The sequence below is a fragment of the Crinia signifera genome, chromosome 5 (genome assembly GCF_055691185.1).
Source record: "Crinia signifera chromosome 5, ASM5569118v1, whole genome shotgun sequence".
Taxonomy (NCBI): Eukaryota; Metazoa; Chordata; class Amphibia; order Anura; family Myobatrachidae; genus Crinia; species Crinia signifera.
The window spans coordinates 130,142,913-130,428,242 of record NC_139221.1 but is presented as its reverse complement, the minus strand read 5'-3'; the positions used below and the strand labels follow the sequence as shown (position 1 = coordinate 130,428,242).

At 45.0% G+C, this 285,330-nt stretch overlaps 2 protein-coding genes and 1 long non-coding RNA gene across 4 annotated transcripts; 2 read left to right on the top strand and 1 right to left on the bottom strand.

The window, feature by feature from the left end:
• Positions 1–23,056: 23,056 nt before the first annotated feature.
• Positions 23,057–24,278, bottom strand: LOC146079548 (uncharacterized). The gene is made up of 6 exons (XR_014474600.1): positions 24,111–24,278; positions 23,954–24,019; positions 23,765–23,869; positions 23,607–23,674; positions 23,449–23,520; positions 23,057–23,210 (listed from the first exon to the last, which is right to left on the bottom strand). It is a non-coding gene; the product is annotated as an uncharacterized LOC146079548 (long non-coding RNA).
• Positions 24,279–75,032: 50,754 nt separating this feature from the next.
• LOC146080589 (protein-glutamine gamma-glutamyltransferase 5-like) lies at positions 75,033–200,764 on the top strand. 2 transcript variants are annotated; one of them, XM_083188040.1, is made up of 13 exons: positions 75,033–75,149; positions 103,300–103,467; positions 104,105–104,347; positions 108,767–108,885; positions 156,246–156,374; positions 157,538–157,715; positions 162,950–163,088; positions 180,849–180,952; positions 181,386–181,631; positions 183,841–184,158; positions 193,798–193,958; positions 195,877–196,010; positions 197,184–200,764. In XM_083188040.1, exons 1-13 carry the CDS (start codon positions 75,134–75,136, stop codon positions 197,341–197,343), a joined length of 2,115 nt encoding a protein of 704 aa, XP_083044166.1. In that variant the 5' UTR covers positions 75,033–75,133; the 3' UTR covers positions 197,344–200,764. The 2 variants fall into 2 exon arrangements, with proteins under 2 accessions (XP_083044166.1, XP_083044167.1); XM_083188041.1 differs by lacking the exon at positions 75,033–75,149 and adding an exon at positions 98,079–98,133.
• Positions 200,765–234,360: 33,596 nt separating this feature from the next.
• On the top strand, positions 234,361–282,639 carry LOC146079547 (serpin B5-like). Its single transcript, XM_083186281.1, has 7 exons — positions 234,361–234,517; positions 242,574–242,744; positions 250,918–251,055; positions 256,549–256,666; positions 260,656–260,798; positions 274,720–274,887; positions 282,125–282,639. The coding sequence occupies exons 2-7, from the start codon at positions 242,577–242,579 to the stop codon at positions 282,515–282,517; spliced, it is 1,128 nt and encodes a 375-aa protein (XP_083042407.1). The 5' UTR covers positions 234,361–234,517; positions 242,574–242,576; the 3' UTR covers positions 282,518–282,639.
• Positions 282,640–285,330: the final 2,691 nt, after the last annotated feature.

Genomic DNA, 285,330 nt, shown 5'->3' with positions numbered 1-285,330 from the left:
CTACTGTCGGCAACTGGTACGGTTGTTATGCAGCGTTACTAGAGTCGGCATCTGGTGAGAGTGTTACGCAGCGCTACTACTGTCAGCAAATGGTGAGTGTGTTACGCGGTGCTACTATTGTCAGCAACTGGTATGGGCGATACGCAGCGCTACTATTGTCGACAACTGGTTCGGGAGTTATGCAGCACTGCTGCTGTGTACTATTGTGGCCAACAGTGGACATGATGTGTAAACCGCGCCGCTACTGTGGACATTATGTATGTGTGTAAGAGTTCTACTACTGTGGGCATTATGGCCCTTATTAAGATCTGATTGCAGTACAAATTTGGAAAATGGGCAAAACCTTGTGCACTGCAGGTGGGGCAGATGTAACATGTGCAGAGAGAGTTAAATTTGGGTGGGGTGTGTTGAAACTGAAATCTAAATTGCAGTGTAAAAATAATGCAGCCACTATTTACCCTGCACAGAAACTAAATAACTTACACAAATCTAACTCTCTCTGCACGTTACATCTGCCCCACCTGCAGTGCACATGGTTTTGCCCATTTTCCAAACAAATTTGTGCTGCAATCAGATCTGAATAAAGGCCTATATGTAGTATAAGCAGTGCTGCTACTGTGGATATTATGTGTGTTGAAGGGTTCTACTGTGAGCATTATATGTATAAGCAGCGCTACTACTGTGGATATTATATGTAAGGGGCACTACTGTGCAGCGTAATGTAAATATAGGGGCACTAGGTGATGTGCAGGACCGTAACTAGGTGTGTGCTAGTGGTGTCTTGCCCATTTGCACTGTGGGTATACCAGTTACATGACCACTTACTGCTGATTGTCAGCCACCACTGCTCTCAGAGCTTGTGGTCCAGCAGCTGCAGTTATTGATTGGCTGTCAGATCTCGAGCTTCAATTGGCTCACAAGCTGGCATCATATTTAAAAATAAATTCAAGACCACTGCAGGCTGTGCTCTCCTCCAACTGGTGAGGGCATTATGCAGTGTCACTACTGTCACCAACTGGTGCGGGTGTTAAGCAGCGCTACTATACAGCCCCGTCTTCAGTAGCAGCTGCAGCAGCGGTGGTGGCGGGATGCCAGATGCTGGGCTCTGGGCTGGACTCGACTAGATTACACAGTTTACAGTAATGGGGGCATTGTGTAAGGGGCACTACTGTTGTCATTATGTGTAATAGGCATTAATGGGTGTAATATCCAAATTGAGCTGCATGCACAGTTGACGAACAATTTTGATGAACTGGCGAGTATGCGCATCATCATTCGCCGCTCGTCGCTTGCAGACTAAAAGATATTTTGACCATTTCCGTTCAGAAGGTCCAAAATGAAAAAATTGGTCAAAAGATTGGTCAAAAAAGTTGTACAGTGTGTATGAACCAATTGCACTAATGGGGCATTGTGTAAAGGGCACTACTGGTGGCATTATGTGTATAAGTAGTACCTGGGGCATTATGCATAGCATAATGTGTGGCATAATGTCATATGGGCATTAAAGTGTACAGCATGTTGTGTAATGGGCTCCCTTAATGAGTGGAGGAGCAGCATGCGGTATGTAATGTAATGGTGGTGCTGGGCGCACTGCTCACCTTTAATACAAAGTACAGCGGGAAGCACTGAAGCTGCCTACCCCATATGGTCTGCCCACGCCTCGTCTCCTGCAGGAATGTGCTGCTGGACCCAGTGGTGCAGGGATTTATTTATTTATTAACTGTTTCTTATATTCCGCATCGCTTTTACAGATAATATTTGAACACTCACATCAGTCCCTGCCCCAGTGGAGCTTACTATCTATATTCCCTACCGCATGTACACAGACATTCTAGGGTTAATTTTTATTGGAGCCAATTAGCCTACCAGTATATTTTTGGAATGTGGGAGGAAACCGGAGTACCTGGAGGAAATCCACGCAAGTACGGGGAGAATATACAAACTCTGCACAGTTAGGGCCATGGTGGGTATTGAACCCATGACCTCGGTGCTGTGAGGCAGTAATGCTAACCATGAGGTGCCATCAAGTCGGCAGCATCTAGATGTTTGAAGTAATTAGAAAAAAAATCTGTTTATTTTAAGAAGTAAAATATATATATATAAAATCCACGAACTGCGGCACTCCGGACTGATTGAAGTCTACAATCTGTCTTTTCTCCGGTCTGATTGAACCAAATCATGGTTTTGATGCACCATGATTTGAGTCTTTCTTTGCACACTTAAATCACCGCAGTTCATAGATTATATATGTGTGATCCGTTGTGATTTTATGTAGATAGATAAATATATATATAATGTAAAATGTGATTGCTCTTTTCTATTTTTGGCACCTCTCAATGATTTTTTTGCTGTTGTGGAGCCCAGTGTGTTTTTATGTTATTCCTGTGGGGGCTAGCTAGTTTAATGGTTTGTTTTTTTTGGTCTGGTGTCATGTGTTTTTCTCCCGTTGGGGCCACCAATGTGTATTGTTTTCTGTTTGGGCCAATGTTTGTTTTTTCTTTGGGGGCATATGTTTTTATTTTCTTTAGGTTTCCACTGTGCACAGTCTAATGCCGGGCAGTGTCTGTGCACCCGCTTAGACGCTGCCAGGCTGTTCCTGAATCAAGCCCCCGGCGTGCGACAGTAGAGGTCACGCTGCGCAGGCCACACAGTCATCACTTGCCGCCCACTCTTCTCTTCCACCCGCCTCTTCTCCTCCGTCCATCCGCCCGCCCGCCTCCGTCTGCTGTCTGCTGAGGAGGTGCACTTGCCGGGAGGCACCGTGCACCTCCAAACCCACTCCCGGCCGCCCGCCCGCTCGCTAATGTAAGAAATTGTGCGGGTCGGCCGGTGTGGGGATGTCTATGGGATTATGATCCCAGGTAGGGATGCCAATCCCGGGATTGAGCATTTTTCAATCCCGGGATTGAAAAAATGCCCCGGAATTGGCATCCCTAGTAGCAGCATTAGCATAAAGTCGCATATGCAACTGCATCAAAAAATACAAGGAAGGCCGCAACTGCATGCAACTCTGAATTATACCCCATTCTCACTGCCGCAATAACCCGGGTTTTAGCCAGGGCAAGCATTAATTTTACCGTGTCCTGTCTCAGTGTGAACGGGCCTTTGTGAAATTCCCGGGTGTTATGCCCTGGGAATTACACGCAGGTTTTTTGCAGGGTTTTTCCTGGGTAATACACGGGTGTATGGCATTGTGAACAGGTTAGACACGGTTTTTTTTCACAAAATGCAAAAAAGCAAGTTCATTGCATTGCTCAAAGCTGCTTTTTAAACAGCCAATCAAAGCTGCTCTTAGATGCCAAACACTTGATGGCAGGCATACCAGGGGAAGCAGTGTGAACGGGGCAGACACGGGAATTTCCCGGGTCTAAGGTGCAGTATGAATGTGGTCTGTAGAGCTGAGATGCTCTATGCCCCGCCAAAAACACGGGAACAAAAACTTGGGATTTTTCAGGGGCGGCAATGAGAACAGATTCTATTAGTAGGGATCCGCCCCCTCTTGACAGACTCCACCCCCTCAGCAGACTCCACCCCCAGGGCTGCTTCCATAAGTTTCCCGGGCTGGTTTTACATCCCAATCCGCCCCTGGCGGTGGTCACCGGGCTGATTAAGTGTAAAATAAAGATTTAACTATTGTTTAATACTGTGGAGCAAGCCTCCCCCGCAAGCTGGGATTTGGAGAATCACCTGTCTCAGCATGCGGGTCATTAAAGGGCCCGCTGGCACTTGTAGTTCCACAGCATGAAAAATAGTAAAATAAACACACTGACACACAAGAAAAATAAAACTTCAATACATCCATATAAAATATACATTTCCAATTTTTTTATTCACATGTAAATTGTTACATTTCTTATCGCTTATCATTTCCATAATCTTAATAAGACATTTTCATGTTGTCTTAACAATCAGTACACAATGTTACTAAAAATATTATCAATAGCGTTTTAGGGTTAGTTATTTCCCTACATCTTCCCCCGTATTTTTCTCTGTCTCTTTCTATTTGGATTAGTTTGTTTTATTTTCATCCTCAAAATGGATCTTTTCCATTAGTAAGACACTCTAACTTATACCATGATGTCAATGCCACTGACTTATTTTTGATGGTTTTTAGCCTGAGTGGGCAGGGTTTTAACATGTGGTAGCTATATATCAAAAAAACTTTAACTTTTTATTCTTTAACTCTTATCATTTCCATCCAATCCATCTGGAATAAATGTGTTATTCTTAATAGGGATATTGTTAGTGTATTTGAAAGTGTCCACTGTGATAATATTGTCTTTCTTGTAGCTGCGGCTATTTTAGCTATTAATATGCGTTGCCCTTGCGTGAGTCTGATTTGCAGGGGGTTTACATGAATATCCCACAGAGCCCATTCAGGTGTAGGAATTACTATAATGTCATATGTATCTTTTATGTATTTACGTACTATTTCCCAATATCCTTTTACTTCCCCACATGCAGTGGAGTAGATCCGCCCCTGGTTCTGAGCATTTAAAACAGTGTGCATCTGTAGATGTTCCCATACGGAATGTCACGACCACCATGGCTGCTACCCGGTTCCCCTGTGCTGTGCCTAGCCCTAAGACCTATATCAGCGTGTCTCCTGCCCTGGTGCTCACCTCTGCTGCTGTTCCCCATGCTGGTAGTGTGCATGCTCTTGCGCTGTCACCGCCAGGTGACAGTGGTGGTGTGTACTCCTGTGCCATGTGGGGTCCGGGTGGCGTGACACATGACCCGCCATGATGGGTCTGTGTCTGGTCAGGCCTCTGGCTGGAAACGCCGGCAGCATCCGTGCACTATCACCGCCGGCTGGTTTCTGTCGCCTCCTCTGACGGCGGCGGCCATTTTTTGGGATCCATCAGCCTATTTAATTCTTCATTCAACAATCCAATTATTCTTACAATCATCCAATCTTCATCCAACCATTTAATTCTTCATTCAACCATCCAATTATTCTTACAATCATTCAATTCTTATCCAATTCTTCATCCAATCATCCAATTCTTCAACCAATCATCCAATACTTCTTTCAACTACCCAATTACCGAGCATCTTCAATAAAGTATTGTATATTATTGACTTTTATCATATCAGAAACTACAGTTTTAATATTGTGCCATTATTCATATCCTGTATCGCAGTATATGAATTAAGTTTTTGTTTATGCGAATCAACGCTGTTCGCACAGATTGAAGGGTTATTTCTGGTAAGTCTTCTTTCCATCTTGCCAGTCCTGTCTGTATATTATCTACCTGAATTTGCCATTTAATCTGTGCATACAGTAGGGAGGTTGTACATTTTTTTATTTTTAGCCCGACATGTTGTTACTTCCAGGTCTTCTGTTATATCCTTGATTGTTTTATCATATCATCATTATTTACGTAGCTTCTCAACTGCAAATAGTGGAATCTAGAAATACTTACTGGATTTTTCAGTTATATGTTGGAATGTAAGTATTACTATATCCTTTTCCTTTATAACATCTGCTATTGACCTGATGCCTCCTCTCATCTAGGCCCTTATTCTAATTCGGACGGTACGGCCCGCGTGCGGCCGTACCGCCGATGTTTTTCTTCTGCACATGCGCAGAGGTCAATCTGCGCATGTGCAGCCCCCTTCGCCGCAGACGTATTTCGTCCGCCGCAAAGGGGGCGTATAGGGGCGTGAGAGGCTTCATGCCCTCATTTCCCTATGTGTACGCCCCGCGTTTCATGGGCGTTCCCATGCAAACGCGGGGCGTATGCATGGTAATGAGGGCATGACGCAACTCATGGGGGCGGAAAGCTGACGTCGCCGGATGTCAGCTTTCAGCCCCCATACAAGCTACCACACGGACGATTGTCCGTGTGGTCTCAGCTTGCGGGAGCTGCCGGGGCGTGCGGACCTGCCTTCGATGGTCGACGACCATCGAATGCAGGGGGCAGCTCCCACCATGGTGGAGGCGTACGCCTCCACCATTTTTATGCGGATCGCCAGCCGTCCGTGTACGGACGGCCGTGGCGATCCGTAGGGTGGGCGGGGATTGGTTTGTGCGGCCGGAGCCCCGTGTGCGGCTCTGGCCGCACCAACCAGAATAAGGGCCCTAGTTTTGTGATATTTTCTTGTTCTGTATTAACGGTGCTTGAGTTATTATATTATGGTGAACTGATAGAAAAATTGATTTATATGGTGATAGTCCCTACCTGGCCCGTGCCACTCTCCAACCCATACTGTTCATAGTGGATTATCTATTACCTTGGCTGGAAACTTAGTGGGTCTCATGTAATAGGCTATTTAACAGTATATCATGGTAAAATGCTTGTTCTAGGGATACATTTGCATAGTTATCAGTATTGTTTATCCAGTCTATTGCGTATCTATAATTTGCTGCCGAGACATAGCTATGTATACATGGTAGATTTATTCCTCCAAGGTTAGCTATTTGACTTGGCTTAAACATCGATATTCTGGTTTTTTTTTTCTGCCCATATAAAGGTACTTATTGCTGTATTTACTGTTCTTAGATCTGTCTCCTTGAAGATGTATGGTAGCATTTGTATATAGTATAGAAGTCGTGGAAACGCCACCATTTTTACCAGATCACCTCTACCAATATATGATAATGGAATGCACCTCCGCCATGATTTAAAATCTTTCAAGATATGTGTTATTATAGGTAGAATATTGTTATTAAATAGATCTGTCATATTTTTTCATCATTTAATACCTAATTATGGGCCTTATTCTGGTCGGTGCGTACTTTCCTGGATTCTTACAGATGGCGTTTTTTAGCCGTCTGCGCATGCGTGGGCAACGCTATGCGCATGTGCCACGCATGGTCTCCGTACTTGTTCTCACTAATACCGTACAGAAATGTGCACCACAATCACTCGGGAGATATGGGCGTATTATGGGCGTCATTCGGAACTACACAGGGGCGTAGTTTCAAAGTGGGCTAAACTGGGCGTAAACATGGGCGGACACGAGGGAGTGCACTCATTCTGGTAGGCATGCATTCGGACAGCACACCGAATGCACAAGAACCAAAAGGCTAGAAATATGCGGTGTCCATAAGCAAGTATTTCTTTGCGGACACCACTCGGTCATGCGCTAGGCAATCGGAACGCCCAATGTCAGCTGAACACAATACAATCCACTCCTTACTCATTAATTACACACTTCTCATTGCTTCAATTGGAACCATTGCAGCTTAAATGGACCATTACTAAACACACACATATATGCTGCAGTTTGGACACACATTTACACTGCAACCAATGGACAGAACTTACTATCACTAATATAAATATACATGTCACTTCTACATGTAACAATTAAACCACACATTTGGGGATCAAATTATAAATTTATTACAATAACTAAATAAAATGGAAAGCATGTTATTTCACACATGCAACAAATTAAAAGGTACCATGGCAGGAATGTACAAAAAATAAAAATAAATAGTGGATTATCTATTACCTTGGCTGGAAACTTAGTGGGTCTCATGTAATAGGCTATTTAACAGTATATCATGGTAAAATGCTTGTTCTAGGGATACATTTGCATAGTTATCAGTATTGTTTATCCAGTCTATTGCGTATCTATAATTTGCTGCCGAGACATAGCTATGTATACATGGTAGATTTATTCCTCCAAGGTTAGCTATTTGACTTGGCTTAAACATCGATATTCTGGTTTTTTTTTTCTGCCCATATAAAGGTACTTATTGCTGTATTTACTGTTCTTAGATCTGTCTCCTTGAAGATGTATGGTAGCATTTGTATATAGTATAGAAGTCGTGGAAACGCCACCATTTTTACCAGATCACCTCTACCAATATATGATAATGGAATGCACCTCCGCCATGATTTAAAATCTTTCAAGATATGTGTTATTATAGGTAGAATATTGTTATTAAATAGATCTGTCATATTTTTTCATCATTTAATACCTAATTATGGGCCTTATTCTGGTCGGTGCGTACTTTCCTGGATTCTTACAGATGGCGTTTTTTAGCCGTCTGCGCATGCGTGGGCAACGCTATGCGCATGTGCCACGCATGGTCTCCGTACTTGTTCTCACTAATACCGTACAGAAATGTGCACCACAATCACTCGGGAGATATGGGCGTATTATGGGCGTCATTCGGAACTACACAGGGGCGTAGTTTCAAAGTGGGCTAAACTGGGCGTAAACATGGGCGGACACGAGGGAGTGCACTCATTCTGGTAGGCATGCATTCGGACAGCACACCGAATGCACAAGAACCAAAAGGCTAGAAATATGCGGTGTCCATAAGCAAGTATTTCTTTGCGGACACCACTCGGTCATGCGCTAGGCAATCGGAACGCCCAATGTCAGCTGAACACAATACAATCCACTCCTTACTCATTAATTACACACTTCTCATTGCTTCAATTGGAACCATTGCAGCTTAAATGGACCATTACTAAACACACACATATATGCTGCAGTTTGGACACACATTTACACTGCAACCAATGGACAGAACTTACTATCACTAATATAAATATACATGTCACTTCTACATGTAACAATTAAACCACACATTTGGGGATCAAATTATAAATTTATTACAATAACTAAATAAAATGGAAAGCATGTTATTTCACACATGCAACAAATTAAAAGGTACCATGGCAGGAATGTACAAAAAATAAAAATAAATAAATGTATTTGTGACATACATAGCCATAGCAGAATCATTAGGAACACATCAGGTGGCTTCACAACAAAAGTATAGCACCAACTACAGCAGACAGTAATGGTAGCCGAAAGAGGGCAACAGGGGAACCAAAACCGTATTCAAAACGAGGGCAAATGAGGGTACCCTCTGCACGGGATTGGACACAGGAAGCTGACACACACAGCTAAATGAAAGATTTGGGAAGACATAAGGGTGGAGATTAATGCGGACACAAGTTCATTTGCGGGCACGTTTGGCCCTGGTAGGCTCCTTGCCACGTGCAGCAGCTCTTCGGGCACGTTGGGATGGTGGCCCAGGTGGAGCAGATGCTGGTGAGGGGGGGGGGATGGTGTACCCCCTCTGCCAGCAGGGAGTGCTGCTGGTGGAAATGCACCAGAAACGGATGACAATAGGGCCCTATTGCTGGAAACTAGCTCCACCATAAGCTCATTATGGTGGAGTAGGAGGTCATTTTGGCGCAGGGCTTGATCTGCCAGCACCTGCAGGCTTGCAGCTATTGAGTGCTGGGTGCCAGCCATGGCTTGCTGGGCCTCAGCCATAGCCTGCAGGCTCCCAGCTATTGTCTGCTGGGTGCTGACCAAACCCTGTATGACCTCCTCGGTCCTACGCATCCGCTCTGATGCTAAGTCTCCCTGCTGGTGAATCTGCCCAAGCACCTGCACCCACCTGTCGTAATCCGGTTTGGCCGGTGGCTGCTGCTGCTGCACATGCCTGCCACTGGTGGCAGGTGGCACAGACTCCTCCACCTCCTCAAGAGATTCTTGACCAAGCGGTGGGGATGCTGGTGAAAGAGAAAATTACAACACATTCCAAGCAAATTAGTACCAACTACTTATGCCATGGCAAATAATTACCTTCAGCAAAGACTTCCGCTGGGGCCTCGCTATCCATGTTGCTCACCCCCCGGACCTCCTCTACTGCAATGCAGCACTCGACCATCTCCTCCAGGGGGGTGAGCTTCAGGCGGCCTGGCATGGGGCCAGCCCCAGAGGTGTGGCTGTGTTCCCACCGTTTGGTCAGTTTCTTCTTGAGGTTGGTTTTGAAGTTGTGCCACCTGCAAAAAAAGTTTACATATTACTACATGTCACTCCTGATGTTTGCTGTAGCAACCATTGCAATCTGCAACAGATTACAACATGTGCTTCATTACACAAAACTTACATTCTATTAAAATATAAAAACAACCTTTAGAATATAGATTCACACTCACCCTACAATAACTATCGATTAAATGACATGGCAATCATGTCTGTGGCTCCAAGCAACGTGACCGCCCATTTACCAACTCCATCTAAAATCTAATTTAAACATTACTGGTCTTGTACTGCTCAAATGTAACACACATGAACTTGCCTCTTCTTAACATGCTCCGCCTCACGAACTTGTGGAGCTACCGCATTAATCTCCGCAGTTATGTCCTCCCAAATCTTCCATCTCCTTGTGTGTGTCAACCTGTCCTGTGGACACTCGATCCAATCCTGTGCGTGGGGTACCAGTGTGGCAAGCTCCTGCGCTTCGAATGCCATGTTCCTGCTGCTTGGTTCCTCTGTTGGCCTATTTCGGCCACGGCCACCTGTCGCTGTACTTGAAGTGCTGGCCAGGCTACTCTGTTGGGTAGCCACCTGTTGTGTTCCCAATGATTCTGCTGAGGCAGAAGATGGGCCAGCTGCAGATTGGGCTGATGTGGATGGCCCAGCTGCCTGCTCTTCTCCCACTGGGTGGGCTGTGGTGAGGGGCACAAAGGAGGTGCTGGAGTCCAGGCGTTCAAAGAGTTCCAGGCACTCCTGGTCTCCCTCAGATTGAGATCCAGCCATGTTTGCAACAACTTTTTGCCTTTCTAGCACACCTTTTATATACTATTTCTGTAATTGGCGTACATCAGCGACACCCTGCGTTCCGTACGGCAGCGTAGACCGTGCGGCGCATAGGCCACGCCCATACCAGCGGAAACCTTTTTGTACAAAACCAGGCATACTTGCTAAGTCTGATTTAGTAGTTAATGGCAGATTTGAACACCAATAAACACCTAAAACTGTGGCCACACATGAAATGTATATGTGAATGTACATTTGTACTGTGCACTTGTTTGGTATGTACTACAAATGACACTAACCCATTCCATATGTTAATCCAGTCCACCACTCAGGCAATAGTAATCAGTGCTTGCATCCAAATCACATGTGAAAGGTCTCAATACTGGCTTGATGCTAGGTACATTTCATTCCACATCTCTAGTGTGGGCCGGTAGAAGGTAAGTGTTCACATGGCACCATGGCCTAATATTGGAAAAAGGTCTTGCACTATTTGCTTATATGTTTCTGGTGTATAGCTTTCACTATAATAAAGCTGTCTAGTTTAGTACCTTGTAGAGTTAGGTGTAACTGGCAAGTGATGCACACTATTTCACCTGTTGTTTTCACCCATGTTTGGTGAATATAATATATTATATATAATGGATTGCAAACTTCTTTCACCCTGTCTGTTTTGGAGATACTAAGTAATGGCATGGCATGCTCAGCTATGCAAAGCTACAGCAAGTGTTGTTTGGCGATGCAATGGTTTAGCCGTCTGTTGTGGCACATACACGCTGTTAATGACAAAATGAACAATAAAGTTAATACCAAATATCACTCTGAACAACCAATTACAGGACATGATTGCTTTAATTGTGCCATTGCTAAGATGGCGGCCTATGGGAGAGCAGCCCCATTCTCGCCCGCGGAGCTCAGGGTACTGGTCTCCGTTATGGAGACCAGGCTGGGGCGTGCGGGCCCTTTTATCACAAATAGGCAGAAGCGCCATGCCTATGCCGCGGCCCGCAGTCGCATATTCGCGCGCACCCAGGTGCGCCGGACCATCGCTCAGCTGGAGCGGCGATGGTCAGATCTGAGGCGGAGACAACCGGATTTGCTCCAGCAAATCAGGGCCAGCATTGCACGATGTGAGTGTTTACACATTAAATGGCCAATTGTACATTATTGCTTCCATGACCTTTTTTTTTCCAAAAAGGTCACCTGGCTGATCACGAGTTAAGCATGGCATACACTATATGTGTGGTACTTCCTGTTTGACATGCTGTAATGTGGGTCTAATATGTCATTGTTTTTGGTGAATGCTGAATGAACAAATCATGTGCCTTATTTAACACTCTGCATTTTGATTTTTCTTACAGCACGTGAACGTGCAAGACAGGCCTGTGAGCTGGGCCCAGGGGGAGCAGGGCCAGGGGGAGCAGGGCCAGGGGGAGCAGGGCCAGGGGGAGCTGGCCGAGGAGGAGCTGGCCGAGGAGGAGGCCTGCGAGGTGGTGGAGATTGAAGAAAGTGGTAGGTAAACATAAGGCATCCTTAATAATTGGTGGTGCTACTATTTTTTATGTACCACTGCTGAATCTAGTGTGTTTTACTGTATTATTAATTAATAAACAAAAGTGGGTTACAACAGACACACTTAGGGGTTATAGGCCCAAGCTGCAAACGTGGAATCTGGAGGCTCACATAGGTGATGAGTGTTTATTTATGGAGGGTCTTTCTAAACAAGCACAAATAAAACATCAATGGAGTATGGTCAGGCCTGATTTATAATGGAGTCACAAGTGGCCAGTTCCCCTGGGCCCCCCTCTAGCCAGTTGGCCCGTGTTGTTGCCATGTATTTTTGAAAGCTATTATGTAGGATGGATTGAGCTTAGAAATTGTTTGGTGTATGTGTGGTGGCCGGTACACGGAGGGAACGGTCTTTCCCTTACCTTGGTGCTTCAGTGACGACTCAGGTTCGCCCGCTTTGCTGTTCTCCGGTGGACGGGAAAGGGACGCCTCAATGAAAGGGGAACAACGGGGTGTGATGCAACTCAAGATTTATTGCGACAGAATGGCAACTTATGCCCACTGACCCTTGCTGCACAGTAGTACTTGGGGATTAAGGCACGTTAAGTAAGTAGTAATAGTGACAGACATTGTCCCTAACAATTAGCATCTATCACAGGAACAATAGGTCCCAATAACAGTTGAAGGGTTCGTTTCAATACGTATCAAAAATAGACAACTTAACCAGCGTACACCTGTACTCACTAGGACCCTACAGACTCCAGGTGCTCCTGGTACCGTGGCGGTGCTCGGGGTAAAACACCCCCGCTTTAAGGCTACTATCAGGTTGGCGAGTCGACACGGTACCGTCAACACTGAAGGCTACCTTTTGCATATATCCAAATCAAATCGTACATAAACAAATCACAACAGCGATACTTTTGAAATACTGAATTGGTTAACCGGTGCACCGTGTAATTAATTGAGGTGACGTCACCCTTAGAGTAGTCCGGTCTCGATCTACCTGTGCACAGGGGAAGGCGTGAAGTCCGCACAAGTGTCGGTATAACAACAGAGGTGAAATCCTTTAGGTAGAAGGGAACATTACATACAGTCGGCTGCATGAAGCCCTGGACAAGGGATTTCCTTGCTGGCAAAGGTAGATGCTCCGAATTTGGCCACAAGGTGGTGCTGTCCGCCCACCAAACTGAGGTGGGCTATGGGGACCAGTATATGAAGTCCTTTCCAACTGGGGTACGGGTAGCAAGGGTGTCCCTGGTGGTGACCCACCGGTGTCTCTGGCTACTGTGGGCCCCAACCTGCTGGGAGCAGTTACTGATATGGGGAAAACTGATATAGGGGTCCCCTTTGCTTTAGGGTGCCTGAGGCCGGGTATTTAAAGTGCCAGGGGGGTAGCTGCGGGTGAGGCCAGGGCGTCAGACGTGCTCCGGCACTGAAGGGGTGTACATTGGTGGCCAGGGGAATGGCTGCGTGTGGGGCTGAGGCGTGCGGAGACAGTACCTTACAACTGGTCACTGGTGCAGGCTCCCGCCCGTCACGCTCTGCTCTCCTGGCTCCGGTCCCTTGAAGCGTGGGTCACCGCTGTCTCTTCTCTTCTGACCGGGGACACACCAGTGGGGGCGCCGCAGACGCGGCGTTGCCGCACTCCGTGTCTCCTCCGGTCCCTTGGACTGCGCCAGCTGGCTGGGCTCCTCTCCCGGGTCCTTGACGTCGCGTCACTCCAGGCGCCGGGCGTGAGGGATGATCACGCGGCGCACTCTTCCTCCCGGTGCTGCGGCGCTGTGGGCGGCTCTGTGATCACCGCTGGTTCTGTCTCCTCGACCACCGGCTGCTTCTCCCAGCGTCTGCCTCTTCGTCTCAGGCTGGCCTCTGCTCCTGCTGCGGTGTGGGGTTCCAGGGCCCTCTTCCTCTCCCACGTGAGTCTCCTCTCCTCCGCGCACCCGCTGGATCACACCCTCTCTCCTCTCCTGAACCTCCCCTTCCTCTAGGTTCCTTGCCTCCCCCAGCCAATCTCCTCCTGGCTTAGGCTGCCACTCATCCCTGGGGCGCGAAACTCCGGGGGAAAATGTTAACCCCTCGTGTCCTGCACTCTGAGAGCGCGGGTTTTATGTAAAGTCCTGGGGCACCACATTCACCCCTGCTTTTTCAGATGCGTGTCCTCGCGCATCGCAGCATAGCGAATTGTCCCTTTTCACTCAAATTTCAATCGCAACAGTACAACTACAATGCTCTATAGTTACAATATATGTACAACAGATTACAGGCAGCTATCTAATCCTGGTACCGCCGGGGAAGTTTACCCCGAGTACTCCTTTCGGAGCGCCTTAGCTCAGACTCGGAGGCCACCTCCACGGCCGCGCAAGGCGTGTGTAATTCAACTGGCGGCCTAGGCTGGGCTTGCCGTGGCATAGTGGACCAGCCCACCGCCATCAATAGCTCGAGAGGGTCAGTGGGCAGTGGAGGCGAGAGGACCGCTTCCTTTAGCTTCTGGTCCTGTCTTAGGCGGAGCCTACGCTGATTCCTATGGGCCAATGCTGGAGAGGCGCCGTTGAACTTCGAGGTCTGGCCACCCGCCACTATCAACATGGACTCGACTGCGCGCGAGCTCAGCCCCCGCTTCGGGTTCACTTCGGTGTGTGACCGCTTCTTCCTCCTTGGCTCACTCTGTGCTCGAACCTGAGAACTCTGTTGGCCACATCCGTACGCTTTCCCGTCACTTCTGCCTACCCCATCTTCTGTTTCTTTGGGGTACACACCACTCCATTGGGGCGGATCTTTCGGGGGGTAGTACCGTGGATGACTTCTGTGGCTTGGGTAATTCCAATGGCGCTCTCTTCTTGCGGCATATCGGGTGCCTCTGACTGGCACGCCACCAGGGCCAGTGACGTTGACTGCCCGGAGGCCCTTTCTTCCCCTGATGATGCCGAAGTCCACCGGCTCCCCGGCTTCAAGACTCCGATAATAATCTTTTGCATTTTTCTTCTGGATAGCTGTGAAGTGAACGAAGATGTCCCTTTCTGCTTCAGCACAATTAATGAAACCGTATCCCCGTTGCACATGAAACCAGACCACTCTTCCCTGGTTCTTTATGCGGGCTGAAGGGTCACGATCTGATGGGGCAGATACTTCGCTTGCACCTACAGATGGGGCCGGGCTCATCTTTCCAGGGGATGGCGATGGCGACGCCATTCGCCATTCCCTGCTCCGGCGCCATCTGTGTGTCGGAAGGGGACGCGCGCGCACGAGGTGCGCGCGCGTCCCCTTCCGACGGTGCTGCCGTCCCCTTCCGACGGGCGCCCGGTGCCCACACCGGGCGCCCGCACCCCCCCCACAGCCGCCTCGGGTCCCCCCAGCCCCCCTCGAGCGGGAGGCGGACAGTATTGCGTCCGCCTCGCCCGCCGGCCGCCCGGATACTGAGACGCACGTGCGTGGGGGACGCACGCGCGTCTCAGTCAGATGGCGCGCCGTGTTGCTGGCGGATCGCCAGCGGCATGCTGCTGGCGATTCGCCAGCAAGCATAAGGCTTGCCCCATCTGTATGTAGCATTGTCTGCCATAGCAAGCCTGCCGATCTTCTGGAGTCGGACCTACGCTTCCTGTCCACCCCGAGGCTCGGCCCTGGACCTCGGGGCGTTGGGGTTTAAATCTTCGTCCTGGTTGCAATCTCTCTCTGTGTGTCCGGCCTCCTGGCCTCGGTGGTACATCGGACGTCCCTGCCCATCGAACTGGTCGGGAGGCTGCCGTCCATACTCCCGGGGCGGTTCCCACCTACTTCGGGCCGGTCTTTGTCTTTCGGCTCTCCATTTTGGTTCTGCATAGCTCGGTGCTGGTGAGCTTGCCATTCGGCGCATTTCTCTCTGCATCTCCGCCATCCCGACGGCCAGTTCCTTCATTTGTTTCTGGAGCGTTTGCATCGCGTCTCTGTCGGGCTGTTGGCCACCTTGCACCGCCAAGTCTTGGGTTCGTTTTGCTCTGTCGGTGCTACTGGCTGTGTCTCCGGTTGAGTTTGCTCCTTCTTTGAAGCCGATCAGTTCTGGATACTCCTCTTCCCTATTTTTAGGGTTACCAATGATAGCGAGGGCAGCCGTCTTGAAGTCCCGGAAGGTCTTGCCAGGTATCTGCGACCTCAGCAGCCGTAACTGGACCTTAACATTTTCTTGGGCCACCCCTTCGACAAATTGAACTGTTAAGGCCTCGTCAGCGTTTCGCACCTCCTCTGGGTCCACTGCTTGAATAGCCTTTAACGTCTCCTGTAGGCTCAGTGCGTAGTCCCGTAGGGACTCATTTGGCCGTTGTTTGCGAGCATACAATTTCATCTTCAGCTCAGGGATGGTCTTCGTTTCAAATGTCATGAAGATTTTCTTTAGCATGTCTGTCGCACTTTTTCTATCTTCCGTTGACCATGAGGCCACTTCTCTGCGCGCCGATCCAGTCAGCTGCCCCATCAGCATTTCCACCTTCTGCCGTTCGCTAGGCTTATACATCCGGAACGTGGATTCTATGTTGTTCCTGAAGTCCGCAAATGGGGTTTTCTGTAGCTGGTCATCGTCTCCGCTATAGGTCAGGAGCCACGGGGCTCCGAAATAGTACGGCAGGGTGATGGCCGCGGCCGGTGTTGCATCTTCTGCGTCTTGAGCGTCCTGTTCTTGATTCTGTGGGTTTGGCGGCTGTGCCACCCCTCCGCCTTGTTGCTGTTCCATTTTTCACTGGGTTGTCACTCTCCTTGTAAACACGGATCCTGTTCGTGACGCCAAGTTTGATGTGGTGGCCGGTACACGGAGGGAACGGTCTTTCCCTTACCTTGGTGCTTCAGTGACGACTCAGGTTCGCCCGCTCTGCTGTTCTCCGGTGGACGGGAAAGGGACGCCTCAATGAAAGGGGAACAACGGGGTGTGATGCAACTCAAGATTTATTGCGACAGAATGGCAACTTATGCCCACTGACCCTTGCTGCACAGTAGTACTTGGGGATTAAGGCACGTTAAGTAAGTAGTAATAGTGACAGACATTGTCCCTAACAATTAGCATCTATCACAGGAACAATAGGTCCCAATAACAGTTGAAGGGTTCGTTTCAATACGTATCAAAAATAGACAACTTAACCAGCGTACACCTGTACTCACTAGGACCCTACAGACTCCAGGTGCTCCTGGTACCGTGGCGGTGCTCGGGGTAAAACACCCCCGCTTTAAGGCTACTATCAGGTTGGCGAGTCGACACGGTACCGTCAACACTGAAGGCTACCTTTTGCATATATCCAAATCAAATCGTACATAAACAAATCACAACAGCGATACTTTTGAAATACTGAATTGGTTAACCGGTGCACCGTGTAATTAATTGAGGTGACGTCACCCTTAGAGTAGTCCAGTCTCGATCTACCTGTGCACAGGGGAAGGCGTGAAGTCCGCACAAGTGTCGGTATAACAACAGAGGTGAAATCCTTTAGGTAGAAGGGAACATTAGCGAACAGTCGGCTGCATGAAGCCCTGGACAAGGGATTTCCTTGCTGGCAAAGGTAGATGCTCCGAATTTGGCCACAAGGTGGTGCTGTCCGCCCACCAAACTGAGGTGGGCTATGGGGACCAGTATATGAAGTCCTTTCCAACTGGGGTACGGGTAGCAAGGGTGTCCCTGGTGGTGACCCACCGGTGTCTCTGGCTACTGTGGGCCCCAACCTGCTGGGAGCAGTTACTGATATGGGGAAAACTGATATAGGGGTCCCCTTTGCTTTAGGGTGCCTGTGGCACTACACTCCTGAGGCCGGGTATTTAAAGTGCCAGGGGGGTAGCTGCGGGTGAGGCCAGGGCGTCAGACGTGCTCCGGCACTGAAGGGGTGTACATTGGTGGCCAGGGGAATGGCTGCGTGTGGGGCTGAGGCGTGCGGAGACAGTACCTTACAACTGGTCACTGGTGCAGGCTCCCGCCCGTCACGCTCTGCTCTCCTGGCTCCGGTCCCTTGAAGCGTGGGTCACCGCTGTCTCTTCTCTTCTGACCGGGGACACACCAGTGGGGGCGCCGCAGACGCGGCGTTGCCGCACTCCGTGTCTCCTCCGGTCCCTTGGACTGCGCCAGCTGGCTGGGCTCCTCTCCCGGGTCCTTGACGTCGCGTCACCCCAGGCGCCGGGCGTGAGGGATGATCACGCGGCGCACTCTTCCTCCCGGTGCTGCGGCGCTGTGGGCGGCTCTGTGATCACCGCTGGTTCTGTCTCCTCGACCACCGGCTGCTTCTCCCAGCGTCTGCCTCTTCGTCTCAGGCTGGCCTCTGCTCCTGCTGCGGTGTGGGGTTCCAGGGCCCTCTTCCTCTCCCACGTGAGTCTCCTCTCCTCCGCGCACCCGCCGGATCACACCCTCTCTCCTCTCCTGAACCTCCCCTTCCTCCTGGTTCCTTGCCTCCCCCAGCCAATCTCCTCCTGGCTTAGGCTGCCACTCATCCCTGGGGCGCGAAACTCCGGGGGAAAATGTTAACCCCTCGTGTCCTGCACTCTGAGAGCGCGGGTTTTATGTAAAGTCCTGGGGCACCACATTTGGAAGCGGATTAGTGCTGCACTTTCACCTATCTGGCAATGTGACAATGATTCAGGAAGTAAGGGGTAGAGGGACTAGGCTAGCCTTTTAATGTGGTATCCATCTACAGTATGTATCCATCTATCATGCAGTTTAGCTATTAAGCAGTGACATGCAGGTATATATGTATGGCAAAATGTGGCATGTTGTAGTGGATGTAGCTTTCTAGTAGATTGGTGAGTGTTTTGGCAGAAGTGTGAGTGAGGCTCAAGTGTTGTTGTGATTTTGATACATACATTGGCAATTTTATCCCTCACATATTCTGTAGTGTAACCCACTGTGTGTGTGTGGCACCATCTTTTTTTTTTTTTTTTCCATTAGAAACAGTATTGCCTATGTCACATGTCTTCAACCTGTGGCCCTCCAGATGTTGTAAAACTACATGTCCCAGCATGCCCTGACAGTTTTGGCATGCTCTCATAGGAAAAAATGTGGCAATGCATGTTGGAACATGCAGTTTCACAACATCTGGAGGGCCACAGGTTGGAGACCCATGGCCTACAGTATGTCATTGTTTGTATGTATGATTTATCATGCTGTAGGTACTTAGGATTGACTGTACAAGGTCTACCTGAATAGCATAATTAATGTTGAACCCCCTTTAACATGCCCACAGATGACCAGAGGGAACAAGGCGAGGGTGTGAGAGGGGCCCTCCTCTGTCTGTGCCAGCACCTTGTCAGCATGGCTGCTGTGGTGCAGGACCTGTGCGACCTCCTGCTGTGAAGGATTTTTTTTTAAGTTTATGTTGTATGTTAAATAAATTGTTGTATGTTAAATAAATTTTTGTGATAAAAGTTAGAAGTGGTCTGTGTGTTATTGTAGTATTTTACAGTATAAATATAAGTATAAATACAGTAGTGCTGTTTATTTATGTAAGGTGCAAAAGGTATATACAGTATATAGATGGGTTTATTGCATCCAAGTGGTTGAAAGTGAAGGATAATGTAAAGATGTACATAGTGTGTTGATGTGTATGTGTGTGTTTGCATGTGATGAATAATTGATGATGTATGATATGCATACATAACACATGGGCGTAAAGGGGCAAGAAAGAATGTTGTGAACTTAGCATGATGTAAGGGTTAATCTTAAGTGGTAGTAAAGTGTTTAATTATCAATTAGATAAATAATAGATGACCATTAAAAACAATCCCTTTTTAATGAGGTTGCCTAATTGCATAAGTGGGTCATGTTACAGATTTGGGTGTGGTGATTTGTGCGTAAATACACCGCATCGGTGCGTACGGCCAGGTTCCCGTCCGTTCTGACGTGGTAACACCGTGCAGGCGCTGTAAGACCGTGCAGAATCTGTGTGTGTCCACCGCACACGCAAAGGTTTGGATGTCGTCCGTAAACACGCCCTCTTCTTAAAGAGTGAGTCCGTCCGAATGCGGAGGCCTCGTGGGCGTTTCTTCGGACGATGTCCGCACAGCGTGGCGTGCGGCCCGCTCCGAAAGATTTCGGGAAAGTACGCACCGACCAGAATAAGGCCCTATGTCAGGGATGAATTTGCCCATGTAAATGGAAAATGATCTTCCCATCCGCCTTTTGCTTTGGCATGTAATGCCAGTGCCTTAGTCTTTGTTTTATTTATCTTAAATCCTGACACCTGTTAGAAATCTAGTAATATTTGTATTATTCCTGGGATTTCTTCCTGTGGGTATGTGAAATATAGTTGAAGGTCATCAGCATATGCTGATACCTTCAATGTCTCTTGTCCTAATCGGATGCCCTGCCATGTGCTATTTAGATAGAGATGTCTTATCAGGGAGTCTATCGCGAGATTGAACAACTGGGGTAGATAATGTGAAACCTTGTCTAGTACCTCGGGACAAGGAAAACTCTGCTGTATTCATGCCATTGATTGTTATAAACGCTGTAGGGGAGGCAGATCTTACGAAAAAACATGATGGACCCTCTTCCCAGATATTGTGCATGTACCCTGAGGAGGTTTGTCCATGACACACGGTCAAAGGTCTTGTCTGCAAGGGCGTAACTACCATAGGTGCAAGGGGTGCAGCTGCTATGGGGCCCAGAGCTGAATGGGGCCCATTTTTGCTCTGTAAGTTCTATGGGCACTATACATTTATCACCATTAGTTGGTACATAGGGGCCCTTACAAACTTTTGCTATGGGGCCTCTGGCTATTTAGTTACGCCTCTGCTTGTCTGCATAGCAACTGACCATTACTGAGCCACCCTCTTTGTTGGATTCTGAATGAATTATGGCTGCTATTGCTTGACGTACATTATGTACTGACGATCTGCCACGTATAAACCCTGACCGAGCAGGGTGCAGCAACTTCTGCCATAATGGCTGTTAATATTTTAAGATCTTGGTTTAGTAGAGATCTAGGGCGATATGATGAAATTTGCATGGGATCTTTACCCACCTTAGGCAGGATAATAATTCTTGCTTTATTAAAATCTCTATCTGGTGTCTTTCCCTCTAGTATGGAGTTAAATATGGACTGGAGGTGTGGTGTCAAATGGTGTGTCAGAATTTTGTAATACTCAGCGCTCAGTCCATGCGGACCGGGGATTTTGCCCCGGCTAATTTCCCAATGCGATCCCTGATTTCCAGTTCTGAAATGGGTCTTGCCAGATCAATATTTTTGGCATTTGACAGTTTCGGGGCATTGGCTCTTTTTATAAAGTCCATACCGAGGGATGGATTGTCTATTGGCGCTTCGTATAATTGGGAATAATATTTGCAATGCAATGCGATATGATTTTCCTATGTAATTTATTCACTGCTCTTAGCCTCGGGGCATCGCATCGCATCGCATTGCATCGCACCTGTACAATGCCATTAGGTATACAATAATGACATCCAGATGGAGCCAGCCTCCCTCTAGCTGGTGAATTGCCAGATTGTCTCCTCTGGCGATCCGCTCCATCTGACTGAGACGTGCGTGCGTCTCACACGCACGTGCGTCTCAGTTTCCAGGTGGCGGGAGCCCTGTCCGTCTCCACTTCAGGGAGATGGACAGGGTTAGGTGGGAGAGCGGGGAGGTGGTGGCGACCCGGGGGAAGCGCCGTCGGAAGGGGACGCGCGCGTCCCCTTTCGCAGATCAGATGGCGGCTGGCGGGGGATGGGGGCTGGCAATTCTTCCGCCATCCCCTGCAAAGACCACAGCCGCTCCATCTGTACAATGAGGTTTTAGGCACCCCCCCCCACAATCGACGCCACCCTGAAGCATGGCGAGCCCTGCGAGTGACATCGGAACGCGTCCTCCGACCTTTTCTTACACATACTATCCACGTCGATGTGGAGTTTATTTTTATATAGTGTGGCGAGCCACTGAGCCCGAAGCGTGGTGAGCGGACGCGGATTACTTTACATGTATTCCGCGTCCCCTCGCGGGGCTCGCTACGCTCACCACGTTTCGGGCTTGGTGGCGCGCTACACTATATAAAATCAACTCCACGTCGACGTGGATAGTAGGGGTATGAAAAGGTCGTAGGATGCGTTCCGCCGTGGATAATGGGGAGGGGGGGTGCCTAAAACCTCATTGTATGTCATTATTGTACACCTAATGGCATTGTACACCCTATACAATATAAATAAAAGAGCACTGAATAAATTGCATAGGAAAATCGCATCGGCACTTACAATGGCCCATGAGATGCGATGCTATTTTCCTATGCAGAATAGCCCACTAAGCAAATAGCTTAGTGGGCACCGTGATAATACACATGTACCTATTATCTTGAATATATGTGTCATTGGGCGTTTGCTTTTTTACCAGGGAGGCCAGCAGTTTCCCTGCTTTATTCCAACCCCTAAAATAAATAAATAATAAAATATATATATATATATATATATATATATATATATATATATATATATATATATATATATATATATATATATATATATATATAGGGGGTGGGGGGCGGCGGCACTCGCAAATAATGAAACCACACCAAAATAGGTGACCAACGTTTCGAGGCGGGTTGCCTCTTTATCAAGGTGCTCAAAAAAAAAAATATATATATATATATATATATATATATATATATATATATATATATATATATAAATATATATATATATATTTTTGAGCACCTTGATAAAGAGGCAACCCGCCTCGAAACGTTGGTCACCTATTTTGGTGTGGTTTCATTATTTGCGAGTGCTGCCGCCCCCCACCCCCCTTGCAGATTTACAGCAGATTTACAGCCCAGTGCTGTACAGTGGACGGGCACCGCTTTATCAGCTTTGCAAACACCTAAACCTGGATTGCTTGGAGTGCCACCATCCCCCCTTGCATATATATAGAGATATAGAGATATAGGAAAGGATAGTGGCCCCAATAATGCGCTGAAAGGAGCAGCACCTCTATAGTACCCTGCTGTCAGTGAAGGTACAGTGAGCGAAGAGATAGAAAAGAGAATAGGGGTGCGCTGCATATACCACTTTGTGGCTCAACATACAATGAATAAACAATAGTTGTAAAAACAGATAAACATTTATTGGTGGTTCATCCAGCAGTAAAAAGATTTCATGTGTTCAGGTTTTTTTCAGAAATATGCCACATAAATTGTAGATCCGCGGCCCAACGCGTTTCGTCCCCTAGGACTTCATCAGGGGCAAATGTATCAATCTATATGAGTGGTAAAACATGCCGTTACAAATTGATATTTAAAACATATTAAAAAGTTTTCTTTTTTTATACAAATATAAAGAAAATTCATACATACAAAAAAATACTAAAGGCATTCCAGAAAGATGATGAGGAGGAAAAAAGGTAGGTCCGAGGAGGAGGAGATAAAAATGGAGAAAAATGGGATGGTAAAGAGAATGGCAAAAAGAAGGAGAAATTACCAAGGAGTTCTACCTACCAAATGAGGAGAAATCTCCTACACCTTTTGATGGTGGGACTGTATGGTTTAATAGACTTTAATAAAGGTTGCCTATAGGGGCAAAAAGGATGAATATATTTTAACATAGTATAGTTTTTACATAAGGGGTATTGACCCTATAAGTGATGTGTACATACCAATAGTGGTGAGAAAAGTCTCTCAGGTAAGTGTAGTGTAGTCCGCCGTGAAAAGGCTTGAACTGCCTCTATAGCAGACAGAAAAGTCTTACATTCAGTCTCAATTAGCTCTGGGTGGAATTAATGTTGAAAAATGCAACCGAAGGCTTTTTACATACCAGAATGGGTGTGGTCATTTAAGACAACGAGATGGACTGGAGAGATCTCCTATACAATTTGTGAGTGGAGCTGTATAGTTTAATGGAAGTTTTATTTGTAGTTGCCTATTAGGGCAAAAGAATGAATACATTTAATATGCTATAATTTTTATAAGTGGGATACCAATCCTGTAGGCAATAGGTACATACCAGTAATGGTAAAAAAGTTTCTCAAATTAGAGTAGTGCTGTCCACTATGGAAGGTTTGAACCGTCTCTATAGGACACAAAAAGGCCTTACGTTAAATCTTAGTTTAACAGAGGGTGGAATTAACGTTGAAGAATATAACAGAAAATGGTTTACATACCGGGATAGGTGTGGTCTTTTAAGGCAAAAAGATGGGTTTGCATAAAATCAAGTGTGGTATTCTTCAGGTTCAGTAACTTTGTACAACCTTTAAGGTGAGATCAAATTGAGATCTTAATGGTAATCCTCGTATTAAAAGGTTTATTCCCATAATAACAAAAATAACATACCCTTGGGGTGGGAAGTAGATCTCCAATACCAATGGTGAATTCACAGAAAACATGAAGTATCTCTCAATACAATTAAAACAGTTGTTGTAGTCTGTTCACAACAAATGAAGTTTCTGTGATGTAATCAGAATACAAAATTACAATGATAAACAGAGTCTCTCAAATATGGAGTCTTAGGGAGTGCAACCTTACCTCAATAGCATGTAAGCCCAGTATCACGGGGTCTCCAGGAGCCAGTGTACTGATGGTTAGAAGTGGCACCTTAATATACCATTATACCAGTGACCTCACTTCCTGTGGGAGGGGAAAGAGTCTGAATCCATAATTAGCCTAAAATAGGACTGATAAAGGCCAAATATACCAGTGGTGTCAATATGTGTCAGTGGGTGTGACGGCGCTGGGTATATATAGTGGATTATATATCCAAAACCTCATAAACGGCCGTGTTAGATAGGAAAAATAGATAGATATGATAGGCACTTCCGGGACGCCAGTGCGTTCCAATGACCACTTCCGGTCAACGTTAATAGAACCATATGTATCTAGGTGAAAAATAGGTAAAAATGGGTAAGGGGTGGGCTTGTATGACTAAATAAACACCCCTCAGAATATAGAAGTAAAAGATCGTGGAAGTGCAAGTGCGAGTTTTATTTTTCGCTACACACGTCCGCTTCCGGTGACAACTGACGTACATCCGGTTAAGCGGAATTGTGAGAGTGCAAGCTAGAGGGCGTAGTGCACCCTAAAGGCGTCCCCTGGGAACAGAGTAACCACTATAGGGTTCCTCATGTGATATCCGTCACTCGTGTCACCGGAAGTATCGGTGCCGGGTGTCTGTTTGGAAAAAGCGATGTGTAAATAAATAACAAAGTGTGGTGTGTAGATAAAGATCTTAGCGCCCCCGGACCCTACCAGAGGGTTCTAATAAGGGGGTATGGAGTAGTTACAGGAGTGTCATTGGGCGTTTGCTTTTTTACCAGGGAGGCCAGCAGTTTGCCTGCTTTATTCCAACCCCTAAAATAAATAAAAAAAAAAAAAAAATATATATATATATATATATATATATATATATATATTTTGGTAGTCTAAGCTATGTTGTGCCTTCTCTTTTACAAAGAGCATCGTACAACGCTTTTTGTCTAAATAAGCTTTATGGGCTTCTGAAGTGTTACCCAATATGGTAGAGTATGTACTAGAAACCTCCCTACTAAGTTCCTCTAATTTTTTTGCTTAGTTGTTTACATTTTGTTGGCACGTATGCTATTATGTAACCTCGGAAGACTGGCTTAGATGTGGCCCAAAAAAAGGTTTAGATCCCCTATATTTTTATTGTCTTCCACATACTGTAGTTTTAAAAATTAGCATTGAAAATATTTCTTAAATTCTGGGGATTCCATTAAATATGTTGGGAATCTCCAGTTAAATGAATAAGACCTTGGAGAGCAGAGTGCCAAAGTAAACCATGAAGGGGCATGATCAGTGACTGATATAGTCTCAATTTTTGTATTCCTTACCCTATTTAATAACACATTTGGTACCAACCAAAAATCAATTCTAGACTATGTATGATGTGGATGAGAATAAAATATAAAATGTAAATTCCCTATCCACTGGATGTTGGAATCTACACGTGTCGGTGAGGTTTAAAGCCTCCATTATTAGGGATATTGCCGGGGTGGGGGTGGGGGGATTTTTATTCCTGATGTTATCGGATTTATCCAATCTATGGTTTAGAGTTGCGTTAAAATCCCCTCCCACTAGTATATGTCCTTCGGCCCATTCCTGTAAATGCACATATAATTTAGTAAAAAATATTGTATTGGGACCTGTAGTGGAATATACTGTGGCTATTGTATATAGTTTGCCTTCTAATTTAATTTTCACAAGCAGAAATCTTCCCTCTGGGTCCTTTTAATGTATCTAAAATATTGTAATGATAATCATTACCCCTCTCTGTTTAGTGGTGTATGTCGGGTGGGCCTTCCTAACCCTGGACGTCCAGGCACTCTATTCCAACATTCCACACGAACACGGTATAAAAGCAATTAATCACTATCTTATGTAGTCAGTCCTGACTTTTATGCGGGTGCCCGTCCTAGTGTGATCCGGGAGGCTGTTGTTTTCTTAGCCGTCCCCCACTCCTGTGTGTGCACGTTTCTGGAGGACTGCAGCCGCAGCGTCCTATGCACGCTCCTTCACTCCGTACGGCTCCACTGACACTGTCTGGAATGTGACTTCCGGATGTCAGGTCTTGCGAGACCAGCGCTGTTGCCCGGGGTCACGTAACTGCAGTGTCTGTGCGCTCAACTCCTCACGGAGGAGACTTGGCCAGATGATTTTCGCCAGATGCTGGTTCCTGTGTGTGTGGGCATGCGTGTAACCAACGCCTTATGGCATATGATGCCTTTTTCAAGGTTACTGTCTGTTTGTTAGGTCGGTATTCTTGTACCCGTTGCTGGTTGGTGATAGGTTGCTGTGATGCTGTCCTTATTGGTCTGTGGGTCTCTATGGGAGGTTGACTTTCTAATCCCCCTCCCCTTATTCTAATTGGCTGGTATTCCGTGGGAATTGGTGTCTGTGAGCCAGGAATAGTTCATCTTGCGATAGTTGACATAGTCTTGTTGATGAAGTCGACATTTGTGTCGATTGCTGTGTAGTCCTTGCTGATGTTTGAGGGACATATTTCATACTGATATGTAAATTCCATTGCCAGGGGGTTGTCAGTGGAATGGAATGCATATTATCCTTTGTGTGTAGGGTTGGGAGAGCTAAAGTAAGTTGTTGTATTCGTCATTATTGCACCTTTTTATTAATTTTTAGTAGTAGGTGTAGTGCGAGGTGATTGGTGTTAATGCTATTTGATACTGACGGCTTTAATCGCTGTTCTGGGAGAAATGAAGTGGCTATGTGTCCATTACAATGCTAATTGATGGGATTTAGTTATCATGGGTATTGGTGATGTGTGGTTAGTCTGTCTTGTCCTTTCTATAGGTGTGTATAAGCCACCTTAGTGGGTGACAGACCTCTATGGTGATAATGTGAGAGAGGTAAATTCTGTGTGATGAACATCTTTGTTGTTATGTGTGTGCGGCTAATGTGATGCTTGTCTCATGATGAGGATCTGGAAGTGTGTCATATTTTTGTCACGTTATGGTCACTATGTTAAAATCAATATTCAGTCCTGACGGTTCTAGCGTTTTGAGGGTGTAAATCCATTTGAGTTCTTCACGGTCAAGTCTCTTGCCGTGGTTCCCCCCCCCCCTCTCCAGTTTGCTACTATTTGTGTAATTATGGTAAAGTTTAAGGTGCGTGGGTCTTGTCCGTGTGTTTTGTAGTGCGATGAGAGGCTGTGTTGTTCATAACCCTTCTTTATGTTTCTGATGTGCTCCGCAAGTCTTATTTTAAAAGGTCTGATTGTGCGGCCCACGTAATGTAGGCCGCACGGGCATGTTAGAAGGTATATAACCCCCTTTGTGTTGCAGGTCAGTTCTGTTTTGATGTTGACAGTCTGGTTAATCCTTGTGGCAGTAAATGTATTAGTATTTTTGTTGGTTGTGGTGCTGCATGTTCTGCACGTTCTCCTATACACGTTCCACAGCGGTGGAATCCGCGTGTGTCTGTCTTGTTGTTTATCTTGCTTTGTTTGAGTCCCTTGGGTGGTATGTGTTTTTTTTTTTTTTTTTTACTAAGTTCTGTTTGATGTCTGGTGCTTTTTTGTAAACAATTTTGGGATGTTTTGGTAGTATGTTGCCTAATGTTTCATCCCTTAGTAGACTTTTCGAGTTTTTATTGATCAGTGTTTTTACTTTGTTTGCTGATGTGCTGAATTGTGTGATGAAGTAAATGTTGTTGTTCTTGTCTGCGGTATCTGTGTTTTTTGTTGTGTGTCGGAGTTGTATGAGTTCATTTCGGTCTCTCTCTTCAGCTTTTTTGTATGCATCTTCTATCACTGTGTCACTGTATTTCTTCTCTGAATTGGAGTTTGAGTTTCTCACTTTGTGACCTAAATGTTTGTATGTCTGAACAGTTCCGTCTCAGCCTAGTGAATTGCCCGAGTTGTATACTTCTAAGCCAATTGTCATGGTGTCCACTGTCTGAAAGTATAAAGCTGTTTACGTCTACTTTTTTGTAGAATGTCCGGGTTTCAATTTTTTGTCCTTTTATTTGTATTTCTAGATCTAGGAATTCCACTTTGGTTTTGCTATATGTGGAGGAGAAGACTAGGTTTTTTTATTTATTTAGTTTTTTAGTTTTTTTTATAGCTATGCTCCATGTCCCGGCACTTTGACAAAAAAAAGCAAACCTCATTTTTGCTCCATTGAATATTTAGAATAATTGATGGACGATGTCCATTCCTAATTGAAATATTACCTTTGTATTAGGGATGAACATTGGTGCAGATGCCATTGATGGTTGCTATAAATTGGAATTCTGCACCTAGCCATCGATAGTGGCAAACTATTTAATGAATACCGCATCATGAATCATTTTGAATGGTGTAGTGACCCCTGCAACCTCCAAAAATATCGTTTGATAGAATTTGGGAAAATTGGATAGCAGATTAGGAAAGATAGCGATATAGATATTGCAATTAGTTGAGTGTTCTCTTTTGTATTTTATTTTTACTATGACAGTGCCGGGGGAGGGGGGGGGGGGGGAGGAAATGGCAGGGGGGTTAGGATAAGGACTAGGCAAATGTTGGATTTGGAGGTAAGGGGGAGGTAAGAATTACGGCCTGATAGCCTGCGATGTAAGCATAAGGCACCCTTATAGGGATTAAACTAAAGAGGGTTTAAATGTGGGTGGGAAATAGTCCCTTAAAAATAATAGGGGGAAAGACAATTATGTACAATATATGAAGCTTTCATAATATAATCTACTAATATGTTTCACTTTCCGCTTTCCCCTTTATATTGTCTACACTGTGTACTACACTGAAGGTTAAATAATTATTTTATGATGCAATCGAGATTCTTATTGTTTAAAAAAGCACTTTAAATTAAAGGGATTAGAAAATATTTTGATAGGCACGGCACTAATATTTGATGTCCTGATATTTCTTAATAGATAGTTTAGAATTGGTATCAATAAGTTATCACTAGATAGTAATTAGTAATATGCACCTGGATCAATGTAAACTGAAGATAATTTGTTTATTTTCTTCTCGTAAGTTAGTATCTTGCTCTTAAAGAAATGCCACTAGTTATAAGAGGTGGGGGTAGCCACGTGATATGTTGGATGTCCGGGGACTTTTTCTGTAAAGAGTTTAGTAACCACCCTGATATAACCAATTAACTCGAATGTGTTCACTAGGTACTTACTAGAAATACCTTCCCTTATGTCTGCAATTGTGTTATTGTTTTCTTTAATCTATATGCCTTGTCCTTGTTTTTTTATATATGAATTTAAAATTAAATAAAGTGGAAATTTAAAAAAAATTGGAATTCTGCACCTAGCCATCGATAGTGGCAAACTATTTAATGAATACCGCATCATGAATCATTTTGAATGGTGTAGTGACCCCTGCAACCTCCAAAAATATCAGGACTTACTTCCCCAATAACCTGCTAACTCACCTTTGAAATGCCCATTTTTGGGGGGCCAGAAATGTGCGTCTTTAAAAGGTGATTTCTAAGATACCCCACTTTTGCGCGTCTGACCTCAACTTTTCCCGTAAACGCAGAATAACCGCAATTTTCAGGAGAAACGAGACAGACATCCCCTCCCTCTGCCACCCACCCGCCCAACTGACAGCCAGCCATTAGACATGCACAGATAGTTCTGAGGGTCTGTCTGTGATGTCATAAAGGGCCTGCTGATCAATTGGCAGCTTCCTGATTGGCTGCTGTATTTGATTGACAGATGGAAGCTGGCAGCTGATTGGCTGTCTAGCCTAAAGTGCTTTACACACCTCCCTGATGGTACCACTGGCTAAGACTCCACCTAAGCTTATTGGGTAATGAAAGATTTAGAACAATTGATGGATGAAAGCAGGCAGGCAGGCCGGCCATTTTGGGACGCTCATTGGACTTGGTTAATGCAATGCACCTTTGTATATTCACATGCATTCGCTTCATGCTGTAACCATTGTGCATAAAAATTTGGAAACCTGGCATACAGTGTATCATTTGGTGTCTAAGTCATGTTTCCCATATTTTCCCTTCCCAGATACAAGCCTGTTTAAGTGTTTGGGGCACTTTTTAGCTAAAATCATCCTACGGGGCCTAACTGCATATGCTAAAGCCTGCCTATTTTGAATGGTGTAATGGCCCCAGCAACCTCCAAAAATATCAGGACTTACTTCCCCAATAACCTGCTAACTCACCATTGAAATACATACTAATTCACCCTATTTTGTTCATTGGACTCATTTCTCATTTGAAATGCCCATTTTTGGGGGGCCAGAAATGTGCTTCTTTAATAGGTGATTTCTACGATACCCCACTTTGCGCGTTGGACCTCGACTTTTTCCGCAATTGCCGAAAAACCCCAATTTGCAGGAGAAACAAGACACACATTAACTCCCACGGATACCATTTTGCTTGTGTTACTATCACCATTGATGGTCATCTCTAGTTTATCATGCTGTGCTTGTATAAGCTTCAGCAGTGCAGGGGAAAGGGGTGGGCAGTGCTCTGATTGGTTATCACGGTCTCATTGAGCTGATCAGTTAGTAATATGTCTGGTTGCCAAGCAGCAATAGCCTAGATAGGGGAGGGATCAGAGCAGTTATTTCTGAGGCAGACCAATTCACAGAGACACAGTCTCCAATGAATATATGCACACACAGGAGCCCTGAAGGAGCCGGAGCCAGCAACAGGGCAATTATCAGAACACCATCAAATCATTTCCATTCAATAGTGACAAACATTGAAACGGCACCATCAATTGCTAAAATCACTAAGGCGCCTATTGAATTATCATGATTGACATTTACCTTAACTTAGCTTCTAAATTACCCCTAGAAATGAATCACACGGACAACAACTGCATAAGTTAAAAGGTCGACAATATTTATTAAGTAGTATGACCCTATTGAAAGGGATGGCCAGGAAAGTGCTTGGAGACCAGCTCAGGTCAAAAAATGTTAGTAATGGCGGCGACTACAACGCCCCAACTTATAACCAGGGCGATGAACTGCCCCCATTGAATTTAAGGCACAGCCCGCACTGTGATAGTCTTACCGGTTAGCATCGTAAACTTTAACTGTAAAATAGACACAACTTAAAGTTAGGACGGTGTCAATACACATCTTGAATTAGTACACCAAGGACCCAAGTGAAGGTGAAAACCTTAAAAAACCTCCGGTGGACTTGAGGGGTAAGCCAATTGTGAATCAGCCCACTAGTGGAGGAAAAAGTAAAAGATTCCCTTCACAATCTCGATTCCGGAACCCTGGCCATTCCAAAACCGAGTGTAAAAAAAAACAAAGTTTTTTGGGTCCGCGCCAAAGACGCTTGCTAAACCTTATCTAAATGTGTATATATAACTTATATGCGGAGGACCTCCAGCGCCCCGGCTCTGGAATGGCTGCCCGGAAGATGCATCAGCAGGCGCCAAAAACTGTATTACCCCTACCGGCCTCTGGGGCCTCTATAGTCCCGCAGCCCCCGCGGTAGCAGGGAGGCGCTAGCCAGGTGTGGGCGCCTGGGGGGTTTTCGGGACTAAAGTTACCACCTGGTCCCGGCTCCCGACTCCTGCCCCCCCTCCTTACCCCATTGCCGCCGGCGCCGCTGCCTCTAACCCGACACGCAGATCTGTGTTGGGTGACGGGCGGTCCCCGGCTCCGGCAGCAGTGCTAATATAATAAGAGACACTCGGAAAATGGCTGCCCCCATAAGGCTGCAAAAAAAGTAGTTACGCCTCTGCCAACGGCCCTTGCCTAACTGATCCCGTCCTGGAAGACCATGTCTTCGAACCGCAGACCTGAATCAGTGGCCCTCTTACTGGCTGCCACCAGCTCGCCAACGCGAAAGGCCTCAAAGGCTGCAAAAGAATGCCACCTGAAATAGCAATGCTACATTTTCGCTCTCTGCTACCCCGGGCACTCAGTCTATCAATTTCGCAACCTCTGCAGATCAATAGGCTTGTGAGAGTCCGCCGCAACCGGCTGCTCCCTCGCCCAACCCCTCATAGCCTTTGCTAGCACAAAGGATTTGGTAGGGTCCTTTTCCCCACGTAGCTGGGCGTGGAACGAAATCCCGGCCAAGGCAGCCGCCATGGCCGACTTTGACCGGCCCGCATTATAGTGACCCCACATGAAAGCCAGCAAACGGTCATTGACCGACTTACCGCTGCTCTCCGGGGACGTCTGAAAAGCCACCCAAATCTGTTGTGCTGCTGCATATGCTACGGGTAAGAGGGGCCAAGGATCTCAAGGCCAACTCCATCATGTCTGCTCTACGATCTGCCATACAGAACATGGACAAGTGAGCCCCAGGGGCGCTGCACCCAGTGCCAACTCACGAAACCATGACCGGGCATCGGGGATGCCATTGTCCACCCCAGGAATGTGCCGTGAAATGTATGTTGTGGCGCAAACAATGCAAGCTAGGTGCCTAAGCAAACACAAAGCTTGAGGGGATGAGGTGCGCTGGTTGTTGATGGCTTGCACCACGCCCAGGTTATCGCACCAGAACACTTTTGTCTGGTTCACTAGCCTGTGTGACCACAACTCCGCAGCCACAATTATGGGGGGAAAAGCTCCAACCGCAGTAGGTTGGCCGTGAAACCTGCCAACCCAAGACCGTGGCCATGGGGCCATGCACCATTTGCCCTGGAAGAACACCCCGAAACCCGTGGATCCCGTGGCATCCGTAAAGAGCTGAAGCCTAGCATTAGGGGATGGCTCTGAGGGCCACAGCAGCTAGCGGTTAAAGTATACCAAAAAGATGGACCAGACGACCAGGTCATCACGTATCTCATGGGGCAGTCTAACAGTGTGATGGCGGTCCCTGACGCCAGCGGTAGCCCGCTCTAATTTGCAACAAAAACCCTACCCATGGGGATGACCCAGCATGCGAAATTGAGGGAACCTATCAAAGACTGGACATGACTCAATCTAGCCCTCTTCCTGCGTAAGCAGTCCTGAATGATATCCAACAGCTTCTGAAACTTGTTGGCTGGGAGGCGGCAGCATCCGACGGCCGTATAAATTTCTATATAGAAAGAAATTCAAAAACCCAAAAGCGCTACCTCTATTAGTGAATATATACCAACACCAAGAAATTCAATATGGAATGATATACATAACTTTTTAACAATGATTGAATGGCTGTCTTAGTCCATAAATGTCCTCCAATTCTCTGAAAAACAATCCCAAAAAGACTCCAAGTTTGGAGTATTTTTTGGAAATAATACAAACAAAAATTGGTGCAATACTTCTTTAAAAGCTTAGAGAATAATTTATTCAACTGAATGCACTCACAAACAAGTGAAAGGAATAGCGCATAATGGATAACTCCTACGGCAAATACAGCTGGGCTCCTTATTCAGTACTTGCATCACCACTTTTAAATACGGCAGTGTTCTGAAATCAGAGGTGAACTCTCAGGCATCCAAACAGTGTATTTTTAATTGGGATGTCAGGGAGATCACATAGATGGGAACAGACAATTGGTGCAATACGTCTTTTGTTACTGTAGAGAATTTATTAAAAAAGTGCACTCACATGTCACAAGAAATTTAAAAGCATAAACACAAAGTCCCAAAGGCAATACTGCTGGGCAACTTCACAAGAACCTGGCTTCTCACCACCGATGGAATAGGGGAGATCACTGGAGTCCACGTGCCGGCTCGAGGGTCCAGATATCCAGGCAAAAGGGAATCGCCAACCAGAAGTGTCCTGCGGGACCGTAACACACTTTACGCGTTTCGGACCGTCTTGTCCTTCTTCAGAAGTGTGTTGAAGAGTCCACTCTTACACTAATTTATACCACCACAATGGGCGGTGTTACTCTCCATTCCAATCACGTCCGCCCGGCTGCCCGCGGTGGTCCGCTCCATTACCATATCCGGAAGTGGAAATGCATCATGGCATATCCGGAACCAACGTCTGCGTGTCACTTGCGTGTCAGCAGCGGTATCCGGTTTCATTCATTTGCGTTCCACCACCGGACAACTGTTCATTCTTCAATTTGGTGGAGTTTCTCTAAAAAAATGTGCAAATAAGCAAAAGATGTGGACATCGGTATATAGAATAAATGCAATATAAAACAGATAAAAATACAATGCAGATAAAATAACGGTTAAGAGCAGTAAATGAATAATTTAAGTTAAAAAGCATTTCAACTCGAAATCTGTATTAAGGCCATTGGGAATGAGTGATTTCAATTCATATATCCATTTCATCTCTGCCTGGGATAATCTCTTTTCAAGATCTCTACTTCTAGTTTTAGATAAAATTTGTTGGATCCCGGCAAAGTTTATTATGGAGCATTCCCTTTTATTGTGGATTGCCTTAAAATGTGCCGACACAGAGTGTGTGTCGACACCTTTTCTGATATTATATATGTGTTCAGCCCATCGAGTTTTAGCATTTCTACTGGTTTTTCCTACATAGAAAAAATGGCATGAACATTCAATAAAATAAATAATGTTGAGACTTCCGGTGGGCGGAGCATCTGGAATGGCCGCTTTTTACCAGCTCTCCTGACTGAAAGATATCTAATCTAAATACATCTACCTGATCAACTAAATACCTGAAGATACTGTCCGCCTCATTTGACAGCTAAAACAATAAGGAATCTGTGGGTACCTTTCTTGGTCCTGGAGACATAGATTTTCACCGGAGTCAATCCACAACGAGTGGAACCTGGCATATACGCCACATTGTTGGTGCGAAACCTAGCGTGGCATTCCTACTATCAGCCGCTACTTGGGACAGCATAAAACCTTTAACCCCACAAACATCCAGGGGACTCGCATACTTGCCAGGGCTGTCCCCCCACCGGGCGCTAACACACGCTAATTGAACAAAACGGCGGCGGGGGCCGCGGCCGGCTGATCTGCCTTGCTGCCCACCCGATCTCCTTCCTCACCTGCTGCTCCGGAGGTCGACGTAGACTCCCGGTTAAGGCGAGACCCATCTGACATCCAGCGCCATCTCCTCCTCTGACTGCGGAGCCGCCGATCCAGACGAAGGAGCCGGCGGCACAGCTGGATCGGACGGCGGCGGTGAGAGCGCGTCCGCTTACCTCTGCGTAGAGGCGCAGGCGGCCGTGAGGGATCGCCTGCCTGCTCGCCAGAACGCGGGACTGGCTGTTGTGCGGATCGCCTCCACAGCGGGTCTGCAGTGGGAGATTGCATCCCTGCGGCTTTTGTGAGGCGCCGGGTACTGGCCAGCTCCCGGTGCGGTCCCCCTGCACAGAGCGTCGGTGACAAGACGGTTGGACCCGAGGTGGAGGGAAAAAGAGGAGCCTTGACGCGGGGAGGAGAAAGAAGGCCTGTTTGAAGTGGTGGGGATAGAGCGACGAGACGCCCTTGTATCTCTGTGTAACGCTGTCTTCTGCACTGAGTATGTGTAGGTGCTATCAAGTGCCTCCACCCCAAGATTTGGTGTTATAGGGTACGACTATCTGAATATTTAGATGATGATATTAGGGCGAACTTGGGGAATCACCCTCAGACAGATTAAGTAACCCCTAAAGTTACAACTCTTTTACATAACAATAATATCATTGACATAAATAATACACACATCAGACATAGCTGAGACAAGGGCATCAACCTCCACCAATGTTTTATTTGGCTGGAACGTTTGCAGAGTATTCTGGCTTAGTATATTTCAGAGATGCCTCCTTGTAATAAAAATATTATATATTCCTAAGGTAGTATGCTAAAACATATAACACATTTCACTTCAGACACAATGGAAATAGAACAGTTTCCAACTCCAATAAATAAATACATATTAATTAACCTTGAATTATTATTGCGCAATAATATAAGTATTTGCAAGTGTACACTAGTTCAAAAAATATAAGTGCTTGGATTATTTTGTAGCATTCCACATGTTTGTTGCTGGATTTCCTAAGTCACTACTGTGCCCACCTGAGTCCTGTAAGGTGAGTATGGGAATAATAGGTGTATAACTTCTAGGAAGTATTTGTAATCCACCACAGGGTCTCTAATACCAAAGGCAATATTCTCCTCTTTGCAATATTGTATCCTACATGTAGGCTTGTACTGTCATTGACGCTGTCACTCTCTCCTGGGATCAGAATAGTAGCTAGAAAGAACTACTTAGTGCTTTCCCTCAGTACTGTTATAGATGTGAAGAAATAATGTCACTATCTCAGTGCAATAAGCATACTTTTCTGAGGTAACTTGTGTTCAAAATTGAGCCAAATCCACTTTCTTCCTTGAGTACAATCAGTACAATATAATACTTTACTGCTTAAATCTGGCTCTCCCATTGTGACTGTAGTTATCCTCCCTTAGTTAAGTGTCCCATGCAGATAGCTGGTAACAAATGTATTCTCCCAAATGCGCTGTAGACAGATTAGCCCTGAGGTCTGTCAACCAAGAGTCTCTACTGCTGCAGTGTAATGCTGCTTTCCCACTGCAGACCCGTTTAAGTTTACAGGTAATCTTAAATGGTATTTAGCATTCCCACTGCAGCAGATTACAGTTTCAAATGCCATTTAAGTACCATTCCCATTGCAGGTAAAACGTTTTAGCTCTTCAAAACGTTTTTACAGCACAAATGACACTACACAGGCAACAACCAATCAGTGGAATTGTTGCCTGTTAACAGTAAGGATGCATTCCCATAGCATCATTGGTGCCCAGTGGTGCTAAATAGATTGCTGGCATGTGCCAGCAATCTATATATTTCTGGCTTATGATTCTCATTGGTGCCCAGTGGTTCCAGAAATATATAGATTGCTGGCATGTGCCAGCAATCTATATATTACTGGCTTACGATTCTCATTGGTGCCCAGTGGATCCAGAAATATATAGATTGCTGGCATGTGCCAGCAATCTATATATTACTGGCTTAGGATTTTCATTGGTGCCCAGTGGATCCAGAAATATATAGATTGCTGGCATGTGCCAGCAATCTATATATTTCTGGCTTATGATTCTCATTGGTGCCCAGTGGTTCCAGAAATATATAGATTGCTGGCATGTGCCAGCAATCTATATATTACTGGCTTACGATTCTCATTGGTGCCCAGTGGATCCAGAAATATATAGATTGCTGGCATGTGCCAGCAATCTATATATTACTGGCTTAGGATTTTCATTGGTGCCCAGTGGATCCAGAAATATATAGATTGCTGGCATGTGCCAGCAATCTATATATTACTGGCTTAGGATTTTCATTGGTGCCCAGTGGTTCCAGAAATATATAGATTGCTGGCATGTGCCAGCAATCTATATATTACTGGCTTACGATTCTCATTGGTGCCCAGTGGATCCAGAAATATATAGATTGCTGGCATGTGCCAGCAATCTATATATTACTGGCTTAGGATTTTCATTGGTGCCCAGTGGATCCAGAAATATATAGATTGCTGGCATGTGCCAGCAATCTATATATTACTGGCTTAGGATTTTCATTGGTGCCCAGTGGATCCAGAAATATATAGATTGCTGGCATGTGCCAGCAATCTATATATTACTGGCTTAGGATTTTCATTGGTGCCCAGTGGATCCAGAAATATATAGATTGCTGGCATGTGCCAGCAATCTATATATTACTGGCTTAGGATTTTCATTGGTGCCCAGTGGATCCAGAAATATATAGATTGCTGGCATGTGCCAGCAATCTATATATTACTGGCTTAGGATTTTCATTGGTGCCCAGTGGTTCCAGAAATATATAGATTGCTGGCATGTGCCAGCAATCTATATATTACTGGCTTACAAAATCAGACATTGGTGGCCAGTGCTGCTCCGTGTGGAGCAGGACGGAGGGAGGCGGGGCATGTGGCTGGACCCGGCCAGCGTCGCTAACGGCATCCAGCCGCAGCAGCAGCCAGCCGGACACAGCGGGGCAGCGCGCCGTGGACAAGTGAGTATGACAGGAGAGGGGAGGGGGGGGCGGGGGGTGGCAGCGGGGCGTACCGCCGGGCTGAAAGTGGTTAATCTTTCAGCCCGGCAGCGTACACACACGGAGATGATTGCTGAAAAAAATCAGCAATCATCTCTACCGTTTAAAGATGCATTCCCATTGCATCTTAAACGGTAGATTACCGTGCAAAACCCTGCTCTGAAAACGGGTTGAAATACCGTTTAACTTTAAACGGTATTTCAACTCTGGCGCTTTCCCACTGCAGCCTTAAACGGTATTTTGCCCTCAAAAATCGGCAAAATACCGTTTTAAGGCTGCAGTGGGAAAGGGGCATAAGTTACTTCTCTCTCTGTGCGCAGCTATAACGTCTCTGTCAGTGTTTCACGGTCACTGTAAATTAGCTTTCTGTAGTTGTGCACCACTTGGTGCATGAATAACCATCTTTATCTCTGGCAAAGTCTTGGGACACATTACTGTAGGAGGCTGTCACTCCCCTTGTACTATCCCCTTCTGCAATGTATCTCCTATGTGACTCCAGGTGTCACTTGTCACTAAACGTCAAGCTGCACTTTTTCGGCCTAATATGGGACTCTGAGGGTGGTCTAACTCACCACTCTCCCTCCTCTGTCCCTCTGTCCAGCATCCTCCAATGAGTTCTCATGTTAAGGGCTGGCTACTTTATCCTGGCGCCTCCATCTTCTACTCTGAGAAAACTGACTAGCCAGATTTAGCTCCATCTGCAGGCACACCGGAATGCCTCACCTTTCTCCTAGTGAGAGTACAGGCCTCTGTCTCTCAATTACAGGTACCTCACAGCTCTCCCTCTTAAACTCAGGACAGTCTTTTCATAGAGTCCTCCCAGGTACCTCATCCTGTACTCCTCTCTTTTCTTTCCCTCTGCCCCTTCTCCTCTGACAGGGCAAATCACTCCCTGCTGTATATCACTACGCCCTCTCTTCAACTGTCAGCAACATCTGTGAACTATGTATATAGCATCCAACAATTAAGTCCACTGCCATCGATGAAATCTGACATATACAGTGTCACCAACACACCAAAATATATATAAACAATTTTAAAAAACATAGCCATACAGAACACTACATTTAGTTAGTTCATATATTTACTGGTATTTAACATAGGGTATGAGTTTTGAATACAGGCATTTTAACCAGGGGTTACATCTGGCCTGCAGTCCTGAGGACAAAAAAACCCAGTACCGTGGTGGAGCCAAGCCAATCGGACCCCTTTACCCTGTGGCATGACAATTGGAGACAGTTGAGAGACCAAGACAACCTGGCACTACTGCTCCCAGCATCAACTCCCGGTACTAACTTTGTTTGTAATACTGTCCCGCCTTACTAACACCTACTTATTCTCCACACACTTTTCTTCCCTACCTCCCTGCCGTGTTACCCTCCCCCCTTCTTTTTCTCCATACTCTCCTACCCACATTGCTTTACCTGCTGCACTCCCCTCATACTTATTCACCCAACTACACCACTCTGCCTCAACTATTATCAAGCTACCTGCATAATAATTGCAGTCTATTGTGTTCCACCTAAGTTGGTATCTTTAGCCGAAGCACAGACATTTCTTGTATAGCAGGATCTCTTTTGGATTCTCTAAAAACTCATCTGCCTCACAGATTACCTGTAAGAGACTCTAATGCTGCTTTCCCACTGCCTACACGGGTAATGACCCGTTTTTTTTAAACGGGTCTTTAAACGGGTAAGAGCCATAAAGACTCTTTCCCACTGCAGCTTTTAAACGGTAAATTACCGTTTAAAAGCTGTTTTTGTCACATTCCCACTTACCCGTTTAAAAACCCGTTTAAGCAGTGTAAAGATAGGGGGGGGGGGGGGAGAATTAAAAAAAAAAAAAAAACGGCGTGGGGTCCCCCCCACTGCCGTAACCAGCACCAGGCTGAAAGAGCCGGGGCTGGTAATAAAAAATCAGGAAACCCGACAAATAGGGGTTCCCTGATTTTTTACAACCAGCCCCAGGCTCCAGGTCCGGGGCTGGTTCCCAAAATACGGGGGACAAAATGACTAGGGGTCCCCCGTATTTTAAGAACCAGCCCCAGGCACAAAGACCTTACCTGGACTACGTCGCGCTGGGACAGGTGAGTATGGTTTCCTTCCACAGCTTCCCAAATGGATTTCTTCGGACTCCGGACCGCCGACGCCGTCGCCGACAGGGATGCCGACATGGATACAGACGCCGACACGGACCAGGACATCAGGACCAGGGCTACCTACGGGCTCAAGATAGGTAAGTATCAGTATGTATGTGTTATGTATGTATTAAACTTTTATTTTTCACGTGTGTCAGTGTGTTTATTTAACTCTTTCTTTTACTGTGGAACTACAAGACCCAGCGGGCCCTTTAATGCCCCGCAGGCTGGGACTTGTGGTTCTCCAAGTCCCAGCTTGCGGGGGAGGCTTGCTGGGACTCATAGTTCACCAGTAAAAGACAATGGTTTTTATTCTATTTTTTACACCATACCATCAGCTCGATGCCCACCGCCCAGGGGCATCGAGGACAGCACCAGGCTTCAGCCTGGTCAGGTAAGTCCTGGAGGGGGGGGACCCCTTTATTGGGGGGGTCCCCACTCCCCCAGGGCCCCTGGCCAGGCTGACTGGTCGGTAGGGTTAATGCTTTGGCCGCGGGAACTTATATCATAAGTGTCCCCCGGCTGTGGCATTACCCTGCTGGCTGGTTGTGCCTGGGGCTGGTTCTTAAAATACGGGGGACCCCTAGTCATTTTGTCCCCCGTATTTTGGGAACCAGCCCCGGACCTGGAGCCTGGGGCTGGTTTTAAAAAATCAGGGAACCCCTATTTGTCGGGTTTCCTGATTTTTTTAATACCAGCCCCGGCTCCTTCAGCCTGGTGCTGGTTACGGCAGTGGGGGGGGACCCCATGCCGTTTTTTTTTTTTAACGTGTAAAGGGCTACCCCTTTCCCACTGCCGAAAAAACGGCTCTTACACGTTAAAAACACTGCTTTTTACACGGGTAACAAAAACCGGTATTTGTTACCCGTGTAAAGCAACCTGGAGCTTTCCCACTGCAGCTCTAGCCGTTTAAAAAGGCTAAAAAAATGGCATTTACACGTGTAAAGCCTGCAGTGGGAAAGGGGCATCAGGTTATTGCTGTAAAAGTTGTACACAAGCACCCCCTGGTGACCATACTTAATATTTCAACCTGCATTCAGATTATCCCTGTATATATTCTGTTAGGATTTAACTACACAGACTGTTCTGCTGCATTGAGACTATTATACGCCCTACATTATAGAGGAAGAAGAGGGAAACAGTTCACAGCCCTTCATTTATTTCGGTATAATAGCTTCTAAACTGTGTTGCTGCAACAGCATTGTCTAATATCACCACATAGTGGTGGTTTTTCAACACCCGACATTACAAATGTAAGGTCTTAGAATATATGTGAGCACTGCTCCTACATTGTTACCTCATCAATACCTAATATTCTCTTTACGCTTTGGTGAATCTGTAAAAGTATTCTGTCAGTATACTATCTGGAGTACACAACTCACTGAGTTCACACCTGGGTATGGACAAATACTTCCGTAGTTCTACCCCTGTTAAGTCAACACAAAACTCAAAAGTTAACAATATGGTGAAAAACAAGCCTGCCCAAGGAAAACCATCTCCCCCTCTCCTACGTCTGTAGATTCAGAGCACATTAGCCCCGAAGGCCCATCATCCTCTGATCACCTCCTACCTGGTCCTTCAAACATCTCAGAAATGGCACAGGAACTCTCAAATATTCTGATGCCTCAGCTTGACAAAAAACTTGACTCTCTTCAGTCATCCTTTGATGCGGCCCTTGCAAAGATTGATTCTAATTCAACAAGAATAAATCACGTTGAACAAAGGGTCAGTGATATAGAAGACCAGGTTCAGGGCATACAACAAAATGTGAGGTCACACACAGATTCTACCCAAGCTCTATTAGCAAAAATAGATGATTTAGAAAATCGCACAAGAAGATGTAATCTTATATTCATAGGAATTCCGGAACAAGTATCCGGTCAATCCCTAACAGATCTTATCACTCATACTATCCCTAGAGCACTACGCATTCAAACAGACACAATATTACCCAGTGGTCGAAGTGGGGCGGTATACGGGGGTATGGCATACCCCCACTTTAATCTGAAGATAAAAAAAAAAACGTTTTTTTTCCCCCTCAGGATGCTCTCTGATCACTCAGCAGCACATATTGTGCTTTTGTAATACCCCTGTACAACGGGGCAGTCTGACAGGGGACGTTGATGGACAGGGGGGTGTCCGAAGGTGCGCACTATATTCACTCTTTACTTTTCCATACCCCCACTTCAAAATTTCCATACCCCCACTTCAAAATTTCCACTTCGACCACTGATATTACCCCATATAGAGAGAGTGCATCGGATAGGACCAGAAAGGGCAATGGCAAACGCCAGATCTAGGCCAGTGATTGCAAAATACTTAGACTTCCGCATGAAGGAAAAGGTCCTTTCGGCATTTAGGAAAGCACCTTCATTGGAGGTAGATGGGTATAAGGTCTTGATATTTCAAGACTTTTCAGCCGCAGTTTCCCAGAAAAGAAAAGATTTCTCGGAGGTTTGTAAATGGCTACATGATCACAGTGTAAAATTTGCACTGTTATACCCAGCTAAACTCAGAGCTGAGGATGGTGGCCGTACCCTATTTTTTACAGATCCCAAAGCAGCAAAAACCCACTTTGGTGTTGACGCAAATCGTGATAGATCCCCCAATAGATAAATGGTAACCCAAAGCGAATAATTGGATCTTAAGTATTCCAATATTCACATTTAAGGATAATATGTTTATCTCAGTAGTAGCGCTCCTTCCAATAAGGTTTTGAAATAATACTAAACTGTTGGTACTTGTTTATGTTCTTTATTGTTTCAGACATGCATCACAATGTTCTTGGGATGCCTGTCTCAAAGTGTTTGTTAGGAGGAAAATGTAGAAAAAGGTGGTTAAGGTACTGTGTGACTCTCTATTTGTTGTATGTGTTGGATCTCTCTCCCCCCCCCCCCCCCCCTTCTCCCCCCGCGGTCAGAAAACCCATAGAAAATTGGATGCATGCTCCCCGCTAGCTGGGACGGGGCCTGGCGTGCTTCATTCCCATTCAATTGTGAAAAAATCCGCTGACAGAGCTGGAATTGGATAAATATGGCAACATTAGATGCTAATTCTAGTACTCTGTTAAATAACAAACTAAAATTTGTGTCATGGAATGTTGGAGGTCTGAACTCCCCTGTTAAAAGAAAAAGGGTAGTTACCCATCTCAAACGGTTCCGCCCAGATGTTGTTTTCCTGCAGGAGACGCACTGGACTAACGATGCCATTGCTACACTTAGAGCACCTTGGCTAGGTGATTGTGTAACAGCCAATTATTGTAGAAAGATCAGAGGTGTAGCCATTCTTTTTAACAAAAATCTTAACTATACGATATTACACACAATAGCTGACCCAAACGGTCGATATTTGATTTTGGATATGGAAATATGGGGAACCAAATATACTTTGGTAAACATATACGCCCCAAACACCCTGCCCCAGGAATTTTTAGGACAGATAATAGGGATACTGGCACAACGGACAAACTTTTCTCTGATAATAACAGGGGATTTCAATGCAGTAGAGACTCCATCTGTAGACAGACAGCCTACCCCTCTCTCTTCCTTTTCACAGATCTGGAGACAATTTCAAAACCTTACGACCACTCTTCAGGTGGTAGATATTTGGCGACTTCTTAATGCAACAGACAAAACCTTCACCTTCTATTCAGCAGTGCATCAATCTTGGTCCCGTATAGATGCCTTCTATGGGCAGTATTCAATGACAAAGTTCTCCGTGCATGGAGAGCGTTTTATTTCGCTCTCCATGCACTCTCCGTGTTCCGGAGGGCTCGCTGCCACTCCTGCTCCCTCTATTCAATGTGGTTAAGACTCGCCGCCACTCGCGGCGAGTCTTAACCCCTGCAGCGGACGAGCGTCCGCGGCAGGGAGCTTTCAGGGAGCCGGGGGACGGAGCAGCCAGAGAGATTATAGTCTCCCTGGCTGCTCCAGAGGAATGTGGAGATGAGGGGGGCTCTCCGAGACCCAGGCAGCACAGGCTGCCCCCCCCTATAGCCAGCGGGGGACCCAGTATTCACTGCACCCGATCGTGCATATTAACGATCGGGTGCAGTGAATATATGAATATCTAATGAGCGGCTCGAGCGCTCCGGCCCCCTGCTGGCTGCACTGTGTAATTAAAAAAAATATTTTTTTTAAAATTAAATATATATTCATGTGCTATAAGCACATGAATAAAAATAACATGCCCCTTCACAGAAAAAAAACTGATTTTTTGACACCAAAATTAAAAAAAAAAAACCTTTTAGTTTAAAAGTTCACATTCCAGCTCCCCATCAAAAGATGGAGAATTGCTACACGGAGAGACACGGAGAAAATCACTTAGAAAGACGGAGAATATTTCACATTGAATAGGGTTGCTCGCTTTTGGAGAGCAAAATGCTCCGTCCAAGGCGAACAAAGCACAAATTCTCCACAAAACACTGAGAACTTTTCTCATACTGCCCTATATAGGAAATCAGTTAATAACCCAGGTACAAAATACCGACATCCACCCCATATTAATTTCAGATCACGCACCTATAACACTTACTCTTACCCTTCCTAATGGAAACAAAGGCCCAGGAGTATGGAGGTTCCCCACCTATCTATACAACTCCTATAATTTTAAACAGTTCCTTACAACCCAATGGATGAATTTTCAAGATGACAACATAGAGGCTTGGGATAATCCCACCATATTCTGGGGCACATCTAAAGCAGTAATAAGAGGTCAGATCATTGATTATGTTTCTAGACAACGTAAAAATACAACAAAAACATACAAAACCCTGTCACTAGCCCTAACAAAAGCCCTCCAAAACTATATAGCAAACCCAAACCCTACCACCCAAAATGCATATACTCAGGCTAAACAACTTTTAGACGTCCACTTGACAACCCAGGCCAAAAAAGATGTATTATACACTAAACACAAATTTTATAGATGGGGTAATAAGGCTGGGAAACTTTTAGCTTCCCTTTCCAGACCTAAACACAAAAGGCCCTACGTCACTGCAATTAAACACCCTACAAGTAATGAGTTAATAACCTCTACCACAGGGATAGTTCACTTATTTGAAGATTACTATACCAACCTATACAGAGACCAACCATTTGATCCACAAAAACATGCAGATTTTCTCCAAAACATAGCACTACCTACATTATCCCCCGATCAACAGGACTCGCTCAATGCACCCATCAATTTAACTGAAGTACTCTACACAATCTCCCAATTACACTTGGGCAAATCCCCGGGCCCAGACGGGTTTTTAAATGAATACTATAAATTGCTGCAGCAGCAAGTAGCCCCAGCACTAGTGGAACTATTTAATGACTTGATCACTAACCATACATATACTACTCCCCAAACCTAACAGAGACCATACATTATTGGACTCATATAGACCAATTAGTCTGCTTAATACAGACGTTAAACTCCTGGCCAAAATAATGGCGGACAGACTACAAATAATTATGCCTGATCTAATTACTCCCCACTAACTAGGATTTATAAGAGGTCGTCACTCTGTCCAAGGCATCAGAACAGCTATAGCGGCAGTGACAGCCTCCTCTATGATGCAACCACACAACAATATTCTTCTAAGTCTAGACACTGTCAAAAGGCCTTTGACACGGTCTTATGGCCCCATCTATTTGCAATGTTACAGAGGAGAGGCTTTGGCTCCATCTTCATTAATATTATCAAATATTTGTATGCATCCCCCGTTACAAGGCTGATGATAAATGGTAGTAGTGGTAACCCATTGGAGTTGCAAAGAGGCACTCGTCAGGGTTGCCCCCTATCGCCGTTGTTATTCAACTTGGCTATAGACCCTCTGCTTCGGGTGCTGTTGTCGGACCCTGTCTTTAAAGGCATATTTATAGGCTCCAGGGAAGTCAAATTGATAGCATTTGCAGATGACGTGCTCCTCTACATATCCAATCCCATTGATTCACTACCCCATATACTCAACATCCTGAGAAACTTTGAAGAAATTTCAGGATTTGCAGTAAACCTAAATAAATCAACGGCCTTGTTACTAGGTGGTGTGGCTAGATTGAGTCAATTCATGGCAAACCTATCGCTGCAGTGGACTAAAGATCGTTTCACGTATTTAGGAGTCAAGATCCCCAGCCAAACCTCAAAATTATATATGCTTAACTACACTCCCCTAATTAAACACATATCAGAGGAACTCGACAGTTGGAAAAACTTACCATTATCATACCTAGGCCGTATAAACCTAATAAAAATGATTTCTTTTCCGAGGTTAATGTATCTCATCCAAGCCCTCCCTCCCTACATATTACTGTAAAAGATTTAAAATATATATATATAAACTCTTTCGACAATTTATATGGAACGGCAAACGACAAAAAATAAGTTTGTTAAAATTGCAACAGCCAAAAGAGAATGGGGGGGTAGGCTTCCCGGATATCCAACTATACAACAATGCAGCAATGTTCCGCTACCTTTCGGACTGGATCTCAGGGCAAGACAACTATGCAAATACCACTCTGGAGAAAGAGCTGTTGGGTGGCGGTAGTCTAGTTTCTTTCTTACATCTCCACGACCAGGAAGTTCCTGAACACATACAAAATAACCCATTGCTTTGGAATGTTAAAAGAACCTGGCATTGGGTTAGACACAAAGCTGGCCTAAATTCCCACGAATCCCTTTTGCTCCCCTTCATTAATAACCCTGATTTTCAAAATGGTCTAGCATCATACCCCTTCACTATATGGAGGGTGGGTGGTGTAAACAATCTGAATTGCTTGGTTGACAAAGATCTACATCGGGTGCTAACTTTCACTTCAGCTGTGGAGAAATTCAGTACCTTAGCTGCATACCCTATGGCCTTCCTGCAGGCGCAACACTATGTGTCATCAGTAATAAGGGTACTTTCTGAAAAGGATTGGATAAACCCGGTTGATGCACTGCTGGACAGGGCCGTTTCTAGAGGCGGACAAGCCGTGCAGCAGCCCGGGGCGCAGCACGGCTTGTCCGCCTCTGTTAACAGCCGGGGCGCCCGTCAGCTCCCCCCAACGCTGCTGCCTCCCTTCTTCCCCCTCTCCCCGGCCGCCACAAGCGCCGCTTAAGCGCCCAGCTGATTTCCCAGGGAAGGGGAGCGCATCGCGCGCCTCTCCTTCCCCTCGCTCACTGGGCTGTCAGCCAATCAGTGAGCTCGCGGGCCGGCAGCCAATCAGGAGCCAGCCCGCGAGCTATGAATGGCTGACGGCTCAGCTACACACAGTGAAGGAGAGGCGTGCGATGCGCTCCGCTCCCCTCCCCTCCCCTCCCCAGGAAAGCAAAGCAGCAGCAGCAACAACAACGATGGCAGCGGAGGGGGAGACCCAGTCAGTGAGTTGTGCTGCTTCTAGCACTTTGGGGCATATGTGTGACACTGTGGGGGCATATGTGTGGCACTTTGGGGGAATGTGTGGCACTGTTGGGGCGTATCCGTGGCACTGTTGGGGCGTATCCGTGGCACTGTGGGGGCATATCCGTGGCACCGTGGGGGCATATCTGTGGCACTGTGGGGGCATATGTGTGCCACTGTGGGGGCATATGTGTGCCACTGTGGGGGCATATTTGGCACTGTGGGGCATATATGTGTGGCACTGTGGGGGCATATGTGTATGACACTGTGTGGGCATATATGTACGGCACTGTGGGGGCATATCTGGCACTTGGGGCATATTAGTAAACGGCATCTGTTGTGCGGCAGCGGCGCGTGGGTCAGAATGTGTAATAGGCATTACGGTGTGGGGAGTAATTGTTTACTTGCCATCACAGTGTGGGGTCTAATGGGCATCATGGTGTGCGACATAATGTGTAATTGTCATCACGGTGTGTGTGACATAATGTGTAATTGTCATCATGGTGTGCGACATAATTTGTAATTGTCATCACGGTGTGCGACATAATGTGTAATTGTCAACACGGTATGCGGCGTCATGTGTAATTGGCATCATGGATAAATAGTGTATAATGATTTAAGTAGCCTGTCATTGTTTGGCCTTGATCTGTGAAGCGTACTAGGGGCGGGATGTACTAATGGGAAAATGCGGTAAAACACCCGTTTTACCGTATTTTCCTATGTATCAATACCCGTCCGCCCCGTTTTCGCTAGGCACGGTATCGCCACCCTCTGGGTGGCGATACCCTATAGAAGCCTATTGGTGTCTTTCGCCGCCCGCCGTCTGCCGTCTGCGCCCCCCCCCCCCCCTCCCGTCCTCCTTTGATCTCCTCCCCCAGGTGTCACAGCCGGCAGGACATCCGGCTGCAGGGGGGAGGAGGAGACGCAGGGGGACACTGGCAGCCGCCGGGATGTGACGGAGACCCCCGCAGACCACATCACAGGTATCGCGGGGGTCTCTGTCACCGCAACCCGATGTTAGCCGCATATGTGTACCTATGCGGCAGCATCGCGGCGGCTGCCAGGCGAAGGGCGGCGATGTATATTAATACATCCTGCCCTACGTCACTGTATGGGCCTTTATATTTTTATGTCACTGTGTGGCCTTCAGCCCGCCAACTTAAGTGCGGGAGGACAATGACAATTCCTGCGGTAACCAATGTCGGGACATGCAGGTTGCAAAAGTGAGATGTAAGGTAATAGTTTTCCTGCTAGACCACGACCCTTATATTAAACCACACCCCTTTTAAAATAAACCACACCCCCTACTTCGACGCGCGCGCCGTAGGCGCGTGCAATTTCTTCTATGTCATGTTATGTATTTGGGGGGGGGGGGGGGGCGCATTTTTCTTTCTTTGCCCTGGGAGCTAAATTGTCTAGAAACGGCCCTGCTGCTGGGTAAACCTCCCATTTTGCGAAAGGCTATATCTCTTTACTACAGATACTTTAAAATTGACTTAGATCACTCAAAGTCTAATAGTGGCATATCTAAGTGGCTATCCAAATTCCCAGATTATGAAATTGAAGACCTGCTCAAGGCACTTACAAAATCCTGTAAAGTTTTACCCTCAACCACATACACAGAGATGTTCTTGAACATCTTCCATGGAGCCTATCTATCCCCACATCGAAGCTTCCTAATGGGACGCTCCACATCCCACTCATGTTATAGGTGCGGGGAACCTAATGCGGATTTATACCACTGTTTTTGGTCCTGTGCGATAGTCAGGTCATTCTGGCTAAAGGTCAAACAATACGCGGAATTATCATTAATCAACTATGTCCCATTCACACCAGATTGGGCTATATTTGGTACGACTTCATCCTCCATGAGAATATCTAAGGGAGGTAGGCATCTCCTGCTGGCAATTAGCGCAGCGGCACGGAAAACCATTCTTCATGAATGGATATCTAGTTCACCTCCAACATTTCCTTTATTTAAATGTAAACTCTTCCACTTGTTCAGAATGGACTGGATTGAGGTTAGTCTGGACAAGGAACACAAAATAAATAAATTCTTTACGATATGGGAGAGCTATATCGCCACATTGTCTGTAGATATGAGACAGCAAATCCACCAAAGTTTACAGAACACATCTTGGTATCTACTTCGCCTAGTAGCCAACGACCCTCCCATTACATTTGATGAGATAACAACATGATCTCACCATTTAAAAACTGGGCCGCGGGATGGGGGTGGGCGGTTATGGGATGAGAGAGAGTGTCACAAATTAAAACATATTTTCTATTATGTAATTTTATTTCTGGGAAATGTTTCACTGTAATATCTTGTTTAATAAATTTCTATCATAGACGCAGGTTGATAGGATCCGTTATTGTATCATATCTTTACCGTTACATATAGTATATATCGTTCACTATTCCAATGTTCAAATTGTCATTGTCAAACTTGTGGTTGGTATACTATAATATCAAGTTTAAACACCTAATTATAGCTATGCATATATCTTTGACATCAATCAATTCCACTGAAATGACGACGCTACACAACCTGCTCGTGTATAAATTGTACTTTATTGTCTGTTCACAGTGCCTCAATAAAAACATTAAAAAAAAAAAAAAAATGTTTCTCGAGTTGCATGTAATAAAATCTTTAATTGGATAAATATGTCCATTTACCATAAAATTAGTCATTTTAAGCACAATGGTCTTTTATTTCTCGTTTTAATTCCAATTTTAAAGATATAGAGAAAGTTTTTAAGTTAAATTGGAAAATTTTATTACAAGATCCTGTTTTAGCCACTGTTATCCCTCCACATCCCTCGTTTATATATAAGAAAGCACCTTCCTTAAGGGATAAACTTGTACACAGCAGCATGGAACCAGAAATCAGACAGAGTATTCGTACTAAGGGTTTCCATCGCTGCGGTATGTGTTTGATGTGTAAAACGGTCAAGAGTTCTTGCAGTAAAATGACTAATTTTATGGTAAATGGACATATTTATCCAATTAAATATTTTAGTACATGCAACTCGAGAAACATTATTTATTTTATTGAATGTTCATGCCATTTTTTCTATGTAGAAAAAAACAGTAGAAAAACTCGATGGGCTGAACACATCTATAATATCAGAAAAGGTGTCGACACACACTCTGTGTCGGCACATTTTAAGGCCATTCACAATAAAAGGGAATGCTCCATAATAAACTTTGCCGGGATCCAACAAATTTTATCTAAAACTATAAGTAGAGATCTTGAAAAGAGATTATCCCAGGCAGAGATGAAATGGATATATGAATTGAAATCACTCATTCCCAATGGCCTTAATACAGATTTCGAGTTGAAATGCTTTTTAACTTAAATTATTTATTTACTGCTCTAACCGTTATTTTATCTGCATTGTATTTTTATCTGTTTTTTATCTGTTTTATATTGCATTTATTCTATATACCGATGTCCACATCTTTTGCTTATTTGCACATTTTTTTAGAGAAACTCCACCAAATTGAAGAATGAACAGTTGTCCGGTGGTGGAACGCAAATGAATGAAACCGGATACCGCTGCTGACACGCAAGTGACACGCAGACGTTGGTTCCGGATATGCCATGATGCATTTCCACTTCCGGATATGGTAATGGAGCGGACCGCCGCGGGCAGCCGGGCGGACGTGATTGGAATGGAGAGTAACACCGCCCATTGTGGTGGTATAAATTAGTGTAAGAGTGGACTCTTCAACACACTTCTGAAGAAGGACAAGACGGTCCGAAACGCGTAAAGTGTGTTACGGTCCCGCAGGACACTTCTGGTTGGCGATTCCCTTTTGCCTGGATATCTGGACCCTCGAGCCGGCACGTGGACTCCAGTGATCTCCCCTATTCCATCGGTGGTGAGAAGCCAGGTTCTTGTGAAGTTGCCCAGCAGTATTGCCTTTGGGACTTTGTGTTTATGCTTTTAAATTTCTTGTGACATGTGAGTGTACTTTTTTAATAAATTCTCTACAGTAACAAAAGACGTATTGCACCAATTGTCTGTTCCCATCTATGTGATCTCCCTGACATCCCAATTAAAAATACACTGTTTGGATGCCTAGGAGTTCACCTCTGATTTCAGAACACTGCCGTATTTAAAAGTGGTGATGCAAGTACTGAATAAGGAGCCCAGCTGTATTTGCCGTAGGAGTTATCCATTATGCGCTATTCCTTTCACTTGTTTGTGAGTGCATTCAGTTGAATAAATTATTCTCTAAGCTTTTAAAGAAGAATTGCACCAATTTTTGTTTGTATTAGTTCCAAAAAAATACTCCAAACTTGGAGTCTTTTTGGGATTGTTTTTCAGAGAATTGGAGGACATTTATGGACTAAGACAGCCATTCAATCATTGTTAAAAAGTTATGTATATCATTCCATATTGAATTTCTTGGTGTTGGTATATATTCACTAATAGAGGTAGCGCTTTTGGGTTTTTGAATTTCTTTCTATACAGTATTCCCTATGGTGTATGACAAAACACCATTTTCATTTAACCCGTAGCTGCACATCCTCTTAGCGCTGGAATCTAGAAATATTTTTGTGTATCGTATAAATTTCTATGCCTAGGCAGTAGAGGAAGCGCGTGGGGCCCTCTGTTTTGTCAGCTGCGACTGGTGCCCCCAAGACCTCAAATATCCGGATGGCTGAAAACAATATGAGGGAGCAGGTGTTACTGTCTCCCGAGCCCACGAAGAGAAAGTCGTCCATGTAGTGCGCTACACCGCGGCACCCTGTGTCAGCCTGGACACACCAATGCAAGAAGGTGCTAAACTTCTCAAAGTAGGAGCAAGAGCCAAACATTTGACTAAGAAAAAACCCCTTCTAACTGAAAAACCCATAAAACGGAATGAGTCTGGGTGTAACGGGAGTAAGCGGAAAGCGGACTCAATGTCCAGCTTGGCCCTGAGTGCGCCCTGTCCGAAACTGCGGGCCAGGCAGAGTGCCTCATCACATAGTTGATAACGTACACTGCAAACCTCGTCAGGAATGGCATCATTAATGGAAGCCCCGTGGGGGTAGGACAGGTGCTGGATCAGCCGGTATTTACCCGGAGCTTTCTTGGGCACTACTCCCAAAGGGGAGAGACACATGTCGGGCAATGGATCAGCCGTGAAAGGGCCGGCCATCCTGCCCAATGCCACCTCTGCCTGCACCTTCTGTCTCACCACCTCGGGAAAATCCACCGATGACTTTAAATTCCTGCGGGAAACCACCCTGACAGCCTCGGGGATGGGTAAACTGCAACCTGAATTAAAACCTTGCAACAAAAAACTGGCATCACCCCATTTCAGGTAAAAGCGCAAACCGCGCCCCAACTCGGGAACCACTATGATGGAGGGGGCCTTACTTAGAGCTAGTGCCGGCCTCCACTGGGGCAGCAGACCTGCATGTTTTTGCAGGGTGACCTGCTCCGCAATTACGACATTCGGGGCGAAAACGGCACTTAGCACCCCTGCCGCACTGAAGTCATTGAAAGCATAACACTTGCCTTTTGCGGCAGGATTTGCTCCCTTCTTACCCAGCAGAAATGACTTCTTGGGGTGGGCCTTGGCTGAGGCATGGCCCTTGCCAATACCTCCAGCCATATCTCTACGTGTTTGAGCCCCATTGGCATGACCCGGGTCCCGTCATGAGTAAGACGAAATTTTTCGTCATGATCCCGCCGCGCCGTACCGCTGTGAGCGAGGAAAGTCTAGTTTACCAGGAAAATATTACGAAGCACATTGGCATGCTCCTCGGGCCTAGTGTCTAAGTAGCATGACGCAAAAATGAGGAAGACCTTGAGCCATTGGACGAAACTCCTGTAGGAGTTCTCCCCTGTCCCAGCTGCCTTTTTGGCCTTGTCAAACTCGATTTTCATGTCGCTACTCAAAGTGAAAGTCTACAAATTTCCCCCTAGCAATCTTGCTCTTTATCCCTTTACGAAGACCCCTGGCGATAGCAGTATTGCTGCAGTGCACCATATCAGATGACGGAAAGGGCCAAATCTGTTGCCTTTTCCTTATGTATGCGTTTGCCGCCGCCAACCTGCTTAGCCACTGCATGAGCCGCTAACTTGGCAAACTTGCGTGGGCGCCTATGGGTAACCAATCCCTCGCTACCTGCAGCGGAATGGGAGGAGGAAGAGCCAGAAGTAGTATCATCAACATCATCATCATGCTCACCAGTACCAGACGGACCACCGACTGCCACAGTCCCAGCTCCCTGGGATGGTCCTTCCCCGGCCGGGTCCGCTTCTGGGGTGCCTGAGACCGAATTTAGAAGTGCCCTGTCGATGCTGCAGCCGTGTTCTATGCATCAGCCGGAGTGTTCTCCCTCGAGGGCAGCATCCCAGCAGTACATGCGTCATCGGAAACCAGCCATAGAAGCGTCTGCCTGCTCGATAGCAGACGGTGCCGGGGTAACTGTATCGGCTGGAACCAAAGGCTCGGACACTTCGTTCCCTCGCTTTGCGTGGCTGGTACCCTACTTTGCATCAACTATGACCTTGAGAGGTCACAGCGCTAAACACACTGGGAAACAAAATGGTGGGAGGTCACCTCGACTGACCCACGGCCCTCGGGGGGGCGCATTGGGAAACCAGGGGAATGTGTATAGACCCTAGCTGAAGGGAGACTAGCCCAGAAAAGCTTGAGAATGCGCCAGACTACCAAACGGGGGACTGCAGCGGGGATGCGCCAGCCCACGCAGGTACATACAACGCACCCTGTAACCCTGTAAAGGGGTGTACAGTATTTCTGATATGCAGCCTGCTGCAATGGAAAAGCCTGGAAACCAAACTACTGTAGGCCTTTATAAACAACTAGGTGCCCAGTGGTCTGAGGTGAGGTAAACGACCACGTATTCTGCAAACTGATGACCCACCAGCAACAAAAACATTGCTGGCAAACTCGTGGTAAAATTAAGAGGCATAAGGCCCTGTAAGCAAGGCTGCTCAGACTGAGGTCCGGCTATGCCAGTAGGCAGGAAGGCCACATGGAGTGAGCTTTGGAGGGCATGCTGGTTCCTGTAGTGTCACAAGGAGGATTTAGGGGTAACTCCTGATAGGCTGGCTCTCAACTCATATATATTGGTAAGTGCTGTTATCAGATAGCCTTACAGTAAGACAATTATATGGCCCAGATTGGGTGCAGTTATCACACAGTGTAGGACTTCCGGCATCAGAAAAGCCGTGATGAGGCCCGGAAGCTTATCATATCTTTTGCAAAATACATGTAATTAAGATCTCTGAATGACCCTCTATTATGTTGGTTTTTCAAATCTTATTACTAATGCCCTTTGGCATACCTCCCAACAGTCCCGATTTCAGCGGGACAGTCCCGATTATCAGGGCCTGTCCCGCTGTCCCACCCGCGGGCGGCAGTGTCCCGCGGTGAGGGGGGGCTGTTGGGAGTCCCCCCTGTCGGCTGCTAAACAGCGGGGAATAAATGCTGTGCGCATGCGCACAGCGTCTATTCCCGCAGCCAGGGGGCTGGGGGCATGGCTAGAGGCTCACAGAGCCTCTGGGTCATGCCCCCATAGCGGCAAAATGGGGGCGTGGCCTCGCGGGAGAGCCGCGAGTATAGGCCACGCCCTGAAATTAGGTCACGCCCCCGAAATTTCCAACGCGCCTCCGGCGCGCGGCAGCAGTGTCCCGCATCGCGCGCTTCAGAAGTTGGGAGGTATGCTTTGTTGTGCTGGGGGTTAAATCCCCTACCCTTGCAGCACCTGGGGGGGGGGGGCATTACTAGTTTGATTGAGCAGCTCTCACCACTGTTTTAGCTCACAGAGAGGGCAGAAATGGTGGGCCAGCTTTAACAGGCATGGCTGCACCATCCCCAGGCAGGGAGCCCACAGACAGAAGGCCTTGTGCCTCAAAGACACCCCCCATATTAAATGTCACAAGTGGAATCAAACCTAGTAACCAGGGCACCAGCAGGTGGTGCTGTAGCACCACCACTGCCAGCATGGAAATCCCAAGCCCTGACAGTGTCTACATGTGGCTGTGATCCAGGACAGGGTATTTTGTGCAAGAGGGAGCAGATAAGGTACACAGACAGAAAAAGCAAGCTGTACAGGGAGGAATGAGGAGTGTGAGTACACAAGTGTGATGAATGGGAGAGAATGTGAGCACTTAAAAAGTGTGACTTATCTGCTTCTGCTTCCAGACTAAACCCAGACTCCAAGAGGAAGCAGCATCATCTGACTCCCCTTTATATACCCCTGCATAAGCTACCACCCCTTTTCTACCTAATTGGCTACTCTAACTATCAATCACGTGCACTTCTATGGGTAATGAACTATTCAAAAACTTTATTAGGACAATCACAAAATTCACAGGCTCTTAAATGCCCTCATGCCTATGCAGCCCTCGCTTAATCTAACATTGAAGAAAAAAAACAAAGATACAGATGGAGCCACACTCATCTAGCCTGCCTATGACATTTGGCCCACCTACTCGACATAGTGCGCCTAATCGCACAGCAGCGCAATATATAGCACAGCTTGGCATTTGCCATATGGTGTTACAGAATGAGTGCAATACCTGCGATTTTCCACCAGATATCGCTTTTTAAAATCTCCATTGCGCATCCTTCAGATGTCTAATGCAAAGCTATAGCGAAAGTATCTGGATTGTGTGTGCATGAAGGGTCCATTGAAATGCACTGTAGCGCAAGAATTACTTTACTGTACATTACTGTACTGTTCAGTATGTTATATAGACACTTTCTTCCGAAAATACTACTGCATATATGTGTGTCTTATTACCCTATTTATAGTAGGCTATGGGTATATGTGAGCGAGTATACAGTACCTTTGCCAAGAATGGGGCGCACATGCATATGAGATGCTCATGTGTCCCATTCTCAGCAAACAGTGCACCAAGAAGGGTCATGCGGCACGAAAGCAGCAAATACAACAGTGGATACTGTAGGTTCCACTTGTGTAAGGCCACTGCTGTCTGTGCATCTCATTTAGCTACACTGGTTAAACACAGATTTACACTACTTTAGGAATGTCATACAGTACAAGCAAGTCAGACTCGAGCGCCGAGTGGGTTAACAAAATGGCTTCCAAACGTGAACTATGGCTTTGTGGAAGCCCAAATGTATGGAGTGAGCAACGGCATAGATTTTACATGTCTAACAGGAATGCTGAAGGGTCATCTCATTACACTATTTAAACACAAAGGGGCTGCTGACAAAGGGGTGTATTCAATGCTTTCTGCGAGCTGTGACCGTTATTTGTATTTGGCTGCAGAGTTTTCCGGCAGCAAAATACAAATGAGCAGGAAGCCTGCACAGAGCAGTCAGTTCTGTGCAGGCTTCTCTGTGTAAAAAAAAAATAGAAAAATAATAAAATAATTTAAAAAATTGCACGGGGTCTCCCCCCAAGAGCATAACCAGCTCCGGTCTTCTTGAGCCAGTCCTGGTTGCAGAAATACAAGGGGAAAAAAATAAATAAGATCCTACTTATATTTCTATTGCCAGCACTGTACTGATCTCTCCCCCCCACCTGTATTTCGGTAACTAGCACCAGGTTCAAACTTCAACCAGGGTAACACCACAGCCAGGGAAGACTAATTATATAAGTTCCCATGGCCAAAGCATTACCTCTGTGGCTGGTCAACCAAATTCAGCTGTTAGTAACTTAGCTGGGGTCCCATACATTTATTTAGATTGAAGGGGAGCAATCGTACCCGTTTAATCTTAGTAAATTTCCCATGCTGCCTTCCTGTTACTCACATTGGGGGTTATTCTAGTTCACTCTTTCTGACAAAATCCTTCTTAGATGGAGAAAACCATGTGCACTGCAGGTGGGGCAGATGTTACTTGTGCAGAGAGAATTAGATTTGGGTGGGGTTTTACTTTAAAGTGAGATCTATATTGCAGTGTAAAAATAAAGCAGCCAGTATTTACCCTGCACAGAAACAAAATAACTCACCCAAATCTAATTCTCTCTGCACATTTTACATCTGCCCACCTGCAGTGCACATGGTTTTGTCCATCTAAGAAGGATTTTGTCAGAAAGAGTGAACTAGAATAAGGCCCTAATTCCTCTATGTGGCCATCATCATAATTTAACTGCTGCACATGTGCATTTCCTGCTCAGAGGTGCGCAGAAAGAGACATTTTCAGCCAATTTGTGTACAAGAACCACTTTGTAACCACATGATAATTAGTTCCAAAATTTGATGCATATATTTTCCATTGGTATGTAATACAGCCTTCATATTCTTTCTAATTTTTTATAATGATGACAACAAATATTTGAGGGAATTTAACAATTACATAACTATTCCCAGGGCTATTTTTCAGCAGGCTCCAGCAGGAACTGAGGCCCTTATTCTAGTTCACTCTTTCTGACAAAATATTTCTTAGATGGACAAAACCATGTGCACTGCAGGTGAGGCAGGTGTAAAACCCCACCCAAATCTAATTATCTCTGCACATGTAACACCTGCCTCACCTGCAGTGCACATGGTTTTGTCCATCTAAGAAATATTTTGTCAGAAAGAGTGAACAAGTATAAGGGCCTCAGTTCCTGCTGGAGCCTACTGAAAAATAGCCCTGACTATTCCATAGCACACATGAAAATGCTTCACTGTCAGCAACTGCTGTGTGTGATAGTAAGGTAACTTCTGCTATTTTTCAGTAACTGACCTATTGAGAAACCTTATGATAAAGTCTCAGGAAATTCACAAGAAGTGAGTTTCGTTACTATCAGTTAGGTTGTGTAAAATTAATTTGTGAAGTTGTATGAGTATAACTGAGATACAAACAATTGTAGTTATTCTAATTCAATCATCCCCTGCACATTTCAATGGTAAAAAGACAGAAAGTTAAAAAAATCTAACCGGTTAGTGGAGGGCACACCCAGGGGCTGGCTGGCAACTTTCAGCCTGGGGGGCAACACAAGCAAGTGGCCCACCACCATCGCTATCATTTCACCACCCTACCCTCTCCCTTCTCCCCTCTAGTATGCAGCAAGGATTAAACAATACAAACATACACCAGAAACGGGGACAGTGCGTGCGGAATGCGCCTTGCAAAAATGTACACTGTAATGCCACACACCGTAATGCCCATCAAACATAATGCCACACACCATGCAATGGGTTTTTGTGTGACAAAGTAGCACTGAAAACAGTGTTCTCTGGTACACAATTCCTGGCGCTCTACAGTTCTAATTTGATTTCTTTAAAAAAAAATTTTATTAATTATAAAGATTATTAGCAATATTTGCTACAGCTGCTGCAGTAACTCCTGTGGGCCCGTCAGACCCACAAAAAGGAAAAGACTAAACAAAAGAGGGTTGGAGTCAAGTGCGCTGCTGTTTAAATGATTTTAGTATCTGTAACACAAGGCTGTCTGAAAAGGAATGAATTATGGACACACTGTTGCTTTTAGAAAATATTTATCATAAGTAAAAAATATATAGTACATACAAATATACAGCATATAAAAACAAGACAAATTTAAAAATAAAGAGAATGGGATCCCAATCAATTAATTATAGCTTTGATGTAGTATCAACAGTAATTCTTTACTGAAAAAATTTATTAATATTCTCCTGCCAATTGATGAAGATTAAATATAAGAAATCAGGCAATGAAACAAAGTTCCAGTTTAAGCAGAGTGATATAGCTCAGGAGGCTGGTTGGTAACTTATAATAGGTACAGTCACAATTTAAATGGTATGCTCACCCATATGGTGGACCTCAATCCCCTGGATGTTTTTGCGGGGAGAGGAAGGTGGTGTACAATAGCTGATGTCCGGCCGCTCGGATGGAGGGAGAGCTGCACTTCAGCTAAAATGTATGGATACACCTTGCAGTAAGCTGGGATGGACTTAGCCCGGTAGAAGATATTCACACTGCGGAGGTCTCCGTCCCCTTGGTGTAATATGGGGAAAGGGACAGGGTACAGCTGCTGATGTCCGGCGGCTCGGGAGATGGAGATGCCGCGCTTCAGCAAGATGGTAAGTAGGTGCCTGTCAGATATCTGGTTGTGGTACACCGCGAAGATCTCAGTCCCCTTGATGTGACGTGGGGAGAGGGACGGGGTGCAGTCGCTGATGTCCGGCGGCTTCAGGAGAAGTGAGAGCCGCGCTTCAGCGAGATTGTAATATGCACCTGTCCTAGTGCGGCTGTGCTTGTATGCAGTCGGACAGCGTGGGGCGGCTGATTGCCGGCTGCTGGAGAGGGCTCACGCTTGTACAGAGAGGCAGGAAGGAGAGTGGGTGTTAGATGATAGGATCACCGTCTCAGGTGAATGGATTGCGTCAACGCGTTTCGTTCCGTAGTCTGGCTGGAACTTTATCAAGACGAGTTAATGCCACACACCATAATGCCCATCAAACATAATGCCACACACCATAATGCCCATCAAACATAATGCCACACCATAATGCCCATTACACATGCCATACCGTAATGCCCATTACACATAATGCCACACACCATACTGCCCATTACACATAAAGCCAACACCTTAATTCCCATTAAACATAATGCCACACACCGTAATGCCAATTAAACATAGTGCCACACACCATAATGCCCATTACACATAATGCCAACACCATAATACCCATTAAGCATAATGCCAACACCATAATGCCCATTAAACATAATGCCAACAACGTAATGCCCAATAATCATACCACACACCGTATTGCCCACTACATATAATGCCAACGCCATAATGCCACACACCATAATGCCAATTAAACATAATGCCACACACCGTAATGCCCATTACACATAACGCCAACAACGTAATGTCCAATAAACATAATGCCACACACCATAATGCCCATTACACATAAAGCCAACAACGTAATGCCCAATAAACATAATACCACACACCATAATGCCCATTACACATAATGCCAATGCCATCATGCCACACACCATATTGCCAATTAAACATAATGCCACACACCGTAATGCCAATTAAACATAATGCCACACACCATAATGCCCATTACACATAACGCCAACAACGTAATGCCCAATAAACATAATGCCACACACCGTAATACCCATTACACATAATACCACACACCGTAATGCCCAATACACATAAAGGCAACAACGTAATGCCCAATAACCATAATACCACACAGCATAATACCCATTACACATAATACCACACAGCATAATACCCATTACACATAATGCCAATGCCATAATGCCACACACCGTAATGCCCATTACACATAATGCCAACAACGTAATGCCCAATAAACACACTGCGTCACACCGTAATGCCCATTACACATAATGATGCCTATTACATATTTTACCAAATAACTGCTGCTTACCTACATGCTCACTGTCAGACATAAGAATACCCACATTTATTTCTGCAAAACTAATGCAGCAAATTAAATATTTTACATTTGCAAGAGAACAAAACAAAAAATATTAGCATTAGGTCGGGAAAGAGGGCTGGGGAGGTTAGGCTCAATGGGGGAACTTAGAGGTGGGCTGTGGGGAGGGGGAAGGTTAGGGTAACAGTGGTTTCGGGTTAGTTACTTATACCCCTTTCCCACTGCAGGCTTTACACGGTAAAATGCCATTTTTTTAGCCTTTTTAAACGGCTAGAGCTGCAGTGGGAAAGCTCCAGGTTGCTTTACACGGTTAACAAATACCGGTATTTGTTAACCGGGTAAAAAGCAGTGTTTTTACCGTGTAAAAGCCGTTTTTTCTGCAGTGGGAAAGGGGTAGCCCTTTACCCGTTAAAAAAAAAGGTACTTGTTTCCTATCTGGGCGCCCGCTAAGTTAATTGCGCACCATGCTATTCTCCGTAGAGAAATCGGATCGCATCGCATCGTACACATACACGATATTGAACGATGCGATGCGATGCAATTCGATTTCCCATAGGAAACAATGTTAAATGGCTCAATTTAGCCAAATTATCATAGGAACAATAGTAAATGGGCCAAAAACACCCCTGAACATTGAAATGTCCCCCCAAAAGTAGTTGACGCCACCCCGCCATCAACGTGAACCCGAAGCGTGGCGAGCGGCGTCGGTACGCGTCCTCCGACCTTTTCATGCCCTACTATCCACGTCGGCGTGGAGTGAGAATAGAATAGTGTGGCGAGCGCACGCGGATACCTTCACAGGTAAACGCGTCCCTTCGCGGGCTTCCCAGGTGTCCGCGTCGCCATGGACACCTGGGAAGCCCGCGAGGGGACGCGTATAACTGTGAAGGTATCCGCGTCCGCTCGCCACGCTTCGGGCTCGGTGGCTCGCTGCGCTCGCCACACTATTCTATTCTCACTCCACGCCCTAGTGGACAGTAGGGCATGAAAAGGTCGGAGGACGCGTACCGCTGCCGCTCGCCACGCTTCGGGTTCACGTTGATGGCGGGGTGGCGTCAACTACTTTTGGGGGGACATTTCAATGTTCAAGGGTGTTTTTGGCCCATTTACTATTGTTCCTATGAGAATTTGGCTAAATTGAGCCATTTCACATTGTTTCCTATGGGAAATCGAATCGGATCGCATTGCATCGCATCGTTCAATATCGTGTATGTGTACGATGCGATGCGATCCGATTTCATTACGGTGCCGTACGTAGAAAACCTGGGCGCCCAGATAGGAAACAAGTACCAAAAAAAAAACGGCATGGGGTCCCCCCCACTGCTGTAACCAGCACCAGGCTGAAGGAGCCGGGGCTGGTATTAAAAAAATCAGGAAACCCGACAAATAGGGGTTCCCTGATTTTTTACAACCAGCCCCAGGCTCCAGGTCCGGGGCTGGTTCCCAAAATACGGGGGACAAAATGACTAGGGGTCCCCCGTATTTTAAGAACCAGCCCCAGGCACAACCAGCCAGCAGGGTAATGCCACAGCCGGGGGACACTTATGATATAAGTTCCCGCGGCCAAAGCATTAACCCTACCGACCAGTCAGCCTGGCCAGGGGCCCTGGGGGAGTGGGGACCCCCCCAATAAAGGGGTCCCCCCCCTCCAGGACTTACCTGACCAGGCTGAAGCCTGGTGCTGTCCTCGATGCCCCTGGGCGGTGGGCATCGAGCTGATGGTATGGTGTAAAAAATAGAATAAAAAACATTGTCTTTTACTGGTGAACTATGAGTCCCAGCAAGCCTCCCCCGCAAGCTTGGACTTGGAGAACCACAAGTCCCAGCCTACGGGGCATTAAAGGGCCCGCTGGGTCTTGTAGTTCCACAGTAAAAGAAAGAGTTAAATAAACACACTGACACACGTGAAAAATAAAAGTTTAATACATACATAACACATACATACTGATACTTACCTATCTTGAGCCCGTAGGTAGCCCTGGTCCTGATGTCCTGGTCCGTGTCGGCGTCTGTATCCATGTCGGCATCCCTGTCGGCGACGGCGTCGGCGGTCCGGAGTCCGAAGAAATCCATTTGGGAAGCTGTGGAAGGAAACCATACTCACCTGTCCCAGCGCGACGTAGTCCAGGTAAGGTCTTTGCAAAAAAAACAAACCGAACACCCGAACCAAGCGGACAGCAGAAGCCGCACGGTGTGTTTACATCGTGCGGCTCCGCCCCCGAATGCTGCTATTGGCCGCTTGGTTCGGGTGTTCGGTTTTTTTTTTTTGCAAAGACCTTACCTGGACTACGTCGCGCTGGGACAGGTGAGTATGGTTTCCTTCCACAGCTTCCCAAATGGATTTCTTCGGACTCCGGACCGCCGACGCCGTCGCCGACAGGGATGCCGACATGGATACAGACGCCGACACGGACCAGGACATCAGGACCAGGGCTACCTACGGGCTCAAGATAGGTAAGTATCAGTATGTATGTGTTATGTATGTATTAAACTTTTATTTTTCACGTGTGTCAGTGTGTTTACTTAACTCTTTCTTTTACTGTGGAACTACAAGACCCAGCGGGCCCTTTAATGCCCCGCAGGCTGGGACTTGTGGTTCTCCAAGTCCCAGCTTGCGGGGGAGGCTTGCTGGGACTCATAGTTCACCAGTAAAAGACAATGGTTTTTATTCTATTTTTTACACCATACCATCAGCTCGATGCCCACCGCCCAGGGGCATCGAGGACAGCACCAGGCTTCAGCCTGGTCAGGTAAGTCCTGGAGGGGGGGGACCCCTTTATTGGGGGGGTCCCCACTCCCCCAGGGCCCCTGGCCAGGCTGACTGGTCGGTAGGGTTAATGCTTTGGCCGCGGGAACTTATATCATAAGTGTCCCCCGGCTGTGGCATTACCCTGCTGGCTGGTTGTGCCTGGGGATGGTTCTTAAAATACGGGGGACCCCTAGTCATTTTGTCCCCCGTATTTTGGGAACCAGCCCCAGACCTGGAGCCTGGGGCTGGTTGTAAAAAATCAGGAATCCCCAATTTGTCGGGTTTCCTGATTTTTTATTACCAGCCCCGGCTCTTTCAGCCTGGTGCTGGTTACGGCAGTGGGGGGGACCCCACGCCGTTTTTTTTTTTAAATTCTCCCCCCCCCATCTTTACACTGCTTAAAACGGGTTTTTAAACGGGTAAGTGTGAATGTGACAAAAACAGCTTTTAAACGGTAATTTACCGTTTAAAAGCTGCAGTGGGAAAGAGTCTTTATGGCTCTTACCCGTTTAAAGACCCGTTTAAAAGAAACGGGTCATTACCCGTGTAGGCAGTGGGAAAGCAGCATTAGAAGGTGGGGTTAGGGTTAGTCTGCAGTGTGGATATGTTTTGGTGCTGGGGCACGGGGATTAGAGTAGTGGGGACAGATAGTATTAGGCTACTAGGGCAGGGCTAGGCAGCAGGAAGGGAGGGAGAGTAAGGGGGGAGGATAAGTACAGTATACCTACCTGACAGCTGTCAGGATTCCCTCTATTGGGATACCAGCATTGTATTCTGACGGCCAGTACATATACACTATTGTAGGATTAGAATGTGTGGCCAGCATGATTTAAAAAAAAAAAAATCAACCAAACCAACAAAAACAACCATAAAATACACCAATAAAATAAAAAAAATTATACTAATTACATGCCAGTATTATTTATATGCGCCCGAAAAGGTAGAGTGTTATACACAGAAGTCACACAATATACAGTACAGATGCTTGACAAAAGCACATTACAGCACTGGTCCTGTTATTTGCACTGGAGTGATGCCATTTGAGATATATATATATATATATATATATATATATATATATATATATATATATATTATACACAGTATAATAAGATGGGTGGATGAAAATCCCCCCCCCCCCCAAAAAAAATAATAATAATAGTAAACCCCCCCCCCCCCCCCCAAAAAAAAAAAACACAACAGATATCTAGAGAGAGGGAGAGAGAGAGAGACAGAGACAGAGAGAGAGTGACAGCGGAAGACAGAGAGAGGCAGAGAGAGAGAGAGAGATACTTGACAGGCCAGCACTCAATGGATCAGAAAAGTAACTGCCGGGGTGCTCAGTAATTAGCAATGTAGCCTTCTAGTTTCCAGCAGCACTCCCACGGACTTGCACCAGCGTTAATCTCCGTGTCCGAGTGATATATTGTGCAAGTCTGTGGGAGTGCTGCTGGAAACTAGAAGTTCTGAAGTTCATACATGACTATATATATACATTTAGCATGCAAGTTCTTGCCTGGGCTCTGCCTCGGTCTGTTGCTGATCGGTGTAGGGGCCGTCTGTGGTGATGAAGCTGCACTGCAGCAGCTACTTATTAATGGTACCGGTGCTGCGCTGTGTCAACAGCGTGGTAGGGTCGAAAACTGTGCGCCGCACAGGAAGAAAGTGTGTGGGCGGGCCGAGGTGTGGGAGGCAGCGCTGCAGCGCCGGCACCCCCGTGCGCACGCCTATGCTGGCTACACTGACAGACACTAGAGGTATGGCAGTACCTCTAGTGTCTGTCTCCTCCAAGGCGGCAGCCATTTTTGGAGGGTCCGTCCCCTTGCAGAAGAGAAGGCTGTCTGCGCGGCTGGACTCGGAGGCGGCGACGGCTGCGGCAGCTGGGGTGCGCAAGATGCACACAGCCGGCCGAGTCCTAGCCAGTATCTACCGGCCCGGGGGGCAAGTGGCACTCTGCCCCCCGGCCCAGCCCGCCCCTGGGCACACCTGAACAACATTGTTGAGACCTGCTGTAAGTCACACTCAGCTTTTTTGGGGGGCTCCCTCAATCCGGATGGGGGGAACCCTAACAGTCTCCAAGAAGCCAGGTTGTGTGTGTGTTTTTGTTTGTTATTTTGTTTTACTTTTTGTCCTTTTTAAAATTGGATCCATTTCTTACTGTTTTTATGTTATGCCGCTTGTATTTTCATTAAAATTCCGTTTTGCATGGAGGACCTGATCTTATCAATTTTTTTCATGAAATCCCGGAGGGAAGACTCCAGAAAGATACCCTTTAGTGAACATAGGGAGATAGAAGATCAAATAAACCTAAATGTGCATATAGGGCACATAAAACAGGTCAGTGCGCTTTGGTATCCACTGAAAAGAGTGGTCTTTATAAACAGACACTGGATTGAGTCTTAGGGGGTTATTCTGTTTGGTACGGTGGGACCGTATACGGGCGGATCGGGATTTTTTTCATCTGCGCATGCGTATCTTTCACAATGCGCATGTGCGGCGACCTCACACTGCTCACGGACGGGTCTCCCCGTGCGAAAAAACCTGTCCGCAAGAACACGGTCATTGTGGGCGGCATGTGGTCGTTTTTATGGGAGCGGCCGGAATAATGAGGAAAACTGGGCTTAAACATGGGCGTACACGGGGGTGTGCACACAAAATGCACGGTGCCTCAACCGCCTCGATCGGCGAACGCACCGTGCATTTTGGCCCAAAAACAGGCGGACGCCAAAGATAGCTCCAGACCACCCCTACAGATACCGTATGAGAGCGGACACCTGGGTCTGCTAATTAACGCTGATTACTACACCTGAATGTAATAAGCAATGCTGCAGGCTATTAAGTGAAAACCATTATTTCACTACCTGCAAGCCACACACAGCACTCAAACACATTGGAAGCTTATCTTTCTACACTTCTCAACATGTAAAGGTTGGTTTAATTTTAGGTAATATTCATTCTAATACCTGGTTATATATGTCAAGGTGGTTATTTTATAACCATCTACACCCATTCAGAAAGTGTTTTTTTCTACTTTAAAAAGCAGGACACTCAATTCACAGGAGTCGACATATGTCAACTTTTTCACTGTAACACAAACATACCAGTTTTTTATTATGAAAAAGACACATAAACCACGTCTAAGACAAACAATGATGTTTTTGGACTCAATTACTACTTGCAATGGTGGAGCAATGTCCTAAGGCCATGGCCACTATTTTGCACACAATCTGTATATTTTTTCCCAACAACATACATTGGTACTTATGTATTATCTGGGCTCCCGATTTTTTGATTGTATGCCACTACTTAAGGCATGCAATACAATGCAATGCAATTTTTCATTGTAAAGACCTGATTTTTAATTGTATAGTCAACCATGGGTGATTTCATACCCCCACTATCCAACTACGCATGGAGTTGATCTTATATAGTGTGGCGAGCGCAGCGAGCCGACGTGGATAACTTTACATGTATTCTGCGTCCCCTCGTGGGGCCCCCTGCGATCGCCACACTTCGGGCTCGGTGGCTCGCTGCGCTCACCACACTATATAAAATCATCTCCATGCGTAATTGGATAGTGGGGGTATGAAATTGGGTCTTTACAATGAAAAATCGCATTTACATTGCATTGCATTGTATGCCACTATATTGCATGCAATGCAATGCAATGAGATGCAATGAAATGAAAAAATTGGGCGCCCAGATAATACATAAGTACCCATACTACCATGCTTCGAAATTAATTGGTTCGATTACTTGCTACGTTCGATGTATACACATTCGACATAACTATCCTATCGAACTAACGGGGTCGACATTATTACACTCGAATTAATATGCATCGGCAAAACGATCCCATTCCTTTATGCACTATCATATCTGCTATGAACTTTATGTAGCACACTCTGTATGTAAGATGCCACCAAGCACATTATTGCAATCACATATCTCTAACAAAGGATCCCAACATCTTCCTATCACACTCTAAAGTCTTATTTTGAACAATATTAGAACATGTTTGCACACAAACCATTTTGTCATGCTTGGTCTACTGACACATCTTGAACACAACTGTACCAAGAACTATGGGGAGTCATCACTGTTTGTTTTTGGAGGACACACATATGCATTCCTACACAAATGTCACTTTCCCCCTTGTTTGCCTACCTCACCTACTCCATGAGAAACTCATTGTTCTAATTATGGACATAATTAAGTACATACACACAAACACCAACATGACTTTATTTAAAAGTTAATCCAATGTGGGGACACCTAGATAGTGAGTAAAATGCTACATTAGAACATAATAAGTATACATGTAATGAGGGTTAAAATGTTGTTTTATTAGGGTGTTTATTAAGGTAGATAATTGAGGAAATAGAAAACAATTATTAAATAACACTTAGAATAATTAAGTAATTGTCTTAATTATACTTCAAAGGGAATATTTGCAGGCCTATATATGTGAAGGGTACGCCACCGTGCACGGACGTACGCTTCCTCTCACGATCGGTGACACACGCTGAGTTTTCCATTGAGAAAGCAGAGAGCCGTCCGTGCACTGTGGCGTACACTCAGGTATACGGAAAGTGTCGGTGGGAAAATGGATGAGATCCGTCTGTGCTCTGTGGTGTACGCTGTAATGTACGCCAGGTGTCGGTGGCTAACAGGGGGATCTGTCCGTACACGGTGGCGTACGCTCAAGTGAACGCCACTCCCCATTGTTGGTGTTTTTGACCGTCTGTGGGCGGACTTACGCTCACCACGAGCGTACGGGAAACGTACGGTGTGACGGACCGTACGTACGTTTCACCATACCAAACAGAATAACCCCCTAAGTGTGAGGATCGTCCCAGAAAGAAAAATTTGGCCCTTATTCAGAGCTGATCTCAGTACAAATTTGTTCTCAAAATGGGCAAAACCATGTGCACTGCAGGTGGGGCAGATGTAACATGTGCAGAGAGAGTTACATTTGTATGGGGTGTGTTGAAACTCCAATCTAAATTGCAGTGTAAAAATAATGCAGCCAGTATTTACCCTGCACAGAAACAAAATAACTCACACAAATATAACTCTCTCTGTATATGTTACATCTTCCCCACCTGCTGTGCACATGGTTTTGCTTATTTTGAGAATAAATTTGTACTGTGATCAGATCTAAATAATGGTCTTTATGTGCACATAGGATCTTGACCTAAGGTCAGTTACCAGTGTGTGATTCTTGCGACCAGATAAAAGAATTGATACTTCCTGAGAAGTCAACAACGTGGTGAAGTGGTGTCCATGTCGTGGACTTTATTTAATGACTCTCTGTTTATGGGGGTACATTGTTTATGACCACCTCTTTCTTGCAGTGTGTGTTGTGGATGTAGTAAATCCTTGGTGGTTCATGGGCTGCAGTACCTGGGGGACAGTCATTATCCTGTACTTGTCTCCATGGGTTTGAAAAATTACAGGTAAGAGCCGAGTGGTTGGTGGTTTATCACTCTACACTTGCACTTTTTAAGGCCTAGTACATCTCACCAGTGGCAGAACTACCGAGGGTGCAGCTGCTATGGGGCCTGGCGGCTGGGGGGGCCATGAACAGCAAGAAGTCCCCTGCACCCTTGGTAGTTTAATTATTTTATTATAGAGCCGCCGTGGCCGTCTGCTTCAGCATGCCTCAGCCGTGGAGAAGTAGCCGGGAAGCAGCGCCGTGCAGTAGGAGCCACTGAGCCTCCCCTTACCTCACCTCACAGGACGCGATTTGCTGCAAATATTATCGCAACTAGTCGAGTGCCTGCAAGCAGCTGGCTCCCCCCCTCCTCTTTCTTCCGGTGACTGCTCCTCTACTCAGTAAGAACCCGGGAGCGTATGAGCGTGGGCATGGTAGGAGGCACAGTGCCAGATTCTGTCTCTGTCCTCACTGTCCGATGCGGCGGCGGTGCTGGCGCTCACAGTAATGATGATGTGTGGCTCAGTGCTGCTGCTGAGACGCAGCAGAGAGCGCTGTGTGTGTACGCACTCTGGAGCTGTGAATCAGCCTGTGCGTAAAATCCCAGGCTGGCGGCGCATGCGCAGAAGGTTGTGGATGCTGGGGCTGCACACACACAGCGTTTCTGTCACTGTCTCCAGCCAGCAAGTCCTCAGTTGCCGTTACCGTGTGGCACTGGTAGGCTGTGAGAATCTCTTGCTCCCCTGGTCGCTGCTGCTCCCCAGGGGTCAGGCTACCCTAGCAGGGCCTGGACAGGCTCCAGTCCTGTGTTTTTGGCCCCACCCTCTTGTGGCCTGTGGCTGCCACTGGGTGGCTGTCTCTGATTAGCCCTACGTTGCCGCACTGGCCCCTGCTGCCTGGCCCTAGCTGGGCCCTCCTACTCTGCCAGTCAGAGCATGAAATCCCTGGCATCGAGCAAGAAGCCCATGCAACAAGCATGTAGGTAAGTGGCACTTATGTGGCATAATATGTAATAGGCAGTACGGTGTGTGCTATTATATATAATGGGAAGTACAGTGTGTGGCATAACGTGTAATATGCATTACGGTGTTTGGTATATTGTGTAATGGGCATTATGGTGTGCTGCATAATGTGTATGGGGCCTTGTGGTGTGTCGCATAATGTGTAAGGGTATTACAGTGTGTCGCATATTGTGTAATGGGCATTGCTGTGTATTGCATAATGTGTAGGGTATTACAGTATTTGGTATAGATTGTAATGGGCATTACGGTGTGTCGCATAATGTGTGAAGGGTATTATGGTGTGTTGCATATTGTGTAAGGGGCATTACGATGTGTTGCATAATATGTAAGGGGCATTGCGGTGTGTCGCAAAATGTGTATGGGGCCTTGCGGTGTGTCACATAATGTGTATGGGGCCTTGCGGTGTGTCACATACTGTGTTAGGGTATTACGGTGTGTCGCATAATGTGTAAGGTGCCTTGTGGTTTGTCGCACATTGCGTAATGGGCATTGCCGGGGGGGAGGGGGGGGCATTATAAATTTTGCTATGGGGCCCACAAAGTTCTCCCTTCTCCTCTGATGAGCAGATAGTGCCGGTTCTGCTCCAACCTATTTTGGAACTACATGCTTCCGAAATAGTTTATCCTTTCTTTCTGTTTCACTCCCAGTGCTGTTCCATAAATCTGCCTTTTCTCTGCCCAGTAAAACATTACATGCATGCTAATATGGGTGTGGATCGTATTGTCGACCAAACTTAGGGCGACAGTCATTAGGTTGACACTGTTAGGTCGACAGGCAGCAAGGTTGACAGGGTGCTAGGTCGACATGTGTGAAGGTCGACAGGTGTCTAGGTCGACATGAGACAAGGTCGACATGGGTTTAGGTTGACAAATGCGTTAGATCGACAGGTCGTGAGGTTAATATGTTTTTTTTCACTGTGTTTTTACCCGAATGTCGACACAGGACACAGTTGGAAGTCAACCGCAGCCCCTCGCATCGATCGCTTCACTCACAATGCTTCGGGCACGGTGCCTCGCTGCGCTCGGCACACTATTTTATTCTCACCCCATGCCCAAGTGGATGGTAGGGCATGAAATACAGCCTGTCGGCAATGTCGCCTCAAAAAACAGTGAAAAAACACATATCGACCACGCAACCTGTTGACCTAACCCATGTCGTGCTAACACATTTGTCGACCTAAAACCATGTCGATCTAGTCCCAAGTCGACCTAGACACCTGTTGACCTTCATTTATGTCGACCTAGAACCCTGTCGACCTTGTTGCCTGTAGATCCAACAGTGTCGACCTAATGACTGTCGACCTAAGTCTGGTCAACAATACGACCGTATCCCGCTAATATATTGATTCAACATGAAGAGCCTGAGTTGATCACTTATCAGTAAATTTGCAGATCATGTGATTATTGAATTAATGAATGGCAACAGAAATTGGGTATGGGTCATAATTGCAATGTGACAGGAAGTTGACTGACAGGAAGGCTGTGTTAGAGGGTTTACACCTGCCATTTTCAGGGAGTGGCGTTTTAAGAGAGTGTCTGTGATGTCAGCGCCAATCAGCCTGTCTCTGTCACAGACTTACAGAATGGAAAAATCATGCGACCATCCCGGCCCCCATCAGAAGTGTTCCCTGTAAACTCTGTAAATTAATAACCGTATCAGCTACCAGCAGTTTGGACCAGCATATGCAATTGTCACCACCAACACCATCATAATCAACCTCCTTGTTAATGCTCAGAGGTATACCTTTAAAAAAAATGTATTTTGGAGGCCCAAACAAACCAAGCACTTCAGCCAAAAATGTGGTAGTCCTTGTCACTGAAGTGCTTGGTTTGTTAAACTGTACATGGCTTTTTAATAGAAAAGATTGGTATGTATTGTTGATGGCCTTTATTTGCATAAACAAACATTTTTATGGCTTACTGCTCTAAAATATTACTTATTTGTAACACATTGCTAAACAGAAATAACTGCCATGTGCTTGTGGCACTGATCTGTTACTCAGTTTAGCCAGCCAACCTTTAACCAATATTAGTGAACAATATTGTGAGCTGTGAGAAATTAAAATTGTCTGGAAATTAATGTAAATTAGTGTTACTGATGTTAATAATACTAGAGGAACAAAAACATGAATTTTTTTTATGATTTTAGTTGGCTTTAGCATTTTATAAAATATACTAATTCAAAACAGAATAACTAATCCTGGTCCAAAATCAAAACACAGGGGTCAGTGCACATCTCTAAGTCTACCCCCCCCCCCTCCCCCCATAACACACACACAGCCTAACCCGAACTCTTTTACCCCACCTGCTGGAAACTAACACAAACGGCCTTTAGGGGGTGCTTCAGATCTGCTCATTGAGCAGCGAATACGGTGTGTGTGTTTGCGCATATCACTCATACGCATGCTCATACGGAGCTGGGGTGTTCACAAATGATTGACAGGCATTTTGCAGATCAATATGGTCCGCCCAATGTTTCAAAAATGTTTTGCATGCCCATAGAAATGCTGTCTGGCCCTGACCTCGGCAACCCGGCTGTGTGCGACGTGACGTTATTAAGGTCACGCCGCACACAGCCAGGAGAACGGGCCCGGAACGCAGATGAAGCTGAGCTCATCGCTCAACTAGGCAGTGCTGCTCGGTGCCAAGAAGGGGGAGACAATGTTAGCACTGAAGCATAGCCCTGAACATTTCTGGGATTACCACTGAAGGGGTTAATGGACAAAACCATGTGCACTGCAGATGGGGCAGATGTAACATGTGCAGAGAGAGTTCGATTTGGGGGAAGTTATATTGTTTCTGTGCAGAGTAAATACGGGCTGCTTTATTTTTAAACTGCAATATAGATAACAGTTTGAAGTATACACTCCACCCAAATGTAACTTTCTCTACACACGTGTGGCACCCCGCAGCGAACTCCACTAAGGAGAACCGTGAGGGTTAACCCCCCAGCAGAGAAGGGGTTAATACCTCTCACGGCGCCGACGCCGAGGGGCGGGAAGACCCCTTACCCAGCGGAAGAGTGCAGAGGAAGCCGGGTGGGGATTGGCCGGCACGGCGTGGCGCGAAATGGTGGCAGGGTGAGGAGGAGGAGATCCGGTGCGACGCGGGAGTGGGGACGTGCTGAGACCGGAGAAGGGGTATGTACAGCCCCGCGGTCTCATCCAGCAGGAGCAGCATTGCATAGAGCCGCTTACAATAGCCGGCGGCCGGGAGTGACGTCAGCGGCTCCGGAGGATGTGCGCCTCGCTCTCTCTCTCTGCTCCCTGCCCTGCATGCAAGGAACAGAGCGGCGGCACGACCCTACAGCCCCAGCAGCACAGGGACGGAGGGGAGCCAAGGACCTACATCCCCAGCAGCACAGGAACGGAGCGGAGGCACGGACCTGCAGCCCCAGCAGCACAGGGACGGAGGGGAGGCATGGACCTACAGCCCCAGCAGCACAGGGACGGAGTGGCTGCACAGCAGAAGGCCCCAGGCTGAATACCCTTCAGAGGGCAGCCTCCTCATGCCCTGCGGACACCCGGAAGAAACCGTGAGTCTGGTCCTAGTGACCACAGTGTGGGGTGAGGTACACCCTATAGTGCAGTACCCCTTTGATCCCTGAGGGTTAGCACCAGGGGTGAGAGACAGCAGTAGAGTAGCCACTAGAGAAGGCACTTGGATCGCCACAGACCAGGCCAGGCAACCCTGTGGAGAGGAGACCTCATCTACCCCCCTAGTACTGGCGCACCGCCCAAATCTCTTTAAGGGAAATCTCAAGCCAGGTTGAGACCCATCCCATATAACAGGCTATTGATCCGTAGGAAGGCCTAATTTATGCTAACTCAGGCTATTGATCCGTAGGAAGGCCTAATTCCTGCTAATTGCGGCTATTGATCCGTAGGAAGGCCGAGTTGTCCATTGTAGGCACATGCCCTGAAAAGTGGTACATTTGTCCTGCATTGTAAACTCAGGTTCTGGACAACAATGGGGTACCGGTACCAGTTAGCCTCACGTTAGAGTATAAGTGAAATCCGTTAGGATCAGTATTGATATATTATTGATAGCGCAGTAACTGTAAAGTTTTATATTCAGATTCTGAGCTAGGGTTACTAGAATTGTAGAAAGTATTGTGACAAGCGTTTTATGATAAGTTGAACGTCATCTGTTTATTTCCTGTATCTTATCTCACTGATCTTCTGATATCCGTAATGTGCTCGTCTGAGGCTTTAGTAATGCCTATTGCTAAACAGTGAAGAAAATAAAGCCATGTTTGTCTAACTGAATTTGTTCTCCCAAAGTTGCATTCCTTTACCGCCATCCAATCCCCTGGACCAAAAGAACCTAACCACCCCTGGGATTTCACACACGTTACATCTCCCCACCTGCAGTGCACATGGTTTGTTCTCTAAAGAAGGAGTTTGCTTTTGCAAACCAATCAGAATCAGGCCCTTAATGTATTATTTTGAATGTCATAATATTCTATTAGACTACGCATCATGTAATAGGTTTAGGTTAATAGTTAAATGGGCTTGAAGTGATAAACAAATTTGAAATATACTTAAACATTGACTTTAAAAGTCATCATTGAGTAATCTGATGAATTGCACACAAAACTAAGTTGCAGATGTAGTGTATTCACATTTAGAAGTTATGCAATTGTGTGATGGCCTTGGACTTTGTTAATACAGTTCTTTTATAAATACAGAGCTAACTGTTAACCACATACAAAGGCCATTATCAGCACAAGCAGAAATGAATCAACATAAATGTAAGTTACTGTTTCCATATACATAAAAATTAGTAGTTTATATACTTGTTGCAGTGGTTCTCAACCTGTGGGTCCTGAGCCCAAAGTGGATCATAACCTTTGATCAGCATGGGGCCGCGACTCCATGTTGCTTACCACCAGGCTGATGACTTCTCTGATCTCTCAGCCAGTGATCAAGGAGTCTGAAAATCAATTGAATTGACTGTTACTTCAGACTGCTTGCATTACTGACTTAGAGCTCCGAGGAGTCATCAAGCAGGCTTCCTGCCATCCTCGGTGTCCCCCTGTCATCCACTGCCTCCCTGCCATACCTAAAGCCTCCATAGCAGGTATAAGCTTTAACATTAAAAAACAAATGCATAGCAGGGACTCTACAATGGTGTAAGTGCACGCTTTAGCAGTCATTTCAGTCCTGTTTTGTTTCTCCATAATGCTGCTGTGCATACAGGGTCTTTCTGTGATAACTGACTGGGGTCCCCTAATTATTTTTATTTTCTGACAGGGTCCCAGAGCAAAATAGTTTGAGAACCCTTGGCTTATTAATATTCCTTTTATAAAGGTTAGCCCAAGCCTAATATTTTTGGTAAGCAACTATACATTTTTGATCCCCTTAGTGGAATATATAGGGACATCATATCATGGGGAAGAGGTGGGGCCAAAGAATAGTACCAATTCACAATATATCACCCAGTAGTGTCGTTGGTCACATTACAAAAAACAGTACAGTTCTTTATACATGTTACAATACTGTAGTACCCTTTATACAAATTATACCACAGGACTACCCCTTATACATGATACCCCACAGTAGTACCTCTTATACATGATACACCACCAGGGGCTGGCTGGCAACTTTCAGCCTGGGGGCAACACAAGCAAATGGCCCATCACCATCGCCATCATTTCACCACCCTACCCCCTCCCCTCAAGTATGCAGCAATGATTAAACAATCCTTGACCCCACACACATACACCAGAAATGGTCACAGTGCGTGCCGAAGGCGCGTTGCAAAAATTTACACTGTAATGCCCATTACACATAATGCCACACACCGTAATGCCCATTACACATAAAGCCATCACCGTAATGCCAATTAAATATAATGCCAACACCGTAATGCCCATTACACATATTGCCAACACCATAATGACAGTTAAATATAAGGCCACACACATGGCACATCAAACATAATGCCACACCGTAATGGCCATTACACATAATGCCAACACCGTAATGCCCATTAAACATAATGTGACATACCATAATGCCCATTAAACATAATGCCACACACCGTAATGCCCATTAAATATAATGGCACACAACATAATGCGAATTACACATAATGCCAACACCGTAATGCCCATTACACAAAATGGCACACACTGTAATGTCCATTACACATAATGTCACAACTGTAATGCCCATTACACATAATGCCACACACTGTAATGCCCATTACACATAATGCCACTTAAATATAATGCCACACACCGTAATGCCAATTAAATATGCCACACACCGTAATGTCCATAAAATATAATGCCACACACCGTAATGCTAATTACACATAATGCCACATACCGTAATGCCCATTACACATAATGCCACACACTGTAATGCCCATTACACATAATGGCAACACCGTAATGCCCATTACACATAATGCCACACCGTAATGCCCATTAAATATAATGCCACACACTGTAATGCTAATTAAATATAATGCCACATACCGTAATGCGAATTACACATAATGCCAACACCATAATGCCCATTACACATAATGCCAACACCGTAATGCCCATTACACATAATGCCCATTACACATAATGCCCATTACACATAATGCCACACACCATAATGCCAATTAAATATGCCACACCACATAATGCTCATTACACATAATGCCAACAAAGTAATGCCCATAAAACACAATGCCACACATCGTAATGCCCATTACACATAATAACATTACAATAACATTACATATTATATCATATAACTTCTGCTTACCTACATGCTCATTGTGAGAGGAATATCGCTTCTTGCCAGGGGTTACATGGTTCTTGCCAGGGGTTTCATTCATTTTTGCCATGGGGAGTGATAGCTGCTGGACACGGCAGGGCCGTCTTTCCCATTGGGCACGATGGGCAGCTGCCCAGGGGCCCAATGAATCAAGGGCCCATCCCAATGGGAAAGACGGCATGGCGGCAAGCAGTTGCGAGCAAGGATCCGGGCAGGGATGCGGGGAGCGGGGTAGCGACGGCTGACAGCTTGTACAGTATCGCTATTTGCTGGCAGTGCGGGAAGCGCTGCTGAATATGAAAAAAACTGTCCAGACGCTGATTGGAGAGAATTCAGTCAATCAGCATCTGGAAAGTCTTTTCATATTCAGCAGCGCTTCCCGCAATGCCTGCAAATAGCTCTAGAAGCTGTCAGCCACTTCTCCCAGCTGCCCAGATGCCAGCTGTCCGCATCCCTGCTTCCCCGCCAGTGGTGTACAATAAGCCAGACCCCGCTGATGCTTGGGGAAGCGGGGTCTGTGTGGGCGCAGAGAGGACTCAAGTCACCCCAGTGCAGCTGCCGACGCCCGCCCCGCACCCCGCACAGCATTACTGGGAGTGCAGGAGGGGTCGGGATGCTGCCAATGGCGGGGGCGGGATCTCTCTGAGCCTCCGCGCTCTTACTGTGCAAGCATCAGGGTTGCCGTGCCGCGCAGCCAGCGCGACTATGTATCTCTGGGTACCTTGCTTGGACTCGGGCAGCCACGCTACCAGTGCCTGCTAGTCCTGCCACCAGCTCAACTACCAAGAGTGTCCTCGGGTGATGGGTCCTCCTGAGCCTCCCTCCAGTCCTGCTCTGCTGTCCTGGTCCATCGGCATCATATCCTCCTGGCTCATCCCTCCCTTAACAAGTAAGCAGATGCCAGCTCTGGACCTATATTCATCTTTGTGCATTATGTGTTGATCATGCCTCTCTCTCTCTCTGCTTAAACCCCCCTCACACCTCCCTCTCCTTTACCCCTCTCTCTATGCCTGCCCCCTCTTTCTAATCTCTCTCTCTCTCTGTCTGACCCCCCTGTTTTCACCCCCCCTTCTCTCTCTCTGACCCTGACCCCACCTTTCTCACCCCTCTCTGCCTCACCCCCTTTCTCTGTGTACCTGATCTCCCCTTTCTCTCTGTGCCTGACCCCCCTCTCTCTCTTTCCCTCTTCCTGACCCCCCTCTCCCTCACTCCTCTCTCTCTCTCTCTCTGCCTGACCCCCCCCCCTCTTTCATCCTTATCTATCTCTCTGTGCCTGAACCCCATTCTCTCACCCTCTCTCTCTGTGTGCCTGATCCCTCTCTGCCCAACCCCACTGCCTCTCTCCTCACTGTTTCTGTGCTTTCTATTTTTAGATTTGTTTGTGCTCCTGGAGGGGCCCAAGTAGGAAGTGTGTGCTCCTGGAAGGGCCCACTGCGCTGCTTTGCCCGGGGGCCCATAATGGTGTTAAGATGGCCCTGGGACACGGAGGTGGCCGGCGGCTGCGGCGGTGATGGCTGTGGCAGTGTGTGCAAGATGCACACAGCCGGCCCAGCCAGAACACAGTCATACCGGCCTGGGGGGCATGTGGCACCCTGCCCCCGGCCCAGCCCGCCCCTGTACACCACAGTTGTACCCCTTATACATGATACATCCCTTATGCACATTGAACCACAGTAGATTCACTTATATGTGTATGCCACAGTAGAGCTCCTTTTACACATAATGCCATGGTATAGCCCTTTAAACTGGGAATGAGCAGGTTTGGATCTCTGAAATCCGTTCCCCTCGAACCTTCCGATCCATGGTGGGATCCAAGTCTGGCTCTGGTTTTCCCGTCAGACTCAAATCCCAGATTGAGGCAAAACATCATCATCATCATCCTGCTGTTGGATTCTCACAGGATTTTGGATCTTATTTAAGACTCCTCCAATCGGCACCATCTTCACTCCAGCATTGGAGAGGGTAAAGGATGGACCTCTGGCTGGCTGTCTGGCGGGGCATGGGGCAGGTGCTGTGTGCTGTATTGCGTGCACTCTTGGGGTGTTGTGCTGTAGAGGGTGATGCTGCCCTCCTGTGCTGTCCCGTGTTGTACTGGGATTCTGCCCTGTGCACTATAAAAATAAAGGGGCACTGCTCTGTGTACTGTAAAAATAAAGAGGCGCTGTCCTGTGTGTGCCATAGAAAAAATAATATAGGGTTGCTGCCCTGTGCAGGGCCGTAACTAGGGGGGGGCTGGGGGGTCACGCGCACCGGGCGCTGGAGGTGAGGGGCGCTGTGAGGTCCGGTGTATGTGGACGCTGTAGTGTAGCGGCGGGCATGTTACTTTGACTCCGTCGGAGTCCGTCCATCTCCTACTAGCGCGGCTGCAGGAAGCTCTGATGACTTCGAAAAGACTTGCCGGACGCTGATTGGCTGAATTCAGCCAATCGGCGTCCGGCAAGTCTTTTTGAAGTCATCAGCGCTTCCTGCAGCCGCGCTAGTAGGAGATGGACGGTGAGAGGACTGTGCGGGGAGGGGGGGGGGGTCTCCGGCTGTGCGGGGTCTCCGGCGCCAGGGACAAGGCGTCATTTGGTCGGTCCCCCCTGTCAGCTGCTAACTAAGCAGCGGGGAATAAACGCTGTGCGCATGCGCACAGCGTCTATTCCCGCAGCCAGGGGGCTGGGGGCATGGCTAGAGGCTCACAGAGCCTCTGGGTCATGCCCCCATAGCGGCAAAATGGGGGCGTGGCCTCGCGGGAGAGCAGCGATTATAGGCCACGCCCCCAAATTAGGCCACCCCCCCGAAAAATTTCGACGCGCCTCTGGCGCACAGCAGGATGACTGGGAGGGGGGGGCACCAAAAGACTGCCTTGCATCGGGCGCCGGAAACCCTAGTTTCGGCCCTGCCCTGTGTGCTGTAAAAATAAAGAGGCGCTGTCCTGTGTGGGTGCCATAGAAAAATAATACAGTGTTGAAATCCTTTGTGCTGTTGCTGTAAAGGGGTACTGCCCTGTGTGCTGAGGAAACCAAGGGGTGTTGTCCTGTGTGCGCAGTAGAGATAATAATACCGAGTTGCTTTGCTGTTGCTGTAAACTTAGGATCGCTGCCCTGCGTTCTGATTTAAAAAAAACGAGTGCTGCCCTGTCCTTTAAAAAAAAAAGCGGTGCTGCCCTGTGTGCTGAGTAAATAAAGGGGCATTGTCTTGTGTGTGCCATATAAATAATGGTACTTGTGTAGTTTCACGGCGCCGCCGTGCGCACACTCTGTCTCTGAAACTTGGCAGCCTGCCAGCAGCTCTGTTTAACTGTGCGCGTGCCGCTCTAGCTCTGTTTAACTGTGCGCGTGCCGCTCTAGCTGTAAGCTACGTATTGTCAGCTTACGTTATCAGCGTAGCGCCGGGCAGCAGCAGCAGCATTGCGCTGCCCAGGCGCTGACAGGTCACTGTGGTACTTGTAGTTCCACAGTGAAATAGGCAGCCCTGCGCACCGCTGACAACGGGGGCATGTAAAAGTGGACACCTGGGGCACACCCCGGCAAACAGCTATCAAAGGGGGAGTCCCCCATGCAGACGCCAAATTTAGACGCAAAAGCATCAGAAAACCGGACTACCTGCTAGCTGCTAATAAGCCGGGGTTTCTGGACTTAGACGCTAAAGCCTCTGAATTTAGTTGGGACTAGGGGTACATCTAAATTTAGACGCTAAAGCATCTAAATTTAGTTGGGTCTAGGGGTACACTATTGAAACCTGTCCACAGTGCCACTAGTCGACGCAACAGCTGTCGACCGTGTAAATCCCACTATCCACGCCAACCCAAAGCGTGGCGAGCGTCAGCGGTACGCGTCCTACGACCGTTTCATACCCCCACTATCCATGTCGGCGTGGAGTTGAGAATAGAAAGTGTGGCGAGCGCAGCGAGCCACCGAGCCTGAAGCATGGTGAGCGCAGTGAGCCCCGCGGATACCTTCACAGGTATCCGCGTCCCCTCGCGGGCTTCACAGGTGTCCGCATCCCATCGCGGGGCTCGCTGCGCTCGCCACGCTTTGGGCTCGCTGCGCTCGCCACACTTTCTATTCTCGACTCCACGCCGACGTGGATAGTGGGGGTATGAAAAGGTCGTAGGATGCGTACCGCCACCCCACGCTTCGGATTGGCGTGGATAGTGGGATTTACACGGTCGACAGCTGTTGCGTCGACTAGTGGCACTGTGGTTTCAATAGTGTACCCCTAGACCCAACTAAATTTAGATGTTTTAGCGTCTAAATTTAGATGTACGCCTAGTCCCAACTAAATTCAGAGGCTTTAGCGTCTAAGTCCAGAAACCCCCGGCTTGTTAGCGGCTAGCAGTTAGTCCGGTTCCAGACGCTTTAGCGCCTAAGTCCAGAAACCCCAGCTTGTTAGCGGCTACTAGGTAGTCCGGTTTTCTGACGCTTTTGCGTCTAAATTTTGCGTCTGCATGGGGGACTTCCCCTTTGATAGCGGTGTGCCGGAGTGTGCCCGGGGTGTCCACTTTTACATGCCCCCGTTGTCAGCGGTGCGCAGGGCTGCCTAATTCACTGTGGAACTACAAGTACCACAGTGACCTGTCAGCGCCTGGGCAGCGCAATGCTGCTGCTGCTGCTGCTGCCCGGCGCTACGCTGATAACGTAGGCTGACAATACGTAGCTTACAGCTAGAGCGGCACGCGCCCAGTTAAACAGAGCTAGAGTGGCACGTGCGCAGTTAAACAGAGCTTCTGGCAGGCTGCCAAGTTTCAGAGACAGAGTGTGCGCGCGGCGGCGCCGTGAAACTACACAAGTACCGAAATAATAATACAGGACTGCTGTGCTGTTGCTGTAAAGGGGTGTTGCATCCCATTTGCAACAATTGTCTATCGTCTCGCATTATTAATACAAACCACCTCCTCTCTACTTTACCCTACGCTGCAATAACTAGAGATGGGCCAAACGGTTCACTAAAAGGAGCTGGGAGTAAGTGATCAATCTGTGAAAAGATACGTATCTTTTAGACGGATCATCGACTCACTTTGAAAAAAGGGGTAATTTGATAATAACTAAGCATAATTTGTTTTACAATCGTTTATTGCCATAAATGGTAAAATCAATATATTTTTTTTTTTTTTATTCTTTTTTATTGAAGAACTGTACAGTACAAAATCATTATGCGATTGTAATACAATGTTTTGTAAGGTCATTTGCATAAACTTTACACAAGTAATAAAAGAAAGTCATCTAATGAATAAATTTGTTTTTACAGCAAAAACAATGTGTCAAGTGTTTCCTGTTATAGTATAGACATCTTTCATTATAGTGGGTCATTTTCACACTATTCTTTTGGCAACAAACCTGATATGCACACTTAAGGATGTTTACAATAAACAAATGAGGGTTCTATCAGAAGGGGGGTGTATTATGTTGCAATAACATTAGATTATACCATGATGTTAGTTGAACAGCCTTCCTAAGGTTAATTTTTGTAGATTCTGGTAGGGATTTTATATACGGTAACCAGATTGCAAAGAATTTTTTAGCCTTTGCGTCCTTATTTAGTGACATCTCAAGCCAGTCCATCTGGAAAAGATGGGATATCCGGGGCACTAATAGAGATATGGACAAAGTGTTAGATTGGATCCATTGCGATAAAAATGGTTTTTCGTACTGCTGCGGCTATTTTAGATAAAAATATTCGTTGCCCCGCTGATTGGCGGATGTTGTTGGGGGTTGGGTATATGTCCCATAATGCCCATTCAGGGGTGGCAGTAAACGTAATATTATATTGCGATTTAATATAGGTACACACATTGCCCCAGAAGTTCTGTACCTCCAGGCAGCTCCACATACAATGCAGAATATCTGCTTCAGGCATTTTACATTTAAAACAGCAAGAGTCTTCGGCAGTACCCATTTGTAACATTCGTTTTGGAGTGTAATATGTTCTATGCAGTAGTTTGTACTGCATTTCCACATATGAGGCCGATATCAATGTTTTATTTAACCTTACAAAGGCAGATAGGAGGGAGGGCAGTGTTATATTGGGCAGGTCTACGGTCCATTTTGCCATGCCTGAGTCTAACGTGTCTACATCTATGCGTCTTTTTATATGTAAGTATAATAGAGAGGTAGCGCACGGCCTATTATAAGCATGTTTGATCATAATATCCATGCCTGCAGTCTTGTCAGTTGCCGTGATTCGTTTAATCTGGCTGGATACATAACTTTTCAGTTGGTAATATACATAAATGGGCAAATTCACCTCTGGATATTTATCACAGATTTGCTGGTAAGACATGATGGGGTCATCTCCATCTCCCATAAATTGGTACAGTAGTCTAAGACCCTTTGCTTCACAACATCTGATCAGTCTGGTGTTTTGGATTATCTGCCCATTAGTGTTAGTGTTATAAAGGATTGAGTTGAATATCGTGTCATGTGTGGATAGTTTAATGCTGGGTACACACCAGGACGACTAGGGCCCGATCCGCACAATCTAGATCCAATTCCGATCAATTGGATGTAGATTGTGTGCTGATTGGGCCCTTTTCTGACCTGGTGTGGACCGATAACGATCCGATGCGCGGTCCCGCGGGTCGGTCGGTCGTTATTGAGATCCTACCTGCTGCAGGTAGGATCTCAATGACGACCATACAGCCGGGTGCGGGTCGCCATCGGATCGGACCCGCTCACGGTGCACATCGTGAGCGGGTCGTGCCCCCCCGCGTCATCGTGAGCGGGTCGGACGAGACACTGACGACCCGCTCACGATGTGCATCGTGAGCGGGTCGTCCTGGTGTGTTAGTCTAGAGCGTGTCATTCTCCATGCTTTACATGTCGTGGTGAACAATAGATTCCCTGTAATTTCAGGTGGATATTCCGTTGGTCTCATGTGAAGGACACTCGGCAGTGGGACCTGCGGGCTCATTGCTTGCTCAAGCCCTGTGTCAGCATAGTGGCTTGTGGAATGTATCCAGTCAATTGCGTATCTGAAATTAGCTGCCAACATATAGCTTTTTATGCACGGTAAATTAATGCCTCCCAATGATACATGTTGTGACAATTTGAACATAGAAATCCTGGGTTTTTTCCCATCCCAAATAAATTTGCTGATTGCCGAGTTTATAGTACGTAAATCGGCCTCAGATATTAAAAGAGGGAGCATTTGGATGGTATACAATATCCGTGGGAAGGAGATCATTTTGATCATGTGGCATCTTCCCAAATAGGACAGAGGCAAGGACTTCCAGGATTTTAGGTCTGTCAACAACTTTGTTATGAGTGGGTGGTAGTTTACCGAATCAATATTTTTTTAAACTTTTTTATTCTTTAAACAGTGAGCGGAACAAATAAGAACATACATGACCGAGTAAAACACTGATCGATGGCTGTGTGCAGAATCTCCATCGATGGCAACCATCGATGGCATCTGCCAGAGCCGAATTAAGCCTTTGGGGGACCCGGGGCACATTAGAAAGGGGGCCCCCTCCTACTTGTCATTACTGGCCGCAAACTGCATGGGAGAATATTACACTGTCAAAACACAGAGTAAAAGCAGTATAAACTTGGTCAATGTCAACTGCAGGGGGAAGGGGATTAATATATATATATATATATATATATATATATATATATATATATATATATATATACAATGGGTTTTCAGCCCTGCACTTCCTGGAATGGGGAAACTTCAGCCTGGGTGCCCTCCGGAGTAACTGGATACTATGCGGTGCAAATGCAAGCAGCGGCACTCCCAGGATTTTTCAAAAAAACTTTAATGTGATCCCGATGTTTCGGGGAGCTGGGTCCCCGTTTTCAAGGTGTAAAACAACAATATATATATATATATATATATAAATAAAATACCACATGAAAAGCCTCTGTCTGTCCCTCTGTACCTTACTCCATTACTCTGTAGGAGCCCCCGACAGACTCAGTGCTGCCTCTGATTAAAAACCTCCCATGACAAGGTAGCTGCTGCTGCTATGGGCCTGAGAAGCATATGATGCTCCACCAAGCAGAGCTCAGCACAAACCTCTCAGCCTCTGCCCTCTTGTGCAAAAGTGTTATGGGACTTAGTCAACTCCAAGTAATGAATTGCAGACTTGTGCAGTCAGGGTGCCTTGACTCCTGATGCTCAGCACCATTAATCATTGTCACATTGGCAGATAGGTGAAGCTGCAGCACTACCCCACTCCCATGCACAAAACCATTAGCTAAACCCCTAGTGCCCCATTATAATCCGGCCCTGGTGTTTGCACAGATGGCCATCCCTAGCAGCAGCAGCCTTGGTATTTCTTTCACTTGCAGTCACAGCACTGTACTCAGTCTCCAGAGTTAGTACATCTCAGCTGAGCTCAGGCAAATGCATTGTAATGAAAAATGACGGTTCACCTTTTTGGGATCAACGGCTTACTCACTCTTTTATGGGACCCATCCAAAAGATCTGCTTAGTTCACGAATGACCCATCTCTAGCAATAACCCCATTTGTGTCATTTATTCTAGGGGTAACCTATTCTACCCATGGTTAAGCTATGCAGTGCGCCCAAGATGGCTGCCTTACCTGGTGCCTTGTTAGTGTGAAATACACAACTGGTGGAAGTTATTACTCAAAATGCCTGCACCAATCCTGCATTTTGCTTACTCTCAAGGTTTTCTCTTATGTTTATGTGACCTACCTATTTCTGTACTACCCAAATCCTATGTATTATACAGCATTAGCGCACGCAGGGGGGGTTTCTGAGTACCCAGAAACCCCCCCAGGAGTCTAAGGGCACGAGTCTGAAAGCTGAGGGTCCCCTCTTTCCATGGGTACTAGAATTTTAAAAATCGGCCCTTGGGAACCGGAGATATCTGACTTCAAAACAGTGGTCCCCATCCAAGCCTGTTAATTGCTCTTCCCAGTCAGATATTTCAGGTACTATCTGACGAGTTTTTCTGAGGGTATATTCCAAAAGCTGGGACTCTCCCCCTTTGATGGACACTAAAAGCTTGTCTCTACTGTTCCCAGAGCCAGAGATATCAGCCTTCCAGCAGCTGGTTACTGCTCCAGCTCCACACACCTGGTATGTAGTTGTATATACTCATTGGCAGATTGCTCTGCCTCCTGAATTCTGATAACCTAGTCCCCAATACCATTTGGTAGGTGGGATTCTCTAGTTTTTAATTCCATTAAAATCTAAGAAATCTATTTCTGGGAACTGGAGATATCTGCAGTCAAGCAAGCTGTCCTCCCACCAGAAAATTATGAATAATAAGCCCACTGCATTATACACTCCTCCTCTTCATATTAAACCTCCTCTACCACCCTGAAAGTTATGTATCAGGGCCGCTAAATGCAGCCCAATGCCCCCTTCTACCACCCCATCTCCCACCATATGTGCAGTAAAGGGGTAATTAGTGGAAATTACTGATCCAGGCCCTACATGCTGAGCGGTTGATATAATACCCCCTACCATCAAAGCTTCCCCCACCCCTACCGCTGGAGGATCGGTAGAGGCCCCAATACATTGCTATGCCCAGGGGTCTACACTGCTGTTATGTATGTATATGTGTGTCTGTATTATTTTAATATTATTATTATTTATATACATTTGGTCTAGCTATAATACTTTAACTGACCCGGCATATACTGGGTCACCTAAGTGTCCATCTCCGTGCTTTGCTCCGCCCCTCTGGAAACCCCCTTCTGAAAATCCTGCGTTTGCCACTGTACAGTATGCATTGTTTTCATTTCTGTAAAGCGCCTTGAGTCCTGTTGGAGAAAGTGTAATATTGTGTATATAAATAAAACTTACTTAGATCCAAATCATCAGAATCCTCATTGTGCCAGCTACACCAATATCCTCCTCATCCTGGTGTACATCTACAGTGACATCCTCAATCTCTGTGTCAGCATGTTGACTGGCACCACTCCTCCCAACACTTGCAGAGGACATGCAAATTGTAGAAGGAGCCTTCTCTTCCCATAGAGTATTGCTAGGGTCAGGCCTAGACATTGCAGACTGCGGCTGCAACTTGGACTCCTTGGGGATTAGGGATATATCTGAATGCACAGTGGGTTCCTGTGCTTTAACAAACTTTTATTTTTTGAGAGGGAAGAGGGCTTCCATCTTCATGAGAAGCTGAACCACCAGTAATGAACATAGGCCAAGGCCTTAGCCTTTTCTTGCCACTTCATATTGTAATTACATATTGTAAATGTTATGTTTCCCCTTAAATAATGTTATTTTTTTGTTTACTTTTGTAAAATGTTTTTTTTTTTTTTTCATGCCCTCTATGACTTTGGGCATCGGCCTTAGCAGATGACATTGATGGACTTGCATCATCAATGTCATGACTTGCATCGTCAATGTCATGACAGCAGCTTCAGCACTTGAAGTAGGAAGTGGTTCCTGATGATGTTTAAATTGTTTGTCCTCCATTTTTATCAGTACACAAAACTGTGGAGGACGGTCGAGGGTGTCTCCTTTCTACAAATCGATTTAAATAGATTAGTGAAGTAGGCAGACAAATGTAAAATAAGGTTTAATATAGATAAGCGTGAGGTTATGTATCTCAGATGGCAAATTATAACCTTAATGGGGTAGAATTTGGGAAATCAGAAATGGAAAAGGACCTAGGAACCCTAATTGATAACAAACTGGGGTGTAGTACACAGTGTCATGGAGCAGCCAAGAATGCCAAAAGAATTCTAGCATGTATAAAAATGGGTATGGAAACTATGATGAAATCGTAATAATAACACTCTAAAACGCACTGGTTAGACCACATTTGGAATATGGAGTGCAATTCTGGGCTCCCCGTTACAAAAAGGACATGGTAACTGGAAAAAGTTCAGAGAAGGGCAAACAAGTTAATAAAAGGGATGGAGTATTAGGCTACGAGGATATATTAGCCAAATTTGGAATGTTTACACTAAAAAAGAGATGATTAAGAGGAGACATGCTTAACATGTATAAATATATCAGAGAGCATTACACTGAACCATTGGGCAACCTCTTTGCTATAATGTCAGAGACTAGGACATGTGGGCATGTGTTCAGACTAGAGGAGAGAAGATTCCATATCCTTAAAAGGAAAGTTTTTCCACGGTCAGAGCAGTAAAGGTATAGAACTCTCTTCCAGAAAAGGTGTTGAAGGTAGACACATTGCGGGGTATTCAAATGTTTACTTTTGGGCGTCAATTTTTTTACACCTTTCAAATTCACACATCTGTCATCTTTTGAAGTGATGGTCGGGTTTGCTATTCAAATGTTTTTTTCTTTAGACATCTAATCTACTGTAGTTGGTCTTAATTATCACACCCATTTATTCCCCTTTCTTGATCTCATGCCCATTTTATCCCTTTTTTTATATGACATAATGGGGGTATTGAAATGTTCTCGCCGCTGTGCTGTGGATTTACCTCTGGGCACAGCAGTCTGCAGAGGCTGGCGGCCAACAGGAGGGAGAAAGTGGCCAGGGACGTCTGTCAGCGATGCGGGGAGGGGCTGTCAGTGGTGCATAGGAGTGTCGGTCAGCGGGACTGGAGAGGAGGCGTGGCATAGAAGAATGCTTGCAGGTACTTCAAACAGTGACGGGAGTGGAGCTGTGGGCTGGATGAGTGGGCATAGCAGCAGACAGCATGTGTGTTTGAGAGGACTTTTTAGTATGTAAGTGTGCTGTGGCAACATTAACCCCTGAATTCCTTAAACAGCGCAGTCACATTAACAGCTGCATTTGTTTCAGATTGCGCTGCCATGTACATTATATATACATACTGTACATGTATTCTGCCTGTAGTTACATCCCGCACCCTGGCACAGAACATGTGGTGCACTTTTTCGAATACTCTCACCCTCACAAACGTATTTATTATGTAATATTTGGGGGTTATTTAGCCGCAAATATTAAGTATCGCCAGTATGTACATTATGATGGAGGGATGGCAGCAGGAATCTCCAATCCCTGCTGTGATCTCTCCCGTCCTCCTGCCACCCACATCCCCCATAGGTTTCTATGGGGGATGCAGTGCTTCCCAATGTATCAACATCGGGTAACATCACATTGGGTCCTGGGACTACCACGCACACACAGCTCCACCCCCTATTATCAATAATAAAGTATAGCAGAGCTATTTGACTCCAATGCTGCTCACACTTCCAATGATGCTGAATGTATAACCAGAAGCTCCAGGCCCTATGCCAGTCTTCTCATGTGCCTAAATCTAACAGGCTCAGGTCTCTCAAGATAGTGTAGCAGCTCTGCTGAAACTGTTATGGGCACTGCATCTGTATAACCTACTTCTCCAGTGCCCATGCCGGTGTCTTTTGACCCCCAAAAGGTAAATAAATGCTTAAAAAAATGGAACATAGGGCAACCAGATTTCTGCACCATACAGTATGTGGCAATACCCCCTGTGACCAATATACAGGTTTATTAACACAATGAATTAATATTAATGCATTAATTTATAACAGCTTGTTAGTGGGCTGTCTTGTGTCACAAGTGCGACAGCATTAGTTGTTAGTATTCAAGAAGCCTGCTGGTTTAGCCTTAATAATTTCAATTAGCAGAAATGATATGTAATATTGTAGATTTAAAATGTCCATTTTTGTGTCTGGCCAGACATTGTAGCAGAGGTACCTTACAGATGTCACCTTCTTCTCAGGTCTCCCAGTCGCTGGTGCCGATTAACCCTTAGAAGCAACTATATCCGGAGTGAACTCATAAGAAGTGTGTAGTAGTTGGTTAACCAATTAGGTATCCCTCTTATGCATTTGCTGAATAAATCCCCCAACGCATTTCCCCGCCTTTCTTTTGTTATCAGCGGCTTCCTCAGGGAGTAAAAATAGCAAGAAGAGTGTGCTGCTATGTTGCCGGTATATATACCCATGTATTGGTATGATTTACACACTGACGCTGTTGGCGTGTCTCCATTTCCAAAAGCTGGTTTATTGTAAGTCTGGTCATATTATACTAATGGTCATAATTTGTCGGCTTCCCGTGGCGCAGGACTATACATCGTTTTTCAATTAATATTAATATTAATTGCATGAGCCGTCCACCCAAAGGGTGGGATATACTCACTGTTATGATTTACCATGCTTCTAACCTTGTGGCCTTTTGCGTCAATATGGCCATTAAGGTTCCGCAATATTGTGTTATATCTGTGGATTTGCCTGTTCTAACTACCGTACCTTCAGCTCATAATATTTATGTGATATGTCATTTTTTTATTTTCCTTGATGTGACACACTTTTTTGATAATGTTTACAAATGGCGGTCACTGCGACTGTCCTCTTGAGTTCTTAAAATAGTTAAATTAATTTTATATACTCATTTTGTTCCATATATTTTTTATGGTATTGGGTTTTGGTGTTTAGGTGCTGCATGGCGCTATTACCTCCCCGAAGTCCGCTTGCTTGGATGGACTGAGGTTCATCTTTCTTATACTCTGTTCTTTTATTTCCTAGAGTAGGGATAGGATAATGATGCCTACTTTTCATACTACAATACACAAGAATTTATAAACTTCCTTATTGCGCCACCAAGTGGGGTACAGCTCTAGTGACACCAAATAAACTTTTCACCAAAAGTTCTAAATTATATATAGAACAAACAAAATTGTGTCACACTAAGCGATCCCACACAGATTAAATATGTTCACTTCCCCTTACATCAATATTTTCTGTAAACTTGAGGGATTCAATAAAGTCCTGGGGGGATTGCCAATATTTCCTATAATTTGAGGGGATCAATAGAATCCTGAAAGTCGTTCTGAAACAACTCAAAATGAGAAAGACCGAGTGCAGATAGTCGGATCACCATATAGTGGTTGAATTTTGATATCCCACTCACAATAAATGATGTTATAATCACGGTATACGGACACTGATGTCCGCTGCTGCTGAAATGACTGCTGCAAAACCTTAACCCACTCAGGCTTCAAGGCTGAAAAAGCTGTATTTAAGGCTACCAAGGAGGCTTGCAAGGCCTGCATTTTAAACACCGCACAGAAATAAGTAACCAGCCTGACCAGACCCCTGAGCAGGCTGGACAGGCAAAACCTGAACTGAACCATCAAAAACAAACCAGCAGAAAAAAAAATGTCTTTCCCTAGTATGGGTACATCGAAATTCAACAAGCCAGTACAACACCCAGAATACCACAAGACAAAATTATTTTTTATATTGGTGAACCCACCATGGAAGTACCGTGACAGGCACGTGTGGACGATGGTGGTGAGCTGAGCCCTCAGCCGTGACCGCTGTTTAGGGTGGCCACGGCGCACCCTACACTGACTCTATTGGCCTTCTCTGGCAGATGACCGAAGTCTGCGGATTGCTAGGCTTCTCCTGTAGTCACCACGTTTGAAGGAGCGAGTTAAGCGTGCTCCAACCCCGATGCAACCAGGTTTTACGGTATGACAAGTCTACAGTGACCACCCGAGACAGGACCAAGAGGAGATCTAACTACAGGCGCTAACTGGACAGGACACCCTGGCTAACGGCACCAGGCCAAGGACGGGGAGTGTGACCAAGTCACAGGCACCGGACCAACTAATGACGGGGTGCCACCAAACAAAATACACGCCAACATAAAATAGTACACTTAAAGCGACGGTACCCCAAAACAGGCGTGAACCCACAGCCGTGGGCCTCTCCGAAGCACGGAGAGCTGGACCAGGACAATAATAATAATAACTTAGAATAAAGGGTAGCTAAAAGATAAAGATAAGGAACCAGGCTCCACTGGAGCACTTACGTGACCGGACCCTCCGGCAGCACAGGATGATAACGTGCACGCCAGGGGTGACTTGGCAGGACTGGATGGAAATTCACTGACCAAGACAGAACCGGATCAGGACGGAACCAGGACAGGATAGAAACTGGACCAAGGCTGGACTGTGACTGGACCGGGGACAGCAACTGAACAATGACTGAACCCAGACTGCAGCAGGACAAGACACTTGACAGGACCAGGACTATCCGGACCGGGACAGACCAAGACAGGACAAGACAAGACAAGACAGGAGACAGCATAGAATGCTTTACTCCAGGCAATATCAACGGCGGGGCTGAGCAGGGCTGAATCCCTTCCGCGCCCACCTGCCCTTATGGCAATCAGGTGGCCGAGCGCACAATCCACGGCCAGCAACCGCCCAGCAGTTGCCAGGCAACGGGGGACGCCGATGGCTCACTGTGCTGATGCCCGGCTGGGCGATGACGCGCACCAGCTGGACAGAAGTGACGCCACCCGCCCAGACAAAGCTGAGCGGAAGCGCCGAGGACGCCCTTCTCAAGGTGCTGCTAACAGGTGCTGTATGTATGCAAATAGGGCGCCGTGCTAATACACAAGTACCGAATATTCATAATAACAGGGGTCTGTTAAAACATATGCAGCATGTCTGCACATTTCTATCAGGTCTGTTACTGTTTGCAGTGAGTATGCAGTGCACTACATAGGTATGTATGTGTATTGGGGCAGTAGAAGGTGGGTAGATATGGGCTGACGGGACTTCAAATGTGAAGGGCTGATGGGTGGGATAAGATGAGCACATCTGTGCTGTTGCAGTGCCAAAGGCAGGTGTAGAAGGGCCATGAGGCAGGAGGAGATGAAACAGCTGGAAAGAGGAGAATCACCATCTGGACACTGTCTTTGGTAACCCTAGGTGGCAGCTACACTACCCACAATGGAGTGGTGTCCTTGTGGGGCCACTCCACCTGAAAGCTCATAAGCCAGCCCTGATTTTGATCTTTGTATGTGTTTACTAATTAATTTTGGTTCTATATATATGACCATCTACTCTGTTTACAATATTTTTATTTGAATACCAAACATTGCAGCCTGTCTTATTTGTTAATATGTAAATGTGCCAAAGAGGCTTCTACAGACAATGGAGGTGATTCTATTTCCATCATTCCCCCTCGCGTATGCATGGGCGAGCGATGTCTGGCATCTGTGCATGTGCAGATGCCAGGTGCGAGCAGGCGCGTCAAACTGCTAGTTTGCTGTCCCATTTGCACCCACCAGTGCGGGCAGGGCGAATAGGGCAATGGCGGGTGGACGCAGCAATGGGAACACCCAGCATTTCTTGGGTGTTCCCATGAAAGCCTTGGGCATTCCCTTGGAGATTAGGCAGTGACGCGGCTGCCGGGGGCTGCCAGCTGCCATCACCGGATGTCAGCTGCCATATAGGAAACATGCAAAACTGAGGCACATTAGAGTGTCTTAGTTTGCATGCTCGTTTCAAATCATTCGATCATCGGTTCCCGCACCCAAGGCTGCGGATGGATGTTTATGCAATACATACATTCGCAGCCATGCGGGGAACCTGGGGGGAGTTGGCGTTTATTCCACACACAATGTTGGGAAATTTGTAGCGTTGCGTGTGGACCAGAATAAGGTCCAATGTCCATACTAGCCTGCTTGTGTTTGTGGGGTAACCCCCCCTAGCATAGATTACATTTGACCAGATTCAGGTGGAGTGATTGAAGACAAGGAGGTGAGGGGCACATTCCTCAGCATGTCGCACCTTAGCACACACACTTTTACAAGGCACACTATAGTGTAGGATTACTACATAGAACATTCACAAATGTGTGCTACTCAAACACAATGTAACAGCATCGATATTGTGCAGCTGTGCATAAATACAGAACAGTTGACAGAAAAAAATAAGAAAGCACACAGGAGGTTATTCTGGTTGGTGCAGTCCTTTCCGAATTCTTTCGGAGCTGACCGAACGCCACGCTGTGCGGACATTGTAAGAACAAACGCCCACAGGTCCTCCGCATTCGGACGGACTCTCTCTCTAAGAAGTGGGTGTGTTTTCGCACAACATCCAAACCGTGCGTGTGCGGTGGCCACACAAAGATTCTGCACGGTCTTACAGCGTCAGAACGGACGGGAAGCTGCCCGTACGCACCGATGTGGGGTATGTCCGCAAAACTCACGACTGTTATCTGAAGTCATACATCATGACACACTTATGCAATAAGCCAACCTCATAAAAAATGGATTGTTTGTAATTGTCATTAATTAAATCCTAATTGATACTTAAACACATTACTACCACTTTACATTAGCTGAATGTAAAAGTGACATGTAAAATTATATTATTGGTACCAATTTCTGACCATTGCTTGCAGTATAAATGTGGGTAAAATAGCAAACATGCAGTGGTGTTTTCAGCTTATATTTGTGTATTTACTAATGGTCCATTTAGGCAGCAATGCTTCCAATTGAAGCAATGAAAAGAGTGTAATTAATGACTAATGAGTTGAGGAGTGGATTGTATTGTGTTCAGCTGACAGTGCTTCAGGTGCGGGCGTACTAATTGGGCGAACCGAATGCCTAGCACATAAACAAGTGGTCTCCGCAAAGTGAAACTTGCTTATGAAGTCCGCATATTTCATGCGTGTTGCTTCGTTTGCAGTCCGAATGCACACCTACCAGAGTTAGTGCACTCCCTCGTGTACGCCCATATTTACGCCCAGTTTTTCCCACTTTGAAACCACGCCCTTGTGTAGGTCCGAATGACGCCCATATTACGCCCATATTTCCCGAGTCAATGCGGTGCACATTTGTGGACGGTATTACTGAGAACGAGTACGGAGACCATGCGTGGCACATGCGCATAGCGTTGCCTATGCATGCGCAGACGGCTAAAAGCGCCCTCCGAAAGAATTCGGAACGGACCGCACCGAACAGAATAAGGCCCACAGTTATAAAAAAAACTACAAACAAATTTATTCTCACCTCAATTGCACTCTAGAGGGGACATCATATTTGGTACAAAACGCTCCTAGACTTGCCTGCTATTCCTAAATCTAACACACAGAATAAGTGGGAAGTTGACCTACTGTAGGTTTCACACTCTCAGATGTGTCTCTCCTCCCACTCCATGTCACGCTGTTTGAATCATACCAAAATGCATGTAAAACTGATTCACAGGTTGTATCTCACCCAGATAGACTGAACTCCTTTTTACCCTCTTGCTGTAAGTTTTGCTGGAGGCAATGTGGAGAAATTGGCCACATTTATCATATATTTTGGACCTGTCCATCCATCACTGATTATTGGAAAGATGTGTTGGACCTAGTTAATCAAGTCCTACATATTTCATTAACCCCTTCTCCCTCGGTGGCATTACTAAACATATTTTCGGATTCTATTCCCTCTTACAAGCTATATGTTTTAGGGCATATCCTCGTCGCGGCCCACTCAGCTCTGGCTCAATGCTGGAAACAACCTAAACCACTTTGACTGGCAAAAGTTATCCAAAAAACTCACTTCAATTACACCATGGAAACGGAATATGTTCCATATTCTTATTTGACTTCATCCGCACTAGAATGCTGGTCTTATTGGCGTGATTGTCACCAATGGGGACGGTTCAAAGCATTTTCCTAAATCTTCCCCACGTCAATTCAGCCTTAATGAGTGAACTTTAATCCCCTCCAACTCTGCTTGCTCTTTCAACATCGTACTTAGAGTTCTGCATGTATTTCATGAATATTTTGAGACGCTATTAATATTATTATACCATACTTGGCCTATGTGATGTTATACGTCGTTACCTTTATGCCTATGTATCTTATGTATCTTTTTTTTTTGCAGTAGTCAAACTACCGCACTTGTACCCCATTCCCATACTTCCCTTTTCTTCTTTCTGTAAACCACCCCCCCCCCCCCTATAAGTTATTGAACTGTCTTCAATAAAAAAATTGATGTTAAAAAAAACTACAAACATACTATCATGCACATTTCAGAAAGGAGAAGGGCAGAAGTAGGTCATGATGTACGATCATTCATAACCTAAGTGAAAGCAGAACTACTTATGTGTAACAAAAAAACCTTTAAAGGGCATTAGGTTCAAGCCTTATGGATTTTATGAAAATAATCCGTGCTGTAGCTAGCGCTCGTTGCACCATGTGCTGGTCCCGCAGGTCGCCAACACCTGGAAACCACTGCGACCTCCAGAGTCTGGGATCTGTGGGGAAAGGAAACTACTGGCTTGCTGGGTGCCATTCCATGCATCCTGAAAGCCAGCAGAGCGGGCCGTGGGATGGTCAATGATGCGCCTGTGGGGTCTCTGCACTCAGAGGGATCCAGATAGACAGAAGCCTCCTTTGCATTTGCCTGGGAATGATCTAGCTTTGTACTAGAGGATCCTGGATGAAAAGTGTCATTGATATCAGGTCCAGTGTATGGCTTCTCTGAACCCTAGCATCAACCTACTGCACCCTCTGCCAACCCCCAACACTGCCACCAATACCCACAGTCCATCCTCTCAAGCTAAAATGTGAAGGTTGCATATAGCAAGCTGCACAGCCACCATCTGGTTTGAGTACAGCAAAGATGTTTTCATCATAGACATCCTTAAATTTGTGATAGACAGATGTGGAGACATCCCCCCAGATCCAACTGCCTAGAGCTGCCTAATGGTAGGACTGGCCCCTATTGGTATATACTGTATTGAGGTGAAACTTACAAATGGCATATTTCCAAATATAGAAAAGAGTTCATTTACATTAACTTCAACCATTAGTATTGATCAATATACAAAGAAAAAATAGGAAAATAAAAACAACATTACAAATACATTATATACTGTAAATAGATTTTGAAGTTGAATATATATTAGTATAGGGTGAGTGCTATGTAGCTGAACACCCTTAAAAATGTGCTGCAATGTGTTTTACAGACATTCTATTGGAATGCAGTCTACAACATGATGGTCGACAAGCATTGGGTCGACACCATTAGGTCGACATGGGTGTAGGTCGACATGAGGCAAATAACCGATGTCCATGTCGACTGTGTCAACATTTGGGTAAAAATAAACAGTGAAAAACCCAATGTCGACCTTTTGACTGTCGACCTAGACTCATGTCGACATTGGCCTATGTCAACCTTTCCCCATGTTGACCTAATGGTGTCTAGAGTTTTCTAATAATCTATTAGTCTTCTAATGCGATTAGTAAACACAATATACCATTAGAGTGATGATTGCTGGAAATGGACCTCTATACACCTACAGTATGTAGATTTTTACAGCTAGTATAGTCATTTACCACATTAACAATGTATACAATGTATTTTTGATTAATTTAATGTAATCATTAGAAAAAAATCAGGGGAAAAATATGGACATTTCTAGGTGACCCCAAACTTTTGAAAGATAGTATAACTAGGAACCACAGTTCTAGGTGACAAGGAAAAGAGAGCGAACTGATTAACTCTATTAGCCAACACCTATATGGTAGATCAGGCTTTCCCAACCACGGTCCTCAAGGCACACCAACAATGCAGGTTTTCTAGATGTCCAGGCTTGAGCACAGGTGACTTAATTAGTACCTGAGTGATTCTGAGTAAACCATCTGTGCTGAAGCCTGGATATCACTAAAGGTGCGTACACACAGGGGAGATTTCGTGTAATATCACGGGAAATAATTATATCTCCCCTCATTCCAGAGGCTATCATTGCTTTAGCAAATCTACTAAGGTGGGAAATACTAAGATAGGAGTTCTATTTTGTGTGCGAGTGCCCAGCGAACACTCTGTTGGCAGTGGCCACTCGCACACAGAGCAGGTACACGCGCAGAAGAAAAACATTGCGCTTCCCTGCAAATTTGCATGGGAGAGCATGGACCAGAATAAAGTCCACAAAATGTAGAACAAAAAAATATATTCTCCGTTTTGTTTATATGAATACTCTCTACATTAAAAGGAAAAAAAATCCACTTTTAATAACTATATTCTAAATCCAAAAGTAAAAAGTTTACTTGACAGTTTATGTTAATTTAAGGAACTTAACAATTTTTCAAGATAAGCAATCAGTTACTGGAACTCCAGCCACTCCCATTATTTCAGTAGAGTGATAAATTCTGTATAAAAGTGGCAAAACACGACACTAGCCGTCACATTACTGCCTTCCTCTGCAGCATCACTATATCATCATCACACAAAAGGGAGAAGAGAATCCATCTATGGCTCAAGGTACTGTGAATTCCTAGTTGTAGGGAATATTTACTTGTATGTAGAGTAAGAGAATGCATGTGTGTTTGTGTGTGTCTTTGCATGTCGGTATTTATGTTTATCGGAGGTCATTCTGGTTCATCCTCACCATTGGGAATTCACAACGGTGAGCGATGTTTTGCGACTGCGCATAAACATTTATGCACATTTTCATCCGCTTAGTGAGAGCGACCTCGCAAATTGATTATTCGCCGTCTGCTCGCACACAGCAGTGCGGATGGGGGATGCGGGGTGGCGGGACGTGGTCGCACCCATGGGAACGGCCAGCGTTTCATGGGCGTTCCCATGAAAATTCTGTGCGTTCCCATGGAAATTCGCCCATGATACAGGTGTGGTCGGGGCAGGCAGCTTACATCAGGGGATGTCACTCCCGTACAGGGAGTCCGCAGATGTAAGACACCATAGAGGTGTCATAGATCTGCGAGTGCTGTAGAAATCATTCAATGGTCGGCGACCATCAAATGATTTCTCCCCCGCACGCAAGCTGCGAATGGATGTTTATGCGGCTTTTATTTGGCTAACAAAGCTGCGAATTTCTCAGCTTTGTGAGTCAACCTGAATGACCTCCATAATATAGGACTGCCGAAAACGTAGCAAGCTCCTTCTTAGTAAATGCACCTGAGACTCAAGGCTCAACTGAGTTAGGCTCTAAGAGAGCAGTAACCCCCGAATCATCACGGTAGCCACACTTTACAGCTGCCTGAATTCACACAAAAGTGCTCACTGCATTGGGGGCCAAGCAATATTGTGCAGATTTCAGCCTACCGAAAGTCATCCCACAAAGATTGCGAGTTTGGTGTCATTGCCATTCAGGTGCCGTGTTGAAATGCGGTAGCATTAGGCCGACATCACTAGGTCGACATGCACGAAGTTCGACATGACTGAATGTCGACATACAGGATTGTCAGCATGACTAAATGTTCACATGGGTTAGGTCGACATGGGGAAGGTCGACATTCAAAAGGTTGACATGGGGTTTTTCACTTTATTTGGAGCTGACATGTGCCGACAGGTGGTATTTCATGCCCTACCATCCACTAGGGCTTGGTGGGAGAATAAAAGTGTGCTGATGGTAGCGAAGCACCGGGCCGAAGCATGGCGAGCACAGCGAACCATGCAAGGGGACGCGGTGCTACTTCTCAGTGTCCATGTTTACTGTGTCAACATTTGGGACAAAAAAAGTGAAAACCCCATGTCAACCTGACTGTCGACATTCCCCGTGTCGACCTAATGCATGTCGTTGTTGGCGCATACTGAAGAAGCCTAAAACGGCGAAAACACGTGTTCTAACGGACCCCAGCTACAGCAGCAGCAGCGATCCAGTGCCCACCAGCCCCCCCACCAGTTTTGGACACCCCAGCCCCTCACCACGGGCCCCTGAGGTCCATCTACATCCAAACGCCAGGACCCGGCGTTCAAGGTATTGGTGTCCCCTGCCTGCACTTAGCGGCAGAGTGACACCCCTTTTCTATCTAACTAACGCACTAATTCAGTGTCAATGTCTCTAGTACGTTAGCTCATGTGTTAGTCGGACAAAAAATAAAAGTACTGCCAGCACCTCCGGCAACAGCGCTGGGTTACAGTGCTCTTCTCCGATCTGCAGCAAAAGCACAATTTCAGTGCTAAAATATCCAGGACACTAAACCTGTAACATCAATAACTGCAATGCACCACTGATAATAACGTTGGGTCACAGTGCTTTTTTCTCCTGCAGCAGCAGCTCCAAATGGAATAACTTTATTTGCCAGGGGATAATATTGTTGAGTGGCTGATATACTCTATTACCTGAATACAGGTTAATAATATTCTTCTCACTGCCCAAATACTGGTGATCATTAAATTGTGACTATACCACCTAGATTGTGATTTAAGTCCTGCATAAAACAAAAATTTAATTCCTATATCCACTCACCTCTCTCTGCTCCTCACCTAATTCCTTTTCTCCCCCCCCCCTTTCCCCCCCCCCCCACCTAATTCCTTCTTCTTCTTTTTTCTTGTACTTCTCGCTCTGTAATTTTACTGTATATAAATATATATTTTTTTCATTTCATTTTTTTCATTTCAATTTTTTTTCATTTCATCATTTTTTTTTTTTTTTTTTCATTTCATTTTTTTTATTTCTTCTTTTTTTCATTTCTTCACTTTATTCCCTTTCATAAATTTTTGCATTTTTGCCTATTTCTTCATTTACGATTATATTTCCAAAGGTACACACGGCTCCCAATAAACGGTAAATCTCTGTTGCCACATACAGTTGCCATTTGCCAAATACTGACCTCCGTGGATCTCTTTGTAAACAATATGGTATGAAATTGGCTATAAATGCTCTAATTGCAGTTAACCAGGCAATTGCTGAATGGGAATTTAGTCCTAATTATACCACCATACCTCACTGGAACTGCCCAAAACTTCCCGAACTTGGAAGCAAAGCAGTGAAGGGCCAGTTCAGTATTTTGGTGGGAGACCCCTGAAGAATCACTGGTGTGGTATCCAAAAATTGGACAAGTATATTCCCCAAATAGATTGCACTGGATACGCCTACTGTATGAGCAATACAAGCTACAAATACCAATAAACTCTGTCGCTGGGGCAACCGATATCCCCCTAAGGCAATTCCAGCCTTCCAATTGAGGGATACAAACCATTCAATTTCGCCTATAATCACATTGTGTATACATACCAATGATGATCAAGGAACTAATGCGCTGAATGGAGATTAATGTGTGAAAAAGCTACTAGTGCTATCACACTACATTTTATATAAATCTAACTATAGACTTTGTTCTAACTATTCTTTCTGTCCTTCCATTCCTTGTAACGGCTCTTGTTACTTTATTTTATAAGGATCATAATAAAAGTTAAATTTTAAATTAACATCATATTTACATACAATAAGAGTGCGCCCACAAAGCTTTTTTCTTTCTTTGGTTCACCTCTATCAGGTGAACAAAAACCCCTTATTCAGTTACAATACTGAATTTTGGGGCGCACCACCAATCAATGACTAGCAGAATTTACCATGGATAGTCCTTCATATTGGTTCTTTAATTAATAGCATAATTTTCAGTCTGTGCGGGTTCTACCCCACCCCCCTTACTATGTCGACATTCCCCGTGTCGACCTAATGCATGTCGACCCAATGACCCTGTCGACCTAACCCATGTCAATCGTCAGTCATGTTGACCTTCCTGCATGTCGACCTAGTTGCTGTCTATCCAATGATCCATACCCGTGGCAATCACATCTGAAGCTGCACTCCTTGTGGCAGATGTATTAATCTGCCCCTAACGTTTGTAAAATAATGGGTCCCGCTTCTCCTGCATAACATGGAGAAGCCGGCACCTGTTACTGCCTCATGTATTAACCCCCAGCTCCGATAAGGAGAGCCGTTATGCCCAGTGTTAACGGCTTTCCTTATTGGCACCCCCACAGCTCTGCGTGTGCAATTTTTTTTTAAATGCTTCTCTCCCCCCATTCGGCTCTCTGGGCATGCGCGAGATCTCGCTTTTATTGCTCAAGCTCAGCCCAGAGCCAGCAGCAGGGCTAGTGTTGTCCCCGCAGTGGGGATAGGACAATGCTAGCCTGAGCTGGATAAGCGCCTGTTAATACATTGCCCCAGCCGCTAATTACTGGGAGGGATTGCAGGGGACAGCCCCACCGAGCGTTACTCGGCAGGCTGTCCCTAGCGCCCATAATACATAAAACAAAATACATAATCAACCCAGTTAACTAGCATTAAGTGCAGAAAAGCACATAGGGCCTTATTCTACCATGTGCACTGCAGGTGGGGCAGATGTTACTTGTGCAGAGAGAATTAGATTTGGGTGGGGTTTTACTTCAAAGTGAGATCTATATTGCAGTGTAAAAATAAAGCAGTCAGTATTTACCCTGCACAGAAACAAAATAACTCACCCAAATCTAATTCTCTCTGCACATTTTACATCTGCCCCCCTGCAGTGCACATGGTTTTGTCCATCTCTAAGAAGGATTTTGTAAGAAAGAGTGAACTAGAATAATGCCCTTAATGCTAGTTCATACATCTGCCCCCTTGTGTGCTGATTCAGCTTGAATTCGCGGGTGAGATTTCATCCCATCTAATTGGATTAAGCCTTTAATGTTTCTAGTCTTTTGAGTTCCTTTCATTGGCCTTTATTCAGATCTGATCGCAGTACAAATTTGTTTGGAAAATAGGCAAAACCATGTGCACTGCAGGTGGGGCAGATGTAACATGTATAGAGAGAGTTAGATTTGTGGGAGTTATTTTGTTTCTGTGCAGGGTAAATACTGGCTGCATTATTTTTACACCGCAATTTAGATTTCAGTTTCAACACAGCCCACCCAAAATTAACTCTCTCTACATATGTTACATCTGCCCCACCTGCAGTGCACATGGTTTTGCCCATTTTCCAAACAAATTTGTACTGCAATCAAATCTGAATAAGGGCCATAATTAGTGATTCCAAAAAAGCATTGTATAACTATTGTGGTAAATACCTACAATTTGTGGTTCTACGGTGAAGAGGCAAGGCTAAATTATGCGATCATTTATCTCTGTCCCCTTCCCTGTGGCTTCCGCGATTGCTGGTGTGTACCATACAATCCTGCCCACTTCACTAGGAAGCCAGCAGGATGTTGAAGAGACGCCTACTCTTCTGGGACTACCCCAAAAATCAGTAGACACTTGCAGCTTCCACGAGAGTAATATAGAATGGTTTATGTCTCAGTTTTACCCTCATATAACTTCACAAAGTATTTTGCATCATTCAGTTGATAATGGAAAAAGTTGCTCCAAGTGGACCTACACATGGGGAGATTTGCTGAGCGATGTGCCGATGAGCAATCTGTCACGGTCAATGTTCTCCGGTGAGAACACTGGCCCTGTCCTGGGTTTTTTATGATAGCGTTACATAAATAATTATAGACTATTATCGCTGTTTGACTACAATACACAATGCAAATTGACAAGCGCATAGAAAACAATCGTTTTCATGTAAGTACCCTATTAAAGTTCTTTATTTTTGTTTTGTATACTTCAAAATATTAAAAAAAATATATATTTCTTTATAATAGGTAAAACATGTGCTGCTGCATTTTAAAGATATGGTCTTGTTGCATTTCTCCTTTTAGCGTACATCCAAAATGTTGACCTGCAGATAAAAAGCAACAACACAGATCACCGGACAGATGAGATCAGTACAAGACGTCTAATAGTGAGACGCGGACAGCCATTTAAAATCCGTCTAAACAGAAGTACTGAGTTGAACAGTGATAATATTAATTTTATTGTCAACACAGGTAAGTGGTTTTACCCAGAAAACAAATACACAGAAATAATAACATGGTCCTTTATTATTATCATTTTTTATTCCATGTAAATGATATGCGGACATGTATAATAGCTATTAACCCATTTCAAAAATACAAATTGCTGTGACTTAAATTCAGTCCTAAAACATGCAAATTCCTGGAGAATTTTCACTTGCTTATATTTACCAGCGAATTCAGTTATTTCCAGATTCCAACATTAACTTGCTCCCACTCCTTCATGTAAGTTATCTTACAAATGCCTGCAAGCGAATGAGGCAGCAGAACACAGCTGGTTAGAGTTCAAGAATATTTATTAAAAATTCCAATTGGCTAAGTTTAAAGAGGGGGGTGAAATAGCTTATGCTGGTTACAGGGCACCGCAAGGATATCCTTTGGGATTGATCCAGCACAAACTGTATATTACCTAAGTGTTAACATGTTTGTTTCTAGAGATCATCCCCTCCACTGCTTTGTCGGGGATGCAGCCCTGAAAACTTATATAGATTTATTTAAACTGTTTCAATTATATGCAAATTTTTGATTATTTTTTTTGTCAAATTTGCCCATTGCAAATCGAAGGAAATAATTTTACAGTGTTTATTTTATTTAATTTTTTCACATTCAGGAATTCCAAATCAGAGAACAAATGAAACAGAGAAACTCTTTGGCTTGTCAAATGGGTACATAAAGCACACCTGGAGTGCATCCATTCTAAACAAAGACAGCCCTTCCATGGAAATAAACATTGTACCTCCAGCAGATGCCGTCATTGGAATTCACACCTTGGACCTGCAGATTTCTGCTCTCAAAAACTCCCTAAAATATCACCTTGGGGAATTCATAATTCTCTTTAATGCTTGGTGTCCAGGTATGTGCAATACATGCTTTATAGCTTTGGATATTTGCCCTTGTGTAAAAGATTTAACTATTTAACTTGCATAAAATGTGTTGCATTGTTTTCAATTGAGTGTGTGTGTGTGTGTGTGTATGTATATGTATATATATATATATATATATATATATATATATATATATATATATATATATATACACTTGAAATACTTTCACTCGGTGAAGTTGTAAAGAAAGGGCCTAGATCTTCAGGAATTCATACCTCCCAACTGTCTCGGTTTTTTTTGGACAGTGTCATTTTTTGGAGACTGCGATTCCCACCTGGCAGTGTCCTACAGTGGGGGCAGCCATGCCTCCGAATCGGCAAAAACGAGGGTATGGCCCCAAGGAGCATCATTCCTGCTAAACAACACCCCCTTTAGATGAGGTCATGTCCCTTTGTCGGTGCGGCTACACAATACACTGGTCCTGATGGTAGAGGCCACTATGTTAAGAGGCAGGGGAACTTTGTCATAACAAACAGTTGTGACCAAAAAGTCACACAGTAGCGCTGGTCTTCACTGGTGGTTTTCCTATATCAATATTTAGTATAGCATCTGGATATAAAATTAGTTTTGGAGTGTGGTTGGAGCTCTCTTTCTAGGAGACAATTGTGAACCTCCTACACATGCAAACAAGAGTAAATGGGTGACAATCAGAAGATTGACACTAAGAAAGCGCAACTGCACTCCAATAATCAATATTTATTTCACATTATTTTGTATTTATTAAAAGGAATACAATTAATACATTTCATATATGAATACAATAATTAAAAAACACACACAGACAAGACATACAACATATAAGGTCCTGTTTAGGCACTTCAATGAGGCTGATTTCGATAGTCTCTAGTGAGGTTTAATGAGGCTTATATGGCTTAGCACTTTATGAGTTTTTTGTGTGAGTGAGGCAATATTTATTTATAATTACCAGTCCCAGTCACGGCTTATAATAGTTGTCTCCTCTGGATTGTTTGTATCACCACAAAGTCCTTTCTCTGAGCTCGCTCTCTATCTCTGCTGAGGGTGAGCGCTCCAGGTGCTGGGTGTTTGACAGAGATTCCGGCAGATTAATACCGCAGAGTTGAGACTGCTCCCTTACACAGCCACTGGTGACCAGATCGATTTGGGGCTCCACAAACGTGTTTCTCCGCCTTAGAGCTGTATCAGTGGCTTCCTCAGATGATCTGTCATTTATTAAAGACAATAATTTGTGAAGTGGTGCATGAAACCATTGTCGCATAACACGATGTTTACACACAAATGAACTGAAACATTAGAGGGGAATAAGGTTATGAGTAATGGACACACGGTCCAATGCCTTTTTGTGAATTGACATATATAAAAAAAGAAAAAAAAACACGTAGTGTGTAACTTTTACATAAAAACTTTATATTAGGGTGACATAGATCACCTTCTCTTTTTAAGGTACAATAATAAAAGTATATTTTTAAATTTGACAATATTACAATTCAACAATAAGACTGCCCCAGAAAAGACAGTGGGCCTTATTCTAGTTCGCTCTTTCTGCCAAAATCCTTCTTAGATGGACAAAACCATGTGTACTGCAGGGAGGAAGATGTAAAATGTGCAGAGAGAATTAGATTTGGGTGAGTTATTTTGTTTCTGTGCAGGGTAAATACTGACTGCTTTATTTTTACACTTTAATATAGATCTCACTTTGAAGTAAAACCCCACCCAAATCTAATGCTCTCTGCACAAGTAACATCTGGTCCCCTGTAGTGCACATGGTTTTGTCCATCTAAGAAAGAGTGAACTAGAATAAAGCCCATAATCTTTTCTTGCGCTCCTTGCGATCAGGTCATCCATGCAAAACGGAATTTTAATGAAAATACAAGCGGCATAACCTAAAAACAGTAAAAAATGGATCCAATTTTAAAAAGGACAAAAAGTACAAAAAAAAAAATTACAAACAAAAACATACACACAACCTGGCTTCTTGGAGACTATTAGGGTTCCCCCCATCCGGATTGAGGGAGCCCCCCAAAAAAGCTGAGTGTGACTTACAGCAGGTCTCAACAATGTTGTTCAGGTGTGCCCTCCACTAACGGGTTAGATTTTTTTTACTTTCTGTCCTTTTACCATTAAAATGTGCAGGGGATGATTGAATTAGAATAACTACAATTGTTTGTATCTCAGTTATACTCATACAACTTCACAAATTAATTTTACACAATCTAACTGATAGTAACGAAACTCACTTCTTGTGAATTTCCTGAGACTTCATCATAAGGTTTCTCAATAGGTCAGTTACTGAACAATAGCAGAAGTTACCTTACTATCACACACAGCAGTTGCTGACAGTGAAGCATTTTCATGTGTGCTATGGAATAGTTATGTAATTGTTAAATTCCCTCAAATATTTGTTGTCATCATTATAAAAAATTAGAAAGAATATGAAGGCTGTATTACATACCAATGGAAAATGGGATGCGGTCATTTGGTCGAATGCATTATGGTCGAATGTCATTACATCGAATCCATTAGGTCGAATTGCTAAAAGGTCGACATGATTCTAGGTCGACATGGGAAAAGGTCGAAATGATTCTAGGTCGAAAGGTCATTAGTTCGACAGGTCATTAGGTCGACAAGGTCATTAGTTCGACATTGTCTAGGTCGACATTCACAAAGTCGACATGGGGTTTTTCACTGTTTTTTGAGCCGACATGTGCTGACAGGCGGTATTTCATGCCCTACCATCCACTAGGGCGTGGTGGGAGAATAAAATAGTGTGCCGAGCGTAGCGAGGCACCGTGCCCGACGCATTGCGAGCGCAGCGAGCGATGCGAGGGGATGCAGTGCACTTTAAACTGTGTCCATGTTGACTGTGTTGACATTCAGGTAAAAAAACAGTGAAAAACCCCATGTCGACTTTGTGAATGTCGACCTAGACAATGTCGAACTAATGACCTTGTCGACCTAATGACCTGTCGAACTAATGACCTTTCGACCTAGAATCATTTCGACCTTTTCCCATGTCGACCTAGAATCATGTCGACCTTTTAGCAATTCGACCTAATGGATTCGATGTAATGACATTCGACCATAATGCATTCGACCAAACGATCCCAACCCGTCTCTTTCTGAGCACCTCTGAGCAGGAAATGCACATGTGCAGCAATTAAATTATGATGGTGGCCGCATAGAGGAATTAGGGCCTTATTCTAGTTCACTCTTTCTGACAAAATCCTTCTTAGATGGACAAAACCATGTGCACTGCAGGGGGGCAGATGTAAAATGTGCAGAGAGAATTAGATTTGATTGAGTTATTTTGTTTCTGTGCAGGGTAAATACTGGCTGCTTTATTTTTACACTTTAATATAGATCTCACTTTGAAGTAAAACCCCACCCAAATATAATGCTCTCTGCACAAGTAACATCTGCCCCCCTGCAGTGCACATGGTTTTGTCCATCTAAGAAAGAGTGAACTAGAATAAAACCCATAATCTTTTCTTGCGCTCCTTGCGCAAGGTCCCCCTTTTTTCTAGTGAAGCTTTTCTGAACTTGTTCTGGGACCACCACCAACCCAGTGATTGACAGATCACACTCTCCTTGGATGAGATTTATGTTGGATTTTTCTCTATTTGATGCAATAACAACTTTGATCATGTGTGGACTCCTATAAACCCAGTGCTAGCATTTTTTTAAGTAATCTAGTGAGATTGCTTAGAACATACCTGCAAATCACTACATGTGCAGCAGCAGGGGCGTAAATTCACTCCAGTTGCCCGGAGACAAGATATAAATTGGTGCCCCCCCCCCACACACACACACCCAAACACACACACACACACACACCCTATATAACCTTATATAAAATATATATTTCTGTTCAGAAATATAGATAGAACACATATATTTCAGAACTCAGCCACAAAAGCAATATCGTTGGCTTTTAAATAATTGATTTAAACTTCCAGGGGGAGGAGAGGTGCCCCCTTGGGAGCAGGAGCCTGGCGGCAGATGACTCCATTGCCTCCCAGAGTTCTGCCTCTGTGCAGCAGTTAGAAAGGTTAGGTGGGTTAGGTGTGGGGAAAAATACAATTATCCATTGGCATTTTGTTAAGTCTCTATTTCTATGTGCTTTGGAGTCTAATCACATATATATGTTATATGATTGAATTTTTAGATTTTGACTTTTTAGTATTAATAGGTTTTTACTGTATATGTTATGTGAAATAAAAAACTACTAGATATGATGTACTTATGATTGACATTCATTGCTCTGTTTGGGTGTTTTCCTCAGGTGCTAAGCTAAGACCATTATTTGTTGTTTATAGAATATTCTGTACAATGTACTGTATACAGGATAATTATGTTATAAGGTAATCATTTTAGTTAATGAATTTTCTGCCACTTTTATTCCATTTTAGAGGATGCTATTTATATGGAGAATGACGACGAGAGAAAAGAGTATGTCATGAATGAAAATGGTTTCATTTTTGTTGGCAATTCTAAGTACATCAACAAACGTTCCTGGATCTATGGACAGGTATGTTTCACCATTAGGTACTTGTTTCCTAGCACGGCGCCCGTTGGGTCCCATCGCATACCTTAACTTAAGGTATGAAATGGGACCCGACCGACCCGATTTTCAGGCTTTAAAGACGTTTTTAACGCACTTTGAAAATCAGTCGCATCGCATGCCATTATAATGGCATGCGATGCGACCGGCCCGATTTCTACATTGGACCCAATGTTAAATGCCCCCAAGACCCGATTTTTAAATGTAAACCCACCCTCATGGTTAATTATGTGAAATGCCCCCCATTGTTAACGCAACACCACGATCAATGTCAACCCGAAGCGTGGCGAGCTCAGCGCGCCCGCGAGGGGTGGCGGTACGCGTCCTCCGACCTTTTCATACTCCCACTATCCACGTCAGCGTGGAGTTGAATTTCTATAGTGTGTCGAGTGCAGCGAGCCACCGAGCCCGAAGCGTGGCGAGCACAGCGAGCCCCGCGAGGGGACGCGTAATACGTCTGAAGTAATGCGCTCGCCACACTATATAAAATCAACTCCACGCCGATAGTGGGGGTATGAAAAGGACGGAGGACGCGTACCGCCGCCCCTTGCTGGCTTGCTGCACTCGCCATGCTTCGGGTTGACGTTGATCGTGGCGTTAACAATGGGGGGACATTTCACATACTAATTACCCATCAGGGTGGGTATACAGTGAAAAATGGGGTCTGGGGAGCATTTAACATTGGTTCCAATGCAAAAATCGGGTCGATCGCATCATCAACCCGATTTTTGCGACCCGATTTCATACAATTAAAATCGGTGGCGCCCTGCTAGAAAACAAGTACCCACCATTATAATTTGGCTTAAGTGGCAAGAGTACATGAGGAGTAATAAGAAAGAAAATAATCAGTTTATATATATATATATAGCAGTCCAACTTTCCAAGCAGGAAAAATAACGGCACTCAGGAGACGGTGGTAAGTGACTTCAAAGAAATAAAGGGCCTTATTCTGCTTGGAGCGTCCGGGCCGTACGCGTACGTCCCGGGGTTTTTTACAATCTGCGCATGTGCAGATACGCTAATGCGCCGGCGCGAACACTCCACAACACTTACGGCCGGGGTCTCAACGTGCGAAAAAACCTGTACGCGAGCGTACGGGTAATGGGGCGGCATAGGGGCGTGTTGATGGGAGCGGCCGAAATAATGAGGGAAAATGGGCGTAAATATGGGCGTACACGGGGGTGTGCACCCAAAATGAGCGGTGCTACTACCGCACGATCGACTAAGGCACCGTTCGTTTCGGACGCCAAACAGGCGGCCGCCAACCGCCAGCTAAAACCACCCCTACAGATACCGCATGCCAGCGTGCGCCTGAGTTGGCTAATTAACGCTGATTACTACTCAAACACATACACCTGAATGTAATAAGCAATGCTGCAGTCTATTAACTACAAACCATGATTTCACTGCCTGCAAGCCACACATGCAGCACGCAAACACATTGGAAGCTTATGTTTCTATACTTCTCCACATTTAAAGGTTTGTTTAATTTAAGGTAAGAATCTTTTTATACGCTAAGGTAGGTATTTGCTAAACAGACACATTCACTACCTGCTTTCATAGACTTTACGCAGTAGCACACTCAATCTACACAAGTCGACATGTGTCAACGTGTTCACTCTAATACTAACATAGGTTTTGTATTTAGGATACAATAACATAAACCACATCTAACACCTACAAACGATGTTTCAGCAATGTTTGAAGCCCATGACCACTATTTTCCACACAATCTTTGTATAGTACCCAAAATTATGACCTGTACCACTATCTCATCTGCTATGATTTGGATTTCACTACACTCTGGATGTAAGATGCCACCAATCACATTATTGCACTCTCATCTCTCTAACAAAGGATTCCTACATCTGATTATGACACTGTCAAATCATATATATTTTAAAAGTTATGCATGTTTGTTCACAAGCTAATTTATCATGTTTGGCCCATTCACACATCTTTTTTTAGGGAGGACACATCTGAATTCCTACACAAATGTACCTTTTCACCCTTGTTTGTCTGCCTCACCCACTCCATGAGGAAAGCATTGTTCTGGACCTGCTTTTACCTACTACTGTAGGAGCTACCTCACCTGCACACAAACTGCTTTCTCACCTATTAAGTTGCTCTGCACATGTGCTGACACAAACTAATTAGCAGGGAAAAGTTGGATAGGAACATGGGAATGGCCATGGAGAGGGTTACACATGGGAAACTTCCACCACACTTCAACAAATGTTCAAAAATACCCTGGTCAGTAAGTACACATAAATCTAGTATTTGTTTCACACAAGAAATGACACATACCACAATTTAGATTTAATTTGTAAAATAAATTTATTTGCTGTTCAGCATCACAGCTTGACACTTTAATGTGAGAAATCAAAAAAACAAATAAAATAGACACACAAATAATAAAACAGCCAGAACAAGAGGTTGCATATCTCCAAACATGTGTTACCCTGCAAATGCAATGGTGAAAGAAATGGGGACACCAGAATACGTACTGCAACAACCAGGGTGAATACTAAGCAAGATACACACCACCAAAAAAAAATATCCTGCATTTGTAGAGGTCAAAATACGAACTTTTATGCCCATGGCACGCAAATGGATCGATGGGCAACTCAGGAAGCGGATGTCCAGTGCAATTTAAACCTTTGGCCTCCAACCACAGAGGAAGTGAACCAGGTCTCATTTGGGCCCTTTTTTGCCCCTTTTAGATGGGGCCTTGGGGACAGGGGCCTTTGGGTCAGCTGGCTTTCGGCGTCTTCCCCTAGTCGCCACAGGAGGGTCAGCCGAGGTGGAAGGTTGGGGAGCAGCTTGGGGTGGGGCAGCAGATGGGGGATTGTCCCTTAGGGACCTGGCGGTGGACAGCTGCTCCGCAATAAGTTCATTCTGGCGGCTGAGGTGTTGGCCAATGCTTAGCATGCCAGCCGCCAGAGTTTCATTAATGCGGTTCAAGGCCTCAACCTGCAGCTGGTTTGTGGCCTTCCACTCCGCCAGAAAATCCGCCACCTGCTGCTGACGGATCGCAGCATCCACCCCTTGCTGCTCGATCCTGTCCAGCGTCACCAACAGGCTCTCACTCAATGTCTCCTGTGGCTGGGGCTGGGGGCGACGTCTTGCTGGAGGCTGGACCACCTGCTCCACCTGTGGCTCTGCAGAGGCCGATGCTGCTGGTACATCCTGACTTTCTGCTTCTGCTAGGATAAGAATTGAAAACAATGTCACCATCACATACGCAATAAAAAATATCTTTCTAAATACAATGCATTACTGTGACTTACCATCAAAAGCAGCAGCAAAGACCTCCACCGGGAGCTCACTGTCCATATTGGAGATCCCCCTGATCTCCCCCACATCGATGACGTCACAGGAGTCCAGCTCCAGGGGGGTAAACTCCAAATGGTCAGGCATTGGACCGCTCCCGGTGGACATGCTGTGGTTGTACCGGTCAGTCATCTTCCTCTTCAGGGCACTTTTGAAGTCAGTCCACCTACAAGTTTAAAAATACAAATATCACCATGAGATATGTGCACCACTGTGCTATGTGTAGGGTTACCACCTAGTCCCTTTAATTCCGGACACATGTTACTTACACAGGTTCTGTGGCAGTTTAAAATTAGGTGAAGTGGAGTCTTGAAGTCAGCCTGCCACAGAACCTGTGTAATTAATATGTGTCCGGAATTAAAGGGACTAGGTGGTACCCCTAGCTACGTGACATTTCCTAGTGTGGGTGATCTTTTGTGCCATGTGTGGTCAAATATTTCTTTGATGGACAAAACCATGTGCACTGCAGGTGAGGCAGGTGTAAAACCCCACCCAAATCTGATTATCTCTGCACAAGTAACACCTGCCTCACCTGCAGTGCACATGGTTTTGTCCATCTAAGAAATATTTGGCCAGAAAGAGTGAACTACAATAAGGGCCTCAGTTCCTGCTGGAGACTGCTGAAAAATTGCCCTGACAAACACACTAACCTTTTCTTCACCGCGTCCCAAGTTCTGACCACTGGTGCCACCTGGTTCACTTCCTCTGTGATCTTGTCCCAAAGGTTTCTCCTTGCACTGGCACCCGGCTTCCTGGTTGCCAATTCAATCCATTCGCGTGCCCTGGGCACGAGAATTCGCATTTCGGCCTCTACAAATGCAGGGTTTCTCCTTCTGGTGGTGGTATCCTGCTCAGTCATCACCCTAGATGTTGCAGCACGTTTTCTGGTGGCCCCAGCTCTCTCACCATGCACCTGCTGGGTCACACCTGTTTGGAGAGATGCAACCTCTTGTTCTGGCTGGTTGCTTGGCCCTTGTGGAGCTGGTGGAGGTTCACCAGGGCCTGTTACTGAGGGGCCCGCTTGATCTTGCAGGCGACTCCTCTCTTGGGCCCTCCTTCTCCGCTCCTCTTCCCTCTTCTGTAATGCTTGAAGCAGGGATTCGGCTTGTGCTCTCTGCAGAGCGTCCTCTGCTGCTGAATCGTCAGAGTCAGACATGTTTGCAGCAATTGTGGGCTGCATCTGACTGAATATTTATATGTTAATCTCCCGCCACGAACAAGGGGGCGTATATATTTTCCCGCAAGGTAGATGCAAATTTACGCCGATATTTCCCGCCGATAATTGCCGCTTAAATTACGCAGGTCTCAATGCACCTGATCAATCACCCGTATATGTATATACACAGGTTGTGGAGCATTGTGGGCTACATCGTGAAATGTGTGCACCTGTCATTCCAATGATGAGTGTTGTCAGCTGGTATCTGTTGGAGTTCGTGTATGCTTTGTGAGTCACATTTCAAAACATCACGTTATCATGCTTGCCTTGCATATGTAATGTGTATGAAATTGTCATACAGCAACATGTTGCATTGTGGCCCTTTAGGCAGCGTAGTTATAAGTAGAGGGTTGCGTGTATTATTTTCCGCCTACTGTATATACAGTACTCCTCCCCATGCATATCGGTGTATCGTGCCCCCTTTAAGCAGCGTAGTTATAAGTAGAGGGTTGCGTTTATTATTTTCCGCACACTGTAAATACAGTACTTCTCTCTTCATTGAATGCATGCTGTTGGTTGTGGTGTGTGTATATCGGAACGGTCCGCGTAAGTTTCTATTCGCATCCAGTTTGTTAATGTAAGAGGGATTAATAAAGTTAATACCAAACAAACAATTTTTTCGACCAATCAGCAAGCACCAAAAGTGATATATGTACCTGCAATTAATAACTGCGCCATTGCCAATATGACTTGTACAAGAGCTAGGCCCTTTTCGACATCAGAGCTTTTGGCCCTGGTGGAAGTGATGGATCGTCACCTGGGGCCCAGGGGCCCATATGTTTCTAATGCGGACAAGCGGCGGGCGTATAATGCTGCCCGCCGCCTGATATTTTCCACAACCGGCGTCCGCAGAAGCCTGGGGCAGGTTGAGCGGCGCTGGTCCGACCTGCGCCGGCGGCAGCCGGTTCTACTCAGCAGCCTTCGCTGCCATATTGCCCGATGTAAGTTTTGATTACTAGTATGTCAGCGTTTTTTAGCAATGTTTTGTGTACTTTTTATAAATATGTTCCTGAGTATGGGGGTGTATATGGGTGTATAGGGGGTGTATATGGGTGTATAGGGGGTGTATATGGGGTGTATATGGGGGGTATATGGGGGGTATATGGGGGGTATATGGGGTGTATATGGGTGTATATGGGGGGTATATGGGGGGTATATTGGTGTATATGGGGGGTATATGGGGTGTATATGGGGTGTAATGGGTGTATATGGGGGGTATATGGGGTGTATATGGGTGTATATGGGGGGTATATGGGGGGTATATGGGTGTATATGGGGGGTATATGGGTGTATATGGGGGGTATATGGGGGGTATATGGGGGGTATATGGGTGTATAGGGGGTGTATAGGGGGGGGTTTAAGTAGTTGATCAGTTTTTGGGTGTAGGATATCAAATAGTTTGCATGATAAATGTCTGAAATTTCACAGCAATGATAATTTTGAAGGTTATGAGCATGACTAATGTGAATTTTTCTTTCCCCCTTTTTTATGAAACCCAATCTTCGATTTCTATGCCATCAACATGAACATTTCAGCACGGGCAAGGGCACGCATTCAAGCCCGGGAGCAGGCAGCCCGGGACCAGGCAGCCGAGGAGGAGGAGGAAGAGGAGGAGGAAGAAGAGGAAGAGGAAGAGGAGGAGGAGGAAGAGGAGGAAGAGGAGGAGGAGGAAGAAGAAGAGGAGGAGGAACAAGAGGAGACCCAGGGTGCAGTTTGGACCCACACCATTTCCCCATCCCCTTCCCCCTCCACAACCCCCACCACCTCCACAACCCCCACCCCCTCCACAACCCCCCCCCTCCACAACCCCCACCCCCTCCACAACCCCCCCCCTCCACAACCCCCACCCCCTCCACAACCCCCACCCCCCCCCCCCCTCCCCACCCCATTTCCAACCCCCCTACACCTCTCCACCACCCACCCCCAAACCTCTCCACTCCCCAGTCACACCCACTACCTCGGTCCAAACACCAGGACCATCCTCCTTGCTCCTGCCCCCCCCAACCACTCCACAGCCAACCAGCGGCGCCCAGGATGGCTCAAGTAGCCGTAAGTAAATAATGTGTCTAATGTTGACCTACACATTTCTACACATAAACAATCACAACAACCACATATGTGTATCCAACATCAACATTAGTTGCAACATATCACTGCAGGCCGACCATGAGGTGTGTCCTGTCCTTCTCCAGGAACAAGGCTCCCCTTGGTGGTTTTTTTGAGTGTGGCCATGCCTCACCCCTTGAATAATTGACATAACAGTACATCCAATGAGATATCCAACATTAGTGGTGTGGTAGTTATGTGGCTCCAGGTGTTGGGTAACTCCAGTTCCCAGCATGATGTGCAACACAGGGCCAGATTATAATGGAGGCGCAAGGGGTCAGTGCCCCTGGGACCCCCTCTAGCTAGGGGCCCCCTGTGGTTGTCATTTTTTTTTTTAAAAAGAAAATGTTTAAGTTATGTTTTGTTTTTTAGCTAAATGTTTTGTGCATGGGTGGGGTAGTGCTGCAGCTTCACCTATCTGCCAATGTGACAATGATTTATGGTGCTGAGCATCGGGAGGCAAGGCACACTGATTGCACAAGTGTGCAGTGCATTTCTGGGAGTTGACTAAGTCCCATGACACTTTGCACCAGAGGACAGAGGCTGAGAAGTTTGTGCTGAGCTCTGATTGGTGGAGCTCATTACATACTTCTCAGGTCCATGGAGAACAGCAGCAGCAGCTTAGTCATAGGAGGGTTTTTAATCAGAGGCAGCACTAGGACTGTGAGGTCTCCTCCAGAGTAAGGGGCAGAGGGACAAACACAGGCTTTTCATGTGGTGTGTGTATATATATATATATATGGTGTCTATTATTATTCCGAGTGCCGCCAACCCCCTGTCTATATATATATATATATATATATATATATATATATATATATATCCCCTGCAGGTAACCATTGACCAAGTTTATTCTGCCTTTACTCTATGTTTTGACAGTATAATATTCGCCCATGCAGTGTGCGGCCAGTAATGACAAGTGCAAGGGGGCCCCCCGCTCTAAAGTACCCCGGGCCCCCCAAAGGCTTAATCTGCCACTGGTGCAACTTAAATGTAGAGATTGTTTTGGTAATAGTGTGTGAGGCCATGCGGATGCATGCTTTACAAACATAGCTGTAGGCCTATAATTTGTACAGCAATGTCCTAAATTTAAAATAGTAAGGAGTGCTTAAGCCACAACAATGTCATAACCCTTAAATAGCACAGGCTAATTGTGAGGTTAGAGGAGAGTCCCCCAAAACCATTGATGAAGGAGTAATTGAATTAATGTTATTTACTATGTACAGTATGTGCGTGTTAACATATTTTTTTTTAGTACTGTGTTTACAGCAGACCCATCTTCAATGTAGTTTCTAAATGTATGTGGCCTTCACACATAACTCTGAACTTTTTATTATGTACAAATACAACAAACATTTGTGTATATTAATTTTTTGTTTTATCCCTTCATTACAGACACTGAACAGCAGCAGGAGGAGGTGGCAGCCCTCATGCGGGAAATAATGGTCACCCTGGTCTACCTGCAGCTACTTTTTGGCCTTCTGGAGGCCCGCCTTTAATTTTTTATTTATCCCCCCCCCCCTTTTTATTTTTGTATCCAATAAAAGTTTGATGACAGTTCGAAATTGCCTGTGTTTTTAATAATAAATATGTTAGAGGGCGTGTAAGGGTAGGTACATACAGATGTGTACTGTAAGTTATACTTGTAATTTGAGGTGAGGGGTAATGATTGATGTGTGAATGTGTGTGTTTTGGAGTAAAATAACACATAGTGAAAATGCATGAATGTTTAATGTTGTTCGATTAAAACATCACACATAACATCAGGGTAGGTATACATGTTAGCAGAAAAAAGGGATTTGGTAACTAGTCGCACAGGAAAAATCTGATGTAGACCCCTATATCACTGATATTAGCAACGTTGCTATTCACCCGGGGTGTGCTGCCACTAAGACAGGAGATTAGGCATACATATACAAAAAAGAAAAGACTGTCATTTTTTGTGGCGCACTAGGAATATTGAAGAAAAACAATTGTAAAATGTAACTTTTAATAGTATCTCATTTTAAAAGAACTGCGACATATAAAAACATTGACCATAGGAGGTACGTGAAAAAAGTAGGAAACTTTTTAAAAAAAGGGGATAGAATCCTCTTATGGTGAACCCCAATATGCCTCCCCCTGTATAGATCGGTTAAGGCGTCTTATATTATGTATCCGCTCGCCTGCAGAGGGCTGTATAGTGTCACTGTTATGATATATAGTTTATACAAGTCCTCTAGCAGTGAGTCACTTAATACCCACTGTGTGAGACCATTCTATTCAGGGTAAGTGCTCTCGTGAGGCAGTAGAAATAACAGCGAGTGGTATTATGTGTAAATCACACGCTATTTGAATCACCGTAAATTACTGTAATAAAACATACATCTCTGCTTTTATAAAGAAATTACACCAAAAATTGGATGTGTGACATTCTTTCTTATATTATCAGTTTTATATTTTCAACCACTCTCTTAGAGTCATTAGAGCGGGAGAAGTGTAGAAAGAACAGTGGTGTAGTTATTCTCCTTTATTAAAGTCTGGATTTATACTGTTTGTCCCTAGTCCCAGTCCTCTGGTATACTAGGCAGACTTTGTCTGGAGAGTTTGTGCAAATACAGGGGAGTTAAATATCTACTCCTCAAGTATCCCTAATTAGGGCGTATCCACTGTTACCACACAAATAATATGAATGCTTGTTACCACATAATCTTTAATGATATTGTTTCAACATTGTAGGGTTACAGTCTATCAAAAATGGATAAGTATCAAGCATCAGAAAAGTACTGATAAAAGATTTGATTTATAGTTCATGCCACATAATGTTTTTATTATTGCCACACATGGATTTGAAATTTCAGAGGTTAACCGCTCAAACTAGTTTTTTAATCAGAGAACATTTGCTCTTCATGCAGTGACCGTCTGTGTGCCACTGCATGAGTTCATTGTTTTAACGGTAATTCTCGCGTCTTTCAGTTTTGCCAAAACTGACAGTATGAGACCACTCGCTGCTGGTCAGTGTGCGCACACGCCGGCGTCTGAAGGGGAATCGAGGTCAGTGAGAATGACACTTCGATTCTTAAACCCTTTCAGATCCGTGTGTCGCGTTGCTGCACACTGCAGTCAGGGCTGATTACACTCGGTGTCTGCACCTCCGTGCTCCATACACCCTGCTTCTGTGAGTACGTGGTCAGGGTCTGACCCCACGTCTCTGGCTAATTGCCTCTCAATGCCTCTGGGTAGCGGATACCGTGCGCCCTCTAAACATATACAAAATACATTTCAGTGGGGAAGGGATATTGGGGATTTACACACTCAGAGAGTGTCTGGTCGACGCGCGTGTCGCCTGGACCAGCTTCATCAGGACCAACCAGGTAGCAGCCCGGAAGCCCCTTAAATACCCACCCCTCCTGCATATTCATGAGTGCAGGTAAGGGTGTGTCATCATGTCAATTCTGGATTGGTTGTTACTTCTGTCTCATAGGTTTGGGGAGATCACTCTATCCACTCTGTCGGCAGATTTAACCCCTGCCCAATTTTATTTGTAAAAAAAACCACAATTAAGGATCAAACACTACTCTGGAGCATACAGAAAATGAAGGAAAAAGGGCAAAAGCATTTAATAACAGTGTTCCACTCGTATGATGTCATTTATGTGTATTTGATTTTCACTAAATTGTTTGCATAATAAAAAGCTAAATGTCGGAAAAACGGGAACATTTCTTTAATGATTTTTAAATGTTTTAAATTTTATTCAATTAAAAAATTAAAAAAGGGGGGAGAGAGAAGAATTTGATTTTTAATTTTGCAGGAAGTGTTTCTCTTCGCTGCGCACCTGGGCTATATCTTACATTATGTTATTAACTGTCTTGCCATGCGATAATTCGCATAGGGACATAAATGATGAAGAGATGAAAAAATGAAATATACCATCTGCTTATATGTATTATATAAATACCGCATTGCTGATGGAGGATAAAAATGGATGGAGTAGGGCAGGCGGGAATCAAACTGGAGAAGTGGCTGCTTGGTTTTTGATAAATAATTTATGTACGTGAATCACCACTTATAGTTAATACTTGGTGTCCTGGATCTGTTACTTACGTACATTATTGACAGCAGGGAATGACATATTAAGGATATTCATTGATGGATTTCTGATTATATACCGAGCTATTGTTTAAGACAGCACGTGAAGTGAATAAATTCCTATAGTGAATACTTTATAGTTTATTCGTGAATAATTAATGATAAAGTGTTATGTGATATCATAATAAATTCATTCACATATTTATGCATGAATATGCATCCATATATGCATAGACACACATACATGTGTGTGATTCAAAAAGTGAATACTTCAATGAAGGACGGGGGAAGGGGGAAAATGAAAACTGTGTGAGTGCAAACGCAAGTCTATAAAAATGTGCTAAAATAGTGAATAACTAAGGGAAAGAGGGAAATGGACGGGACTGAGATTTATATTCATTTGTATAGGTGAAAATAATAAGGGGTTGGAAAAAAGTGTCATAGCTAATATCGGATATCAGTTTTGCTTGATCCTTCTAGTTGTCTGCCATTGTTCCCTCTCTAATTTCCTGGCTTGAATCATAGGAACACTGTATAGTTGTTTTCCTCGTTCAAACCATTTGGGGACATGGTATTCATGAGGAATATTAGACGTGTTTCCTGTTTCAGCAATTCCCTATCCCAGTCACCTCTCCGGATTCCCATCTCAACTTTTAGCATTCCAAAGGCTCTTAGGCCATTGGCCTTGCCCTGATGATGTCGCATGAAGTGTTTGGCGACCGGAGTCAGAGTTTTGAACCTCGCTTGATCCTTCTGGGCATTTTTAATGCTGAGGAGATGCTCAGACAGTCTAACCCTCAGGGATCGTCTCGTTTTTCCTATGTAGTGTTTACCACAGGGGCATTCCAAATTGTAGATAACCCCTGTGGTATCGCATGATATGTATTTTTGTATTTTCCATGCTTTTTGGAACCTATCTATATAGGATTCAGTGGTGCACATGTAAGCGCATACTCTACACGTGCCGCATCTGTATGAACCCTTTTTGTGATGAAAAGGTCTGGTCTCTTTCTCTAGGTGACTCTGGACTAGTATATCCCTGAGATTACTACTTCTCCGCCAGCTAATGTCAATTCTGTCTCCTAAAATATCCTCAAGATCTTTGTCTGTTTTTAAAATATGAATATGTTTGTTCAAGGCTTGTTGCACCTCCCGCCATTCCTTGCAGTAGGTGCCAATGAACCTTACTTTTTCCTTCTGAGCTATTTTGTTCTTGGGCACAAGAAGTTGCTCTCTATTACATTTGGCTGTCTCTTTTCTTGCTTTCAATAGGGCTCAATTGCTATAGCCTCTATTTTTTAATCTCTGATCCAGTTGATCTGCTCTTTCTTTATACACCGCTGGTTTGGAACAATTCCGTTTTGTTCTTAAATATTCCCCTTTAGGGAGACCCTTCAACACAGGGGGGAAGTGTGCACTCTCTCGATGTAATATAGAGTTTGTTGCAGTACTCTTACGGAAAATATCCGTAGAGATTGTTCTGTCTGTCTCCACCATGATCCGGAGGTCGAGGTATTCAACCTCTGTCTGACTCATGTGGTGGGTCAATTTCAGGTTTAAATGATTGGTATTCAACTTGTTGATGAATTGTGTAAATAGATCCTTCTCACCTTCCCATATAATGAGAAGGTCATCTATATAGCGTAACCAAAGTAACACATGTACTGTGTATATCTCGTTGTCATCAACAAAGACCCTCTCTCTCTCCCACCACCCCAGGTACAGGTTCGCATACGTGGGGGCACAAGTGCTTCCCATCGCAGTCCCCTGTACCTGGAGGTAGAAGTTGTCCTCACAGACGAAATAATTCTTGTTAAGAACAAAATGCAACAGTTTTAGTATAAAGTCATTCAGTGGTACATCTCGGCCCATGCTCAGAAAATACCTGGTTGCCTGTATACCAGCATCGTGTATGATGCTGGTATACAGGCTCTCCACATCACATGTGACCAGCCACGAGTCCTGGTTTAGTGTGATACCTTGCACCTTATTCAAGACATCCATTGTGTCCCGGACATAGGAGGGTAAGGTGGTAACGAAATGTCTCAAATGTTGGTCCACAAATTGACTCGCTTTCTCAGAGAGCCCCCCTATGCCGGACACAATGGGTCTTCCTGGTGGATTGTCTTCACACTTATGAATCTTAGGTAGCAGATATAAGGTAGGTATCCTTACATTCTTCACTACCAGAAACTCGTATTGTATTTTAGTGATAACTCCATCCTTATAGGCCTGCTCTATTGTGTTTGTATAGATCTCCAAAAAGTCATTAGTTGGATTGAAGAACAATCTTCTATAACAGGAGGTGTCACTCAACTGTCTTTTTAGTTCTTTTTGGTACTTTGTCAAGGACCATAGCACTATGTTCCCCCCCTTATCAGAGGGTTTAACAATAGTGTCTTTCCATCCCTTAATTTCTTGCAGTGCCTGTCTCTCGGATCTTGTGAGATTGTCTTCAGAGTTATGTGCTCTTTTATGTGTTTCTATCTGGTCAAATTCTCGGCTCACCAGTTCAAGAAACACTTTGACTTGTGGGCAGATGGAGGGGTCGGGTGTAAATGTGGATTTCTTTTTTAGGGCAGTATTGGGGGTCTCCACAATTTGTGTTGGAAGGGTATCAGGGACATCCCCTGTCTCTGAGAGTTCTTGTAATATCTGTAACATATGTATATCATCATTATCCCATAGTTGATCAATCCTCATTTGTGAGGGATCATTGCAGAGAAAACTGGATTGTGCCTCATCATTTAGGCCCTGAACATGCTCCAGGCGTTTTGTAAAGAATTTTTTAAGCAATAATTTTCTCACATACAGATGAAGGTCTTTTTGGAATTCAAATCTATCAATAGACTTTGAAGGGGAAAATGAGAGACCTTTGTTGAGGATCGATATTTGTGCCTCTGTTAAAACATGCTCGGTTAAATTTATGATCCTCGGGGAGTCAGTGGTGTTCATCTCCTGTATCGCCGTGCATCCTTGCGATCCTCCCTCCAATCTCTTGGGCCTCTTTTTCCTCTTCTTCCCCCTCCTGGTTCTCCCCCTTCTAATATCTCCTTGGGGTCCTTGGGGGTAGCCCCTAAAAAATCCCTCCTTGTTTTAGTATGAAAGGATGCATTTGTATGTTCCCCGTCCGAGGAATCTAGCTCCGATGTAGAGTACCCCGTGGTGTTATTTATGGGTCTTTTCCTGTTAGTGATGTTCCATCTGTAAACTCTATTATTTCTAAAATCATCAACATCCCTCTGTAATTTGCCTTTTTTGCGGCTAATAATGTCCTTTTCAATGCCTTCCAATTCTCCCTTAATTTTCTGATATGTCCTCTGAAATTTCTCTAGGCCTTCAAAATTCTTTAATTTATCGCCTAGATTATTGATTTCCTGTGCATAATTTTCCAACATGATTTCATCATGCTTCATGAGGACACTCATCAGATCGAATGTGCAAGTAGTCAATATTCTTTCCCATTCATTCTTTAGAGTTTCAGTTGCTAGTTCGTATGAAGGAAAGACCCTAGGTCGGAGGCCTCTCGGGGTAATTTTTTGTCTGACATAGCTCTCACAAGTAGCTTTGTTCCAGAATGTCTTGGTTTGTTTAACCAAGACATTTTTAAGTGCATACAGGTCATTGACCCAATCATCTTGTGTAGTATCTATCTGGGTGATACCCTTGTCTAGCATCGTTTCCATGCATTTCTTTAAATTGATTTGCCTGCTGTTAAGCTCTTGGCTTAAACTAAAAGGTTGTGGTGCCGACATAGATGTGTTGACAGGAGGTTGTGTCGATACTGTAGTGTTAAACATCGACATGTCGTTAATTGGGGGCTTAATCGGTAGCCTGGTTAATGATTCAATAATACTGTGTCTTTAAGCAATGTACCGTGCTGACTAGTAAGAAAGTGAAAAGAACCTTTCACTATACAATTTGCAGAAAAAAGGGATTTGGTAACTAGTCGCACAGGAAAAATCTGATGTAGACCCCTATATCACTGATATTAGCAACGTTGCTATTCACCCGGGGTGTGCTGCCACTAAGACAGGAGATTAGGCATACATATACAAAAAAGAAAAGACTGTCATTTTTTGTGGCGCACTAGGAATATTGAAGAAAAACAATTGTAAAATGTAACTTTTAATAGTATCTCATTTTAAAAGAACTGCGACATATAAAAACATTGACCATAGGAGGTACGTGAAAAAAGTAGGAAACTTTTTAAAAAAAGGGGATAGAATCCTCTTATGGTGAACCCCAATATGCCTCCCCCTGTATAGATCGGTTAAGGCGTCTTATATTATGTATCCGCTCGCCTGCAGAGGGCTGTATAGTGTCACTGTTATGATATATAGTTTATACAAGTCCTCTAGCAGTGAGTCACTTAATACCCACTGTGTGAGACCATTCTATTCAGGGTAAGTGCTCTCGTGAGGCAGTAGAAATAACAGCGAGTGGTATTATGTGTAAATCACACGCTATTTGAATCACCGTAAATTACTGTAATAAAACATACATCTCTGCTTTTATAAAGAAATTACACCAAAAATTGGATGTGTGACATTCTTTCTTATATTATCAGTTTTATATTTTCAACCACTCTCTTAGAGTCATTAGAGCGGGAGAAGTGTAGAAAGAACAGTGGTGTAGTTATTCTCCTTTATTAAAGTCTGGATTTATACTGTTTGTCCCTAGTCCCAGTCCTCTGGTATACTAGGCAGACTTTGTCTGGAGAGTTTGTGCAAATACAGGGGAGTTAAATATCTACTCCTCAAGTATCCCTAATTAGGGCGTATCCACTGTTACCACACAAATAATATGAATGCTTGTTACCACATAATCTTTAATGATATTGTTTCAACATTGTAGGGTTACAGTCTATCAAAAATGGATAAGTATCAAGCATCAGAAAAGTACTGATAAAAGATTTGATTTATAGTTCATGCCACATAATGTTTTTATTATTGCCACACATGGATTTGAAATTTCAGAGGTTAACCGCTCAAACTAGTTTTTTAATCAGAGAACATTTGCTCTTCATGCAGTGACCGTCTGTGTGCCACTGCATGAGTTCATTGTTTTAACGGTAATTCTCGCGTCTTTCAGTTTTGCCAAAACTGACAGTATGAGACCACTCGCTGCTGGTCAGTGTGCGCACACGCCGGCGTCTGAAGGGGAATCGAGGTCAGTGAGAATGACACTTCGATTCTTAAACCCTTTCAGATCCGTGTGTCGCGTTGCTGCACACTGCAGTCAGGGCTGATTACACTCGGTGTCTGCACCTCCGTGCTCCATACACCCTGCTTCTGTGAGTACGTGGTCAGGGTCTGACCCCACGTCTCTGGCTAATTGCCTCTCAATGCCTCTGGGTAGCGGATACCGTGCGCCCTCTAAACATATACAAAATACATTTCAGTGGGGAAGGGATATTGGGGATTTACACACTCAGAGAGTGTCTGGTCGACGCGCGTGTCGCCTGGACCAGCTTCATCAGGACCAACCAGGTAGCAGCCCGGAAGCCCCTTAAATACCCACCCCTCCTGCATATTCATGAGTGCAGGTAAGGGTGTGTCATCATGTCAATTCTGGATTGGTTGTTACTTCTGTCTCATAGGTTTGGGGAGATCACTCTATCCACTCTGTCGGCAGATTTAACCCCTGCCCAATTTTATTTGTAAAAAAAACCACAATTAAGGATCAAACACTACTCTGGAGCATACAGAAAATGAAGGAAAAAGGGCAAAAGCATTTAATAACAGTGTTCCACTCGTATGATGTCATTTATGTGTATTTGATTTTCACTAAATTGTTTGCATAATAAAAAGCTAAATGTCGGAAAAAAGGGAACATTTCTTTAATGATTTTTAAATGTTTTAAATTTTATTCAATTAAAAAATTAAAAAAAGGGGGGAGAGAGAAGAATTTGATTTTTAATTTTGCAGGAAGTGTTTCTCTTCGCTGCGCACCTGGGCTATATCTTACATTATGTTATTAACTGTCTTGCCATGCGATAATTCGCATAGGGACATAAATGATGAAGAGATGAAAAAATGAAATATACCATCTGCTTATATGTATTATATAAATACCGCATTGCTGATGGAGGATAAAAATGGATGGAGTAGGGCAGGCGGGAATCAAACTGGAGAAGTGGCTGCTTGGTTTTTGATAAATAATTTATGTACGTGAATCACCACTTATAGTTAATACTTGGTGTCCTGGATCTGTTACTTACGTACATTATTGACAGCAGGGAATGACATATTAAGGATATTCATTGATGGATTTCTGATTATATACCGAGCTATTGTTTAAGACAGCACGTGAAGTGAATAAATTCCTATAGTGAATACTTTATAGTTTATTCGTGAATAATTAATGATAAAGTGTTATGTGATATCATAATAAATTCATTCACATATTTATGCATGAATATGCATCCATATATGCATAGACACACATACATGTGTGTGATTCAAAAAGTGAATACTTCAATGAAGGACGGGGGAAGGGGGAAAATGAAAACTGTGTGAGTGCAAACGCAAGTCTATAAAAATGTGCTAAAATAGTGAATAACTAAGGGAAAGAGGGAAATGGACGGGACTGAGATTTATATTCATTTGTATAGGTGAAAATAATAAGGGGTTGGAAAAAAGTGTCATAGCTAATATCGGATATCAGTTTTGCTTGATCCTTCTAGTTGTCTGCCATTGTTCCCTCTCTAATTTCCTGGCTTGAATCATAGGAACACTGTATAGTTGTTTTCCTCGTTCAAACCATTTGGGGACATGGTATTCATGAGGAATATTAGACGTGTTTCCTGTTTCAGCAATTCCCTATCCCAGTCACCTCTCCGGATTCCCATCTCAACTTTTAGCATTCCAAAGGCTCTTAGGCCATTGGCCTTGCCCTGATGATGTCGCATGAAGTGTTTGGCGACCGGAGTCAGAGTTTTGAACCTCGCTTGATCCTTCTGGGCATTTTTAATGCTGAGGAGATGCTCAGACAGTCTAACCCTCAGGGATCGTCTCGTTTTTCCTATGTAGTGTTTACCACAGGGGCATTCCAAATTGTAGATAACCCCTGTGGTATCGCATGATATGTATTTTTGTATTTTCCATGCTTTTTGGAACCTATCTATATAGGATTCAGTGGTGCACATGTAAGCGCATACTCTACACGTGCCGCATCTGTATGAACCCTTTTTGTGATGAAAAGGTCTGGTCTCTTTCTCTAGGTGACTCTGGACTAGTATATCCCTGAGATTACTACTTCTCCGCCAGCTAATGTCAATTCTGTCTCCTAAAATATCCTCAAGATCTTTGTCTGTTTTTAAAATATGAATATGTTTGTTCAAGGCTTGTTGCACCTCCCGCCATTCCTTGCAGTAGGTGCCAATGAACCTTACTTTTTCCTTCTGAGCTATTTTGTTCTTGGGCACAAGAAGTTGCTCTCTATTACATTTGGCTGTCTCTTTTCTTGCTTTCAATAGGGCTCGATTGCTATAGCCTCTATTTTTTAATCTCTGATCCAGTTGATCTGCTCTTTCTTTATACACCGCTGGTTTGGAACAATTCCGTTTTGTTCTTAAATATTCCCCTTTAGGGAGACCCTTCAACACAGGGGGGAAGTGTGCACTCTCTCGATGTAATATAGAGTTTGTTGCAGTACTCTTATGGAAAATATCCGTAGAGATTGTTCTGTCTGTCTCCACCATGATCCGGAGGTCGAGGTATTCAACCTCTGTCTGACTCATGTGGTGGGTCAATTTCAGGTTTAAATGATTGGTATTCAACTTGTTGATGAATTGTGTAAATAGATCCTTCTCACCTTCCCATATAATGAGAAGGTCATCTATATAGCGTAACCAAAGTAACACATGTACTGTGTATATCTCGTTGTCATCAACAAAGACCCTCTCTCTCTCCCACCACCCCAGGTACAGGTTCGCATACGTGGGGGCACAAGTGCTTCCCATCGCAGTCCCCTGTACCTGGAGGTAGAAGTTGTCCTCACAGACGAAATAATTCTTGTTAAGAACAAAATGCAACAGTTTTAGTATAAAGTCATTCAGTGGTACATCTCGGCCCATGCTCAGAAAATACCTGGTTGCCTGTATACCAGCATCGTGTATGATGCTGGTATACAGGCTCTCCACATCACATGTGACCAGCCACGAGTCCTGGTTTAGTGTGATACCTTGCACCTTATTCAAGACATCCATTGTGTCCCGGACATAGGAGGGTAAGGTGGTAACGAAATGTCTCAAATGTTGGTCCACAAATTGACTCGCTTTCTCAGAGAGCCCCCCTATGCCGGACACAATGGGTCTTCCTGGTGGATTGTCTTCACACTTATGAATCTTAGGTAGCAGATATAAGGTAGGTATCCTTACATTCTTCACTACCAGAAACTCGTATTGTATTTTAGTGATAACTCCATCCTTATAGGCCTGCTCTATTGTGTTTGTATAGATCTCCAAAAAGTCATTAGTTGGATTGAAGAACAATCTTCTATAACAGGAGGTGTCACTCAACTGTCTTTTTAGTTCTTTTTGGTACTTTGTCAAGGACCATAGCACTATGTTCCCCCCCTTATCAGAGGGTTTAACAATAGTGTCTTTCCATCCCTTAATTTCTTGCAGTGCCTGTCTCTCGGATCTTGTGAGATTGTCTTCAGAGTTATGTGCTCTTTTATGTGTTTCTATCTGGTCAAATTCTCGGCTCACCAGTTCAAGAAACACTTTGACTTGTGGGCAGATGGAGGGGTCGGGTGTAAATGTGAATTTCTTTTTTAGGGCAGTATTGGGGGTCTCCACAATTTGTGTTGGAAGGGTATCAGGGACATCCCCTGTCTCTGAGAGTTCTTGTAATATCTGTAACATATGTATATCATCATTATCCCATAGTTGATCAATCCTCATTTGTGAGGGATCATTGCAGAGAAAACTGGATTGTGCCTCATCATTTAGGCCCTGAACATGCTCCAGGCGTTTTGTAAAGAATTTTTTAAGCAATAATTTTCTCACATACAGATGAAGGTCTTTTTGGAATTCAAATCTATCAATAGACTTTGAAGGGGAAAATGAGAGACCTTTGTTGAGGATCGATATTTGTGCCTCTGTTAAAACATGCTCGGTTAAATTTATGATCCTCGGGGAGTCAGTGGTGTTCATCTCCTGTATCGCCGTGCATCCTTGCGATCCTCCCTCCAATCTCTTGGGCCTCTTTTTCCTCTTCTTCCCCCTCCTGGTTCTCCCCCTTCTAATATCTCCTTGGGGTCCTTGGGGGTAGCCCCTAAAAAATCCCTCCTTGTTTTAGTATGAAAGGATGCATTTGTATGTTCCCCGTCCGAGGAATCTAGCTCCGATGTAGAGTACCCCGTGGTGTTATTTATGGGTCTTTTCCTGTTAGTGATGTTCCATCTGTAAACTCTATTATTTCTAAAATCATCAACATCCCTCTGTAATTTGCCTTTTTTGCGGCTAATAATGTCCTTTTCAATGCCTTCCAATTCTCCCTTAATTTTCTGATATGTCCTCTGAAATTTCTCTAGGCCTTCAAAATTCTTTAATTTATCGCCTAGATTATTGATTTCCTGTGCATAATTTTCCAACATGATTTCATCATGCTTCATGAGGACACTCATCAGATCGAATGTGCAAGTAGTCAATATTCTTTCCCATTCATTCTTTAGAGTTTCAGTTGCTAGTTCGTATGAAGGAAAGACCCTAGGTCGGAGGCCTCTCGGGGTAATTTTTTGTCTGACATAGCTCTCACAAGTAGCTTTGTTCCAGAATGTCTTGGTTTGTTTAACCAAGACATTTTTAAGTGCATACAGGTCATTGACCCAATCATCTTGTGTAGTATCTATCTGGGTGATACCCTTGTCTAGCATCGTTTCCATGCATTTCTTTAAATTGATTTGCCTGCTGTTAAGCTCTTGGCTTAAACTAAAAGGTTGTGGTGCCGACATAGATGTGTTGACAGGAGGTTGTGTCGATACTGTAGTGTTAAACATCGACATGTCGTTAATTGGGGGCTTAATCGGTAGCCTGGTTAATGATTCAATAATACTGTGTCTTTAAGCAATGTACCGTGCTGACTAGTAAGAAAGTGAAAAGAACCTTTCACTATACAATTTGCAGAAAAAAGGGATTTGGTAACTAGTCGCACAGGAAAAATCTGATGTAGACCCCTATATCACTGATATTAGCAACGTTGCTATTCACCCGGGGTGTGCTGCCACTAAGACAGGAGATTAGGCATACATATACAAAAAGAAAAGACTGTCATTTTTTGTGGCGCACTAGGAATATTGAAGAAAAACAATTGTAAAATGTAACTTTTAATAGTATCTCATTTTAAAAGAACTGCGACATATAAAAACATTGACCATAGGAGGTACGTGAAAAAAGTAGGAAACTTTTTAAAAAAAGGGGATAGAATCCTCTTATGGTGAACCCCAATATGCCTCCCCCTGTATAGATCGGTTAAGGCGTCTTATATTATGTATCCGCTCGCCTGCAGAGGGCTGTATAGTGTCACTGTTATGATATATAGTTTATACAAGTCCTCTAGCAGTGAGTCACTTAATACCCACTGTGTGAGACCATTCTATTCAGGGTAAGTGCTCTCGTGAGGCAGTAGAAATAACAGCGAGTGGTATTATGTGTAAATCACACGCTATTTGAATCACCGTAAATTACTGTAATAAAACATACATCTCTGCTTTTATAAAGAAATTACACCAAAAATTGGATGTGTGACATTCTTTCTTATATTATCAGTTTTATATTTTCAACCACTCTCTTAGAGTCATTAGAGCGGGAGAAGTGTAGAAAGAACAGTGGTGTAGTTATTCTCCTTTATTAAAGTCTGGATTTATACTGTTTGTCCCTAGTCCCAGTCCTCTGGTATACTAGGCAGACTTTGTCTGGAGAGTTTGTGCAAATACAGGGGAGTTAAATATCTACTCCTCAAGTATCCCTAATTAGGGCGTATCCACTGTTACCACACAAATAATATGAATGCTTGTTACCACATAATCTTTAATGATATTGTTTCAACATTGTAGGGTTACAGTCTATCAAAAATGGATAAGTATCAAGCATCAGAAAAGTACTGATAAAAGATTTGATTTATAGTTCATGCCACATAATGTTTTTATTATTGCCACACATGGATTTGAAATTTCAGAGGTTAACCGCTCAAACTAGTTTTTTAATCAGAGAACATTTGCTCTTCATGCAGTGACCGTCTGTGTGCCACTGCATGAGTTCATTGTTTTAACGGTAATTCTCGCGTTAAAACAATGAACTCATGCAGTGGCACACAGACGGTCACTGCATGAAGAGCAAATGTTCTCTGATTAAAAAACTAGTTTGAGCGGTTAACCTCTGAAATTTCAAATCCATGTGTGGCAATAATAAAAACATTATGTGGCATGAACTATAAATCAAATCTTTTATCAGTACTTTTCTGATGCTTGATACTTATCCATTTTTGATAGACTGTAACCCTACAATGTTGAAACAATATCATTAAAGATTATGTGGTAACAAGCATTCATATTATTTGTGTGGTAACAGTGGATACGCCCTAATTAGGGATACTTGAGGAGTAGATATTTAACTCCCCTGTATTTGCACAAACTCTCCAGACAAAGTCTGCCTAGTATACCAGAGGACTGGGACTAGGGACAAACAGTATAAATCCAGACTTTAATAAAGGAGAATAACTACACCACTGTTCTTTCTACACTTCTCCCGCTCTAATGACTCTAAGAGAGTGGTTGAAAATATAAAACTGATAATATAAGAAAGAATGTCACACATCCAATTTTTGGTGTAATTTCTTTATAAAAGCAGAGATGTATGTTTTATTACAGTAATTTACGGTGATTCAAATAGCGTGTGATTTACACATAATACCACTCGCTGTTATTTCTACTGCCTCACGAGAGCACTTACCCTGAATAGAATGGTCTCACACAGTGGGTATTAAGTGACTCACTGCTAGAGGACTTGTATAAACTATATATCATAACAGTGACACTATACAGCCCTCTGCAGGCGAGCGGATACATAATATAAGACGCCTTAACCGATCTATACAGGGGGAGGCATATTGGGGTTCACCATAAGAGGATTCTATCCCCTTTTTTTAAAAAGTTTCCTACTTTTTTCACGTACCTCCTATGGTCAATGTTTTTATATGTCGCAGTTCTTTTAAAATGAGATACTATTAAAAGTTACATTTTACAATTGTTTTTCTTCAATATTCCTAGTGCGCCACAAAAAATGACAGTCTTTTCTTTTTTGTATATGTATGCCTAATCTCCTGTCTTAGTGGCAGCACACCCCGGGTGAATAGCAACGTTGCTAATATCAGTGATATAGGGGTCTACATCAGATTTTTCCTGTGCGACTAGTTACCAAATCCCTTTTTTCTGCAAATTGTATAGTGAAAGGTTCTTTTCACTTTCTTACTAGTCAGCACGGTACATTGCTTAAAGACACAGTATTATTGAATCATTAACCAGGCTACCGATTAAGCCCCCAATTAACGACATGTCGATGTTTAACACTACAGTATCGACACAACCTCCTGTCAACACATCTATGTCGGCACCACAACCTTTTAGTTTAAGCCAAGAGCTTAACAGCAGGCAAATCAATTTAAAGAAATGCATGGAAACGATGCTAGACAAGGGTATCACCCAGATAGATACTACACAAGATGATTGGGTCAATGACCTGTATGCACTTAAAAATGTCTTGGTTAAACAAACCAAGACATTCTGGAACAAAGCTACTTGTGAGAGCTATGTCAGACAAAAAATTACCCCGAGAGGCCTCCGACCTAGGGTCTTTCCTTCATACGAACTAGCAACTGAAACTCTAAAGAATGAATGGGAAAGAATATTGACTACTTGCACATTCGATCTGATGAGTGTCCTCATGAAGCATGATGAAATCATGTTGGAAAATTATGCACAGGAAATCAATAATCTAGGCGATAAATTAAAGAATTTTGAAGGCCTAGAGAAATTTCAGAGGACATATCAGAAAATTAAGGGAGAATTGGAAGGCATTGAAAAGGACATTATTAGCCGCAAAAAAGGCAAATTACAGAGGGATGTTGATGATTTTAGAAATAATAGAGTTTACAGATGGAACATCACTAACCGGAAAAGACCCATAAATAACACCACGGGGTACTCTACATCGGAGCTAGATTCCTCGGACGGGGAACATACAAATGCATCCTTTCATACTAAAACAAGGAGGGATTTTTTAGGGGCTACCCCCAAGGACCCCAAGGAGATATTAGAAGGGGGAGAACCAGGAGGGGGAAGAAGAGGAAAAAGAGGCCCAAGAGATTGGAGGGAGGATCGCAAGGATGCACGGCGATACAGGAGATGAACACCACTGACTCCCCGAGGATCATAAATTTAACCGAGCATGTTTTAACAGAGGCACAAATATCGATCCTCAACAAAGGTCTCTCATTTTCCCCTTCAAAGTCTATTGATAGATTTGAATTCCAAAAAGACCTTCATCTGTATGTGAGAAAATTATTGCTTAAAAAATTCTTTACAAAACGCCTGGAGCATGTTCAGGGCCTAAATGATGAGGCACAATCCAGTTTTCTCTGCAATGATCCCTCACAAATGAGGATTGATCAACTATGGGATAATGATGATATACATATGTTACAGATATTACAAGAACTCTCAGAGACAGGGGATGTCCCTGATACCCTTCCAACACAAATTGTGGAGACCCCCAATACTGCCCTAAAAAAGAAATCCACATTTACACCTGACCCCTCCATCTGCCCACAAGTCAAAGTGTTTCTTGAACTGGTGAGCCGAGAATTTGACCAGATAGAAACACATAAAAGAGCACATAACTCTGAAGACAATCTCACAAGATCCGAGAGACAGGCACTGCAAGAAATTAAGGGATGGAAAGACACTATTGTTAAACCCTCTGATAAGGGGGGGAACATAGTGCTATGGTCCTTGACAAAGTACCAAAAAGAACTAAAAAGACAGTTGAGTGACACCTCCTGTTATAGAAGATTGTTCTTCAATCCAACTAATGACTTTTTGGAGATCTATACAAACACAATAGAGCAGGCCTATAAGGATGGAGTTATCACTAAAATACAATACGAGTTTCTGGTAGTGAAGAATGTAAGGATACCTACCTTATATCTGCTACCTAAGATTCATAAGTGTGAAGACAATCCACCAGGAAGACCCATTGTGTCCGGCATAGGGGGGCTCTCTGAGAAAGCGAGTCAATTTGTGGACCAACATTTGAGACATTTCGTTACCACCTTACCCTCCTATGTCCGGGACACAATGGATGTCTTGAATAAGGTGCAAGGTATCACACTAAACCAGGACTCGTGGCTGGTCACATGTGATGTGGAGAGCCTGTATACCAGCATCATACACGATGCTGGTATACAGGCAACCAGGTATTTTCTGAGCATGGGCCGAGATGTACCACTGAATGACTTTATACTAAAACTGTTGCATTTTGTTCTTAACAAGAATTATTTCGTCTGTGAGGACAACTTCTACCTCCAGGTACAGGGGACTGCGATGGGAAGCACTTGTGCCCCCACGTATGCGAACCTGTACCTGGGGTGGTGGGAGAGAGAGAGGGTCTTTGTTGATGACAACGAGATATACACAGTACATGTGTTACTTTGGTTACGCTATATAGATGACCTTCTCATTATATGGGAAGGTGAGAAGGATCTATTTACACAATTCATCAACAAGTTGAATACCAATCATTTAAACCTGAAATTGACCCACCACATGAGTCAGACAGAGGTTGAATACCTCGACCTCCGGATCATGGTGGAGACAGACAGAACAATCTCTACGGATATTTTCCGTAAGAGTACTGCAACAAACTCTATATTACATCGAGAGAGTGCACACTTCCCCCCTGTGTTGAAGGGTCTCCCTAAAGGGGAATATTTAAGAACAAAACGGAATTGTTCCAAACCAGCGGTGTATAAAGAAAGAGCAGATCAACTGGATCAGAGATTAAAAAATAGAGGCTATAGCAATCGAGCCCTATTGAAAGCAAGAAAAGAGACAGCCAAATGTAATAGAGAGCAACTTCTTGTGCCCAAGAACAAAATAGCTCAGAAGGAAAAAGTAAGGTTCATTGGCACCTACTGCAAGGAATGGCGGGAGGTGCAACAAGCCTTGAACAAACATATTCATATTTTAAAAACAGACAAAGATCTTGAGGATATTTTAGGAGACAGAATTGACATTAGCTGGCGGAGAAGTAGTAATCTCAGGGATATACTAGTCCAGAGTCACCTAGAGAAAGAGACCAGACCTTTTCATCACAAAAAGGGTTCATACAGATGCGGCACGTGTAGAGTATGCGCTTACATGTGCACCACTGAATCCTATATAGATAGGTTCCAAAAAGCATGGAAAATACAAAAATACATATCATGCGATACCACAGGGGTTATCTACAATTTGGAATGCCCCTGTGGTAAACACTACATAGGAAAAACGAGACGATCCCTGAGGGTTAGACTGTCTGAGCATCTCCTCAGCATTAAAAATGCCCAGAAGGATCAAGCGAGGTTCAAAACTCTGACTCCGGTCGCCAAACACTTCATGCGACATCATCAGGGCAAGGCCAATGGCCTAAGAGCCTTTGGAATGCTAAAAGTTGAGATGGGAATCCGGAGAGGTGACTGGGATAGGGAATTGCTGAAACAGGAAACACGTCTAATATTCCTCATGAATACCATGTCCCCAAATGGTTTGAACGAGGAAAACAACTATACAGTGTTCCTATGATTCAAGCCAGGAAATTAGAGAGGGAACAATGGCAGACAACTAGAAGGATCAAGCAAAACTGATATCCGATATTAGCTATGACACTTTTTTCTAACCCCTTATTATTTTCACCTATACAAATGAATATAAATCTCAGTCCCGTCCATTTCCCTCTTTCCCTTAGTTATTCACTATTTTAGCACATTTTTATAGACTTGCGTTTGCACTCACACAGTTTTCATTTTCCCCCTTCCCCCGTCCTTCATTGAAGTATTCACTTTTTGAATCACACACATGTATGTGTGTCTATGCATATATGGATGCATATTCATGCATAAATATGTGAATGAATTTATTATGATATCACATAACACTTTATCATTAATTATTCACGAATAAACTATAAAGTATTCACTATAGGAATTTATTCACTTCACGTGCTGTCTTAAACAATAGCTCGGTATATAATCAGAAATCCATCAATGAATATCCTTAATATGTCATTCCCTGCTGTCAATAATGTACGTAAGTAACAGATCCAGGACACCAAGTATTAACTATAAGTGGTGATTCACGTACATAAATTATTTATCAAAAACCAAGCAGCCACTTCTCCAGTTTGATTCCCGCCTGCCCTACTCCATCCATTTTTATCCTCCATCAGCAATGCGGTATTTATATAATACATATAAGCAGATGGTATATTTCATTTTTTCATCTCTTCATCATTTATGTCCCTATGCGAATTATCGCATGGCAAGACAGTTAATAACATAATGTAAGATATAGCCCAGGTGCGCAGCGAAGAGAAACACTTCCTGCAAAATTAAAAATCAAATTCTTCTCTCCCCCCTTTTTTAATTTTTTAATTGAATAAAATTTAAAACATTTAAAAATCATTAAAGAAATGTTCCCGTTTTTCCGACATTTAGCTTTTTATTATGCAAACAATTTAGTGAAAATCAAATACACATAAATGACATCATACGAGTGGAACACTGTTATTAAATGCTTTTGCCCTTTTTCCTTCATTTTCTGTATGCTCCAGAGTAGTGTTTGATCCTTAATTGTGGTTTTTTTTACAAATAAAATTGGGCAGGGGTTAAATCTGCCGACAGAGTGGATAGAGTGATCTCCCCAAACCTATGAGACAGAAGTAACAACCAATCCAGAATTGACATGATGACACACCCTTACCTGCACTCATGAATATGCAGGAGGGGTGGGTATTTAAGGGGCTTCCGGGCTGCTACCTGGTTGGTCCTGATGAAGCTGGTCCAGGCGACACGCGCGTCGACCAGACACTCTCTGAGTGTGTAAATCCCCAATATCCCTTCCCCACTGAAATGTATTTTGTATATGTTTAGAGGGCGCACGGTATCCGCTACCCAGAGGCATTGAGAGGCAATTAGCCAGAGACGTGGGGTCAGACCCTGACCACGTACTCACAGAAGCAGGGTGTATGGAGCACGGAGGTGCAGACACCGAGTGTAATCAGCCCTGACTGCAGTGTGCAGCAACGCGACACACGGATCTGAAAGGGTTTAAGAATCGAAGTGTCATTCTCACTGACCTCGATTCCCCTTCAGACGCCGGCGTGTGCGCACACTGACCAGCAGCGAGTGGTCTCATACTGTCAGTTTTGGCAAAACTGAAAGACGCGAGAATTACCGTTAAAACAATGAACTCATGCAGTGGCACACAGACGGTCACTGCATGAAGAGCAAATGTTCTCTGATTAAAAAACTAGTTTGAGCGGTTAACCTCTGAAATTTCAAATCCATGTGTGGCAATAATAAAAACATTATGTGGCATGAACTATAAATCAAATCTTTTATCAGTACTTTTCTGATGCTTGATACTTATCCATTTTTGATAGACTGTAACCCTACAATGTTGAAACAATATCATTAAAGATTATGTGGTAACAAGCATTCATATTATTTGTGTGGTAACAGTGGATACGCCCTAATTAGGGATACTTGAGGAGTAGATATTTAACTCCCCTGTATTTGCACAAACTCTCCAGACAAAGTCTGCCTAGTATACCAGAGGACTGGGACTAGGGACAAACAGTATAAATCCAGACTTTAATAAAGGAGAATAACTACACCACTGTTCTTTCTACACTTCTCCCGCTCTAATGACTCTAAGAGAGTGGTTGAAAATATAAAACTGATAATATAAGAAAGAATGTCACACATCCAATTTTTGGTGTAATTTCTTTATAAAAGCAGAGATGTATGTTTTATTACAGTAATTTACGGTGATTCAAATAGCGTGTGATTTACACATAATACCACTCGCTGTTATTTCTACTGCCTCACGAGAGCACTTACCCTGAATAGAATGGTCTCACACAGTGGGTATTAAGTGACTCACTGCTAGAGGACTTGTATAAACTATATATCATAACAGTGACACTATACAGCCCTCTGCAGGCGAGCGGATACATAATATAAGACGCCTTAACCGATCTATACAGGGGGAGGCATATTGGGGTTCACCATAAGAGGATTCTATCCCCTTTTTTTAAAAAGTTTCCTACTTTTTTCACGTACCTCCTATGGTCAATGTTTTTATATGTCGCAGTTCTTTTAAAATGAGATACTATTAAAAGTTACATTTTACAATTGTTTTTCTTCAATATTCCTAGTGCGCCACAAAAAATGACAGTCTTTTCTTTTTTGTATATGTATGCCTAATCTCCTGTCTTAGTGGCAGCACACCCCGGGTGAATAGCAACGTTGCTAATATCAGTGATATAGGGGTCTACATCAGATTTTTCCTGTGCGACTAGTTACCAAATCCCTTTTTTCTGCAAATTGTATAGTGAAAGGTTCTTTTCACTTTCTTACTAGTCAGCACGGTACATTGCTTAAAGACACAGTATTATTGAATCATTAACCAGGCTACCGATTAAGCCCCCAATTAACGACATGTCGATGTTTAACACTACAGTATCGACACAACCTCCTGTCAACACATCTATGTCGGCACCACAACCTTTTAGTTTAAGCCAAGAGCTTAACAGCAGGCAAATCAATTTAAAGAAATGCATGGAAACGATGCTAGACAAGGGTATCACCCAGATAGATACTACACAAGATGATTGGGTCAATGACCTGTATGCACTTAAAAATGTCTTGGTTAAACAAACCAAGACATTCTGGAACAAAGCTACTTGTGAGAGCTATGTCAGACAAAAAATTACCCCGAGAGGCCTCCGACCTAGGGTCTTTCCTTCATACGAACTAGCAACTGAAACTCTAAAGAATGAATGGGAAAGAATATTGACTACTTGCACATTCGATCTGATGAGTGTCCTCATGAAGCATGATGAAATCATGTTGGAAAATTATGCACAGGAAATCAATAATCTAGGCGATAAATTAAAGAATTTTGAAGGCCTAGAGAAATTTCAGAGGACATATCAGAAAATTAAGGGAGAATTGGAAGGCATTGAAAAGGACATTATTAGCCGCAAAAAAGGCAAATTACAGAGGGATGTTGATGATTTTAGAAATAATAGAGTTTACAGATGGAACATCACTAACAGGAAAAGACCCATAAATAACACCACGGGGTACTCTACATCGGAGCTAGATTCCTCGGACGGGGAACATACAAATGCATCCTTTCATACTAAAACAAGGAGGGATTTTTTAGGGGCTACCCCCAAGGACCCCAAGGAGATATTAGAAGGGGGAGAACCAGGAGGGGGAAGAAGAGGAAAAAGAGGCCCAAGAGATTGGAGGGAGGATCGCAAGGATGCACGGCGATACAGGAGATGAACACCACTGACTCCCCGAGGATCATAAATTTAACCGAGCATGTTTTAACAGAGGCACAAATATCGATCCTCAACAAAGGTCTCTCATTTTCCCCTTCAAAGTCTATTGATAGATTTGAATTCCAAAAAGACCTTCATCTGTATGTGAGAAAATGATTGCTTAAAAAATTCTTTACAAAACGCCTGGAGCATGTTCAGGGCCTAAATGATGAGGCACAATCCAGTTTTCTCTGCAATGATCCCTCACAAATGAGGATTGATCAACTATGGGATAATGATGATATACATATGTTACAGATATTACAAGAACTCTCAGAGACAGGGGATGTCCCTGATACCCTTCCAACACAAATTGTGGAGACCCCCAATACTGCCCTAAAAAAGAAATCCACATTTACACCCGACCCCTCCATCTGCCCACAAGTCAAAGTGTTTCTTGAACTGGTGAGCCGAGAATTTGACCAGATAGAAACACATAAAAGAGCACATAACTCTGAAGACAATCTCACAAGATCCGAGAGACAGGCACTGCAAGAAATTAAGGGATGGAAAGACACTATTGTTAAACCCTCTGATAAGGGGGGGAACATAGTGCTATGGTCCTTGACAAAGTACCAAAAAGAACTAAAAAGGCAGTTGAGTGACACCTCCTGTTATAGAAGATTGTTCTTCAATCCAACTAATGACTTTTTGGAGATCTATACAAACACAATAGAGCAGGCCTATAAGGATGGAGTTATCACTAAAATACAATACGAGTTTCTGGTAGTGAAGAATGTAAGGATACCTACCTTATATCTGCTACCTAAGATTCATAAGTGTGAAGACAATCCACCAGGAAGACCCATTGTGTCCGGCATAGGGGGGCTCTCTGAGAAAGCGAGTCAATTTGTGGACCAACATTTGAGACATTTCGTTACCACCTTACCCTCCTATGTCCGGGACACAATGGATGTCTTGAATAAGGTGCAAGGTATCACACTAAACCAGGACTCGTGGCTGGTCACATGTGATGTGGAGAGCCTGTATACCAGCATCATACACGATGCTGGTATACAGGCAACCAGGTATTTTCTGAGCATGGGCCGAGATGTACCACTGAATGACTTTATACTAAAACTGTTGCATTTTGTTCTTAACAAGAATTATTTCGTCTGTGAGGACAACTTCTACCTCCAGGTACAGGGGACTGCGATGGGAAGCACTTGTGCCCCCACGTATGCGAACCTGTACCTGGGGTGGTGGGAGAGAGAGAGGGTCTTTGTTGATGACAACGAGATATACACAGTACATGTGTTACTTTGGTTACGCTATATAGATGACCTTCTCATTATATGGGAAGGTGAGAAGGATCTATTTACACAATTCATCAACAAGTTGAATACCAATCATTTAAACCTGAAATTGACCCACCACATGAGTCAGACAGAGGTTGAATACCTCGACCTCCGGATCATGGTGGAGACAGACAGAACAATCTCTACGGATATTTTCCGTAAGAGTACTGCAACAAACTCTATATTACATCGAGAGAGTGCACACTTCCCCCCTGTGTTGAAGGGTCTCCCTAAAGGGGAATATTTAAGAACAAAACGGAATTGTTCCAAACCAGCGGTGTATAAAGAAAGAGCAGATCAACTGGATCAGAGATTAAAAAATAGAGGCTATAGCAATCGAGCCCTATTGAAAGCAAGAAAAGAGACAGCCAAATGTAATAGAGAGCAACTTCTTGTGCCCAAGAACAAAATAGCTCAGAAGGAAAAAGTAAGGTTCATTGGCACCTACTGCAAGGAATGGCGGGAGGTGCAACAAGCCTTGAACAAACATATTCATATTTTAAAAACAGACAAAGATCTTGAGGATATTTTAGGAGACAGAATTGACATTAGCTGGCGGAGAAGTAGTAATCTCAGGGATATACTAGTCCAGAGTCACCTAGAGAAAGAGACCAGACCTTTTCATCACAAAAAGGGTTCATACAGATGCGGCACGTGTAGAGTATGCGCTTACATGTGCACCACTGAATCCTATATAGATAGGTTCCAAAAAGCATGGAAAATACAAAAATACATATCATGCGATACCACAGGGGTTATCTACAATTTGGAATGCCCCTGTGGTAAACACTACATAGGAAAAACGAGACGATCCCTGAGGGTTAGACTGTCTGAGCATCTCCTCAGCATTAAAAATGCCCAGAAGGATCAAGCGAGGTTCAAAACTCTGACTCCGGTCGCCAAACACTTCATGCGACATCATCAGGGCAAGGCCAATGGCCTAAGAGCCTTTGGAATGCTAAAAGTTGAGATGGGAATCCGGAGAGGTGACTGGGATAGGGAATTGCTGAAACAGGAAACACGTCTAATATTCCTCATGAATACCATGTCCCCAAATGGTTTGAACGAGGAAAACAACTATACAGTGTTCCTATGATTCAAGCCAGGAAATTAGAGAGGGAACAATGGCAGACAACTAGAAGGATCAAGCAAAACTGATATCCGATATTAGCTATGACACTTTTTTCTAACCCCTTATTATTTTCACCTATACAAATGAATATAAATCTCAGTCCCGTCCATTTCCCTCTTTCCCTTAGTTATTCACTATTTTAGCACATTTTTATAGACTTGCGTTTGCACTCACACAGTTTTCATTTTCCCCCTTCCCCCGTCCTTCATTGAAGTATTCACTTTTTGAATCACACACATGTATGTGTGTCTATGCATATATGGATGCATATTCATGCATAAATATGTGAATGAATTTATTATGATATCACATAACACTTTATCATTAATTATTCACGAATAAACTATAAAGTATTCACTATAGGAATTTATTCACTTCACGTGCTGTCTTAAACAATAGCTCGGTATATAATCAGAAATCCATCAATGAATATCCTTAATATGTCATTCCCTGCTGTCAATAATGTACGTAAGTAACAGATCCAGGACACCAAGTATTAACTATAAGTGGTGATTCACGTACATAAATTATTTATAAAAAACCAAGCAGCCACTTCTCCAGTTTGATTCCCGCCTGCCCTACTCCATCCATTTTTATCCTCCATCAGCAATGCGGTATTTATATAATACATATAAGCAGATGGTATATTTCATTTTTTCATCTCTTCATCATTTATGTCCCTATGCGAATTATCGCATGGCAAGACAGTTAATAACATAATGTAAGATATAGCCCAGGTGCGCAGCGAAGAGAAACACTTCCTGCAAAATTAAAAATCAAATTCTTCTCTCCCCCCTTTTTTAATTTTTTAATTGAATAAAATTTAAAACATTTAAAAATCATTAAAGAAATGTTCCCGTTTTTCCGACATTTAGCTTTTTATTATGCAAACAATTTAGTGAAAATCAAATACACATAAATGACATCATACGAGTGGAACACTGTTATTAAATGCTTTTGCCCTTTTTCCTTCATTTTCTGTATGCTCCAGAGTAGTGTTTGATCCTTAATTGTGGTTTTTTTTACAAATAAAATTGGGCAGGGGTTAAATCTGCCGACAGAGTGGATAGAGTGATCTCCCCAAACCTATGAGACAGAAGTAACAACCAATCCAGAATTGACATGATGACACACCCTTACCTGCACTCATGAATATGCAGGAGGGGTGGGTATTTAAGGGGCTTCCGGGCTGCTACCTGGTTGGTCCTGATGAAGCTGGTCCAGGCGACACGCGCGTCGACCAGACACTCTCTGAGTGTGTAAATCCCCAATATCCCTTCCCCACTGAAATGTATTTTGTATATGTTTAGAGGGCGCACGGTATCCGCTACCCAGAGGCATTGAGAGGCAATTAGCCAGAGACGTGGGGTCAGACCCTGACCACGTACTCACAGAAGCAGGGTGTATGGAGCACGGAGGTGCAGACACCGAGTGTAATCAGCCCTGACTGCAGTGTGCAGCAACGCGACACACGGATCTGAAAGGGTTTAAGAATCGAAGTGTCATTCTCACTGACCTCGATTCCCCTTCAGACGCCGGCGTGTGCGCACACTGACCAGCAGCGAGTGGTCTCATACTGTCAGTTTTGGCAAAACTGAAAGACGCGAGAATTACCGTTAAAACAATGAACTCATGCAGTGGCACACAGACGGTCACTGCATGAAGAGCAAATGTTCTCTGATTAAAAAACTAGTTTGAGCGGTTAACCTCTGAAATTTCAAATCCATGTGTGGCAATAATAAAAACATTATGTGGCATGAACTATAAATCAAATCTTTTATCAGTACTTTTCTGATGCTTGATACTTATCCATTTTTGATAGACTGTAACCCTACAATGTTGAAACAATATCATTAAAGATTATGTGGTAACAAGCATTCATATTATTTGTGTGGTAACAGTGGATACGCCCTAATTAGGGATACTTGAGGAGTAGATATTTAACTCCCCTGTATTTGCACAAACTCTCGAGACAAAGTCTGCCTAGTATACCAGAGGACTGGGACTAGGGACAAACAGTATAAATCCAGACTTTAATAAAGGAGAATAACTACACCACTGTTCTTTCTACACTTCTCCCGCTCTAATGACTCTAAGAGAGTGGTTGAAAATATAAAACTGATAATATAAGAAAGAATGTCACACATCCAATTTTTGGTGTAATTTCTTTATAAAAGCAGAGATGTATGTTTTATTACAGTAATTTACGGTGATTCAAATAGCGTGTGATTTACACATAATACCACTCGCTGTTATTTCTACTGCCTCACGAGAGCACTTACCCTGAATAGAATGGTCTTACACAGTGGGTATTAAGTGACTCACTGCTAGAGGACTTGTATAAACTATATATCATAACAGTGACACTATACAGCCCTCTGCAGGCGAGCGGATACATAATATAAGACGCCTTAACCGATCTATACAGGGGGAGGCATATTGGGGTTCACCATAAGAGGATTCTATCCCCTTTTTTTAAAAAGTTTCCTACTTTTTTCACGTACCTCCTATGGTCAATGTTTTTATATGTCGCAGTTCTTTTAAAATGAGATACTATTAAAAGTTACATTTTACAATTGTTTTTCTTCAATATTCCTAATGCGCCACAAAAAATGACAGTCTTTTCTTTTTTGTATATGTAGGTATACATGTTACACATTTTGGAAAAAGTAATTACGTACATAATTTAATACATATACAGAAACACCAACATAACTTGATTTAAAAGTAACAGCAATATGGGGACACATAGATAGTGATTAAAATGCCACATTAGAACATAACAAATATACATGTAATGTGGGTTAAAATGTAGTTTTATTAGGTCTTTATTAAGGTAGACAATTGAGTTAATAGAAAACAATAAGTGAATAACAAATAGATTAATTAATCAATTGTCAGATTAGTAGTTGAGAGGCAAGATTTGCAGGTCCATATATGTGAAGGGTATGCCAGCGTGCACGGACGTACGCTCACTCTCACGAGCGGTGACATAAGCTGAGTTTTCCATTGAAAACAATAGGGACCCGTCCGTGCAAACTGGCGTACGCTCAGATCTCCGCAAGAAGTCGGTGGGGAGACGGAGGAGAGACGGCCGTAGACGGCGCCGTACGCTCAGTCGTACGCCAGTTGTCGGAGTGTTAGGGCTGGGCCGGCCGCGTACGTTGCCGTACGCTCATTTGTACACCACTCCCCTTCTACGTTATTTCTGCCCGTACGTAAGCGGCTGATTTGTGGGTGGACTTAACCCTAACGGCCGCGTACGGCTAGCGTGCGGTAATTGTGAACGTACGCACGTTTGGCCGCTCCGATCAGAATAAGGCCCAAAGTGTATTGGGGACGTTTCGGGGGACAAACCCCGTCCTCAGCCCAATCCTACAGCACCCACAGATAGCATACAAAACATATTTATACTCACCAGTTCCCGGGGTTTTCAGACGCCGCCGCGTCCACGGAGCCGCTCGCCGGAAGTGGTCACCGTCACTTCCGCTCTGGACGCATCACAGGGGTTGCTAAGCAACCTTCAGCTTGCGTCTCAAAGAGCAGGAAGCGAATCGCATTTCCTCCTTCAGCTTGACCCGCATAGACGCCCGCTCAGTCTGATCCCCGGAAACTGTAACACAAAAAACAAAACATAAGAAAAAACATAAATAACCAAAGGTCCTGTGCTTGGCAGCATAGAGGCAATATAATAATTCAGTGGCGCTCAACATGCGCAGATAGACTTTACCAGATAACTGGAAATGCTATACTGCAAGAATCATTGCACCTCTGAATCAATTATGTCTCATGCGCCTTCTGACACAGAGCACCCTGGCTATATTACACTCAAAAAAATAAAATAAAAATAAAAAAATAATAAAAAAATAATTAAGTAACCAGAGATATATAATAATACAATAATATACACAAGATAAACCTGAAGGATAATATAATAAACACATAACGCTCCAACTGTACTCTACATCAGGCTATTCCAGTTGATCCTCTCGTTTAACCCTTTGGGTGCAATGGTGTCTAAGCGAAAGATCCACTCAGATTCTTTGAGCAATAGTTTTTTTGCTCGATTGCCCCCCTGAGGGATTCAGGGACACAGTCTATGATGAAATGTTTAAACTGTGCAATGGAGTGGCCCGTGGATTTAAAGTGGCGGGCTACCGGTTGGTCCACGTCCTTGCCCTTGAGGGACAAGTTGATGGCCGACCGATGTAGCGCCATTCTATCCCGAAATGGACGTATGGTTTGGCCTATATAGTATAACCCACAAGGGCATACTATAGCGTAAACAACATGTGAGGTTCTACACGTCATCACATGTCTGATGGTATACATTTTACATGAGTGCGGGTGTTTGAACTCTTTGCAGGTGAGCATGTGCTTACATGTCTCACATCCTGCACAACTGTAGCAACCTGGGGGTTTGACATATGTATTTGGGGGCCTAGGAATACCAAGGCCTGTCACATCTGTTCTCACCAGACGATCCCTCAGGTTGGGACCTCTCCTAAAGGCAGCCAAGGGACGAATTTTATTAAGACCAGGAAGATCAGGGTCAGTCTTAATAATGGGCCATAACGCATTGGTGGCGTGTCTGATGACTGGGCTCGCCACAGAAAATGTGCTGGCCCATGGAAGTACTGACTGAGGATTTCTGGCCTTAGGGATCAGTAGCTGAGCTCTAGGTGTATTCATGACTTCAGCCTTTTGCATACTTAATATTTTCGGATCATAGCCCCTCATGATAAATTTATCAATGAGGACATCAAGCTTGGGTTCGACCTCATTAGGATTACTAGTGATCCTTTTTACACGGATCATCTGAGATCTGGGGAGACCTTTTTTAAGGGCAAGGGGGTGATGGCTGCTTGCCATAAGAAAGGTGTTCCGGTCCACATCCTTAAAATAAACATCAGTACTGATTTAGTTCTCACATATGGTCACGGACACATCCAAGAAATGGATGTTCCGTGAATCATAAGTTGCTGTGTACTTAATGGTGGATTCACCCATGTTGATATCCACCAACAATTTGGACAAAAGATCCTGTCCCCCTGTCCACAAGATGAAGACGTCATCTATATACCGCGTAAACAGCAATAAATGACGTCTGATTTCAAGATTGTTAAAGAAGGTACTTTCCTCCTGCCCAAACATGAATATATTAGCAAAAGAGGGGGCCACAGAAGAGCCCATGGCACACCCTCTTAGCTGCAAGTAGTATGACCCATCAAATATAAAATAATTACGCTTTAGTGTCAACATAATTAATTTGGCAAAAAGTTCATGATTAAACAAATCAGGATCCAGATATTGGCCTATAAAAAGCTTCATAGCCTCCACCCCCTCCTCATGTGGAATGGAGGTATACAGGCTACAAACGTCCAAGCATACCATAATCGTCCCTTCTGGCACCTCACCAATCTGGTCCAACAGCTTCAAAAAGCTTGTTGTATCCTTCAGAAAGGTGGGTTTCAGAGGAAGCAATGGTTGTAATAAAAAGTCCAATAATTTCGCTATAGGTTGATAAAGCGAGTCCCGCGCTGAAATTATAGGCCTCCCAGGCGGAGAGACCGGGTCCTTGTGGACCTTCGGAAGTGAATATAACACTGGAACCACAGGCCATTCAGAGTATAAAGATTTAAATAATTTGGGCAAGATCACACCATCTTTTACTGCTTTGGATAAAATTTCATGAAGTTCCAGCTGATATTTTTTAGTTGGATTTGCAGTGAGTTTTTTATAAACTGCTACATCCGACAGTTGGGCATAAAGTTCCTGCCGATAATCCGTAAGGTTCAGGACCACAATGGCCCCGCCCTTATCGGCCGGCCTGATGACGATGTCCTCATATTTTCCTAGATCACTCAGGGCTTTGGCTTCTGTTGGAGAAAGATTTTTCTTATATTTAGCCGTGCCCCATTGAATTTTGTTACAGAGTCATCTAGCAATCTGCCGAAAGTGCGAATCGCTGCATTGCTGGACATAGGGTCAAAGCCCGATTTTGAAGTACTTCTGAGGAATTTATCCAAAGGATCATTAGAGAGAGTCTCTGGACGTGTCTGAAAATGCTCCTTCAAGCGGAGCTTGCGCATCAATTGGTGGTGGTCTCGTTTCCACCTAAAGGGATCATGCAGGTTAGTGGGTACATACGATAAACCCTTATTCAATACCTGCAATTCTGTGTCACTCAACACACGATCAGATAAGTTCATCACAACGGTCTCTTGTCCACCCTGCGGGGTGGATTTCGCCTGGTGGCGTTTGTTTTGCCCGCCCCTGCGGGTGGGCGGTTTCTGCCTCCACCGGTTGAAGAAGTCCCGACCTGTCCTAAAGGGACATCCTGCGAGCTAAGCATATCATCAGAGTCGGAGATCAAAAAGTCACTGTCCTGGTTCGCAGCTACAGCATCCCTTTGTCTCCAGTTTCTGTTGCCTCTGCCCTGCCAAGGTCGTCTTCTAGTGTCTTCGCGGGGTTGCCTCTGGGTAGTCCCAGAGAGCCAATTATAAACTCGATTATCTTCATAATCGGCGTCGACAGTCCGTTGTTTATTTCTTTTAAACTTAAGTAGATCGTTTTTGTATGCATTACATTGCTGCTCCAGTTTTTCAAGCCAGATGACATTGGCTGGATCATTTAAAGCTGTATTATGTTCATGGAGTAAGTCAGCAATCTTGGATCTGGTTAATTCAAGTTCACGACCTGATTCCTCTATCACCAGAACCATCAAGTCGAGTGCACAGTGATTCAAGATTCCCACCCATTTCCTCACGAATTCCGGGTTGTGTCGCCCAATCGTGGGGGTGTTCCGGACACGAAAGCCTCTTGGAATACGTTTGGAGCGATAGTAGTCGGAGAGAGAAGACCCATGTAATTGGAAATCTGTCTCCCTCCGTTTCAGGCGAAACAATTGATAATAAATTTCTTCAATCGTCAGCACAGGCTTAGCTGAGCTATCACTCTGGGTAAACAGTATTTTCTCAATCTCTGATGCTGAGAACAAAAATGTCTCACATGGTGGTACAGTGAGCATGCGGCATCCTGCCGGTTCCTCATTGCCTCCTGTAGCTGAATTCTCCATAGTTATAAATAGGTTCTTAATAGGTCCTTAAATAGTTCAATGGCAGTTCAGCATAAAAGAGTACAAAAAAAATGTCCAGGATGTCACGTGGGCTTACAACAATCACAGATAACTTGTCCAATTCTTTGCAAACATGTAGGGGTGCCTTGCAACCGATGATGGCAGCCCAATGCAGGGTTACCAGCACAAACAGATACAGTCCAAGGTCTGCCGGCACTCAAATAATTTAGTCATACAGCTGCCCCAGGTGCCAGAAGGTGATGTTAAATAGCAGTCCAACTTTCCAAGCAGGAAAAATAACGGCACTCAGGAGACGGTGGTAAGTGACTTCAAAGAAATAAAGTGTATTGGGGACGTTTCGGGGGACAAACCCCGTCCTCAGCCCAATCCTACAGCACCCACAGATAGCATACAAAACATATTTATACTCACCAGTTTCCGGGGTTTTCAGACGCCGCCGCGTCCACGGAGCCGCTCGCCGGAAGTGGTCACCGTCACTTCCGCTCTGGACGCATCACAGGGGTTGCTAAGCAACCTTCAGCTTGCGTCTCAAAGAGCAGGAAGCGAATCGCATTTCCTCCTTCAGCTTGACCCGCATAGACGCCCGCTCAGTCTGATCCCCGGAAACTGTAACACAAAAAACAAAACATAAGAAAAAACATAAATAACCAAAGGTCCTGTGCTTGGCAGCATAGAGGCAATGTAATAATTCAGTGGCGCTCAACATGCGCAGATAGACTTTACCAGATAACTGGAAATGCTATACTGCAAGAATCATTGCACCTCTGAATCAATTATGTCTCATGCGCCTTCTGACACAGAGCACCCTGGCTATATTACACTCAAAAAAATAAAATAAAAATAAAAAAATAATAAAAAAATAATTAAGTAACCAGAGATATATAATAATACAATAATATACACAAGATAAACCTGAAGGATAATATAATAAACACATAACGCTCCAACTGTACTCTACATCAGGCTATTCCAGTTGATCCTCTCGTTTAACCCTTTGGGTGCAATGGTGTCTAAGCGAAAGATCCACTCAAACGCCACCAGGCGAAATCCACCCCGCAGGGTGGACAAGAGACCGTTGTGATGAACTTATCTGATCGTGTGTTGAGTGACACAGAATTGCAGGTATTGAATAAGGGTTTATCGTATGTACCCACTAACCTGCATGATCCCTTTAGGTGGAAACGAGACCACCACCAATTGATGCGCAAGCTCCGCTTGAAGGAGCATTTTCAGACACGTCCAGAGACTCTCTCTAATGATCCTTTGGATAAATTCCTCAGAAGTACTTCAAAATCGGGCTTTGACCCTATGTCCAGCAATGCAGCGATTCGCACTTTCGGCAGATTGCTAGATGACTCTGTAACAAAATTCAATGGGGCACCGGCTAAATATAAGAAAAATCTTTCTCCAACAGAAGCCAAAGCCCTGAGTGATCTAGGAAAATATGAGGACATCGTCATCAGGCCGGCCGATAAGGGCGGGGCCATTGTGGTCCTGAACCTTACGGATTATCGGCAGGAACTTTATGCCCAACTGTCGGATGTAGCAGTTTATAAAAAACTCACTGCAAATCCAACTAAAAAATATCAGCTGGAACTTCATGAAATTTTATCCAAAGCAGTAAAAGATGGTGTGATCTTGCCCAAATTATTTAAATCTTTATACTCTGAATGGCCTGTGGTTCCAGTGTTATATTCACTTCCGAAGGTCCACAAGGACCCGGTCTCTCCGCCTGGGAGGCCTATAATTTCAGCGCGGGACTCGCTTTATCAACCTATAGCGAAATTATTGGACTTTTTATTACAACCATTGCTTCCTCTGAAACCCACCTTTCTGAAGGATACAACAAGCTTTTTGAAGCTGTTGGACCAGATTGGTGAGGTGCCAGAAGGGACGATTATGGTATGCTTGGACGTTTGTAGCCTGTATACCTCCATTCCACATGAGGAGGGGGTGGAGGCTATGAAGCTTTTTATAGGCCAATATCTGGATCCTGATTTGTTTAATCATGAACTTTTTGCCAAATTAATTATGTTGACACTAAAGCGTAATTATTTTATATTTGATGGGTCATACTACTTGCAGCTAAGAGGGTGTGCCATGGGCTCTTCTGTGGCCCCCTCTTTTGCTAATATATTCATGTTTGGGCAGGAGGAAAGTACCTTCTTTAACAATCTTGAAATCAGACGTCATTTATTGCTGTTTACGCGGTATATAGATGACGTCTTCATCTTGTGGACAGGGGGACAGGATCTTTTGTCCAAATTGTTGGTGGATATCAACATGGGTGAATCCACCATTAAGTACACAGCAACTTATGATTCACGGAACATCCATTTCTTGGATGTGTCCGTGACCATATGTGAGAACAAAATCAGTACTGATGTTTATTTTAAGGATGTGGACCGGAACACCTTTCTTATGGCAAGCAGCCATCACCCCCTTGCCCTTAAAAAAGGTCTCCCCAGATCTCAGATGATCCGTGTAAAAAGGATCACTAGTAATCCTAATGAGGTCGAACCCAAGCTTGATGTCCTCATTGATAAATTTATCATGAGGGGCTATGATCCGAAAATATTAAGTATGCAAAAGGCTGAAGTCATGAATACACCTAGAGCTCAGCTACTGATCCCTAAGGCCAGAAATCCTCAGTCAGTACTTCCATGGGCCAGCACATTTTCTGTGGCGAGCCCAGTCATCAGACACGCCACCAATGCGTTATGGCCCATTATTAAGACTGACCCTGATCTTCCTGGTCTTAATAAAATTCGTCCCTTGGCTGCCTTTAGGAGAGGTCCCAACCTGAGGGATCGTCTGGTGAGAACAGATGTGACAGGCCTTGGTATTCCTAGGCCCCCAAATACATATGTCAAACCCCCAGGTTGCTACAGTTGTGCAGGATGTGAGACATGTAAGCACATGCTCACCTGCAAAGAGTTCAAACACCCGCACTCATGTAAAATGTATACCATCAGACATGTGATGACGTGTAGAACCTCACATGTTGTTTACGCTATAGTATGCCCTTGTGGGTTATACTATATAGGCCAAACCATACGTCCATTTCGGGATAGAATGGCGCTACATCGGTCGGCCATCAACTTGTCCCTCAAGGGCAAGGACGTGGACCAACCGGTAGCCCGCCACTTTAAATCCACGGGCCACTCCATTGCACAGTTTAAACATTTCATCATAGACTGTGTCCCTGAATCCCTCAGGGGGGGCAATCGAGCAAAAAAACTATTGCTCAAAGAATCTGAGTGGATCTTTCGCTTAGACACCATTGCACCCAAAGGGTTAAACGAGAGGATCAACTGGAATAGCCTGATGTAGAGTACAGTTGGAGCGTTATGTGTTTATTATATTATCCTTCAGGTTTATCTTGTGTATATTATTGTATTATTATATATCTCTGGTTACTTAATTATTTTTTTATTATTTTTTTATTTTTATTTTATTTTTTTGAGTGTAATATAGCCAGGGTGCTCTGTGTCAGAAGGCGCATGAGACATAATTGATTCAGAGGTGCAATGATTCTTGCAGTATAGCATTTCCAGTTATCTGGTAAAGTCTATCTGCGCATGTTGAGCGCCACTGAATTATTACATTGCCTCTATGCTGCCAAGCACAGGACCTTTGGTTATTTATGTTTTTTCTTATGTTTTGTTTTTTGTGTTACAGTTTCCGGGGATCAGACTGAGCGGGCGTCTATGCGGGTCAAGCTGAAGGAGGAAATGCGATTCGCTTCCTGCTCTTTGAGACGCAAGCTGAAGGTTGCTTAGCAACCCCTGTGATGCGTCCAGAGCGGAAGTGACGGTGACCACTTCCGGCGAGCGGCTCCGTGGACGCGGCGGCGTCTGAAAACCCCGGGAACTGGTGAGTATAAATATGTTTTGTATGCTATCTGTGGGTGCTGTAGGATTGGGCTGAGGACGGGGTTTGTCCCCCGAAACGTCCCCAATACACTTTATTTCTTTGAAGTCACTTACCACCGTCTCCTGAGTGCCGTTATTTTTCCTGCTTGGAAAGTTGGACTGCTATTTAACATCACCTTCTGGCACCTGGGGCAGCTGTATGACTAAATTATTTGAGTGCCGGCAGACCTTGGACTGTATATATATATATATATATATATAATGAAAGGGGGGGTACTGTCCTGCTCTTCTGCCCCAAATTGATTTGGATTATCGGCCGTAATTTCTTTGAAGGATCCATTCCTGTATTTTGGAACAAGAAGAGAAAAGGGACTGCTTTGGGGGGAACGCACAAAAGGAATGGAGTCATAAAATGTAATTTTTAATTTATTAGTGTTAATAATCCCACAATTATCTTAAATGGGAATGCAGCGAAAGGTAGAGGTTAAAAAATGGACATACTAACATATACACACAATGTGCTCAAAAAGACCAGAAATAAAGTGCATTTAAAATTACACTTGAATCCTGTCCAAAAAGATGTTTGCTGGGTAATAGCCAACGATGTGGTACTGTGGTCCGAAAAATATATATACCCCTGTTCGGTGGTTTTTATATCTCTAATATGAAGAACACCAATTTAACTCAAACTTTCTGTGACTTAAATGCCACCTACTGGCGGTTTAATGGTATTGTGACAGTTCTCAGGGACTTATCTCAATATAATCCTCTGATGAGTTGTCCTTTGGCGCCACCTAGTGGTAATTGAACATATTATTTCAGACTTAATTTATTGTAATAGTCCTTTGATTTTATTGAGGTCACAGAGGAGGAAACAGTAGTGTTTTATTAGGGTATAGAACAATGAAGAGAGAAAAGAAACCACGTCATGAATTGGAAAAAATCAGATATCTGGGGTTTTTCTGATTATAGTGGGCGCGCTCAGGTAGGTATGGTGTGCTGTAAACCAGGATTGAGATTATCCCCTTATGGTTTTATAAAACAGCCCAAACACACTTGTAAGGCGTTGGCTACCTGCTTCACCTTAGGTGTTATCTATAGACAGGGGCGGATCCAGGATAAAATGACAGGGGGGGCACCATGATAAAAGAAGGTTTAGGTGGGGGAGGGGCGGTGTTAGTAATGCCAGTGTACATGCTAAGAGAGCGGCAGAGAGAGGGTGGGAATGGGATTAAAAATAGGCCCTGGCATCTAAAGTATGCAGGCTCCCCATGGCGACAAAATTGAAGGATGCAGTTGTGCGCGCGCCGAAGGCGCGCTCCGGAAAAGGGGTGTGGCCACTCAACAAGGGGCATGTCCTTGAGTGTAGTGTACAACACCATATACAACTTCTACACATTATGCAACAAAATACTAGACCCCATTATACTTGCCCATTACACATGATGCCAAATGGAATGAGCCAAAATTCACATAATGCCACATGGATTGAGCCAAAATTCACATAATGCCACACGGATTGAGCCAAAATTCACATAATGCCACATGGAATGAGCCAAAATTCACATAATAACACATGGATTGAGCCAAAATTCACATAATGCCAAATGGATTGAGCCAAAATTCACATTATGCCACACAAATTAAGCCAAATTCAAAAAATGCCACACGCATTGAGCCAAAATTCACAATACGCTTCATAAACAGGGACATTGTCCATCAAAGGCGCGCATTAAACATTTACACCATTATGTCCATTACACGTTAAGTTACATGCCATTATGTCCATTATCTATTATGCCAAACACCATAATGCCTATTAAAAATTATGCTACATAAGTGCTGCTTATCTACATGCTCATTGCCAAGGGTTCCATGCTCATTGCCAGAGGTTCCATGCTCGTTGCCATGTGGGATTACATGCTCATTGCCAAGGGAGAATACATGCTTGCGGCAAATGGGGGACAGCCGCCGCCAGGCAGAAGCGATAGCCACTGATAGTGGCAGAGCCTGGCTGTATTCAGAGCACTGCACGTCCCGGCTATTTGAAATAATACCCCTTTCACACCAGAAAATGCATTCCCAGGTTGGCCCCTTTTACACCAGCCTAGTCCCTGCATTTTCTGGTGTGAGGGGGAGAGAAAACCACCCCTCCCCCTCTTGAACCAGTTATCTCATTTAAGCGGCTATATCTTCGGAACCAACTGACCCATTTACATGAGACAAGTATAATATTGATTTGAGTGGGCTTTGAATGATTTTGGTCCAGTGAAACTGAAACGTTTGGTTCCAGAGTAATCTGCCATCAAAGAACATGAACAGTTATGAAATTACATTTCAAAAATAAAAAAATCGGTTTACACGCAATATCTCTGGAACCGATTAACCTATTTGGACCAGCCTGATATCATATTGAAGGCCCAGCGATTTGGAATCGAATAAGATCAACCACAAGCTTCTGTAATGCCAGAGAGGGAACTGGTAGCCGTCGGAACTAGGTGGGGGTCGGAATTGCCGGGTCCCATATTATCCTATGGGGAAAAAAGTTACAGCTTTGCCAGGCGATATCTTTGGTTCCCGAGGGGCTAGAGACACGGGGCTGGGCTCGTTGGAAAGCCCTGGTCCTCAGCTACAAAATGAAATGACAGGGGGGGCACGTGCCCAGGTGCCCCCCCCTGAATCCGCCACTGTCTATAGACACCTGGGTGGTCTGATAGCGCCCTGTTAGACCAACATCATATTAGTATACATTTATAGGCTAGCAAACATTTAGACAGGTATTAGCCGACACTAGTGTTTCGCTGACTCTAGTTCAGCTTTTTCAAGGCCTTCTAGGATCCATTCCTAAAAACTTCTAAAACACAGTCCTGAGTGACAGGTGGCCGCTGATAATTCTCCTTGTGGGACATTGTTGTATCGTCTCAATGTGAACAATTCTAGAAAATAATGAGAAATACTGTAGCGCTCTATGGTGTAGTAGGTAGGTGAAAATATCCCAACTGGTGCAAAATTGTGCGTACCGTGTAATTAAAGGATAGTGCTTATCAAATTGTTAGTATCCCTCCTTGGGCTTAAACTGGTTACCAGGATCTCCCCGGATGATATCCAATTGGACCTTCTGATTAGTCCCCCAAGTGGGTCCTCACATTCACTCCAACAAGTGTGTCGTGGTAAAAGAAGAAAATTCTAATTAAAATGAATGAGGAGTTTTTATTAAAGTGCATATAAAAATAAAAATAGAATAAACTTACATGAAACAAACAGAGGTATTAAAGGTGATTAGGTAGAGGCCCCTCTATGCGTTTCGTCACTTATGCCCATTTTGTTGGGCTGGGCTTCATTAGGAGAGTGTTATTTTATTTTTCCCTTAGTGCATATTTATAGTGTATTCAATTATTCTGGAAGACCATGTATGGTACTTCCGGGTTCCGTAATTCCCAGCGCAGCTCCTGATTTTATTGTTGGTGCTCATTTTAGTATCATTGGCCAGCCTTACAGTTAATATAATTTATTTTCTATTTTTTGTACAAAATCATGGTGAAGTTTGAAGAAGATATAGTAGACATTTGCCTGAAACTACTGGATAAAAGTCGGGAGAGCCATAAAAATGCACAGGAGGACTATTCTAAGAGAAATGATCCTGTGTATGTCAGCAGAGTGCTCAGTGCCATGGTGAGTTACTGTTACTGAGGAGAATATTAATAATAAGTTGGGAAGATGGATGTGATTGGGGGATTTTGTTTTAATGTAAACATTATTTATACTGCAGGTTTCAATAGCGCAGTGTACGATTTCCTGTACTTCCTCTTACAAAAATGTTGATGCCATTTTTTTTGGTAAATATTACCAAAGTGCAGATTTATTAATGTTTTTAATGAAAAAAATGTGAAAAGGGGTGTTTTATTTTATTTTAGTTTCACTTAAAAATGGTAAAGGGTTTTGGAGCAGTTTTCGTGAAAAACTGCTCCAAACACTTAGTCATATATTTTTTTTTTTGGTATTTGGATTCTGTTTCCCATACTTTTAGTGAAAAATGCTATCTGGCCACATTTACTAAAAAAAAAAAAACACCCGCTGCAGTGAGACCTGGGATAATAATCATTATTTGCAGATAGTCCTTGATTTTAATTAAATTGGGGTGCCAATTTGGGGGGAGCAGCGATCTTTGCTGCTTACTGAGCCAAGCTGAATCAGGTCCATAATGAATTAGGAAGGCTGCGATATCCCTACCCCTGCACAGCTTTTACTGCCCCATAGGGAAAAAAAATGTGTAGAGACCCAGACAGTGTGATCATTTATGTGGGTCCGATTGACATATTCTGTCCCTGGATGCAATAATTCATACATTCAAGCAATGTAATTAATTATCGCATTGTGGATTGTGAGAATTTTATCAGATCCACCTTGGATGTGTCTTTGTTAAATTGCCCCTAAACCAGTGGTTCCCAAACTGTGCGCCTAGGCTCCCTGGGGTGCCTCGGGACACTTGCAGGGGTGCCTCGGGTTGGTCGTCCAGGATCAATTATTTCTGGACAAAACCAGTGCTGGTGGCTGCCAATCATAACATGTGTACAATCAGAACCAAATGCTGCCCTTTACCACATAACTGAACCTAAGAAGCACATATAAACACAATCAGATCTACTTAATTTGATATATATTTTTTGGGGCCTAGGGGTGCCTTGGAAAAATTCTGATACTCTAGGGTGCCGTGATTAGAAAAAGATTGGGAACCCCTGCCCTAAACCTTAAAATCGTGACACTTTATTGTTAGTAAATCTGTTGTTTTACTTTAACCTTTCAAATAATTTCCCATCTTTCGTTACTTTCTATAGATCAACAGCAATGATGACAATGGTGTAATGGAAGGCAGATGGTCAGAACCATATGATGATGGAACAAGTCCTACAAAATGGAATGGAAGCAGCTCTATTTTGCGTCAGTGGTTTTCAAGTGGGTTCCAGCCAGTAAAATATGGACAGTGCTGGGTTTTTGCATCCGTTTTATGTACAGGTACGTATACGATATATTGCAACATAAATTCATTCATTTTATAATATGTTATGAACCGTGGGGTAACAAGAGTGGGGCGAACCTTGGGCGCCATGACAGGTGTGTACTAAGACTTTCACATCATCTTTATTCTTCACAGAGGAAGGCACCTGCCTTTAATTTGCCTGTTCACGAATTCCACAGTGTATTTTATTTTCAAGAGCTCTTCATTGTGGCCATGCAAAAGAGCTAATGGGCCTCTGCCCCCTCCCCAGGGGAAGATGCTATATAATAATATATTAAAGCATTTGGTGTCTCATCTTTATATGAATATTTATTTTACTTTGAGAGTATAGTTACCAATCCTTAATGGTAGTACTTGTGGTACTCAGAGTACCAGAATGTGGGTGAGGCTTGATGGGACTGGTATTCCTCCTAAAAAAATGTACGTTTTCCTACTATGCAGTCACTTTTGCATAACATAATAGAGATGTGCGGGTTCAGATTTACTCGGATTAACTCAGATCTCAAAGTGGGATCTTATTGGCTATTGGCTGTCACATGTTTTGGATAGCCAATAAGAACAGTTTGGATAAATCTGAACTCTGCCAATTTGGCGGGAAGAACAGTCAATACGAACATACCACTTCTACTCAGATATTCGGGTGTGGTACTGTACATACATACAGGGTATGTTATGCCAACATTCAGGATTTCAACACCACCGGGTGCAAGCACCTGATGATTTCTTTCTGGGCATGCATCCAAAATGTACTGCGGATACATCCTGATGGTTAGCGCTAGGGTATGCAAATCAGAATTGCATGATGATATATGTAATTTCAATGGGCATTTTAGTGGATGGTGACTCAGAGGGTGGTTGGCATGTCAAGGATGTGTTGGTATCTTTGACTACATCTAGAATGCAGTTCTGCTGACAGAAGTGGCAATGGACCATGGATATTCTGCACATGCCATAAGCAGGTGCAATGTTTAATGGTACTATTACTGTAATGCGTCCATCCCTGAGTTACCCCCAAATGCTGCACAAGAGAATGTGGTTGGACCTAGGTGATTCCAACTTCTGCCGGTTAAGTAATAAAATGTTTATTTACAAAACATTGTGGGCGAATGGTAATAGGATGCGATTTTATCGCATTTTCTAAAATCGCACAATATCGCACTCTTTAACATAATGAGATGCGAATTTGCGTCAAAGTGCGATATGGTGTGATTTTTAGTCATGAAAATGTGCGAATTTGAGGAAATGTGCGATTTTGTTATAAAAAATGAATGCCGTGGGGTCCCCCCTCCTGAGCATAACCAGCCCAGGGCTCATTGAGCCGGTCCCGGTTCCAAAAATACAGGGGACAAAAAGCGTAGGGATCCCCCATATTTTTGAAACCAGCCCAGGACTCTTGGACCGGTCCTGGTTCCAAAAATATGGGGGACAAAAAAACTAGGAATCCCCCATATTTTGGAACTAGCACCGGGCTCCAACAGCCGGAGACGCCTACAGCCAATCAGGGCTGAGTGCATCTAAACACTCTGACAGCGCGATCCTCCACCATCAGCACATCGGAGGCAGCCGGGTCACCCCGCAGTTTGTGCGGGGTGAGCTGCTGCAGGTGAGAGTGGGAGAGTCTACGCTAGAGCCTGGATTTGTAAGTATGGTGTAAAATTAAGAGGTGTGTATAATAAATTTGTACTTTTCTCAGTGTCTTTTTTTTTTTTACATTCTTTTTACAGGTGGACTACAAGTTCTAGCGGGCCCATTAATGCCCCAAATGCTGGGACTTTTGGTTTGCCAAGTCCCAGCATGTGGGGGAGGGGCTGCTAGGACTTTTAGTTCACCTGTAAAAAGCAATGTTTTTGTGTGTGATTTTAACGTATCAGGCCGGCACCCACCGCCCACAGATGCCGGTGACAGCCCCGGACGGGTGAAGCCTGGGGGAGACCCCTTTATCGGGAGGGTCCCCACTCCCCCAGCTAACCCATCCAGGGCTGACCAGCCACGGTGAGCATGATACGGCCGGGGGACCTTATGTAAAAAGTGTCCCCAGTCTGTGGAATGACACCGCAGGCTGTTGGAGCCCGGTGCTGGTTCCAAAATACAGGGGACCCCCAGTTTTTTTGTCCCCTGTATTTTGCTCTGGAGTGGGGACCCCATGCCATTTTTTATTTTACTTATACACATATTTAAACATAGAACCATGCACAGATGGGACTAAAAATTGCATAATGGATGGGACTAAAAATCGCCACTTAAAAATGTGCGAATTTGCGGCAAAAAGATGTGATTTTTTTTCCCCACAAATCGCACCCTATAAAATGTGCGTGTTGCCGGAAAAGTGCGATTTCGGACGTTTTTGCAATTTATCACAAAAGTCACAAATTCGGATTCTATTACATTTCGGCCTGTGTGTCCCAGCCCTCATCCAGGGCCTGATTAAAATCTGTTTACTAGGCTGCGTACACTTGCAGCCTAGCAAATAGCCTAGTAAACACCGCGAGCACCGCCCACATCCCCTCATGTGAGCGAATGTGTACAACACATCATCTTGCATGAGGTCGAAGGGGAGAGAATTAATTTGATGGTTGTCGACAATGATTTCTCTCCCTTTTGGTAAAAAAAAGTCAGTCAGAACTGACTTTTATTGCCATCAGAGATTGCCAAATAGGGGGTGGATGCTGACATCATGTTACCTCTGCCGCCGACCCTGAGCAGGCATTGATCCACCTGCCTTCCCACGGGATCACCCAGCATTTTTATGGGGTCAAATTAAAAAACTTAGAAGCAATAGTACTGTACAGTAAATAAAAGACAAATAATCGACAATAAAAAATAATAAATACAGTCAAATAAAAAGCAATTTACTAGGAACTATAGATGCACCACCACATTCCAAATCACAGTGAGCTTTTTTTTCTTATTTAATTGTGAAGTGTGTTAGGCAGTCCAGTGTTACTATTGTTTGGTTAGTACTTTTAATTTTAATGATACTGTCCACTGTAGCATTTGGTAGGATATCCTACCAAATATCGGCTAATAATGTAAGGATTGTTATCAGCGAAAATGATTTAGACTCACGTTTGCCAAAATAACCTTTTTTATATATAATTTGGTAATTAGTGGATGGCTAACGTTACTTAACCTGGACACTACCCGCCACCACCTGGTGTTCTAACCCTGAAATTCGATGTCCATACATTGAGATCAGAACGGTGAACAGAGGGAGATATCAGATCACAAGGTGTGCTCAGAGTTCTAAATGAAATCTATTTTAAAAGCTTACCATTAAAAGTTATGTTTTAAACCTTACCACCCATCATTCTATCATTACATGATTTCTTTACAAGCATGCCCCAAAAAACCTTATTGGTTCCCTTGAGTCTTTCTTTTGACTATTTTCTTCAGTTGATATTCTGAACTATCTTTGGGAGCACCACCAAACAGTGATTGCTAATCAGGTTTCCCTGGACAGCCGTCATACATGTTGGTTATCACTAATTATTTCTTTTTCCTGATGTAAACATACAGTAACAATTGTTTTCGCGCAGCCTGTGCCAACCTACTCTCTATCTAAACCTTTGTGCATGGCAAAGCAGGTAGTGGCAAGTGACCAGCGCCAATGCCGTCATGAATCATGTCAGCGGTGGCACCGCTGTCACTGCCTGCTCAGCCAAGCGAAGACTGACAACTGCCGCCAGGGGCATAACTACACCTTTGTGGGCTGCATAGCAAAATCCTGAAAGGGCCCCAACCCCTGTGCTAATAGAGGGAGTGAAGGGTGGCACACACCTGACAGGATGGACACTGAATTGTCAAATATATATATAAAAAGCATCCTGGGGGTCAAGACAGGGGCATAACTAGGACACTTTAGGCCCAATAGCAAACTCTTGAGAAGGGTCCCCACACACATATACACACGGCTTCAGAGAGGGGAGACAGAGTCAGAGAAAGAGGGGGAGGAGACAGCACCAGAGAAAGAGGGGGAGGAGATGGTGCCAGAGAAATAGGGGGAGGAGACAGAGTCCGGGACTAGGGGGAGACCGTCAGAGAGGGGATGATACAGCAGCAAAGCTTGGGCAGGGAGCGTGCTCCATTTATCTGCGGATCTGGGGAGGGGAGATAAGTGGAGGTTTGCAGGGGAGATGGTGTATCCGGAGGGAAAAGGGGAGCATTTCCAGTGGACTGGGGGTAATGTCTCCAGCGTGCTTGTGGGAGTGATCTCGGGTGGGCTAGTGGGGTGATCTCAGGCAGGCAGGGGGAAGTGATCTCCAGCGTGCTGGGAGACGGGCGCCAGTGGCCTCTGATGTATACTCAGAGTAGTTATACCAGTGGCTGCAGCCCTTAATAGGTGTCGCTCCTAGGCCCGTGCCTCACAGGCCTAGTGACAAATCCGGCACTGAGGCTGGTACTAATAGTTTATTATTTGTACTATAATGTCCACAGCTGTGGGTCCTTTCATTGCCTTGGGCACCGGCTGCACTGCCAGAAGTTCCGCCTCTGTCCAATAGGATACAACTCAGTGAGATATCAGGAAAAAAAGGCAAACAAAATTCTGTTTTATTCTTCCAATGTTTTAGTGGGGTAATAGGATAACCACTTTAGTACTGAATCTATAGCACTATGTTAAGGTGCATACACACGGTGAGATTTTGGCTATGTACGATTTTTACTATGCAATTTCCCTTGAACCCAGAACTACCCAATCTTGACTTTGGCCGATTTTGATTACATTAGAACACTAGGTAGTACACAGTATATAATGAATATGGGCTTGTCTGCACAGTCTATTTTATCTTACAATGTCAATCCCACAGAGGCGCGCATCGTTATCGCAAGCTGTATACACACTGGGCGTATTTTGCTAACTTTTCTAATGATTTTAAAGATATAGTTAAAATCAGAAGCTCAAATTCCACCATGTGTATGCACCTTGAGAGTTAAAGTCACATAAGACAACCTTTGAAGAAAAATTACTTCACAGAAAAAGTAGTGGATAAGTGGAATAGCCACCCATCAGAGGTGGTAGAGGCAAATACAGTAGAGCAATTTAAACATGCTTTGAATAGGCATATTGATATCCTGACAAAGAAATAAGGATCAAATATGGTTTGAGGTAACATGTTTAAAAAAGGGGCAGACTAGATGGGCCAAGTGGTTCTTATCTGCCGTCAAATTCTATGTTTCTATGTAACCAATAATTTTTCCTTTTAACAGTACACTTTTGCTATTTTTATTTTAGCACTCAGATGTTTGGGGATCCCGACCCGAGTGATAACAAACTTTGATTCTGCCCATGACACAGATGGAAATCTTTATATTGACCAATACTTTAACATCACAGACAGGATGATTTCAAAAGACACACGTGACAGTATTTGGTGAGTTATATTGGTTTCATATTTCTGCAGGTTACTTTTTTAAAATAAATTATTATTTTTATATTTTTATTTATAAGGCACCACAAGTGGTACGCAGCGCTGTACATATAAAAAACATTATAACAGTACAGGATACACAGAACTAAACATAACAGCAACAGAATAACTAAAACTGAGCACAATTAACTATTAGCAATACAATAAGGCGCCCAAGGGATTATGTTGGTTACCCTTTGTTGTTACCCTTACATTACTTCCTAGAAATAATTCACGCGGACACCTTATCTAAAAATAAGACTCAGACAACCATGGCATAAGTTTAAAATGGTCAAGTTATTTATTTAGGTGGTATGACCCTTGTTAGTCTATCAAAGGGATGGCCAAGACAGCACTTGAGACCAGCACCAGTCAGAGGTGTATGTCAATGGCAGCGACTGCATCACTCCAATCTAACAAACACACCCCTTACGTAAGGTACAGCCTGCACCGTGACGGCTCCCCGCCCCCTCTAAGGTAGGGCGCGGACACCTCAAGGAAGTGCCCACCGTCCCCGCTCATTTCGGGACTCGCCCACCGTCCTGGCAAGGGGGGGGGGGGGTAATACCGCACGGTGACCACCTGACACCTCACCCGACTGCTGGTCGAGAGCGCCTTCTCGCCGATTTTTAAACTAAATTAAATTTTACCAATTGTTTGGACAGCCCGAAGGCAATGAGCACCAGAAAGAGGAAAGAAAAGAAGGGATGGGAGGGTGGGGATCCGGATTCCAAGAGGAAGTTCCTCCCCTAAGCTAGACCCTATATACCCCACTTAAGCTACCTCCCCTCTTGGTGCTGATAGGCCCAGATGCACCACATGCTAACTTGCCTAAGAATTACACACTGCTCTGTGCTGCATATGCATCTGCGTTTAACCCCCAAATCCCCGGGCTCTTAACTGCACTCTGGCCTATGCTGCCCTCGTTTGCCTAAGGCGCCCAAGGGATTATGTTGGTTACCCTTTGTTGTTACCCTTACATTACTTCCTAGAAATAATTCACGCGGACACCTTATCTAAAAATAAGACTCAGACAACCATGGCATAAGTTTAAAATGGTCAAGTTATTTATTTAGGTGGTATGACCCTTGTTAGTCTATCAAAGGGATGGCCAAGACAGCACTTGAGACCAGCACCAGTCAGAGGTGTATGTCAATGGCAGCGACTGCATCGCTCCAATCTAACAAACACACCCCTTACGTAAGGTACAGCCTGCACCGTGACGGCTCCCCGCCCCCTCTAAGGTAGGGCGCGGACACCTCAAGGAAGTGCCCACCGTCCCCGCTCATTTCGGGACTCGCCCACCGTCCTGGCAAGGGGGGGGTAATACCGCACGGTGACCACCTGACACCTCACCCGACTGCTGGTCGAGAGCGCCTTCTCGCCACTGCCAAGGCTCCCCAGACCTAACACAAGGTCGCCCGGGACCAGGCCCGCCACCCCTCAACTAGACCTAATGCCTTCCTATTGCCGAGTTACACCAGAAAAGATGTCGCCCAGGAAAACTTCCATGCCCGCGTCAGACAGGTGTACCCCATATGAACTAAACATGTGGGCCGACTCCCTGACTATCGTGGGGTGCCGCACTGCTCAACCCCCGATGGCGAGTACCCTCCTGGAAACAGCGTGGTTCACCTTCCGCTTTGTCCTATCTATGGCAACTGCATTCCTGCAGCCCCGCCACTGAAGCCGGGGGACAATGTCAGACCACACTATCAGCACACCTGGCCAAAGGGCCGCAATGCGCTCTAGGTCTGCCGTTATGCTGCAAATGAGGGAGAGCCCCGTATTTTTAACCAGGTCGTTGCCCCCCAGATGTATTATCAATGTGTTGGGGGGCCCTGAGCTGCGGGCCTTGGAAACCAGTAGGCTGTAAAGCCCACCCCACTGAAGTCCCCTAACCCCAAACCACTGTACCGAGTCGGCTCGTAGCAGGCCTAAAGCCCTGGCGGCCATGGGATGCCTGGCCGCCCAAAAAATATATGAGTGACCCACTACCCAGACTATCCCCTGATGTGGTGAGGAAAGGGAAAAGGCTGAAAAAGAAAAAACCTAACGTTAACATCAATATAATATACACTGTAACACAACCAGAATACATGATACAGCCCAAGTGAAGGTGAAAAACTTAAAAAACCTCCGGTGAACTTTGGTGACAGCCGAATTGAATTAGTTCTACCTCGGAGGAAAAAGTAAAAAAATTCACTCCACACCGTCGATTCCAGAACGCTAGCCGTTCCAGAACCGATTGTAAACTTACTTTTTGGGCTGGCGCAACAGGCGCATTCTACAACTTATCTACCTTATCTATCTTATCTAATCTTATGTATTTCTTATAAGCCGATGACTTCCACCTCCCTACCTTCTGTATGGCAGAGGGTGGAAGCCCCGCCGCCGCTGCGCATGTTGCGGCCCCTATGCGAAAGGAGTGTGTCCCATAATCCTGAGCATTCAGGCCTACGCCGGTCAAGCACCGTCTAAATACAGCCCCGAACTGAAACTGGGTGAGGGGCACGCCATCCGCGTGCACCAAAAACTGCATGGCTGCAACCGGCCTGAGAGACACATAGTCCCTGCACAATGCTACAGGACAAATGGCTTGGTCCACACTGGATCGCAGGGTGGCCCAACTACCCCTCCCCAGCTGGTCTGTTTTGGATCTCTGTATCCTACACAGGACGCGGTCCTCATGGAGAACCACGTCCTCATACCTAAGACCAGACTGGGCCTTCTTGCTCGCAGCTACCAGCTCCCCGATCCTGAATGCCCCGAAGAAGGCGAATGAAAAGGCGGTCTTCAGGAGCGCAGCCTCAAAGGCGCTATCCGCCACTCTATCCAGACATGCTACTAATTCTGCTAGCATGCGCTCATCTATAGGCCGCCGAGTGTCAGGAGGCACTGGCCGCTGCTTAGCCCAGCCCTTCAAAGCCTTACTCAATACCCAGTGGGATCCTGCTCCCCTCTCAGCCTGCTGTGGAAAGCTATACCAGCCAAAGCCGCCGCCATAGCCGACCTTGACCTGCCTCTTACATAATGGCCCCATACAAATGCAAGTAACCGGTCTTCGACCGACTTACCGCTAGCGTCAGGTGCAGCCTGAAACTCCTCCCAGTCCCTCCAGGCCGCCGTGTAAGCCCTACGGGTTGAGGGTGCCAGTGACAGCAGTGCCAAACCCTTCATGCCGATTCTATGATCTGCCATACAAGATTTGGACACCTAAGCCCCAGGGGTGACGCAAGCTCCCGAAACTTTGTAAACTGAAATCTAGACAGGGCGTCAGCAATAGTGTTCTCTATGCCGGGGACATGTCTAGCCCTGAAATGGATGTTGTTCTTCAGGCAATGAAGCACGAGGTAACGCAGCAACCTGAGGGCCTCGGGGGAAGCCGCCCTCTGATTGTTGATTGCATGTACCACCCCCAGGTTGTCACACCAGAACACTATGTTCCGATTCGCCAATTCTGCTGCCCACAACTGCACCGATACGATGATGGGGAACAGTTCCAGCAGCAGAAGATTGACCGTGAAACCCCTGTCAATCCATGACTGTGGCCACCGTGAGACACACCATTCCCCTTGAAAATAAGCCCCGAATCCCGTGGAGCCAGCAGCATCAGTAAAGAGCTGCAGTTCCTTGCTAGATTCGGGCTCCGTGGGCCATATTAGCTCCCTATTAAATTGCCGCAGGAATGTGGACCACACTTCCATGTCGTCTCCCATTTCCCGTGACAGCCTGACCGTGTGATGAGGGTCTCGCACCCCCGCCGTGGCCCTCTCGAGCTTGCGGCAGAATACTCTACCCATGGGAATGATGCGACATGCAAAATTAAAGGACCCTAGCAGGGACTGCAATAGTCTCAGCTGTATCCTCTTCTTCTGCAAGCACTCAACTATTAACCCTTGAAGCTTTGTCACCTTATCCTCAGGTAGGCGGCAGCACCCCGCAGCCGAGTCTATTTCTATTCCCAGGTAAGATAGGACCCTAGTGGGGCCCTCCGTCTTGTCTGCCGCTATAGGGACCTCCAGCTCCTCAAGCAGGGAAACCGCCCGGGACAATATATGGGCGCATGTGCTGTCATCTCCTGGTCCCACAAAGAGAAAGTCATCCAGGTAGTGGGCTACGCCCGCACAGCCTGTACTGCTCTGTATGCACCAGTGCAAAAACGTACTGAATTTCTCGAAGTAGGAGCAGGAGACAGAACAGCCCATCGGCAAGCACTTGTCTATGTAAGAGCCACCATCTAACCTGAAACCCATGAACCTGAAGGACTTAGGGTGTAATGGGAGGAGCCTAAAAGCGGATTCGATATCCAGCTTCGCCATAAGGGCTCCCTGGCCGAAACCCCGGACTATGCCCAGTACCTCGTCAAATAGCTGGTACTGCACACTACAAAACTCATCCGGGATGGCGTCGTTTATGGACGCGCCATGGGGGTGTGACAGGTGCTGTATCAACCTGTACTTGCCCGGGGTCTTCTTAGGGACCACCCCGAGAGGGGAAAAACACATGTCAGGAAGGGGGTTCCCTTGGAAGGGGCCCGCCATCCTGCCCAGGGCCACTTCAGCCTGGACCTTCTGGCGGACCACATCGGGAAAATCCCTGGCGGACTTGAGGTTCCTACTGCAGGAAACTCCGATTCCGTCAGGGATGGGGAGGGGGAAACCAAAACTGAACCCGTCTAATAAAAACCGTGCGTCAGCCCTGTTGGGGTACGCCATTAACCTGCGAGCCAAGGCCTCCACCACAATTGGGGAAGGGGCCTTACTTTCCGCCAGTGCTGGTGTCCCCGTGGTCCCCGCCCTTGCCCGCTGATCTGCAAGATTTGGAGGGGTGCCCCCCACAGTTACTGCAGTCGTGACGGAAACGGCACTTGGCGCCCCTGTCACATTTGCCTTCGTTGAATGCAAAGCACTTCCCTTTGCCGCCGGTTTTAGAACCGGGTTTGGCCGCAGGAAATGGCTTCCTGCCTGAGCTGTCCGAGCTATGCTGCCCCTTGCCTATGACCTCGAGCCATATCTCCACGTGCTTGCAGCCCATGGGCATGACCCTCGACCCGGCATGGGCGAGGCGGAATTTCTCATCATAGTTCCGCCAAGCCTGCCCCTTATAATCCGTGAACGTCTCGTTCACCAGGAACAGGTAACGCAAGACGTTCACGTGCTCCCCGGGCCTTGTACTCAGGTAACAAGAGGAGAGGATTAAGAAACCTTTCAGCCAATTGTGGAAGCCTTTAAAGGCCGCCTCACTACCACTTCCCGCCTTTTTGGCTGCTTCAAAATCTTTCTTCATGTCGACTGTCAGTGTAAAGAAATCGACAAACTTACCCCTTTTTATCTTATCCTTTATACCCTTACGCAGGCCCCTGGCTATGGCGGTGTTGGTGCAATGGACCATATCGCCTGCCGTGGTAGCTACTTCTGGCTCCGCCTCTTTCCTAGACCGCTTAGCGCCACCCACTTTTTTCGCAACCGCGCGCGCAACCATTTTTGCAAACTTGCGCGGGCGCTTGGGGGACCCAGACTCGTCACTACTAGCCGAAGAGTGGGAGGAAGAGGATGCACACTCTGAAGTATTGTCATTCTCACCGTCTCCAGAAGCTTCGCCTTGAACCACGGGATCCACCCGTGTTGTGGCCCCCGGCCCTGCGGGAGTGGATGCTTCCGCTCTCGACGTGGATGCCGGTGTCTCGGTCCTTCTGGGAGCGGGTGTTGCTATGGCTGGAGCCGCCACCGGTGTTGCTGGCCTGGACTCCGGAGCCCTCCTGGCCCGTTCCGAGTCCTCTTCCTGGGACGACCCACCGAAAACGACACTCCCGCCACCGACAGAGGATACCTCGGGAGATAAAGGGGCAGTGTTAGGACCATATCCTGAACCCGTCACCCTCCCTGACCCTCCCGCTGCTGTACCAGAGCTCCCCGGGCCCCCAGTCGCATAAACCTGGTTGACCCGTTGAGCCTGGGCGTACATGTTGGGGTGAGTGTAAGCCGCCCCCTGAAAAGCCTGCTGTTGCCCACCCGGGCCCTGTGGGTGAGGTGCACCAGCACCCTGCCATGCTCCCCCGAAATACCCCCCAGCTGCCCCTGCTGCTTGGGGGAAGTAAGGGAAAGCGGCCGGTTAGTTCCCTGGGTAGGGCCCGTACTGTGGGTTGGGCATGGGGTACCCCGGGTACCCCCCTGCATTCGGACCGGGAAAAACCCACTGCTGTTGTTGCTGCACGGGGGCTTGCATATATGCCTGCTGACCCGCACCAAACCCCGTGTGGCCAAACCCCTGTTGTCCCCCCTGCCCCGCCGGGGCCCCGGCGAAGCCCTGAGGGGCCGAAGGGAATGGCTGCTGGCCCTGGTGCCATTGCTGCTGCGGGGCCTGCCAACCCTAAAAGGGGGCGGCACCGCCATCCCCCCGGCCGCCGACGAAAGCGTCCCCACGGCCACCGTCCCAGCCCAAGGGAATGAGCGGCCCCCTTACTGGGGCTATGATGTTTGTCAGGGAGGCCAAAGGGCCCTGACCTGCGCCGCGCTGACCCCCTGCATTCATCCGCAGAGGGCTCCATGTGGGGCCCCCTGTTATGACCTGCAGAGGGCTCCCTGGACCCTGCCCTAAGGGGGTACTAGTCCTGGGGGGCACCCCCCCATCCCCCCCGCTGTGTGAAGCCCCACCATCGCTCACCCCGCTGCCTGAGGCGCGCGGGGTGTCTATTGAAGCTTGAACAGCCTGCGCTGGCGTCGAGACGCCAGAAGATGGCGCCAAAGCGCTGTCCCCGGCAGCGCTACTCGCTGCTGGGTGCCCTGAACGCGCTGAGGGTACAGCGTGCTCCCCGCTCACAGCAGAGCCCTGCTGAGCCGGGGAGACGCTTCCCTGCGCGGGGGAAACATGCCCCCCAGTAAAAGAATGTGCAGGAGACAGCGCGCGCACCCGCGATGACGCGGGCGCGGCCGTCCTGCTGCCTCCCCTGCCTCCGCCGCGCGCCGGCACCGTCACCAGCGGGCGGGCTGCGTCTGCCAACCACCGTGGAGGTGGTGCAGATCTCTTGGGGCGGCCGGACATGATTGCAGCTGCGCGATGTATCAGGCCTAAAAACAAGGTAAAAGGTACTTAGCTTCGCGTGCTGCACTGTGTAGATCCGGATTCCAAGAGGAAGTTCCTCCCCTAAGCTAGACCCTATATACCCCACTTAAGCTACCTCCCCTCTTGGTGCTGATAGGCCCAGATGCACCACATGCTAACTTGCCTAAGAATTACACACTGCTCTGTGCTGCACATGCATCTGCGTTTAACCCCCAAATCCCCGGGCTCTTAACTGCACTCTGGCCTATGCTGCCCTCGTTTTGCCTTCTTAGTACACAATACAGCTGAGATATAGGAAGTGAGTGAGAAGAGATGCAGGTATAGATTGTAGGTGCGTAAGAGAGCTGTAATTAACATGCAAGAAGAGTGCTGTGAGAACAGGAGGGAAGGGGGCCCTGCTCTAAGGAGCTTACATTCTAGAGGGAGGGGGAGAGAGACAGGTGACATGAGGGGCAGGTAAGGAGTCCCGAAGGCAAGAAGTGAGCATGGAGGGATGGTCAGGACATGAGGCAGCAGGTAGAGAGAATCTACAAAATAGTCCTCTCCTTCCACCTATCCTCCTCTCCGCCTGCACCTGCCCCTTGACCCCTAACAGCCCTGTACTGTAGGGTGACCAACTCATCCCTTTAATCCGGGACACATATTAATTACACAGGTTCTGTGGCAGTTTAAAACCAGGTGAAATGGAGTCTTGAGGTGTGGCAGTTTAAAACCAGGTGAAAGCCAGCCACAGAACCTGTGTAATTAATATGTGTCCCGAAGGGAAGAGTTGGTCACCCTACTGTACTGTGACCCATGCCACAACACACCCTGCTAGGGGGCAGAAAGCATGCAGAGTGAAAAAGTATAGCGCAGGATCCAGGAACCATGGCTCTGGTACAACAGTGCAGTTCAGAAAGATAGTGTCAAAATAGAAAAAAGAAAAATAAATAGGTTAAGTAGTGTGAGCAGCCAGTGTAGAGGGCCATATACATTGCAGATAGGAACTCTTCTCCCAGCCCTAGAGGACATACAGAGGAAGCGCTGTTTGCGTCGGGTGCGTAATATTTTAAAGGATAGTAATCCGGCAAATGGATTGTTTGTATTATTGCCTTCAGGTAGGCGTTTTAGTTGTATTAGGAGCAGGAGGAAAAGGATGAGGAGTAGTGTCTTCCCTAGGGGGATTTTAGAATTGAATGTTGTGTTGTGTCCTTGTGTTGAAGGAGGATTGGATATTGTGATTTAGGTTTTAATGCTGTACACTGTATTTCGGATGGATGTTAAACTCATTTTTGTTGCCCTGATGTATTGGGGTAATGACAATAAAGTTGAATCTCATCTCAGAGAGAACTGATGTGGAATCTGGCACACTGAATGGTTACAGAGAAAATACGACACGTAATATTAGGTTGAACAGAAAGTACTGGCTATGAGCATAGGTCTATGCGTTCAAGATGCGCGCTTCCATATCTTAACCAGAAAGTCTTGGCTGCCCTGTCTATATAGTGCAGATCTGCACTATATAGTCTAAATTTAATGCAGATTGTGTAAATTGTATACAGATAGTCTAAATTGTAATCGCATCTGGATCTTATGCAGATTGTACTAGTGTGTACACAGCATTAGAGACCTGCAGGCAGGGAGCTCAGTGAGGGCGGTCCAGGCTGTGCATTCAGTAGGTGTTGGAGGTGGTGAAGTCCTTAGCTCACTGTTGAATGTTGATAGCAGTCTGTTTGGGGGATCTTAGAAGTTAGATGCAAGTCCTCCTGTCATCTACTTTTTATCTCCAATAATCTTATTAAAATTTCCTCACACTTTACGCTACCACACTTCACATCTGTACACGGCAACCAACCATCGAAATTCAGGTTAAACAGAAATGTGTCAGATCTGTGTCTGGAACTTAATTGATAACCCCACCCAGAGCAAAAGGCTTGCTGCGAAGTGTGAATAAGGAAAGTCCACCAGGGCCAGTGCTAGGGTATTCAGCACCCCCCCTGCAAACTAAAAATGTGCGCCCTCAATGCCTGCTGAAGGTGCACGATGAAAAAAACACATAATGGGCTTAGTAGCAGCAATACCATATTTATTTATTTATTTGCAGTTTCTTATATAGCGCAGCAGATTCCGTTGCGCTTTACAATAGTAAACAGTGATAAAACAAACTGGGTAACAACAGACAGACATGGAGGTAGGAGGGCCCTGCTGCAAGCTTACAATATGCAGATATGTAGACCTTTTGGTGCCCTGTGTTAGAAAACAAATCCCCCCCCCCCTCACACACACACACACACAGATAGCAAAACCAGTGATAGTGCGCGGCGTAGGCGCGCAGCAAAATTTACACCGTAAATCCTATTACACATGATTGCCACACACATAGTGCCCATAACACATTGTCACACACCATAATTCCTATTACATGTTATAACCCACTGTAATGCCTATGACACATTATGCCACAACTGTAAAACCTAATACATATACCACACACCATAATGCCAGTTATATATTATGCCACATAAATGGTGCTTACCTACATGCTCATTGCCAGGAGTTACATGCTCGTTGCCATGGGTTTCTTGCTGAAATACAGGGGTTACATGCTCCTTACTAGGGGTTTCATGTTTGTTGCCACGGAGTTACCATTAAATGCTTATATGGTAAAGCTAGACAGCATTTTTGGAAGTACTGGGGCAAGGAGGAGGTTATGATATGGCTGGTCCCGTTCCTAAGCTGTCGGAGTGGTGCGGTGGTTTCATTTTGGAAAGCTGATCGCTGTTTACTTATATGTATGTGTGGTAAACCGGAATGACCAGGCCAGGAACCCTTTTACCTTGCACTCTGGGTAACAGATCTTCTCGTCTTCCTCTTCTCGTCTTCTTGGACGTAGGGCAAGAATCAGGCTATTAAAGCGTTTCAAGGGTGTTTATTTGCAGTAAGATAACTATAGTATAATAGCAGACAGAGCTACCTAGTGAACGTCTTGCACAAAAGGGGTGCACCTTCATAGAACCCAATAACTGCAGTATTGTATGGTACCGTACGTTTAGGCAATTCTACACGTACAGCTGTAGTACATATATTCCTGAGTATTCAAAGACATTTAGTGGTGCTGTCCAACCAATCATTAGTGTAATCAAATTCTTTCTTGGCGCCGCTGATCAACACAGGCTTAGTGGCCCCAACCAAGGGCTGTCACATGACACCTAATACACTCAAAAAGGCTTAACGCCGTTGTGTGGATCAGCAGAGTCACCAAAGAGAAACATCAAAATAATCGTTGTCAATAGGCAATCTACTTTACTGTATCACTCTACATAGATAACAGCAATGACATAAGATAATACTTCTATACTGGGTACCCAGATACTTATCACTAAATATGGTCCTGAAGATAGGCCTGTGCACAGGACTTTGCAAAGGCAGTTCTGGGTCAAGGCCTTACTTCCGACACCAGCTGGTGAGTGAGAAGAATAAGGATAACAGTCCCTCTATGGTCTCCTTTCCTTTTAAGTAAAACACGGGATAGTGGAATGTCTCTCTCTACCCTGAGGTGGTTGCACTACCAGGTTACGTCACAGGAGGGTGCCGTTGTGACACGAATCTTTGAGGACTCTGGAGCTGTTGCGCTTTAAAAGCCTTACAGTACTTTGGTTCAAGGGAAACCTAAAATTGGCAGGAGGTGGGTACTTGGGACTCCGGTAAGGCTAAACTGAGTCCTTGTGGCGGCTGCCCTATCTCTTCTGGCTCTCTCTCCGGCTCATGAGCCTAATCCACTTGCCTGGCTGCGTCACTACTGGGCACACGTGGTCGGCTGTGTGACTCACACTGGGCGTCTGGTGGCATCAGCCTGTGTGCTGGCTGGGGTCATGGGGCAGGTGGCAATGTGACACTTACAATTTGTTGCGGCTCCTGCCGTTTTAGGGTCGCTGCTGGACTCTTGCTGGAGCTGCTGTATGTGCCTCCCCTCCTTCCTCACTGCGGCTGATGGGGCCCCGGGTCACCGCTGCTGGCTGTCGTGTTGGGGGTCAGGGGTCGCAGGCACTCGGCTCCTCTGTCGCCGGACGCTGTCTTCTCCCGCAGGTCAGTCCTCTGCTGGCTGGATCAGCGCTGGTCACTCTCTAGCGCGGCCCTCTGTACAGGGGACGCGGCCTGATGACGCAATGGGGTGCTTCTGCTTAACACTCCGGCTCCCCGCTGTCAATCACCGCCGGGTGCTTCTTCTCCCGCGGGTCCTGTCACCGCCGGCGTCTCTCTCTTCCGCGCCGGTCTCTTGCTGCTGCTCAGCTGTCCAGACCCCGGCTCCCCCTCTCTCCAGGCGGCGGCTCCTCTTCCGGTTGTTACTGGACTCCTCACGGTAATGGCGCCCCCGCTAAAACTCCTCCTCCTTTTCTTCGCGCTCGCCCAGCCGCACCAATCACGGGGCACTTCCTTCCCTGCCTGCATCCCAGTACCTTGGGCAAGTGCTGGGTCCAAGTATCCTGCGGGTATGTCCTTCTGCGCTGAGTGCCGTGTCTGCAGGGTGGTTGCCTAGCAACCCCCTGTAGTTTCTACGTAAATAGGGCTACGCTGGCCACCAATGCAAATGTTGGGCAATAGAGAGGGAAACACAGTGTTTCTGGGGTGTCACATATGTGAGCTTGATTCTTTTTAGTAAAAAGCTTTTATTGAAATGCTCATATTGCGCTCCCTCTCCATTTCTTTTTGCATATATATATATATATATATATATATATATATATATATATATATATATATATATAATGATGTCTTACATTTCATTTGTGTGGTTTTAGATGAGCATATTTAATTGCTTTTAAAATAAGCAGTATATCTATTATAACTCTGCTTTCCCTGGTGGTCTATGGTGAAAGCACTTAGAAAGTGTTTATTACCAGACAACCTACCCCTCCCCCCTTTCCCAGCAGTTTTGGGGTTGGTGGCAGCCAGCCCAGTACACCTACCCCAGGCAGTGAAGAGAAAGCAGGGCTGTCCATGCTGTAGCTGCAGCTCCAGAAGTGTCCTGCACATGTCACACAGGCAGCGCAAAGCACAGCAACATTGCAGCTGCCCCAGCGGTGTCCAGACTATTGCTGAAAATACTGGTAACTGGGACACTCTCTGTGGGGAAGACCCGATTAAGCGATAGCCGATGCGGTAGTCAGCTCTGTGTTGTTGCTGTGCTTCCGGCACCGCTGTCTGTATGACAGGCGCAGTACAGGAGGCATCGTGTCCTGGCAGAAGCAGAGTGGTAGCTTGAGCACCTCTTCAGTCCAGCGCCTCCCTGCACCGCATTGCACTGTCCTGATGTCCACCTCTCCTCTCTTACAAGCCCTATGCTTGCTTCACTTTCCCTTCATTTCAAGCTCCTCACACTCACTTACAAAGTCATCACCCATTCCTCTCCCACCTACATATCTGACCGTATATCTCTTTTCACTCCATCCCACTGTCTTCTCTCCACATATGCATGCCGCCTCCTTTGCCAACTGATCACTACCTCCCATTCCTGTCTCTAAGATTTTGGCCATTGTGTTCCATATCTCTGGAATTCTCTACCCCTTCCTATCAGACTCTCCACCTCCCTACAAAACTTTAAACGGACTCTCAAGACCAATTTCTTCATTAAACCCAGCCATGTCTCATCCTAACCTTCTGCTTATGCTCAATTCTACCTCTTCTGTGTCACTCCTGACTGCCTGCCCTCCCCTTTAGAATGTAAGCTCTTACGAGCAAGGCCATCTCTCCTCATGTGCTTTTCTTAGAATATATATATATATATCTGCCACCCTAGTAACTGCTTCAGTGTCCTGTTCCCTGATGCAACTGTCCCCATTTCCCATGTAGTTGTCCTAAATTGCCCTGCACTGTAATTTATGATTTAATAGTTTTTTTGCTCATTTATGTATTGGTAGGTGCTATGAAACCCATGTGACACCATATAAATAAATAATAATTATAATAATTATTATTTATGCTGTACCTACACAGATCTTGTTATTTTCAGATTAAAAGACAAGACAGTAAACATTTACCCACATTGGTATAATTATTCTGAAATCCAGGGGTTCTCTATTTTTATTGGCTTAGCAATAACCCTTGTTACCCATGCGGTAGCTTGGGGGCACATCAGGGCCATCTCCTGGCACATTTGACATTACAAGTGTTGGGTCGGTCACCAGCCAATCAGAGCTTCTGGACCAGAATCTTCAGTTAAACATTGGCTGCTGGAATGTGAGATCCAATTGGCTCATGAGCAGCACCATATTTGAAATGGTCACCGGACTCATTGAAAAGCGTGTTATCCTCTCCTCGGAGACAGACCTCATTGTCTTAGCAGCGTAAACAGTGGCAGCAGAGGATGGGCTGTATGGTTTGCAGTACTGGGGTCATTGTGTAAAATAGTGTAAATGACACTATTGGGAACATTATTTATAATTGGCGCTTTTGAGGGCATTGTATAAGTGGCACTTTTGAGGGCATTGTATAAGTGGCACTACTGGGGGCATTACGTGTGTGCAGCAGTACTGGGGCCATTATCTGAAAGTGGCACTATTGAGTCATTATGTGAATAAGCTGCAGCACTGGGGGCATTATGTATATAAGCAGGATTATTTTGTGCATTACGGTGTGAGACATAATGTATATTGGGAATTACTCTGGCATAAAGTTTAACGGGCATTACAGTGTGGATTGTCTGTAATGGGCATAACGGTAAGCCTCTTCCCCTTCCTGTGTCTCAGTGGTGGCAACTATAAGGGGAAAGCTTTAGGTGACCCCCCCCCCCCCCGACACACATTTGAACCCCTTCAGTTTTTATGATGAGTTCAACTTGTCTTTGGCAGCGAAGGGTTAAAAAAATGAGAAAACACCCAGCCGCCAGCTTTGGAAGTCCCTTGCAATTTCTGGTGATTTTTAGTAACAGGAATGTGCAATTTTTTAGCAATGGGACTGTGTGTTTTTGGTGCGGTCCTGGTTTCCCAAATATGAGGGGGGTCCCCCCCTTATTTAAGAAACCAGCACTGGTCCTGCTTCCAAAAATACAGGGGACTAAAAGAGTAAGGGCACGCAAAATACTACCCCCCTGTATTTGGGAAACCAGGAATAACTCAATGAGCACGGGCTGGTTGTTCTCGGGGGGACCCCATGACTAAAAAAAATCACACCCTATAACATTTCACCCTTATTTCAATGATGGGATGTGGTTGTCTGTGGAATCAGACTATGAGTCTTGGTCAAAACAAAGGGGGTGGGACAAAAACTGGAAGGTCTGATATACAGTAGAGATGTGCAGGCACTGATTTACTCTGATTTCAAAGCAGGATCTTATTGGCTATCGACTGTCAACAAATGTCATGTGATTTGGGATAGGCAATAAGATCTTGCTTTGAAATCAGAGTAAATCAGAACCTGCACATCTCTAATATACTGTAGTTTTCTCATATGCCAGGGTTGGATACAGTCATCACCAGGTGTGCACAGTTGCTCATTCTGCATTACTCCCCCTGTGCCAGAGGCATGTCTGCCCAAACAGGGTGCATGGCCTCACAGATAACTCTTTTTCAGTCACTAGGGGGGCAAGCACAGCACCCCTGGGGAATTTACATTAGCTGCCAACAATTACAGGGCTGTTTGTAGTGCCAGTTCCTCCTCTGTGACAGGAGCTGAGCTCTGCAGGAGAATATCACACTATAGCACCCAGCTCCTCTAAATGCAGAGAAGCCGGCACATTGGTGTCATACCATTTGAGGGTGACACACGATTGTGGGCCACACCCACCTTGTGATGCCAATGTTTTCATAGATAGTTACTGGTGCTGGTGAATAGGAGGATAATGTGGAGAGGTCTGCAGGAAGCAGGAACACAGACATAATAGTCCTAAAGGAGCCCATACATGCAGCGATCGCTGCGGCTCCGTTTCGTAGTTTGAGATGCGTGCTCCCACGCATCTCATCGTACAGTACAAAAAGTATGTGCTGCACATACTTTTTGTACTAGCTTTTCATCGCATCGCATGCACAATGCATGCACAATGCATGCACAAGGCATGCGATGCGATGCAATGTGTACTATTTAAGTACAAAACGTATGCCCACAACGGAGCGTGTATGGGCTCCTTAACAATGTTATGCTCTTAGATACTATAATTAAACCAGTATGTTTAGAAGTTTGGGTTTGAACCATAATTTTATTGGTTACCGGGATTGACCCAGAATGCTCTTGGACACCGGGATTGACCCAGAATGTTTTTGGACACCTAAATTGACCCATAATGCTCTTGGACACCGTGATTGACCCAGAATGCTCTTGGACACTGGGATGAACCCCAGAATACTCTTGGACACTGGGTCGGATCCAGAATGATCTTGGACATTGGGATAGAACCAGAATGCTCTTGGACACCAAGATGGAATCGGAATGCTCTTAAACACCGTGGTTAAACTTGGACACAGAATTCAACCAGAATGCACTTGGACATGGAATTAAACCAGAATGCACTTGGACATAGAATTAAACCAGAATGCACTTGGACACAGAATTAAACCAGAATGCATTTGAGTCAGGAATGCTGAAGATGCTAACTGCACTGAAGTGGCTATGCTGGAGTAGCAACCACAATAATTCACAGGTTAGCAACACAGCAGAGAAAAATATAATATTGCACTGGTGATTTGGAAGACCTGAGGACTAGGTTAATAGCCCTGGATGTACTGGGTTTGGTTGCCTGTGGGCAGCTCAAACTGGATTCAATTGGCTCAATATGGAGGCACCCATCAACCAGTGGGAAGAATTACTCATAATCCCCCGCTGGGGAGACCCTGCTGCTGCACCTATAGCAACCTGAATTGCAGAAGAGAAATCTCCAGCGGTGGACCAGGAACCAGATGTGCAGTGATATGTAAGTGAATATGTGCAAAGAAGGTTACGTTGTTGCTTTGTGACAACTCTTTTTAAGTTGGCATCAATTCCTTGACTTCATAATGATTTTTGCAGTGCAAAGGCATTCCCTGGTGATCACACAAGCCAATAAAACAAAGAACAGTATCAGCAGTCACATCATTTGAAAGAGTAGACTCCTTTTTCTCAAATAAAGCTACCTAATATAAAGCTACCTCAAAGTCCTTCATGTGTTAACCACCTCAGGGTATATTGTGGCTCCCACCCAGGAATCGGCCCTGGCATTTCGAGCACACAGGACCACCAGCAGCAGACGTGACCCTTACGTGACGAAGCATTACACATTATGGAACACACCATAATGCCCATTACACATTGTGGCACACACCTTAATTCCCATTACACATAATGCAACACACTGTGATGTTTACATATTATACCACACACCGTAATGGCTACTACATGTTATGCCATATAAGTACCGCTTACCCACTTGTTAATAGCCAGGGATTTATTACTCAATGCCAGGGCCTTCATGCTTGATGCCATGGGGGATTACATGCTCATAGAGTTGGGCTCAGGCAGGGCCAGTCAGGACTCACTCAGACTCACCCTGTCTAGGAGGGCAGGAAGGCAGTCAGCAGAAGAAGACAGCTGGTCGGAGCAGAGGTCTCAGGAGCCATGCCAGGCCCAGTCCAGACCAGTCCTCTCTTCCAGTGGGGCCTGGGCCTGTATTAGTAGTAGCTGGGACTCCAGTGCTGCACCACCCAGGCAGGTGGTAGTGGAGGGCACAGAGACACAGGAGTGCAGTCTGGGGTGCGGGTTCCTGTCAGGGCTTCCGGCCAGGCTGCGCAGCTTTACTGCCCAGCGAGAATACTGCACTGCATAACACGGCATCCCGTCATGCTCATACTCACGCCGCAGCGCATCCGTTGTCACACAGCAAGCGCCACAGGAGGAGCCGGAGGGAGGCACATGACACACTGTCCCTTCCTCCTCCCAGCGCGCGCTGCAACTCCAACTCAGTCCGTCACTGTGAGTGTCATAGAAATAGTTGCATATGCAAATGCCACTCAGCTCCATCCACCTCTCTCCTAGTCTGCTCTGCTCCACCATCCCCTCTCAGACCAGCATGTAAACGAATGGCGAAAATCATCACACCTGGCCATCGGCCCTTCTGGCTTTTGACAGAAGTGCCAGATGGTCGGTCCGGCCCTGCTCCCACCTCATGGAGTATCGCAAGTATATTGTCTACAGTGATTTCCCAGTAACAAAAAAATCCAAAAACATACTGTAGATTCTGATCTCTATTTGTGGATGTATTTTCCAAATATTCTTATCTGTCAAATGTTCTCTTTTAGCCATTATGAGAGTTTTTGATATCAAATAATTTATATATATTTAAAACCGAAAAGCATAGATATTTGGATAATACCACCAGTTGTAACGTTGATTCTTAATTTAGAAAAGTTATATCAACTTTTTAAAATATCGACATAAAATGATATATACCAATCCAAAGCATCCACATTTACGTAGGTACTTATTCTTGAATAATAGCACCAAGCCGAGGTGCCAAATGTACAGTACAGTGGTTACAAAATGTATCACTTACTGTATAGCCATCCTAGTCTTCAACCATGTGCTATATTTAATTTTACAATTTTCTGTGGGTTTTTCTTTAGTACTTGTTTGTTGTCTGTGTAACAAAATTACAACCTTCTAATAGCTAGGAATAGTCTATTAGCTACATACTGAATATTATTTTCTTTTCTGTAGGAATTTTCATGTCTGGAATGAGAGCTGGATGGAACGAAGGGATTTACCATCTGGGTACAGTGGGTGGCAAGTGTTAGATGCAACACCCCAGGAAGAAAGCAATGGTAATATACAGTCACAAAAGACCACATATGGTCCTGTTAGGGTTACCACCGATCCGGGATTACTTCATCCGGAATACTCTTTGTATTTTTGTTGGAAGCCAATTAACCTACCCTAAATTTTTGGATTGCGGGAGGAAACCGGAGTACCCGGAGGAAACCCACACAAGTACGGGGAGAATATACACACTCTGCACAGTTAGGGCCATGGTGGGGATTGAACCCATGACTTCAGTGCTGCGAGGCAGTAATGCTAACCATTACAGTGTCCGTGCTGCACAATATATTGGAAAGTTGTCAGGCAGCTCTTCTATATGTCATTCTGTGAACATCTACTGCACTCATGTAACAGATATCCTAGAAGATGGGGCTCCGTAGGTTATTTAGTTATCTCTGTATCCATAAACATGAATCTTCTTGATATTATACTTTTCAGGTATATATTGCTGTGGACCTGCTTCTGTCAAAGCCATAAAAGAAGGAGATATTCATCTTGCTTACGATGGTCCTTTTGTGTTTGCTGAGGTCAATGCTGACATTATTAAATGGATTACTGGCCCAGATAAATCTAAAGCAGAAAGGCTTTACCATGACAGCCAATCGGTTGGAAGACAAATCAGCACTAAGAATGTCGGGAATGACGGCCGAATGGATATTACTCATACTTACAAATATGAGGAAGGTAAATGTGATATCTATGATGTAAATAATCATGATTTAAAGCGTATTACCTTGTTAACTGGGGCTACACATTCATAGGGCCAGATGTATCAAGCTTCAAAAAGTGATAAAATGGAGAGTGATAAACAACCAGCCAATCAGCTGCTACCTGTCATTTTTCAAAACCAGCCTGTAACATAGCAGGTAGGAGCTGATTGGCTGGCTGTCACTCTCCATTTTTTATCACTCTTTGAAGCTTGATACATCTGGCCCTCGATCTTACTGTTAAGAAAATATATTTTTTTATCATTAAAATAAAATGGGTTGAAAATTGGGAACTTGTACAAAATAATACTAATAAAATATTAGTTCATTAATCTCCTCTTCCTCCTTGGACAAACTTGCACTCAGTTTGGTATCAGTAACTGAAGCCAAACAATCCTATCATAGGCGAATCTAGGGGGTGGTCCGGGGGTGCACAGGACCACCCATTAGCCCATTTTGTAGCTGAGGGATGGGGCTTTCCAACGAGCCCAGCCCCATGTCTCTAGCCCCCTGGGAACCAGAGATACGGCCAGGCAAAGCTGGAACGTTTTCCCTATAGGATAACATGGGACCCGCTAATTCCGACCCCCACCCAGTTCAACGGCTGCCAGTTCCCCCTTCGGCATCACTGAAGCTCGAGGTTGATCTCAGTCGAACCCAAATCGCTGGGCCTTTAATCTGATACCAGGCTGGATCCATATGGGTTAATTGGTTCCTGGGATATTGAGGTTAAACCGTTTTTGAGGGCAGATTTCTCTGGAACCAAACAGCCCAGTTTCACGGGACCAAAATCATTCGAAGCCAACTCAAAAGTTCTGCAATATGATACTGGTCTCATGTAAATGGGTCAGTTGGTTCCGAAGATATAGCTGGTTGGTTAAAGGGGGGTAGGGAGAGGGGAGTGGTTGTCTCTCCCCCTCACACCAGAAAATGCAGGGACTAGGCTGGTGTATAAGGGGTCAGCCTGGGAATGTCCCTGCATGATCCTGGGACCATATTCCCGGGTAAATCCCTGCATTTTCTGTTGTGGAAGGGGTATTATTTCAAACAGCCGTGACCTGCAGTGCTCTGAATACAGCCGGGCAGGCCCCTGCTCTCTGCCCAGCTGTCAATGACTGTCACCCCTGCAGCTTCCGCTCCAATTCTTCTCCCCGCTTTCACCTCAGCCCACCCCCCCTCATCAATATTTAAAATGTCCACTCGGCTAGAGGGGGCACCAGGAGGGGTGTGGGAGCGTGCTCTGCGTTGCACTCTGCTCCTCTCCCCATAGAAGCAGCTGCACTGCTCTCCATCTCTCCCTGCAGCAGCAGTGAAGGCTCATATAAAAATTTACAGTAAGTGGCACTTTTGGGGGCATTGCTTAAGGGATGCTAAAAGTGGCGGTATGTGGGGGCATTATGCATAATATGTCGCTTAATGTGTAAGGGGCATTACGGTGTGCAGCATCATGTGTAAGCGGCATTATGTGTGCAGCATCATGTGTAATGGGTACTATGGTGCGCGGCATAATGTGTAATGGGTACTATGTTGTGTAGCATCATGTGTAATGGGTACTATAGTGTGCGGCATCATGTGTAATGGGTACTATGGTGCCATCAAGCAAGAACCCCCTAGGAATGAGCACGTAGGTAAGCAGCACTTATGTGGCAAATATGTAATGGGCATTATGGTTTGTTATATAGTATGTAATGGGCATCATGATGTGTGGCACAATGTGTAATGGGCATTATGGTGTGTGGCCGTATGTGTAATTGGCATTACGGTGTGTGGCTTTATGTGTAATGGGTATTACGGAGTTTGCTAAAATGTGTAATGGGCATTACTGTGTATGGTCTAAAGTGTAATACCACACCCCTTTTTGTGATACCACGCCTCCTTCCCATGAGGCCACACCCCCTTTTTGACGCGCGGCTACGCCGCAAAAAGGTACCCCTGCTGTTATGTCTAGATCTGGGACCACCCATTACCATAATTCTAGATTCGCCTATGAATCCTATATAAATCACACACATTTATGAAGATTGTCGAGCTACATAATTACTAAGCTTCTTATATGGTCATGGCGATTATGCAATAACCATATGATATAGCAAAGGCCTTCAATAACAGTAAGGTAAAGTTTACTACATTACTACTGCCAGTCTGTTTGCATTGTTATATCACAAATCTATTATGTATCCTGCTAGGATCAGAAAAAGAAAGGCTTGTGTTTAAAAAAGCCTTAGAAAAGAAGAACAATCCAAGTGGTCAAGACCCCATCAACCGAGTTCCTGGCACCAACGATCGAAACCCTCTTGCAAAGATTGGATTAAATATGAAACTCAAATTAAAAGAACCTCCAGTTTTTGGTCAGGATGTCCAGCTAATAGCTTTGATTACTAATTTAACATCTCAAAAGAAAAAACTAAACCTAAACATCAATGCTCAGACCCTGGAGTACAATGGCACAAACATGATGCTAATATGGCAGAAAGCCAAATTCATTCAAATAAAACCAAAAGAAGGTAAGTTATGTATGATTGTAAAATTGATATTATAAAATATATGAGAAATGAAGTGATGTGCATAATTGCTACCAGAAACCAATTGGTTATGGTTTAATGGGTTGACAATGTCTAGGTCAACAGTCATTACGTCGACCACTAATAGTTGACACCTAAAGTGGTCGACGTTCCATAGGTTGACATTGACAGAAGGTCGACGCATGCTTAAGGTCGACATATACATGGTCGACAATCAAAAGATCGACATGGGTTTTTAACGTTTTCGTGTCTGTGTCAAAATATGTTGACTTGACACCATATAAATTTACCGCGTCCCCTCGCATGTCTTACTGCGCCCGCCATGCTTCCCAGGAGTATTATTTTCTCACTCTGAGCCCACTTCAAAATTAAAGTATGAACCAAGCCAGTCTAAACCCAAAAAAAGGGAAAAACTTGTGTCGACCTTTTGAGTGTTGACCATGTAAACCTTAAGATTGTGTAAACCTCCTGTCATTGTCGACCTAAGGTATGGCAACCATTTTTAGGTGTTGACCTAGTCACTGCCGTCCAATAGTGGTCAACCTAGTGACTATTGAGCTAGAAATTGTCGACCAAGTGACTGGATACCAAACCAATAATATCATAGCTGTATACTATATAATAACAACAGATACCGTAACAACAACATATGTAATAACTTGCATGTGTAGTAAGGATGGGGCCTCTGTGGTCATGGGTTCATGGGAGCACCTGGTGATCACTGCTGTTCTGCCGTACATGGCATCTAGCAGTGTGGGGATGGTAGCTATGGCTGCTCAAGGAGTGCTAGGTGTGACAGGCTGACTGACACGGTGTGGTGTTGTACCTGGTTTCCAGATGATGGGTGGGTTCAGCACTCAGTAACTTCTTCTTCTTCCTTAGCAGGAGCCTGTGGCAGAAGGATGAACACCCCAAACAATATACACAATAACTAACATACACAAAGGCGGTGACAATAATATTTATTAACTAGGGAACTGGTCGCCGCTGCAAGTCAATTTAGGTTAAAAGTTAGGTAAATGCAACAAGCATCACGTTACAAGATATACAATTAAAGGCAATGCAATTAATAAGGCTTTGGTGGTAAATATGATAACAATTAATCATTCAGGCAAACAGTCACTATACTACTATGCTATCTATACCATTAAAGTTTTTCAGAGCATGAACTGTCCTGCTCTTAAATGTCCTCCAAGGATAATGAAGAGTTTAATTGGAACTGTGCACGATTGTTTGTAATCCACAAATAGGGGGCGCTGTAGATCATGCATGTCATATCAGAGTCACCAATAGAGGGCGCATTGGATGTAGGCAATGACAGTTCCTACCAATTGAGGGCGCTTTGCAATAACAGCTTTCACCAATGTGTGTAGAAAGTGGCTGAAGAAATATATATATATATATGCATCCAAAGTTTAAGGTCACGTGTAGAAATAAACAATGTCGTTTAGAATCTTGGGCAATAGTCACACACTTTTCTCTCTGAATGGCAATCTCCCCTCCACAAACTTGTGCAAGTGTTCTTTTAGTTTGAGATAGGTTGGTAGCTGGCCCAAACACTCCCTTTAAATGGCTTGATCAGGGATCACAGACATCTATTGATAGTACTCACTCAGTCTCCCACACAACACTGTGTCCGGCTGCAGGATTCCTCTCTGTGAACAGGACTTCCCACTCTGCACTGGCTGTTAGATACACGCCGTGACAGGGGTTTCTCCCGAATAGCTTTCCATGCTTCTTTAGGGCTGTAAGCAGATGGCTGCAGTGACACTGCTATCAGCACTCTGTCTGGGGATGTCTCAACACTCACCCCACATGTATCACCAGTCCTGGCTTCTGTGATCCTTCCAGTATCTCACATGGGCTCTCTGTCACACCATGCTGCTGCTTCTCTCTCTCTCTCCTACACGTGCTGCTGCCTGGCTGACCTCTCACCTCTCCTTCCTGCATCCCAGCAGGCTTCTCTCTGCAGGACATGATCAGAGCAGCCAGTAGGGTCCTAGTGCTGGCCAGGTTAGTTTAACCCCTTGCAGCCCTGATTACAGGGAAGGGGTTTTACTGGGCAGCTCTTGCAACCAACCTGCAGTGGGGTGCCACATACCCCCATGCTGGAAATATGCCTGTCCGCAGGCAACCAAATGGACATTAACTCCTGCAAAAAGTCCTTTCAATGTCCATGACAAACATTTTAAATAGTCAAATAAAACAGGTACAAACAATTATACATTCCATAACAAGTACGCATTACTACCTTTCTGCTGTCACCTGGCTATCTTAAAGTGGGCTCCCTGGGTCAACCATGCCCCTGCCACAGGACTCCCATCCATCTGTGGTCCAGGTGCTTCAACGACGTCCATAGATGGTGCCCACTCTCACGGTGTGCGATCGCTCTAAGCACATCTCGCCTCTCGGTCTCGCCACTTGGATCTTTGTATCGCCTGCCGAATCCTGAAGGCACATTCCTCTCCAGATATGGTCGTGTACTCGCCTTTCATTACAGGCTTCACTCCGGTAGGACAGGTCTCGGCCTTCTCATCTCTCTTCAGCGTTACTTTCTCAGCCTTGGGTTCAGGTGGTGGCATCGCTGGTTCCGACCGTTCGGCTTTTGATGGCTCCACTCTCTGTGTCACAGCCATGTGGACCACAATATCAGGGCTTCTCTTCGGGTCGATCACCCTGGCATTTCCCGGCCTGAGGTTTGCCACTCGGTAGTCGGCATCGTCCATCTTGGGTATATACTCCAGCGTCGGCTCAGGGGAAAGTTGAGGCCTGGTCGTTTCTTGCCAGTTCTGGTGGACTGCCTCACTCCGCACAAACGGTTTCTCGCTTTCTCTCAGCAGTTTGCGTTGCCTCGTGATGTCAGGTTCTGGTCGAAGAGGGTTGTTGCTAAGCCTTTCACTCTCAATCTTGACCTCTCTTGGTCCGGCTCTACTTCTGCTGTGGCTGTACTCTTGCTGGTAGTACGGTGGAGGCTCTCTATAGCGTGGATAGTGCCAATGTTGGCGTTGCTCTGCAGCGTGTCTGTTGCTTTGCACCAGTGTTCCATTCGGACCAGTCACGTTGGTGGCTTTGGTGCCTCTCTTCCCGTTCGCCAGTTCGAATTCCACGGCTTCGCCATTTCTCAGGCTCCGGAAGTTGTGTTCAGGGTCGGCATGCTGAATGGCGGTGTAATGCACATACACGCTTCGCCCGGTATCTGTGCATTGAATGAAGCCATACCCGCGTGGTACGTTGAACCACAGGACATGACCTGACATTCTTCTTGGGCCGGTTCGCGGTCTATCCCTTGACTGTATCACACCGGATGCTCTCATCGTGTTCTGAAACACTGCCGGTGGACCTCCTCTTACGTGTCTTCTCACGGTCTGTGGGCATACATTGACTTGGTCGGTGGGTAGTCGTTCTGACCTCCATGGGGGATCCCACTGTTGTCTGCGCCTTCTGCCACATTCGCGTCGCCATCTTCTATGTTCATCTTCCTCCTGTTCTAGTCTCTGGTCAGCTAGGGTTTTCCTCATCTCCGTCATCATCTTGATGATTCCATCCAGTGTGACAGACATTTCACTGATGGACTTGTCATATGCGGTGGGGTTGCCTTTATGCACTTCCATGTCCGATCCTGTTCGGTATGACGCCAATTGTGACAGGCTGACTGACACGGTGTGGTGTTGTACCTGGTTTCCAGATGATGGGTGGGTTCAGCACTCAGTAACTTCTTCTTCTTCCTTAGCAGGAGCCTGTGGCAGAAGGATGAACACCCCAAACAATATACACAATAACTAACATACACAAAGGCGGTGACAATAATATTTATTAACTAGGGAACTGGTCGCCGCTGCAAGTCAATTTAGGTTAAAAGTTAGGTAAATGCAACAAGCATCACGTTACAAGATATACAATTAAAGGCAATGCAATTAATAAGGCTTTGGTGGTAAATATGATAACAATTAATCATTCAGGCAAACAGTCACTATACTACTATGCTATCTATACCATTAAAGTTTTTCAGAGCATGAACTGTCCTGCTCTTAAGTGTCCTCCAAGGATAATGAAGAGTTTAATTGGAACTGTGCACGATTGTTTGTAATCCACAAATAGGGGGCGCTGTAGATCATGCATGTCATATCAGAGTCACCAATAGAGGGCGCATTGGATGTAGGCAATGACAGTTCCTACCAATTGAGGGCGCTTTGCAATAACAGCTTTCACCAATGTGTGTAGAAAGTGGCTGAAGAAATATATATATATATATGCATCCAAAGTTTAAGGTCACGTGTAGAAATAAACAATGTCGTTTAGAATCTTGGGCAATAGTCACACACTTTTCTCTCTGAATGGCAATCTCCCCTCCACAAACTTGTGCAAGTGTTCTTTTAGTTTGAGATAGGTTGGTAGCTGGCCCAAACACTCCCTTTAAATGGCTTGATCAGGGATCACAGACATCTATTGATAGTACTCACTCAGTCTCCCACACAACACTGTGTCCGGCTGCAGGATTCCTCTCTGTGAACAGGACTTCCCACTCTGCACTGGCTGTTAGATACACGCCGTGACAGGGGTTTCTCCCGAATAGCTTTCCATGCTTCTTTAGGGCTGTAAGCAGATGGCTGCAGTGACACTGCTATCAGCACTCTGTCTGGGGATGTCTCAACACTCACCCCACATGTATCACCAGTCCTGGCTTCTGTGATCCTTCCAGTATCTCACATGGGCTCTCTGTCACACCATGCTGCTGCTTCTCTCTCTCTCTCCTACACGTGCTGCTGCCTGGCTGACCTCTCACCTCTCCTTCCTGCATCCCAGCAGGCTTCTCTCTGCAGGACATGATCAGAGCAGCCAGCAGGGTCCTAGTGCTGGCCAGGTTAGTTTAACCCCTTGCAGCCCTGATTACAGGGAAGGGGTTTTACTGGGCAGCTCTTGCAACCAACCTGCAGTGGGGTGCCACACTAGGCATGCCCCGAATGCTGAAAATGGGGGTTGTGGTACAAGGCCCCGCCCCCCCAACCAATACCCCACCCAGAGGCCTCACCCTCTCCTGGGTACAATTTTGAAGTACCTGGTCTTGACTCCAAGCATCCAAAAGTTGGGAGATATGGTTTGATGTGAGTATTGAAATGCATATATTGCTCAGTTTGTCTCACAAATAAAGTGCAATTGGGGTTTAATTTAGTTTTCAGTTATTTTCAAAATTGATGATTACAGACAGGGCTGCCATCATAAATTGTGGGACCCGGGACTAACAAAAAAAGAATGGCTCGTCATGTGATTACTGTGGGTGGAGCTAAAGCAGGGGTTTGTTGTGTATCCTGGTTTGAGGAATAATTGTTTGGGCTGTGGGTGTGGGTGTTATTGTAACAAGTCAATGTCTCATATACATTATATGATACCTTAGCCCTGCCTCAGTATGATATGATACAAAAATACCCTCATGGCAGCTCCACCTGTAGTTCCCAGACAGCTGTGCTATTGTTGGGTATCTTTTTTTCTCTAAATGCAACTCATACACATTGTGTTTTCCTACAACATCTGAAGAGCAAAATCTGGTACAAATTCAGCAAGGTGGCGTGACCAATGGGCAGTTGGAGACCCAAAAAAGGTACAGCCCGTAAAAAAAAATGGTACTACCAAAAAGGTACAGTTGGAGGGTATAGTGCATACTTGCCTACCCTCCTGGAATGGCCGGAAGGGTCCCGCAAATCGGGTCCCCCTCCCGGTCCCCCGGGAAGGGGGGCAAGTCTCCCGCATTTCCCTACAGCCCCGGCTCCCCCTCTCTCCGCGGTCTAAAAACTATGACTTTTGCAGGTCCGCGGGGAGGGGGCGGGGCTAAATGACGCAATTCGCGGCATTTCGCGGCATTTTTAGCCCCTCCCCCCACCCACGGACCCGCAAATTGAGGCTTCAGCCCGTCATGGGGGCGGGGCTTGATGACATCACCTGTGCCCCGCCCCCAAAACGAAGCCTTTACCCTCCCCCTTTCACTCCTCTCCGGGCTTCTCCTGGAAAGGAGTATGCCAAAGTCAGCAAGTATGGTATAGTGATGCATAGCAAAAAAGTAAAATGCATTTCACAAAAAGAGGCCTGGCATTAATAAATGCACACACAACTAAGCAAAACTTGAAGGGCTGTTTAATGTGAATACAGTAATGATGAAAAAGGGCAAATTTGTACTTGCCTCACTACTGTCAGCCGGAGTTTCCCAGTTCTAGTTGCATACCTCCCAACTGACCCACTTTTTCGAGGGACGGTCCTGCATCCCACCGGGGGCTGGCAGTGTCCCGCGGTTGGGGGGGGGGGGAGTTGGGAGCAGACTAGAGAATACACGCGTCTATTCAGAGAGGCAGAGGGGCTTGGGGCATGGTCAGCATCTTACACAGTACTGGCCATGCCCTGTAGGGATGAAAAATAGGCATGTGGCCTGCATCCCCGTGAGGCAACGCCCCTGTGACATAGACCACACCCCTTTTCTGGGAGGGCTCACATCTCGATTTCCCAAATGTAAATGTTGGGAGGTATATACTGTAGTTGGACTGCTGCGATCCTGCAGACATAGGGCGGTATTCAATGAGCCTGATTCGCCATGTTTTTATGGCGAATTTGTGCTGTTTGGCGAATTTTTGACAAAAACGGTGAATCACCCTATTCAATGACCACATGGCGAATACATTTGAAGGTTTTTTTCGCCATGATTCACCGAGTAGGAATCGCTATCTTTTTATGGAGAAGTGGAATGTGAACTTTTAAAATAAAGTGTTTTGTTTTTTACATTTGGTGTCAAAAAATCAGGAATTTTATTCTGAGGAGGGGCATGCTACTTTTATTCATGTGCTGTAAGCACATGAATATATATTTAATTTAAAAAAATATATATATATATATTTTTTTTTTACACAGCAGCCAGCAGGGGGCGCCGGAGCCGAGCCGCTCATTACATATTCATATATTCACTGCACACGATCGTTACGATCGTGTGTAGTGAATATACGCTCCCCTGCTGGCACCCCCGGGGGGCAGCCTGTGCTGCCTGGCACCCGGGGAGCCCACTTGCCCCCCACAAACGTTCAGGGGCAGGCAGAGAGACTTCCATCTCTCTGCCTGGCACCCTCCTCAGGCTCCCTGCGGCATTCGCCGCAGGAGCTCATATTCGCCTGTCAGGGGCAGCGAGCCCCTGACACGTTGGGCGGTATTCAATGTGAATACCTGCGAGGTGCAGCGAATCCTTTTTAGGATTCGCTGCACATTCGCCACGTTCCGGAGCCAGCGGGCTCCGGTATTCAACGTGTCAGGGGCTCGCTGCCCCTGACAGGCGAATATGAGCTTCTGCGGCGAATGCCGCAGGGAGCCTGAGGAGGGTGCCAGGCAGAGAGATGGAAGTCTCTCTGCCTGCCCCTGAACGTTTGTGGGGGGCAGGTGGGCTCCCCGGGTGCCAGGCAGCACAGGCTGCCCCCCGGGGGTCCCAGCAGGGGAGCGTATATTCACTACACACGATCGTAACGATCGGGTGCAGTGAATATATGAATATGTAATGAGCGGCTCGGCTCCGGCGCCCCCTGCTGGCTGCTGTGTAAAAATAAAAATAAAAAAAATATATATTTTTTTTAAAATTAAATATATATTCATGTGCTTACAGCACATGAATAAAAGTAGCATGCCCCTCCTCAGAATAAAATTCCTGATTTTTTGACACCAAATGTAAAAAACAAAACACTTTATTTTAAAAGTTCACATTCCACTTCTCCATAAAAAGATAGCGATTCCTACTCAGTGAATCATGGCGAAAAAAACCTTCAAATGTATTCGCCATGTGGTCATTGAATAGGGTGATTCACCGTTTTTGTCAAAAATTCGCCAAACAGCACAAATTCGCCATAAAAACATGGCGAATCAGGCTCATTGAATACCGCCCGTTGAATACCGGAGCCCGCTGGCTCCGGAACGTGGCGAATGTGCAGCGAATCCTAAAAAGGATTCGCTGCACCTCGCAGGTATTCACATTGAATACCGCCCATAATGTTCCCTTCTCTCTGACTACAGCTAAACATGATGCTTCCCATTTAATAGTCAATATTGTTGCTTTTGTGTCTCTCCCATGGAGGGATACATTTATAGTCTCATTTGCAAATGCAAAGGTGTGCCCACTCTCTGCCCGGACCTGGGACAACCCCACCCCTCACACACACACACACACACACACACACCACTGCGGCACTGATGAGCGCGCAGGCACATGTGCCATGCCATGCTACAGGTGCAACTTTATACAGCGGGCAGCGACTAGCCACAGCCCCATATATGCCTATGGCATGTGCTTGCACTCTCAGCCAATCAGAGGCCGCCCTATTTATTTGAAATCCCCTGCTTGCTACTGGCCTCCCTCTGCTTACTCAATCGTTCTGTGTGGCCATGATCTGGATTTCAAAAGTAATTGGATAGATATCAGATTGGATCCGATATCTATCCATGTGTGGGCACCTTTACTGTTCAATAGTTGAATCCCACAGTAGAAGGGATTCAAAGAGTTAAGCCGGCTGCTCCAGACTGGCTTTGCTTCTGCAGCAGCATGTAGATGGAAGGGCTCAGTACAATGAGGGCAGGGAAAATAGTTTCCTGCCTCCTGTTCCAAATGGAAAGTTAACATGGGTAGCACAGTAGTATCTGACAGCCAGTGCAGATGGAGTTTCATGCTGCCAGGAATACCCTTTTGGGAAGGAGGGAGGGACGGACTTGAGCTTCAGGCTTCCTGCGCTGCTGCCCAGAGCGTGACAGGCTCAGCAATAGTAGGGCACAGGCACAGCAGCGGGGATGCAGAGCGGGGGGGTTGCGCTAAGCAGGTAACAATGTTTCTGGACACACCCAGAATATAGCATGTTACTTCCCCCAAACACTGGCTTCCTGACAGTCAAACTGTGACTACATTTCATTTACGATCCATACGCATTTTCAGTTGCTGTGTTCACTTGTGCATGCACAATGCAAACAATATTCATGTGCAGTTGTTTGATAATCACTCTATATGTGAATTCTCTCATTATTTTCCTTTATTTATATGGCGCCACAAGGGATCTGATTACCCAATTACAGAGTACATAAACAAATAAGAAAAATAGTGACTTAGATTTGAGTACAATAGATGACAAGTACAGGGTACATAACCATACATAATCATGGCCCCTGAAAGCGCCGCCGGGCCCAGCAAAAAGGATCATGGTCAACGAGATATGTATGGCCACCGGTCAGGGGTGTAAAAAAGAAAAATTGCAGGAGTTGCGGCCTTGGCCAGGTGCCAGCAGCCACCCATCCAGAGGGTTGGACACCCGCACAGGGAGAAAGAGGACATGCTGCTGCCGCAGCTGCCTCTCTCCCCCGCTCAGCAGACATCACTGAGCAGCATGTACTGAACAGGGGAGAGAGGCTGTGCTGTGGCGGCAGCCTCTCCTGTCTACTCCCACTGCCCAGTTCCATGCAATTGGAGCGGGGGAAACAGGACCCGGGAACCTCCATCAGATCCGGGCTGGGTTAAAAGTACCCAATCCCCCCCCCCCCCCCCCTGTACATACTGTAATTAGCAAGCCATGTTGAATTAGGCCTTAAGTATACTGTAACTTGTATCCTTTCTTTCCTCAGAGTACAGTGCTCTGCAGCTAATTCCTTATGCAGTGTACAGGCTATTCCTCAGTGACAGTAACCTCTTGAAGATATCTGCAATAGGAGAATTAAAGGACACCAGGGAAAAGATTCTGGTTGAGAGAAAAATCACACTGGATTCCCCCACCCTGCAGGTTGAGGTAGGGATTCCAGTAAACATGTTGTGCTGTTCCTCAGTGATTTATGCTGTTTAAAAAATAATATCATTAAGGGGGTATTTAGCAAAACTTGGAAAGAAATTAAATTGTGAGAGATAAAGTACTAACCTATATCTACCAACTTTTGAAAAGTGCAAGGCGGGACCCAATTGCACCTCCAAAATTTGGGGGCATGGCCTGGTGGCTAGAGGGCATGGTAATATTCCCCTGTTTTGCCACTGTGGGGGCAGCTCTGGGGCAAAGTATCACATGCGATCAGGGGTTAAAGTGAGGGGAAATGGGGTGGAACTGAGATCCACCACCTCTAATGGTGAGGTGGAACATTTTAACCTCCACAATGGCCCTGCACAGTAATTCTCACAGAAAAGCATTCTAGTTTGCAGGGGGGTGCCAAAAACCCTACCACTGGCCCTGTCTCTGCCTATTGGAGGGGGGAGGGGTGTAATTAGGCGGCATAGAGAAATGAGTTCCCCCACCTCTGCAGGACCACTTTATGCCCTGCATGCGATACACCACCAACTCACTCGGCGGCTACTGGGGGGGCAGGATCACATAAGATACATTGTATGCAGTCCTTGCAAGGGTTACGGGCTGCGACAAATATTCAATGCAACCTGTATGATCTACAACTGTGGTGCATGGAAAAGCACCTTTACATCCCAATTGCAGGTAAATGACATTAGATGTGTAAGGTTTTATGTGACCTGTCGCAAAAATACATTGGAATTGCATAAAAAAGGAACCATATTGCACTAGTGGCCGTAATGCGAGCCCTAAAATGCATTAGCCCTGCAATTATCTGCCGCCACACTTTAACTGTTTTGCACACCAGCTGTAGACCAGCTTTAAATGCATCTAGGACCTGCTTACTCCTCTGCTATACAGACATCTAGTGAATGGACATACAGTACAATATTTACCCAAATTCCTAGGACAATGAATCACAGATTGTAATAATTGGACATAAATATCCAATCAGGTTCCCATTCTGGAAGCTGCAGTTGGCTAGTAGATGGAACTAAGTTTAAATTGTCACTACATCTTCCCTGGTGCCGGGGCAGTGGTGGATTTCCCACTGGGAACATGAGGCCTAGGGGTGATACTTGCTGGGGGGCGGTACAGCATGCTCACTTGCATGAGAGCCCTGCTAGGCCAATGGCCAGATGATGCCAGGTAATTCAGTTTGCTTGTTTTTGTTAGTACTAGAAATAGAGGAGGGGGTGAAGGCCAGGAAATTGTGTGGTGGAGAAGGGGTGAGGTTGGTACTGCTTTAATATGCTCCAACATGATGGGGCTGTGACATAATGGGGGGCAACTGATAATGTTGTGCCTAGGGGCAGCCTTACCCATAAATTTGCTGATGGTCAGGGCTTGATTAGAGGTGTGTCCCACTGGGGACACATCTTCGCCAATATTGATGTTCAGCTAGTGGTGGGACCAGCACTGACAGGAAGTGGCATTATGTCATACCAAGGTATACTGCCCCACAAGCACTGTTTTACTCTTTGAATGCCAACGTTGCTGTGAGAGGTCCTCAAAATATCCACTAAAAATGCCAGTCGCTCACAGTGACTGTAGTTTTAGTATAAATAAATACAAATACAGCCAAGTCCATTCATTGAAGTCTGGTTAAATACTGCACCCAAAAAATGAACAGTGGCAATTTTTCCGGGTATTTTGAGGATCTCTCAAAGGAACATTGGCACTCAAAGGGTTGAACCCACCATGCTGAATTTCCACAATTGTTAAATGTTGTAACTTACACTAACCATATAGTAAAATAAAGCCATGCTAGCAGATCCTGGCACTGTTTGGCATTGAGGGAATCTACACTACTGTATTTATCATCCTTTTACAGGTGTGTGTTCTCTCTTCTAAAATGTATGTGTTCCCATTACAGGTGAATGGAAAAGCAGTCCTTAAAGCTCCACTTATTGTTACAGTCAGATTTACCAACCCACTGGCAGAGGAATTAGGTGGTTGTGCCTTGGCACTAGAAGGCAGTGGAATACTGAATGGATTACTTGAAAAAGAGTAAGTCACATGAATACTAAGTACAGACTCACAATGTATACAATTAGGATGAGAATCTGGTTTACTGGCATGTCCTACTAAGGGGTTAATTTACTAAGATAGGAGTTCTAATGAAGATGGGATGTTGCTCATAGCAACTAGTTATATTCTACTTCTTATTTATTTAAAACTGGGCTGGATGTACCGTACAAAGCACTTACGGTATGTCGCAAAGACACTAATCGCATGGGGGGGTGTTCTGGTGCTAGGGAGCAGTAGTGTGGGGCGGCGGGGGTTGGTGCGGTGTGGTGTGGCGCGGCATGGGCTTCTACGGGGTTACATCAGCCCCTAGACCAATAGGCTTCTACGGGGTTACGCCATCTAGAGGGGTGGGGGGTGTAACGCATTTTCAGTTTAATACATCCTGCCCTCTAGGAAATAATAGATAGAATCTGGTTGGTTGGAGACAGTTTGCATGTGCTCTGGCACTATTCTCGGTGCAGAACAGAGAGAGAGAATCCTTCCAGTCCCTTGTTCCTGCCTGTGTTTGGTAATATATTCACCTGATCAGCTTTAGGCAGCTGCCTAGGATGCCAGGATCTGGGGAGTCGCCACCAAGTCTTCCTATCAAAACATCAAGTATGCCTATGAGGATCTTTGTTACACTTAATGCAGGTGGCTGCTGTGCAACTTCTAAGACCTCACCTCCATACTTTCTCTTGAAGCATACTTCCCTTCCCATACTTTGCTGCCCCCTCCTACTTGTGGATGGAAAAGGGTGGCCTCCAGGGAACACCCACCTTCCTGAGGGGCTGGGTGGACCACCCAATTTATGGGAGCCCCCCTGGCATTACATAACGTTAGGCAACGTTTACAATGGGGTTGTAAAGTAGGAATAGATGGCAGTTTGGGGGGAGGGGGGGGCAGTAGGTTGAAGTTTTGCCTAGGGTGCTGAGAAGCTTTACAACAGCCATGCACCCAATGTGATCACATTCTTCAATGCGATACAGAGTGCTAATAACATCCCCAGATGGCATTGCAAATGCAATCAATGATACTTTGGCCGTTAAGCCTGTGATGCATTAGATCACTTGTAAAAATATGAGGATAAGATTTGGAATACAGTGGTATGGGATACATTTTTACTTGAATAAATGTTTTTAAAATACTAATGTAAGTATGTTCCTCTTCCAGGCTGGGGACTGTGAGACCTGGGAAAACACTCACTGCTAAGTTTGAATTGATTCCATATAAAAGTGGGAGCAAGATGCTGCAAGTGCTCTTTACCAGCGATAAGATCAGATACATCAGAGAATACATCGATGTCATTGTCTTACCCAATCTCAGTAACTAAACTTCACAATGTATAAATAACAATATCACCCCTACACATTGTTATCAAAATAAGAAAATAATTCAGATTTTTAGCCTGGTTACATCATAACCGTTTTTTTTTTGTTTTTTTTTTTGGGGGGGGGGGGTTCCATTTAATTGAAATAAAGACACATTTGTATGTTGTATATTGAGTTTTGTTATTTTATGATAATGTCTGGAGAAAATATCAGCATAAACTTGAATATTTGTTAACAACAGAAATATTTGAACTGGGATAAAAAGGTATAAAATGTCTAGATGTGGACTTAAACCAGGACATTTCAAGTAAATGGGGCCTACACGCGAGGCGATTTCAGCCCATTTTCTAAGTATTCTGACTAGATCACTTAGAAAATGATCCAAGATCGCTCCGAGTGTAGGGACAATAGCGATAGGGATGCACGGCCTCCAGTGCTGCTATCCAGGGCCGGCAACAGAAATCTTGGGGCCCTGTACGATGACATTTCTAGGGGCCCCCACCTAATCCCAAATCCACACAACGCTCTTCTGCATGAGCCTCATTTAACCTTTTGCTGCTCCAGATCCTGCTTTCAGGTGCAGACTCTTGTTCTCAGTCCTGCTGACTTGGCTCCTGGCTGCTGCTTCCTGCTGGCTCCTGCTGCTGTTGGTCTGTCACCTTTCACAAAAGAATGCTGAGCACTATGAGCAGGCAGGGCAGGTCGTACGCAGAGTGTGGAACAGATGACCCGCGCATGCGCAGTAAAAGTACAGGAGACTGAGGCCACAGCACCAGTGGCGGGTACTGCTGTGCGCCTGAGGCCCCAGGCCGTGCGCACATACAGAGTAGATGGCTCTGTGCGCCAAGTGGCAGGGCGCACACACAGTAGACAGCAGTGGCACACAGTGAGTCAGTCAGACCTCCCCAAAAACAGATGGTGCACAGTAGACGGCCGGGCCGCAAGGGTCACTGACAGGTCAGCTAGTACAGGCAGTGGCCGTGTCGGAGTATGGAAACTCTGGGGCCCTTCAGATCTCTGGGGCCCATCACACTTGTCCCCCTTGACCCCTCTGTCGCCTGCCCTGTGAACATGGATAAGCTGCAGGAATGCTGCAATATACTGCCTGTTACTGGGACAAGTTTCCTGCATCTTCCAAAGCATATTAATGATCTCCAGCTTACACCCTGCCACCTGGTGACCCACAGACCTTCCTGTTATTTCTGCATGCCCTGCAGCCATTAGGATATATATTGAGACAGATTAAGGTGCGCTTGATGTCTCTCCGAGTTTATAGCGGGGAAAGCAGGAAGCAGTCTCAGTAGGGACCCGCTGCCGCGGTTGCGCCATCTTGCTCAACTCTCACTTTCGCTGGACTGTGGTGCTTGCTGTGGGCTGCTGCAACTACTGGGGTTATCGGCTGGTACCAGAGTGATCTCCGTGTCTCAACAACATCAAAACCTCTGGACCTGAGTGCTGTATGTCGCTGTGTGGAGTAGGTGCGGGGTGACTTGCTGCCCTGTACAGCTGGTGACGTGCTAGCCATCACCAGTGTCTATTGACACTTATCTTTGATGGTGGGATCACTTCTGCACCTTTGTCCCTTCTGCCAAGTACCTTAGTACCACACCTGCATCAAATTTCACTACATCAAATTGTGCAGGCTGTTAATGCCTCGGCAGATAGACTTGTCAGCGAACTTATGGATATTTTTTCTCCCCATGCATCAGTGTGAAATGCACTGAGGTGTCTAGGTAGACTGAGAACTTTATACCTGACCACAATCTTGCTGCAGCCCCAGTGGCTCCTATGTCTCTATATATCCTAGATTTGTGCTCTCAGGGAAATATATCTATATCTGAGATACCTTGGTCTGTTCTACCTAATTGCTCTGCAACTAGTGCAGCTCACCTGAGACCTCCGCACTTCTATTTAATGAAAACTGCACGACTATGGGGCCTTTTACCTAGGTATCTTGGACATTCTCCTAATTGCTCCTGTGATATTGGAGAACAGTTTGTTGCCATTTCTCCTTTATTTCATAGTTTAGAGCAGTGGTTCTCAAACTGTGAGTCCTGACCCCAAAGTGGGTCCCAACCTTCTCAGCATGGGGTCGCGACTCCATGTTGCTGACCATCAGGCTGATGACTTTTCTAATCTGTCAGTGATTGGAGGAGTCTTGTTGAATTGTTTGTTATTTTAGACCAGCGGTTCTCAAACTGTGGGTCCTGACCCCAAAGTGGGTCCCGACCACCTCAGCATGGGGTCACGACATGTTGCCAATCGTTAGGCTAATGTGTCTGTGAAGGTGGGACAAGGTATAACTCATTAAGTAAACACCCACTGCTTCCCTCTTCTATCCCCCGTCACCCTTTTGTGTCGTCGTCCCCCCCATTACCCACTGCCTCCCTGTCACAAAAGCAGTCACTTCACTTAACACACATTCAGTAGTAACTTGCTGGGGTCCTGTATTATTCTTATTGTCTGAGGGGGTCCCAGAGCATAATAGCTTGAGCACCCCTGTTTTAGAGGACTGGCCAGACTGATGCTTTACACCAGGGGTGGGGAACCTCAGGCCCGGGGGCCGTATGCGGCCCCTGTGGCTGGTCTGAGTGGCCCTCCCACCTGCCCCGCGGCTTTGCCAGGAGTCAGGTACAGGGGAATCTCGGAGAGGACGGTAGTTCTTGTGAGATTCCTCTTAATCAACAGCAGCCAGAGACTGTCTGTCCTATTCAGCGGCAGCCGTCGGAGCGTGGGGCTGCTGCAGCAGGACAATTTGTAAGAGAAATGTTTACATATGGCCCCCGAAGGATTTTTTCACCATACAAACGGCCCTTGGCACAAAAAAGGTTCCCCACCCCTGCTTTACACCGTACTGACTTTACGATGCCCCTTTTAATTTTGTTATTATTATTTTTTACTCTATTGATGTTTCTTTATCTCTATCTATCTATCTATCTATCTATCTATCTATATATATATATCCTGTTTGCATATTTGCTGTAGAAGCTCATCCAGGATCGCTTTGCTTCCATCTAATGACAACTGCACGACTATGCAACCTTTTATCTAAGTGTTTTGGTCATTATCATGAATGTTCCCACCATGTTAGATAGGAGTTTGTTGCCATTTCTCCTTTATTTCATGGTTTTGCGGACTGGCCAGATTGAGGATTTACACTGTACTGATTTTTGAAATGTCTCTTCCCCCCTTCACATCCTCTTTTCCTTTCATTATTATTATTTTTACTTTGTTGAGGTTGCCTCATTTACATATATCCTGTTTGTACCTTTGCCATAGATATCTTCATTTATAATATGCAATCCTGAATTATATATTAAATACGACACTGTCATTGAGTATAATGGTGGGATAGCTGGGTTTCGATCCGCCTACGCTTAGGGTCTGAGTCCATTGCCCCTGACATATCCTTGTTTCAATATCCTGGAACAGGGTGGGGGGGGGGGGGGGGGAGTTTGTTCAGATTAGTATAGCTTAAAATGGTATAGGGGTTAATGGGAACCAAGTGCACCTTAATGGTTAATGGGTTGTACATGGTGGGGGGGAGGGGGGGTGCTTTGGGCCTTTTGGGTGGTTTTCCTTTTAAGCGCTAGTGGGTTTTTCTGGGGTTTTTCTCTTTTTGAGATTTAAGTAAGTCTAGATTTTGTAGGCTAAATAGTGGGTTATTTTATTTCCGACAGTAGTGCTTTCGACCTATGACTGTTTTGTTTTGCAATTTGATGGCGATTAATATTTATTCATGAGACATGACTTTATGTTTGCACCTCCTTCCACTTTACTGTTCTCTGGAACCCGGATGGCACCTCCAGGTATTTGTGCACTTATATTACGTACGTGATTGTATATGAATACTCTTCTATTTTTGCTGTATGTATATAGTTACAGACATGCCATATTTGCTATACATATCTTCTGTAGCACTACTGTCTGTGATGTCATTGTTTGCTTTCTTTTGCAAAACCAATAAAAATTACTCAATCTAAAATAAAAAAGGTTGACATGCATTTTTTTTTACTAAATTTTCAGCCGACATGTGCTGACAGGCAGTATTTCATGCCCTACCATCCACTAGGGCAGTGGTTCCCAACCTTGGGTACTAGTACCCCTGGGGGTACTCTGCAGACCAGTTAGGGGTACTTGAAAATAATATTGGTAATGGCGGAAGATGAAAAAAAGTCTTTGATGGCAGAAGAAGACCCATTGCTATGGAGAAGAACCATGTTGTCTCACTTATGGTTCTGTCTTCAGCGTCATCAGCATCTCATTGTGCTTTTGCCAGACAAGCAATCCAATGGGAGCTACCCATGCTGCCCTCAGACATCAGCGATCATCTGCCCTGCACTGACACGGGTGGAAGAAGCAGCGGCATTAATCCTACAGGTGTTAGTGGGAACCCTGGAGACAATATACAACCAGCGACCAGACACGGAAGGGCACGATTCCTGTCCGCTACTCCTTAATATAAGGACATGCATAAGGATACACATACCGCTCAGGGGGTACTCATCAATGAAAAGCCTAATCAAGGGGTACGGGAGAGAAAAAAGGTTGGGAACCACTGCACTAGGGCATGGAATAAAATAGTGTGCCAAACGCAGCCAGTCACCGAGCAAGAAGCATGGCGAGTGCAGCGAGCCATGTGAGGGGACACGGTACACTTAGACAGTGTCCATGTCAACCTATGTCGACATAGACACCTTAAAAACATTAAAAACTCATGCTGACCTTTTGTATGACCACCTTTTGGACATGTCAACATTTTAACCATGTCGACCTTTACCTGTCAACCGTTTGACCATGTCTACCTTTTTCATGTTGACCATATAACCATGTCGACCTTTTACCTGTCAACCTTTAGACACTGTTGACCTTTTGACCCTGTCGACTTTGTGACTGTCGATCATTTGATGAGACAGTCATGAGACAGTCGATGATGCATACCATAACCCTACAAATTTCCTTAGTATAGTTATCTTTATTCAAGGTGGCGATGCTGCCACCTTTGTCACATCGCTTTGTTATACTGCTTTTTTCCTTTTCCAAGTTCTTAATGGATTCTCTCTCTTTTTGTCGAGGTTATATCATATTTTTGTTTTGTTTTCCAAATTTTCCAGTTTTTGCACCAGGGCCAGGGCAGCTCTGAGGAACTAAAGAAAAAGTCAACCATCGGAACACCATTGAATAATTTTCATTTGATGACAAACATCCAAACAGCACTATCAAATGCTAAAACCACTACAATCGAAAGAAAAACCATAGTTACAAAACATCAACCATCGATGTCCATCACTAGGTGGTGCATTTTGACAATGCTCGCCATGTGTTGCAGGCAGGGATTCAGAGATGCTGCTTGTCTGGGAGGTGGAGAGAGTATCTATTGGGTGCAATGTACGGGTCCCGCAGCTGTTGAAATTTTGGAATCAGTACAGGGGGGGGGGGTTGACACTGCGCCAAATTCAGGCCTGGTGTCGTGCTTTCAAATTTAAGTAGGGGAGGAGGGGGAGACTGGGCTGCGGGTGTAATACTTGCCGGGGGTGCCGATGTACTGTAGTGTACTTTACTGATACGGCATTCCCAGTGGGCATCAAACCCACATCCTGCCCCCCCCCCCCCATTGAAATTTTAAAATGGGACGCCCGGCAGGCATTAGGTGCAGTTTGCCCTCCTCCCCCGATACTGACTTCGGCAGCTATAACTAGCTGCTGGAGTAATAAAAATTGCAGCACCCCTAGTGAGCATCCCACTCAGAGCCTGGTCTCTACTCCCCCCCCTAGTGAAATTGCAAAGCAGGACCTCCTGTGGGCATTAGGTGCGATTTTTGCCCCGTCCATCTTGTATATGCCTAGGCCCCCACCATCGAAATAAGGGCCGAATTCGGACCAAGGTAGAGGGTCTGAATCGACTCCTGACCTTAGTTCCAATGTTTGATGCATATATTTCCCATTGGTATTTACATCCTTCTTATTCTTTCTAATTCTTTATAATGATGTTCAACAAATATTTTATATTTTAGGGAATATAACAATTACATAATCATGCCATAGCACACATGAAAAAGCTTTACTGTCAGCAACTGCTGTGTGTGACAGTAAGCTAACTTCTGCTATTGTTCAGTAACTGACCTATTGAGAAACCTTATGATGAAGTCTCAGGAAATTCACAATAAGGCGCCTATTGCATTATTGTGATTAACCTTTTCTTCTAACTTAAACCTTGATTACCCTTAGAAGTAAATCACACGGACACATGACCTGAAATAACTCACACGGACACGTGACCTGAAATAACCACACAGACAACCACTGCATAAGTTTAAAAGGTCAACGGTATTTATTGTGGTATGACCCTATTGAAAAGGGATGGCCTGGAGAGCGCTTGGAGACCAGCTAAGTCATAAAACGTTAACAATGGCGGCGACTACAATGCCCCAACTTGTAACCAGGGCGATGAACCGCCCCCCATTGGATTCAAAGCACAGCCTGTGCTGTGACTGTCTTGCCGCCCCTCCTAGTGCATGGTGAGGACAGTTCTGGTAAGTGTCCAACGTCCCCCCTCGGGGGCAGGACTCACCAGCATTCCTGGCAGAGGGTGGCAATACCTCACAGTGACCTCCTGTACTTCAAACTTGACGGCTGATCGAGAGCGCCCTCCCGCCAATTAATATTGAAATTAGTCAAAAAAAGGGGAAGGGGAGTTGGAAAGTCTGCACTGGTTGGTGCTATAGCACCTAATGAGGCCCCAAGCGAGACAATATCCTTTAATTTATATGTGATCTCTGTGGGGGTGCAGCCAAAGACAATGGGTTATGAGCAAAAAGGAAAAAAAGAGAAAAGATTGTCTTCTTTTTTTGGCGCCAAAAAAAGAAGACAATCTTTTCTCTTTTTTTCCTTTTTGCTAATATTGAAATTAGTGAGAGCCAAATTTGGGTGAAGGCCGAAAGGCCAGGTGGTAGTTTAGAACAAGGGAGGGAGGGTGGGAATCCAGACTCAAAAGGAAGATGGATCACCTGACTACCCCTTATATACCACTACCTAAGCTACCACCCCTTCTACACCTGATTGGCTACCCAACAACACTGCACCTCTATGGGTAAGTGAACTCTATTTCCAGCTTTGTCATACCATCACAAACTGCACAGACTCTTATATTCCCTCATGCCTATACAGCCCTCGCTTTCTCTAAGGCACCTATTGCATTATTGTGATTAACCTTTTCTTCTAACTTAAACCTTGATTATCCTTAGAAGTAAATCACATGGACACATGACCTGAAATAACTCACACGGACACGTGACCTGAAATAACCACACGGACAACCACTGTATAAGTTTAAAAGGTCAACGGTATCTATTGTGGTATGACCCTATTGAAAAGGGATGGCCTGGAGAGCGCTTGGAGACCAGCTAAGTCATAAAACGTTAACAATGGCGGCGACTACAACGCCCCAACTTGTAACCAGGGCGATGAACCATCCCCATTGGATTCAAAGCACAGCCCGCGCTGTGACTGTCTTGCCGCCCCTCCTAGTGCATGGTGAGGACAGTTCTAGTAAGTGTCCAACGTCCCCCCTCGGGGGCAGGACTCACCAGCATTCCTGGCAGAGGGTGGCAATACCTCACAGTGACCTCCTGTACTTCAAACTTGACGGCTGATCGAGAGCGCCCTCCCGCCACAGCTAGATTCAAAAATTGCCACTTAAAGACAATTACTGTAGAACCCTAGCCCGCCAACCCTATCAATAAACTAAAGCAACCAGAGTAAAACAAACCTAATCCCCTAAAAAAAAAAAGAAGGAAAGAAAAGAACTCTCTCTTTTGTGGGGGCACAACTTGATTAGTTAAATGTTAATAAAAATTAGCTTTTATTAGATTATTCATTAAAATATTGGGAGCCAACCTTGACGACAAAAAACATTTTTACACACATACATATAACACGTATCGCCTGTCAGAGAAATTGTATCTCCTAGACAGGACAAAAGTGAAATTCTATCAAATGACAGTCACAGATACTGTGAGTGTCTATTTGGTGATTTCTGTGCTATGAGAGGATTAAGTTACCCATAGGGACAGTACAATTCTACATACATACATAAAACATATATCATCTGTCGAGAAAAATGTCTCTACTAGACAGATACTGTAAACAACTATATTGTAGCTATATATTTTTTTGCTACATGTGCTTGATTACAGGCTAGCGAAAATATACCTTTGGGGAAATATTTTGTTTGCTTAGTTGTGGTAGTAATCCCACTTATTTTCGTTGTATATGACTAAGGCACTACAAATAGTAACACAGAGTCGGAAATTGTGAAACAATGTTGCACTGCTGTGATCAGCCCAATGTCCAACCAATCTGCAGTCTTATTATTACTGGTGTTGCACCGAGATGCTGCAGGTGACAGCAATACCAAACTACGACAATTCACAATTCTGAGAGAGTGTTGTGATGCATTTCTTTGGATAAGTGTTTCACTGATATGCTGTCCTGTGGTTATATATCTTCTGATACCACCGCTGTCATATTCCCTCTAATTAACATGAATATGACAGCGGTGGTATCAGAAGATATATAACCACAGGACAGCATATCAGTGAAACACTTATCCAAAGAAATGCATCACAACACTCTCTCAGAATTGTGAATTGTCGTAGTTTGGTATTGCTGTCACCTGCAGCATCTCGGTGCAACACCAGTAATAATAAGACTGCAGATTGGTTGGACATTGGGCTGATCACAGCAGTGCAACATTGTTTCACAATTTCCGACTCTGTGTTACTATTTGTAGTGCCTTAGTCATATACAACGAAAATAAGTGGGATTACTACCACAACTAAGCAAACAAAATATTTCCCCAAAGGTATATTTTCGCTAGCCTGTAATCAAGCACATGTAGCAAAAAAATATATAGCTACAATATAGTTGTTTACAGTATCTGTCTAGTAGAGACATTTTTCTCGACAGATGATATATGTTTTATGTATGTATGTAGAATTGTACTGTCCCTATGGGTAACTTAATCCTCTCATAGCACAGAAATCACCAAATAGACACTCACAGTATCTGTGACTGTCATTTGATAGAATTTCACTTTTGTCCTGTCTAGGAGATACAATTTCTCTGACAGGCGATACGTGTTGTATGTATGTGTGTAAAAATGTTTTTTGTCGTCAAGGTTGGCTCCCAATATTTTAATGAATAATCTAATAAAAGCTAATTTTTATTAACATTTAACTAATCAAGTTGTGCCCCCACAAAAGAGAGAGTTCTTTTCTTTCCTTCTTTTTTGCATTATATCACTCTCTGGGGAGCACCTCCACGTACATTATTGATAGATACTGCAGTATCCAATACATTCTTTATTGTGGAACTATACATTGAGACACATAAAATAATTTTTTCTGTGTAAATGTCAGTTATACTAGTGCAAAGACAAAATTTCCCTCTTCCCCTCTCCCCAGGCAATTGCAAACCTAATCCCCTATCTGCAACAACTAAACAAATCCTGAAGGAGGATGGCCATGCCTGATTCTGACAAGTGGACTCCATTTTTTCTGTAGAAGGATGGGGACTCTAGTATTAAAGAGGGGTGCCTGACAGCTATGCCTCCCATGGACGTGACCACCTTGGAGACCGCAAAGTTTACCTTGCGTCTGATCATTTCTAAAGACTTGGGGTTCCAGCAGCCTCTCCAGTTAAAACGAGGCACTATGTCGGACCAAACTATCCGCAATCCGGGCCAACGGCCAACCAGAGTCTTGAGATCAGCCTCGATCCTCAAAATAAGGCCTATGCTGGTTCCCTGACCCAAGTCGTTGCCTCCTAAGCGGACAACCAACACATCCGGGCGACCCCACCGATGCTCTTTGTCGGACAACAATGGTAAAAGACCATTCCACCGGAGACCCCTGACCCCAAACCAATGGACTGCCCTTGCCCCTAGCTCTACCCGGGCCCTGACAGCTAACTGATGCTTGGATGCCCAGAATATGAAGGAATGCCCGACGAACCAGACAGTGGCATGAGTCGTTGAAGGGGGGGGGATGGGCTGAAAAAGAAAACCCTAACTTGTTAGCATTCAAACTTAAACTGTACAATGCACAACTTAGGGTTAGACAGATAATGCACAACATAAATTAGTACACTAGAATCCAAGTGAAGGTGAAAACCTTAAAAAACCTCCGGTGGACTTGAGGGGTCAAGCCAATTGTAATCAGCCCACTATCGTAGGAAAAAGTAAAAAATTCCCTTCACACCCTCGATTTCGTAATGCTGCTGTTACAAAACCGAGTGTAAACATCGTTTTGGATCCTGCGCAACAGGCGCATGCTAAACCTTATCTAAACGAATGTAAGATTTATAAGCGGAGGACTTCCAGCGGCAGAGTTCTTGTATGGCATTCACTGGAAGACCCTCCTCTGCTGCGTTGGTGGCCGCACCAATACGGAACGAATGCGTCCCGTAGTCGGTGACCTCCAAACCTAACGCAGCCACACAGCGCTTAAACACCGCAGTGAATTGGAAGCGCGTCAAAGGTGATGCATCTGCATATGCAAGGAACTGCGCCGGGGGGGTCAGCCTCAGAGGCAGGTATGCCGCGGCCAGGCGCACGGGGCATATTTCCCCTTCCAGCTGGGACTTCAGGGTGACCCAGCGGCCTTTGCCCAACTGATCTGTCTTGGACCGGCGGATTTTGCAAAGGACTAAACCTTCCTGGAAGACCATGTCTTCATACCGCAAACCGGAATCAGTGGCACTCTTATTGGCCGCTACAAGTTCGCTCACCCTAAAAGCCCCAAAAAACGTAAACGAGAACGCCACTCGAAAGAGCGACGCCTCCTCTGCGCTTTCCGCCACGCCCTGCACACAGGTAATTAACTTGCGGAGCATCAGCAGATCAATCGGCTTGCGCGAATCTGCTGCTACTGGGCATACTTTGGCCCACCCACGCAAGGCCTTTGTCAATACAAAGGACTTTGTGGGATCACGCGCCCCGCGTAACCTGGCGTGGAAGGATATCCCTGCTAGCGCTGCTGACATGGCGAACTTTGACTGGCTCGAGTTGTAATGCCCCCACACGAACGCCAGCAAGCGGTCATCGACCGACTTACCGCTGCTCGCCGGGACTCCGAGTCCTGTTGTGCCGCAGCGTAAGCCCTACGGGTGGAAGGGGCCAGGGATCGCAATGCTAGCCCCATCATGTCTGCTCTACAATCTGCCACACAGAACATGGACAAGTAAGCCCCAGGGGTGATGCGTCAGGGGCCAACTCGCGAAATTTTGCGAAGTTGAACCGTGACAGCGCATCATCTATGCCGTTTTCTACCCCCGGAACGTGCCGTGCCATGAAATGGATGTTATGCTGCAGGCAGTGCAAAACTAAATGCCGCAACAGACGTAGGGCCTGAGGTGAAGAGGTGCATTGGTTGTTAATGGCGTGTACCACGCCCAGGTTATCGCACCAGAACATGATTGTCTGGTTCGCTAACCTCTGAGCCCATAACCCCACTGCCACAATTATGGGAAAGAGTTCCAATAATAATAAGTTGGCAGTAAAACCTCTGTCGATCCATGACTGAGGCCACGGAACCGCGCACCACTCCCCCTGGAAAAACGCCACGAAAACTGTGGAAGCCAGCAACGGAACCGCGCACCATGGGGCAAAACTGGGCGTATCCCTGGGCGTACACGGGGTGTGTACTCAAACTGCACGGAGGTGCATCCGCTTGGCGAGCGCTCGGGACGCTTCTGCCCCAAAACAATCGGTCTGCCTAAGAATGTTCCATACCACTCTTAGACCAAAAAAAAGGGAATAAATGGGAAGTCGCACAGATACTGTATATGTGGGAGTTCAGATACTTGGTGGACCCTCACAAAATAACTTTATTTGATATGCTTATTAGCATCACACAGGAGGGTGTGCTACTACTGGACATCAAGATTTAAGCATACAAAGGAAAGAAAAGTATGTCGCATTGTGGTGCACCATGGAGATTTTAATAAAATGTAACCTTTATTGGGTATATCTTAAAACAGTTGCGAAATATAGACACACATAGAAAAACATGAAATACGTACAGTGTTTTAAAAAGGAGGATAAGAATCCTCACTCAGGGGGTTATTCTAGTTCACTCTTTCTGACAAATTCCTTCTTAGATGGACAAAACCAAGTGCACTGCAGATGGGGCAGATGTAACATGTGCAGAAAGAATTAGATTTGGGTGGGGTTTTACTTCAAAGTGAGATCTATATTGCAGTGTAAAAATAAAGCAGCCAGTATTTACCCTGCACAGAAACAAAATAACTCACCCAAATCTAATTCTCTGTGCACATGTTACATCTGCCCCCCTGCATTGCACATGGTTTTTTCCATCTGTGAAGGATTTTGTCAGAAAGAGTGAACTAGAATAAGGCCCTCAGTGTGGCTCAACCCTGTGTACTCCCTTTATATTAATTTATGTACTGGTTAGAGTGACTACGTTGCAATATGAATCACCTTTTTATTAAATGATGGTTAATTGCTCATACATACATACATATATATATATATACTTCACGGGGGTGAGAGCGGCACTCGCAGCATAAGAATAACACTTGTACAATTGGGTTCAAAGCGACGTTTCAACGTCTTTTATTAGACGTTTTCTTCAGGCTAATGCAAACACAGAATGACACTCACTTTATACACCTCCGTGCTCAAGGGCGTCAATTCCCGCCGTCCGACAGACGGGCGCACTGGGAATGACGTCACATATGTGCTCCCATCACCATAGATACATATAAACAATGGACATTATATACAGAACGTTACAAAACATTAAGACCATATAAAAAACATGTACAAAAACAAGTCATACTGGTAATGAAGACTAGTATATGGCAGTTAGAATATTATATAATAAATATACGAAATAACAAGAGTTTAATGCCAAAGAACGTAATCAGAACGCACAATATAAAGAAAACGAACCGGGTAATTACCGGCACAGGTGGACTCCATCCCCTTGAGTCCACCTGTGCCGGTAATTACCCGGTTCGTTTTCTTTATATTGTGCGTTCTGATTACGTTCTTTGGCATTAAACTCTTGTTATTTCGTATATTTATTATATAATATTCTAACTGCCATATACTAGTCTTCATTACCAGTATGACTTGTTTTTGTACATGTTTTTTATATGGTCTTAATGTTTTGTAACGTTCTGTATATAATGTCCATTGTTTATATGTATCTATGGTGATGGGAGCACATATGTGACGTCATTCCCAGTGCGCCCGTCTGTCGGACGGCGGGAATTGACGCCCTTGAGCACGGAGGTGTATAAAGTGAGTGTCATTCTGTGTTTGCATTAGCCTGAAGAAAACGTCTAATAAAAGACGTTGAAACGTCGCTTTGAACCCAATTGTACAAGTGTTATTCTTATGCTGCGAGTGCCGCTCTCACCCCCGTGAAGTATCTACAAATTTGTGCAGGCACCTGGCGATTTTGTGACTTATGGCCGTGGATTGTGCCGGTCTCTTGGACTCTATATATATATATATATATATATATATATATATATATATATATATATATATATATATATATATATATATATATATATATATATATATATATATATTAGGGCGGAGTGAAAAAACTGAAATTGAGAAATTCAAAATCGGCTAGTGTGGGAAAGTTGTGACTTGACCTGAATAAGAAACGTGCAAAAGCTTTTTGATTTGAGTCAACATCTTCTGTTCTGGCAAGAGGCCTAAAGTTTCACTTTTTAGGTGAAAATAACGAAACCTATGAAGATGCTCCGATCTAGTTAAAATTATGTCAGGATGTCTTAGAGTGGTTCATTAATATACTTTAGCATAGTAAAAAACAGTACGAGATTGTATTAGTGCAAAGTGACTGACTGGCGGGAGAAAAAATCCCTAATAATTGACCCATTTTCATGGTCACAATTGTGAATATCGTGTGTTTTCTCCTGAACGTGTTTATAATAGAAGAAGCACAAATACTCTAAATGGAATTTCAGTGACACTGTGTGAAATATAACACTGCATAATAGCCCTTAATCAGACCTGATCGCAGTACAAATTTGTTCTCAAAATGGGCAAAACAAATGCTGGATTGCAGGTGGGGCAGATGTAACGTGCTGAGAGAGTTAAGTTTGGGTGGGGTGTGTTGAAACTGAAATCTAAATTGCAGTGTAAAAATAATGCAGCAGGTATTTACCCTGCACATAAACAAAATAACTCAACACAAATGTAAAGGTGGCCATACATCTACAGATCGATTGTCAGATCTGGCTGGTTGGAACAAATACCTGGTAATATCTGAATGACAGTTTTTGGCAGTTTTCCAGCATTTCAAAGCAAAGTGCTCTCATCCATTACCAGTATTTTGTTCCAAACAGACAGATCGGACAATAAATCTGTAGATGTATGGCCACATTAACTCCCTCTGCACATGTTACATCTGCCCCACCTGCAGTTGCATTACAGCATATAAGTATGCCAAAGATAAGCCAATATATTAACAGTTAAATACATTACATGCTTTATGCTGTAATAAGTATTGCTGATCAATCCTGCCTAGCAGGGCCGTCTTTTTGTATGGGCTTAATGGGCACTTGCCCAGGGGCCTTAGGCGTATAAGGGCTCTATCTTGATAGCTGAGGATCCCCTTTTTCCAGGGATACCAGAATTTCGAAAATTGGCCCTGGGGAACTGCAGATATCCAACTTCAAAGCAGCAGTCCACATCCAACCTGTTAATTACAATTTCCAGTCATATTTCTCAGGTTCTCTCTGACACTAGCGGCTTGTCTCTATCATGCCCAGAACCAGAGATATCAGCCTTCAAGCAGCCGGTCCCTGCTCCAGCTCCAAACGTCTGGTGTAGTTTTATATTTTTGTCAATGGATTGCTCTGGCTCCTGATCTCTGATCTCCAAGTTCCCAGCACCTCCTGAAAGTTGGGACTCTAGGTTTTTATACTAGGCTAAGAAATCTATTTCCAGATAATGGCGATATCTGCAGTCAAACAAGCTGCCCTTCCACCGGAAAATGACGAATATTAAGCCCACTCCATTATCCAACCGTCCCCGTGTATAAAACACCCCCTACCTCCCTGGAAGTCATTTACAAGGGACCCTTCATACAGCTCAGTGCCCCCTTCCACACGTTAGTGTTCACCCTCCCACCACCTGTGCAGTAAAGGAGTAATTAGCAGAAGTTACTGCTCCAGGTCCTACATGTTGAATGGAAGATGGAGCACCCCCTGCCACCCGTGGGACATCAACGCTGCTTCTGATAGCACGCCCCAACCCTAGGAGGGGAGAATGGGTAAGGGCCCCAGTGCATTGCTTTGCCCAGGTGCCCACACTGCTGTTAAGATGGCCCTACTGCCTAGAAATGAACACAGTGATTGGCATATATGTACTGCTGGACACCACTCATAGAATGATTAACCTGTTATCTTTTGAATCAATGTTCTTGTTTTTTTCCCCCTAAACATTAGATGTATTTGTTTATTTATTTATTTACAGTTTCTTATATAGCTCAGCAGATTCCGTTGCGCTTTACAATAGTAGACAGTGATAAAAAAAACTGGGTAATGACAGACAGACTTGGGGGTTAGAGGGCCCTGCTGCAAGCTTACAATTTATTACATCATAATACACTTCAACGTATTTCACAGTTAATATATTGGCTTATCTTTGGCATAATTATATGCTGTAATGCAGCCCATGCATGTTCCCAGTATAAGGGATGCAACACTGTTTTTCTGACAATAAACAGAAGTGATATGTAAAATGATACATTAGACAGTTTACACTGTTACTTGTAATACTTATTGTAACAGTTACTGTTTTTCAATAACAGACTGCAACAGTTATTTCTTATTTATATACACAGGATTGTCTATCTTTGTATATGCACTGCAAAGAGAGCAGCATAAATCCAATTTCATGTATTTCAGTGACACTGTGTGAAATATAACACTGCATAGTGGCCCTTAATCAGACCTGATCGCAGTACAAATTTGTTCTCAAAATGGGCAAAAAAATGCTGGACTGCAGTTGGGGCAGATGTAACATGTGCAGAGAGATTTAAGGTGGCCATACATCTACAGATTTATTGTCCGGTTGGAACAAAATCCTGGTAAAAGATGAGAGCAAATGACAGTTGACCATTTGCTTTGAAATGCTGAAAAACTGTCATTCAGATATTACCAGCTGTTTGTTCCAACCGGCCCAATCTGACAATCGATCTGTAGATGTATGGCCACCTTTAGATTTGTGTGAGTTATTTTGTTTCTCTGCAAGGTAAATACCGGCTGCATTATTTTTACACTGTAATTTAGATTTCAGTTTCAACACACCCCACCTAAATTTAACTCTCTCTGCACGTTACATCTGCCCCACCTGCAATGCAGCATTTGTTTTGCCCATTTTGAGAACAAATTTGTACTGCGATCAGGTCTGATTAAGGGCTATTATGCAGTGTTATATTTCACACAGTGTCACTGAAATTCCATTTAGAGTATTTGTGCTTCTTCTATTATAAACATGTTCAGGAGAAAACACACAATATTCACAATTGTGACCATGAAAATGGGTCAATTATTAGGGATTTTTTTCTCCCACCAAAGTCATTCACTTTGCACTAGGACAATCTCGTACTCTCTTTTACTATGCTAAAGTATATTAATGAACCACTCTAAGACATCCTGACATAATTTTAACTAGATCGGAGCATCTTCATAGTTTTCGTCATTTTCACCAAAAAAGTGAAACTTCAGGCCTCTTGCCAGAACAGAAGATGTTGACTCAGATCAAAATGCTTTTGCACTTTTCTTATTCAAGTCAAGTCACAACTTTTCCACACTAGCCGATTTTGAATTTCTCAATTTCAGTTTTTTCACTCCGCCCTAATATATATATATATATATATATATATATATATATATATATATATATATATATATATATATATATATATATATATATATATATGGTCGCCTGCAGGCATGTAGAATATAAGGACAATAAGCCTGGTTTAATACACTGTAATGGGTCTTCGTAGGTTTAGTGCAGGCGTGTCCAAACTATGGCCCTCCAGCTGTTTTGAAACAACACATCCCAGCATGCCTTGCCATGATTTTAGTATTCCCTAATAGCAAAACTGTGGCAAGGCATGATGGGACTCATAGTTTCACAACAGCTGGAGGGCCATAGTTTGGACATGCCTGGTTTAGTGTATTGTAAATATATTTGTCCTGTTTGCCGTATTAATTACAAACAGGGTCTCCTCCGTGCGGTCAGTGTCTTTTAAGAACTTCCACTTCTTAACCAGACCGCTGCACCGCTGCTGGGAGGATGACGGAGTCTTGCGGCGGCTGCCGGCTTGTGGAGCGGAGATGGACGGGGCGTGTACAATACAACGCCGCCCGTAATCCGTATGCCCAGGAATCAGAGAGTGGCGGTGTGGACATCACACGCCGGGTCTCTGTGAGCGGACTCAGTGGGGACTGACGACCACTCCGACCTTACACCTAACGTTAGTACAGATCAAAATGCAATATCAATTGGGGAAGGGAACAGGGAAAAGCCCACACTGAGGGTATCGGTCAGCATACGCTTCGCAGAGGAGCTTCGTCAGGACCAACCTGGCAAGCCTCCGGAAGCGCTTTAAGTACCTACTGCCTACACACCTACTCATTACAGGTGTGGTGAGTAGGTGTGTGCATAATCACCTGGTTGTACACTGATTGGTCTGTTCTCGTAAGGTGGGTGTGCATACCCTGATTTAATCACCTCATGATAAATGATAGTTTGTGCTGTCAAGGAAATGGAAAAATATAATAATAACAAGCAATGAGCAAATAAAGAAAGAGGGGGAGAAATGGAATACTATAAATCTGTTGTCGCATATCATGCCGGTACATGTTTAGCATAATTTTATATTAAATGTGACACAGCAATGTATACACATTAATTTAAGTTTTCACACAACGGGTGTAATGGGTCATATATAGGTGGAATAAAAGGACAGACATTGTCCTATGCTGACAGAGATTCCTAGTGGAACACGAAGCCTCATTCAGGGATAATATATGATGAGATACATGGCAGAGCCATGAACAATATGTTGTTAATATATATTGTAACTCATGAAGTTGTTAACATTCACTATTGTTGATTCATGAGTAAGATGCAAAGTGAAGACAGCATTATATCTTAGTGAGTTGTGCATGGTCCAAATAAATATTTGAGGTGGTGCATACATGGTTGCCTGTGTGAGTGTGAAGGGGATGATTATAAATTTCTAATAATAATAATAATATACATTTTAGTTTTTAATAATAAAAATAATAAAATAACTAGTGACATGTCCAAATATATCCGGAGATAATAATATACCGATACCCTCGGAGCCACTGGTAGAGCTGGTAGACAATGCCCGTTACCTTATACCTGTCGGGTGTTGAGATGTCTTCCCCGAAGTGCACCAGGATATGGCGGCATCGCGGAGGCTGCAGAAGTCGGTCCGACACTTTGTATACTATCCCTCCTAACCACTTGGACAGAGACAGGAAGAGAGGGGGTGTCCTGCACGTCACACTGACACGTGTTTTGCTGAGGCTTGATCACTGAGGCGTGTGACAGTAGACATGTCAGTAATGGTAGGCTGCTCCATCAGTCCGTACCAGATGTCCAAACTCGCTCCAGCCTGCTCTGTATCACCGACAGTGGTTCTGCTAAGAACATGTTGTTTATTTCCTTGCAGCCCTAGTTGCAAACCCCATGTGAGAATGCCTTCGGCAACTATCACATTTGCTGAGGCGTTCATTCTGGGAGGGGAGGAAAGGGGCGGGCAGGGGGCAGGGGGCTGGAGTAGGGGGTCTCCATAAAAATGCTAGGCGTTCTCCTGCAAACATAAGCATGTCAATGCCTGCTAGGGGCCAGTGACATCAAATGATGTCAGCGCCCGCCCCAAATTCGACCATCTTCGGCCAAGATACAAGTCAATCTAGACTGACTTTTATCTGTGAACGGGGGAAAAACAATCATTCAATGGTGAGCGACCATCAAATCCCCTTGCATGCTAGCGAGAAGTTTTGGGTGGTGGGAGACATCCAGCAAGGTGTTGGGCAGCGGTTACCTGTTTGCTAGGCTTCGAGAATTGGTGGGGGCGACGGTTACATGTTCGCTTGGCTATGAGATTTTGCAGCCTACTTAACAGGTCCAGTATGCACTGTCATATTACATCACGGTATATATTCCCTCCCTAGGGCGTGGCATATGCTGTAATACAGTGATTTTCAACCTTTTTATCTTGTGGCACACTAAATAAGATTTTAAAATTGCCAAGGCACACCAAGAGATCCCCACAGGGCAAAAACATTGGCCCCACAGGAAGAAAAAAACAAAACAATTATCCCCATATAAAAAAAACAATCACACTGGTCCCCACAGGTAACAAAAATAAAATACATTTGCCATTTACATGAAAAGAAGAGACCAATAAATAACAGGTGAACTGGTGGTGGCTGTAAACTGGTGTGGGCATCTCTAGATCTGGGGGCATACTTGAGAACAACTCAAGGCACACTAGTGTGCCATGGTACAGTGGTTGAAAAACACTGCTGTAATAAAACAACATGGTGTATATCCTTCCCTTAGCAAGAGGTACTGTATACTGTATGCTATATAGCATTATGATATCATGTTATACAGATAGAGCGGGGCTTGTCTTTGCAGGGGTTGGCGATGGCGACACCAGCCGCCATCCCCCGCCACCTGCCATCTGTATCTGCAAAAGGGGACGCACACGCACGAGATGCGCGCGCGTCCCCTTCCGATGGCTTCCCCCGGGTCCCCGCCGGCTTGTCGGCGGTCACCCGGGGTCCCCACCGCCTCCCCACAACCCCCCTTTCTAACCCTGTCCGTCTCCCTGAAGCGGAGACGGACAGGTTCCCGTCGCCCCACTGCACAGAAACTGAGATGCACACGCGTCTCAGTCAGATGGAGAGCCGGGCTGCTGGCAGATCGCCAGCGGTGACAGTCTGTCGATTCGCCAGAAAGAGGGAGCCCGGCTCCATCTGTATATCCCTTCAATAGGGGACTGTATAGGAGGCAGTTGAAAGGTCTGTAGTGTCTAGGTAGACAGTTATTAGGTCAACACCAATGGTCAACATGCAATAGCTTGTCACAGACAAAAGGTCAACATGCAATATGTCGACATTGACAGAAGGTTGCCACATATAAATTGTTGACATGACAATGGTCGACACATGGAAAGGTCAACATAAGTTTTTCACAGTTTTTTATTATTAGGACTTTCCACGTGGACTACAATTAGGAAAGGTAGCATGGCAGGGGAAGCGATCCATGGAAAGATATGCGCTACACTATATGGGGGCTCATGTTTACAGGTGTCGACATCAACACAAAATACCTATACAAAACTCATGTTGACCTTTTCATGTGTCAAACTTTTTCCATGTCAAAATTTTGCTTGTGTTATCCTTTTATATGATTTATTAACCTAGTTTAAAGTCTAAATTCTTCTGTTATAAGCTGAGAGCAGCATGATGCGCTAGGAAACACAGCTGTATGTTTATAGAGATTCCTCGCTTGGAGAAGCACTGACACACCCAAACACTCCCTTTGCATAGTATCCATTATTTTGTCCTAACTTGCTGAAATCATCACTTCTTCAGGCTGGCTGCTCTGTGGGATAAACTGCCATGAAAGGAATGTGCCGAATTTTCCCAACATTTTCATGTACAGTATTATAATATTTTCAAATTAGCTGGATGCATGCATCGTCGTGATCCTTGTGATTTTATACTGTGTTAAACACTGCATAATGGCCCTTATTCTGAATCGGACGGTACGGCCCGCGTGCGGCCGTACCGCCGATGTTTTTAGTCTGCACATGCGCAGAGGTCAATCTGCGCATGTGCAGCCCCATTCGCCGCAGACGTATTTCGTCCGCCGCAAAGGGGGCGTATAGGGGCGTGAGGGGCTTCATACCCTCATTTCCCTATGTATACGCCCCGCGTTTCATGGGCGTTCCCATGCAAACGCGGGGCGTATGCATGCTAATCAGGGTATGACGCCACTGATGGGGGCGGAAAGCTGACGTCGCCGGATGTCAGCTCTCAGCCCCCATACAAGCTATCACACGGACGATTGTCCGTGTGGTCTCAGCTTGCGGGAGCTGCTGTGGCGTGCGGCCCTGCCTTCGATGGTCGACGACCATCGAATGCAGGGGGCAGCTCCCACCATGGTGGAGGCGTACGCCCCACCATTTTTATGCGGATCGCCAGCCGTCCGTGTACGGACGGCCGTGGCGATCCGTCTCGTGGGCGGGGATTGGTTTGTGCGGCCGGAGCACCGTGTGCGGCTCCGGCCGCACCAACCAGAATAAGGGCCAATGTCTAGTCTTGTGTTGGAATTATAGTCCATACTTGATAACACTGTCAGTACTTGTTGTTTGTTTGTTTTCCCTTTATGTAAAATAAATGCATTATTTTGACCTTAATTGTGTCACATCACATTAACATCGTTCTCGGGACAGTGTTTTCTTGTAATTCTAGAGATGTGTTTTCTCTCTACAGTACACTAAGGGCAGCGTGAACCTTGATTCATTCCCCACACGCTCACTTCCAGAATGTATCATTTTAACAGAAAAAAAATGTGCTGATAAATGCGTGTATGAAACGTACTACACTATATGGTATTTATTCTCTTTTCATGCACCTGAACATTGAGGAGAGAGGATGATACGAAACGACAAGAAGTATTGGAATAGAGACTAAAGGATACTCATTTTTCCCATATTAATTTCGGTTGTGAGTGCAGTGTGCGACAGGTGAAAATTTTCAATTTGTGAATGTAATAGGCAAAACCAGTGCTTGTGGCTTCCAATCCTTAACTATGTGGACAAGCAGAAATGAATCCCGCCCCTCACCACATAACTGAACCTTAAGGGGCATAAACACGTAGAGATTTGTGCTAAGCAATTTTGCTTAAGCAAAAAAAGGCCGGGTAGTGGTTCAGAATGAGGGATTGCGATCAGTATCTCTCATTCTGTACACACAGAGAGATTTGCAGTCATTTGCTAAGCAATCTGACTAGATTTTGTCTGCATGCACTGGCTTAAGATCCATACACATTGGGCGACTTTGCCCAGCGTGTATGGACAGCGATGATCGCGTTCATCGCTGCAGAGAAAGCCACTCAGTGCATACACACTGAGCGGCTTTGCCCCTTCCCGGCGCCAACGGAGGGGGGAGACAGCTTTGCATAGCACAGAGCTATGCAAAGCCATCCTCAATGGCGCTCATCTGCTGGTAATGCCAGCAAATGAACGGCTTTCCCGGCGATGTTGAGGGAGCGTGCAGCAGCGTTCACCGCTCATCACTGGGGCATACACACTGGGCGGCTTTGAGCTGAAAGCCACTCAAACCTCATGTTTTGAGCGACTTTCAGCTCAAAGTCGCCCAGTGTATATGGGCCTTTAGTTAGCAAGAGATATTTAATCTCTTGGAGCATATACACAGAGAGATCTGTGTTTACTTTCTAAGCAATCTAGTCAGATTGCTTAGAAAATAGCACAAATTTGCTCTGTGTGTATGCCCCTTTAGGATGAAATATAAACACTATTTAATTTTTTATTTCTTTTCTAAAGTGCTCAATAAAACATTTGTGGCCTACAGGTGCCATAGAAAAGTGTCCTATACCCTAGGGCTCTGTGATTCATATCTTTATTTATGGAACCACTGTCATAGACCAAATTCCATAATGTCTAACATATTCTACTTCAAATGTGTTTTTTTTAAACAGCAGTGGCGTAAGTTCGTCCCAGTTGCCGGGAGGCAAGATAGAGTAAACAATCCCCCCCCCCACACACACTCATTCACTAGCCTTATAAATATATGTATGCATGTGTGTGTGTATATATGTTTAGAATAAAGACAATGTGGTGTGTAACTGTTTGAAACTTACAGGGGAGGAGAGGTGCACCCTTGGGAGCAGGAGTCCGGCGGCAGATGACTCCATTGTCTCCCAGACGTACGCCTCTGCTCAACAGAATATTGTACTGTTCTTGACATGACTGACAGAGGTGACTAAGAGAATCCTATGCATCATCAGTGAGTAATCAGGAACTATATTGCAGTAGCAATGTTACTGTATGTTTCTAGAACCTGATGAATCATTCAGCTTCTCTAGACACTGATAAAAAAACAGAAATGACAAAGAAAACTGTAATATGTATGATGTAACGAACTGAGATAGGTATTTATCAAATAAGATGATGCAGAGAGAAAGTTCAAACCAATCAACTCCCAAATGTCATTTTTCAATCACAGGGGGGACAATTATGAAGCCATGAAGAGTGAAGTGTGCCAGTGGTGAAAGTACCCATGGCAACCAATTAGCTTCTACTTAGACTGAACTTAATACATGTTACTTTAAAGCAATACACAATTACAATGTGTTTATGACTGTTTCACTGGTCTCAGGTACCTGACAGCAATGAGTCATCTTCTAGCTTTAACATATAATGTAAATAATAATTATAAATAATATAAATATAATTTGTATAGGTTTTCTGTACATATGTATTGACAGAGGCAAGTTGTCATATAACCAGGCATATCTGGAAAATAAAGAGTTAAAGCGCAACGGAATGTGCTGCGGTAATAAAAAACAGAAAATAAATAAAGAGATAACACCTGGAAGTGAACCGTAGGAAAACGCAGGGGGGGTTCTGGCTGCCCAGTAACCCCTCTCCTCTTGGCAAGTGCCTTAAATGATGACAACAATAGCAATGGTATATAATACGATCAATAGAGCTGCCACCACATCATGCAGTGTAAGGGACAGAGCAGAGCTGCTGCACATGCCTAGTGTACCCACTTCTTCTACCACATTTACTGTACAGTATGTGTGGATCTGAGCCCTCAAACATTGCAATGGGCCAGAGAGTAGCTGCCAGGAGGAAGAGACAGAAGCCTTAACATGAGGTAGGAGAATGTGAGCTTAGAAAGCGCATTACTGTTTCTATTATGTTAGTGTATTTATTTATTATATGTATAAATATATCCTGACCACTTTAAATGTTTGAAACAGCCTAAATTAAATATATTATTACTGTATTCCATACAGTGTCCAGTGTATAAATAGACCAATTTTCACTCCCAGTACTTACTCTAATGCACCGCAGTTGGGAGAGGTTGTATTGCATTGGGAAACCCACCCTCTAAAAATCACGCATATGCCACTGGACTCTCCCCCCCCCCCCCCCCCCCCACACACACACACACACAAATGGTGTTCTATAAATACTTATCTATTTAATTGGCATAACAAGTTTTTAATACATTTTTGAACAGGCATCATATACTTGCCTGTTCATATGGATGACTGATGTCGGCATCCCATAGGAGGGAGTCTCAACAGGGGCCAGGTAAGTATACTTGCCCTCAACCTTCCCCCTAACCCTCCATTCTTGCAGAGTGGACAGCCTGACCTAACCCTCCACCCTAGTGCCTAAAACTAACCCTTGTACTCAGCCACCAAACTTAGCCCCCTGCCATGTAGCCTAACCCCACCACCACCACCACCACCACCCTTCTTGGTGCATAAACCTAACCCCCTCCCCACAGCCTAACACTACCCTTCTCCTTCCCACAGCCAAAACCTAATCTACAGAGATTTACCTTTCAGGAATGTCTTCAGTGGCAACTCAGATTTCTTCACAGAGAGGCAGGAGTCAAACAGGTGATAGTGAAATAAAGGGGTTTTATTACAATTTCAGCTTCTTCAAACAATAATAGCAATTGACACCATTTACTTAGAATACAGGTGCTGAAGTCTGTGTTATTCGGTGTGTCTCTTAAAGAAGTGCCTTGGACAGTAAAACAGTCTCTTTGTCATTAGGGCTCTGAATCCTTGCTTTTGCAGCCACAATCTCAAGCATATACAGTATATAGGGTCTTTTCCAGCATTCTCAAACTACAGAATCTTGACTGGGAATGTCTTTACTTGCTGGGTCTGTATCACAAACAAATGCCTGGTCATCACTGGTTACTTAAACTCACAGCAGCCAGGGTGCTCATCTGCTATCAGCACTACCTTATACTGTAGCTTCACTCTGTGGCTATGGAGGGATCAGATAAACTCCAGGGCCTCCCAAAGTCTTTCTCTACAGCTTAGCTGGCTATCTTCATGAGAGAATAAAGAAATTGCTTGCTAAAACGCAAGCCAAAAGTGCAAATGTGCTTTTTGGGCGCACTCTTTGAAAAATATATTTATGAAATGTAATGATGATTCATTTAAAACGTAACTTTTATTAGACTTACATTATTAAAAGGAAAATGACTATCTCACTCTATTGCTGTATTTCTTAGATAGAAAGTAATATAAAAGAGAAAAAAATATAAGGATGTCCACAAGTGCAAGTTTAGCTCTGCTATGATTTAGTCAGAGTGCATACAAGTCAGACATGCGGTTTAACAGTTACTTTTGTATACATCTATTAGTAACTCCGCTTTTTTTAAAAGCTTAGCATCACTCAGTATCGTCACTCCCTCTGATTATTTTTCAGGGCAAGTGAAAAAATGACAGTCTTCAATTTTATTTTATATTTCTGCAGGACATTCGTCCTTTCCTTACTATTATTGTGACTGTCAAATCACCCCTTATACTCACATACACTTGTATCTGATGTTTATTCAATTTATCGAATGATACCTGTTATCAGATCAGCTGCGCACTTTATTATTTATTGAAACCACAACAGAGTATTCACATATAAATTTTGTCAAAGATTGACAGCCCCTATCAATCTTTGGGGTTAAGTCCTCTGTGGGGTATACAGGTACACTCTGTGTTGGTATCCAAGTCTATGGCTGCCTGGTTAACTGCTTTGGGAGAAAGAACACTTCAGCTGTCGGGTTGGGCGCGTGTCAGCCCCTGATGCATCTAGCAGCGCAGGGGCAATGTCACAGGGTCCAGCCGGATGAGAGAGTGTTTGAAAAATATAGAGAGTTGGAAGGATAATCGGGTGGTCAGTGTGCATAGACTTCTGCTTTTGAGGATCTGTAAAAATACGCGCACAGCGTCTATTCCTTTAGCCAGGGGGCTGGGGGCATGGCTAGAGGCTCACAGAGCCTCTGGGTCATGCCCCCATAGCGGCGAAATGGGGGCGTGGCCTCATGGGAGAGCCGCGAGTATAGGCCGCGCCCCCAAATTTTCCGGCGCGGCAGCTGCGTCCCTCCTCGGACTCCTCCAAAGTTGGGAGGTATGCCAGTATTTATTTCTGTAGTGCCACAGTGGCATATCTATAATGGGTGCAGTGTGCGCAGTGCATATGGGTCCCTGTGGCAGTGCATTCTGTGACTTTTAGTTTCACAGCAGCCGGAGACCTACAAGTTGGCCAGGCCTATTCTAAAGTATCAGACATCAAACATGGAACTATGTAGGTAAGCCTTCTTGTACTATAGACAGCTTCTATTGACTTATTTTCCAGTGATCTTGACTATAATGGAAAGAAGAAAAAAAAAGCGAGAAAAACTTTGGACTGCCCTAAAATTTGGGACAGATGCCAATTACACAGTAATTAAGGAAAAGAAAAATAGGCTGCGTCAGCAGGGTAATGATCGAACACCATATAATAAACATAGAATTTTTTCTTATAAAAACATATAAATATAATGTATTTATTAGGAAGGTAATAAATTATATACACTAATAAAACAATTCAGAAGGCACAAAAATACATATACTGAATGTAAATATACGGCACACTGGGGGAATAAAAAGGGGAATAATAATATAAGCGAACACAGATACTGTTTGGTGTACTGCTTCCACTATGTTGAAGAAATATATAGAAGTTTATGTATTACCATCCCACAGATGGTGAGCAGCTGGTCTCACTCGATCCGGAAACTGTGTGGAACCAAACAGGAGCTTAAGTGACTGCGTAGATGGATTCACAACCAGAAGATGGATTGGATGTCCTTTACCTAATAAGGTGGGGCGGCAAATGGTGGATAACCGCAGTCAGGGCCGGTGCAAACTATTTCAGCCCCCCAGGCAAAATGGGGCGCCGCTTACCTGGGAGAGTGGTGCGGCCGACCCGCTGCCCTCCTGCTCCAGCAGGGTGGGTCGGATGCGTGCGCTGTTCACCTGCTCCATGGGGGGTGGGGGAGTGCTCACCTGCTCCAGTACCTGGTCCGGGGAGGGTGGTGTTGCTGCAATTGCACCAAGTCCACTGGGATGGAGATTACGTTGACCTGCTCCAGCACATGCTATGCAGGGGTTGTGGGTGAGTTACGTGCTGGGGTGAGGATGATCTTACTTCATGCCGCCCTCCAGTGGCCAACGCCCACAGGCAATTGCCTAAAGCTGTCTGACCACAGCGCTGGCAATGGCTGTTGGTATTTGTTCAAACCTATTGGTGCCAGCACACCTGAAGCCAAAAATGTAAATTATCAAAACAATTCAGTTTACATTTATAGGCACCTGCAACAAAATCAGTGTTTAAACATTAAAAAAAATATATTGTACATCAGAGATTAAGGGACAGAAGCACTAAGCTTCAAAAATTGATATAGTGGAAAGGCTGGTTGTTTATAACTCTCCACTTTATCGCTATTTGAAGCTTAGTGCATCTTGCCCTAATCCACATACTGTAAATGTTTGGACATTGAAGTTAGAGTGACTCTATCCCTCAATGTCAGCCTACCACCTCACTGCACCAACTTGTACTACAGTATGTACTACAGTATGTCACTGTTACCAAGCATCCTGAAATTGTTCCTGAGAACCACTTGGCCCATCTAGTCTGACCCTTTTTAAACATGTTACCTTAAACTACATATGATCCTTATTTTATTGTAAGGATATCAATATGCCTATCCCAAGCATGTTTAAATTGCTCTACTGTATTTGCCCCTACCACCTCTGATGGGAGGCTATTCCACTTATCTACTACTCTTTCTGTGAAGTAATTCTTCCTTAGATTTCCCCTGAATCTTCCTCCCTCTGTTCTGCTGCTCCTCTTCCTGTGAAGAATGTCTCCCACCTGTACCTTGTTAAAACCCTTGATACTGTATACAGTATTTGAAAGTCTCTATCATGTCCCCCGTCCCCTTTTCTGCTCTAAACTATACATATTAATATATTTTAGTCTTTCCTGGACTTGAGGAGAGGAGCTGCTTGTGCCATGAGCAAAAAACTGTAATAGCAACCATTATTTTCCTGCTCATGGCACAAGCAGTCCTCAAGTCCCCTGGAACCATTTTTGGATGCTGGTTTAAAGCCATGTACACATAGGGCGATCCTTGTAAGATTTTAACTACATTGTAAAAATCGCCTAGAAGGTTTACCTGAATCAGCCCATGTGTCAAACAACGGGCGATAGTGATGCACGGCCCTGTACTAGACACTGCACTGTCTATTTGGCTATACACACAGCTGCTGCAGGGGATGGCAATCGGCTTATCTCTGGCAGCGACATTGCGATTTTGACTAAGCAAAATCACTTAGTCAAAATCTCCCAGCTATGGACTTTAAATAGAGTTTTTATCGCAGGAGATGGAATGCCTGGAACTTCACAGGAGATGGAATGAAAGGAGTACACTGCAGAAATGGAGATAACATGCACCAGCAGGAAAACACTTGTAGAGACAAGGACAGCTGAACACACACTGGAGACAACTGAAGCACTAGCAATGATTCTGAGAGCTCCCAGCATACTTATACCCACTGGGTGGCCAGGATTGGCTGGGCAGGTATGACAGGGAGATCAGATCATTCAGGATAGGCTAATGCAGACATGTGACTGGGAAAACATGGCAGCCCCCATGTCAGGCTATGGCGGGAAAGAGTGTTTGTATCCACCATGCTTGTGGCCGGGAGCAATGGCGGCGGACAGACGGATTGCCGTGCACTAGATACTGTCTCTGTGGGTGAGGAGAGCGGTGCACCGCGCAGCCGCAGACTCAGCAGCGCTGAGAGGACTGGAGGATGACAGCGATGATGGCGCACGGCAGACAGGACGCCGGCTGGGATGACATCTGAACCGCAAGCTGAGCCTGCGGAGGCACTTAGCCGGTAAGATAGCCTGCCTTAATACCCGGATCGTGACAGCACCCCCCCCCCCCCTTTAAGGGTGGCCCCAGGACACCTTTTCGGCTTGCGGGGAAACTTGGAGTGGAACGCCTGGATGAGTCTGGGAGCATGGACATCGATGGCATTGGTCCATGATCGTTCTTCGGGGCCGTAGCCCTTCCAATCGATCAGATATTGCAGACGACCATATCGGATGCGAGAGTCCAAGATTTTACTGACCTCATACTCTGTTCCACGCTGGGTGCAAACTTTAGGTGCCTTGGGGAGCTTGGAATGAAAGCGATTGAGAACCAGCGGCTTGAGCAGCGAAATGTGGAATGTAGCTGGTACTTTCAAATAAGGCGGCAACTTGAGCTTGTAGGCCACAGGGTTGACGACTCGCTCAACTGGAAATGGACCAATATAACGGGGAGCGAACTTCATAGATGGCACTCTCAATCGAAGGTTCTTGGTTGACAGCCAGACACGATCTCCTGGACGGAGGGCTGGCACAGCTCTGCGTTTCCTGTCGGCAAATTTCTTATACCTGCTTGAAGCTTTCAGGAGTGAAGAACGAATGAGCTTCCAGGATTTGGTGAATTGCCGGATGGTCGTGTCGACCGCTGGAACTGAAGACACAGGTTGCAGAGTGAAGTCAGGAACTCGAGGATGAAACCCATAGTTGGCAAGGAATGGAGTGACATTTGATGAAGAGTGATATTGGTTATTATGGCAGAATTCTGCCCACGGAAGAAGTTGAGCTCAGTCATCTTGAGAAGAAGATACATATGTGCGCAGGAACGCTTCAAGATCTTGATTCACCCTCTCCGTTTGGCCATTCGTTTGAGGGTGATAGGCTGTAGAGAATTTCAGCTTGACTTGAAGCAGGGAGCACAGGCTTCGCCAGAATTTGGCTACGAATTGGACCCCTCTATCGGAGATGATTTCAAGAGGCAGTCCATGAAGCTTGAATATCTCCTTTATGAAGAGCTGGGATAGCTTGGAAGCTGAGGGAAGACCGGTGGGGGGAACAAAGTGAGCCATCTTGGTGAACCGGTCGACAATCACCCAGATGGTAGTGAATTTGTCAGACTCAGGAAGATCAGTTACAAAGTCCATAGATATGTGCATCCAGGGACGATGTGGTACTGACAATGGCATCAATTGCCCAGGAGGAGACTGACAGCTGGTCTTGTGTTGGGCACACTTAGCACAAGAGGAAACGAGTCCTGTACATCCTGTTTGAGGGATGGCCACCAGTAGGACCTGGTGATAAACTCGTAAGTTTTCTGAATGCCTGCATGGCCAGCGAATTTTGAAGAATGCGCCCACCAAAGCAGCTTCTTTCTTAGGGCTGGCTTTACATATCTTTTCCCTGCAGGGGGCGTGAGATTTGTTACTCCTGTTGCGGAGAAGGCCACTGGATCAATAATAAAATGTTGACTCGTGGACTTTGACTCACATCTTGCTCCCATGACCGGGAAAGGGCATCAGCTTTTCGAATTTGTGTCCCTGGACAGAATGACAGTTTGAAACAGAATCTGGAAAAGAAGAGCGTCCATCTGGCTTGACGGGGATTTAAACATTGAGCAGACTTGAGATACAGAAGGTTCTTGTAATCTGTGATAATTGTGATCTCATGAACAGCGGCCTCTAGAAGATATCTCCACTCTTCTAATGCCAACTTGATGGCGAGGAGTTCTTGATCGCCGATGGCATAGTTACACTCTGCGGGCAGAAACTTACGAGAATAGAACCCACAGGGGTGAAGACGTCCATCAGGCGCTTTCTGCGAGAGGACCGCCCCAACGCCCACGGAGGAGGCGTCGACCTCGAGGATAAAGGGCAAGGTGGTGTCTGGTTGCCTTAACACGGGAGCTGAAGTGAACCTCTGCTTTAACAGATGGAAGGCTTCGATGGCTTCTGCCGGCCACTTCGCTGGATTGGACACTTTTCGTGTCAGGGCAGTGATGGGTGCCACAATAGATGAGAAATTGCGGATGAACTTTCTGTAATAATTGGCAAAACCTAGGAAATGTTGAACACCTTTCAGCGTGGAAGGGATTGGCCAATCTTGAATAGCCTGCAATTTTCCTGGGTCCATTTGTAGACCAGAACCGGAGACAATGTACCCCAGGAAGGGTATAGACTTCACCTCGAAGACACACTTCTGCAGTTTGCAATAGAGATGATTAGCTCGCAGCCGGGACAGGACCTCTTTTACCCAATAACGATGTTCTTCGATATTATTGGCGTAAATCAAGATGTCATCGAGATATACGACTACATGTCGATATAGAATGCTCCGAAAGATCTCATTGACATAGTGCTGGAACACGGCTGGGGCATTACTGAGCCCGAAGGGCATGACGAGGTACTCATAGTGGCCGTCTCTGGTGTTAAATGCCGTCTTCCACTCGTCGCCCTCTCGTATGCGGATGAGATTGTATGCGCCCCTCAGGTCGAGTTTGGTGAAGATGGTCGCACCACTGACAAGGTCAAACAACTCGGTAATGAGGGGTAACGTATATCTGTTTTTCACAGTAATGTCATTGAGACCACGATAATCAATGCATGGACGTAGGCCTCCATACTTTTTCTTCATGAAGAAGAATCCTGCACCAGCAGGGGAAGTTGAAGGACGAATGAATCCCTTTGCCAGATTTTCTTTGATGTAGTCGGTCATGGCCTGAGTCTCTGGAAGAGATAGGGGATAGGTTCTGCCTCTCGGTGGTTCTTTGCCTGGAATAAGATCGATATGACAATCCCACGGTCTGTGAGGAGGCAGAATATCAGCGCCAGACTTGCTGAATACATCGGAATATTCTCTGTAGGGAAGAGGCGGAAGGTCTGCTGCATCTGCTGAGGAATGGCGAGCTGGAAGTACCTTTTGGAGACAGGTACTGGAGCAGGAAGGATCCCAGGAAAGCATTTCGGATGTCTTCCAATCAAGCCGAGGATTCTGAAGACGGAGCCAGGGCAAGCCCAGAACCAGAGCATGAGTGGCTCTGGGTAGTACCAGAAAGGACAAAAGTTCTGTATGCAGAGCTCCCACTCTGACTGTAAGTGGCAAAGTTCTGCGGGAGACTGTCGCATCAGGAATCCTACTGCCATCCACAGCAGTAAGGAATACAGTCTTGGAAAGACATTCAGTGGGCAACCCCCACTTACGGACCAGTTCGGCAGTTACGAAGTTGCCAGCAGCACCGGAATCAAGAAGTGCAGAGACAGTCTTGAAATGCTGACCAACTTGTAGGGAAACTGGTAATACACAATCGGTTGCTGATGGAGAGGACTTGATTACTCCTAGCCTACCCTCTCCTTGACGGGCTAGGAGGAGGAGTTTTCCTGACGCTTTGGGCATGCAGAAATCTGATGTGCTGGATCGGCACAATACAGGCAGAGCTGTGCCAATCGGCGACGTCGCCGTTCTCCGGGAGACAGGTGGAAACGATTTATCTCCATTGGTTCTTCTTTGGAATGGACCACCGGGGTAGCAGGTAAAGAAGATGGAGAAGTCGGCACTTTAGCTGGAGCACTCTTGTTCCGTTCTACAGCCCTTTCACGGAAGCGTAGGTCCAATTAATACATAGCGAGATAAGGTCGTCTAGACCAGACGGTAAGTCTCTGGTAGCTGGTTCAGCCTTGATGCGGTTGGATAGACCATGCCAGAAGGCTGTGTATAAGGCCCCATCACACCAGGAGAGTTCAGATGTAAGAATCTGGAATTGGACCAGATATTGCCCGACGGAACGGGATCCTTGTCTGAGACGGAGGAGTTCAGTGGAGGCAGATGCTGCTCGTCCAGGCTCATCAAAGATGCGCCGGAATGCTGTCACAAAGTTCTTGTAGTTAGACAAGATGGCATCAGATTTTTCCCATAATGGTGACGCCCATTCCAACGCTGCTCCACTCAGGAGGGAGATGATGTAGGCGACCTTGACCCTTTCAGTAGGGAAGTTACTGGGTTGCAGCTCGAAATGAATCTCACACTGATTGAGAAACCCTCTGCAGGTTTTCGGATTCCCATCATACACTGCTGCCGGCCGCTGTTCTCATAATCTTGCACGGACCCACTGTTGCACCGCCCGCCATGCCTGGAACCCCAGCCCACTCTCTCTCTGCCCGCCCAGATCATGGATGCCAGAATACGCTGCGCGCATGCAGCAGGAAGTACTTGCTGGCAGGAGGCGGAGCAGCAAGCAACTTCCGGCAGGCGGCAGCAGGAGGATATCTGTGTAAGCCGAGCGGACAATTACAGTCTGTGACTGTCAAGTACTATGGGGCTGGCCGTACCGGCCGAGGGGCTGTGGGGCCAGCAGGACCGGCTTGGCGGGGGTCTAAGGGCCAGTCTAAGTCCCCTAGGACTATGGGGCCCTTGGGCAACTGCCCATCAAGCCCATGCGTTAAGATGGCCCTGGACCTCAGAGAACTTCCCACCACGTCTATGTGTAAAGACGGCCCTGAGTATGTCATGATTCACATGGCTAATATGTGAGGCATAAAACCATCCACAGTTTGACTTGCCATAATATTCCTTTATACTTGGACACCTTTGTGGAGCTAAAACTTGGATTTTTGTCACCCAGGTAAGGTAGTAATTTGGCTCCACTGCATCGCAACCCCCCCCCCCCTCCTCCTGCAAGCACGTATGGGTATGATATCCAGGGCTAGGTTAAAAATGGGCCTGATGGAGCTACAGATCCAGGCCCACTCTCCATTTTGTAGCAGAGGACCGGCGCTTTCCAATGAGCCTTGGCCCGCGTGGCTAGCACCCCGGGAGCCGGAGACAGAGCCAGGCAAACCTGGAACGTTCCCCATAGGATAACATGGGACCCACTAATTCCGACCCCCACCCAGTTCCAATGGCTGCCAGTTCCCCCTCTGGCATCACTGAAGCGCAATGTTTATCTCAGTTGAACCCAAATTGCTAGGCCATTAATCTGATACCAGGCTGGTCCATATGGGTTAATTGGTTCCTGAAATATTGTGGGTAAACCAATTTTTTTCATTTCGGAAATGTAATTTCATGGCTGTTCATGTTGTTTGAGGGCAGATTTCTCTGGAACCAAACGGCCCAGTTTCACGGGACCAAAATCATTCGAAGCCCGCTCAAAAGTTCTTCAATATGATACTGTAAATTGACTCATGTAAATTGATCAGTTGGTTCCAAAGATATAGCTGGTTGGTTAAAGTGTGTGTGTGTGTGTGTGCGGGGGTTCTCTCCCCCTCACACCAGCAAATACAGGAATTAGGCTAGTGTAAAAGGGGCCATTTTCTGGTGTGAAAGGGGTGTGAAAGGGGTATTATTTCAAATAGCCGGGACTTGCAGCCCCCTGCTCTCTGCCCGGCTGTCAATGGCTGTCATTTCTGCTCGGCGGCGGCTGTCCCCCAGTTACTGCGAGCATGTATTCCCCCTTGGCAATGAGCATGTAATCCCATATGTTAACGAGCATGGAACCCCTGGCAATGAGCATGGAACCCCTGGCAATGAGCCTGTAGGTAAGCAGCAATTATTTAGCATACTTTTTAATAGGCATTATTGTGTTTGGCATAATACGTAATGGACATTACGGTGTGTGGCTGAAAATGTAATGGGCATTATGGTGTAAATTTTTAATGGTTGCCTTTGGTACGCAATGCCCCTATTTATGAAGTATATTGTGCATTATAGCTCAATCAATTTTAGTATAGTGTGTATTTTGGCTCAATCCATGTGGCAAAATGTGAATGTTACCTTAATCTGTGTGGCATAACCTGAATGTAGACTCAATCTGTGTGCCAGTGTGAATTTTGGCTCAGATGGTGTGGATTTTGTCTCATTCCATTTGGCATAATGTGTAAGAGGCAAGTACAGTATAAGGGGGTTACTATTGAGTTGCATGATTTGTATAAGGGGTATATGGTGTGGTAAACTTAGGTGACCACATAAAAGGTGCTGAAATGTTGTGTACCAAGATTTAGCTTTCAGTATTTTTTTGTATGACGGTGTGCCGCCTCACCACGCAAGTATCTTAGGACATCGGTGTCCTGTGGAGGGCACCCGCCAATATATCTCCCTGCAGTTTTCCTTTCCAGGCATATTTAATTAGTTGAAAGTATTTACATAAATAGAGACACACCCATGAGCAGACCACCCAACCAGAACACTGTCACGCTTCCCACATTATTAGGTGCTGGCCACAACCCCTATTATTGTGCATAATAGGCCCTTGATCATTTTCAGCTCCAGGCCCATTTAGACCTTAATCTGGCACTGATCATATCTACCATCCAGGGTATGCAACCCCCTAGCACCTCCCCCCTCAGTTGCTACCCTGAACTACTATATACACAGGTTCTTAAATGCAGGCTTGAATTTATCCACAGTAAATCATAGGTGTAACAGATTAAAAGGATGTTATGGCAGGCCTACTTACAGCAATTTTCCACACTCATTGTTTACATTTTTTGGTACTTGTTTCCTAGCACGGCCACACCGATCAGAATCGCCGTCATCGGGGGTAAAATCGGGGCCATCGCGGCCGCTAAAAAAATCGGGTGCGATGGCCAGACGCGATGCCCGCGATTTCCCCATAGAGAACAATGTTAAATGCCTCAATTTACCCGCGATGACCACGATTTCCCATAGGAAACAATGTGAAATGGCTCAATTTAGCCCAATTATCATAGGGAACAATGGTAAATGGGCCAAAAACACCCCTGAACATTGAAATGTCCCCCCAAAAGTTATTGACGCCACCCCGCCATCAACGTGAACCCGAAGCGTGGCGAGCGCAGCGAGCCCGCGAGGGGCGGCGGTACGCGTCCTCCGACCTTTTCATGCCCTACTATCCACTAGGGCGTGGAGTGAGAATAGAATAGTGTGGCGAGCGCAGCGAGCCACCGAGCCCGAAGCGTGGCGAGCGCAGCGAGCCCCGCGAGGGGACGCGGATACCTTCACAGTTATACGCGTCCCCTCGCGGGCTTCCCAGGTGTCCATGGCGACGCGGACACCTGGGAAGCCCGCGAAGGGACGCGTTTACCTGTGAAGGTATCCGCGTCCCCTCGCGGGGCTCGCTGCGCTCGCCACGCTTCGGGCTCGGTGGCGCGCTGCGCTCGCCACACTATTCTATTCTCACTCCACGCCCTAGTGGAAAGTAGGGCATGAAAAGGTCGGAGGACGCGTACCGCCGCCCCTCGCGGGCTCGCTGCGCTCACCACGCTTCGGGTTCACGTTGATGACGGGGTGGCGTCAACTACTTTTGGGGGGACATTTCAATGTTCAGGGGTGTTTTTGGCCCATTTACTATTGTTCCTATGCTGATTTGGGTAAATTGATCCATTTAACATTGTTTCCTATGGCAAATCGTGGTCATCGCGGGTAAATTGAGGCATTTAACATTGTTCCCTATGGGGAAATCGGGGGCATCGCGTCTGGACCATTTAAGCATTTTTAGGTGCACACGACGCGACCGACCCGATTTTTCACTGTTTTCAATGCATTTCAATGGAAAAATCGGGGGCATCGCGTCGGTCGCGTCGCAGGCCACTCAAATTACCCCCGATGGCCAAGATTTGTGGCCGTGCTAGGAAACAAGTACCCATTTTTTCTATCTCTGCAGTAGAGATATCACCTTAGTACTCAGCCCCACATGTCTAATAAATTAATTGTAATAATACATTTATTGCTGTTATTAGATTATTTGTGTAAGCTACTGTTAATTGGCAGGATTTTTTTCAGATGCAATTAAAAGTGCACGGAACCCAGGAATCCAAAACACTGTAGTAAAGACAGCAATCTGCACAAGCGTGTTTTTCTTACAGCGCTACAGCTACATTTAGCCACAGCCCTAGTGTACTTTATACACGCTGCCAATACTTATCATTTTTGTTGGGTAGGAAGAGAACTGACTCATGCATGCCTTCATACATGTTGCTGGGTGTGTTACTTGTTCTCAGGTACTATTACACATTATTTCAGCACCTTAAGGCAGCAGCATAACTACAAAGCTCTCTCTGTTCTGCATCTGTTTCTGGATCACTCTTTTGTCTGGCTAAAACAAGGTAAGCAGTGTACAGATTCTGTCATTTACATGCCTGTTGCAAGCTTTCTACTATTCATACTATTGAATATGATACAGAATGTGCATTAAAACATGCATTTGTCATGCAAAATATATAATTATATTGATTTGCTTAGCGTATTTAATTATAGTCTTACCTCCTACAGTTCATAATGTGTTAACGCCATGGGGGAAATGTAATAGGATGAGAGATTTAGAAGGTGAGAGGTTTGGTAAGAAATCTCCAGTTTTTTTTACAGCGACAATCATTTACATTGCAACATCACACTGGAGATTTCTTCCCAAATCTCTCACTTTCTGAATCTCTCTATTAAATTTCACCCCATTAGATCATCTCATATTCTACCACTTCTATTGTATGAGTAAAATAAATGTTTAGATGAAATACAATATACCGTAATGATAAAAAAAAAATATAAGAAGTAGGTAAATGTACATTTAAGATACAGTACATCAAATAACAATGCAATGCAATGGGGATGTGCGGTTGACCAATGGAGGGTGGCCAGCGCTTGGCTTTGTGGCAATGGGTAGAAGGTAATAGTAATGATAGGTGGTTGTGCGGACACCCAATGTAGTCAAAGGAAACAAAAAAGGGAGTGAGCTAGCGGGGGCTCCTCAACTTTGGAGAGCATGGGCTCTTGTCCAGTTGAGATACAAGTGTGCAGTGGTATTCAGGATTCTATGTGTCACCCCAAGTTGGTAGGCGTGACAGGGCAGGTCACTAGACCAACCACGTCCCTCACAGCGGAAGTCGACCAGGGTGGCAGGTGTCCACCCCAGCGGCCTGCGCTGTCAAGCTTACCCACACAGGGGTGACAAATGGTGACTCCAGACCCACCACCACTGTCCTCTCCAGCAACCACTCCCATGCTCCACACGGCACTCGCATCCCCTGCTTGCAGACATTGGCATCCCCGGGATCCTCCCTGAAGACCACCATCACCATACCACGTGCCAACACCGGGCCCCACCACACCTCCGAGAACCAGATGTGAGTGTGCTGAATAGTACTGCACACTTGCATCTCAACTGGACACGAACCCACGTTCTCCAAAAGTCGCAGACACCCCATCACCCCCACCCCCCTTTTTTCTCATTGGATGTCCACACCCCACCTATCATTACTATTACCTTCTACCAATTGCCACAAAGCCAAGCGCTGCCCACCCTCCATTGGTCAACCGCACATCCCCATTGCATTGTATTGTTATTGGATGTACTGTATCTTAAATGTATTTCCTGCACCATTATGTATGTTGATTAATGTTTCAATTGTTGTAACTGCATGTTGATACATTCTCACATACTGAGCAAATTTCTGCCCTTGACACATTACCCCATTGTCAGTCATTATTACTGCATATAGTACATTGCATGTGGTTAAAAACCACATTAGCTCGCAATGCGATCATTGGCTGTAGCATTGGCGGCTGGTTTGGAGAGTGTGGACCAGAGCTCCGGCAGTGGGTTTGGGGAGTGGGGGCCGAAGTGCCGGTGGAGGGTTTGGGGTGGTGGAGGGCAGTACCATGCAACAGGGCTGGCAGTGGTGAAGTGTTGCGCTGTGAAGCAGCGGTGGAGCCCAGCCAATCGGAGGGCCGCCCAGTGACTTAAAAAGTTTTCTCTTTAAATTATCCTTGCCACCACCAGTGCTGCTTCACAGTGCCGCCTGCCCTCTTCCAGCACCTAATGTGGCATCACATATGGCATGCGACATTGGGTGCAGGAAAAAAACCACACTGAAGCACCACAATGTGATCAGATGTGATGGGACATCGAACTGCAATGTCCCATCACATCTGATCACACATGTGTATGGGCAACATACAGGAGATCTACTGTGCAGCCAGGACTGGCAGCCACTGCAGCCAGGGACAAAGCTGTCCCTGTTGTAGTGATGGGGCAACTACAACTGTTGAATTCGATAACTGCTGGTATCGGAAAGGTCAGTGCCATTGATCATTCATACATTGCTAGCAATGATAATGACATGTGTCCTTGTCACTTGCCAGTAATCACTTACGTCTTATGAGAAGGGGTATCAGCGCACATAGGCCCTTATTCAGATCTGATCGCAGTACAAATTTGTTCTCAAAATGGGCAAAACCATGTGCACTGCAGGTGGGGCAGTTGTAACATGTGAAGAGAGAGTTAAATTTGTATTGAAGCTGAAATCTAAATTGCAGTGTAAAAATAAAGCAGCCAGTATTTACCCTGCACAGAAACAAAATAACACTCAAATCTAACTCTCTACATGTTACATCTGCCCCACCTGCAGTGCAGCATGGTTTTGCCCATTTTGAGAACAAATGTGTGCTGCAATCAGATCTGAATAAGGGCCATAACGTGCACTGATACCACTTCTTCCCCATAATGGAGTAGATTACATCTACTCCAGAATTTATCATTAAATTAACATACTGTAGATGCTGATCCCTTCCTACTGTAAATGTGTGTAACATTCCCCTATATCTCACTATTCTTTAAAAAGTTATTAAATCCAGTCAAATAGTTTCATAAATATTTATTAGGTTTTGGTTCAAAATTACCTGTGCCTTCAGTCACATTTCAACCAGAATTGACTACATTATTGAGCATGTTTGGAAATATTTTTAAAAGTTAATAATTATAGATGAAAGTCATTTTTAGGTGAGCATCATTAAGTACACTATAATTAAGAATACATTTCATTGGCTTAATGACATTCTGTGAACATTCAGAGCAGCAGAATATTTAGGTAGAAATGAAGTTGGCAAAGTCATTAGCTGAATAAGCACAAAACAAATGCTCAGCCAATGTATTCATATATATGAAAATCATCCAGTGCATCTGCCCTTAAGGGTTGCTGATGCTGTTGGGTGACATTTAGTGTATGTTTAATAAATAAGATGAAACTGAATGAAGATACATTACCAACTGGCATTAGGGAGGAGAAACAATGATGTTTGGATTAAATGTTGTGGAATCAGCAATAAGAATGGGAACATTTAAATCAGTATAATTAACAATTAATTTAAGCTATTAAGGGTATATATATCTGGCTTAAATATATATGCATTGTACACAGTATTTATAATTATATAAGATAAAAACAACATTCTAGTGAGAATATCAAATTTATTAGTAAAAGACAATGAACAGCCACACTTAGAGATATACATGACACCAAGATTTTATATAGTGTGGCGAGCGTATCGAGCCACCGAGCCCGAAGCGTGGCGAGCGCACGCAGATTACTTTACATGTATTCTGCATCCCCTCGCGGGGCTCGCTGCGCTCGACACGCTCCAACTACTCCATGCGTAGTTGGATAGTGGGGGTATGAAATCACCCTTGGGTGACTATACAATTAAAAATCGGGTCTTTACAATGAAAAATCGAATCGCATGAATTTTATGCCACTATATTGCATGCGATGCGATGTCAAAATTGGGCGCCCAGATATTACATAAGTACCGGTAAAAACTGCCACTTAAAGACACCCATAAGACAGACCATCTTCATCCATCTGAGCCTGCCACCACTTCTGTGACACTCCCATTATACACCCATATGATGGACCATCTCCATGTGTCTGGGCCTGCAACCATTTCTGTGAGACTCCTATTTTACACCCATAAGAGGGATTATCTCCTAGCATCTGAACCTGAAATCAATTCCGGGGCCGCCAATAGGTGGGTGCTGTGGGTACAGCTGTCCCGGGCCCCGGCCTCTGGAAATGCCCGGGCAGCTCATTTTGCCCACCGCAACCCCCCGGACTGCCTCTGCTGCACTGAACAAAGCAGGTCCCAGATCGCAGACTTATTGAACCCAGGACAAAGCTGGCCAATTAAAATGCTGCACCGTCTTTTGAGCCAATCAGAGCTCGCATACTTGCAATCATCAGAGTGGCTGCCGGTATGCAAGCACTGATTTGCTCACCAACCTATGCTGCATTTTAATTGCCCGCCGGCATCCTGAGTTGAAGAAGCCTGCGCTCCGGGACCTCCGAGGTGCAGCTCAGCGGAAGAGGAAATGGGGGAGCAGGAGCCGGTTTACGGTAAGTCAGGTGAGGAGGGGGAGGGGGAAGGAGCCTGATGGCGTGCCTGACCACTTCTGTGACCCCTATACACACTCACCCATAAGCAGACCATCCCCATGTGTCTGAGCCTGCAACCACTTCTGTGACACCTATAAACACACATAAGATTGACCATTCTGCATGCGTCTGAGCCTGCAACCACTTCTGTGACACTCCAATTATCCACCCATAGGACAGACCATCTCCTTGCATCTAAGTCTGCAACCACTTCTGTGACACCCATACAAAAGAATGGGCGATTTGCAGCTTGTAAAAAAATGGCAGATTACTGTAAGTGCTGGGGGAGCTCAGGGAAGAGGGCAGCCAGCTCTGTTAGGCAGGGGGGCGGGGCCATATCCCGGAGTGAAAAAGAGGAGGTTCGGGGACGTGGCCACACAGATGGTGCCCTGTTGGGGGCATGCCTACAGCATTGCATCATTTTAGCCCCGCCCCCCGCCGTGCAATGCCGGTATTTCAGACATTACACGGCGGGGGCGGGGCTAAAATGCCACGATCGTGGCATTTTACCCGTGAACCCCCCCGCCGAGGGACACATCGCGGGAGCTGGGGGGGATATGCGGGAGGATTGCCACCCTTTCCGGGGGGCCGGGAGGTGGACCCGATTTCCGGGACCCTCCCGGCCATTCCGGGAGGGTAGGCAACCCTGTCCTATTATACACTTATAGGACAGACCATCTAAGTCTGCAACCATTTCTGTGATACCATACATGCCCATAAAAAATAACATCTTCATGCATCTGAGCCTGAAACCACTTATGTAATTCTCCCATTATGCACTCATAAGATGGACCATCTCCATGTGGTTAATCTCTTCAGCTGCCTGGCTGTGAGTGGATGGGACACAGTGACAGCAGTGAGCTCTTAGGAGCTTCTGCACCAAAGCTAGCTAGCCAAATGATTAATATTGCTGTAAGGGCTTCCCCACTGCTCTGTCTGTCTGTCAGTATGTCTGTATATCTATCTATCTATGGGATGGGGCACCAACTTTTATCTTGCCTCTGGGTAACCGGGATAAAAATCAACACAACTTCATGCAGGAAATAGTGTGCATGTCTATATGAAATATGTCAATTATATGATTTTATTTTCATACTATATTATTCCTGTGATGGTGAATAAGACTGTCTCATAGTGGTGTTACAATGCAGGCTGGCTTGATCTTCATTATTCATCTCCAGGGAAATTTCTGTTACTGAAATGGGTGTGTCACATAACAAAAAGGAATTACGTTTTTCATACAGTAATGTCTTTTATCCATGAAGAAGCGGAATCATGTGAGCATTTTGTCAGCATGAAATTTAGTGATGCCTTGCTATCTCTGGGCCATTATGTCTAGACATAATTAGTGACATTTAATAGGATGAGAGATTCAGAAAGTAAGAGATTTGGGAAGAAATCTCCAGGTTTTTTAAAGCACCAATCATTTACACTGCAAAATCACACTGGTTTTGCAGTGTAAATGATTGCCTCTCATCATATTAAATTGCACCCAATATTTTTTTTAATCCTGGACATCTCTGACTTACACAGGTTCTTTGAATTTTATCTGAATTTAACCAGTCACAGAACCTGTGGAGATCATACAGTAGGTGCAGGGCCAGTGCCAGCCCTGTCGGAGCCCCAGGTGACCCCCGCTCTACCCCCCACCCCCCGATCTCCCCTCCACTCACCCGCTCTGGCGGATTATTTCGCTCCAGCGGGGGGGGGGGGGGGGGGGGGTGCAGCAGCGGGTGCCGGCTGTGGATGTCGTCACTGGGGGGGGGGGGCTCCCGGGGATCGTGGGTGTGCCGGTGTGGGCAGCCAAAGATGGACTGGCAGCGGGTTCACCGCTGATCCAGGTGGCGGGTCCACCCTCTGATTATTTTGCTGGGAGGGCGGTGCGGGAACTCCCCGCAGATTACATCTCCGCCACACCAGTGGGGGGGGGGGGTTGGGGGTCAGCGGGTGCCTGCCATGAATGTTGTTGCGGGGGGGGGGGCTCCCGGGGACCGTGGATGCAGCCTCAGACAGCCAAGCAGGGTAGACAGCGGGTTTAACAGGGGGGGGTGGCAGGGGGCTACGGGCATACGGCTTACCTGCTCCCTGCTGCGATGAATTCCATCCTGGGTAGCCGGCTGCTGCAGCTTTCTTCCTTCTTTCCTCAGTGGCTCAGTACCGCCTTTTAGTGGCCGGCACCCTAGTTAAATGCCTAAAGCTGCCTAGTGGTGGTGCCGGCCCTGAGTAGGTGACCAAGATTAAAGAGATATTTAATTGCAAAGAGAATACCTACAGTATCATACCTTCCAACTGTCCTAATTACAGTGTGACAGTCCCGCTATATAGACACTGTCCCGCTGCAGGGTGGGGAAGGTCAGGTTTAGGCTGCAGAGAGGAGGGGTAGATTTGGACATTTAGAGGGAGGGTTAGGGTTAGGCTGTGGAGTGGAAGGTCAGGGTTAGGCACTAGCAGGGAGGGTTAGGGAGCTACAAAGGAGGGTTAGGGATAGGGGGAGAGAGTTAAGATGCCGATGGAGCCCCTGTCCGAATTATAGGGATGACGGGGTCATTCTTATGATGGGTTGGAAATGTTTGGTCTACAGCATGTTGGTCGACATGGTTCTAGGTCGACATGGGACAAGGTCAATATGGGTTTAGGTCGACAGGTCAATAGGTCGACACAAGCATTAGGTCGACAGTGTCTAGGTCGACAGTCAAAAGGTCGACATGGTTTTTTTTTCGAGTGTCAACACAGTCGACATGGACACCGTTTCCAGTGCACCACATCCCCTTGCATCGCTCGCTTGCTTGCGATGCTTCGGGTACGGTGCCTCGCTGCCCTTGCACACTATTTTATTCTCCACCATGCCCTAGTGGTCGCTGGGGCGTGAAATACCACCCGTTGGCACATGTCGGCTCAAAAAACTGTGAAAAACCCCATGCTGACCTTTTGACTGTCGACCTAATGCTTGTGTTGACCTAATGACCTGTCAACCTAAACCCATGACGACCTATCCCCATGTCAACCTAACAGTGTCGACCAAATGCTTGTCGACCAACATACTGTAGACCCAATGACCGTATCCCCTTATGACCTATCCTGAGCGCCAGGATGCCTTTTATATCCCACTACAGTAGCAGCACTGCTTACACACATAATGCCCCCCCCCCCCCCACACACACACACACACACACACACACACACACACACACACACACACACACACACACACACACTTCCATTGCCTTACTTGCTCACTCACTGTACCTCTATTTACTTAACACAGTCTGGCTGGTTGGATCAAGTCTCTGTGACAAACAGAAGCCCAGGTGCCATGTAGCTATGCCCCCTTTTTGGGAACTGCTTCCTTAAGCTGTCACAGCTGCCAGTGCTGCCTGTCAGGCAGTGTGTTAGGCGCAATGCCAGCTGTTAGGAATCAGCAGGATGCAGAGCAGGGTGCAGATCAGGGAGAGCGCTTCTATAGCCTCTCCAGCCTGGCTTTACATCATGGGTCTTCAAACTGTAGCCTTCCAGATGTTGTGAAACTACAAATCCCAGCATGCCTTGCCACAGTTTTGCTATAAGGGAGTGTTAAAACTGTGGCAAGGCATGCTGGGATTTGTAGTTTCACAACATCTGGAGGGCCACAGTTTGAAGACCCATGCTTTACATCCTTTGCTGAGCAGGTAGCACCGCCCTTGACCACTTCAATTTTTACCACTGCTATTCTTACCACATCCACAATGCCACAACCTTGGCATTCCATTTTTTCCAGGAACTAAGTAGCTGATGCAATAGTTTAGACAGGAAGTACAGTAGGAAACAGAGTTCATGGCCTGGGGGGGGGGGGGGGGGGGTAAAACAGTAAAATTGATTCACTTTTTAAATTTTATTTAAAATCTAAAGTTGTATTGTTTTACGTCACGTGTATTTTAGGTGCTACTGTATTAAAGTCTTCATAAGCCATTTCTTCTTTCAGAAAATGGAGGGTTTCCATCAGGCAAATACAGCTTTGGCAATGGATGTTTTAAAAAAATTAACTGAACAGTTCAAGACAGAAAATTTTATCTTCTCTCCAATATGTCTGTCATACTCTTTGGCTTTAGTCTTTAAAGGATCCAAGGGAAATACTGCAACTGAGATAGAAAAGGTAGGTAAACACTTTAAACCATATTATTTAGTTCCCTATAAGAAGAGCTGTTACTGTACTTGTTGTTCCAACCTTATTATGCTAATTTATGCTAATTTGTGTCATTTAGAATAGGCCTCATCTCCACTAGTAATAGCAGCAATTCATCTTACTGAGGGACTTACAATTTAACAGGAAAATGCTTGCAAAGTTGAGGTTTCTTTTCTCATAGCGTCAGGGCCGAAAATAGCATTGTGCAAGCGATGCCATATCTCAGGGCCATGAGAGTGGCACCATCAGTGTCCCACCTGCATGTGGTTTGCAGGATGCGTGGAATAGCACTGTGCAATAAGTAGCACTACTGCAATGCCAAACAATCTAAGGACACTGCGTACCAGAGCCAGAAGCCCCACACCCTACACACGGATGTCCTGTCACAGTTCTGAACAGCACCCTTTCTTAATATACGGATGTGTTTCAAATTGCATATTTAAAAAAATATGATTTATTTTTATTTATACTATATATAGACTATATAGCTGGGACGTAATGATCTTTTGTCTGATTTTTACACACAAAAAAATGAAATTTTACTATGTCAGCCAATGCAACAGTCCGAGTTCACTCAAACTTGAGAGGTTTCATCTTCAAAGAAGAGCAGCTTGTAAAAAGACAGATCCAGATGTTTTTGAGTTTGTAACTTGGACACGGTTAGACATCTTTAGTCCAACCAGCCAGGGTTGAAGCCCGGGGCCGTCCCCACCACCCCTGGGTTGGAGTATAAAAAAAAAAAGACATGGGCTTTTATGGAGCCGCGCAGAGCCAATCAGGCACAGATCTCCCCCGGAGCTCACTCCTGATTGGCTGAGGGAGGACCTGGTGAATGATGTCACCAAGGATTCCCTCATTCTCGGGGATGAGCTGGAAGTGTAAACACACTTGTGGCTCCTCGGTCCGGTGGATATGGGCTACTTGGTTTATTTTTTCAATTATAAATGCCTACATGGACTGAAGATGACACGATCTCCTCCAGAGGAGATGGCGAGTATAATTTATTTTCACAGTGACTCCTAATGATTCTGCTGGAGAAGAGAACAGGCATACAGGGGACCCTATAGGCGAGTATGTATGTGTGTGTGTTTGTAGTATGTATTAAAGTTATACTTTATTAGTGTGTTTACCCATCATATTTTTGGCTAAATTACCGGCCAAATTCAGCCCTTCAAATGATAGTAAATTAGCACACCACCATATACAGTCATGTTCTATCAATGGCGTTTTCATTTGTAAACACAAATTCAGCTGACCTTGCAGTATATAAATAAGGCAAATCAGCAGAATTTGACAGTTAATTAGAAAAAGCTAATTTACTGGCTGTATTTCACATTGAATGGGTAAGTATACATGCATTTATAGTACCCATTCGATCTTAGTAAATTTCCCCATTAGCTCTAAAATTGTTTTAGCGTGTCTTATATACATACTCCACCCCACTGCCGCCAGACACTGCACCTTGAGGGTCCACTGGCGTGGCATCCTGTGGGATACATTGAAGGGAGCTGGCCGTTGATATTGTATGAGCTCTTTGTACTGCCCACTCTCTCTGCAGGGCCGTCATCACCCAGGTTTGCTCGCGGATGACCTGCAGTTGTTCCTGTGTCACCTGGGTCAAAATCCTGCAAGTGACTATTTATTTGGCAAGCTATCCAGGAGTAGGTACCCTGCTCCACCGCTGCTGTTCTATTGTGCTGAATTAGCCACCCAATGTAGTCCAGCTGGCTGGTTTGGCTCTCAGTGACCTGCTCTGGTGGCTTAACCAAGCCCCCCTGGCATTCATCCTCTTCACTTATCAATGGGACGCACCACTTTGCAGTTGTGCTATAGGGCCAGAATCAGGTCCTACTGTATGTGTGAAATGCATTTTTATTTCAAAACTACAAGAAAACAACAATTTTGACCAGATTTTTCTTTCTTTTTTTTGCATTCATAACTATTGTAGAAATCACTGGTAGCCAGATGCAGTGTTTGAATGGATTCTGAGCTGATATTCATAGCTTATTTTAAAGGTCATTCTTCCTTGCTATAGAAAGCTGGGAGCAGACTACATAATACCAATGGCCAAAGTGGGCCGATATGCGGTGGTATGGCACTTTCCACTAACCCGGAAATGTTGTGCAGCGTCCTGCTGCACTAACAGGAAGCAGCTCTGGGGTGCCACCGCCAGTCCCATTACCACTCCCCTTACTTTTGCTGATACACCACTGCTGGGTACCCACGGGGATGTGCCCGGCTGACATCCCTGCTGCTGCTGTAGCCCTGCCAGGTGGCTCTACTCCCTGCTGCGACTTGACCTCTGTCGGGGGCCCACGTGGGTTGTACCCGGCTCTCATCCCTGCTGCTGTCAGAGCGCCGTCCCGCCACCACTGGAGAACTGCTGGACCCCAGGTAGGTATGCTCAGTAAATATGTTATAGTGCTCCACTGTTCCTACATCCCTGCAGTCCTAGAGTCCTCGCTGTCACTGTCCCTGCATCACCCCGCCATCATTGCCCCTGTGCCACCCCGCTGTCACTGTCCCGGCGTCCCCGGCATCACTTTCCCTGTATTCTCGCCGTCACTTTCCCTGTGTCACCCCACCATCTCTCTCCCTGCATCAGCCCGCTGACTCTGTCCTTATATTACCCCAGCATCTCTGTGCCTGCGTCACCCCGTCATCTCTGTCCCTGCATCCCTGCCATGGGTATGGTTCATAGGGTAGACATTATGAAGGTCAACATACAGTAGGTCGACCACTATAGAGCGGTAGTGCTTAGGTTGATACATGAAGTAGGTCGACATGGCTAAGGTCGAGAGTCAGAAGGTCAACATGAGTTTTTCACAATTTTTGTCCCGAATTTCGACATAGGTCAACATGGACAACGTATCAGTGTACCGCATCCCCACTCACGGCTCGCCATGCTTTGGGCACACTATTATATTCTCATGCCACACCCTAGCGGATGTTTGGGTATCGAATATTGCCTGTCTGCAATTTTTTTTTTAAACTCATGTCGACCTTTTGACTGTGGACCTCCCATTGTCGACCTAATGCTTGTGTCGACCTTCCGACCCTGTCAACCTTAGCCAATGTCGACCTATTTCATGTGCCGACGTAATCCCTGTGGATCTATAGTGATTGACCTAATGTATAGCGATCTTCATAGTGTCCACCTAGCAACCCTATCCCCCTGCCATGTTGCATAATGTGAATTTTGGCGCAATCTGGGTGGCATAATGTGGTTACATATCCCCCTGGAGTTACAACCCCCACGGGAAGATACTACCTCCACACACACACGCAGACAAATGTACAGCACAGCAGTGTGTGTGTCAGGAGGAACTGATAATCAGCTGGTCTCTGCACTTGCAGACTTGTTGGCAGTTAGAGGCCACCACATCACTGCAGAGGTCCGGAGAGATTGTGCAATGCTCCTGCTTGCGTTAGTGATCTGAATTAGGGTGGCCAATCCCGGGATCGGGATCGGCGGGATCCCGGGATTTGGCTCCTAAAACGCCGGGATTTCAATCCCGGGATTGGAGTTTCCAATCCCGGGATTTCGGGATTAGACTGCGCATGCGCAGTCTAATGCCGGCAGCGTCTGAGCAAGTGCTCAGACGCTGCCCGGCTACTCCCTTCCCGGCGTTGTGGCTCTGCGCAGCGTGACGAGGCCAGAGGTCACGCTGCGCAGGCCAAGAAGCTGCGCAGCCCCGTCCTGTCATCGCCCGGCCGCCTGCCCGGCCGCCCGCACACCTCCCTGCCCGGCTCCGGAAGTGAAGTGGCCGCCTCCCGCCCGGCTCCAGCAATGGACCGCCCACCCTCCCAGCTTCACCGAACACCCGCCCGGCCGCACTGCACATGTAAGTAAATATGCAGGGCGGCCGGGGCGGTTTTTTTTAATTAGGGAAGCCAATCCCGGGATCGGGCATTTTTCAATCCCGAATTCCGGGATTGAAAAAATGCTCTGGGATTGGCTTCCCTAATCTGAATGTATCCAGCCTCATCTGCAACACCCCAATGCAAAGGGCAAGCAAGCCTGCCTCCGCAGATCCAACAAAGAATAAATTATGGCCTTTTTTCTACCCAACAAAAGCAGCAAAATGCCTCAGTTTTGGGAAATGGTGTCTGTCTATTTGTCTGTCTCTCTCACTACTCCAACCCCACGTGGTAGAAGACTGTCAATCACTGTACATGTGCAGTAGGGTCCGGTGCATGTGTAAGGTTCTGTACTGAACATCTGTGGCATGCACTGCACCTCCAAACACTGAATTACAGTAATTCCAGTATGTCTATATGTACTTTGGACTGTACCCTGTAGTTGCACGCCAAATTCATTTCTTCCTATTATTTTCTATGAAGTCACTTTTTAGCAAAGCCGATTGTCCATGTTTATAAAGAAAACAGACCAATAATATAATACATTATTATAAAATGATTCTGTGTAGAAATATATATGTACTGCATCAAAAGCACATTATATCATTTGTTTTTAAGCATATTACATTTTTAAAAAAGTATAGAGATTTTATCAAATGTTTTGTCAACTATTTCCTTGACATAATGATGTAAGTTATTTACCTAGCGCAACCACTCATTTTACTTTGCTATAAATAATTTATGACTGAGTCCTACGTGCGCAGTTTGTTAATAGACACACTATTCAGACTTAGTGAAGCTGCCTCAGTCATGGCCCTTATATGAAATCACAATGCGTCAACACATTACCTGACTCAGGTGACTGAAACTACTTTATATTGGCAAATTGGTGCCTGGAAAGTGCAGAAGTCCCCATGTAAATAAAAAGAGCACTGAAAATCTGAGGAAGTAAAGTATGGGTATTTTGACCCATACTTTACAATAACATATTACAATAACGTCACAGAGATTAATCAGAAGCAGTCCGTAACATGGGGGTTAATCAGACCTTATTGCATCGCTGTGAATTTGCAGGCCAGGCAATTATCAAATGATTCCTGCGAATTTTTTATCGCTGACCGTACGCAATTTGATTAAGAGGCTGCCGGCATTTGTGTGTGGTAACCGGCCATTTTCTGGGAGTGTCAGGGAAACGCAGATATGCTCAGGCATTTGGAGGGAGGGCGTGTAACGTCAGCTCCGGCTATGATCAGCCTGTTTCTATCACAGCCGCCAAGTAAGTCCTGGGCTACGCACAGACTGCACACACTGGAAAGATCATTTAATGGTGAGCATTTTAGGAATGGATTTACCACTAATCACCGATTCAGCTCATTTTTCACAAGCCGCGCTAAACAACTCGCAGGCTTGCAGGGGGCGAGATTTCACCTTGGCTGGGCGGCGTATATATGAGTGCAATTTAGCAGAGCAGCGATCAGGTCTGAATAAACCCCATTGCCAGGATATTGTTGAAGAGGAGGATAATGAAGACAGAACCAAGGCCAATATAGGAGTTGTAAATAACCCTCCGGATGAAACTATGGTCCCACTGCTCAGGTGCCTTCCTGAAAAGATGATATCTCAATGCTGCAAGTGATGACAATACATACTGAAAATATTAGTTAGGACTGCTTGTTGGTGGAATATCAAAGGAGAACAAAGTGAAGTATTAGTTCTTGCCCACCTTTTCATTAGTTCTGCAGAAGCAGATAAATATGGTGGTTCTGTAGTGTATGAGGAGTCACCGAGGTACACACAATGAGACACAGAGTCCGGAGTGCTGTAAACTTGCTGTGGCTTGTAGAACTTCATTAAACAAGTAAAACTAGTTTCCTCAACAAGTGTAGCACACACTAATAACTAGCTAGTGTACACAGTGTACATATTCAACACAATGGTCTGACAGTCTGAATATTCACTAATATATAATTCTGTGAGATACAGCGTACACCACAAATGCAGTTTCTGTGCAAAGTTTGAGGCACATGATGGACAACACCTTACTGTACCTCCCTGCATGCATACAAAGACATGGTCATATGTCACTCCACAATTTAATGTCATTTAGTTGCGTATCATGTCCCCCTACCTTATCACACTGGTGTGAATGAGTGCTTTCCCAAACTTCCATAGGGGGACATTGTGGCCTGCAGTTGGGACAAATGAACAGTGTCTGACGTGAGGGACTGTTGCACCAAATTTGGGATTGTTGAAAGTTAACACTTCTCTGTAACAATTGGGAGTAGGCAATGGTGGGTCCAAAAAAGCAATTGCCAATATGGCATCATAATTGGATGTGTGTTTAGGGTAGGGGATTGGTGGGTTGTGACAAACTCTGCAAGGTGACTGTGACCATGTGCCAGAATTACATATTACGATTCTTGTTTTGTCTGTGCTTCCCTGATTGATCTCAGCACGAATGCTGGTTGGGATACTGAGATGACCTTAGATAGACCCTCTGAATTTCTGTTAAGATGATTTTACTCTTCAAAAGCCATAGTGATAACTTTAACAGACTTGTTTAATTTTCCATTAAACGGGATCTGGGGGGGTGCCACCAAGTCTGCCAATCAAAAAATCAAGGATGTCTATGAGGATCCTTGTACTTAATGCTGCTGTGGAACTTCTAAGACCTCACCACCATACTTTCTCTTGAGGCATACTTCCCTACTTTTCTGCCCTCTCCTCCTTGTACTCTGTTGTGGGTGGCAAAGGGAGACCTCCAGGGAAAGACAGGGATTTGACCACCTGCCATTCCTGAATGGCAAGTGGGTATTGGTGGCAGTATAGGGGGTCAGTAGGTTGAAGTTTTGCCTAGGGTGCTGAGAAGCATTACACCGGCCCTGCGCATAAATTTATTCTGTGGAGCTCCACATTGGCGTCAAGTTCTCTTGCCCTGTATTCAGCGTCCATGGGCAGTCTCCCGGCCTCTGTTGCTTCCGATTTGTGCATCCTTCTCTGGAGTACAATACCCGGGCAGCAGGGTGAAAATGGCCAGCGAGTGGTATCCTCAGGCTCAACAGGTTTCAGTGGCTTCTTTACAATCCTAGATCCATATTGCCATTCTTACCGAGGGACGAACAAACTGCTAACTGTTCAACATTATCTGTATTGTTGAGCGTCAAAGCCATCTCTGTGGCATTATTTAGAAATGAAAGGTACGTAGGAGGTGTGTACCATACATTAAATTCAGCAGCAATACTCTACAAATGGCCAACACAAATTCTTGTGCTGTGTGTTGGCATTTTTTTCAGTTTTTTTTTTTTTTTAATGTGTGTGTTTCTTTGTGTTTGTATACATATGGGTGGATTGGGCAAAATACAGTACTGTATCAAAAATAAAAGTTTGGTATTTGCCACCCAGCGGTTAAGCTATTGCATGGCATGGATTCTCTGGCACACCAACACAGGTATTTACACCTACATTTCCCTTGATGGAACATCTAGGTTGCTTTATGCATCTTGCACCTTATGGTAAAAAGACACAAGGAGTATTTCGACAGGGGTAGCAGCCACTTCGCAGAAGAAGTGAGCGGCATATGGTACAGTTGTCCATTATGCCAGGAGCAGGGAGAAATCCCCCCATTCCAGGAGACTGTGTAACTATGGGCGTTATTCTTATTCTTTCGGTCCTCCGTGCATTTGCACGGAGGACCGATGTTGTGCGTTTCTGCACATGTGCAGATGTAGGGTGCGTGCAACCACAGCGAGACGCATGTGGGGGGGGGGCGGAGAAGGGGGGGTGCCGGGCTGCCCCATTGCCACATGGGAACGCCCAGTGTTCCATGGGCATTCCCATGAGAACACTGGGCGTTCTCATGGTAATGAGGCGTTGACGTGGGTGCGGGCGGCTGGCAGCTGACATCACCGGATGTCAGCTGCCCGCCCATATCTGACCCAGCATGCACGCATATGGAAGTGACTTGAAATTCACTTTTATATGCGTGTACCTTCCACAACTTTTGATGGTCGGCGACCACCGAAAGATGTGGGAGGTTACCTACGGCATACAAATGGATGTTTATGCTAAACATCCATTCGCAGCCTGTGCGGGCAAAGGGGGCGGGTGGACGGACATTCGGCGGGTGTAGTTTGGTGGATTTGTAAGGCTGCAAATTTGCAGCCTTGTGAATCAATCAGAATAACCCCCTATGTCTGCAGATTCACCCATAAGTAAAAAAAAATTCCAGTAGCTCTTCCTGTCTATCCATGCGATCATGTAATGTTTGTATTTCTATTACTAGGTTCTTCATTTTGAAAAAGTCAAAGATTATGATTTTGGATTTCAAACTTTGAATTCAGACATAAGTAAAATCACTGCTTCATTACCCCTGAAACTGGTCAAGCGTCTATATGTCGACAGTAGTTTTAACTGCACTAAAGTGAGTATATAATATATATTTTATATTGTATGTCTTTTGCATATGAAAAATAAATGCCTTCAAACATTCACTTTTTATGTAGAAATAAACTCATTATTATAAAAATGTTTAATTCATTGAATGACTTGATTTGATTGTAGGAAGTCATATGGTGCTCTAGCACTGCAGTCTGTTTCTTGTCCAAAACTGCTTCTCTGAATTGGCAGTGCAATCTGCTGCTTTGCTCAGCAGAGTGGGCTGGTGCTTTGCTCGGCAGAGTGGGCTGGTGCTTTGCTCAGCAGAGTGGGCTGGTGCTTTGCTCGGCAGAGTGGACTGGTGCTTTGCTCGGCAATGGAACCATCGTTGCACAAAGTTTTATCATGTAAAGATATTTAAGCAAATCTTTCCTAACAGTTTCTTTATCAATGTTCACCATTTCTGCTATCATTCAGATACTGAGTTTACAGTCAATTTGAACAATTTTATTAATTTATCCACATGTTTATTTGTTTTAATGTACAAGCCTTTCAGGACATTTAGCACCTCTGACATCCTCACGATCATCATAGGGCTGTTGGTCCCCTACTCTTTCAGGTATTTCAGGTCTCCTGGAGCTCTTCAGTATTTTACCCCACAACAGATAACATTTGGGAAGTAGAGCTTATGCCATCATTTACACTTTTAGTATTCACATGGAGACCGATACCCAGATGAAATAAAGTCTGCTGATCTATTTCCTCACAGCACAATCATTCTTCCTGTTCCTTCCCTTTTGAAATAGCACCAGTGAACTATTGGTCCGCTGTCTCCCCCCTCATTGTCTCAATATATACCTCAGATGACTACATAGTTACAGTAGAAGTATAGTATTTTAGGTTGAAAAAAGACTTATGTCAATCAAGTTCAACATTTGATTACTGTATATATACATGGATGTTTTTATCTAATAAATGACTGTCTAGCCTTGATTTAAAAGAAGTTATTGTATCTGCCAACACCACCTCACATGGACATGAGTTCCATACTTTCCATTGATGCCCATGTTAAATTCATAAATAAAAATGAATATGCCAGTCACAAAACAGAGAACACATGTGTATTTTCGACTTAGTAAATGATCAAAAGCTAATTTACAGCTGGTATTTGACATCAAATAGCTACCAATAATTGCATGCATAGCCATTCGATAGTACATTTTTGCCCTTTGTGTTTACATCAGTGGCATATTTATAATGGGGCAGACTAGATCGGCCGAAGGGTTCTTTTCTGTCATCAAATTCTTTGTTTCTGTGTTTCTATGGGTTCAGTGTGTGTGGTGCACATGGGCCACTGAGTTCCAGAGGGGCATACACAGCACATGATGCATCCATTTTTTTAAATACTTACCCTCTGAAATCGGACAGAGTAGGGTGCACACAGGCCTCCTCTCTATTAAAACACCCCTGGTTTACAAACTTTATAATGCTGGGACAGACCTTATGGTAGAGGCCAGCACTGGCAAGGTGAAAGCTTGCATCTTCTTCCCAGGGCCGGTGCAAGGTTTCTTGGCGCCCTAGGCAAAATGTCTGTCAAACCCCCCCCCCCCCCCCCCGCCCCTCACCTACACCACTAACTAGGTGGCATAGACAGTGCAGGGTGGTAGTAAGATGGCATAGAGAGGCACAGGGTGGTAGGGAGGAGATAAAGAAAAGTAGGGTGGTAGGGAGGGGACAGAGAAAAGTAGGGAGGGGATAGAGAGAGGCAGGGCGGTAGGGAGGGGATAGAGAGGCGCAGGGTGGTAGGGAGGAGATAGAAAGGCACAGGCCGGTACAGAGAGGATAGAGTAGGGTGGGGTGATAGTGAGGAAATAGACACTGGGTGGCAGAGAGGGAATATAGAGATGTGGGAGATAGATGCAGTCAGTTAGGGAGGGGAGATGATCACAGGTACCCCTGGACATTTGAAGGAATGCAGTGAACATAGCAAACACACACACAGTACACTGTCCACAAATACATACTACTTATAATGCCTCACTCATACACAGTGCCAGATTAAGCCTTCGGGGGGCCCGGGGCACTTTAGACAGGGGGGCCCTCTTGCACTTGTCATTACTGGCCGCAAACTGCATGGGGGAATATTAATATTACACCATCAAAACACAGAGTAAAGGCAGTATAAACTTGGTCAATGGGTAACTTCAGGGGATATATATATATATATATATATATTTATATATATATATACAGGTTGAGTATCCTGTATCCGGACATCCCTTATCCGAATTATTCCAAAACCGTGGTTTTTGGAATCATTCGAATTTTTTTTTTTTTTTAACCCCCCTAACTCTTTTCATACTTACCAAGTCCCCGGGCGTCCACAGCAGGCCTCCGGCATCTTCTCCAGGGTCTCCAGCGGTCCCAGGAATGCATTGCGCGAGTGTGCGCGCGCGCCGGTAACGTCACCATTGCGCGCGCACACTCGCGCAATGCATTCCTGGGACCGCTGGAGACCCGGAGAAGATGCCGGAGGCCTGCTGTGGACGCCCAGGGACTGCGTGGACGCCGAGGGACCACCGGACACCATCAGGGGACAGGTAAGTATGCTTTAAAAAAAATATTCCAAAAACCGAAAAATTCCCCTATCTGGAATGAAATCAGCTGTGTATTACGTTTTCATTTACAGCAGTGAAAAAGATGATACTCAACGTTAGCGTTTTCAGTCAACCAATGCATCCATAGTAGGTTGAAGCACAGCGTGGACCACACAGCAGGTTCCTACAGCGCTGTAGAGCATAGTTACATACATTTTTGTCTGGAGAGTGAGGGCGAGATGTACTAAAGGGAAAATGCGGTAAAACCCCCGTTTTACCGCATTTTCCTATGTACTATTACCCGACCGCACCGTCACCGCAGTGTAGGGTATCGCCACCTTTGGGTGGCGATACCCTATAGAAGCCTATGGGCTTCTTTTCGCCGCCCGACGCCTCCGCCGAAAAACCCGCCGACCCCCCTCTCCCCCTCCCTCTCTTACCTGGTCCAGGTCCTCCTGGACCCGGAAGGTAACACCTTCCTCCCCCTAGTGACGCAGCCGGACGTCCTTCCGGCTGCAGGGGGGAGGAAGAGGCGCCGGGGACAGCTTGCATAGCTGTCCCCGGCGTGAGGGATGCAGAAGGGGGCAGAGAGGTGACGGAGACCCCCCGCACACCACATTCCAGGTATCGCGGGGGGCCTCCGTCACCGCATCGCGATGCCAGCCGCATATGTTAGTACATATGCGGCGGCATCGCGGCGGGGGGGCCGCGATGGGCGGCGATGTATTTTAATACATCCCGCCCTGAGTCTTTTTCTCCTGTTTATATACATGAGCTTCTCGTTGAAGTTCTGGACGTCACCCCAGCTGCTGTTCATTCATTTTATGGAGTGCGATCTTATATCATAAATATATATATATATATACACACACACACACACACACACACACACACACATACAGTACATACATACATACATACATACCACATGAAAAGCCTGTGTTTGTCCCTCTGCACCTTACTCTGTAGGAGACCTCACAGTCCGAGTGCTGCCTCTGATTAAAAACCCTCCCATTACTAGGCTGCTGCTGCTGTTATCCATGGGCCTGAGAAGCATGTAATGAGCTCCACCAATCAGAGCTCAGCACAAACGTCTCAGCCTCTGCCCTCTGGTGCAAAGTGTCATGGGACTTAGTCAACTCCCAGTAATGCACTGCACACTTGGCTCCCGATGCTCAGCACCATTAATCATTGTCACATTGGCAGATAAGTGAAGCTGCAGCACTACCCCACTCTCATGCACAAAACCTTTAGCTAAAAAAAAGCTAGAGGGGGCCAAGGGGCACTGACCCCTTATGCCCCCATTATAATCCGGCCCTGCTCATACATACAACCATACACTGCATACATTCAAACAAATGTGCATTCCCCTCCTCCCCAGCCAGGGCACACTTTGATAACGACAACTTGCCCGGAGAGTGACTCCAGGCAGCCACTAATCCAGGTGCTATATATTACAAAATAGCATTTTACCGCAGGCCGGGACAGTGAAGGCACACCGCTGCTGACACCTTCTCCTGGTGAGTCCCGCTGCTGACACCTTCTCCCCACGGCTCCTGCTGCTGGCTAGCTCCTTCTCCCTGCGGGTCACACTGCTGGCTGGCTCCTTCTCCCCGGGGGTCCCGCTGCTGGCTCCTTCTCCCCGGGGGTCCCACTGCTGGCTGGCTCCTTCTCCCCGCGGGTCCCGCTGCTGGCTGCTTTTTCCCGGGGCCTGTGCTGCTCCAGGCTCTCATTCGGAGGCAGGGGCAGGAAAGGGGCGGGTCACGGCCTGTGATTGGCGGTCGGAGCCGCCCTGGATCTATGTGAGGAGAGAGACGCCGGCTCTGGGGAGGCTCTGACCGGACACTCATGGCCTGATCCCCCGGCCTGCAACGTGGGGTCGCTGGCTGCTGCACTGACTGTTCCTGCCGGGGTACCCGCCACACAAAGACAACCGGAGGATCACCAACGCCCTCCAGTGGCTGGCGCCCTAGGCAGCTGCCTAAAGCTGCCTAGTGGTAGCGCCGGCCCTGCTTCTTCCATCTATCACAAAGTCAAAATACAGCATCAACTGGCTGTTGTCCATTTTGCACACACGCCCGGCAAATGCACAGGTACTGAACAAGACAAGGAGCTAAGAACAAATTGCACCGTGAGAGAGAGCAGGAAGTGCTTGGTCTTTTTCTGCTTTTCTCTAGTGTTTTAAGCTGGGTACACACCTATATAATCTAGGTTTTCATTCGAGTATTTAATCAACACTACTTTTTAAGATTATATGTTTTTGTTTGATGTAAAACAGCAGGGATTTCACAGTTTCTCTACTATATTATGTGCTCTTTTTAGATAGAAATAAGTGTTTTTTCCTGATGAAAGGCAGGAGAAAAGGTCTTTATTTCAGTTAGAGATAAGAGATCTTTATTTTATTTATAATGGTTAAGGCAGAGAAGATCATTGGGGAACTGCACTCAGCTAGGGTAAAGAAGCGTGCGGTGAAGATCGCGGCAGACAAGCTTCACCCTGGCCACAACCTATTTGACATGCTCCCATCGGGCAGATGCTTCAGGTCGATCTCTGCCAAATCATCAAGAACCGCTAGAAGCTTCTTTCCGACAGCTATCCGCCAATTAAATAATTTATGACAATCTAATGCAAATAGTAACGCCCAACTCTACTTGCCTTCCACTGAAATGTAAAACAGTCACTGTATGTATGCTAAAAAGTTGAAATGTCTTGTATGTCCACCCCCCTCTTGTGTTCCCCTTGCTTGTAGCTGCACCGTTATCCGCAAAAAAATCCTAATATACGCGAGTATACATGGCCAATAAAAGTTGACTTGTTTTGAATAGTAAGGGTACAAAGTTATTTTGAAATTCATTAATCGTGCAATAATATTTTTATGATAATTGGACCTATATTAATTAATTATTGACGTTGCCTTACTAATATTGCAAATTTCCTTCTAGGAATTTATCAATTCCACCAAAAAACCATATCCATCAGAATTGGAAATAATTGACATTAAAACCCGAGCGGAAGAGGCCAGAAACCAGATAAATACTTCAATAAAAGAACTCACTGATGGTATGTATTAACTACATATAAAACTATAGAACCAACACCCATCTGAGTAAATTTACCCCTGTGAGATCTTCCCTTCACATGTAAAAGCACAAGGGAAATGTCCGTTGGTTGACATAACAATTTCAAAATCAGATTGACATGCTAGATCATGTCCAAACTATGAAACTACAAGTCCCATCATGCCCTGCCACAGTTTTGCTATTTGGAAATGCTAAAACTCTATGGCAAGGCATGCTGGGATGTGTAGTTTCACAACTGCTTGAGGGCCATAGTTTAGACATGCCTGTGCTAGATGATCTGGCATGTCAGACCAATAAATATTAACAGGCTGCGAATATCTGGCTGATCCGCTGATATCAAGTAGATCGGACAGATAATTTTATTGTTCATATCCAGAATCACGTGACAGGATTCACAGGAAAAAAACAATTGATTATTGACAAAAAAAAAAGGAATGTATGTTAGTAGCCATACAAATGTGTACTTACCCAGCAGCCATTCCTCTGGTATTTGTTTGGTGTGAACTTATCACGGAGAGATGACTTAAGATAAAGGAATTGTGATATGAGCCAGGATTGTCAGTCACACCATTTCTAATTTATTTCTTTTTGTATAACAAATGGCCTGGGCATAATGGCAAGTAAGAACATAATCATGGTAGCACAATGCGTCTGGAGCTCAAAGTCTAATTAAGTGTATTGATCTTTAGGTACTCTCTTTACCATTGGTGGTCATTGACTTCTTACCAGACTAGTTTAGTTGGAGGTGGGGGGTATCGGGCAGTGTGTACCATTGCTAATCCTGGACCTTATGGTTGTCTCTCTGGTCCTCGAGCACAGGGATGTTTGCAACTGACACAGCACCTTCACTGACAGCCTAGGGCAGGCACAGAGCCGGCGCTACCCACTCAGCAGCTCCTGCAAAGCAGGGAGGCGCCATGCTGAAAAGACGTTGTCTCCCTCCCTGCTCTGCTAAAGCTGCCTCAGCCCTCACTGTCACTGCCTCCTGCACGCCACCCGCAGCGCCTGTCTGACAGCGGGTGGCAGTATGGAGAGGCTGAGCAGCTCCCTGCACCGTGCACACACTGTCCTCCTCCTGCGACCTGCCCCCTCTTCCTCACAGACACTTGCACTGAGGCATGTAGCGCTGTCTGTGAATGCCTGGATGACATGTCATGTCCGGATCCGCCCCCTACCCATTGCTCCCTGCTCCTGTCAGCTGTCAATCAAATGAAGAACAGGCAGTAGCGCCGCCTCCCCTTCCTTCCCTCTTCTCAGTGTGCTGTGCCGGTGCCACTGCCAGTCCTCAACACTCCACCCCCTCTATCTCCTCTCCTCTTCTTCCATCTCCTCCTTCTCTCCCCTCCTTTCCCCCTCAGTCACGAGTGCTGCACATACTTTTTGTACTGCTTTCGGATCGCATCGCACACACATTGCATGCATGCCGTGCGATACAATCTAGCCCATAATGTATGCGATTCTCGCAGCGTGTATGGGCACCTTTAGTGCCTGGAACATTTTGCGGACACAGCACTGAGATGGTGTATGCATACATGTACATGCACCCGAGATCTTTCATAGGATCGCATGTTGCATACACTCCCACAATCGGGCTGCAGCTTTTTGCAATGGCAATGTGAAAGGGCGCAAAATGTATGGTTTGCAGGAGGGCACCGGACACCCTAGCACCGGCCTTGGGCAGGCATGTCCAAACTACAGCCCTCCAGCTGTTGTGCAACTACAGATCCCAGCATTCCCTAATATCAAAACTGTGGCAAAGCATAATGGGACATGCAGTTTCACAACAGCTGGAGGGTCATAGTTTGGACATGCCTAGCCTAGGGTCTTTGGGAGTGAAGTGAGAGCTGATTCAGCTCCTTTAGGTGTCCTGGCCGGTGTTATACAGGGAAAAATTAACTCTGCTGCCTTGGGACCTGCAGGCCATAGGCATCTGCCTTGGTTGCCTATTGATAACTCTGGTTCTATTAACAACTGACTTAGCACCTCCCCTGGTGGCTGTATCACATGTGGTACATCATATGCTGTAATTTTGCATATGATGTATCTAATGCGATTCCATTCACTGCTGCAGGTATGACAGATCCTTATTGCAGCAATGACAATCTCCAGATTTGATGTGCATGGGACTGCGTATCGTATTGGAATTGTAAGTAAAGACATACGATTTGACACCTTTCTCACAAATATTTGGCCTGATGTGTCAACATCATGTAGAAAAGGGCAAAATTGCACTATTGTATGGGGACCTTTATAGATGGATCCCCTCCTGGTGGCCATGTGACTGGGGTTGGAGGAGAAGAGTCCGTGGCAGCTGAACAGCAGCCTTTCAGTCTGCTGGGGATGTACAATGGGTACTCCTCCTTTGAAATAGTATAATTGCACCAGCCCAGGTACATTTAGAACCTTGCCCCCTGTCTGCTGCTCAGTAGCTATCCGGGATCGTCCAAAGCTCAGCACAAAGTAGATCATGTGCTGGACTGGGGAAAGGAAGCTGCTGCTTAATATGTGCTGTAATGCTATACAGCAGCTAGCAATGTTGGCAGATTTTTATGGGGTACAGGGGCCACTCCACTATTCACCTGTCCCTGGATCCACCCCAGGCTGAGTTGTGTGTGGCGCTGCCCACTGAAGCGTGCATTGCCACAAAGCGATGCATAGTGTTTTTTTACATTCTTTTTGCAGGGAGCATGGCTGTAGTTTGCCCCCAGTATCAATGCATGTCTCCGCTTTCGATGGCTCTGATGCTTTTTGGTCCTATGTAGATTGCACATTTATTGAAAAACGAATACATTTTTGTATTACATCCCACAAAATTAGCATTTCTTATCACTGCATATTATTTGCAATGCTTTTTTGGGTGCTCAGATGATCCTAATTATGTTGACAGTCAATAGATTGACCCATATGGCCAACATGGTCAAAAGGTCAGCTGTAAAGGTCAACAGATTCAAATGATCTACTTGGCAAAGGTCAACACACTTGGTCAAAACAAGTTTTGGGGTGTTTTTTTTATATTTACCAACACGTGAGCTATGATTGCGATTAGTAATCTCTGTTGAGTGCAGCGGTAGTGGAGCGAGGCCCCTCTCACAAAGTATGGCAATCTAAGCAAGCCACACAAGGCGATGCATTACACTATTTAGGCCCTTGAAATATATGTGGTTTAGCAAATAAAATGACACCAAAACACTTGAAAAAGTTTTATCAACCATTTTTTGTATCGCGCATTGCCATGTTAATCTTTTGTACCTGTCAATCTTTTCACCTGTCTACCTTTTCCTTTTCCATCGTGACCTAATGACCCTGTTTACCTTATGACCCAGAAGATGTACAGTATCATGTGCCATGTTGTACAATCGGGTCACCCTATTGACTGGCAAACTAATTTCGGTCCAGCCACTGAACTGCCTCTTTATGCTATATATTTTTTTGTTACAGGGACACTGGGCCTTATTCTAGTTCACTCTTCCTGACAAAATCCTTCGTAAATGGACAAAACCATGTGCACTGCAGGGGGGCAGATGTTACTTGTGCAGAGAGAATTAGATTTGGGTGGGGGTTTATTTCAAAGTGAGCTCTATATTGCAGTGTAAAAATAAAGCAGTCAGTATTTACCCTGCACAGAAACAAAATAACTCACCCAAATCTAATTATCTCTGCACATTTTACATCTGCCCCCCTGCAGTGCACATGGTTTTGTCCATCTAAGAAGGATTTTGTCAGAAAGAGTGAACCCATTGTCCTGGTGTGTGCTAAAAAGTAAAGTTATAACTTGTAATAAATATGTCAACATAGTCCTTTTGGACATGTTGAACTTAATGCATGGGGTCGTCCAAGTGACTGTTGACCTAATGAGGTTCCTAATGTCTGGATACCAAATGCAGATGTAGCAATAGCAAGTGGTCTAGGAAAATCTGAGAAAAGTGATAAAATATTGACACAATGAAACAAAACATTTGATTTTTACAGATCATATGCAGAATATATTGAGCGAGGGTTTGTTGAATGAGAATACTAACATGCTCATGCTTGGATCAGCATACATGAAAGGTTGCTGGTTATATAAATTCATTGAATCTGAGACAAAAGAAGGAGTGTTCCACATTAACAAGGTAAAAACAATATGTGTTTCCTCTCTGATAATATGTTACAAACAGTCACTGGTCACGCACAATTATTCAGTGTTGTGGCAGATATTCAAATTATATTCTAGTTATACTGTAGATTACATAGAAAACAATAGAGCACGGGTTCATGGGAAAGTATGCTTGCCATGGATCTTCTCTGGGACCCAGACATGCCCTCAAACTTAGGGCCTTATTCAGACCTGATCGCTCATCTGAAAATGGCTGTGAGTAAATAGCCGCTGCCTGTTCAGGCTGATCAAGGCTGGTGCTGACGTCATTCACCCTCCCCTAAAATTCCTCGGCACGCCTGCTATTTTTCTGTTTCTCCCAAAAAAATGACAGGTTACCATCCCCAAATGGCAACTTCCTGTCTGCCAAATTGTGAAGGAAGGGATTGCGATTAGATATTTTCACTATTTCTGTAGCTATTTTGGTTCCCGCTTGCCGTGTGCAGATTTTTGCTAATATTCCTTGGTTTGTTGAATAGTATGGTTGTAACTGTATTAGAGCAGAAGTTTGCTGTGGCTGATGGGAAAGTTGGGTAGAGTAAGAAAGTCACCCTTATAATAGCACATGTGCATGACAAACACAGGTGCTATTGCAAGTGATTTCAACCAATGTCACCCAAATAGTCCATTAAATAGGCCATTAATGTGTAGATGAAAATCTCAAAATGGCCGTACAACTTATCCCACATTCATGAGACAGACGACAAGTGCTCTGCTGTGGGTTCTTTGGAAATTATGGCAACACAGCAGTTGTTGATGCTTTATCTGTAGCAGTTTTGGAGTACTTTTTGGATTATTTGCAACTGATCCATTTTATTTGTTTAGCAACTGCCCTGTGGGTAATGGGTGGCCTAATGGGTGACATTGGTTTAATTAATTTGCAATAGCACGTATGCATATTGTCCAAATATCAATACAATCTCAATACATTTTGTTTGTGTTAGTGCCTGTTATTAATGTCCCTACCTGCAAAAGAAAACTCAGTTCAAATTTGAGAAAGAATAAAGATACGTTAAAATGAAAAACCACCAATATACTTCTTATGAATTTCTACACATGATTGCTATGTCAATAGCATTGTGCATCCAGTGCGATTCCTGAGTGAGGTATAATGGGCCTAATTCATGTTTGAATGCACATGCCTACGCAGCTGTGATTATTTGGGGTTATAGAATTGCTAATATAAGCAAATGAAGTTGCTGTCAAGACGAGAAGGAATCTATCCACTGTAGCCATTGCAAACTCCTTTGTATATGAGTACACATATGCAGCCTATGCTCTGCTAGGACAGACCCAAGGGCTAAGTAGATTGACCGGGCAGTGGCGATATTGGCTCCTTGTTTCTCTACATTTGTGATTACAGCTGAATGCAGGTACATACCCTAATAAATGCCCTAAGAAAGGCCCTAATAAGGGCCAAGACTCACCTGTTTTTTTGCCACTACTTTCCATTATCTTCCCCAAAAGTCCCGTTCTTATCAATCACTCTGTGATTAAATCCTCACTGCAAGCAGCATTGCAGAGGTACCTTGGCAGCACATGCGCCATCTTCTAATAATCACTCAGCTGCATTAACATCGGCATTGCATACAAAAATAATTAGGCCAAAGTGTAGGCAAATCTAGGACTGCTTAGGAAAAATAATAACAAACAACAATGGTTGTATTTATAATAACACACAAGAAGTGTAATTAATGACCATAGAATCATATAATTAGTTGTGGGATAGTCAATGCATTAGTACAAGCCTTTTAATGGAATTCAGCTTTTAGTAATGCTAACAAAGAGCAGGGTGGAGATACAGTCAGATACTGTAAGTCAAACAAATACCTGCGCTATATAGGAAAGGAATAAACTCCCAGTGTTATCTTGAAAAGACATAGATTTAAAGCCAGACAATTATGACAGCTCTTAACCTTTAACCTCTCTGCTGCTGATGCGGAGCAGCAATATACATTTGAACGAATGGGCCATACACACGGGCGATAACAGCCACATTTGATGGCTAAGAAATGAAGCAAGGTGTATGTTCCCCTGGCGTATAGGCCCGCGGTGCTGGTGATGTGTGGTCCCGCACATCACTATCGCCTGACAGATTGCTCAGCACACAGTGCTGTGTGCTGAACAATCTGTGCTTAACTAGATCACTCAGCACACTGCTCCCATCGCCCCATGTGTGCGTGGCATAAGTAATGGCAAGCATTAATTGGTTAGCATTACTGCCTCACAGTGCTAAGATACTGAGTTCAATATCCCCATACTTGAATAGGTTTCCTCCAAGTACTCTTTTTCCCACAATACAAAAAATGAATGGTAATTAATTGGCTCTGGACAAAAATAAACCCTAAGCGTCTATGAGTGCGTGTCTGTGTACATGTGTTTAGGGCAGACTAGATGGGCCAAGCGGTTCTTACCTGCCATCAAAAGGTTAAATTTGGTGTAATCTGCGTCTTGTAGCCATTGATCTGTGTTACAGGTATTGGCATTCTCATATTGTACATGGGCGCTACCAGCGGTTTTGTGATCCCCAGATAATAATAAATAGAAAAAAATATAACCACATGCTCTCCAAAGGTATGACTGCTAGTAAGATAATCATAGAGCACACAGGAAAACCCCAGAACAGACTGCACAAATACAAAGAAAAGCAACCAGCACTTCCCATCTGTTGTGCCCCCACTAATCTTACACCCATACAGTAATGGCACCTGGGCACTTGGGGTACCCACATTTGAAAGAGGAGAGTCCTCTATTTCAAATTGTATTGTGATCACCAGATATCTCCTAGTACAATGAAAAAATTAAATTTTCCATTTATGGGAAAAGTATATTTGGGCGAGTTGTAATAGAATGAGATTTTTAGACTTTTGAGACTATTAGTAAAAATAAAACCTGGCAAATTCACCTGTTTTTTGTAATTCGCACATGTAACAGGATGCGAAAAATCACACTTTTTCCCCCCGATAACTTTACATGTATTCCGCGTCCGCTCGCCATGCTTCGGGCTCGGTGGCTCGCTGCGCTCGCCACACTATATAAAATCAACTCCACGCCAACGTGGATAGTGGGGGTATGAAAAGGTCGGAGGACGCGTACCACCGCCACTCATGGGCTCGCTGCGCTCGCCACGCTTCCGGTTGGCGTTAATAGTGGCAGTGGCATTAACAATGGGGGTGCATGTACAATGAAATCATCGTTTTGATCGCATCGATCGCATTGCATGCCATTTTAATGGCATGCGATGCAATGCGATTTTAAAATTGTACAGTGCGGCTCTTAGGACCCGAAAATCGGGTCCCATCGCATACCATCACATACCACTAATTAAGGCAAGGTATACGATGGGCGCCATGCTAGGAAACAAGTACCAAAAAATGTTAGGACTGCAATATTATTTCTACACATGGTTAATCTTTAAATTAAGTAAATAAAAATCTAGTTACTTTTTTAAATCTTTTTATTTTGCTTTTTGAGAAAATCTACACTTGGAATTCTGCAGGTTGCAATTTTTGAATGGTAGATTATTGCTGACACAAGAATACAAAGCATTCATTTGTGGTGTTTTGGGCTATTTGACTTACATTTTATTTGACACATTACGAGTAAGTTAGAATGAGTAAAAACACACTAATGGTATTCTCTTAAAATACAAAGTCTTGTGGGAAAACATAGTATCGTTAATGTATTAATGTAGGTGCCTCATTAAAAATCATTAATAGTGACAGCGGAATTTGACAAGTGCAAACATAAAAAATGAAATTAGCACATAGGCGAGAATACACTCAACAGCAAAGAGGTTTTGGTAGAGTTTGCCCTTTTTTTTTTTTAACCCCTTCCCGCCGCAGCCTGTTTTTGCCTTCCTGACAGAGCCCTTTTTTTCAAATCTGACAGGTATCACTTAAGTGGGGATAACTTTTTTTTGCTTTTACTTATCCCAGTGATTTTGAGATTGTTTTCTCGTGACACATTGTACTTCAAGTTAGTGGTAAATTTGGGTCGATACAGTCTGTGTTTTTTTGTGAAAAATACCAAAATGTCGTAAAAAAATGGAAAATTTTGCAATTTTCAAAATGTTAAATTTTCTGCTTGTGAGACAAATAATCATACCACTCAAAATAGTTATTAACTAACATAGACCATATGTCTACTTTATGTTGCCATCATTATTTCAACCTCCTTTTAATTTTTTTGGACACTAGGAGGCTTAAAATATGAATAGCAAATTCTCAAATTTTCAAGAAAATTTCAAACACTGATTTTTTTAGGGACCAGTTCAGTTCTGATGTGACTTTGAGGGACTTGTATGTGAGACACCCCCATAAATGATGCCATTTCAAAAACTGCACCCCTCACAGTATTCAAAACAGCATTTTGGAAGTTTGTTAACCCTTTAGGTGTTTCACAGGAATTAAAACAAAGTGTAGGTGAAATTTCAAAATTTCATTTTTTTTTGCAGATTTTCAATTTTAATACATTTTTCTAAGGAACACCGTAGATTTTACTAGAGAAATGTGACTAAAAATTGATTCCCCCAATTCTTTTGTTTTCATAAATATCCTATATGTGGCCCTAGTGTGCACGTTGACCAAACCACAGGCTTCATAATAGAAGGAGCACCTACTTGATTTTGGAGCCTCCTTTTTATGAGATTATTTTTTAGGCACCATGTAGGTTTCTAGGCACCATAAGATGCTAAAAGTTAGGAACCCCCCCACAAGTGACCCCATTTTGCAAACTACACCCCTCTGGGAATTCATCTAGGGGTATAATGTACATTTCAAACCCCCAGGGGTTTCACCAATTGTGGTACAACTGGGCAGTGAAAATGAAAAATTAAATTTTTTACACAAAAATGCAGTTCTGGCTCAAAATTTTTCATTTTCACAAGGAATGAAGGAGACAAAGCACCCCAAAATCTGTGCCCCAATTTCCCCCGAGTACGGCAATGCCTCACATGTGACCAAAAAATACCATTTGGGTGCATGACAGGACTCAGAAGGGAAGGAGTGATTTTTGGATTTTGCAGCTCAGATTCTGGTGGAATTTTGGTGGGTGCTATGTCGCATTAGCAAGACCCCCAAAGCACCAATACAGTGGAAGCCCCCCACAAGTGACCCCATTTTGCAAACTACACCCCTCAGGGAATTCATCTAGGGGTATAGTGTACATTTCAAACCCCCAGGGGTTTCACCAATTTTGATACAACTGGGCTGTGCAAATGAAAAATTAAATTTTTTTACACAAAAATGCAGTTCTGGCTCAACATTTTTAATTTTCATAAGGTATGAAGGAGAAAAAGCACCCCAAAATCTGTGCCCCAATTTCTCCCGAGTATGGCAATGCCTCACATGTGACCAAAAAATACCAGTTGGGTGCATGGCAGGACTCAGAAGGGAAGGAGTGATTTTTGTATTTTGCAGCTCAGATTCTGGTGGAATTTTGGTGGGTGCTATGTCGCATTAGCAAGACCCCCGAAGCACCAATACAGTGGAAGCCCCCCACAAGTGACCCCATTTTGCAAACTACACCCCTCTGGGAATTCATCTAGGGGTATAATGTACATTTCAAACCCCCAGGGGTTTCACCAATTGTGGTACAACTGGGCAGTGAAAATGAAAAATTAAATTTTTTACACAAAAATGCAGTTCTGGCTCAAAATTTTTCATTTTCATAAGGTATGAAGGAGAAAAAGCACCCCAAAATCTGTGCCCCAATTTCTCCCGAGTATGGCAATGCCTCACATGTGACCAAAAAATACCAGTTGGGTGCATGGCAGGACTCAGAAGGGAAGGAGTGATTTTTGGATTTTGCAGCTCAGATTCTGGTGGAATTTTGGTGGGTGCTATGTCGCATTAGCAAGACCCCCAAAGCACCAATCCAGTGGAAGCCCCCCACAAGTGACCCCATTTTGCAAACTACACCCCTCTGGGAATTCATCTAGGGGTATAATGTACATTTCAAACCCCCAGGGGTTTCACCAATTGTGGTACAACTGGGCAGTGAAAATGAAAAATTAAATTTTTTACACAAAAATGCAGTTCTGGCTCAAAATTTTTCATTTTCATAAGGTATGAAGGAGAAAAAGCACCCCAAAATCTGTGCCCCAATTTCTCCCGAGTATGGCAATGCCTCACATGTGACCAAAAAATACCAGTTGGGTGCATGGCAGGACTCAGAAGTGAAGGAGTGATTTTTGGATTTTGCAGCTCAGATTCTGGTGGAATTTTGGTGGGTGCTATGTCGCATTAGCAAGACCCCCAAAGCACCAATACAGTGGAAGCCCCCCACAAGTGACCCCATTTTGCAAACTACACCCCTCAGGGAATTCATCTAGGGGTATAGTGTACATTTCAAACCCCCAGGGGTTTCACCAATTTTGATACAACTGGGCTGTGCAAATGAAAAATTACATTTTTTTACACAAAAATGCAGTTCTGGCTCAAAATTTTTCATTTTCATAAGGTATGAAGGAGAAAAAGCACCCCAAAATCTGTGCCCCAATTTCTCCCGAGTATGGCAATGCCTCACATGTGACCAAAAAATACCAGTTGGGTGCATGGCAGGACTCAGAAGGGAAGGAGTGATTTTTGTATTTTGCAGCTCAGATTCTGGTGGAATTTTGGTGGGTGCTATGTCGCATTAGCAAGACCCCCGAAGCACCAATACAGTGGAAGCCCCCCACAAGTGACCCCATTTTGCAAACTACACCCCTCTGGGAATTTATCTAGGGGTATAATGTACATTTCAAACCCCCAGGGGTTTCACCAATTGTGGTACAACTGGACAGTGAAAATGAAAAATTAAATTTTTTACACAAAAATGCAATTCTGGCTCAAAATTTTTCATTTTCATAAGGTATGAAGGAGAAAAAGCACCCCAAAATCTGTGCCCCAATTTCTCCCGAGTATGGCAATGCCTCACATGTGACCAAAAAATACCAGTTGGGTGCATGGCAGGACTCAGAAGGGAAGGAGTGATTTTTGGATTTTGCAGCTCAGATTCTGGTGGAATTTTGGTGGGTGCTATGTCGCATTAGCAAGACCCCCGAAGCACCAATACAGTGGAAGCCCCCCACAAGTGACCCCATTTTGCAAACTACACCCCTCTGGGAATTTATCTAGGGGTATAATGTACATTTCAAACCCCCAGGGGTTTCACCAATTGTGGTACAACTGGACAGTGAAAATGAAAAATTAAATTTTTTACACAAAAATGCAATTCTGGCTCAAAATTTTTCATTTTCATAAGGTATGAAGGAGAAAAAGCACCCCAAAATCTGTGCCCCAATTTCTCCCGAGTATGGCAATGCCTCACATGTGACCAAAAAATACCAGTTGGGTGCATGGCAGGACTCAGAAGGGAAGGAGTGATTTTTGGATTTTGCAGCTCAGATTCTGGTGGAATTTTGGTGGGTGCTATGTCGCATTAGCAAGACCCCCGAAGCACCAATACAGTGGAAGCCCCCCACAAGTGACCCCATTTTGCAAACTACACCCCTCTGGGAATTCATCTAGGGGTATAATGTACATTTCAAACCCCCAGGGGTTTCACCAATTGTGGTACAACTGGGCAGTGAAAATGAAAAATTAAATTTTTTACACAAAAATGCAGTTCTGGCTCAAAATTTTTCATTTTCACAAGGAATGAAGGAGACAAAGCACCCCAAAATCTGTGCCCCAATTTCTCCCGAGTACGGCAATGCTTCATGTGTGACCAAAAAATGGCAGGACTCAGAAGGGAAGGAGTGATATTTGGATTTTGCAGCACAGATTCTGGTGGAATGTTGGTGGGTGCTATGTCGCATTAGCAAGACCCCCAAAGCACCAATACAGTGGAACCCCCCCCACAAGTGACCCCATTTTGCAAACTACACCCCTCAGGGAATTCATCTAGGGGTATAGTGTACATTTCAAACCCCCAGGGGTTTCACCAATTTTGATACAACTGGGCTGTGCAAATGAAAAATTAAATTTTTTTACACAAAAATGCAGTTCTGGCTCAAAATTTTTCATTTTCATAAGGTATGAAGGAGAAAAAGCACCCTAAAATCTGTGCCCCAATTTCTCCCGAGTACGGCAATGCCTCACATGTGACCAAAAAATACCAGTTGGGTGCATGGCAGGACTCAGAAGGGAAGGAGTGATTTTTGGATTTTGCGGCTCAGATTCTGGTGGAATGAATGGTGGGTGCTATGTGGCATTAGCAAGACCCCCGAAGCACGGTGAAATGATGAACCTAATAATCCATAGATGTGTGGTATATTTGAAAACACTCCTTTATACATAGGCCGGGTTTGTCGGGGCAAGTGTCACACTGGAAAATAGTTTGCTTTCTTATTCCCTTTTTATAGCAAACTTTGCACCTTTTTTGTGTCCTGCCCTTTTTTCCAGTGGAGGGGATTTCATCAGGAAAATGCTGCCCTGGTACAATACGGGGGCCAGTACTAGAAGTACTGGGGCCCTCTGCCTGCTGGTTCCCAAATATTAGGCTCTTTATGACTTCCTCTTGAAAGTGCATAAATGTCCCCCTCTGGCTGGTAGAACGGAATAGCACGTAAGCGTTATACAGTGCCATCTGGATGATATACACGGCCAGCTTCTTGTACCAGATTTTTGTTTTCCGCAGGGCACTGTACGGCTTCAGTACCTGATCTGAAAGATCCACTCCGCCCATGTACTTATTGTAATCCAGGATACAATTAGGTTTTGAAGTGTGGGTACTGGTACCTCGTACAGGGACGGAGGTGGTACTGTCTCCGTGAATTGTTGTCAGTATAAGGACATCCCTCTTGTCCTTATATTTGACCAACAACATATTTTCGGTGGATTGTGCCCTGCTTTCACCCCTTCTCATTACTTGGGCAATGTGCGTTTTTGGGAGGCCTCTTTGGTTCTTGCGCACAGTACCGCAAGCTGCTGTACCTCTTGAACCAAGGGCCTTAAACAGGGGGATGCTAGTGTAAAAGTTATCCACATAGAGGTGATAACCTTTATCCAGGAAGGGGTGCACTAAATCCCAGACAATTTTTCCACTAACACCTACGAGGGAGGGGGGGCATTCTGGCGGTTCAATTCTTGAATCCTTCCCTTCATATACCCTAAACCTGTGAGTGTACCCTGAGGTGCTTTCACACAGCTTATACATTTTTATGCCATACCTTGCCCTCTTATTGGGAAGGTACTGGCGGAATTTAACCCTTCCTTTAAAATGTATAAGGGACTCGTCTATGCAAATGAATTTATCTGGGATGTACATCTCTTCAAATTTGGCACTGAAATGATCAATGACCGGCCTGGCTTTGAATAGCCGGTCAAAGGTGGGATCATCTCTGGGTGGGCACTGTGCATTATCGTTGTAATGCAAAAATTTAAGGATTAACTCAAAACGAGTCCGGGTCATGGCCATACGGTAAAGTGGGGTGCTGTACAGAACATCTGTACTCCAATATTGCCTAATTTCTGGCTTTTTTACTATGCCCATATGAAACACCAGACCCCAAAACGTCATCATCTCTACTGCATCTACAGGGGTCCACCTAGCAAATGATGACGTGGGGTTTTGAGCAATAAACTGCTGGGCATATAAATTAGTTTGGTCCACCATTAAATTTATAAAATCATCAGAGAAAAATAATTTGAAAAAGTCAATTTCTCTGAGACCTGTGGAATCAAATTGGATTCCTGGGATGGCCAAAAACTCAGGAACCTGGGGCTCAAAATTGTCTGGTGGTGGGGTCCATACGAGATCAATTATTGGGGGGGGGGGTCTCAGCTGCTCTACGGGGGCGTCTTTGAGGGGGTCCCTCATCACTAGAGGAGGAAGAGGAGCTTAAGATGAATCCTTCAAATTCCCCGCTTGCCTCACTGGCTGTGTCAGAGTCAGAGGCAAGCATGGCATATGCCTCCTCCGCTGAATACATTCTTCTGGATGACTGGGATGACATTTGGGATGACATTTGGGATGCCATTTTTATTTTTGTGTTTCTGGTAGTGAAATGTTTCAACACGTGTATAGTGTAGGGGGGGTACAAACTTTATTTCAACCCGGGGGGTATGTAGTGTGTAGTGTGTATGTAGTGCAGAAAAAAAAAAAAAAAAAGGTCCTGCGCCAAAAATTGAGCACAGATGTTGGTCAGTAACGTCCGTCACTGAACAGCGCTCAAAGGCAACAGGAATTTGATCAAAAAAAAAAAAAAATAGATCAACCCTGTGCCGAAAAAGCTGATCAGTGATGTACGTCACTGATCAGCGCACAGTGGCCACAGGACACCCACAAAATCACAGTGTGTGTAAAAAAAAAAATTAAAAAAGACCCCACAGCACCCTCAAAAAAAAAAAAAGGTGATCACTGATGCGACACTGATTACCAGTGAGGGGCAGCAGGTGCACAACCTTTGGTGCAACTGACAGTGCAACTGGCAGCAACTGACAGGTATATATAAAAAAAAACCCTGCACCCCCAAAAAGTTGCTGATCAGCACAGATATACTGATCAGCACAAAAGGGGGGGTAGCAGACACAAAATATAGCACTCTCTATCACTCTCTGTCACTATCTCTCTCTATCTCTCACTATCTATCACTCTATGACACTGCAGCAGCAGCACTGACAGTTATATATATATAAAAAAAAAACCTGCACCCCCAAAAAGGGGGGGTAGCAGACACAAAATATAGCACTCTCTATCACTCTCTGTCACTATCTCTCTCTATCTCTCTATCTCTCACTATCTATCACTATCTATCACTCTATGACACTGCAGCAGCAGCACTGACAGTTATATATATAAAAAAAAAACCTGCACCCCCAAAAAGGGGGGGTAGCAGACACAAAATATAGCACTCTCTATCACTCTCTGTCACTATCTCTCTCTATCTCTCACTATCTATCACTATCTATCACTCTATGACACTGCAGCAGCAGCACTGATAGTTATATATATAAAAAAAAAACTGCACCCCCAAAAAGGGGGGGGGGTAGCAGACACAAAATATAGCACTCTCTGTCACTATCTCTCTCTATCTCTCTCTATCTCTCTCTATCTCTCTCTATCTCTCTATCTATAACACTGCAGCAGCAGCAGGAAGTCACAAGAAGTCAGATCCAGGAAGCATCCAGCACGCTACAAGCAGTGATCAGGTAAGTATTTGCAAGGATCAGGTCAGTATATCACGGCAGATAGGCACTGCACGCAATTCCAGACCGGAATGGCGTCTGCAGTGCAGTCACCGTTAGTTTAAATCACCCTCCATGGCTGTGATTGGTCCGTCGGTCCGACGAACCAATCACGGCCTTTGGGGGCGGGTGGGGTGAGGTGGGGTGACACCAGTGTCACCCTTACACCCCGTGGTGATTGGTGCTGTACTTTACAGCACCAATCACCACCGATCCCTGTGTCACCGGCGAACGTTATTCACCGGTACACAGAAAACGCTGTAATTGGCTGTTCACATTTGAACAGCCAATCACAGCGATCGCCGACGGGGGGGGAGGCATCGCCACCCCCCCTGGGCATGCAGGGACATGTCTGCTGTCAGGGACAGCAGACATGTTTAAACTGTCACCGCGTCTATAGACGCGGTGACAGTTTAAAGCCATGACGTACATTTATGCCATGCGTCGGGAAGTACATCCCGGCCATGACGTAAATGTACGTCAAATGTCGGGAAGGGGTTAAGCAGCAAACATTTACACTGCAAAAGCAAGTTGGTTTTGCCATGTAATTGATTGCTGCTTTAAAAAAAAATGGGAAAACTCTCCCAAAATCTCCCACTTTCTGATTCTCACACCCTGTTACATTTAGCCATTGATGTACAGTACATTGACATGACATGACAATGTTTGACCATATTTGAGAAGGGGTACAACAACTATTGTCTCAAACGATGATTAATACTGTTTAATTGGGAAAATAAGAAAGAAAATACTATAAAATAACACCAAATAATCTTCAACAACATTTTATAGTTTGGCTTAATGCTTTTTAAGTACAAACTACAAAATGAAAACTTTGAGTTCAAACTTTGATTTGAGTTAACAAACGTTCATTCAAAAAAAAAGCATGTTTTTCAAACCATGCTGGTTTATTTAGGTTATTTACTAACAATGTTCTGCTTAAATTACAGTATCCTATATCTCATTCCTCCACTAGGTGTTGCTATATACAAAGTTAATTCTCGCACATCCATTTACAGTATACAAACATATATACAGTATAACATACTGTAATTACTGAAAATTGTACAGATACAATCTTAATAGAAAACTATACATCAGTACATATTGGAACACTATCATGCATTGATTTACTATTTTTGCTTGACCAATGTATTTATTTATTGTTATTTATAATGCACACACATACAGTACCCCACTGCCATTCAAAACATTGCTTGCCCCTGTCGAGTTTACAATATATAGTTTATATGTTGGGAGCAAATTAATCTATCAGTATATTTTTTGGGGAGGGGTATAGCGCGCCGACAGTGGCCATTCCAACAGTCATTAGTCCCATGTCGGAATCCAGACTGCCAGGACTAGCCACCTATTCTGTTATCCCTCTATGGCAGGGCTGGGCAATTGCGGCCCTCCAGATGTTGATGAACTACACATCCCAGCATGCCTTGCATCAGTTTCAGCATGGCCACATAGCAAAACTAATGCAAAGCATCCTGGGATGTGTAGTTCATCAACATCTGGAGGGCCGCAATTGCCCAGCCCTGCTCTATGGGATCGTGTAACCCCACGAGGGAGAATAGCTCCTGTCAGTCGGAATCCTGACTGTCAGGGATTTAGCAGTCGGGATTACGACGTTGGTGTAATGACTATCGGAATCCCGACTGGTCATCCGACACCCAATTTTGGATTGTGGGAAGAAACCACAATACATGGTAGAAACTCATGCAGATAATGGGGATTATTCTAATTCAATTGCCCCACACACACACACGTTCACAAGGGGGACCGATTGTTCACGACTGTGCGTGCACATAGATTTATAAGCCCCTCATATAATGCAATACCACACTCCCCCTCCATGCCCCTCCACGCCCCCACAGTCCGGGGGGGGGGGGCATAGAGGGGCGTGGGGTGGTGGGCCGAGAAATTTGCCTATGGGAAGGCCCAGCGTTTCTTGGGCGTTCCCATGAGAACACTGGGCTTTCTCATGCCAATTTTAAGATGTTAGCTGCCTGCCTGCTTCCCGCACCGGGGGCTCGCGGTCTGAGACACCATAGAGGTGTCTCAAATCTGCGAGGACTGACAAAATCATTTAAAAAATTATTTCTCCCACACTCAAGGCTGAGAGTGGATGATTATGCAAATCAGCATTTGCATGCCTGTGGGGATTTGTGGAGGGGGGGGGGTGTCAATCAGAATAAGGTCCAATATACAAACTCCATACCGGACAATGGTGGTATTTGAACCCAAGACCCCAGTGCTGCAAGGTAATAATACTATACTAGACATTACACTGTACATATATTTTTAATGAATGTTTGACTTTACTAAATGCCTGCATCAGAGTAGAATGTAAATACCTTTGTGTAGAATGTTAAGACCCATGTAAAGGCTATACACTATTCACGTGCATATATTCTACACCAGGGGTAGCCAACTCCTGTCCTCGAGAGCTACCAAAAGTTCATGTTTTCCAGACCACTTAGCTGGGGCACTATCACTGGCAAATTAAAAAACATCCACAGGTCGAGATAATTACTTAACTTGCGATTCTGTGAGGAGACCTGGAAAATGTTAACAGTTGGTAGCTCTCAAGGACTGGAGTTACCTACCCCTGTTCTACATACTATTAAGAGGATACAGTATAACTAGCAGATGTAAAATCAGGTATTACACATTCTAATATGCAAGTATGTTAATGGTTTCAATTCTTTCATTTAGACTGAAACTAAGCCTGTACAAATGATGCAGCTGGAGGCACGACTCAGCATTAGAACCATAAAAGAACTTAACCTGGTGATCTTGGATATCCCATTTGCAGGCAAACAGACGAGTTTGGTCATTTTAATGCCCAAAAACACAGAGGATGACTCCGTTGGGCTAGAGAAGGTAACATCAATGCTCATTATGATCAATGAACAATTATGCACAAAATTATACTATTTTGTTAACTTTGGCACAAAGGATAAGATCAGTCCTGGGAATTTTGAAAGACATTCATTTCTTTGCCAGATGGTAGTAGTACACAATCTTTTTGAACTATATTTGATCTTAGGGTAACTTTGTCTATTATTTCAGTAGCAACAAATTAGTAACCCATGTTACACTGTAGAAGAGAAGAGTATTACTTGGGCAGATGTAGAATACACTTTCAGACAGAGGCAGAACTAGCACGTTATGGGTCCAGGTGCAAAAATAGGCTTTGGGTCCCCACCCCAAATGTGAACAGTGTGCACCAAAGATGGGCTGCCGTGTGTGTGTGTATGGTTAGGGTTATAGGCTGTGGGGTGTGTGTATGGTTAGGGTTATAAGCTGCGGGGTGTGTGTATGGTTAGGGTTATAGGCTGTGGGGTGTGTGTGTATGGTTAGGGTTATAGGCTGCAGGGTGTGTGTATGGTTAGGGTTATAGGCTGAAGGGTGTGTGTATGGTTAGGGTTATAGGCTGAAGGGTGTGTGTATGGTTAGGGTTATAGGCTGTGGGGTGTGTGTGTGTATGGTTAGGGTTATAGGCTGTGGGGTGTGTGTATGGTTAGGGTTATAGGCTGTGGGGGGTGTGTATGGTTAGGGTTATAGGCTGCGGGGTGTGTGTATGGTTAGCAGTGACGTGCGGTGAGGTTAGAGGTTGGTGAGGCACTGGCTTGGTGGAGCGAGCGCTGTCAGGCTCTGTCGGGAGCGTTGGGTCAGTGTTGCTTCTGTGCTGACAAGCAGGTGCGGGCAGCCCCCGGCGCTCATCCGCTCCACGTGGAAGGGGGTGATGCGGCCGCCGCTTCACTCCACCGGGGTCGGGGGTGGAAGCGGGAGATGTGGCATAGCGCAGCTCCACATGGGGGAGAGGGAGCAGCGTTTCGCTCCATGGGGGGGAGGGAGCAGCAGCTCGCCATGGGGGGCAGCGGCGGGAGGTGCGGCGATGGTCACAGCGTCGCTCCGTGGGGGGGGGGGGTGGGTGGTAGAGGGAGATGCTCACCTTGACCCTGGGGGTGGGGTGCTCCCAAGTGGCTGGCGCCCTAGGCAAATGCCTAAGGCTGCCTAGTGGTGGCGCCGGCCCTGGGTGCGGTAGCTGCCTGTCAGCAGAGAAGGACAGAGCAGTTCCTGCCTGACAGTGTAGAAGAAAACCAGATACAGCGCTTGCCACAGACCCCGTCGTCGCTGGCTCCAGCAAGCCACCATGGGGTCTGCCCACATACCTCCTGTTCCTTAAAAAAGACACGTGGCCAAATGTACTAGCCGGAGTTCAGTGGCTAGTATTGCCTTGTAGATGTCTGCCTCTTTAAAAGAACCTGAGTTCAGACGGTATCCTGCACAGCCACTGAAATCTGACTAGTACATTTGACCCATATACTTCTTTCATTTACAGAAACACACAGATACAGTGCACCCTTCTTTCACTTTACACAAACCTCTGCTCACTGTACACAAACACACACCTCTATCACTTTACACAAACACACACCTCTATCACTTTACACAAACACACACCTCTATCACTTTACACAAACACACACCTCTATCACTTTACATAAACCTCTTTCACTGTACTCAAACACACACCTCTGTTACTTAACACTAACACACCCAAACACCTGTGTCACTTAACAAAAAAAACACAGCCTCCACAAGCGCCACACACACACACACAGCACCATTTTGCACAGCTTACCTAAGCAGCACAAACAACTGTGACTGGCACCCAGAGAACGAACCAGAGTGCCGGGCGGGAGACAGAAGAGAACCCCAGTGAGGAGAGGGTAAGAGACCGCATGGGGCATGATCAGGTGCCCAGATAGCAGCGGGAGCTGTCCGCCCGGCTCCACGAACCCCCCCTCCCCTCCTGACAACCGCAATACAAGTTGACTAACGAGCCGTACAGCGGTGCACTGTGCGGCTCGCATGCCTAAGCGGCACCTATAACAGAGCCTCGGCGATAGTAAGGGACGTGCTTTCTGCCTTCATGAAAGCACGCCCCTGTCAGTCAGGAGTCGCCACTGTCCCCAATCACATCCGCCGCAGTGACAGGGGCGTGCTTTCATGTAGGCAGAAAGGACGTCCCTGTCACTGAGGCACTGCTATAGGTGCCGTATATGCACCTTTTTTAAATGGGCTTGTGCAGCCAGGTGCTCGGCCCCTCCCACTGCCCGCCCCCCGCTTCTAATACTACACTATAGGCAGCACGAGGCACCGCACTTGGTGCCTCCTAATCTAATAAAAACGGAGTAAAAGTTATAATAATAATACAAAGCATATACTTATGACACATAATATGTGTCATAAGTATTTTCTTTGTATTATTTTATTATATTAATCATTAATGACAGGGGAGGCTCTGCCTCCCCTGCCTCCCCTGACTGCACGTTCCTGATGGTTAGGGTTATAAACTGCAGGGTGTGTGTATGGTTAGGGTTATAGGCTGCGGGGTGTGTGTGTATGGTTAGGGTTATAGGCTGCAGTGTGTGTGTATGGTTAGGGTTATAGGCTGAAGGGTGTGTGTATGGTTAGGGTTATAGGCTGTGGGGTGTGTGTGTATGGTTAGGGTTATAGGCTGTGGGGTGTGTGTATGGTTAGGGTTATAGGCTGTGGGGTGTGTGTGTGTGTATGGTTAGGGTTATAGGCTGTGGGGTGTGTGTATGGTTAGGGTTATAGACTGTGGGGTATGTGTGTATGGTTAGGGTCAGTGGCGTAGCTACATATGTGGCAGACCCTGCGGTGGCTTGGGGGAGCGATGCCAGCAGGGTCTTTGGTGGGTGCCACTGGCTGAACTGACAGACGACCGAGGCAGCAGTGTACATATCTAGTGAGCGGGGACCCAGTGCAGTGGGGGTAAGGTTTGTGCCCGTTACATGTTTAGTTTACTTTTGTGCACCCTGCTATATTTTTTTAACTAACATTTTTTTCCCCTGTTCCCTCTTATATTTGAAGTTTATTTTTGTGGCCCCATCATATTTTAGGTAATTTATGCCAACCCCTATATTTTTAATTGTTTATGTCCCTCCAGCCCCGTTTTAGTTTGAGATGTTTTCAGCAGCGCCCCCCCCCCCCCCCCCCATTAAAGTAACTTGCCTCTGCCATTGCTGCTTTTCCTGTCGCTCCTCCTTGAGTCCTCCCGTGCTAAGCCTCAGAGCAGACAGGAATTCACTTCCTGAGAAAAGATCTAATTTTTTTAAGGAAAAAGTTAAGGGCGCCTATGATATGTGTTGGTTCTCAGAAAGCGACTGCTAAAATATAGGGGAACTCAATCCCTATGAGGTGAAACAAAGCAAAATATATACAGTTTATACAATGACTGATACTACACAACAAATATAATAAAGATTTTATATAGACATTAAAAATACACATACATTACAATGAATAAAAATAATTAAAGTAAAAGTAAGAATAATTATATTAGATTAATGAGCTCACTCGCCGGATTGGATATGAATAAATAATACAGGTAAGTGCACATTACCAAAAGGAGGACTGTATGGAGGATCACTGATCTTAAATGATGAAGTGTTGGAACATCACAGATCCTCTCTATGATTACGGAGTTGTAGGTAGAGCGTTGCAGGAATCTGTGGGAATTGAAGCGTTTGTGGGACCCCCAATTAGACCAAAGGGCCTCACTCGGAGCAGCACAGATCCTCTCTATTGACATGGTGATGGTGATTGATTCCGCTGGAGGAGTCTGTGCAGAGATGGTATGCTTGGAACCCCAATTTTCACTCAGTAGGTCTCACCAATGGCAAGGTGTACTATAGAGACCATTAGTGGGGGGGGGGGGGGGTGAGTGCCACTATATGATACTAGGTCCTCTTGTGTTATTTTTAGAGGAGGAAAGTCTCACAAAAAACAGCATCCAAGTGGTAGAAAAAAGGGGGAGAAGGTGGCAATAAGTCCCATATATAGTTCCAAAGGTAGAATGGTGATCCAATTGGAGGGGGAAGTGATAGTTGTATGGAGTCCAAGTCCCATGCCTGGAGTGGGAAACACCTGACGCGTTTCACTTCCGGTCTGACTCAGAGACTGAGAGCAGCAACAGTCAGCCTTGCGATTGGCTGCCTGTTGTTGTGGCTACCAAATGAGACCAGCAGTCACCCGAAGGAATGGAGGCAGAGGTACAGGGTGCTGCATACCTCCCAACATGACCCATGCCAGGAGGGACAAAATGCTCTGCTCCTGGACTTTCCTCTCAATGTATAATTGCCATCACCTGTTTTTTGAACAGGTTAACTAATAAGAAAGGTGTTTCACCACAGGTGATGGCAATCCTAAATTAAAAGGAAAGCCCAGAAGCAGAGCATTGTGTCCCTCCTGGAGAGGTTCATGTTGGGAGGTATGTTGCTGCTGCTGCTGCCTCTGCATCCTTCTCTGTCCGACATGCCCATGTTGTCCTGCCCCGCTGCATACCCCCACTGCTCGCGGATGCGCATAGCTTAGCACATTTAAAAATTAACACCTTGGTCCCAGTGCACTGCACCATTGGTAGTTCCGCCCCTGCTTTCAAACACTTTACCATATGTAATAAAGGCTGCCCTGATGTCTTCTCTCTTCATGGTTTATTTAGGCCAGGTCTGACTAACCTGTGGCTCTCCAGGAAACTACATATCCCAGCATGCCTTGCCACAGTTCTAGCATTCTATAATAGCAAAACTGCTGCAAGGTATGCTGGGACTTGTATTTCACAACAACTGGAGAGCTACAGGTTTGCCAGGCCTGATTTAGGCTATAAATGAGGCTACCCATACTCAGTATTATAGGGAAAAATACAAACATCATAAAAGCACTTGATGAAAGGGGTGGTTCTAATGTGGTAGTATGTTGGATATTAATATGATATGTACAGTTTTGCACAGTGTATCTATAGGTATATTCTGCCCCCATAATCCTAGTTTGCACAAGCAGATGCTGTTCGGTGTTTCCCTAAATCCCCAAGGCACACTAAGGGGTACATTTACTAAAGCTTTTACAAATGAAGATAGGGGACGTTGACCAAAGGATGCAATAGAGAAATGATAGACAATGATTGGTTGTAATCAACATTTTTTCGAAACTGCGAAATATGTAAAAAAAACATACAAATGAAAAACAAAGTGCAAGTTGTGTGTGTTTAAAAACAGCACGTGTGTCTTACTCAGTCTTCTATATATGTTTAGTGTGGCGTCTAAGGGTTTGACTGTATATGCTTGTAACAGTTATTTAGTTAAATGTGGGAAATAATTCCCCTTGTTACATTTGTATACAATGAAAGATACTGTTACTGTGTAAATGTTGCCTGTTTATAGAACAGGTACAGGAGCTACTGGTGTTTAACCTGTGAATTCTTTGGGTATGAATACCCTTATGATAGTGAATTTGTCTACTGGATGGAAATAAACTAGACACACCGTGTAAAATATAAGTGTTTATTTTTAATTGCACAGAGGATGCCGGTATTTTATATAATTTGGCATGAGCTACCAGGGATTGTACAACATATCCACTGGGCGCATGCACCCATAGAATAGTATTTAAATTTATTGAATGGCCAGAGTGTCGACACACTGTGTCGTTTCACTTGTATCCAGTGCAAGTGTTTGCTGTCTATCAGACACATCTGGTGAGTTACACACTGTTTGTTAATACGTGTGTGGGCTAATACACCAAGTGGCACCTATATTCTCTGGCCTGGTATCCTTAAATCAATTGGTACATGAATGAGGAGTGTGACAACCTCTAGGACTAATGGATAAACGATTCACACAGACTGCGTGTCGTTTATAACACAGTGTGCTGTGGCTATCAGTGTGCCAGCGGTACGCTCTCTGTTGCAAGTTAGGCAATACACAACAACATTAGAGCTCTTACAAGGGCTAGAAATGTAAGACGCTACACACGTATTTCAATTTGAACGGAGACACTGCACACATCAGTGTACCCACACTGCACACATCAGTGTACCCACACTATTGGTCAACAGTCAAAAGGTCGACACAGAGAAAGGTTGACATACTTTAGGTGGAAATGGACATAAGGTCATTAGGCCGGCATGGACAAAATGTCGCCATGGTCAAAAGGTCCAGTCAAAAAGTCAACATGAAAAAGGTTGTTACTTTGGTGTGTGTCTATGTTGACATATGACGACATGAACACTGTGTAGGTGTACCGCAGCCCCTCGCATAGTTCGCTGCGTTTGTCATGCTTCGGGCACAGTGCTCCGGTATGCTCGGAGCACATTATAATCTATGTCCATGGGAATGGGAAAGTATAAACAGGTATTTTTCAACCAAAAAGATCATGAAAAACTCATGTCGACCTTTTTTATGACGACCTTTTGTCCATGGTAACCTAATGTGTGTCACCATTTTGTCCACGGTGACCTGAAGTATGTTGACATTTATCCATGTCAACCTAATGTATGTCGACATTTTGACCAATAGTTGTCAACCTTTTTAACTGTCGACACTGTACAGCTAATTACTGGATACCAGGATGATTTGTGCTTAATAAGTACATGATCCACAAACTTGCTTTCAGTATTTTCCTAATTTAAATAGCTGTTTACCAATTTTTTGTGCACTACCAGTAGAAAATGTATGTCACACGAGTACATTTTTCTGGATTATAAATTGGTGGCATGTACTATATAAGACCCTTCAACATGACCCATTCCATTAGGTTCAAAATGCTCTGTTCCTGGACTTCCCTGCCAGTGGCAGTTACAGAGGTTGGACTCCAGCAGAGTCCAAAATTCAAATAGGGAGGTCACATCAACTGCCAGAGTCCAGGACAGTTATGTTTGGAGTGGCATTAGGTGTGGCTCCCCTTTTTGAATATTGGACTGTGCTGCAGCCCCACCTCTGCAACTGCCACTGGTAAGGAGGTCCAGAAACAGAGCATTTTGTACCTAATGAAATGGGCCATGTTGGAGGGTATGCTATACCTAAAGCCTAATTTGTCATTTGTTTTTTTGCATATACTAATATATTATTTAAAATGTTTTCTTTGAATAAACTATCACACACTTGAGAAAACATCTGAAGTGAAATGAGAAAATGAGAAATCATCTGACGAGCAATACAGTTGTGTCATATTCATATTAATTGTATGTTATGGTATGTGTTTCTTGTTGCATAATTATGCTCATTCATGCTCTTTTCATCACTTTTAGCTGGAACAAGATCTCACTTTTGAGAATTATGTCAACTGGACCAACCCAAGCATGATGGCCAATAGCAAAGTAAAACTATGCTTACCCAAGTTTAAGATAGAAAGCAGTTATGATCTTAAGGACAATCTGAAGTGTTTGGGGATTAATGATGCATTCGATGAAGAGGTGGCTGATTTTTCTGGGATGTCAGAGAGTAAAGGTCTATCTATATCTCAGGCAATTTATAATGCTGGTATAGATATTTCTGAGGAAGGCACTGAGACAGCAGATGTGACAAAGGAGAGGTACTTGATGCCCAAAACTGAGTGTAATGTGGATCGCCCTTTCCTATTTCTAGTAAGACACAAAAAAACACAAAGTATTTTCTATTGTGGCAAGTATTGCTGTCCTTAAGCATCGTGCTAGTTTTTCAAGCAATTTGTTTAAAAATGGTTTCTTCCCATAGCCAATGTTATTCTCCATTAACACATTTTGGTTGTTGTTCAGTAAACACAAATAAATCAGATGATAAACAACCGTATTTTGTGTTTCTTTTAATAACACTCTAATGTTGTACTTTTTAGTGTGATTTGGTTTTATAAAACATAATAAATATTGGCATTGTAGTAAGGGACAGGGAGCTGGACATGATAGTATCTGTATCTCCAGAGGTGTAACTCTGGGAGGCAATGGAGTCATCTGCTGCCGGGCTCCTGCTCCCAAGGGGGCACCTCTCCTCCAATATCGCTTCTGTGACTGACTCGACCTCCAAGCAGGACCATAGGCATCACATTCTCCTTATTTTAAACATACAGTATACACACATACACACATGCATACATATATTTATACAAGGTGGTGAATTTGTGTGTGGCGGGGGAACCAATATTTATCTTGCCTTCAGGCAATTGGGCTGAACTTACGCGACTGTGTATCTCTGTGGCCAGGGCCGACGACAGGGGGGGGTCAAGGGGGACAAGTGTGACGGGCCCCAGAGATCTGAAGGGCCCCAGAGCTTCCATGCCCCTGCATGGCCACTGAAAAAGATAGGGGGGTGTGTGTGGAGCGCCCAAAGAATTAGTATAGATACTGTAACAATCAATTATGTTTACAGTTCGTAAAAAAATATAAATTTTAAATAAATTTGATCAATTGGGTATCACAAAATATAAATTCATTTAATTATCACATCAAATAGAAATAATGATAAAAAATAATTAATAAAGATGCACATAAAATTTCACATAAAACATAATCATATTGCACTTAGGAGAGATGTAATCGGCATACAGTAAACCACTTGTCTATAATGAAAGTTAATAAGAGCAATGGATACTTAAGTGAGTCCCACTTGTTCCGAGATGGTGCTACCCTCTTGTTAGGGTTTGTAGTCCCCACGTTGAAGAATGGGGGGGGGGGGGTGAAGGGCTGGGGATGGGTGGGAGGATCCGGGTTCAGCTTGTACTTGTGGCTGTCTGATTATTCCTGCTGGAGGCCTTGGTCTCTGCTTCCACTGGTGGGCAAGATGGAAATACCTCACTTCACGGATAGAAGGCTCCAGAAATTAGCAGGTGGTTGGTTACCCAATTTGTACATCCAGTTTGGGGTGCCGGCATGGATAATGATGAGTTCGTGGGGAAACAAGAGGAGTAGCTGGTTCAAGGGGAATGGAGAATGGTATCCAAAGTCCAGACAAGGGTTAACCTTGATATTTTATCATTTAAAATCTTTATTATTCATATCCAATGGTCCTGATTCTGGTCTGATTGCTCCCCTGCGCTTTCGCACAAGGGAGCAATGTTTACCAACTGCGCATAAACTTTTAAGCGCATGTGCAGCCACTTTGTATGAACGGGCACAAAAAATTGCTTATTTGCTGGCATGTTTGTTTGCACGTAGCAGTGCAGGTGGGGGGCATAGGGTGGCTGGCACGGGTAGCATTCATGGGAACGCCCAGCACCAGTGATGTGGGTGTCAGGGGCGGTCAGCTGATGTTACTGGATGTCTGCTGCCCACCCTCTTCCCGTACAGGGGTGATGCAGATCTAAGACACCAGAGAGTGTCTTAGATCTGCGACCGCTAGAGAAATCATTTGATGGTCGGCGACCATTAAATGATTTCTTCCCCGCATGAAAGCTGCGAATGGATGCTTATGCAAAGCAGGCATTTGCATGTGTATGGGGGAAAGCATGCAAGTTTTGCAGCTTTGCGGGTCAGTCAGAATGAGGGCCAATGTACAACTTGGTGGAAAGAGTTAATTAACTATGGAGCAGATTTGAGGTAATGTATGAATACAGAGGAAGTTAGATTGGCTACAAGGCAGATCTAGTATTAGCGTGGTAGATAGTAACCCATGAAGGACATTTTCTGAGAGTTTCTGATCCAGACCTGATGAAGGACTCATGAGGTAGATTAGGTAGGTACAGCATTGCATTTTATATGGTGTATATTATTCAGCTAATTTACTTAAAATGCTATTATCATTTTATCTCCTTTGTGAGATCTGCCCTGGATAAAGAAACTGAGCGATCATATCAATGGAAATGAATACTACATATGGAAACATTTATTGGGCAATGGATGACTGAGCTAAAAGGGATAGAAGAATTCACACTGTGCCAAAAGAAACAAAGAACTTCTATTACAGGTTTCATAACATAACTTTTAATCTGAAATATAATATGTTAATGGCCCTTTTAAAAGGTATCCAATACAGTTTGAATGTCAGTGCAACACGCTCTTCCTCCTGTTCTCATTTTGGTTACATAATTCATGTAAATATGTTTACTCGGGAGGAAACAGAAGGTGATGGAGGAATGGTGCTTGGAGGTGGGTGTGTGGAATCTGTCGTGACTAGAGTGGTCAGATGGTGGGAGATGATGATGATGATGCTGTGAATGATGTACCGGATTAGTGAATGACAGGAGCAGATCACATGTGACAGGAACTTAAATATGCCCAATTAATTAAACAAACCCTGGGAATAACTGGAAACTTAGAATAGCCTACTTGGATTATAACAGCAACTAGAAGTGAATAAATAACTTAAATAGGTCGACTTAGCAACATAACAGGATCCAGGGATGCTGGAACTAACTTAAGGCAACTGGCAACCGGGTTGTGGATAATGCGGTAAAAGTGACCAAATCTGGATAGCGGATGGCATGCTAGAAGTGGCTGGGAACCGGATGACTCGCTGACAGCTGCTGGAATCCAGATGGAGCTGG

What these genes read in the sequence shown, in the direction of transcription:
- LOC146080589 (XM_083188040.1), top strand. An exon ending in GACACACGTGACAGTATTTG is followed by an intron (nt 163,089 to 180,848) that starts GTGAGTTATATT and finishes TCTTTTCTGTAG; the next exon opens with GAATTTTCATGTCTGGAATG. An exon ending in TCAAATAAAACCAAAAGAAG is followed by an intron (nt 184,159 to 193,797) that starts GTAAGTTATGTA and finishes TTCTTTCCTCAG; the next exon opens with AGTACAGTGCTCTGCAGCTA.
- LOC146079547 (XM_083186281.1), top strand. Translation starts at nt 242,577, where the DNA reads ATGGAGGGTTTCCATCAGGCAAATACAGCTTTGGCAATGGATGTTTTA. An exon ending in CTGCAACTGAGATAGAAAAG is followed by an intron (nt 242,745 to 250,917) that starts GTAGGTAAACAC and finishes TTCTATTACTAG; the next exon opens with GTTCTTCATTTTGAAAAAGT. An exon ending in GTAGTTTTAACTGCACTAAA is followed by an intron (nt 251,056 to 256,548) that starts GTGAGTATATAA and finishes ATTTCCTTCTAG; the next exon opens with GAATTTATCAATTCCACCAA.